This window comes from Rhinolophus hipposideros, assembly GCF_964194185.1.
Source record: "Rhinolophus hipposideros genome assembly, chromosome: 9".
Taxonomy (NCBI): domain Eukaryota; kingdom Metazoa; phylum Chordata; class Mammalia; order Chiroptera; family Rhinolophidae; genus Rhinolophus; species Rhinolophus hipposideros.
Genome location: NC_138055.1, coordinates 58,420,734 through 58,709,091, shown reverse-complemented (window position 1 = coordinate 58,709,091; position 288,358 = coordinate 58,420,734). Strand labels below are relative to the sequence as shown.

General features: G+C 35.1%; 1 protein-coding gene across 8 annotated transcripts; it reads right to left on the bottom strand.

Moving 5' to 3' along the window:
* Positions 1-59,375: 59,375 nt before the first annotated feature.
* On the bottom strand, positions 59,376-216,665 carry SLC16A7 (solute carrier family 16 member 7). Of its 8 annotated transcripts, XM_081059719.1 has the most exons (7): positions 216,290-216,368; positions 166,769-166,875; positions 133,361-133,492; positions 130,812-131,055; positions 71,275-71,418; positions 67,071-67,886; positions 59,376-63,833 (listed from the first exon to the last, which is right to left on the bottom strand). In XM_081059719.1, exons 4-7 carry the CDS (start codon positions 131,023-131,025, stop codon positions 63,565-63,567), a joined length of 1,443 nt encoding a protein of 480 aa, XP_080915845.1. In that variant the 5' UTR covers positions 131,026-131,055; positions 133,361-133,492; positions 166,769-166,875; positions 216,290-216,368; the 3' UTR covers positions 59,376-63,564. The 8 variants fall into 8 exon arrangements, with proteins under 8 accessions (XP_080915845.1, XP_080915842.1, XP_080915844.1 ...); XM_081059716.1 differs by lacking the exon at positions 166,769-166,875 and having other exon boundaries at positions 216,290-216,665; XM_081059718.1 differs by lacking the exons at positions 166,769-166,875; positions 216,290-216,368 and adding an exon at positions 215,772-216,263.
* Between the last annotated feature and the right edge of the window lie 71,693 nt (positions 216,666-288,358).

The following is a 288,358-nucleotide window of genomic DNA, read 5'->3' as shown; positions in this document are numbered from 1 at the left end:
TTTCTAAGACACTGATTTTCAAGGATCATTCTTTGGGAAATATGAAGATAAATTACCTCTCAGCATTTCCTTTCCTCAAGGTTATGCTAATATCATTTATTTAATAAGTGGATTAAGTGTGGGTGTTGAAGGTAAAACCTAGTCACAATTTGTGGATATGACCTTTAAAAAGGAGGAAGCTATTCTTCTATGGTTCTTGCCCTCAAGGAACTTGAAATCTGGTTACTTTGGAAGTTCAAAGTTATCTCTTCATTATTCTTCAAGGGATACTTTTTATCCCTCCCAGTGGCGTGGCAGTAGCATTCTCTGAATAACAGTAGCCAGTAATTAATTATTTTAACAAAATGACAAGAGCCTAGAGTACAACTCAAAATTGTTAAATACCAGCATTCCCAGACAGATCACATCTGCTGCAAAAATCCTCATCAACAGCTTCAAAGTAAAGGAAGTGACCTTATTAGACCTTTTCAAGACTAGACAGGGAGGTAAAAAAGCACATTAAGAAAATCAATACATCGTTTTTACACACTGGCCTACAGTCAGACAACAGAGACTTCAAGCTCCAAGCCTAGCTTGAAATCAGAGTCTCTAATGTCACCTAAGCTTCTCAATGAGCAGAACTGAGATAATAGACACGCAGCTCCCATTTACTTCAACACTTTAATTAGTCCTGTCTGTGTATTCAGCTCAGCCTTCAAACACCACTAACAAGTTCTTATAGCCTAGTCCATTTTCAAAGGACATAACTGTTTTCCTCTGAGAGAAAAGTCATACACAGTATAGTGTCTCAAAAAAAATGAATCAGTGTGAGACATCCAAGTGTCAGGAAAATGGGAGGATAGGAATAGATTATGAATTTATAAAACCAGCCTGAAGCACGCCCTCTAGTTTTAAAATGATGCACAGAAGGGCTGATGAGTAAAGGTCCTGAGTGTTAATAATGGTTAATGCAACCAAAGTTACAATGGACCAGAGTGTGAGGTATACCTGTGTGCGCTGAGACCTCTGTGGGATAATTCACTCCTCTATTCCTCAGACTGTGGTTCTGGACCAGTAGCCTCAGCATTACCTGGAAATGTATTAAAAGGGCAAACATCCCTCGGCACCCCAAGCAGACCATTCAGTCAGAAACTGTGTAGGTGGAGCCCAGCAATCTGTATTTTAACAAGCACTCCAGGTGATTCTCAGGCTCTTTCAAAATCTCGGAACTACTGATCTATCCAAATCATTGCTACAATTTGCATCCTAATGTAGTCTCTTCTCAGAAAATCCTCCATTAAAAAAATACTGTACCTTTCCATATGTCTTGTCTGCATATGGCAATAGCCTAATCCTCAGGGGAACATGAAAGACCATTACTGAAAGGCAGCCAGAAAAGAGGCGCTGGTCTCAGTTGTCAATCTAACTTATGTGTGCAAACAATGATGTGATCAGCAGGGTCACTGATTAGCAGATTTGGCCACAACTCCACACAGCTGCAGGGTTAGAAACATCATCTTTGTTGGCAAAGAGCTACACAAACAATCCCTTAATTAAAATGCCTGTTGTGTACCCAAACAAAATACACCACTAGTATTTAACTAATTACTATGAAAAGTCCTATTGACTAGGAAATGTTGAAAATAAATCAAATCAAATATGGAGCCCTTTATTTAAAAAAAAAACAAAAACAAAGAACAATAACAGAACATCCTGGGAGCCTTGCTGCTAATAGAGGGGGTATTTCACAAGGACCTATTGAGGAAGATTTATGTTTTCAAAATTCAGTTACGTGAGATAGCACTTGTTTAGCTGCCCTTCGAAATCCATTAGGAATATGCTGAATAGCAGCCAGAGAAAGAAACCTGGAACAAAATGACCAATTCAAGCATAACACATTCAGGTTCAGACACTGAAATGTTTATCCCACCCCCAAACATGTCCAACCATCAGCTTTGACTGTGGCTCTTGCTCCCTCATCAGATGGCTCTGTCCTGCTGCTCCCTGTCGTCCAGGAGAGGATTGGCCAAGCTTGTCCTGTCCAATCCACGCTGGCTGCTTATCTGACCAGAACAGCTCTATGGGGCAAAGTTCCTTTCCCCAGATAAGCAGATCCTTTCATTTTGGGAAACAAATTGGCCCTGAAAAAATAGTGTGTGCAGAGCAAGACTATAAGGAAAATAGAAAAAGAAGCTGGAGTGGAACAAGTGATCAAGATGGAAGGAGGAAAGGAAATGGTGAGAAAGAATAATTAGGGAAGTAAAGCAGAGGGACAATTGGGAAAACAAAACTATTGTTATCACTCAAACTTAGAAAGATTAAACAGTATTTACATATTGGTAAACCAAGTATCTCTCTTGTAAACATATTTGTAAACCAACCATCCCTCTTGTAAACAAACAAACAAACAACAAAGAAAGAAGGATACTCTATATCTAGAAGAGTTCCACTTGTATGGGAAAACGGTTTCTCTATCCAATTCAATACAAATTGTCACTTTGTCTTATTTGTTTCTCTCAGTCTTTTCAAATGTCCTGTGATAGCGGCATAACAAATCATGCCTGTGATTTAGGAAAGTTTAGCAGTATTGCCCAACTTGGGCAATTAATTTTTAGCCATTATAAGAAAAATGCAGCTATCACGGAGACCTGATTTTATTCTCTGAAGTAGCCAGAGTTGAATGAGTTTATCCTCCAACATCTATTTTTCAGTGATGAATAAGTTTACCAATATAGTTGAATCTTACTCATAGCCCTTCAGCGCCTTTCTCATTCAACTTTGTGATCCATTAAATGGATTCTAGTTCATCATTTGCTTTCATTGAGATCAGATACTAGCACTGCTCTCAGATGAGTTCATCGGGATTGAGTTGTGAAAAAAAAAAAAAAAAATCACATTTCTGTTCCAGGGATTATTTCCAATTTTCCACTTATTTTTTAGAAGAGTCACTAAACATACATCTAAGTGATTTAAAAGAGTACCATTATGTAAAAGCTTTTGAATACCAATTAATATTATTCAAAATGGATATGCTCCAGTCTCAGGAAAACCTATAAAAAAGTTAATCTCTAAAAGAAGAATCTACCTCATTATACCCTTTATCTGTTTTACTTTACTACCAATATTAGGATTTGACAGAGATCTTATCACAACCTTGATTTTTTTTCATAAATAGTTAAATTGCATGCAGCCAAAACTCATAATTGTGATAAATTCTAATTAAGAGGTGAACAGTTTTAAAGATTTCTATTTAGTTAATATATACTAATTGCATCATCTTTGTGATTCACAAATGTTTCCTATACGAAAATGTATTCTTCTCATGCATGATGCTATTAGTAACATTACAAAAGAAGCCAATCTTAAATATATATACATATATATGTATATATATATATATATATATATATATACATATATATGTATATATAGTGTTCTTGAATATAATATTAAATCCGAATCACCAGATAGATAGACAGATGTGCAAACAGTAACTTTTACCCTTTTATCTCACCCATTTTATTTCATTTCTTTTATTTTTAAAATTATTGAATCATATTTATTGTCTAGTAAACACCTCTACACATTAATTTTCATGAAACAAGTGTGAAAGTATTTTCAGCAATTTATCCAAACAGTATATATCAACCATTTTCAGTAATCATATGATGCCATGGGATCTATGTGTGCATAAGAAAAAAAATACCAAATATATTATTAGTATGAGGAACACTGTGGTCTTTCCCAACCAAGAAATCAGGAGTGTCAAGAGTAAACATTCAGTTTTATATTCAAGATTGTGAATCCAGTTTTGATGTCTAACTACAGACACAAGCCTCTTTCTGCTAACCTCGTCCTATTCTGCTAACCTAGGCAGAACAAGCTGATAGCAAAGCCTGAGTGCTCCTTCCCTAGGCACTACTTGTAAGTTCCCACCTCAGATGAGTGCCATTACCCCAACCCCACGTGGTAGCACTACAACACAAGCCAGTCACCATTCTTTAGTCTCTCTAGCCATGTTTGGAACAAACTGAGAAGTCTACCCTGCACTCCCCAGGAAGCTTCATTATGTAAGAAACAGTATCATAACACTGCAGTGCATGGAGTCATCGGTCCTCATGTCCAAGCTAACCTGTGAGTAGGGCCCATGCTGTTCTGGTGGTTCTCTCATCCATTTGAGCACGCAGATTTGCACACAGAAGTTCAACTGTCTGAAGGGTTCTCTCATACAAACAATCATTGTAATTTATAAATTTAAAGCAGTTTTGTCATTTTCTACCCATTCCAATTTATAGCTCAACCTTCAATAAAAAATAAGTTGTCATATTTTTAAAAGGCTTTCCAGAGAAAGAAATCCATTATCATCTCTTCAGTTGCAATTGAAAGATTGAGTAGCCAGTTTTTGGTCAGCAAATTTTTCATACTGCCAGCCACCTAAATAAATAAATAAATATTCTCTTAAATTTCATATAGCTCTTGCCAACTTAAAAAATGTTTTCAATTCAATAAACTTGAAATACTTATTATGTGTCAGTATGTTTAGGATGAAACAGACATCTTGTTGACATATTTGAGTTGAGCATAAAAGACTTTAAATATTAACATAAATGTTCTCTTTCACTATCTTTTGGACCATAACCAATTCATTCATTCATTCCTATTTATGCGTAGGTCATACACATTGCCTGAGCCCTGACAATGTATGCAGCTCTGCACGAGGCCTTGGGAAGGCACAATATGATAGCTTGGAAACTCCCCTCAAGGAATCTAATGGGAGAGGCAGTATAAATAAAATAAGGGTTTCAACAGAGCATGATCATGAACAGTGATACGAAATGTGTATTCAGTACATTTACATTAAATTTCAGGCCTAGACTTCTTAGAAGAAGTTACATTTTGCTAAATAATAATATGCCACCAAAGGATTTGAAGGTATATGACAGTGGGTGCAAAGCATGGAGGTTTAAAATGAAGCCACTCATTGAAAGAGGAATTGCATGTGGTGGACTTTTCTGAAGAGGAGTACTGATACCTAGAAGTAGCAGGAGTTTAAACTAGGGAGAGGCAGCAGTCAGATAACAAGGGATGGGTGATTAATTAAAGAGAATGAATGTTATCATAAACAGAATGTAGAGGCATTGAAAGAATAATATAAGTTGCTTTTAAGAAACTTTTCTGAATCCTGAATCTCATATGGAACCACAAAAGACTCCAATTAGCCAAAGAAATTTTGAGAAAGAAGAACAAAGTTGGAGGCATCATACTTTCTGATTTCAAACTCTATTACAAAGCCATAGTAATCAAAATTTTATAGTACTGGCATAAAAACAGACATATAGACCAATGGAAGAGAATACAGAGTCCAGAAATAAACCCACACATATATAGTCAAGTAATCTTCAACAATAACTTTTCATAAAGGTAAATCTGTCCATGAATTTTTCTGAATCAGTGTGTTTGTAAGGGCAAAGAGGGTCTAGAGCAGGGGTGTTCAAACTTTTTTCAACGGTTTTCACCAACGGCCATATGTGGTAAAATACACAAACAGCCGGGCCACTCACTCGAGGTGAAGTACGTATTGCCTCACCTGGTTTATTTAAGTAAACTAAATATATTTTTGGAATTTGCTGCGGGCCAATTAACAATGGATCATGGGCCGCAGTTGGCCCGCAGGCCGCAGTTTGGACACCCCTGGTCTAGAGCTTCCCATTCTGCCATCTTGCTGATGTCACTCAGGCAAATAGCATTTCAATGAGAATAAATATGATGAGAATAAATCTGATAAAATGATAATAAATTTATTTTACCTGCTCTAGAACCATGTTTTTACCAGGTGCCAAAATTAACACACTACTATCTGCTCTCTCAAAGACCCCAAAATAAGCAGGAAAATAACCATGTACAATAGTGGGAAGATTCTGGCCTTAATTTTCAAGGGACATATGAAAAGTTAAGAGAAATATGAGAAATGCTGAAATTGTAAAGAGGGTAAAGGTGAATAAATTCATTGTAGTCACATATGGCAGGGTAGATTTAGCTAAAGTCATTTTCAGATTGTTTTATAAATGAAGATATTACATTTAGAAAGAGCTTAATGTTTTTGTTCAATTTATGCCTTTCTCTATTGCACTTTCTCAGGTTTATATTTATATGTATACATGCATTTGTATTTAGATTTCAACTATGCATTTTTTTTTTAATTTTGGAGGTTTCAGTTTATTAACCACAGGATATAATTCAAGCTCTATAACTAGCCATATAGTGTGATGGTATCTGGCTTCTCCCAATCCCTCTATAATTATATTTTGCAAGCATTCCCTGCCTTTTATGTCATCACACAACAGCATCAAACACTTTGTGGTCCTCTCTCTTGCTTTTGTTCATCCTAAATTCTCTTCCTTTAAATTACCTGATTTACCTTAAGACTCAGTTTTGTCATCAATTGCTCCATCAATTACTTGACCTCCCTAGTTGGAGTTGTCTCATCTTTAGTATTCCTATAATAATGAACCAAATCTCCATGAGTACATTTTCCACATTATTTGTAAGTATATACTTGTATTTTTCCTCTTCTCTGCAGGACTTTATATGCCTTGAAAAAAGAATATGTCTTATTTGTCTTTGCTTGCCAAATCAAAGGTCTTTGCAAAATTAGATGCTTAGTAAACCTTTGCAAAACAATTAATCAATAAACATTGATTAATTAAACATTGAAAATGAACGTCATTTGAAAGTCTTCTACTAGTGTAGTATGCTATAAAGTCTGGGGATCAATCCATACCATCAAGAAATTTAAAAAATACCTATGGAATTGGATTTTTTCCCCATTAACCCTTTATTACAAGCCAGGCTCTTATAGAAGACTTAGGTGTGGACTTAGGTGAAAAAATTGGATATTTATATGTCACATAACTGATAAAAGACTTGTATCCAGCATATATAAAGAATGTTTGCAACTCAAAATAAAAAGATAAATAACCCAATTAAAAAATTGGCAAAGGATCTGGATAGACATTTCTCTAAAAAAGATATACAAATGGCCAATAAGCACAAGCCACATAAAATACCACTTCACAACTATTAGGATGTCTATGATAGAAAAGACAGGCACTTATGATAAAAAAGAAAAAAAAGAAAAAACACATTTTGGCTAGTGTTGGCAAGGATGTGGAGATACTGGAACCCTCATGCACCCTCCTACATTGCTGGTGGGAAGGTAAAGTGGTCAAATCACTTTGCACAACAATTTGGCATTTCCTCAAAATGATAGACATAGAGTAACCATATGTCCCAGAAATTCCACTTCTCGTATATACCCCAAAGAATTGAAAACATATTGATACCAAAACTTTTACATGAATAGTCATAGAATCATTACTCATAGCTAAAAAGTGGAAACAACTCTAATGTGTATCAACTGATGAATGGGTAAAAAAATGGGATGCTGATTAAAGGGTACAAACTTTTGGTTATAAGATGAGTAAGTTCTGAGGAGCTAGGATAGAGTATGGTGATTATAAATAACAATACTTTATTGTATACTTGAAAATTGCTATGAGAGTGGATCTTAAATATTCTTATCATAACAAGAAAAAAATGGTAGTTATGTGAGAGGAAGGTTATGTTACCTTTTTTTCTAGTAAACACTTTGCAATATATATGTGTGTGTGTGTGTGTGTGTGTATCAAATCATTACATTATACACATGAAATATACAATATTGTATATCAATTATATCTCTATAAAACTGGATAAGGAAATCCTCAAGAAAAAAAAAGGGAGTGACTGCTAATGTCTATGAGGGGTTTTATTGGGGGGTGGTAAAAGTAGTAGAAAATCCAAATTTGATTTTGGTAATGGTTTAACAACTCTGTGAAGATACACAACAACAATCACAGCAACACTGAACAGTACATTTTAAATGGTTGAATTGCATGATATGTGAATTATGTCTCAATAAAGCTGTCATGACACTGTTTTAAAAAAAAACTCAAGCATTGGGGCAGGACAAATAAAAGTTATATTTCTTCAAATGCTCATACAAGTATATCAGTTATGTTCTCTGCCCTCTGGGAAAGTACATGGCAAATTAAATTGTAATCAAAAGGCTGCTTGATAAACACAGGTTTAGAACAAAGAATTTTGGTAATCTAAGGAAACTTCTGGCACTTACCTTTGATTAAGGAAAAATACCTGACTGACAACGGCTTTAGTTAGTATCTGGGCCCCTTCACCTAGCCAGATTTTCCCAGATGCTGAGAATGAAGCATAACTCTTTCTCACTTTTCTGTCTTTTGTTTGGTCTACAGACACTTCCCCAGGAGCAGTTTTAGTTAATGCCACTTGCTACCATGTTTCCGAAGAGAAGACCTACCCCGAAAATAAGTCCCAGTTAAGATTGTCAGCCAGATGGACTCATTTAGTACCGTGTTTCCCCCCAAATAAAACTGGATCTGTCATGCAGGGCCTCTGGTCCTGCTCCCCACAACAAGAATGCAGGATATGGTGAGGCCAAAAAGGAACACCCATGGAGCCATAGATAGGGGATTCATACCACTATATTCTCGCTGGCAGCTGGGTTGGAGACACAGGAAGCAGGAGCCACATGATCCGTAATCCTCTCTGCTTCTCTGCCAACCAACCAGTATAGCCACAGCAGTCATATCAGTGGCTAATGGCTAACTGGTCACAGCTGATGGCCAACTAGTCACAGCTGATGGCCATCTACTACCCGAGCCAGCATCTTTCTACATAAGATTGAGAGCCTGGAAACTGCTCTCTGGGACTCTGTCCCCACACTGTGACTGTATTTGAATAAATGTAGATTGTTGTATATGAAAAAATAAGACATTGTCATATACAGGCTCAGCTCCCACTCCCCGCACCAGAATGCAGGGTTTGGTGAGACCAAAACGGAACAACAATGGAGCCATGGATAGGGGAGTTCATACCACTATAGTCTCGCTGGCGGCTGGGTTGGAGATACAGGAAGCAGGCTCCACACAATGCGCAATCTGCCGTCTGCTTCTCTGCCACCCAACCAACAAGAACATAGCCATGGCAGTTATATTCATGGCTAATGGTTAACCGGTGACAGCTGACGGCCATCTACTACCCGAGCCAGCACCTTTCCATGTGAGGTCGAGAGCCTGGAAACTGCTCTCCTGGCTCTGTCCCCACAGACATCCCCTGAAAATATGCCCTAATACATCTTTTGAAGCAAAAATTAATATAAGACTTGCTCTTATTTTCGGGAAAACACGGTAATACCACAGAGTAGACCAGAGTTTCAAATGTCCTTCAAAAGCCAGCCTCAACCTGAGGCTGTTCACTAATTTCTTTATTAGAAGCAACTTCTTAGTTACCCAGGTGTCAGGATGCTGTCACGGTGTTGGATTTTGAAGGGAGAATCAACTTTTTTTATGTTGACTCACGTCCAGTGCCCTATTAGATATAGAACATTGCCTCTCAAAAGATAATTCTGAGGGTCATTTAGATGTGCTTCCGAGAAATGGTACATAGTTTGTTTCTCTGAAATGGCCTAGATTATTTCCTACTTCTCCAAGCACCTTCCATCCAAAATTATATTGGAGGAGCTCATCGAGAGGACATAACTTCCAGTTGATACACAAGGTGGACCTGGCACTTGGAGACTCCTTATTCCCATCCTTGTCCTTGGAATGTATGTTCCACCCTAGGAGCTGTTTCAAGGACAAAGCCTTGAGAGAGTAAGACCATCTATACAATATATGTGAGTGAACCCTGTTAAAGTTCCTGTGTAAATTTGTAAAATTCTGATATCTTGCAGCTGCGTAAAATAAGTCTCATATGTAAGTTCCCATGCTTATTCAATCTCCAACCTACCAATCTGGAGTGGTCTGCCTCTTTCTTCTGTCTCCTTGCCCTCCGTGCACAGGGGTCAGGTTCAGGTTTCATCCAGGGAAATCTCAAGGTTGCAAGCCAACCTGTTAGCTCCACCTTCATCTCCTTTGCATGCCTGCCTCATCCAGATGTGCATTGTGTGCCATTCACTCTTGTTAACAGGAATGAAACAGTTCCTAAACATTAAATGGGTATGTCAGGCATATTCTGTACATGTGAGAAGCTAGAGTAGAAACAAATTTTTTGCTTCTCTTGAGATTTGTCTTAGATTTCAACCTCAAACAAAGGAGTATTCTTAAACTGTTCCAGGGTTTCCAGAAATTTACCCAGTTAGTACAATCAAAGCCCTAGAAAATTCTGGCTTCTGCACAGTGTGCTGGTGACATGAAAACAGAGGGATTAGGAATGACCTGGCTGGAAAAGCTTGCAGTGAATTATAAAACAACCTGCATTTGCTTTCTTGTACTTGGTACATGCATTCCCATGTTTTAAATATATTTTCTGCAGCTATAGCTAATAATCCAGGGAAAGCCTAAATGACACAAGAAAATACATTCTCCTCTGTGGGAACCGCAAATTTTGGGTTTTCCCCTTACGGTACTTGCCTGCAGTAGATGATGGCAACTGTTCTCCATCACTCTCTATAATGGCTTTATAACTCTGTAGACTTTCCTTATGAAAGTAAGACACAGTTCTTGAAAACGTGCTCATCAGTCGCTTGCCTCTGCTATCTCATTCTTATCCTTATCGTTTGATAAAAAGAAATATTGTAAAGACCAGTTACTTCCAATTTTTTTTAACAGAAGTGTTCCTTTCAAAAGCTGCAGAATGAGGTGAAAACTAGATGGACTAAAAATTCAAGGTGGGCCAGAATGGGGAGTCTTCACAAACATACCATATGAGGCAGAGACTAGGGGAGGCCACAACAGAATGAGACCAGAGATTTGAGTCTCTGAAATCTCTTGAATTTTAAAAAATGTGCTTGTCGGGAAATTCAACATTAGTTGAAACACCTAACAGTAGGGCAAGCAGATCATGTGTACCGTTACCCCTAGGTCCAAATGAAGTCCAAGATTAGTGGAGACTCTGAAAGTATTAAGAGACTTTCAAACGATAAGGTTCTAATTAATAGGTGGTAAAACCCTAAGGGCTTAGAGCAAGTGCTATGATGATATTAGGAACTCAAAGTCTCAGAGACCAGTATAAAGAATACTGAAGTTAAGGGACAGAAATGAAACCAGAGAGTACATACTTGACACTCACCTTTGATTTTTTATTTTCCATTTCTTCATACCGTAGGTCATGAGTCACCCAGTTCTATCAACTAGAACTTAAAAAGTCTCCTGTGTGATCACTAGGCTCATCATTCCTCTGTTAATACAAGAGCCCCTCAATAGGTTTCCCTAACTCCTGCTTTACCTTCTTCTAATCTGTTCTTCACACTGCTAGGAAAGTGATCACTCTACAGTAGGAATTCCTTGTCTTATATTCATCAATGGCTTCCCATTGCCTTTAGAATAATATCAAACACTCAGGAGCTAGCTAGCCATTAATATAGAAAAAGGTGAGGATTATTTTTACAGAAGAAGGATGTAAGAGATTGGATGCCAAGCCTGCTTCCTACGTGCTCCAAGACACAAAACTCAAGGCAGATGTTAATGACACAGAACAAACTCTTCGAAAGATTAAAGATTCCATTAGGACCATCCCTGTGGTTAGCAAATTAAACACAGGTTGTGCCTTACAAGAGGAAAACAAAAACAAAAACAAAACACAAAAACCCTGCCACTAGCCTTTTTGCATCTTACTGAAGTTAAACTTACCATTGTTCTTGTATCCTCCTTTCCTCCATACCAATAAATTTTCCATGAAAACAGGAAACACATATAATGTGTTTATATGTTGTATGTTAATATAATGTGTTTAAATGCCCAGGGAATGGAGGGGGGGTCTCTCGTCCACTAACAATTAGAGACCACCACTCTGTCTGTGGGCTGGTCTTTCCTTTCTTCTTGCTTAGTTTCTGCTAAATAAACTTACTTTCACTTTAAACTCTGTATTGGCTCACGTTTGAATTATTTTCTATGTGAAGCCCAGGACCCTCTTTTCTTTTCCTGTAACACCTTGACTGTGATGAATCCCTCACAACATCTTATCCCCACCTATGTTTACATGTGCTGGTGTTTTCCAGACGAGCCATGGTCTCTCAAGTCTAATGAGCTTTACACATTTTACTGTCTCCGCCTTAGTGGAGGGCCCATCACTGACCTCCATTTTACCCGGGTCAATTTCTACCTGTTCCTCTAAACTAAACTTGGTCATTACCTCATCTGGGAAGAGACTATTTTACTCTTTCATATTCATTCCCAAGTCTGACTTTTCTTAGCCATTGCCTGTTAAGCTCAAATCTATAGTAACATATTAGGTACTACTATATCATATCGGATGGTTATTGGTATGTGTATCTCAGTATTCTGTGTGGTCAGCCTCAGTGTTTTTCATTTATCACTTGTCATATTTAGCACAGGGACCTTAAGTAGGTTTCAACTTGCAATGCAACTCCCAGGCAGTAGCTATCTAGGACAGCGTGTGGAGAGAATCATACTACGTAGAAACCTGGCAGGATTGATTAATGAAGGATACCTGTCTTGGGCACTAGTAGAAATAACAACATGCCTATCATATATTTGCTCTCTCTAGGCTAGCATATAATACATTCTACAGTTTTTGGTGAATGATTTAATGAAAAACATGGGCATTAAGAATGAGAAACAGTAAAATTATATGGGACTAAAAGCAAAACTGAGGTAGTATTGGCCCAGGAGCCTTAAGTGTCTTCACGCCTGTGGACAGGATTTGTATTGGAATCTGAATGAAGAAGGCTGAATTAATATATTTTGATTATGCAGTTGCTGAACTTAAGAATAGAGCTCAAAGAGTCCATTCCTAGTGTGCTGACTCCAGATAAAAACAAAGAATTATTATAGCTAGCCAGTGGCACACACTAAAACTAAAGACTTTTGGATGGAATGATAAAGCTTCTTGAGAATGTATTGAAAAGACAGACTTTTAGAATAATCACAATATTTTTTTTGTTTGTTTCTATGAAGCTAAACTATTGGAATTATCATTAAGTGTGGAGTAGGCATGATTATAATAACCTTAACAGACACAATGAAATATTGAGACAAGTTTTACCAATCTTAATATGTATTAAGTTTACAAAGCTAATAATATCAAGGATGATGGTTTCAAATTCAAATTCAAAGGCACTATGTTAGCCTTTTGTTCCTAGGGAAGATATCACATTTTAAATAGGAATACTTCAGAAGAAGGAAATTTGGGTTCTTCAATGACTAAATATCACTTGGATTAGATGCCAGTTTGCCTCAACTTTTTCCCCACAGGTAAGGTTTTTTTGTTCGTTTGTTTTAGATGTTCGGTTCTTTCCAAGGAGGTTTAATGCTAACCTTCAAGCATTAGATTGCATCTTTCAGCACTCTGTGACCTACCTGGAAGTTTATCGCTTATGATAACGTTTGTTAGCCAAATATTCAAAGGAGACACACACACACACACACACACACACACACGTTTGTTTAGTAACATGCTATAGATTGGCAGACTCCTCTTATTTTAAGTTTCTACTTTCACGGTGAAAGTATTAAGCTAGATAGTCCAAGAATATAATATTTTATAGAAACAATAATTGTCCTCCACATATGTAAGTTTACCAGCTTGATAATATATGTGACTGGTTTAACTGATCATGAACTCTCAAAATGGACTTTAGTTTAATTAAGTCACTTCAGTTTATGTTGCTAGATGATAACATTAAAAAGTTGCGAAAATAATCAAAAGAACTACAGTATCCATAATGGAAAGATTGGAGAGGCATGAAAACTTGGCTCCAGTCAATTTAAATCAAGAAGCACCTACTGTGATAGGTATGAGGTTAGATAGAAATATACAAAAATACAATAAACTTCTTGCTTTGTCTTTATCTAGCTAGGATTTAGAAAATTTCACTTTACATTTCTAGACTTTTTTTCTGTTTATTTGAAAAATATGGTGCTGGGATAGGATGACCAGCTTTTTGTGTTTTTGTTGTTGTTGTTGTCGTTCTCATATTCTTAAATTTCATGAGTCACTTGACTAATACATAATTGCCTTATAAATATCACTCATCAATATTTTTGGATTGGTGGTTATGAGTCACAAAATTTTCAAAACTTCTCAGGTTATATTAAAAAACAACAACAAAGCATAATATACACCAGGTCAATTAAAAATGCATGCTACAGAATCATTTTGTACATTCATTATTAACTCAGCATTAAACAAAAAAAACAAAACTTAAGGCATAGACAGATATATTACAAAAAGTCTTGTTGAGCACAAATTTAAAGTAAATTGCCTGATCATTTTTGCTTCTGCAATGGAGTAGATCTTTCTCTTTGTGGGGCAGAGCTGCTTCTCAGAATCTTAATCCTTTCCCTTTGTTTGAGGATGGAGGACAGCAGAAACCCCTTCTAAAAGTAGAATTTAAAATTGTCTGATACTTGCTTTGCCAGTCTCCGCCTAATGCTGACCAGAAGCTCCCGGAAAATCAATGGAGAGGTCGGCAGTGGCAACTTCAGAGGCTGCTCCCATTCTTGGGGATTCAGGGAAAGGGTGCAGCATTGACGGCCTGTGTGCCGTGCAGGTGTGGCTGCTGTGCTGCCTGTAACAGGCAGGGCTCTGCTCACAGCAGCCTGGTCTCCAGTGAGCCCATCTTGTGGTGTTATGGATGTTGCTCTGCCTGCTTTATTATTGACGATTTTCCATGTCTTTAGCCTTCTCAGTGAGACTGTAAATTACTCAATATTCATTCCATAAATTTCTTTTGCTGCTTTAATGGGTTGGAACCAGTTTATGATGCATGCAAGTAATATTCTGGATTCATAGGAACTATGAATATATATGTGTATATATATATATATATATATATATATATATATATATAATGGATTAATCCATTATATATATATATATACATATATATATATATATGTATATATATGGTCACAGACACTTGTGCAGCAATTTTCAATCTCAATTTTATGATTCTTTAGAGTATTTACTGGTCTTAAACATGAATTGACAAAATAGATTGATCACAGAAGATATCTATTTCAAAGCATTTTTCTACAGAGGGTGCCAAAAAAATGTATACACATTTTAAGAAAGGGAAAAACTGTATTAAAATTGTAATACTCAATATATACCAGTAACAAGATATAAAAACAAGCCACATGTATACATTTATTTTTTTGGCACCTCTGGTATTTAATAATGTGTTTAGAGTGTTGGATTATCCACTATTTTCTTAATCTGTGACCTTAATCTTGGGCAGGTTCATTAACTTCTCTAAAAATCACTTCTTTCATCTACAAAAAATGGACAAAAATCCCACTGACCTCAAAAGATTGGTCTTAAAGTTAAATTTAAAATATATGCATAAAATATTAAGCAAAGTGTTTGGTTCAAGTAAACAATAAATATGATCTACCATTTTTAATTAATATATTCTAATTCATGTTAGAATAAGAAAAAATGTACTTTTTGGAATTAATTTGAAATTTAATTTTGTTTCTCCTTTATTCTAGTAATATAATGTTAACTTTTTCTTTAATTTTTTCAGTCTTTTATCTCAGTGTTCAAATTAAAAAATATCTCATTGCATTGTTTTGTAGACTTGTGTGTGTGAAATAACCCAGGAAAATGGTTAAAAAAATACTATTAGAAGCTACCTATTTTATGCAGTACTTTTGGAACATTGCATTTACTCTTTACAAAACTGGATTTTGTGAAAAAGAGGCTGCAGCTCAGTTTAAATGATTGCCTGAAGGGACCTGGAATAAAACCCAAGTCCGCATGATTTCTAATTTTTGCTACTTCTACTTCCTAATTCCTGTGTGAGGAGCTTGGTGAGGAACATTTTGGTTCCTATCTTGTTTTCCCCTTACTTAAACAGTGTATTTGCTATAAAGAAATAATAATAATAAATAAAATAATCAAAAAACAAAATCCCGAAAGAACTGAGTGATAAATTATAACAAATGAAGACTGACAAGATAACTGGTCTCTTTTGTTCTATCGGCCCAGTGATTAGAACACATAAGGTTATTAGAGGCAGTGTCAGAAGGACATTTCTACTCATTCTGGAAGGACTTTGGATCAATCCTTTACTTCCCTCTTGCTCTATGACCCTTCTGCCTTCCATTTACTTATCTGTGTAATGTGCTACTACTGGAGTTTGTATAAAGAACGAAGGGAATAAATATCTACTGCACCCAGATTAAAAATAGAGGCTATAATTTCCTTTCATCACAGGAAAAGAATGCACAGTTGGAATCCTGAAACCAACTAAAATAGTATCTAATTCAGCCAGACTTGGGGCATCAGCAGAAACTGTGGACACCAACAATAGTAAACAAACCCTCAGGCTAAGTTTCTGCAGCTATCATGAAATTGGATCAAAACTCTGTATATTGTTTAGCTTTCTATGTTGTCAATGCAGCAGAAATATAAAACCAAGACTAGACAGTCTGGCTTCATTGCCAACATGGCATCAAGGCAACACTTGGCAGGACAAATCCACCTAGTTCAAGTCTTAGTTTCAATTAGCCAAGGATACATTTACATATATTTGTACAAAATGACTAACTGGTTTTCAATTTCTGTTTTTTAAATATAGTTAAGTGTTCAGTTTGTCTGTTTTTACTTATTTTAGAGCCACAAAAAAAAAAAAAAAAGAAACCAAAAAACAACAACAACTAAAAACAATTCTGTTATTGTGGTCTGCTTATTATTATGTGTATGTTTTGTTGTTTTCTTTAGACAAGGTTTAGAAATATACTCTGCATAAGTAACTTAAAAAGAATTAATTTAAACTATTTTATTCCTTTTTATTACGTATTTAACAATTCATATGATAAATTTTGGATTCATCCTTCACTTATCATCCCCCAAATCCAAACAAGCACTGAGTTCTGCTGATTTCAATTACTATATGCCTTTGGAATTCTCCCCCGCTCCAGCTTTACTGCTTTTTAAATTTTCTTCCCTCCATCTTTACTGCTAAGTGGAAGCTGAGTTTTACCACCCCAAATCTCTGCATTTTAGGGATATTAATTATTTTCAGCTGGTTATTTTTAAAGAAACAAAAGACTCAGGAAGAGCTTTTTACTTCCCCCTTACCTGCCTAAAGATAGAAAATTCAGATAGAAAAACCTGCTTAAAGGAAGAGATTTAGCATCATAATATAATTTAGCATCATAATATAATCTAATCATGGCAAATTTGTAGCAAAGTCTGTTTGTTAGATTCTCCTGTATGTCCCATTGTTTCAGAGTGGCTCAACAAGAATTTTATTTAACAATTGTTTGCTCTTTCTCATCTACCTATGAACTGTCTACTTTCTCTTTGAAATCCCAGACCCCTGTTTCTGTCTCCTTATTCCAGAATGGCATATAATCCTCAACTGACCCATTTGTTCTCAGTCCCATTAGTCATAGGGAACTCTCTTCCCTTTGCATATATATGTAATAACTTTGGTTATTTTCTCCTTATCTGACTCATGTCAATTTTATTGTTAGACCAACCAGAAGATCTTAGAAGGGTAGAAAGAAATTATTTTTTCTTCCCCTACACTACACAGCTTGATTTCAAGCTCTTATCATTGCTTACAATTACAGCTTCCTATAGAACCCTGTACAATCAATCTTCTGGGTTTTTCAAATCCAGTCTCCACACAATTTATGGAATGATCTATCTAAATGCAAATCTGACCAAGTCATCTCCAGCCTATAACTAGCTCCACATAGCTCTGAGGCTAAAGTTAAATCTCCTTAAGAGGACAAAAACCACAAGGAAGTCACCATAATTTAACCCCTTCCTGAGTATCCAACCTCATCTCATGCCACTCCTTATATTTTATGCTCAAGCAACATGGAACAACTTGCAATTCTGTGTACCTGTTATACTAGTTCTCACCGCCATATCTTTGTGCATGCTATATACTACTTAGCTAGGTTTTCGTTATCTTATAATATTTAGCTTTGGAGTTACCTCCTCCAAGAAGTCTTCCTAACCTATCTCTCACCACCAGGCTGATTAGGTATCTTGTGCTATTTTTTCAATGAAAATTAAATAATTTACAGGTCTGCTTCCCAAGACTATTCTGAGAGCTCCTAAAGGATATATGTTTATCATCATTGATCTCAGCACCTAGCACAATGCCTGGCATGATGCCTATGAAATGTTCAATTAATGTTGAATTAAGAGAATATACTTATGGCATAATCTGCCAGAAAATTTGTTTTCTGGTCGATTATAAATGCTTTCCTAAAATTTCTTACATTTATAGATGATTCATATTTTGCTTCAAGTCCAATGTAAAACCATAACCATTACAGAAGACTTAATAGCATTATACATAAATGCAGATGGACCCCTTGAGAGCTTGCCTTGCAATGAACATTCCTAGAGGAGATTTGGATGTAATTTTTACAGTGAGTTCTTTCAACTTTGGGGAATTTGTACAATAAATTAATGTAAGTCAAGTTTATATATGTCCCCACCAAATTCTCAGGCTAAGGCAATGTGATCTTGCTAACAGCAAAAGAGTCTGAAACTGTGTCTGACATTAGAAAAAAAATTATCCTTTCTCAAACAGAATGAGTAATGAATAAGAGACTGATAATGGTTTGTTTAAAAGAAAGAAAAGGAATAAAATTTGAGAAACTATTCAAAAAGCCCAGACTTCATACCAAAGACATAATGATCCATCCACGTATGAATAGGCTCATTACAATGGAAAAAAGAATAACCTTTTTCTTTTTTGAGTTCCAGTCTCTCCAGCAATGGCTGAACCCTTTATTCATTAGTTAAATAATGCTGAAAGCTTACGTTTTACTAATAGTGGATAGAGGCCAAAGGCAGCCCTTCGCACACATAAGGACTGTATTTAGCATTTTATGTGCTAAAGGAAATGAAAAAAATCAAAGCAAATTAGTCAAGCAGAAAGAGCTTTCAAAGAACATTATCTTTAGCAGACTCGGGAGTAGTTCCTCTTTTTGTGTCTACCTATTCCACAAATAATAACTGAGGGAAACATATATGAAAAGTACGTGGGGTTGGGGGGCAGGAAGGCTGAACAATTGAGCAATGGGACACTTACTAGAAACCAGTCATCATTCTAAGTGCTTTACATGAATTAATTCATTAATGATCCCCACAACTCTAAGAGATAAGCCATATAATCCCCAAATTACTTATGTGGAAACTGAGAAACAGAACTTAAATAACTTGCCCATTCTTTACACAGACTCAGTGCAGAGTCTGGACTGTGGGTAAAATGTAGGAAAGAAACAGACACCATCCAACAAGTGTCATTCATGAGAATAAAAATATTACAAGAAGATCTAATGAGTGATATTCACATGTTTGTCTTAGTCACCACATTATCCCTAGCATGGGAAAAGTGCTTGATATATAGAAGGCACTCAGTAAACATTTGCTGTTTGAATTAGCTGAATGAAGATATCATTTTTAAAGGTTCAGAAAGAGGAAAGCAAATGGGAAGAGAACTAATACGTATTGACTGGCCGTATATTGGATAGGTACCATCATTACTTAACTGCTAGTTCAGTGTGGTGCTTACAAGCGAGACTTTTGGTGCTAGAGGGGTGGCTGGATGGCTCAGTTTGTTAGAGTGCAAGCTCTCAACAACAAGGTTGCTGGTTCAGTTCCCTCGTGGGATGATGGGCTGTGCCCCCTGCAACTAAAGACTGAAAACAGTGACTAGATTTGGAGCTGAGCTGCACCCTCCACAACTAGGTTGGAGAACAACGACTTGGAGCTGATGGGCCCTGGAGAAACACACTTTTCCCCAATATTCCCCACTAAAAAAAAAAAAAAAAATTGGTTTCAAATCCTAGCTCTTCCACTCTATGGATGTGTGGACTTGGGGGACACGTACTCTTTCCGTGCCTCATTGTCTTCCTCTATAAAATAGGAGAAATAATAATAACTACTCAATGGATTAGTATGAAGATTAAATGAGTAAATAAAGCAAAATGCTTATTAGAGCAGTACTTTTGTAGTGCTAGCTATTATTATTGCTATTACTTAAATTTAGTTATCAGTATAAGCAATACCCAACTTTGGCAACTGGAAGAGCATCCAAATCAGCTCCATCTTGGATGTTTATGCCCTGTAATAAATATTAAAGGAATACAGAAACAAGGGAGGAGAGAGATCAGGAAAATCAGCAGGAAGAAGAAAGAAAGGGGTGGGGATATAGGGATAACTCAGGCAGATGAAAGAATATGGGAGGAAAAAAAAAACATCATGGATGCCAAAGAGCAAAGATTATTTTGAGAAATAATAGGTAGTAATGTTTGCTTGACAGAATTTCAGCCCCATTGTTAATTATTTTAATCTCATTTCAATCTATTGATCTTCTCAGGGAAATCAAACAAAAACAAACAAAAAAAATATAAGCAAATGTGAAATATCATACCTTCACTTATATCACTCTAGTTTTTCATATGAGGTGGGACAATTAAGTTCATGAACTTTCCACCACATGCATAGACTGTGGAAAAACTTCACAAACTTAATTGTCTGACTGTATGTTAAAGAGAGTTTGCATTTCCATTGACAATGACAATATCTATTTTTATCAAAGTTGAATAACATAAAATTTCCTTGACAATTGACACAGGTCCTGCACTCCCAAAGTGCTTGTGTTTGGCTTAAATCTGTCTGAGAACAATAGTGGCTAAATAGTGGCATATTAGAAGATACCTGTTTAATGACTTGTTGAAGGAATCAAACATGCCTTAAGGCAGGACCCAGTGAACTGGAGTGTGCCTTCTAGCTGACTGTAATTGAAAGTCCTCAACAGAGCAGCTAAGTAATCAACAGTCACTGAAAATGGACAGACCTTTAATTCTCTGCAATGGTCCCTCTGGGTCAGGACTCAAGCACAACACACAATAGTGCAGGACAGCCTGCTTTACGGACTTCAGTGCTATGTGCCCATTCTAGTCTAAAGACAGACAGGCCAAATGATGGCCCATTTGGCATTTATTCCCAGCCCTTAGTTTTTTTATTTTAAAATACTTTTTTTTTTATACAGAAAGAATCAATTTGTGCATTATTGTTTTTGTCTGAGGATAGTTGTGGAATGGAGATACTCTGCCCATCTATAATTGATTCTGAAATTAAAGGCATTCAGGCCCCAAGCTCTTAGCAAATGTATTTGTTCCATATGGTAAAACAAAACATTCTTGTATCCTACCTCCAAACTAGGATCATTTCATACATAAATAAGAGAAAAAGAAATGCATTAAATAATAATCATGTGCTCAATTTCAAGATGTGTAGGCTCTCACTGCTGACCTTTATGTGGTAGCCTGTTTATGAAAACAAATCGTTCAGAATGAAGTCAGCAAATTAGGTCGTTATGAAAAGAGTAGAAAGGCTTCAGACTTAAGCAAGAGGCTGTGTTAAAAACAGCTTGCTGCATAAGCATATTTAGTCAGTAAGACAGTGAACTGGAAAACCAAATTAGGATCTTCGATATAAAAACCTGGAGTTTAGTGGGAAATGCTTAAAAAGAAAACTCACTGAGCCAACAGAGTTATTTGTTATAGAGGGCAATACAATTGAGCATAGTGGAGATTGCTCCCCTAGTTTGAAAGAATATAGAAGAGTTACAAGACCAAATAAAGCTTTCACAACTCTTGACTAAGGACACTTACAAGATAAACAGTCTTTAAAAATACATTTAATTCGAGGAATGTCAATTCTCTACTTTTTATCCAAAGCAAGAGAGAGAAGGATATGTCAAGAAAATATATGGATTTAAATATAAAATATTAAATTACTATACTTATAATTCACAAACCCAAGGCTGAGATAAAATAAATAGTGTATATATTTCCAGATATTTGCCTGACAAGCTCTTAAAATGAACTTTTTGCCAGAGTGAGAAAAGAGAGATTATTAAATTGGAAGTGGGAAATGGGTGAAAGCTTATAGAATGTTGAGGAAAGTGTGCACAATGGTAATCACAAATCAACTTTAGGCCATTTTCATTAGAAAGATAATCCCAGGTGTGTGTATGCACGTGCCCTGCTGGAGCACGGTCAGAGAAGACTCTCCAGGTGAGCTGATGACCTTGAGCTGAGTCCTAAGAATGGTGAAAAACTACCAAAGAGTATCAGCCCGAGAGTCAATCCCAGGCACTGATGGGCCAAAAGCAATCAAGGCTCAACTACAACAGGAGAATACATACAACACTACCCTACACGTGAAGACTGTGCATAGTAATTTCCTTTCAGATGGTACAATATGAAAAGAGGGAAAGAAGAGTAACTTTACAGTGAGAAACATAACAAACACCACCTCAGCCAGGTGATCAAGGGCAATAGTGATAAAGCATGTGAATAGTATACACCCTTGTAAGGAGTGGATGAAGATGATACTTTATCTCTGTGGTCTTCCTTTTCAAAGACAATAACTGTAGTTTAATTAGGAGAAAAACATCACACCAATTTCAATAGAAGAGCATTCTATCAAATACATGACCAGTATTCCTCAGAACTGTTACGATCATCAAAAATAAGGAATTCTGAGAACCTGTCAAAGCCAAGGGGAGCCTACAGTGACATGACAACTAAATGTAATGTGGTATTCCATAACTGTTTATGGAATACTGGATAAGGAAAAAGACACTAGGTGAAAACTAAGGGAATCTGTGTGAAGTATGGGCTTTAGCTGATAATAATTACTATTGCCTCTTTAGTTGTAATAAATGTACCCAACTAATGGGAGATGTTAATAGGGGAAACTCTACAGAGTACATCGGAACTCTCTGGACTAGCTTCTCAACTCTGTAAACCTAAAACTGCTCTAAAACATAGTCTACAAAAATTTTAAAAACAGTGTAAAAACCTTATTTGTAAAATATATGTACCATTATTTATGGAATGAAATAATATGCATAAATTTAAAATTAATAAAGCAAAAGGAGAATATTGAGACTACTTAAATGAAGTGGGGTGATCTGAGTAGGTTTCACTGAAAAGCTATATTTGAATAAAGGCTTAACAAAGATGAAGAAAGAATATTGGTAGAAATGGGTATGGATGGATATCTGGTGGAAGCATGTTTCCAGGAGACACATTGGGTGGAATGCCCAGAAGTAGGAGAATGCGTGGTATGCTCAGAGAGAAATGAGAAGGCCAGTGTGGTTCCAACGGGTGGGAAACGGAGTAGACTTGAGGTCACAAGTCACAGAAAATTATGGAAAAAATTGTGTGTGTGTGTAAGTGAGGTAGAGGGGGTAGGCAGAGATAGATCATACTGAAAGACATGTGTCCCTGAAGAACTAGGGCACTCAGATATTAGTCCACTTGACATAGAACAATTAGATTCAGGTAGCCAGGGTAGTCATCTAGCTTCAGGGCACCCCTCTGAGTCCCAGCCTCAGTGGGGAGGAATGTCATTCTTTACACCTTACCTGATGGTGATCATGCCTTCCAGGCAATGATGAGCAGAGGGGTTCAGTAGAGCCTCTGGGAATCAGCAGTGCTATCAGCCTCAGGCTTAGCAACCACAAGAGCATCCCACAGGCAGCCAGCTCCTAGTAGCAGGTTTTGAGTCTTCCATTTCCAGAGGGACAAATAAAACCGCCCTCTCCAGCACAAAGTCCAGGGATTTTTTCATGGAATACGGATTCATCTAAGAATGTACTCTCAATTATCTTGAGGAAAGGGATCCTTGGAGGGAAAAGAAGCATTCTCATTAGAGGAGAGACGAGGATTTGGTGAATTATCAAGTAAAAATATGTACGTACAATATTATTTGTATTCCAAACTAATGACACAAGTTGTAGAATATGAAAAATCTTTCTAAGAGTGCTACAAGTGTGCAGGCTGAGAGCAGTGTTATTTCAGTGAATGGATCTGCTGAGGATTCTGTGATGCGTGTAGTGCAATGTTTAAAGACATGTATAAATTTCTTTTCAGTGTAAGCTTCTCATTTATATGCAGGCTTCCCATCTTAAAAAATGCCCCCCCATCTTGGTTGGAGGATAAGGTAAGGATACTAAAAACTGGGACATACAATTGTGGATTCCCAATTTGAACTGCTGTCTTTCTATCCTGCTGAACTTCAACTGAGAATCTGCAGGAGCCAAATTCTTGGTTTGCACAATAGTTTATTCTGTACAATTTTTTTTAATAATGAAAAACACTTTTCTCAGGGAGTCCAGAATTATAGTGTTAAGAAACTTAACTGAGAAAAGCAAAACAACAGAGATAGATAGACAGAAATAGAGATAGAGATAGCGGTATCACCTCTGTTAAATTTTGAAATGAAAAAAAAATGTACATAATAATTTTATAAAACATTTGTGGAATCAAGAATTCTGAATTAACCTAAAAAGTTTGTCAGAAATCTTTTCCTTCTCTATTTTTGTATGTAACTTACTGTGGAGAAGAGAAAAGGCAAGCTAGGAAGGAAACTGAGAAGACATATTTAATATATTTAATGTCAATTCCAATAAAAATTACGAAATTGTGTTACTTTGAAGCACATTTGCACTAGGAATTTGTGTCAGAAAGCGTTTAATCAAATAACTTCCCTCAAATAAGAAAGATTCTGCCTCTAAAATTAGGGCACTGAGACAAACTAGGAGATGGGGGAGGAAAAGCTTTCATTATGAATTACAAAGAAAGATTAGACAAAAATAGTGGTTTGTGATTTTAATGCCAATCCATTGAAAGATGGCCTTACACCAGTGCTGGGGTCCCAGAGAGAGAATCTGGGCACATCATTAGCCCAGGAGTCGCCTTTATGAAATTGCAACAAGGTGTCTTCCATCCAAGCTGGCACAGCCTAGAGCAGAGCACATATCTTGGTTAGTGGAGTGTGGGGCAGATTTCCATATGCACGTATGCTCTGCTAGGCACCCATGAATACAGACCTGAACATTACAGAACCCAGAAGTGGATGGGGAGAGAAATGATCCTCAATCTTTACTAAAAGTAGTGATTAGATGAAAGTCCTAATAGCCTCCACCGTAGCTCCAGTCCTGAGCACTGGCCATAAAAGTTTAAGAAATAAATGCCCAGGAACCCCACCCCTCCAAATAAAAAAAAAGACTTTTATCTATAAAGTGTGGATGCTAATTAGGGTACACAAGAGGAAAGGGGATCTTGGCTACCAATTAACTCTTGTCATTTGTTACCATTTAGTCTGACATTGAGCTTCTAGGTGTCAGAGGTAGTGCGGACTGCTGCTGCTAAGTATACATTGCAGGGTTGTAACCAAGTGTTACACTTGATATCTAAGATTCACAATCAAGGAAGCATTTAAAAGAACAATTATTATAGCTGTATAGAAGAGCTGTGGGAGAAATGTGATTTCTTCTTGTCCTTATCAGCACAGAGTTGTGAGAATATTATTTCTTTTGCTTAGTTCTTCAAGAAAGTGAATCCAGAAGTTGCTAGAGACCAACTGCTGGGCTACACTCTCTAGAATGCCCCCTATTAGAAAAATAAGCATTTGCCTTTCTAATATGCCTCTATGTTTCTCCATCAGAGGAGAAAAAGATGAAGAAAGCATAGTAGCAGCTAGTGCTTTTATTTTTAGTGTATATCATGTCGATGGAACGAGAGAACAGAAAGTGTTGAAAAACACACCAGGGGCATATCCATTGTGTGCCAGGCAGCATTATACAATGAGAATACAACAGTTGCTGGGCGACTGGCTCTACTTTACAGAGCTCTGTGATCTGGAGCAGCAGATAAAAACGACTTCCAAAGGTTGCACACTACATGCAAGGAAGTCTACTCCCTGCCTTCGATACATATGTGCTTTAGTCCACAAACCACCCAACGAGAGGGACTTAGTCACACTCTTTTACAAAGAGCAAATTGAGGATGAGAGAACTGTAAGTAACTTGTCCAGCATGCAAGAGATGGAGCTGCAATTCAAACCCAGTATACCTGACAACGGAGTTTTTCTTCATTGTTATCCTATAAGCTTGAAACTTCTCCTTTATCAACATTCTAATACTTGAGTTTACATGTATATTATGACAATTAGTGGTGTGAATTTTATTAAAAGACTATGACTTAAAATGGAGGTTCCATTCACCAATTAACGAATTAATATAAAAACACACAGGATATTACATTTATCATTGCTTGACCTCTGTATAGCCACTATAAATGAACTTGTCAGAATATCATCCAAGGTCAACTACTAAATTCTTAATTTTAAAAGTTAGATTTAGAGCTAGAAAGGGATGTCTGAGGTGACATTCCAGCTTTTATTCATGTCAATGAATATAAATAATTCAGTGTTTTTAAAGGGCGAATCTGAGTTGAATTGGTGGTCAAAAAGTAAGTTTAGAACACGAAGTTTAACTTTGAAGCTCCTGCTTTTTTGTTTAATACACCTAGGAGAGATTCAAATGTGATCAGCAGTTCTTTGTTTTAACCAAAGCACAACCTTTAAAAAATCTCTTTAAGTGTCATATAAATTCATTTTTTAATTATTTTTTATACATAACATTCTTTATAATGGCATTATTTAACATTTGAGTGCCAAAAGTATACCTTCTGTTCTGTGAAGAGAGGAAGGCATGCTTGTTTTGGCTTCCAATCAACAATAAAGTGTGGGGGTGTATAACAGATGCTGAATATTTATTCGTGGATTCTGAGGTATTGCAGGAGGGTTGAGCCACGACATGACTGTCCTAGATAAACAGGCTGAATACTTACGTGCAAGGCACATTTCAAATGATATTTTCCCCACATCCTTTTCAGGATGAGAAAATGCAGAATATGAAACCTAACGCACAACTGTAGTAGAAAGAAGTGATTCCAGGTATTTTATCATCATAGTTATTCTGTTTAATTTTCTGTGACACTTCTTCACTTATTACTGTTCCTCTCTATGCTACTTCAAAGCATTCATTTCCTCAGATTGCATACCACAGTTCAAAAGAAGATGTCTTCTTATTTACAAAGAGTAATGGATGGGGTGGAATTCTCTAATGCAGCAGCAGGTGGGATGTTTTACAAAATCTGAGTTTATAATAAAGGTAGAAATTTACTCCCTTTGATATATTTACACATCCTATTGAGACAAAGGAGCAAAATTATAGGGAATTTTGTACATTCCAAGTCCATCTTATTGAAGCAATGGAAACTAAGAGGTATTTGCTAGTATAATAAATGTCCATCGACTTCTACAGTAGTCTCTCTTTAAACAATGTGGAATACTTGGGGCTTCTTTATGAAGTGCCTGTCTTCATTACTCATTTATCAATGTAGCAAGACCCACAGGACACTGATATATTTGATTTTAGCTAAGGTGCATGCAACTAAGAGGGGCTTTGTGGGAGTAGAGGCCCGACAGAATTTTTTATTGTGAAGAAGAAATTCTTAAGTGCCATGATTCAGCTGCTCTCCCTACCCATCCTTTCTCTATTTCTATATTGTTGACTCAAATATTATAAAATGTAAATGGTGTAAGTTAAAAGTAAATTGCATTTTGAAGATTTGGTGGGGTTGCTCTCATTTTTTTTTTTTTTGCAGTTTTTTTTGGTTGTTGTTATGCCCTTTTGTTTTATATTTAATTAGCTACATATTTCATATGACACACATATTACAAACATATCTGAGATTCAATGAGGCAAATTTTGAAGATAAGGTGTGAGATAAAAGAGGAGGATTCTAGGCTTATGCCTCTGGGGAATTTTTAATGAGGATAATGATGAAGAATTAAAATCTTCTGTGTCATTCCACTGCAGTAACAGAATGGGGAACACAAAATCACCTGTTTTTATTTAGGAATGCATTTTACTGGGTTGATAATACAGTTCCTATTCCATTGTTCATTGTCTATGAAATACAACTTTCAAATACACGAGTGGCTCCACCAAACTCACAGCCATTTGACAAATAATGGTGCTGAGTATTTTAAACAAGTATTGAAATTCCAAAACAACCAGAATAAAGCCTAGTTTTGAAAGGCCTAGGAAGCAATTTACTTAGTAGCAGCAAAACTCATTGCTCAGAAAAATAAAACTAATACTGCCAGTATGTAAAATTTTTGTGAGTAAAATGCTAAGATGCAGTATGATAAAACGAAAAGGTTCCACTTTTAAACAGTAAATAAATTAATGTATTGATGGTGTGTCACACCATGCTGAAAAGGTTGGATATAATAAACTGAAAAACAACAGCTTCTCTCTCCAGGTTGATGAGTCAACAGATTTCACCAATAAATGTCATGCTCTAGCATTTGTAGGATTTGTAAATGATGTTGAATCTCAAGAAAACTTTTCTGCTGCAAAGAACTGCATGAAGCAAGCAAGGACAAGATATATTTAAAGTTTTTAAACAAAAGATTTGTGTTGGAGGAACTAGTTTGACATCTGTAGTGATAGGGTGCTTTAAATGATTGGCTTTAAAGAAGAGTTCACCTCTTGTAAAATAGTGTCATAACACATTGCTTTCTTCACAGACAGGTGCTACTGCCCAAAATTTTTAGAAATGAAATTTCTAAAACATTCTGGATAATGCTACAAAAATGACTAATCTTATTAAACAATGATAATTCACTTGTGAATGGTTTAAAAATCTTGGAAAAACCTGAAAAAAAGCTAATTACTCTCCTGCTGCATACAAAAAGCTGGTGGTTTAGTAGAAGAATTCTTAACAGGGTATTTAAGTTGAAAAGTAAATTGTAGATGTTGCTGAGTGTTTTGAAGATGAAAAATGGCTACAGAAACCTATCTGTTTAGCATATATATATATATATATATATATATATATATATATATATATATATATATATGTCAGTTGAACAAGTCCCCATAGGCCCTTCAGGAAATGTTTTGACTTCAAGTGATGAGAGTCTTACATTTAAAATAAAACAGAATATTTGAAAAATGATGTTTCAAAAGGAAATCTTGAAATGTTTACACTGCCACTTGGTCCTGAGAATGAGGAAAGATATTGGTAGATCTCAAGTCTTATTAAAAATCAGAGGAACCACAGTTAAAACCAAACTGAAACAGGGAAAGACAAGATATATTTAAATTTTTTAAACGAAAGATTTGTCTTGGAGGAACTAGGTTGGCATCTGTAGTGATAGGGCACTTTTAATGATTGGCTTGAAGGAACAGTTCACCTCTTGTAAAATAATGTATCTTCTCAACAACTCCATTTCATCATAAGTGCATACCAGGGTGATGACCCTTCCTTTGAATATTCTCTCTGAGAACTTGGAGAAAAGAGGAAAAACTTTGTCAACTGCAGTCTGTTTATGCATTTAAGATGAAATGTACCAATCCGTCCCAAGACAAGTTCCCAATTTCTGTGAAAGGAGAGTAACTTGCCATTCACAGGAAAGCACTGGACAATTTACTGCAGTGTACAACCCTTAGAAGTGTGAGCAAGTTTACTATGTTTCCCCGAAAATAAGACCTAGCTGGACAATCAGCTCTAATGCGTCTTTTGGAGCAAAAATTAATATAAGACCTGGTCTTGTTTTATTACAATATGAGACAGGGTTTTATAATAATAATATAATATAATATATATAATTATAATATAATATAATATAATATAATATAATATAATACCAGGCATTATATTAATTTTTGCTCCAAAAGACGCATTAGGGCTGATTGTCCAGCTAGGTCTTATTTTCAGGGAAAAACAGTATTCTTAACAACAATCAAGAGTAAGGATAAAAATTATCTTATTTCAGTTGAAAATGAGATCTTTGTATACTTTTCTATGCAGCAAAAAACATGCTTGGGTTTCTTAATAGAGAGGTAAATTAATTTTCTTTTGGTTTCAAAAATAGTGCTTTCTATATTTGTGTGTGTGTGTTTATAGAAGATATTTTAACACACACAGATATATATATATATATATATATATATATATATATATATATATATATATATATATATCTGTGTGTGTGTGTGTGTGTATATATATGCACCATGTATACATTTTAAGAAAGGAACACTATTAAAATTGTAAACTGTATTAAAATTGTAATAATATGTACTGATAACAAAAGATGAATACAAGTCACGTTTGACTTCTGCAATTACAAGAGGTGCTCAAAGTGGTTACCATCAGTGTCCAGACACTTCTGATTATGGTGAACTACTGCTTGAGCAACATTGACCAAAGTGTCCACTTGTATACATTTTTTTAGCATATATATATATATAAAACCATATATGCCGTATATATGCCATATATATATAACATATATATATATGTTATATATATATATAATACAATTAACATATATATATATATATATATATATATATATATATATATATGTTAATTGTATAATTGCTAGGCTTATATTTGAACCTGATTTAAAAAACTGTTTTTACAAAGTCTTGTAAAAAGTTTGGCCCAACATTATATTTGTAGTCATACTAATTTGGAAAAGGGTTTAGTAGATTAATTTTTGTTGTAAATAATATAAATTAAAATCAACTTACAATCTTTATTTAATTTAAATCTACCTTTAGAAATAGGAAATTGTATTTTGACTTAAGCCAGTTATTCAATAGAAACTTATGCTATTTTGTTTTCTTTATGAAAAGAAAAAAGATGATATATAAATAGCAAGTTATGTCTAAATCTCTGATTTTTTTTCCTCAGGAAAAATAGACTACAAAAGTCATTTTTATTTTTTAATAGGGATAAAATAAATTTCTCTTGCATATCTCACATACCATATCTCACTAGCATCTCATATCTTGACATCTGTGATATAACTTTTAAGGCTATTCAGATAACATTTTAAAAAATCAAATAGCATATCTAAAACAAAAGAAAGAAAGAAAAACTAAAATTTTCTGTACCTATACTACCGACTTGCATTAAAATTGATATCTTCTGTGGGGAGAAAGTACACAAAAAGAGTAACCAAAATAAAAAATTCGCAGAAAAATGACACTCTCTATACAAAATAGGACTCATTCATATACATATTAAATTTGCATTGTCCTGATTCTTCAAAGGATGTCACAATGGGTTCAGAGTAGTAGAAAATAGAACATATAATGTTGAAAAATATAAAGTCACAGAATAGAAAGAGGGGTAGAAGTGAATGGTCCAGGTAGACAATGCTACAGCAAGTGTTTACTGCAGAGATTAAAAGGAATTTTATTTTAATTAAAATGTATTGGGGTGCCATTGGTTAGTAAAATTACATAGGTTTCAAGTGTATAATTCTATAATACATCATCTATATATCACATTGTGTGCTCACCACCCAGAGACAGATCTCCTTCCATCACCATATATTTGACCACTTTTACCCTCTTCTACCATCCCTTCTTTCCCCTTACTTTCTGGTTACCACTACACTATTGTCTGTGTCTATGAGTTTTTGTTTCTTTGTTCGTCTTTTTCCTTTGTTGCTTTCAGTTTTGTATCCCACATATCAGTGAAGTCATACGGTTCGACTTTTTCTGTCTGAGTTATTTTGCTTAGCATAATAATCTCAACATCCATCCATGTTGTCACAAAAGGAATCTAAAATGCTCCGTTAGCTCTATATTCAAGGTGAGTGCTGCAGTGTTAGCACTTTATAATTATTCAGATCTTTTTTCATAGCCATTAATTAATTAGTATAACTAAGCCTTTGGTGACAGTAAGTTTAAAGGAATTAAATATATCAAACACATTATTTCTTCCGAAGCTATTTTATATCTTCCCCTCCCTAAGTTTTACAGTTTATATAATGTTTGGGAGTTAAAGGAGAACTTTGTAAATCATAACACATATAAAAGATGTAATGTTCACCTCTGCAAGCTAATGATATCAGTTACCAAAATTAGGGTAGCTATATTTCTAAATATATTCCACAGTTTGTTTTTTTCTTTATGACATTGATGGAGTATACAGCCATTCATTTTTTGAAAATTAGCAGCAATGAGTTTTGGTTTTTTGTTTTGTTTTGTTTTGTTTTTGTGGAGTCAATCAAACTGAAGTGAACGGAAAGGAGTAGTATAATGATGACATGTTCCCAAACTAGTTTAGTCTGTGGTTAGAGAGTGTATTTAAAAAAAAAAAAAGTGATACATCTGATGAATATAAAACTTAATGTGATTAATTAGGAAAAAATAATCCTGACAGTATTAGTAATTCTTATACCCTGAATAATGAACACACATATGAACACAATTTCCCCTTGATGAGTTTAGAATGTAATACTTTCTTTCAAAGGAAAACAGAAAAGGAAAGCAAGTAGATTTAACCATTATAAGATAGGGTCAAAGAGGCTTTAGCTACGCAAAGTATTTTAGTTCTCCATTGGTCTTGATAATACTGATTACATTTCCTCAATTAAGATCTTTTTTTTTTCCTGCAAAAAAATTTTAAAGATTGTTTAAATTAAAAATTTTCATCTAACTGTTAATGACTCTATAAAATATGGTTGAATTTAGACAAATAACTCATTTATATTATGAGGCAATAAGTGCGGTAAGGATAATTGCAGATTGTAAAACTGCTTTCTTCAGTTCCACCATGTGGTTTCAATTTAAAAGATAGCCTTTGATTATCTTCTCTCAGGAAATGCCTCTTGCTCACATTTACCCACAAACTGTGCAGTTAGGGGAGTATATAATCAGAATAATATAATTTCTAACAAAACCTCTAACTTAAATTTGAAGTCAATTTATTTAGTTAGTTTAGAAAACTGATTTCAGTATGGCATTCCATTCTCTATCTTCTTCCCAGAAGCCAGGTTAACTCACTACCTGACCTGTTGAAATGGGTATCTACTAGCTTAACAAACGGAACTCAGCTAAAACAAATTTCTTTTTTTTTTAATTGAAAAAAAAGATATATAACATTTTGTAAATTTAAAGTGTACAGTGTATTACTTGGACACATTTATGCATATACAGCACATTATGATTGCCATGGTAGCGATATTTGTCACATTACACAATTATAGTACAATATAATATCTATATTCATTATACTGTGCATTAGATCTCTATGTCTAGTATTCCCTACACATCATCAATCTTATCCCACCACTTCTTATCCCCTGGTGACCACCATTTTACTCTATGTAAAACAGAATTCTTAATTTCTATGCCAAACTCCTCTATTCACTTCTCTCAGTCTTTCCCAGTGGATAGTAAATGACAACATTTTTTGTCTTAAGTCACCAAGGAGCCTTAATTGATTTCTTATTATTTGTTACTCACCATGATAGCAAGTCCTATGGGTTCTGTCTCCAAAACATAATACTAATCTGATAACTTCTCCCTCTAACTTCTACTTTAGTCAAGCCACCATCATCTCTTGCCTCATCATTATAGTTGCCTTCTATATTCCCAACAGTCTATTCTTTCATAGCAGTCAAAGTCATATTTTAAAAGATAAATATAATTATTTACTATATTAATTATATATCCCTGCTTACCAGGTTCTGGCATCTGACCCTGCTTCACTCTCTGACTTGATCTCATATTATGTCCCCCGCCCCCACTCACTAGAAGGAGCTATCCCTAACTATCTGAAATTAGGTAACAATCTAATTATTCTCTATCTTATACACATAATATTTTTCATGGTTCAGTATTGCTATTCCTATGATTTTTATTGTTTATTTATTTACTTAAGTCTCATTTTTTCTCCTGATTATTGATTGAGAAGAGCAGACAACTTGTCTTTTTATCACCACTCCACTCTAAACACTTACAACAATACCAAATACAAAGTAAGTGTTCAGTGAATATTTCATAAATAAAGTATAAATGATTAAGATAATTTTTTTACCTCGCTAACTAATTTCTGTTCTCAGGACTACATAACATAAAGTAACATAATGTAACGTAATGTAACATAGCATAGCATAACATAACATAACTATGCTATTTTTCACTTTGTACTGGGTTAGTATGTGAGCTCATGAACTAAGACTTAAAATTAGAAATTTTGTAAGCTGTACTTCCCCCAAATTCTTAACCTTATTTCTATTCCTTTTATTTTAAGTACTTGTCATATTATAATACGATTTACTTATTGATTATGTTTTACTTTTTTGTCTGTCTTGCCCAATTATAATATATACTCCAGATGGTCAGAAATCTTGTCTATTTGTTTACATGTGAAATACTTTGCCATTTGAAATATTATCTGTTACATAGTAGATGCTCAATAAATATTTGTTGCTAAATGAATTTTTGACAACCTTAATTTTCTAAGTTCTTGATAAACAAAGAGAATATTTCAAAGTTCATGAAAGAAAGAAATGGTTTCCTATATTTTCACCTTGATATTTCATTAAGAACTAACAGTTAACATGTTATGCAATTTTTGAATAAATATTTAAATGATGTAGGAAAAAGAGGCAGAACCCTTACATGTTTAACCTTTTTATTAATACATAAATTAGAATCAATTTATCCCAAAATGGTTTGAAAGATATATAGGCCCTCTAAATACTTTCTGAAAAAATTATGAACCTGTCCATTATAGTAAACTAAAGAAAGAAACACAATTTCCTCTAACTGAAATTACATAATTTTCTTAGGCATGACCTTCTCCACTTGTAACCACTGAGGTACACAAGCTCATATGATGCTTTAATTTCATAGTATCTCATTCCTTTAATGCCATATCTTGGTCAGAGCTATTTTAAGCATATACTTACACTCTAATTAGTCATATGCTAGAATTAGATCTATTATTAGAAAACTAAGTTATGCACCTTGCAGTGACAGTAAGAAAGTACATTTTTAAATTTTTAGTGGAATGTTTCTTGGTAAGCAACTAACTGGTAGTATTATGAGTCATTTAATATTCATTAGCATTACTTGGAGAATACATTTAGACTTGTAATTAATAAATATGCATTTGTCACCTACTCTTTGCAAGGTTCTTTGTAAGGTATGTACACAATTCATAAGCCATGTTTTCTGCATTCCTGTAACTTGTAATCTGCAGTAATCACATATAAATTTACCTAACTACAATAAAAGAGAACACATAAATTGTGTGGTGTGGAGGTAAACTGAGAGCAGAAATATACACAAAAGGGTCAAACTGATCAAAATTAATATAACTGGACTGTGAGCGGCCTCATCTTGGCAAAAGTGCAGGGTTTATGCAGAAGAATGTGAGAAAGGTAAGTTAAGTATGGATGACTTGAATGATAGGCCAAGGACATTGGACCTTAAATACTTATCTGTTACATAATATTAGAGACATTTGAGGGGTGGGGTATTATTGTGATACCATATGAAGAGTGGTTTGGAGAAGCAAGAGATTAAAAGCAGAAACTTGATATGAACTCATTAACTTCAGTGAAGGTGTGAAAGGCTGCAGTCTTACTTTTCCCAGCCAAGCGGGTTGTCTATAATAAAACACCTATCACTTCAGGGATTTTAAATTAGCAAGCCATCTGGCAGAAAACAAATTAATGAGGACAGCATTACTCATGAGGAAGGGTTTGGGTTTGACTCAGTAGGCTGAAAAGCATTGAGGATGATCTGTTGTTGTTTTTAAGTTAAAGTTTCAGTTCTTATTAAAATATAATACTTCTAAGGGTCACATTTTAAAATAGATTTCTGTGTTGTAAAACCAAAAACATACATGCAAAGATGGTTAATTATGAATTAGATGTAGATCCCATTGATTAGTTCAGGTCTAGGTAGTCTCATCCGGTGTTCAGATTCATTCTCACAATAAAACACCCAGTAAGGCCCAGTAGTGCACTATTAAAAATTTTTTTACTGCAATCTCTTCTTAATGTGTCTCTCCTGATGATCCAGGCTCATCACCGTTTAAGAAAAACAAAACCAAACCTAGTGTTGATGAGGGTGGAGGGATTCACTCACTGCTGGTGGGTAGAAAGGTGATTGACTTAGTCTTTCAGAAAAGCAATTTGGAAATAATGTTTAAAATAAGAAGTGTTTCTAACTTTTTACCTATTAGTCTCTTTGTGGATTTGCCCATATAATAACCATAAAGTAAAAAAAAAATCCTGATTGCTTAAGAATAGGTCAATAAACCATAACAAATTTGTAGGATGAAATATTCTCAATCTTATGACAGTTGGACGGTTTGGAAGAGCCATTAGACAAGGAGTAAAGGAGAAGAGGACTAGTTTATTTGAGCTTCATATTCACAAACAGTCTGAGATGTGGACTTTTTACTTCCTATTTATATAGCATAAATGCAGTCATAGATTTATATTTACAGAATATATATATATATAATTATAATATATATAATATATGATACAAATATTATATAATATAAATAGAATATACATAATATATACCGAAGGTGCCAAAAAAATGTATACACATTTTAAGACAGGAAAAAAACATATTAAAAATATGCTGACCATAATCACCTTGAGCATCTCTTGTAATTGCAGAAGTCAAATGTGACTTGTATTCATCTTTTGTTATTGGTATGCATTGAGTGTTACAATTTCCATACAGTTTTTCCATTTCTTAAAATGTGTTTCCTTTTTTTGCTATATAAATATATATGTGTATATATATATATATATGTATATATATATATATATACATATATATATATATACACATACACACATACCGTGTTTCCCTGAAAATAAGACCTAGCCAGACGATCAGCTCTAATGCGTCTTTTGGAGCAGATTAATGTAAGATCCTGTCTTATAGTAAAATAAGACAGGTCTATAATATAATATAATATAATATAATATAATATATAATATAAAATATAATAATACTGGGTCTTATATTAAATTTTGCTCCAAAAGACACAGTAGAGCTCATTGTCCAGCTAGGTCTTATTTTCAGGGAAACATGGTATGTATATCATACAACTTTAAACTTGTTTCACATTACCTGATGGAAATTCTTGGATGGTAGGCTTACAAGTAATAATATTTCTATATATTTTTGTAATATCCAAATTTTCTGTGATGAATATATATAGGAAAACAAGCAATAAATGCTGTATTAAAAAAAAAAAAAGAAAAAAGAAAAAACACTGGAGGAGGGACTCCAAGATGGCGCAGTAGGTAAATGCTGTGTTTACCTTCTCTCACAACCACATCAAATTTCAACTAATCTACTAAACAACCATTATTGAGAATCACCTAAAATCAAGGTGAACTGAAGCCTTTCAACTAAGGATATACAGAAGAAGCCACCTCCAGACTGGTAGGAAGGTCAGAGACACGGAACAAGCTGGTCCCACATCCAGGTGTGACCATAAAAGATAAGGAAGGCTATTTCAGCTGTGACGGTCTCCCTATCCCCTAAAGGAGTGAGAGATACCAGCCCCACTTCCGCCCAGGTTTCCAGTGCTGGGGAGAGAAGTCCCCATAATTTTTGGTTGTGAAAAACAGCGGAGATTGTGACTGAGTGAGACTGAATGCAGCTGCACTGACAGGCGCTCCTCTTAAAGAGACTGTGCGCAGACTTATCCAGCAATGAAATCACTTGCTCTGAGCTCCAGCACTGGGGCAGCAGCTGGAAAGGCGAGAGGGACAAATGGTAGGGAACTGAGTTATCTGGCTTCAGAGTGAGGGCTGTAGGGGCAGCTTTCCCCCAGACAGAGGAGCTGGCAGAAGTCATTGTTTCTTTGTTAAGTCTTCCCCCTTCCCTGTGAAAGAACATTGGCGGATACCATTTCTACGTCTCCACTGTTTGTTCTCCACACCCTGGCAATTTGAGACCCGGCCCTACCCAACTTTCAGGCACACCTAGGCTGCTTTCCGTGGCCGCTTGCTTGGCTCAACTTGCACTTTCCTAGGGTCTCTCAAAGGTTCACGGAAACCATACAAGCAGCATCTGGCTTGAGCGTGTCCTGTACCTCTGGCTGAGCAGCCCTAAGCCGGCACTAGTGGCAGCCAGACTTGGTTCATGGCTTGGCCTCTCAAAGGCACTTCCAAGCACAGCACAGGTGGCAGCCATCTGCAAATTTCTTTCTGGCTCTGCTAGGTGGTCCCAGGTGGGGCATGGGCTGTGGCTGAAGTAGATCTACAGCAGATTTCCTCCAAGGTGGTCTTGGGGCTGGCACCTCCAGTGGCCAGCTTCAAAACAAGTTGGAGCATCACCTAGCCGTCTCCAAGTAGGACACACCCAAGGAGCGGATTGGGCAGGTACCAGAGTCCTGCTGAGGCAGATCCTGCTCTGTAGGATCAGCCCCTACACAACAACTCTCTACTGTAGTCAAGGCCAGTCCTTACAACCAGTGAGTCCAAGGGTCATCCCTCACACTGATGTGCAATTATCAACCAAGGCTCAATTACAAGAGGAAGACACACACCACCCACACAAGGGACATACCTGGAGCACGTGGCTCAGGTGACCAGAAAGACTGCATCACTGAACCTCATAGCATACCTACTACATAAGGCCACTCTATTAAGACCAGAAGACATAGCAGCCTTACCTAATACATAGAAACAAACACAGGGAGGCAGCCAAAATGGGGAGACAAAGAAACATGTCCCAAATGATAGAACAGAGGAAAGCTCCAGAAAAAGAACTAAGCAAAATGAATATAAGTGATCTATCAGATGCTGAGTTCCAAACACTGGTTATAAGAATGCTCAATGATCTCATAAAAATGGAGATGGAAGCCATGAAAGAGAATTAGTCAGAAATAAAGGATACCATAATGGAAACAAAGAATATATTACAGGGAATCAATTGTAGATTAGATGAAGCCGAGAATCCAACCAGCGATGTAGATGATAAGGTAGCAGAAAACATCCAACCAGAACAGCAAAAAGAAAAAAGAATCCAAAAAATTGAGGAGAGTTTAGGGGGTCTATGGGACAATATCAAGCATACCAACATTCGCATTACAGGGGTAGTAGAAGGAGAAGAGAGAGAGTAAGGAATTGAAAACCTATTCAAACCCTAACCTGGTGAAGAAAATGGACATACAAGCCCAAGAAGCACAAAGTCCCAAGTAAGATGAACCCAAAGAGGCCCACACCAAGACATATTATAATTAAAATTCCAAAGTTAAATACAAAAATAGAATCTTAAAAGCAGTAAGAGAAAAGCAGTTAGTTACCTACAAGGGAGCTTCCATAAAACTGTCAGCTGATTTCTCAACAGAAACTTTGCAGGCAAAAGGGAGTGGCAGGAAATAGTCCTAGTGATGAAAAGCAACAACATACAACCAAGATTACTCTACCTAGCAAGGCTGTCATTTAGAATTGAAGGACAGATAAGGAGCTTCCCAGACAAGAAAAAGCTAAAGGAGTTCATCGCCAATATTACAAGGACTATTAGAGGGACTTCTTTAAGATGGGAGGGTGGTTAGGACAGGTGAAAGGGGAAGGGATTAAGAAGTTCAAATTGGTTGTTATACTGTAGTCATGGGGATGTAGGTTATAGCATAAGGAATATAGTAAACAATTTTGTAATAGCTAGATATGGTGCCAGATAGATACTAGATCTATCAGGGTGGTAGATGGGAACGGGGTTGGGGTCAGGGTGAAAAAGGTGAGGACACGAAGAGATATAGATAGTTAATACAGTATGGGGAATATAATCAACAATGTTGTAAAGACCATGTAAGCTGCCAGATGGGCACTGGACTTAACAGGGGGATCGCATCATAGACTGTGTAGATGCCTGACCATTGTGTTATACACTTGAAGAGCTGAAGTAGAATAATATTGAATGTCAACTATAACTAAATATATAGGTACATATAGTCATGGGATATGGAATACAACATAGGGAAGATAGTTGATGGTATTGTAACAGCTATATAAGATGTCAGAGGGGTAGTAGCTTGGGGTGGGATATCACCTTATGAGAGGTTTAAATGTCTATGTTGTTTTGTACACCTGAAACTAATTTAAAAAAAAAACACACAACAAACTGGAGATAAGTGACTCATACAGTTCTGCTCAATCCATTTTAATTTGGTACATAAAGCACAGCAATGTAGGACGTCTAATAATAAGCATCTTAACACAAATGACAGATGGACTTTTTTCCCCAACACTAAAATTCTTCCTGGCTATCCAACTTATGTAATGTAAAACTCTTTTTACTGCAGCTGAATAATTGCACTTTGCTATTCTTTGTACTATTTGGCTACCTAAACACTTGAGTTAGTTGTTATATGCAATCTGTTATATATGCAATGATACTTGTTTTCCAAAGTTACATCATAATTGTCTTATGGGAGTCTCCCATAGATAGAACCTGAGATGCTAATTTTGGTACAGGTATTTTATTTGGACGTCCATTCCAGAAAGCTGGAGAGAATAGGGAAAACGTGACATGAGATAGGAAAAGCCAATAAAGGGCATATTCTTGAGATCACAGCTGTAGGCAACAGGGGCTCAACTCAGCCACCACATTGCCTGATAAATAAACAGAATGCCTCCAGCATCCATACAGAGGATGGCTAGGGTATTTATGCATCGGATCCCAACCCCTCCAGCATTAACACTCCTGCACCACCAGGCAATGACTACATATGAACTGAGTGAGCTTCTGCATCTTCAATGACAATTATGAGGCAGAAATACAGCACAATGGACAGCTCATGCTGGAGGAGGGGTGCTATCAGCATGCATGGAAGGGTCTACCATGACCGCAACTGAAAGTAGGGGTGAGGTAAGAGGAGATGTTCCAGGTCAGCAAAAGCTTCTGTTCTAACCTACACTTACACCACTCAGATCTACTTGTAACTCAATTAGTCTTCAAGGTGGTAACCAACCACATTCTCTTAACAAGACTTAGTAATTAGAGTTACTGCTGCAGCTTTCCCTGAGGCCATAGATAACCTTCATTAGCTCCATTCTCTACCACCCATTCTAGATTGCCCTTACCTTTGTCCAGCCCAGTAGTTGGTCTAGGTATTTGCCCTGTCAGATGATGGAGGTCTTCCTCCCTGAGGAGTCTAAGACTTTGGTTGCCTTTTTCTTATCAAGCCTGGCTGCTGAGAAATGCTCTATTAAGTCTTTATATTCCAGGTGGGCTGATTAAGACCTTTCTTCCTGAGGGGTCCAAACATTTGGCTGTTTTGCTCTTGTCAAACTGTGGAAGATGCAATTTTCCTTTTACTCTTATCAGGGATAGAAGCTCCCAGAGATGTTTTAATAGCTCTCCAAGTTTCTATTCTGATTATGTAGCAGTATGTCTAGCTGTTCTTGATAATCAGAATTAATTTTTCCCTCACGGCAGGGTAACTGTTTGCTTTGTCCACTAGACTACTGACATAAAATACATCAAATGATCATGGGACTGTTGTAACTTCAATGTCCTTATTTCCCAAGACAGGAACACTTTCACACTGGACAATTTCAGTAAATATGTCCAGTGGTGAAACTGTTCCTGTCTTGCAAATAAGGACTTCTAATTCAGCAGAAACTGAAGTTGTGGGGACGGAAAAGACATATGAGTTCTGACAATTAAGTTTGAGAACTCATCCTAGAAAAAGTGCTACATACCTCATTACTGAATGTCACTATTGTCACTGTCATGCAGGTTCTTAGCTCCCGCTCCCAGCACAAGAACGTAAGATATGGTGAGGTCAAAAAGGAAAACCAACGGAGCCGTAGATAGGGGAGTCATACCACTATATTCTTTCTGGCAGCTGGGTTGGAGACAGAGGAAGCAGGAGCCACAATCTGCCATCAGCTTCTCTGCCAACCAACCACCCCCTTAGCATAACCATGGCAGTTATATTAGTGTCTAATGGCTAACTGGTTACAGCTGATGGCCAACTAGTCACAGCTGATGGCCATCTACTACCCAAGCCAGCACATTTCCACGTGAGGTTGAGAGCTTGGAAATTGCTCTTCTGGCTCTGTCCTTACAGTCACCTTCGAAGTACTCCCCTTGGGAAGCTATGCACTGACCCCAGCACCTAGTCCACCCTTCAAAGCAAGTTTGGGACTCTTTCTGTAATGCCCATCAGAGCTGTTATAGTACACTAGATGTCGTGAATGTCATCAAAATGTCTTCCTTTCAATATTTCCTTTATCTTTGGGTAAAGACAAAAGTCATTGGAGGCCAGATCAGGTGAGTAGGGAGGGTGTTCCAACACAGTTATTTGCTTACTGTCTAAAAACACCCTCACAGACAGTGCCATGTGAGCTGGTGCATTGTCGTGATGCAAGAACCGTGAATTGTTGGCAAAAAGTTCAGGTCATCTAACTTTTCTATGCAGCCTTTTCAGCACTTCCAAATAGTAAACTTAGTTAACCGTTTGTCCATTTGGTACAAATTCATAATGAATAATCCCTCTAATATCAAAAAAGGTTAGCAACATCATTTCAATAAGTTCATGAACTTACTGTGTTTCCCCAAAAATAAGACCTAACCGGAAAATAAGCCCCAGCATGATTTTTCAGGATGTCATCCCCTGTACATAAGCCCCAATGCATCTTTTGGAGCAAACTTTAATATAAGACCCGGACTTATTTGGGGGGAAACACGGTAATTGTCCAACCTCGTATTTCTAAGTGGGTCTCTGGGAGTAACGGCAAAAGACTTAATTCTATACTTATGCCTTGATTCTAGACCAAAGTATTACGACAATTTGGGGCACAACCGTATTGTGTCAGTGCTTTACCACGCGTCTTTCAAGGACTGGTAAAATGCTATCTTACCTACCAAGCTTTTGCTATTCTCTTTCCCACATCATTCTTCTGTATTCTCCCACAAACCTCCCCATTACCTCAAGTTGCAATATTTATCTTTTTCTCTGAAAATCCGTCACTCCTTATCTGTACCTCTGCAGTACCACTGCCTGTTGCTGTTATTTGTGTACCCCAGTTGAAATTGTGCCCCTGTGGTTCAGTCTTTGATCATTGTTGCATTTAAGGAAGCATTCGTCTTATGCCTCCTCTTTTTCATCTGACTTTATATTGTAAACACCAAAAAAACAAATGCCTCCTCTCAGGGGAGTTTGTGGAGACATAAAGGCCAACTGCTTAAATATTGTCCTATCATGATGATCTGTGCCTTCCCGACTAGAACATTAACTCCTTGAGGATGAGAAAACCATGTCTGGTTGACATGGGTTGTCCTCAGAACAGTGTTTGACACATATTAGGGAGTCTGTAAATAAATTAGTGAATGAGTTATGCACATGCTATTTATCTCACAGTGGTATTGAGATAAGAAAAGAATACGAAATTTAAAAACACATGTTACAAAAGAATAATTATTATTATTTTACTGTGATCACCTGGTTTGTTTTATTGGCAAAGAGGTATATATGGAGTAACTAATGGGAGCACTATTGTTGGGACCTGAAATTAAGAAGAACACTCTCCTTTCTGCATACTTGTCCTCTGGGGTAAAAAATGTAATGATTATTGGTTATAAGAAGAGGAAGATATCAATGAGAGAAGACAGCAATAAAGTGACCATGTGTGTGCTGGGATGGCCAAGAGCCATAACTGCACAAAGAATGCAAACACCTGTCTCACTTCCACATAGATACTGGTAAATATAGAGACATATGTTATTGTATATTTTACTCTTTCTATACTTTTTGTCCCATTCTTCTTGCTTCTATCATCCAAAGAGAAAGGCAAATAGATGGGGTCTAAATAAATCATCTTCAAATTTCAGCCAGACCCACATAAACTGATTTCTGGATATTTTGAGCTATTAAAGCATGTATAAATTTTCTGTGAGCCTAGGATCCTTTTACATGAATCGCAGGTTGTGTTGCATTTTTGGGTTGTTAATTAATTATCTGCTTACCCTCAGGGTCATGATTCATCGCTTCACAACTTCAGGGCGGTTGGGTCAAATGTAATGGGACTGAATATAAATGCTAGTAACTGTCTGTTCCTTCCTTTTAACTGCAGTCCATTCTAGAGGTTTCTGAGCAGATCTTTATAGCATTAGCTGATCTCTTCAAGTGTAATTGTGGAAGATCCACATTACCTATACACTTCATTTTTTTTTTTTTGGAAGATCTTAACTTTGATGATCTGTCATTTACTAATTCTCTTTTGTATACCATGGTATTCTAAGAAAATATATTTCCTTACATAGTGCTAATTGCATAGAATTTGTTACAGTATTAATTAAACTATCAGATATTTCTATAATAACTAATATGGTATAGTCTAGACACGGTTCTTAAGGCTTAGATAGAATGATTAAGCAAGACAGAGATGATCTTCGCTAATATGGAAACTTCCTAAGGGAGAGAAAACAAAACAAGAAGATAAACAAATGCATGAAATAATTATAAGTGTGATTGATGCTATAAAAGAAATAGATAGTGGTTAAAATAGAAAATAACAGGGACGGCAGCAACTGTGAAGGGGTTCAACTTTAGATAAAGCCATTGAGGAATACTTTTCGGATCAGGAGACATTTAAACTGACAAAAAAATAAAAGAAAGGAATGAGTCATTTGAAGAGTCAAGAGGGAAAATCCTGGTGTATACTGAGAGTCTAGAGACAGGGAGAAAGCACAGGAGAAAGCAAGAATATAGAGAAAGAAGCAGGAAAGAGATCATACAGGGCATTGTTCATTATGGGGAAGAATTTTAGTCTTGTTATGAGGGAAAGAAAATGATTATAGAGTTTTAAACACTAGCATGATTATATCATATTTCAAGAAGGTGACCCTTGAGTATGAAGAGTATGTCAGAGATGGGGTCAAGGAATGAAGAGGGGAAAGCAGCTAGGAAGCTGCTTTCATGGTTGAAGAAAACAATGAACGTTTGCTGAACAAGGATGATGACAGTGTAAACAAGAGGATCCTAGAATATATTTGTAGGGAGAAATGATAGACTTTACTAACTATATGAAAATTAGAAGGAAATAAATTTTAACTTGTGATGAGTAACAATTTTGTCTTTATGTGACCAATTGCTTTATTGTTCAAAATTATGTTTCTTAAGAAGATTTTACTTTCCTGTTTCATTAGCCTCAGTATTGATCATATCCCTTGCTTTGAGAAGTGAAATATGAAGGGAAGTGACATATGCTGCTTCTGAGCAGAAACCTAAATAGCCGGCTTATGGCTCCATCAATCTCTTTCCCTCTGTCGGAACAGTGTATCCTACATAGGAGCTCTCCTCTTGTCTAAATCCTGAAATGAAAAATAATTGTGGGTCAGAGCCACAGCTGATGCAAAAATAATGTCATGTGAATGGGAAATAAGCTACAGAGAGTTGAGGGTTGTTTACTACTACAGCATAATTAGTGACTGGTAAAATGTGCAACTATTTAAATCTCACATTTTAAGTATTTTGTCACACTCAATTATATCTATAATTTGATGTTTTCCTGTTCCTATTAGTTATTGCATATCTCCAACAAAAGTTTGGAAGATCAATACATCTATTTTGTTCTAAAATTTTTCCAGTATCCAATTTATCAGTATCTGCATATCTAATTCATCATAATCCCCATCATTCTTTCTTTGCTTTGTTATATGGCACCGAGAAGAGAACATATAGACTATTATGATTTAGATCATAAGAAATAATTGAATTCTTCTGGCAACATACAATCATTTAGAAGAATTCACTAACACCATATTACTTTCAATGTCACATAATTTAACTGTCATGTCCTTCACCTTTCTCCACTCACTCTTCTTAAAAGGTATGAGAAATTGGGTTTGAAGGGGATCAGAATACACTACTACCCTAAAATGTGCGACTTTGGCATCAGAATTATTTTGAGCTGAAGGCAATTAAGAAGCAGCACAATGTAGAAAAAAGCTCTTTGATCTTCCCCTATAACATAAGTTTCCCTTTGGGAAGGTGTTCTTCCTCCCTTTGCCCATACCAGGAGGAGGAAAACAACCCTTATCTTGGAGACAGAAACTTGGCATCAAATGAGTCTGCACAAACTAAAATACTAAAATAATGCATCACTTCTCTTTGTTTCACCCATATATTTATCTTCCCACAATTTACAGCTCCTAGAAGCCCAGACTCCTTTTCCTTTGTTTTGTCACTTCTCCACAAATTTATCACCCTTTGTTAAGATGCTTAAGATGGCATATAAGCTTCAAATTTTAACTACACTTTGGAGTTATTCATCACTGAGTTCTCCTTTGTGTGTGTGTTGCATTTGTAGGTAAACTCTGTTGTTGTTTTTTTTGTTTTTTTTCCCCTCTTGTTAATCTTTTGTCAGTCTAATTTGCAAAATGCAGCCATAGAACCTAAGGTGGTAGAGGAAAAAGTTTTTTTCCCTCCTCTATACATTCAAATGTAATATATAGCATTATTATTAACAGGTTATGCCCCATACCAGACACAATTCTTGTGTACTCATGAGTTAGAGATATGTCTTTTTATCCTTGAGCATTTTACTTATATCTGATTGATGAAATCAATCAGTAGAATTCTGAAGTATATGAGGAGAGATCTGAAAGATGAAACAAATTCTAAATCACCAGTTTTACATTACAGAATGAAGCTTTAAGAGTTGAACAAGATAATTCTTTTACTGATGTGTTATTAACTAATCAAATAGATGATAATTCAAAAGATTATTACCTGGAAAGCACCACAGGAATTTGATCTTTAATATTAATGTGTTAATGCTTGGCTCCCCAGTAAGAGTTTAAGAGGTAAGACTTACAGATACATTGCTTCTGGTCTGGCTACACAAATAGCTCTTGTTAGAGCTATATACACATAAATCTGAAAAAAAAAAAAAAGTTAATTGATGTAGAAATTTTCCTTTAATGTATTTCTTTCTAAAGTTTCCCAATATTCTCTTTTCTTGATCATCCTAGTTTTTTATTACTATTTTCTTTCATCACAAAAGAACATAAACATTTTCCTTTAGACAGCAAAGCAAATATTTCTGTCAATTATGAGTTATTAATAAAGATAAGGGTTTTTTTATAACATCACTCTCTTATCTTTTTCTAATATGCAATTAATGGAGAATAGAGGCAACTATATACAACTAATGAAGAAACTGAGGAAATTTTTTTTGTACTGAGAGAAAGCTGGATATTTAAATTCTTTTTTCTTCCATGATTTACAAATATGGTGTGCCATGTAACTACTCTCTTCTCCATTTATTTCACCTATGAGTGAAATCTTTTTATTTATCTCATCTTAAAATAATGTGAAGGAAATATGTGAGATTATATCTTTTTAGCATCTACCACAGGCACAGTGCTAAACGCCTTGATTTTATTAAATAGGCCATTGACCATTTCTAACTGATTAAAAGAGTTAACCAATGTGGACTCGCTACATATTTCATACATGTGCAATTCCATATGGTATTTAATTGTCCCTTCCCAAATTCAGTTATGCTGAAAGGTAAATAGTATTTAAAATACCAATATTAGATAGAAATATCACATTAGAGGACTAATTTATGGTTACTGTTCACTCCAATTTCATTTTAAATCAGGAGATTATCTTTATCTCCAAATTAAAATAAGTCTCAACCATCTGCCTCTTCATTTCCCAATTCCAAACCAGTTTTTCAGATAAGTATCAAGACAGGATATTAAGGAGAGTTAGAAGATGTTTAATAATGTATTCTTAATTTTGTGGATTTTAAATCTCTCATTTTAAGATTGACAATACTTCACTATCTATGCCCAAACGTTATGTCTCTCCAATATCCTATCTTATCTTGGCAGAGTGCATTTAAAAAAAATTATTTGCCCTAGTCACGCTTAAAAGCAGGCACCTAAAAAGTTGATACAATAACCCTTCCCATTTTATTCCTCTCTGGCTCTCGCCCCTTGACAACTGACAACTATTTAACAGGTAAAATGTGATTCTCAGACTAGTTCCATGGATTTTTTTTTTTTCTTCCTACATGTGTTTTTTTGTGTCTTGGGCTGGGGGAGCCCCTGGGCCCATGACAGATTCAGATCTCATCTCCACTCCCATTATTGCCTGCAGGAGATTTGTGATACAAGTTGGGATATTTCCAGTCAGATTTCTATAAACTTATATAAACTTATAAAAGCCAGAATGATGATTTTCATAAGTCATGCTTTAGTGCTCTACCATATTATTGCAAGGCATAAGAAGAATTTTGGAAAATTTTCTTCAGGTTTCTAAATGTGACTTCAATCGCTTTTCGGCCTTTTGGCTAAGATCAAGTGTCTAAATGTGACTTCATTTTTTTTCTCAGGATGTACAGAGAATGATCTCCTATTTTGTTTCAGTTGCTTTCCAGGAAAGACTCTAATAGTTTAATTAATTTCTCACATAGCTTTAAAACGTAACAAATTCTGGGTTCCTCAGGGGTTACAGCAGGGATTGAAAGGAAATAGTCATAGGTGATATCCTTACCACAGCCTTGTCTCTCACCTCAGTAACAGCAGGTTATATATACTGCCGGGTTAGAGTAATAAAGATTTTCTCCAACAGTGTGTTCCTTTCTCCTCCTTCCTCTCTCCCTGCTCCATCTCCTCCTCATTCTTCTTCAATTTTTCTTTTTTTTTTTTCTCTTTTCTTTTTTTTTTTGGTCCTCAGGAAGAAGAAATGAAATCTGTTGTTTTCTGGCTAATTCTACTAGGTAAAGAAATTTCATCATTCCCTCCTCTGATGACAAATGAGGTGTTATCTAAATAAATGCTTATTAATTTCATCATTAGTAGTTATGAGATGAAAAATATAACCATCATAATTTCTCCCTTTGCATTTTTATTTGATTTGGATTAAATTATAAATCTTTGATTTGGATTAAATTATAAATCTGATCATTTTGCTTTTAAAAAAGGAAGGAATATAAATATCATGGATGTAGCAGTCAGCATCTCAAATTCTTGATAGGTTAGCATTAAATTGAATTGAATCTAACATTAATACATCATCAAAATAAGTGTTCAATGTTATAACTGTGTCCAAAAATCTACGGCAAGTATATAGATGAAGAAGATGTAGTTGTACAGAATCCCATGTGAAAATGAGTTAGATTTCTTTGATTATAATTAATAATGTGATATGTGTGACTGAGAGGCTAATATGGCCTATGCACCATTAAGAGAAGTAGAGTGTCCAGAAGAAAGAATGTGACAGTTTAACTGTTCTCTGAACTTCTAAGCAATTCTGCCTCACTCTGGGGACACATTTTGTCTAAATTACCAAAATGATGAGATGACTTTCAATAAAATCAGCATCGTGTACTTTTTCAGTGATCAGAAAAAAAGAATATCTATGAGATGAAGATGAAGTAGTAGGAATATTATAGTTTATTTACTCAAAGGACAGTTTAATGACAGGTGAATATGTTCCATTCTTATCGTAGCACACATTTCTTACGTCAAAATTTTAATTTAACTCAATTCATGTTTACTGAGTGTCTACCCTAGTCCTAGCAAGATAATGGGGTTGAGAACCAGAAATGGATTCTAATTCTGGCTCTTTCATTCACTGTGATATGACCCTAGGCAAGTATTTCATTTTTCTGAGTTACGATATTCTCCACTACACTGGGGGGATGATCACACTTATTTCACAGGATGATGCTGCCAAGTGTTAAATTATGTAATGTATGGAATGTAAGGCGCCAGCTCACAGCAAGCAGTTGACCTGTCTTTGTGAGTATTGCTAGTAGTGATGTCACTGTTTTTAGTAGTTCCCCAGTGGAATGAACTAAGACCAAGACGTTAAAATTGCTGATATGTTTCTATTCAAATAAGTGTTTCTCAAATTCTTTACTGGCCCTTCTTAAGCTGTTTTGATACACAAATGCCTTGGAAATTATGACAAAAGCTTTGAGTCCCCTCTCCATGTATGTGTGCAAAAGCAAGCACAAACATATGCATAAAATTTTGTTAAATATTTCAGGAGATAGATTGACTCATTAAAATCTTTCCCATAGTAAATATCTTCAATAAATAAAAATTAAATTGGTAAAATTAGAAATTTTGCAGAGAAGGGCAAGAAATGTTCTTCCACTGAGAAAAGTATTTGATAATCTTATCTGTTGGGAACTCTGCTAATATTGAGCTTTCTATCTTTCTTAGTAATGATGAAACTAGGACAAAAAACAAGAGATTGAAGATGTTATATCAAATCCAATTATAAATTAGAGTTCATTGAGCAATATCCAAAGGATTTACTAAACATTCCCTAGATATAGGATGGCAGATGAGTTGAAAATTAATGCTTATTCATTTGCTGACTTGTAGCCAATTTGTTTCCAAGCATTACATTGGAATCAATTTCAGAGTTTACGTTTTGTCAACAGAACAAGTCCCATTACGCTAATTTTCTAAATCTTTGCAAGCCCATGGTCTGTTTTAATAAACGATAAAAATATTAATCTCTCATTTAATGTGACTTGAAATCGCAAGATAACCAAATATTTGAATAAACAGTAAGGTACTGACAATTTTTAAAACATTTTTCGAAATTAAATTGGCTCTTAAAGATTCCAACATGCCTTACTCCTTGTTCACTCCCCACGTGCCTTACCCTAATTAACCCTAAAGCCTGTTACACACTTAAATAATTATTTTTTGTACCTCTAGCTCAGAGGGAAGCAAAAACAATAGAGAATTAAAGAAGTTACTCAAATTATTATAAGTAACCTTTTTTCTTTGGTGATTGTGGTACCTAATGTCTTTGTCTGTCCAGGAATGCTCTTCCCTCCTTCTGCTCACAGAATCTGCTCTCTGATCCCAGGGGCAGTCATGTGACCCAAGTTGAGAGATTTATAACACGAAATTGGATTCAAGATTAATCCAGGGGTGGGCAGGAATCCAAGAAAGGACAATTGGAATCACCCCCCAGGATTTTAAACTGGAACTAAACAAGTCCGTGTGTTGGAGTTGGGGAGATTATACACATGCATGGGTAGGGGGTGGAGGATAGTAGCTCTGTTTTCTGTAGTCAAAAGTTGTGTGGCTATACCACCAAAGGGTATTCCTGCATCACACTAAGATGACGATGCACATAGAGAAAAGCAGAGACGAGGGTCAGCAGAGACTAGCCATAGAATGTCAATATCCACATGCCAGACATTCCCTAAAGTCTACAGGTCTTACTTCAATTCCATAAAGTATGCTATGTCTTGTCAATAAATTTTACTTTTACTCAAGCTAGATCGAGTTGGGTTCCAATCACTTGTAATTGAAATGGTTAATACAATGACTAAAAGTTTAATGTTATTATTGTTTTGATCTTCAAACTTTTATTTAAAGCAGTGGAATCTTTTTCAAATGTAATAGTAGGAGGATTTCCACCCACCCCACCACCCCCCAAAAAAAAAATGTTGCTTGGATTCAAGCAGGTAATGAGAGTTCTGGTCTTATAGATGGTGCCTTCTTGGACTTCCTTTTGTCCCAGAGATGACTCCTCCACTTTCTACAAAAAGGACTTGGTATCTGCAAACACTGGGAAAATCACTGGGAAAGTCTTCCTGAGGACAAAGCATACATTATACTTCATATGTTTGTCTGTTTTTGTTTTTTTTTAATTTAAGTTTTATTAAGGTATAATTCTCAAACAAAAGTACATGATGGTGATTTGATATACGTATACATTGTAAAACAGATTGCCTGCATTTAGTTAATTATCATGTGCGTCACCTCATATTTATCTTTAAACATTTTTTTTGTGGGAACATTTAAGTTCTAGTCACTTAGTAAATTAATTATACAAGTCTTATTAACTATAGTTACCATGTTTTACATTAGATCCTCACACCTTATTCATCTGTCTTATAGCCAAGAGTTTACATCATTTTACCAAGCTCTCCCTATTTCCCCAATTCCAAAAACACTTTTCTACTCTCTGAGTTTGACTTTTTCATTTTAGATTTTACAGGTTATTTTTCATACATATAAACATGAAGTAGCTGCAACTTTCTATGATACTTTGCTCTGTTAATATCTCTAGATAACTTCATTCTTCTCATACTAATTTTGTTAAAAGTATCCTTTACCTAATATAGTATATAAAAAAATCTGTGACAGAATATTAGCACTTTACAGTAATATGTATTATCACCATTTTCCTAATGTAAATATGAAATTTTGGTTATATGTCTCCAAAAATAATATTCAAATATTTTGTGTCATATCCTTATGTTTTCCATTAAATTTTCATTTTGATAGACTATCAGGTTTTGATATTATATAAAATTAATAACCCCAAACTTTAAAATCACTTCTTGATTTTAAAATAAAAGTTATATAAACGATATTTATAAAGGAAATTCTATGAAGAAGAAAACGTAGAAAACTGCTCTAAAAAGATTTTCTTGTTGATAATTAAGCTTGAAGAGTAAAATACAATAAGAAATTTCACTTTGTGATAGTGAATATAGTTATGTTTTATAGTCAATTATTCCTTAAAATAAATGCTTAAATGAGTTTCAACTTCGGGTAATGAGCAAACTTCATTTTACCAGAATGCCTTTCATATAGAAGTCAGGAAGTTTGGTACAATAATGATAATATAATGATGTTTTTAATTTGAACCTCATAAGGTCTCAGTTATCACATCTAAAGCAAATTAGAAATGAAAAAATAGAAACGTAGCAACTTGAAGTCACCAGTTTTGTTTTGTTTTGTTTCAATATATAGTAGCTATTTTTGGTTTTGCCTACCCAGCATCCTCTCTTCTCTGATACAGCATCTCAACTTTCCTTTGGGGAAATACACTCCACCTATACTCACTTTTGAGCAATAATGTTCAAAAGGGGCTCAATCCAAGACTGTATTCAAGATTTAGCCTGGCCAAACAAAGCCCTGAAATGCTTTAGACACAGATGGTGTCTAAAGCATTGGTTGAAAGATGAACACATGATACAAATTCATACAATCAGAATGAATCCGAGGGCTTACAAGGGAGCTGCTAGGAGGAGATGCTTTGTGTCTTAAACTGTAATGGAGAGCCCAGAAACAAATACACACATCTACAGCCAACTGGTCTTTGACAATGGTGAAAATAATATACACTAGGAGAAAAATAGTCTCTTCAATAAATAGTCGTGGGAAAACTGAATATCAACATATTCACGAATGAAATAGGGCCCTTTCGAGCGTGTCATCAAGGAAATGCAAACTAAAATAACGGAATACCACTATACACCTATTAGAATGGCCAAAACCTGGAACACTGAAAAAAATAATGCTGATGAGGATGTGCAGCAGCAGAAACCCTCACTTATTGCTGGTGGGAATGCAAATGGTACAGCCACTTTGGAAGACAGTTTCTTACAAAAGCAAACATATTCTTACCACATGATCCAATAATTACACTCCTTGGTATTTTACCCAAAGAAGTTGAATACTTATTGTACACTAAAACTTGCAAAGGTATGTTTGTAGGAACTTTTTCATAATTGCCCAAACTTGGAAGCAACAAAGATGGCCTTCGGTAGGTGAATGGATAGACTGTGGTACATAGAGTCAACGATCTATCATTCTGTGCTAAAACAAACAAATAAACAAAAACACCCAAAAACAAATAGACAGAAAACTATCAAGTCTTGAAAAGATATGGAGGAAACCTTATGTGCATATTACTACGTGAAAAAAGTTATATTGAAAAGGCTGTATTATGTATGATTTCGAATATATGACAATATGACATTCTGGGAAAGGCAAAGCCAGGGAAACAGTAAAATATCAGTGCTTGCCAGGAATTAGGTGAGAGGCATGTAGAACAGAGAGGACTTTTAAGGCAATGAAACTACTCCATGTGATATTATAAAGGTGAATACATGGCATTATGAATTTCTCCAAACCCATAGAATGTACACAACCAAGAGTGAACCCTACTGTGAACTATGGGCTTTGGGTGATAACAATGTGTCAATTGCGTGTGGGATAGGTCATATATGAGAAATCTCTGTATTTTCTACTCAATTTTTCTGTAAACTGAAAACTGCTCTAAGAAATAAAGTCTATTAAAAAATTAATGAAGGAAAATAGGCTGAGAAGTGGTTTGAGGGGAACTTTTGTGTGCAAGTAAATGTTCTCTTTTTGAACTGAGTGTGTTCCTTCTCTGTACACCCATTAAACTGTATATTCATGAAAAAACAAACTGTAAACATTCATTTCAGCCCTTAGGAATGGCTTATATTTTGACTGTTTCTGACGTCCATTGCCATTAATCAATTATGTACATTCAGAAAAAAAGAAGTAGCTCCCTGACATTTCAGCTGTTGAAATTATCTTTTGATTAGCATAGAGAAGCATGGCATTTAATGGTCTTAAAAGCAGTGTATATTTCATTTCAAAAAATTAACATGAACATTTATTTGTCATTTAAATTTTAATTTAATAAGCAATACAGCTTTTTTCTTACATATTATATAAATATATATGCATCTACTTTCTAAGAAACAGCATAGGCCTACAATAAAAATTAGTGAGCAGTAAGAAATAATGAAAATACCATAATAATAGAGTACAAAAAAAGATGTACAGCAATAAATTGCATAATTCAGGCAAAAATTTTATTCTTATTTATTTGCACTCCTCCCCCTACCCCCTGAAAAAAAAAAAAAGAAATAAAGCTCAGCAGACTTATGATCAAGGTAAATATTGAAAAATAAGTAGCACCTTTGGTCAATAAAATGATTGTCAACATTTATCTTCAGGAAGCCTAAACAGAACATTTCTGATTTGTAAAGAAAATAAAACTAGTTAATATGTAGCATGAAACTTAGTTGCTGAATAATTCAGCATTTGCATAGAATGTTTACTGACAAAATAAAAATGAAATCTTCAAAAGAGACTATCAATTTTAAGATAAAATGCAACAAGTGTTTGCTTTCTATATCTTTGAAAATTAGCCAGACAATTCTTCTAATATACCTTCAGCCTGTATCATAGAATACTGTAGTATTCATTTATTAATCTATATCCATCAGTTTATTTCAACAAAGGGATTATTCTGTTCCAGGCACTTTGCTAGGCATTCAAGTTGTTATTGTAACTAAGATAGCATCCTCGTCCAAAAGGAGCTCACAGTCTAGTTAACAAAGAGATCACTTTGAAATATATTCAAAACCGCTGGCAAATATGTAATCTCACGGAGAAATTCAACATTTGGTTTTAAATTAGCTATGTAGTGAAAGTTAGAAACTAGGACAGAGATTTTTCTAAAACATTAAGTCCAATTAATATTGTAGTGTAAATGAAAGTTAAGTGGTAAATGATTCAGTTATTCAAACAAGTTTGCTTAAAAATGAAGTAGAAACATATTTAACTCAATAGAATTTTTAAATGATCAACCATATATTCCTGATTTAAATAAATCTACATTATGCTTAATTAAAGACATAACATATATTGTATGAAAATGACAGTTCTTTCATTTTTGGTTAATTTTTTTCCACATGTTTTATATGCTAAGTTTAGAACTACTACATATACAAAAATAACAGACATATATGTTCCAAGATCAGATCACAACCACTTTAAGTACATTCATTCATAAGAAGGCAAAAGTAGAGGGTTCTGTCATATATTTTTAAATTTTTACAGGCATTTAAATTAATTATATTGATTTTTTCAATTATTATTGATTTTTTGAAAATGAAATATGTACATAGCCATGATTTAAGTCATACAAAAACAACTGACTGTATTATTTTAGATGTCAGACAAAGCTATTTTTCTCTTTATTTCACTGTCGTAGTAACCATAGTTGATATGGTCATTTGTTCAGCGGCCTTTAAGATGCTTATTAAGAAATCAACTACATTTCTATTTTTTTAACTGAAAATCATAAAACTACAGCCTAAGATATAATTTATACTTTTAAAAATTTCTAAGATTGACCCCTAAATGCAACCCCTAAAGAATTCCTTCCTGCAAGAGTTAGCTAGGGGTGGCTATTGCCAAGGAATGTCTTATATCTGTATTAGCAACAAGTCATTATGTATAAGTTTCAGCCCAATAACCTTACTTTAAATACTTGCCCAAATGTAATTGTGGGAGGAGAAAAACACATTTGTTGAAGAAATACAAGTAGTAAATAAAATGTTTTTTTAAAATTCCTCAAAAATGGGAAATTATTCATTCTAGAAAATATTAATCAACACACTAGTTTAAAATATTTAGAGGGAAGTGCTTGTAAGTAAAAAGCTTTAAATCAAATGTAAATTTTAGCCAATAAAAGGAAAAGATACTGCTCTTCCATCTTTAATATGGTATATGAATTTCTATACGTGACTCATATCTATGTAACATGTGATCTCATTTTTATCATAACAAAGAAGGAACCTTATATTTAGTTGATAGACTCACTGCAGCTACTGAGGCTTTTCCCAGGTCACAAGGACAGTGCAAACTCAGTATACGAATGTCAATTTGGCTGAATCTAACCAAACACATCACTGACTGAAAATGTGTTTAGGGTCCTATTCATGAAAGATTTTACTGTGTCACATCTGTTTATCAAAACTTTTATTAAAGTATGTTCTTAGGGTAACTATCCTTGATGAACTAAGCAACAAATACTGAGTACAGATTACTGTTCTTATACTTTCACAGTGAGAATAGCAAGTATTCTTCCCATTCATCAGGGATGTTTTATTTAGGAGTGGCTTTTTATTTTTCTTTCTCTTTCTGGCATGGAATGAAAAGGGAAAAATCTAGAAACAATATCCATCTAGATAAAATGGGGATGGAGGTAGATGGTTTCCCTAAGATAAAAGAAACTAGTTTTACTGTTGCCAGATACCTCTTATAGATTTTAGTATTGTTTAACTAGGAGAAATGATTATTTAAAAAGCAAGAATTGTTGACACGGGTCCTATGCTAATCATTTTATTAACCTATCCTCAGATTCTTACATCAAGAAATATTGTTGGGATGTTCTACTCAAAGGCAACAAATAAATGAATAATAGGAAACAAATAAATGAATAATTCTTCTAAAATCACATAAGAATATAAGCCAAAAAAAAATTAATGGAATGCTGACACATGGATTCTATAAACAAATTATTGATGAGTATTTTTAGTGACTTATATATTGCTATAAAAATATAAATTGTGCAAAATCATTCATTCCCCTAGGATTTTGTAAACTATGATTCAGTTAGAAGAAACATATTCATTTTAGAAATAAAGGATTTATCAAGTGAGGTTAGAATGTGTTTCCTGGAAAGTATGTATTCACTCTACAAAATTCACAGTTACAAATAGGATGGTTTATGCAGTCATTTACTCTGAGGACAGATATATGTTTAGACAAAACCCTTAACCTGTTCTAGTATTAGTATATAAAACGGTGAATATCTAACAAACCTAATTTAGAGGGCTGAGAAAATGAAACAAATTAATTAACTATATCTTTGATTCATAGATACATTCAAAATAAAATACAATAAAAATCAAAATTACATATCATGCTTAGAAAGTAAACACTGCAGTTTACATGTCCTTTTTCACTAAATCCAGAAATATTCATACTTAGAATAGCATGTGGTAGGAAAATAAAGATTAAATAGTCTATCAGAAATTTATACCTAATGAACAAGCTATATAAATTGGGACTAACTTAAAAACCTCTTTTAGATGCATATGAAAGTAAAACAACACACCTAGAATTACAGCCTTAGAAGAATGTTTTAAAATTTTGTTCTGACAATCATGAGATAAGAATTCCATTCTTTTGTTCACCTGACCAAAACTTTTAACCAACCTACACATTAATGAGTGTTGAGTACCAGTGTTTTCATACAGAACTTTTGTAGCTTATTTTTCCATATTTGAATTTAAAACAAAGAAACAAAAAGCTTGTTTTACCATGTGAAGAAAGAATCTATGATCACTGAATAACTGCCTATTCAAATACTGAATATTACACACCTTACTAACAAGTACATATGAAGAGTGAAAAAACATGGAGGTCAGGAAAATAGAAGTAGTAAACTAAACCTGCCAAAGAAACAAAAATTCTGTACTGAAAAGGCCATAATTATTTGAAAAATGCTAAAGTTGACATAGACATTGTGAAAAACAATTACAAGAAAATAATTTTTTAAATGATTATTAAAAAAAGGAGGATCAAATATATGGTGATGGAAGGAGAACGGACTCTGGGTGGTGAACACAGTGGGATATCTAGATGATGTAATACAGAATTGTACACCTGAAATCTATGTAATTTCACTGACAATTGTCACCCCAATAAATTAAAAAAAAAAAAGGAGGGAAGGTAGAGCAGCATGGAATTGGGATGGAAGAAATAATGTGCTCTAAAAAACTCCCATATGCTTCACTAAAGTCAAATAAGGTAGAGACCTAAAATTATGATTCTCAATACTACTATTATAATTTTTCATGGGTTACATATAAGTCAAATGAGGTGAAAAGAAAGCAGTGGGAGACAGATGACTAAAGTAAACCAGATCGTGAAACCATAAGAGTTAAAAGTAGAGTGTATAAACAAGTGACAGCAAAGAGAAAATCAGAATTAAAAAAAAAAAAAAGCACGAGCTCAGAAAACTATTTATTTTCAGTTATCAACAGAGATAGTTTATGATTTTGAGTATACAAGCATTATAGTTACTGATAATTAGGCCTTTCAGCTTTTAAGTGTATTTCTCAAACATGAGGTCATACACATGGATATGTAGAAATCAAAACCTAAAAAGTAAATGACATGAGGAAAGATTAGAATTCCAATTATTATCTCAATAATTTTAATGCTCTTTGGTATGGTGAACTGTTGTGAGAAGGAATCTATCTGGTCTGATGTATCAGTGATGTCATTGCATTGAGCGAGCCTACAGGATGGATGTCATGGTGCTATGCTTGAGGGTAAGCCTTGTTTCTCCCAAGTTGTCAGGCACTTTAATTGGAAACATTCGGGATAGTAAGGGCCAAGGACAGAAAGATCACTTTCAGTATATTTTTTAAAATCATAGTCAATTATATATTTATCATGCATAAGGAAGACTCATATTAACAAAAAAATCTTCCAGAATCTGAGCACCTTCCTTATTCAAGAAACCTCAAACCTACAGTCACACCAGTTCCCTTATTTGTGAAGATGAGTGCACATTGCCAAAAGTATATACTGTTGACTCCAGGAATATGGCCATTGCTGCACATAAAAAAAAAAATAAGAGCAGGTGCAGCACGGGTGATGTTGTGAGAAATAAAAGACATTAGAAGTATACCATCTGAAACAGAGCTAAGGAGAACAATATTCTAAGGATGTCAAAAGTCTAGAAAGAGAAGGCAGAAGCAATGGCGCTTGTTCTTTATGTAGGATAAATGGACAGAAATGATAACACAGACGTTCAAGATAACTTGAAAAAATGAGTTAAGGTGTAGGGCCCATTGCATTAAATGATGAAAATGAATATATACTGCACAGATGAACCAAATCATTTGTATCTCATGACATTTTAAAAGTTTTTTCTTTTTTTTTCTTTTTGTTTTGTTTGTAATTTAGGATACACCTGTAAATGGGAATCACTATAATTCTGAAAATAATGTTTCATAGTAAGTACTTTTTATTTTTGAATCATAATAAGCAGCAAGCAATATTGGAATTACTTATCCATAAAGAAAATAATTTTTTTCTTCTAAATCCAACCTCAGGGAAAATATACTATGCTTGAGTCATAAAAATACGTCATTATATGAAAAAAGTCACATTAAAACAATTATGGCTATTATATAATCATTACCATGATTTAGAATAATTTCCATTGGCTAGAAAAGCAGGCAACTTGAAACTATATATTCAGGTTATAGCAATGCAGTCTCTAATAGCACTATATAAATCATACATAACACAAATTGCAGTTAAATTAATTGGTTTACCATATAAGGTTTACATTTTTTGCATTTATATTTTATCTAGCTTTGCTTCTACAGTTTCTATTGGAAGGCAACGAAATAGTGAACACACCAGGGACTCTCTCTGCTTTTAGATAAACTTGAGTTTTAGTTTTGATTCTGTCACATATTACCTTTTAACTTTGGGCAATTTGCCGAACTTCTTTGCACGTCTGTTTTGGGTTTTGTTTTGCTCATCTGTGATATCAGGCCAATAGCCTCTACTTATGATTTGGCTTGAATATTAAGGTAGGCAAAATACATGATACATAAATATTAGTTCCCTTCCTAGTTTTTATCCTTTCTCCCTATGAAATTGAGTTTAACAATCATGATTTTCATTTTATTTAAAGTCTGCAACATTATACAAATGAGGTTGTTGGGTCTTTTTAAAGATACTTTTGGATGGAAAATAAGTTTCAACTAATTGATTAAGGATACCTGTACATTTTATAACATCAATATAAAACATCATACATCTTGTGGGTTTTTTTTTCTATACCAGTTGTCATGTATAGCCAGAGAAAACTGTGTAAAAAATCCCAAGATTTTTAAAGTGTACATTCAAATTTATCAAACCTAATGATTTTACTTATTTCCTAGTGTCTGGGGTGGGGGGGGCTGTGATATAAGGTGGTTGGAAAAAAGTGATGAATTTGCATCTGAGTGATGAATTTGCATTGAGAAATCATGTCTTCCAATGTGAAGAACATTAGAGCCTGAGTCACTGCCTCCTAAATGTGTGCTGATTGGACCCCAAAATAATCTGGAAAGTGGGTGGGAATAGGTTAGTACAAATCTATATCCAATATTCTCTTCATAAATTAGTGAAGGCATACAAGTATTTAAGGCTAAATGGTAAAAAATACAGGGTGATCAGTTATCCCAAATGGAAAAATAAACTAGCCAGTGACGATGAATATATTGGTATCCTGGTTTACGATAATCTTCTTTATGTACAATTTCATGATAGGGGAATGGGACTGACATGGACTTTATTGGTGTTCTGTGATTTTTTTTCTTTATGATATCTTAAATACCTAAAATGTATCGTTCCCTAGGGGAAGAAATTGTTACAGACACAGAAGTCAACTATATTTCCTCTTCCATCTATGTGACTATAGAAAAACAAATGCTCTAGGTCGATATTCTCTTCTCAATCTTTGAAAGATGCTGTTAAAGCAACAAATATTCTAACAATCTCAAGGGAGTGAGAAGGGTGAACAAATAGAAAAAATTATGTTACCCTGGAACAATCTGAACCCTGTACATGAATGAATTGACGTCACTGTTTTCAGTATGTTCTGATTTAATTTTCCACATTTATGTACGGGAATTTATATGTGTGCATATCTGCAACTTTATGCAGCACTGCTCTCAGGCATTACTGTATACATCACATCATGTGCTTTGAATGTGCAACTTCCCTCCCTTTCTCTTTTTAACAATTTAATATAATCAGTGTTAGAAATGAAAATGACCAAAGAGCAATGGAATACATATGAACTGGATTTGATGTGACAAGAAATTCATCAGTATGTAAATCTCCTTTCATGGAGAAAGCCACTGCAATGTACCCACCAGCATGTCTCTACCAGCAGGTGATAAAACAGACTATAGCCTTAGACCTAAAACCCCACCATCATTACTTTGCTGTTTATTCCTCCTGGGGGTCTGATATCTATATTAATTTAAATATGTCTTCAGGGAATTCAAGATATTTTTTGAAAATGTTTAAAATTGGAGATCTACTACACAATTTCTAACGTTGCATTTTTTTATGATGAGTCAGACTTAAACACAAAAGCACTAATAATATGAAAATAACTCATTCCAGAATCAAGACTGGGTGAAATCAAATTAAATACAGCCATACACTGCCACGTTTCCCTGATTAATTGACCTATAGTATTGGCACATATTGTTTTACTTAATATTTCAGAAATACAAATATCTATTCACATGCAAAAAATGAATGTTAAATGAAATATGGAATTGTATATAGCTTCCTAAACATGAGCCTCATGCTTAAACAGTGCATACATTTTACAAATAAAATCCTTAAGATTAACTATCACAAAAGCTTGGTATCCAGGTACAATCTTATAGGAAATAAGAATAGCACCTGCCTCTACTGCAATAATAATAATTAAAAAAAAAAACGGCAAATTCCTTTTGACATCTTAAGAGTGACATCACTTCAATAATCAAGCACTAAATGCTTTTTATTAATCATGATCTTAAACTTCAGATTTGTAGATGTAAATATTTATAACTTTAGCCATGTTGCACAGTGTCTTTCTTGTTTAAAAGTACTTTATCACTCAAAATGGTATTTATAGTTCTGAATGCACACAACTATCATATGCCTCTGTTTTCAAGAGTGATTCAGAATCCCAGATGTTTTCATACAGTTATGAAAATGAGAAACTGCTAAATTAACCTGGCTTACAGTATTGAAAGCTTCCTGCTATCTTGTTATACATGATAGCTACACTTCACAGGTGTATACCAAGTCACACACAGCCTCCATCCAGTTCTAGAAGCCTTTTCTACCAGTCTCCTGGTTATGTTCACAGGCAGCAGGAAGTCCAACCAGTAGAGGGCAGAATTTGCAAGGGCTGCCTTCCCGATAACGAGATATTTTTCAGTGGCTGAGTAAAAAGCCTACTTGTGGTTTCTGTTTTTTCACTTTTGCATTTTGGTAAAGGGAGGGAAATGAGAGAGTTTAGAAGGCTCATTAAAAGCACCTTCCATTCTTAGCTTTACTCAGATGGATTACTCATAACAGTAACCTCCTGGTCACCACTGTGTATGTGTTGAGAAAAATTAGAATCCAGCCTATCCGTAAGCCTGTCCACGAGAATTCTGGTTGATTCTACTTTGATGTCTCAGTGTGAAAGTGTGTCTGATGAGTTAAGAAAAATCCCTGGTTATTACTTTCTGGATTACTAACAAAAATCCTTTTTAAAATCAATGGACATAGCTCACTGATTGGAGTTATTTATGCTTTTAATTTAATTTACTTATTAGATAAATATTCTGAAAATTATTGGAGCATGCTAGTCTCTAGCACCAGGTACTAATGGCCCCCTCAAAGAAATCATGTGCCGGGATTAATCAAATCTAACAGTGCTCAGAAATAATGGCTTAAAGTGGAGTATCTTCTTTTCTTCAATTTTATTATAAACATGCAAATGCTTTGTTTTACAACAGTAGTTGCATTTTCAAAATAAGATCATCTCATTTTCATCCATGTCCTTATCTTTAAAACCCACTTTGCAAAGTACTATGCAGATGTAATACATTTTTTTCCTCCATGGATTATTTTTTTTTAAGTTAAAAAATAAAAGTAGTACGGTGATAATGTTTTTTTTAACTTACATGTCTTTTGTTCTCCAGATACCCTATGTGTACATGGGTGTGTGTAATATTCATTTTCCCTTAATTCCATCTCACACTTTAATGTCAAATAAAAAAATGAAATGTGGAGAGGGCATTCTTATAGGATTAAACATAGTCCTTCTAACTACTTAAACCAAGAATTTGGAATTCAGATGTCTATAACCAAGACTTTAAACCATAGACTTTAACATTATTTTAACGACCACAACCAGAGCTATGTATGGAAATAAATCGGTTACATTGATTATGTGCATAATCTCAAAATTTTACTGCCCAAATTAATTTTAAAAATGAAACATTTAAAATTCTCCATTGAGGAAAATCTCATCTCCATCCTTAATTATGATGCCTTATTTCAACTAAGAACCTTTCAAATATTTTGGGGGGGAAATACTCCTAAGAAAATCATAAACACTGAAATCAGAGGTGTGATTCTTGTTATATATTAGTTTCTCTTTCTGAGGGATTACTCCCTGTTTTCATTCTTTGGACTTTAGCATCATATTGGTTAGACTTGCTCAAAGGTTCAGATTCTCCAGTTTCAAGTTTATGCGTTTTCTTCTTTTCTTCTTCCAACTTCTTTTCCTTTGCAAGCAATCTATAGTTTATAGTATTGCCAATGAGCAGCCACACACTTGCTAGGACCACAATAGCTCCACAGGCAATATACATGTATTTATATTCTCCAGTTTCATCCACCAATTTACCTAAGAGACAAAAAGCATCTTTTAATAAAAGAGTCATAAATGATAAAAGTTTCAAATAAATTCTTCCACAAAATATATACTTATTTCTTATTTAAGTTAATATAAATGAAACTTTAACCAATAAAACAAATATTCTGGATTGTGACTTCTATATAGGCAAATAAAGGCATGTATGCAGCATTATATTAATATTACCAGCACATTAAAATTATTGAAAACGATTTCCCTGAATAAAAATCTACAACAAAGGGAAAGTAAGTATATATATATATATATATATATATATATATATATATATATATATATATATATATATATATGTTTTGAACTACATATTCATAAATACATACATGCAGGAGGTGTATTTTTTTGTATCTGTCAATGTAGAAATAGATATATTTCTCTACGTATTTACAGGAAACACATTAACATTACTTCATTCTTTCCATGCTGCCTAGCTTTTCAGTAAAGAGGGAAACATTACGTTCTTTAGGAAAGACCCAAAGGCTTTTATAAAGTTCCTGGCAGGGCATAATGTTCACTAAATGCTTTTTCTATGACCAGCACTAGGCTAAACAATTTTTACAGAGCCAGTGAGTGGCAGAATCTGGATTTTAACCATGTTTCTCTGAATCTCATATTCTTAACTACTCTTTCAAATGGCTTCACCAAACCTCTTAATTGTTATGTCACTTCTTGGGCTAATCACAGTTGTTGTTGCTTACTTTATTTGAATCTAAATTATTAAGGCCAAACTAATCAGGATGAAAATATTTATTCCATTTGATTTTGAAAACATTGAAGAACTAGGCTGCTGCCAAATCGTCTGAAGGTTTATTGACTTTTTTAAATGTTTCAGTTTACAGTTTTGCCTCTTGCTTATGCAGGTACCTAATTGTTAACAACAATTATTATCAGCAAAAGTTAATTTACATAAATCTATATGGTTTATCATTTGTGTATCTCAGGAGATTCTGATATAGACCTAGTTGTTTAGTCATCATCTCTACCATTCTAACTAAAATCTAGTCAGTGGCTCAGTATTAAATTTTGCTATGTATGAAATTATCTATTTGAAGAAAGTCCCCTGTTTTAATTAGGTAAATGGTGGAATAGGCTTATTTGAATAAATATGACATATACATAAGCCTAACAAAAACTGCACAATTTAATTTTCCATTATAAGTCAAATATTTCTATCCATGCAATGATTGTTATACTTCTAAATACATAACCATCAGAGTTAATATCACTTTAGGCTGCCATCTCAACATACTTTCTGACTGTTTGGGGAATTTTTTATCATCCTCAAGAAACCACATATGATTTCCAAAACTAAAGCTTCAATTCTTTGTGAGTGATTCAGTAAACGTTTGGGCTGAAAAAAATAAAAATAAAAATCATACTCTCTCTACCTTTTGCTGCTCTCCTAGACAAGAGTAGTAGGAACAGCAACTGTAAGAAGTAACTACAACGATACCCACTCATTCAGAAGTATTTAGAGTGGCTAAGATATGCCAGACACCACTCTAGCTGATACCAAATGCTGTAGAGGAGAAGCCAGTCTGAAAGTCATGGAGTGCCAGGGGAAGCAGGAGGCAGAAAAAGGATGAAATAAAAGAATGGATATATTATGGCTACAGTCTTAGAACTTCAACAGAAAGCCACAAAACAATTACTGCCATTGGCACCACTGGTGCAATTGTTTGGCATTATTAACACAATAATCATTCAAGGACATTGAAATTGATGTAAATATTATTGATACAGGTTCTCAGCTCAAGTAGAAATAGCCAAATCAGATTCCTTTATTTTTATCCTTAGAGCCTACTCACTACATCTGTTGACCTGACTTGATTTTTTTTTCAATCCCACCAGGGCTGGTGAAATACAATTTTTTCTGTTGATACTGCAAATTTTATTGCTCATGAATAGGCTTCTAAAACCCATTTGGTAAAATTACCTCTGTATGAGAAGATAGGTCAATTGTACTTGTCTTATATAATCAAGAGGCTAACAAACAAGACCAATTGGTTTTCACTCTTTTTGACAACAGTTTTAGTGCCATGGTATATCCACACTGAGAGACATAACACCTGCAACATCTGTGCTAGATACCAGAGGACAGCCATGGTGGACAGAAAGTGAACTACACAACTCATTCCTAACCAAGCGAAACAGAAAAATGTGACAAGTCAATGATGCCTTAAAATTAACAGATTAAACATGAATTTTCTCACTTTCAAAATGATTCCTTAATGTCATATAGGAAGTAATTTATGTCATATAGGAACTGACTTAAATACATGGAAAAATTTACATTTAGGCCAGCAGTTACTGTGACCACTAGGGGGGCAGACCAGGAGTCTAAGTGTTAACCAAAACAACAGACATTGGTTACTGGAAAAGACTGGCCCACAAAAAGTATTAATTTTTATAACACTAAAGTTTAAAACTAAATAAAGTCTTAACTTTAGAAATGAACTTATACATGTGTCTTTACTCATGCTCCTTACTGGTTATTTAGCACAGATACTTTTGTCGGCATCACTGAAAATGTTTCAGATCTTAAAATTTAAAGGTAGTCTTTATAATTTATGAATAGGGAATGTAAGTGTCTGGTCACAAAAATGATCTTGAATGGATTTTCCTCCATTCCTGCATTCTATACATTCCTGCATTACATATAGATAGATATACAGATACAGATATAGATATAGATGTAGACAGTACAGATGTTTTTATCAGTGATATTATAAAAATATTTCTTCCATAGTCATGTAAAAAGTTCCATATTAATATAACCAATGCACTCCACTAAGAAAATAGATCCTGTCCTTTTGAGAACATTATTTTAAAATTTTGACTCATTTTAATACAAGCAGAAATCTATTCACCAATGATAAAATAAAGAAAAAGTGACATTTTACCTTTATGATACTTTTTTAAAAGCCCAAAATAACTGATCTGGGTAAAAACCTGAAAATGATGCTACTAATTATCAGTCTAACTTAAATTCTTAAGTACATAGGTTTGGGCTCTGAAACAAATTTAGGTATAAAATCAACTAATTATGAAGTTTAAAAATATATAATAAAACCTAAAATTAGCACAGCCATAGTCTTTCAGGCTATTAGTATTTATTATCACAAACCATATTATATACTACAAAGAAAGTCTAGACTAATGGCTATTGACTTTATGCTTTTTGCTTTCCTTATTGGGGAATATTCTTACCAGCAAGAGGAGGGCCAAGAAGAACTGGGCAACATTCCACGACTGTGGTGAGTCCCACAGCACTGGAAAACCTTTGAGGACCAACAAGGTCCATGAGAGTTTCAAAGAGGATACTGCTAACACTCCCAAATCCAAGGCCAAAAAATACAGCATAAAGCACCAGGCTTGTGTAGTCCTCTGCCAATGGGCATAGAAGATGACACAGTCCATTGAACATAATTGCAAAACTGAAGAAGTACTGGATTCGGGGTCGAACAAGTTTGGAGTTAGCAATCAACCCTACGGAAGGCCTAGCAAACATATCAACGAAAGCCATCACAGACAGCAAGAAGGCTGCAGAATACTCATCAATTCCTTTGTCTTTAGCATATGGAGCCAAGAATATAATGGGAGCAAAAAATCCTAGAAACATAATGACATTTCCAGATAAGTATATCAAAAATCCTCTATGCGTGAAAAGGGAAAAATCTAAATAATCATTAATTCTTTCCCATGTTGATTTCTTCGTGTGGCTTTTCTTCACACTTGAATCATCTGCTCTTACGCAAACCTTAGTTTTAGACTTAGTAGTTTGTTTGGGTTCAACGGGTCTCATGAGGGACCCAGCCACACAGGCGTTCAAAAATATACCTCCCAAAATCAAGAAGCTTCCTTTCCAGCCGTAAGTATTAAGAAGGAACTGATTGAAAGGAGCTAAGGTACTTAAGAAAACAGGACTTCCTGCCATGGCGAGTCCATTCGCCATGGGTCGTTTCTTATAGAAGTATTTGCCAAGGATTGTCAAGGCAGGTTGCAGGTTGAAGGCTAGACCTAAACCTGAGAAGAACAAAACAAAAAAGAAAAACACAAACATTATGCCACTCACAAAATAAATTACTTTTTCAAAATGTACATTTAAATGGGTAAGGCAGACTAAAATGCAACAGCAGGTAGTAATTTTCTTAATTATAAATATCAATAGAATGGCACATAAACAAAAAGGTTCCCATAACTGGACACTTGATATGTATGACAGTTTCATATTCCTTTCATTTTAAAGCACAAAAATAAAATCAAGAACTTCTACTGATTTTTCAATAATCGTAGAATAGGTTGAAACTAGGACAAAATTATTAGTTCTTAATTACTATCATTTAATTCAACAGATAAATTAACCTCTTTTTCATTTACATACACATATATAGGATAGATTTTTTTTTCCCCTTGTGGGAAAACCTGAATTTAAAATGTGAATACCTTCTTTTCAGAGTTCAACAGACTAAAAACTTTGTCACTTATAAACAGTCTTAGGTCTCCCCAAAGACATTCTTTCAAAGCCATGCAAATAATAAAAAGGAATAATAAAGTCATGCCATTAATTTCATGCTCTACATCCCTCACATTCCACATTTCATGAATATAGATGCACATGTGTGTTAAATAAAATATAATTTTTTGGCTTCAAATATATTCTTACTTCAGAGATTAAATGTTATTGTTTATAAAAGTCAAAAGTTCCCACTGTCTAGGGAACTCCTTGGCAGTGCTAAGTATAGCCTTTGAAAAATGAACTGCTTCTTATAGCTCACCAAGGTACTATTTAGCAATGTAATGAATATGTTTGTTTAAAAAGTACATGAAAATGATTTATATAAACTATCTCTCTTTCCCCTTTAGTTTAGGTCTTACTCTGTATTATTTTACGGGCCATAGAAGTAGTAATTTTGTTGCATTTACCAATTTATGTAAATTGAGACAATATTATGAAGTGGTTAAGTGTTTAGATTCTGGGACATTCAGTTCTGAGTACAAATACTTATTGCAAACATTTAATACAAATATTTTATCTGGGTAGGAGGGTCTTTAAAAGGTAACTGAAAGGAACCAAGAACATGCTTTGGAGAGTAACAGGGCAGTATGATCTCTGAATCTACTTCATAAAAAATAAAATTAGATCCAACTTAAAAATAATGAAACTGACCATCAGCTTGTAAGTAGAAGAACTGAAATGAAAACCCAGGAATTGTGTTTTGAATTGTGTTTTAAGTTTCTTTATCTTGTGCTATCTCCCCCCATCTCCATTCTGTCACCTGAAATTTTGCCTTCAGATGTTAATCCAAGTTCTCCTTAGGAGATATCAGTCATCTAATTCCTATTCTGGCATGGCAAAACCAACATGAGATTTGAAATCAAAAGACCTAAATCTGTCTCAGCTACTTAACTACGTGTACTACTGGGCAAAACACTTAGACTTCTTAAGCTCTAATTCCCTCATAAGGGTTTGCCAAAAAAACTAAATTCTAGAACTGTAAGTTGTTTTATAATGATATTGTGATTATCATTATTTGCTCACATTTATTTAAAAGTAACAAAATGCTGGGTACTCTATATTAATTTGTTACATTAATCATTCCAACAACTCCCAAAAGACCTATCATTTTCCACATTTTAAAGACAAAAAGACTGAGGCATAAGAAGGTTAATTTACTCATGATCACAAACCTAATATGTGCTGAGTTAGGTTTAAAAACAAGACCTGTCTGATATCAGATACCAAAAATATTGGCTGATAATGGCTTAAGATAAATCCTAAAAGGGATCAACTATATGGTGATAGAAGGAGAAGTGACTCTGAGTGGTGAACACACAATGTGATATATAGATGATGTATTATAGAATTGAACACCTGAAACCTATGTAACTTTACTAACCATTGTCACCCCAATAAACTTTAATTAAAAAAAAAAAAGATAAATCCCGTATAGGTATATTTAGTGGTTGACTCTAGAAGCACCAAGGCCTTCAAGATCAAAAGGAATGGAATTGAAGTTAGAATAACATATAATGCTGCTATTTGTGGTACAATGATATCAAAATCATCTTTTCCCTAATGCATCTACTCGTAGGCCCAGTCTGACTTCTATGGTTAAATGCAACATATAGTATTTCTGCACAAAGGAAAGAGTATTCTCTCCACTATGACAATTCTTAAATATAATAAGATTTTCATTTACAAAAGGTGTTTCATCATATCAAAAAGGAAGAGTTGCCACCAGGTAAAGACAAAGATTTTAACATCACTATGACTGTAGGCTTTAATACATCTTTTTTTTTTTTCATCAAATGACACATAAGTCCTAGGTTAGACTGATCTAAAATCATGATAAAAAAAGAAATATATTTGTCTTTTTATCTTTGGGCATGAGAAAAATATTTAATTCCTTTACATATTAAAGTCTAATTTTTATTAAAACTGGGTATAGATCTGTTTGATTCAATTTATTGTTGAGGCTAATAAAAGTAGTTTCCAAACTACATAGTCCAGTCAGTTTGAGTCTGGAGACATTATACATGAGAAACAACTATTATATAATCAAATGACAGCATGCCATTTGAAAGTATTTGTGTTTAGTGGGAAATGTGCCTTAGGAGCTTTTAAACAGCATCCTCCAGTAAGGAAAAAAATGAGGTAGCACTACAGAGTTCTACAACTAATCAGAAAACAGACTCCAATAACTCTATCGTTAAAGCTGAATAGTGCATCCAGAAAAAACGTCTTTTTGACACCATTTTAACCAACTCTAAGTGATATGTCAGATACTCTAAATAGTAACAAGCAATGAAAAATGAACTTTCAAAAATAAAACTATTTATATGCCAGAAAGTCTCTGTCCACAATACCATCTTAACTGGCTAAAGAGAAAAGGGTGAAACAGTAAAAGCAGACCAAAGCTGTTGTGTTTTTGATATTTATATCATAGCACATCACATGTCTGATAACTTGTTTCTTCTTCCATTACTTGAAATGAGTCTAATTGGACAGTCCATAGCTAGTATCTCAATGTACTGGATTAAAATAATTTAAGATATCATCTGCTATAAAAAAGGAAATTCAGAGAAACAATAATGTTCTATTGTTCATGCTTCCTAGAGCTTTGCAAGCAACATACCATGTTTCCCCGAAAATAAGACCTACCCCGAAAATAAGCCCCAGTTAAGATCATCAGCCAGATGAAAGCATTTAGTACGTCATGACAATGTTCCAGAAAAAGATGACATTGCTGTGTTTCAATAAATGTAGATTGTTGTACATGGAAAAATAAGACATCCCCTGAAAATACGCTCTAATGCATCTTTTGGAGCAAAAATTAATGCGAGACCCAGTCTTATTTTCTGGGAAACATGGTAAGTGTTAAGAAGACAATAAGAGGAAAACAAAACTTACCTCCAACGAATCCAACAGTGATGTAAAGCTCTATTACGCTGGTACTAAAAGAGGCTGTGACCATTCCCAGACAGCATAACAAGCCTCCTACTAGAACCACTGGCCGGCTACCATATTTATTCACCAAAACACTACTTATGGGACCTGAGGGAGAGAGGAGATTAAGAAACATTCAGTTACTGGGTCATTTATTTTTAATATTTGTTCATTCTGAAGGCTAAGAAAGCATATTGTAATGACAAAAAAAATAATAGTTCACATGGACTATAACGAAGATTTTTCAATGCTTTCCAATCAGTTTGACTGGTTATCTTTAATCATACATGTGAAAGCACAGAAAACCATAAGTTAGAAGTGTTTAACATACAGTTTTTCATGACCATAATCATTCAACTTTTGATGGAAAAGTTCTTCAACAAGACATAGCTAAACTGTCTAAATACCTTAAGTGCAGGTAAATTTATGTAACAAAAATCGAGGTATTATGTAAATGACTTGCGTTAGAATTTTATTTTTTAGAATAATAATGTATGTGAGCATGCACACATAAAATACATGCTCTTAGAGTTAATTTTTTTTAAATTATAACCCACTATGATTTTTATTTAAAAATATTTTAATTAAAAAATATAGCTAACATACAACATTATATCAATTTCAGGTATACACCATAGTTATTAAACATTTATATACCTAAAGAAGTGATCACCATGATAAGTCCAACAACCATCTGACACTGTGCCATGCTATCACAGTATTATTGACTATATTACCTATGCTGTACATTACATCTCTATGACATTTGTTTTATACCTGGCAACTTGGACTTCTTATTGCCTGTCACCTTCCCCCTCCCTTTTTTAAATTTTCAATTACAGTTGACATTCAGTATTGTTTTATATTAATTTCAGGTGTACAGCATAGTGGTTAGACATTTGTATAATTTAAGAAGTGATCCCCTTGACTCGTCTAGTACCCACCTGGTATTATACATAGTTATTACCATATTATTGACTGTATTCCCTATGCTTTACTTTACATTCCCATGACTATTTTGTAATTACCAATTTATGTTTCTTAATCCCTTCACCGTTTTCACCCTGTCACCCAAATCCCATCCTATCTATCTCCCTGATAAATCTAGTACCCATCTGACACCATACAGTTATCACAATATTATTTACTATATTCTTTATGTTATACACTACATCACTACATTCCCATGACTACTTTGTAGTAACCAACTTGTACTTCTTCTTTTTTTTTTTTTAGATTAAAGCTAAATTATATTTTAATTCTTAAAGTTTCAAGTATGTTTTTTGTTTTTTTTAAATTAATTAATTAATTAATTAATTTATTTATTAGTTTCAGGTGTACAAGACAAGGTAATACTTAGACGTTCATCATTTATATCCCTCACACTGTGAACCCCCTTCCCCCCATCCACTATCCCTCCGACCTCACACTGAACCATCACATTATATATATATAAAATTATAGTTGACATTAATGTTTAGCTTCTGGTGTACAATGCCATGATCAGGTATCCACAGTATCCCTGAGGTGGTCTCCCAAATAGGACGCATGTCCATCGGATACCCAACAAAATCTTTACAACATTATTGAATACCTTCCCCAAATTAATTTTCAAAAAAACCCTGAGGCCATCTTGTGGTTACCAGCTGCTTCCAAATCCCTTCACCTTTCCCCTTATCCCCAACCCCCCCCACACCCATCTAACAACTCTCGGTTTTTTCTTTGTGTCCCCAAAACTGTTTCTGATTAGTTCATTCACATAGTCTTTTCTTTAGATTCCATATATAAGTGAGATCATATGGTACTTGTCTTTCTCTTTCTGACTTATTTCACTTAACATAATGTTCTCTAGATCCATCCATGTTGCTGCAAATGATAAGATTTCTTTCTTCTTTATGGCTGCGTAATACTCCATTGTATAAATGTACCACAGCTTCTTAATCCAGTCATCTACCGATGGGCATTTCGGTTGTTTCCATATATTGGCTATTGTGTAAAGTGCTGCAACCAACTTGTACTTCTTAATCCCTTCCACTTGTTTTACCTATCCCCAACCCCTCCCCATCTGGCAACCATGAAAATATTCTCTGTATCTATGAGGTTGTTTCTGTTTTGAATGTTTATTTTGTTCTTTAGATTCCACATATAAGTGGAATCATATTGCATCTGTCTTTCTCCGTCTGACATATTGCACTCAGCACAATACTTTTCAGATCAGTCCATGCCGCCGCAGATGGCAAGAACCCATTCCCTCTCATGGCCAAACAATATTCCATTGTATATATGTACCACCTCCTCTTTATCCATTCATACATTGAAAAACATGTAGGCTGCCTGTACATCTCAGCTATTGTAAATAATGCTACAAGGAACATATGGATGTACATGTCCACTCAAAGTGGCATTTTGGGTTTCTTAAGATAAATACCCAGCAGTGGCATTACTGGGTCTTTCTATGTCTCTTGTTATAGTCTTTGTTTGAAAAAATCTATTTTGTTTTGTATAACTATTGATACCCCAGTTTGTTTGTTTGTTTGTTTTCATTTTCATAAAATAACTTTTCCCATCCATTTACTTTCAGTCTGTGTGTGTCTTTAATTCTGAAATGAGTCTCTTACAGACAGCATATGTAAAGCTTTTGTTTCTTATCCATTCAGCCACCTTATGTTTGTGATTAGATCATTTAATCCATTTACATCGAAACTAATGTTGATAACTATATAGTTATTGCATATAAATATGTAGTTTATTATTCACATTTTAAATCTCTCTCTCTTTTTTTTTTTTTTTTTTTTTTTTTTTTTTTTTTTTTGCCCCATGAAGAAGTCCCTCTAACATTCCTTGTAACACTTGTTTGGTGATGATGACTCCTTTAGCTTTCCCTTGTCTGCAATGCTCTTTATCTCTTCTTTAATTTTAAATGATAGCCTTGCTGGGTAAAGTACTCTTGGTTGTAGGTCCTGGCTTTTCATCACTTTGAGTGTTTCCTGCCAATCCCTTCTGGCCTGCAAAGTTTCTGTTGAGAAATCAGCTGACAATCTTATGGGAACTCCCTTGTAAGTAACTAGCAGCCTTTCTCTTGCTGCTTTTAGAAATTTCTCTTTGTCTTCAACTTTTGTCATTTTAATTATGATGTATCTTGTTGTGGGCCTTTTTGGGCTCATCTTGTTTGGGACTCTCTGTACTTCCTGGTCTTGTATAGCTATTTCCTTCTCTAGGTTAGGGACATTTTCTGTCATTATTTCTTCAAATAAGTTTTCAATTCCTTGCTCTCTCTCTTGCCTTCTGTTATCCCTATTATGCAAATATTGTTAGACTTGATGTCCAAGAGGTCCCTAAACCATCCTCATTTTTTAAAAAAATATTTTTCCTTTTTGTTGTTCTGATTGGGTGTTCTCTGCTACTTTGTCTTCCAAATCACTGATTCAATCCTCTGCTTCATCTAGTCTGCTGATGATTCCTTCTAGTGCATTCTTCATTTCAGATATTGTATTCTTCACTTCTGACTGGTTCATTTTTATCGTTTCTGTGTCCTTTTTTATGCTTGCTATCTCTTTGTTGAAGTTCTCACTAAGCTCCTTTAGCATCCTTATAACCAGTGTTTTGAACTCTGTATCTGGTAAGTTGCTTGCTTCCTTGTTTTTTTTTTTTTTTTTTTTTTTTTTTTCCTGTGGAGTTTTCTTCTGTTCTTTCATTTGGGATATATTTCTTTGTTTCCTCATTTTGGGCGCCTCTCTCTGTTTCCATGTATTAGGTAGATCTGCTATGTCTTCTAGTCTTGCCAGGTGGGCTTATGTATTAGGTGCCCTGTGGGGCCCTGGCATAGTCTCCCATGCTGGGTGCTCCAGGAGTGTTCCTTGTATGGGTTGTTGCGCCTTCCTGTTATAGTTGAGCCTTGATTGCTATTGGCACATCAGTGGATGGGATTCACCCTCAGACTAACTGGCTCAGTGGTTTGGACATGTCCACAGCTTATGGGATACTGTGTAGATGGCTTACCCCATGGAGTGGGATTTGCCCCAGCTAGCTCTGGTGCCTGTTGAGACTACCTTTCAGATATGCTATTTGTGGGCGTAATTTGGAGGTAGTCTGCTGTGGTCTGAAGCCAACCTCCAAGTACATTGGTTCTGCAGCCTTTTGGGAAGTGCTCTTGTGCAGGCCCAGATCAGCCATTGCCTATAACCACTGCCTATGACTAGACGGGGACTATCTGGTAGGAATTACAAAGCAATCCACCGTTGGTAGCTGCTTGTGCTGGACATTGAGGTGCATGGGAGAGGCCATGCTGTGAAGCAAGTATGGACACCACTAGTACCAGGCCTGGGGTAGCTCCACAAAAAGCCAGGAGACTCCAAGGCTTGATACTACCTATTGTCTCCCATAAAGTTCAGCCACTGATAAAGCCTCCTGTGGTATATGAGTTGGATGTGGCAGGGTCTCAGTGAGTCACCAAAGTGGAACGAACAGAGCTCACTAGACCAATTCAGATTCAGATTTGGCCCTAGGAGTGGAGGGAGGATTCATCACAGGAAAGATGGTGCCCACCTGCTGGCTTCATGGGAGGGGGAGCCCACACAGGGAAAATGGCAACTGTCCTTACAGTCCTCACCTCTAAGTTACACAAGTCAGTCTTTCCCCACATGTCTCTGACACCCCTTGAGTCACGGTCTTTCCACCAAAGCCCAGGGTGAGTGCCTGTGAGTGAGTCTGTGCGCAGAGCCTTTAAGAGGATGTCTGGGTTTCCCACAGCCTTCTATCCCACCCAGTCAGTTGGAATCCCAAATGTTTTTTACAGCCAAATGTTGTGGGAGCTCTTCTTCCCAGCACCAGTACTTTGGGCTGGGGATCCTTGTATGGGGTTGGGATCCCCCACTCCTCCAGGGGGAACCTCCTTAGTTAAGATATCCCTTCTGATTCTCAACCACCACACAGAGGTTTGGGGCCAGAGTGTTTCGCATCTCCACCCCTCCTACAAGCCATGACATTGCTTCTTCTTTATATCCTTAGTTATAAAACTTCTGTTCAGCTAGACTTCAGATGGTTCTCCAGGTTGATTGATACATACCTTGGTTTTAAGTTTGATGTGTTCAAGGGATGAGGCAAGCACAGCATTTATCTACTCCGCCATCTTGGATTAAATTCCTGATTTGTCCTTAATACCACATTTCTTTGATTCTAAGACACCAATTGTTTCCATAACTTATTATATTAGAAATAAAGATGTCTTACATTTGATAGTCTCTTAACAATCCCTGTCCATCAGATGGCAGTCAAGGTAGTAATGTAGCTATCACGGCCTATGCATGCTTAAATTTGGTTGTTATTTCTCTTATTTTGGTTGGATAATAATAATATCTCACATTTCAATCAAACCATTTAAGGACATTTTGAAAAAGTGAAATGGAATCCTCATTATTGTCTGAAAAATCATCTGTTGGCACATTCTGGTAAGGTCAAGAAAGTACCAGCATCAAATTTACCAAACAGATGCAGTAGTTTAAATGAAATTACCAGAGAAAATGGTGGATCTCTCAATTAAAATGTACTTCCTCACCAGCAAAGAAAACAATCTTCTGTGTGAAACATGAACATCGAAGACTCAGACTCAAAAACTAATTTAGAAGCACTAGATACTGGATGGAAAGAAAGTTCTGGAATGCCAGACTCCATTTATTTGACGTACCTTTTCCAGTGTGTGTGTGTGTGTGTGTGTGTGTGTGTGTGTGTGTGTGTAAAATATTCAGTAATGATTAAAATAATCTGTTTAACTATGTAAAAATACTTTTTCTAATTATAAAGTTCTAAATATAAATGAAGTACTGCATCTTATTTTAATGCTAGCATTTTTTTTCCAATGGTGTTTTATAGAATAATGTAACCGGACACTGAGGCTACCTTAGAGTCAGTGAAAGTCAATACTATTTTATGAGACTTGTCAATGTGTAAATGATTTGATTTGACATTTCCTTCTTAACTTAAAATTATATTTTATCTGAAACTAGGGACACTGCTCTTTTTAAAATTATTTAAACAATTCAATTCAACTCAAATCACTTCAATATTTCTTGAGTTCTTATTATAAAGCCAGTTGATACATACCAAGGGTAAAATAACAAAAAGCACAACTATAATCCTCAATGCATTATAGTCTGGAGGAAGAAATAATCAACAAATTATTTTAAGAATGGTGATGGATGCTTTGATAAATACTAGACTATCAGAATTAATTAAAGGGCATTTTTCAATTAGGTTAACAACAATCTTTTCTCAGGATCATTGATATTATGTATATTATTTTCTACCAGTATGTGGTGCCTGGATAACTAACCAATGGATTACTACATTTTATAAATATGTCTGCCCAAAATGTGTAAATTTAAAGTGGAACATAGACTATGAATCACAGCTAAATTTGCAATTTATAGGAAATAATTATATCTATAGATTGGAATAACCACATTAAGGCTTTTTCCCATTACTGTGATTAATTCAGGATATTCACTAAAGAAAAAGTTTAGAGGGGTTGACGTTTGTTATTTTTCTTTTTTGAGGAGGCTTTAATAATGTCTACATTGGCAGCAGTCAAGGTGCAGTAAGAGTTCTAATTTTAACAAATAATTTTAGTTAAGTTATATGCTTTAGTTAAATGATATCCTGTAAGGATATACAATTCATCTATAATATTTTTTCTGGTAAAATAAAAGATATTTTATAAGTGATTATTCAGAAATAATCAAAGCGCCTTAGTCCTTAATATTAAATACTTACAAAATGTCATTAAAAATATTTCTACTTTGTAATAGTTGTGGATAAAAATTAAAATTATGATATAAAAATATACTTATTTTTTTAAACAACATCTAAATGTGCATTAGCTTAAAGAGGCATCTAACATTAGATGTAAAACACAACACCATCCATTACCTCTCTCCATCCTCCAAGCAACTTGGTTTATTGTATTAAAAAGACAGATGAAATTTCAAAAAAATAAATAAATTCTCATCACATGTGATTTTTATTAAACACGAGCTAGCTTCATGGGTGTCCCTTTTTAATGAATCATAGGCCTAATTACATTTTGAGCTCATGCATTCATTCATTTATTTATTCATTTAGTCATTCCAGAAGTTTCTATTCAGCATGTGTTATTCACGTAATCGTGATGTTTAATCACTAGTTATGTCAAAAAAGAAAATTCTCTACCTGATAAGACTTATATCTGAGCCCATATCTAAGCGAGCAATTATTGTTCATCCAAGTTCTTTGTTTTATTTACTTGTCAAGCAATTATAAAAAAAAATGGTGTGTAAGAATAATAATGTCTTATTTCCAAAAAATTCACAGAAGCATAAGATTCCATCTAAATCAGACTATTTCTTCTGATCCTGTTTTCCATTCTAAGAGTTTTTAGTGTCAAGTATAATAGCCACGTTCATGCTAGCTATGAAGTTATAAAAGAGAGCTCCATCAGAGAGAGGTGTAAGATCCCAATACTGTCACCATACTTCAGCTACTGTTTTATCTTCTGAAAGCTACTTCTGTCAGCTACTACTGTCTTTTGTGGTTGTGACTCCAAAATACTTAGCAAAAGAATATTTATTCTGGCAAGGAAGCTTTTGTAGGTTCTTATAAATTACAGGATTTGCCCACTCTTAGAGCTCCTATTGCACTTATAGTTGATAACACACACACAACAAAGCATTAATTTACTCTCCATTTCATTTGTTTGAATATTGTTCATATATTCTATTCTAAGCTCTGTGAAGGTAGCTGTCATATATACTGTTATTATTCATCAACATTTATTGAGTTATTACTCTTTGCAGGCAGTGTGCTAAGAATTGTACGTGCCGTATTATATATGATTTTCATGGCAATCCAATGATATGATTGCCTAATTAAGTCTTTGTAACAGTTAATAAAACTGAGGTGTGCAAAGTGTTTAGATAACTTGTTCAAGATGACATTAGCATAAAGTGGTAGAATGTAAATATTAGCCCAGGACTATCTGATTATAAAACTTGTGTTTTTAACTACTGTGCAGAAAAGAGCTGACATGGCAGTGCTAAGACTACCACCCTAAAAAAGTTCTGATTGCAAGGTGGGCTCTTGAGGGGCATCTGGGAATATGGATTTCAGAAGTGTTCCCACCATTCCCTAGCTGATGAGAGTGGTTCACTGTGCTTAAAACATTTTTCAAATGATGTGGTTTTTGCTTAATATCTGCTTTCCTTCCTGAAGTCTGGAATTTTGGTACATGTCAGACAGAGAATGCCTGTGTGGCCAGCAACCCAACACAAACCTTAAGTACTAAGTCTCTAATGAGCTAGCTTCTTGGTTAAACAACTCTTCACACAACTAGTTGCTGAAGGAATTAAGCCTATCCTTTGTGATTCTGTTGTGAAAGACTCTTGGAAGTATGCAACTGGTTTCCTCTGTACTTTGCCCCATGTGCTTTTCCCTTTCCTGATTTGTTTTGCACCCTTTCATTATAATAAACTATGGCCATGAAAAAAAAACATTGTTTAATCGTATGAATCTTCCTAATGAATTATAAACAGATGGGTTTTTTTAATTCACATTTTTAAAATATAATGTATACACATACATATAAACACAGGTCTACTCTTTTATATATTACTATTCTGTTCTGTAGACATAAACTCACAGTGCTTGTTTTTATTTCTTTTGTATATTGCATGAGTACATAATAAATGCTGTGAGAAAATTTGGAAAGTATGTTATGTAATGAACATTTCATAAAATATATTTGATCAAACTAAAACCATGAATTGAAATTGACTATCAATTTGAGCTACCTAAAAATTTTTATGCATAGTATAAACACTAACAGAAGAAATGATAAACTGCTATAATTTATTTTTCATTTGCTTTATTTCCAATTTGTATATGTAGTATTCTGTCAAATCAAATGATAGAAAGCACTAGGGCAGGACCGGGAGAAAGTTGTTTGCAATTTCAGAAATCTATCTGTGTTTACTACCATGGTATTTTTCTTACTAACAGATACTTTCTAAACTTGAAATATTTTTCCAAGAGGATTTTTGAATTAGAAAACTGTTACTATTTAAAGTTGGGCAGAGGGTGGAATCCTCTTAATTAGCTATTTGTTTGCCTGAGGTCTCTGTCTGCACTGAAGTTGAGATTGATGAAATACTAGTGTACCATAAGAAAAGATGAAATAATGCTATTTGCAACAACATGGATGGATCTTGCGATTATTATGCTAAGCGAAATAAGTCAGACAGAAAAAGTCAAGAATCATATGATTTCTCTGGTATGTGGTATATAGTAAAACTGGAAACAACAAAAGAACAAGACAAACAAATGAAGAAACAAAAACTCACAGACATAGACAATAGTTTAGTGGTTACCAGAGGGTAACAGGGTAGGGAGATGGTAGATCAGGGTAAAAGGAATCAAATATATGGTAATGGAAAGAGAACTGACTCTGGGTGGTGAACACACAACGTGATATACATATGATGTATTACAGAATTGTATACCTGAAACCTATGTAACTTTACTAACCATTGTCACCCCAATAAATTTTAATTAAAAAAAGAAAAGAAAAAAGGTGAAATCTAAGCAAAAAAAAAAGAAAAATCCACCTGGTTTCTCTCTCCATGTGATGTCCTTTCATTTGAGTTCCATGAAAAACGTGAGGGGCGAGTCTCTGATACTTAGGAAGCATGTGTATTGCATTTGCTTGTAGAAAGCATGAAGACATAAACGTGACCCAGGTAAATCATCAGTTAGCACACTGTTCAACAAATGCCCCAGTTTATCTTACTAGAGCTGATCCAGCTCCAAAAAAGGAATCTTTTTCAGCTGAAGACACTCATAGTGTGTTCACTAGGCATTCCACTAGTATTTTAAGTATATAAAGGTTTTGAGTCAGTGGCCTGAGTAGTTGTAGAAATCAAGAGAGGGATTGATTAACATGCTAGATATACTTGGTGCATAACAGGGACAGTGGGTACTGGAGGGTGACATGGTCTATACTACAAGCTCATTTTACATTTGTTGTACACTCTGTTTGGAATGTTTTCCCCTTTATATGTAAATGGTTTATTTTTCTCAGATGGAGGTATCTGCAAATATAACAGCTCTTCAGAGAGATTGCTCATCATTCCAATAGATGAAGCTACCAAACTTTAATGAGGTACTAAATGCCATTTTTTAAAAACGCATCTATAAATCTATAGCTCATTTTCCATATCTTATATATCACATTGACATCTTATCAAAATCTTTTAATATAAATCAAAGAGTTTGAAAGTGACCATTCTCTATGCCCAAGGATAGAAGTGCCAAGCACTTCCTTCATGTTTATAGGTCACATTATTCTCAACCACGAAAGCCATTCTCATTTGTTTAAGTCTGGTGCAATGGCTTCGTAACAAAAATAACATTTCTTGAGGACTTTGGCAGATTTCTAAGCTCTTCACATTAGAAAATCACACGTAATCCTTACAACCCCTGTAAAAGTTGGTATTGTTTCTTCATTCCCATTTTATGTATCAGGAAACTGAGGTGCGAAGTAATAACTTTTAAGTAATGCTCTAGCACTCTGCGATTACCTGCCTATGCTAGATGTGTGCACTCCTGCGAAGGGTCATTTTTCCTGGGAGGAATGATTAAATGTCTTTTACATGAATGATGCTCATCCCTAAAAACAAAAATGTACATGTAATATTACATTACACAAAATTTATACTTGGCATTCCCTGCTCTTTGGAATAATGTTTAAGAAGATAAAAAAATTAGACTGTATTTGCAGAAACTGTTGGTTGCCTACCCCGAGCCATGCCTTCTTCCTTCTTCCTAATGGAATCTTGATTTTGTGTTATACCTAACCTCTTCTGTGAGACCCAGGCCCAATAGTGGCAAGTAAACCACAAGCGCTAAAGCCAATCCTGACTGGACCATTCCCATTACCAAATACTGGTCTGAACATAAGCATTTGGGGGCAATTTTTATAGGGTAAAGTTTTCTGGTGACTTCTGAGAAAGTATATCTTCAGTCTTATAAAACAATGCAAAGCCTCTGAATGTTTCATGATAATGTGATGTCTAGAGGTGCCACAGTCATCTTTGGTCCACGGAAGTTCTCGCTTGAAAATTAGGCAGGTATCTAAGCCCGTGATTAGATCAAAGAGCCAATACGTCAGCCAAGCCAGGAGCAGCCTTACTATAGACTTCTTGTGATACGATATCATAAAATTTCCTTATTACTTTACCAATGGACACTGGACTTGTACCTACTTACAGTCTAAGATATCACAACTATGATGATAAGAGAAAAAAAAGTTCAACTTCTATTAAAAATTTCATAAAATCTGTTAATACTATCGCATAGTAAAAAAGTAGTTAACGTCTACTAAATACCTGCTTCTCTTCCATAGTTTGAATGTTTACCTAGTTTCAAATAATTATCTCAGTGTGTCCTAACTACAGAAAGTTTAAAATGATTCTGACATGTTTCCAATTTGTTACACTCAATTAAATGTTGAAATAGTTCAATCTCAATGGGATTTTTGAAATGTGGATATGTCATTCAGAATATACCCTAAAATATATATATATTTTTCCATTAACCCGTAAGGAAAACTCAATTTGTAAATTGAAAATTCATATCTGTCTTAGACAACTAATAAACAATATGACCATTTCCAAAGGATGTTAAAATACGTTTCCGTCCACGGATATTTTTTCTTCATAACTCTTATTGTACATAGAATATTGCATGAAGTCCTATGAAATTTTATATTTTTTTCTTCCATCTATTCTTCAAAATCATTTTAAAATAATACTGCCATAATGCATTCCCTTAACCCATCTGTCTAATGTAACCCCTAAGCTTTTAACTGCTACATTACTCTGTTCCTCTTTTAAGATAGTAATAATATTCTACTTTGTGGTATATGTACTTGCACATTTGCATTAATCACTAGAGTTTCAACTCTTGGAGGAGAGGGGTGTAATTTTATACATATTTATAATTTACTTAGGCATAGGAGACAGTTTATTTCATATAGTAGATAGTAATTATTTTAAATTTAATTATATTAAATTATTTTCTAAATTGATTTAGAATTGTCATAGGCTACCATCACTTAATTGGCATGCTATCAGTATTCATCACAGAAGACAAGACTTTAAGAGGATATTTAATCTACTAAGTGCCTTTCTCTTCTTATTGAAACCATAAATAAAACAAAAATACAATACATATGCCAGGTTAAAGGTCATTTTAGAGATGTGTATATCATCTCCATTCATCTTAACTCTTCTTTCTAAAAATACCTTGGTTTATGAGTAAAGATGTTTTAAACAGAATTCCTCACTCAAGTTTTGAGGTTCACTTGCCCCAACACGCTTGCCACTATCTACTACAGTATAGACAGTGTATGTGTATATATAGTACAGATATCTGTCCTATCTGTATATATATATATCACAAATACATATAGATATATCTGTGTATGGGTGTGTGTGTTTTGAATCCAAGGGACTTAGTACCAAGAGAACGTGATCTTAGTATTCTTTGTGTACCTTTGACATAAGTTCTAGTATATTATAAGGGCTAAAGTACTACAGAGTAATAACAATTAGTATTCTCTACTTATTACAGAGAACAAATAATAACTAATATTTAAATGAGTCTTCCCTTGGCTAATACTCTTGGTTATCAACTGTGCATCTCTTTTCTCTTGCTTTCTGTTTTGGAAGAACATGGATTCCCTGCAGGAGTCTGCTTTTCACCATGCAGCCATATGCTCATTGAATTAAATTCTATATTGAGGTGAGAATCAATCCCGTTTTACTACTAAGAGAACCAATCAGGGAAGTTCATTCCCCTTTCCACTGAATGATTTATGGCTGGGCTTACATTACAATTCTGGCCACTAAGGCATGAGTGGAAATCTACTAGCAATTTCTAGGAAAAGTTCTCCTTTTCTTCAAAAGAGATACAAAGAAATTGCTAAACATTATCTTTATGCTAGATTGCCCTGAACCACAACAGCTGTCTTGTGAATATAAAGAGAGTTGGCCTGAAGGAAAAGCTGAAACACAGAAGCTAGTAGTTCTAAAAGCATCACAGTGAAGTGGACTTGGAGCCCTAATGATGCTGTTCTGTCACCCTATATTTAAAATTCTTACTAAATGAGGCAATATGTTTACTTAGTGCATAAGTCTATGGAGTGTTTAAACTGAAAGCATCTCAGCAGATAAACCTGCAGTAAAATAAGTTGTTTTCTCTTAAATAGTGTGGTATAACTAAGGATAGATTTGGAAAGACCAAGAGTAATTATAACAAAAAAGTTTTGTTTAATCATGTCTAACTGAGAAGCTGTCATTCAACTTTACTTTGAAGAATTGGGTATTTTGTTTAACAGCTTACTTTACAGATTCCCCAAAATAAGTGGCACACACACATTTACTGCACTGCATGCATTCATAAAGTAAATGAGAACTTTAAGTTGGCAATAATTTATTGTTTTTTCTGAACTTCATGGGATTTAGATAAAATATATGATGTTGTCTAGATCTGTCTTTGTGTTTTGCTTATATTTAACCTCTTAATAACATACTATCTTCACACACACACACACACACACACACACACACACCCATACACACAATTCACAATAAAATTTTACGAAAGGTTAATAATGGTCTGTGATGTATCATTTATTCTTAATTATAGGACATATATGTTGTAATCTATGTAACACTGCTATAAATCCAAGAGACAATATTATAAGAAAAGTCACAATAAATCATTTCATATCATTCAGCATTACTAAGTTCCTCTATGAGCAGAACCAGCTATCTTAGTGAATGAATGAATGAATGAATGAATGAATGAAACCCACTGTTTAACAATAAATGGTGTATGCTATTCTTATCTTTCTGAATGAAGAATCAACAAGTTCCAAATAATACCACATACTACTTGTACCAACAACAGCTGCAATGATGGCCCACAGAAAGAGGAGTAACTGGACACATTGGCAACAAACATTGGTTTCCACAAACAAGCTTGTCAAATGCTTAAGGAAAAGAGGAAGGTACTTGCAGTATATTTTGATTTTAAAAAATCTTAGCCAGAATATAGAAAATAATGTAAAAAGTGAAGGAGTAACTGTAAATGTAAGTTCAAATCAAAACCAACAAATTGGGACTATATTAATTATTTGATAGAGAAAAGTAAGAAGTTACTTTTAATAAGTGTAATATCACTACATAGAAGGCCAGTGGAGATTTCCAGAGAAGAAATGGAAACTCTGGAGCAGAGTGATAATACTCAGGTGAGGGAATTAAAACTACATTCATGAAGAGTAACTCAGAAAAAGGGCAGGACAGGCAAATGTGTAACACCTGAGATACTGATAGGTATGGGATTCACACCTAAGAAAATTAAACGTTTTATGAGAAAATATATGGAAAAGAGTATCTCTAAGCATTGACAGATGCTGATGAGGTAATCGAATCAATGGGTTAGGATGACATATAAAAAACAGTGAAGATGTTAGAGACAAGCAGAGTCAGGGAAACATGAATCCACTTTTCAGAAACAAACAATAATATTTTTCATAGATTAATGACTTTGACATAAATTCTGAAGGTTTCTAGGAAAAAACTGCAACAGATCATTAAAAGACTTTTATTTATTTATTTTTTTTTAGGAAGCAATCATTAATAGAAGCCAGCATGTTTATCAATTAAAGCTAAACTCATTTCTTTCCGTATTTTGGTCAAAGAAATATAGAAAATTGTACACCAATCTTTTTCTAGACATTTTAGCATATCTCTAATGAAATTCTAGGATGCAACATGGAAAATATGTGTTGAATATTGGGTTAATAAGTGTATTAGGAAAATGCTAATGATTAATATTAACCAATTTTATAGGAAGTGTTTTAGTGGTCTACCAATTAAAATCAGCAAGTCCTACTCAGATCAACATTTTTATGCTGACTTCACGTAATAGAGAACTTGTGAATACTCCCCTCCCCCCAAAAATCCATATACATTATCAGAGTTTATTTTTTAAATTATATATATTTAAGGTATAAAACACGATGCTTTGCTACATTGTGAAATCATTACCACAGTTAAGTTAATTAACATATCCATTACCTCACAGTTACCTTTTGTGTGTCTGTGTGTGTGTGTATGTGTGCGGTGAGAACACTTGAGATTATTCTCTTAGCAAATTTCAAATATAGAATGCATTATTATTAACTATAGTCACCATATGGTCATTAGCTCTCCAGAATTATTATTCATTTTACAACAGAAAGTGTGTACCCTTGACCAACATCTCATTTTCTCTACTCTCCCCAGACCCTGGCAACCCCTGTTCTACTTTCTGGTTCTATGAGTTCAACTTTTTTAGATGCCACATGTAAGTGATACCATGCAGTATTTTTTTTTTCTGTGTCTGGCTTATTTCACTTAGCACAATGTCCTCCAGGTTATCCATGTGGTTGCAGATAACACGGTTTCCTTCTTTTTTAGGGCTATTATATGTATACCACACTTTGTTTTATTTATCCATTGATGGACACTTAGGTGTTTCCAGATTTGGGCTACTGTGAATAATACCACAGTGGGAGTGCAGATATAATATACCCAGCCATGGGATCGCCAGATCATATGGTAGTTCCATTTCTAACTTTTTGAGGGACTTCCATATTGTTTTCCATAATGGCTGAAACTATTTAAATTCTGTCCAGTAGTGCACAAGGGTTCCTTTTTCTCCACATACTCATCAACATTTGTTATCTCATCTTTTTAATAATAGCCCTTCAAATACTGTGTTTCCCCCAAAATAAGACCAGGTCTTATATTAATTTTTGCTTCAAAAGACACATTTGGGTGTATTTTCAAGGGATGTCTTATTTTTTCACGTACAACAATCTACATTTATTTACATACAGTCATGTCATCTTCTTCTGGAACATCGTCATAAAGTACTAACTGCGTCCATCTGGCTGGTGATCTTAACTGGGGCTTATTTTCAGGGTAGGTCTTATTTTCAGGGAAAACGTTAGGTATGAGATAATATCTCGCTGCGGTTTTGATTTGCATTTCCCTGATGATTAGTAATGCTGAGCACCTTCTCATATACCTGTTGGCTATTTGTATGTCTTCCTGGGAAAATGTCTAATTCAAGTCCTTTGCCCATCAGAGCTTCTTAACTGAGGTAAAATCTATTCTTACAGGGGTCGTTTGGAAATGTTAAAGAACACGTTTCCACAGAAATGTGAAGCAGTCTTAGTATAATATTTGGTTGACGGGATCAGAGATGCTATACCTCCTGCAGTATGCAAGACCTACAACACAAAGATTTGCCTAATCCTAAATTCCACTGAGCTCCCATTGAAATACTCTGGGCTAGATCAATGGAAGTAGATTACCTGAAGAGGGGAGTTCTTTTACACATGAACACTTGATACAATGTTACATGAGGAATAGTTGGAAAAAATGTATATATTTATCTAGGAAAAATATGAAGTAGGAAAAACATAATAGCTTCCTTTCATTATTTGAAAATTTTTTGAGAGAGTTATTAGATAGGACAGAAGTTACAGAAGGTTGATTTTGCATAAGAAAGATATTCTTAATTCTTTAAAAGGTAGTTACTCACCCTTAAACTGTTCAAGTTATGTGACCACATGTTAAGAATATTGGAGAGTGACTTAAGAACTGAAGGTTGGTCAAACATTTGTGGGATTTTTTATTCTAAGATTTTCAAACAGAATATTTCATGTATCTTACAAATAAAAGCTACAATTTAAAATATGTTAAATTAAAATTTTATTAAATGACTAATTCTGGTCTAGTTTTGACATTATTTTTAAATTTAATTGCTATGGTGCCTACCAGAGAGGCTTACATTCTTTAAAAACAATGCACATTGTTTATCAAAAATTGTTTCCTACAATAAACATGAAATCTGTAGACTCATTATTAGGTAGTGCTAAATTGGCTTTTCTACATTGTTGATTTTGGTATTTAAGTATTAACAGTCATCATTCATAACATTTATTATAATTTATTTATAGCATTTTTAAATGACATGATAATGAAAGAATGCTAGAAAAACACCGAACTTTAAAAAGTTGCAAGTGAATCTCAACATTCTGAAACACACGCAGTCAATCCTGTTTAAATTAATAAAAATCAATTCTAGTTGTTCATCAAAAATTAGATGTTTAAGAATGAAATACTATTCAGCCATAGAAAAGATGAAATATTGGCATTTGCAACAGCCTAGATGGATCTTGAGAGTATAATGCTAAATGAAATAAGTCAGACAGATGAAGAACCGTATGATTTCGTTCATATGGGATATAAAACAAAAAGAGACAAACGACCAAACAAACCAAAGTCACAGATATGGACAACAGAATAGTGGTTACCAGAGAGAAAAGGCTAAGAGGGTACAGGGGGACAAATACAAGGTGATAGAAGGAGTCTAGACTTCTGGTGGTGAGCTCACAATTGAGTATACAGACCTGAAATTTATATGGATAACGTTATTAACAAATGCTACCCCAATAAATTTAATTTAAAAAATTAGATATTTAGCATTCTATTGGTAAGGTATGAGAGGGGATAGTCCCGGAAATTATGTAGTAGAGGACTGGTTTCTCACTGCAAATGGAGAAATAAATGAATAAATGGCAATGTGGTTTAGTAAGGTGGAAAAAAAAAATGGTTATGGTTCTACAGCTTTGGCCTATCTCTGAATGTCTCCAGTTACCAACCAATCAATCATCTTTGCTCAAGCAGTCATAGAGACACTACTTCCAAAGAGATGCAGGTTCTCACATCTAAACAGTTTCTCAGGAAAAGCAAGTGTTTTTCTGTCAAAAACAGTGGTTCACTTGATTGAATGATTGTTGAAAACCATGACGCTAAGTGATTTTTAAGCTTTCTTTATAAATGTTGGCAATCTTATGGCTTGGTAACTTGTTTTGGAATTCTTTTATTCAATCAACAAATACTATATAGACAGTGCTTTTTATATGCCAGACATTTTAACAGTTTCCTTAGCTGTTAAGGTTTAAAAAGACCCTATTTTACCCTAAAAAGGGTTGGGGGTTATACTCTAAGGAAACTCAGAGTTTAGTAAATGAGGATGGTTCAGGCACATAAGGAAATAATCAGAGAAAATGGCAATCTGATGTTGTTATTATGGAAGGCTCAAAACAGTTATATGAAAGGAACACATACAGTCACCTCCAGGAGTCAGGAAAACTCAACAGTGGGTAAGAAGAAAGGCATTCTAGACAGAGGAATGCGTGGTTTGACTCAACCAACTGAAACTGCTCTAGTAAGCGGTAGTCAAATAGAGGTCTACTTACTCTAGGAGGTAAAGGAAACGTTCTCCAAAATATTGGGTGTTGGTATTTTAAGGATTCAATGATTTCAGTCCACAATTTCCATATGTACTAAATCCAAGTATCATGTGGGTTTTTCTTTTCTACCTCTGTTTTCCCAAGAGTCCACTGCTCAGAGGTATTAAAACCCCCAAGGCACCAGAGACAATTAAAGAATTGTCTTAGATGCTTTTTAAAGATTAACAAAGTCCCCCCCCACCTAACCTCCCCCCAAAAAAAACCACTATGATGCCTCCTGTCTTACGCATATTACTGTTGAAGATATGCATACTTTATACATGGGGGACATGTGTTCTTATCTAAGTATTCAGAAATCATATACATTGTAGTGTGGGTAACCAGAAGTGATGGCAATTTTTGTTCAATGACTTCAGTTCTATTTGTACTCAAAGAATGCATTGTCCTTGAGGGAGAATCTGATGAGAACAATGTAAAGAAAGCATTGATAATAGACTTACTAGAGGGATCATTTCATAAATTCTGTAAATGTCTATCCACCATGCTGAACACCTGAAACTAATATAAAATAATACTGAATGTTGACTATAATTTTTTAAAAAAATAAAGGGATATATAGTACAGCATAAAGAAAAGCACCTTTGAACAGCTGGAGCAGTTCATATCATTGAAGTTGATTCTTTTAATTATAACTCAAATGTTTACTAGGGTACCAAATTTGTATGTTAAACTCATGAATAAATACTAAAGTAGCCATTGGACTAATTATACTTTAGCAGCATATACTTTTTCTTTCATTAAATTCACAGGCAAAGTTCATAATAATGTATATAAAAATACTTACATATTTCTGCATATTTACACCTGATTCTTAAAACACTTTTGGATAATTATTTACTAATATAATATTGTGCCTTTTGAGATATTCTCACCTCACAAACAAATAATAATCTTCCATGCATATTACACTGAATTATTTCAAATTAAGTATTAGAAACAGCCTATAGATTTGTTTTTGTTTGTAAGCTTTGCAAAAAAACATAAATGTTAGATCAACATCATTTTTATTTTGACTAACTTTTACAGTATGCATCCTACAATGGATTTTCAGTACTTTTACAATAATCCCCAAATGTATATTTAAATATTTATTTGAACTTAAAAATCAATTCAGACATTTTCTGACTGAAATTTAATCTGATTTAGCTGATTAGTCTGAGAGTAGGGACTGGCTTTGCTACTTAATTTAGAGGGCATCATTTTCCCACAGGATGAATGAACTAAGTCTGCATCTCTGTTTTCACAAATATATACTTCAAACATGTCACAGACAAAACCTTTACAAATACTGTCTTGAAAATGCATATGTTTTAATTTCTCTACCCTGTATGAGTTTATTGGATTAAAAATTTGCCCCAAATGATAAAAGAGCAAGTATAGTTATTTGCCTTTTGGTAAATGTTTTTGGTAGACTTCTCAGAAGTTGAGAAATTTCTTGACTGGAAAATATTCCTTTTGTCATTGAAATGGTTTCCAATTCCCTGCTTTTCTAAAATTGATGAAGACTTAATTGAGTTGTTAGCTAATGGATCATTATCAAATCTGCTGCAACAATATTATAATGAAGCTCAATCAAAATAATGTTAACATGTAGTGCCTTATTATCCCAGAAAATTTAAAAACATAATAACTTATATTTGTATGTAATGCTTTTGTAAAGAAAGAAAAAAGGGATTAAAAGTACTTAAAAACATGAAAATAATTTACAGAAGTATAATGAAAATGTAAGTTTAAATAAGAGTTGAGTGCAAAATTTACCATTTCGTGGTCCTATGCGTATTCACTCATTTATTTTTTAAATAAATGATAGTGGTCATCAGATCATTTTCATATGTAGATTCCATTTTTGCATCAGAAAGAAGTCACTATTTCTATACTTTTCTTGTACAAAAATTTGTAGCAAGGAGAAAATTGAAAGAAAAACCTCTAGACTTGTTTGAGTTCTGGGAATGGTTGCTTGATAGTGATTGTGTCTCTGGTGAATTCTGAATGATCACTAATTTTAAAAATACATAGAAATAATACATAAGCAAAGACACAGCTTTTCAACATTTTATACAATCTTACATATAATTCAGTTAATGTCATACAAGGTCTGACAATTAAATTCACGAACTTTTTGCACTGATGTTGCTAACCTTTTTTTGATATAAGAGGGATTATTCATTATGAATTTGTACCAACTAGACAGTTAACCAAGTTTACTACTTGGAAGTGCTGAAAAGGCTGCGTGAAAATGATAGATGAAAACGACCTGAACTTTTCGCCAATAATTCATGGCTCTTGCATCACGACAGTGCACCAGCTCACATGGCACTGTCCGTGAGGGAGTTTTTAGCCAGTAAATAAATAATTGTATTGGAACACCCTCCCTACTCACCTGATCTCACCCCCAATGACTTCTCTCTGTATCGGAAGATAAAGGTAATATTGAAAAGAAGACATTCAGGATATCAAGGGTAATACGATGACAGCTCTGACGACCATTCCAGAAAAAGAGTTTCAAAATTGCTTTGAAGAGTGGACTAGGTTCTGGTGTCAGTGCATAGCTTCTCAAGGGGAGTACTTAGAAGGTGACCACAGTGATATTCAGCAATGAGGTAGGTAGCACGTCTAGTAGGATGAGTTCATAACTTAATTGCCAGACCTTACATGATATAATAAAGAAATGTAATTATGAATTTATCTTGAGACATTCCATTTGGATATTCAAGGTAGACTGAACCAACTTAATAAGAAAGCTATCCATGATGAGGTCAAAGGGAGGATGTAAAGAGAATAGCTTCTTACTCATCCCTGACATTCTTGTTTAAGATACTTAATTTCTGGAATTTCCCCAATAACAGGTGAAGGCCAGAGCAACTTTGACTCCAGAGTTAGAGACAACTCACAAAAAGCAATAAATCGGTAAAGACCCTCTTCTTTTATTTAGCTTGAGTAACTTATGTTACAAAACAATTCAGCCAGAGGTTAAATGCATCACCTATCCTATATGGTAATCTGGAGAGGGCCCAAAGGATTAAAGAAAGAAGCCCCTTAAGAGAATACAGAGCACAACTGGTAAGATCAAACAGCCTATGGCCTATGCCTCATCCTACTTATTCTCACAGAATGACTACCTTCAGGACTTCTTTTGAGTACATATTGGAACTATGCCCAGACACCATGCAAATGCTCTGAGTTTCTGTTTAGAGACTTGACACCAAGAGAACAAATAGAGAAACAGTGAAAATGTATAGCCTCGCCAAGAGTTTCCTTGGGCACTTTGGCATTGTTTCCACAGAATTATGGCTCAGCATCAGGCATTTCCTTCTGTTTCTTGCCAAGAATGTGTGTTGTTCACTTGAAATAGTAACTGTTTAACTTGAAATGCCAAATTACAAGTGTTCATTGATACACACTGTATGCTTACTAGAGAGCAATCTAAATGCTTCAAATAAAACTGTATACTAAGATTGGTTACCATTATGATCTGTTAAAAAGAAATAAAATAATTTATGTTAGCCAAACAAAGGTAAAGGAAGTAAAAGGATTGAATAAATAGACTCAGATGCAACAGAGTTTAAGGTAAATCACTATTTTCTACATCTTTATAACACTGATTACTAGTGAATCACAAATGCATTGAGATTTTGTATGTTCCTTTACAAATAATAAAGAATTTGTATAACCCCCAAGTTGAACTTAAGTTGTAAATGTATCAACACAAATATTAAAAGAATTAGAAATCTATTATCAGGCATTGAGAGAACACAAATGACACTAACACAGGAAAATAAAAAAACAATAAATCCTATCTACTGATTATTTAACAATGAGTCCCTAAAACTTACTCTAAGCTGCACTGAATAAAGCCTGTAGAGGTCAAGAAAAGTTTCACATATTCTACCTGCAAACACAAGTACATTTTGCAATAATTTCTGAAATTAAAGATCCATCCAGAAGAGTTATAAAAACTTATGATTGACCCAAGAATACAGTCTATATCAAATTACATAATAAATTTGCCAGCCTTAAAAATGGCAAAAAGACTCAAAAATGAAAACAAAAATACTCATTAAAATATTATTCTAAAGCAGTCTGACAAATGAATGTGTTTATTTTCCAGAAATCAATGTCCAAGAACAAGTTAATTATGAAGTACAGACTTATTTGAAGACAGAGGGAAACACAAATACATATAAGGAATTCCAACGATGGACAATTATCACAGTTGAAAAATGTGTTAAATTTGTACAATCTAGGAATACTACTAAAAACTCAAATTAGAGGACTATGGTTTTCAAATATGTATTATGTACATATAAACTGGATAATCATTACTGACTCAGTTCATATTCAACTGGATATGTCTATTTTTAATTTGCTAAGTATAAAGGGCTTAAAGAGAATTCATATGCACAAAAAACTAATTCTAATCTTAATCCCGGCCAATTCGTCCACTGATCAGAAAAAAAAAAAAAAGTGTGAACCAAGCACCTGGCCCCCTCTACTTATGATGTTTTACTTCTATGGTCTCCTTTTATTACTGGACTTTGTTCCTCCATTTAACTAGCCAGAGGGGGTAAGATCACAAGATCTATATATGTGCTTAGGACCAGGGAAAAGGCTATAATCTAGTGTTAATTCATTAGAATAAAGAGAAAACAATCAGAAACATCTCCTACAATTTTTATAACTGGAAAATAATAATTAAAATTATATCGTATTATGTTTTTGTACAGAGATATTTAAATCCCTATATTTAAAGATAATTTTATTGCTGTATGTCTATAGCAATATTTAATAATTGATTTATTGAAATGTATAGCACAATAATAACTTTATTATAAAACAGTCTAGTAGTAGTGGTAGTAATTTCTGCCGAAATAGTAACTTAATTTTTAGAGCCTTTCTTTCATATTACTATGTCACAATTTGTATGTATATTTCTTTATTGTGAACTATCATTCATTTTAAACATAAAGAACATTAGATATTGCCTACTTGATTTTGAGGGGAAAAATCAGATGGCAAGGACATCTTCATCCATGAAATCCCTAACTGTCTTGCTGTCTACTTTGTCAATATTCTTTGAAAGAAAATAGAAATAATTTTCTGCTAGATTCAGATGCATGGGCGTAAAGTCTATCAGGAATGCCAGTACGGCCAGAACTAAACTGGGGAATTCTTAAGGATGCTCTTGATGGAGATAACGGTAGTAATGCTACATGAACTTAATCTTCTTTGGCTTGCCTCAACATTGAATGTGAAACCATCTTCTCAATCTACTCTCTAATTTTTCTTCAGACTTTAAGTACCAAATTCAAAATTCTACACTAGACCTCTTTAATGGTTATAAAACAAGATGAACAAGGCCTTTCTAGCATTTTTCAACTGTGTGTATCACTGACACTTCAAACCAGTCAAGTCACAAATACTGTTTCATTCAAGCCTCTGAAATAAAATTTGCTCTGCTCCTGTATTCCTGATTTTATTTAGTGTCACTTCTATCCATTCAATCTAGCCAGAAAGTGACACATCATCCTAGATTACTCCTTGTGTTTTATATCTGACATAAAATTAATTACCTAGTACTGGCAATTCTAGTTCCTAAATATATCATTTCCTTCTTTTCATCCTTGTTCTCTTTCCTAAGGTGAAGTTCACACCACCTTCTACTGGACACAAATAGATGACCAGAGTGATCTTTCAAAGAGCATATTATAGATCATGGTTTTTCTTCTTAAAACCTTTAATCGACTGCCTATCAGCTTCAAAATAAAGACTAAATAGTTTTAAAAGAGATATGGTCCATTCATCATGTTACCTGTCTTCATCTTCACAATTTTCCACTTTGTTTTTTACATTCTCTCATGATCTATTATCTGTGTGAATGTTGTTCATTTAATACACCTTATAAATATTGAGAGCCTACTGTTTTAGACATAATTCTAGGCATTAAGGATACAGAATGAACAAAAGAAAATTAAACGTCCTATTCTCCTAGCACATTCATTCTAATTATTTCTGCCTGGAATGCCTTTCTTGACAAGATAAAAAATGTCTATATAAATTCCAAAATCCATCTTAAAGGTAACCTCTATGGATACTTTATTTTCCAGGGAGACATATTTGCTTCTTTATTTGTGCATGTACCATAATTGGTACAGTTCTTTATTATGACCTCTATTACTTTGGTTCTGATACATCTGCCTCCCTCCCGAGAATATGAATTATTTAGTGTCATTCATTGTAGGTTTGATGACTGACCCATACAATTTCTCCGTTGTTGCTTATGTAGTGTTTCTTCCATTGTTGTATTTGTTGACTTAAATCTTGACTTGTCTCAATTTTTAGGGCCACTGACCTTCACCCCCACTGTCACTGTCACCACTGTAATGGACACTGCAATAAACTCTCCAACATGCATCCCCACCCCAGACGAGTAGCATAGGACTCTCAGCCCGTGACAGAAATCTCTTCCTTCTTGCCGGTATGGTATGGGGAGGATTGGAATTAAACTAATTAGATCCAATGAAATGGGAGAAAAGAGTTCCTTAGGGCTCCAAGAGTAAAATGTAGTTAAAAGTGCAGGGTTTGTCATGCAAAATTATGATATTGTCATCTTTTCTCTTCACATGTTTCTCTAGTTCAGACATAATAAATTGCCTGAATGAATTTTAAAGACAAAATTAAATGAAAATGACACGTTTTGTGAATACAACTTTGGTGATTTTGAAAATCAATGCAGTAAAACTGTATTTCAGTGTAGAGGTAAGTAAGTTACAAAGTTTGCCTTTTGTCCTGGTTCCTTAGTAAATATATTAACTTATTTTTCTCTAATGCTAGCTCCTAAATTTTGCTTAGGAGCAATGTTGCTAATTACTAGTTAAATAGCATAGTGAGCCCAACTGGTATTCACATGTATTTTCACTCTGGTATCAAGCATTGCTACTTCTGCAGCCTAGTGTGCTACATATAGATGGTGCCAAAGGAATGTATACACATTTTAAGAAAGGAAAAAACTGTATTAAAATTGTAATACTCAATATATACCAATAACAAAAGATGAATATAAGTCATGTATACACCTTTTTTTTGGCACCACCGGTATTAAGCTCTGAAAGACTGGTTCCTTCTTTGTCAGAATAATTTCTGTGCACTGGATCATCTACTTGTTCAACAATTTAAAGACATATCACATGTGGTATCTTATAGGTGGTAAGATCCTTTCTTAAACATCCAATAAATGTGGCTTTGGCGAGCAAAACAAAACTAAAACAGGAAAATTGTGTAAAAAATATTAATTGATGTTAACTGTGAAGATAACTGAAGATTTATATATAGAGAAAAATATATGCTGAAAAGGGGGACTCTCCAAAATATATTTTTATCTATTGATGAAGATATTGATGAAGATATAGCCCAAGGACATCATTCACTCCCCTTCCTTAATTTACCTATGGCCTAGACACTACCTATTGAAGTTCATAGTTGTAAATAATATTGTTGTTGTTGTAGAAACTCTTCATATTGTATGTCTCCCCTTAGAGTTTATCTTTTAGATCATGATAATCTCTGTAGATGCTTGATTGCTTTAAACTTCTCCATTTCCACCAACTTTCGTTAGGTTATTTCCCCTTGTCTTTAATTTTTCTTTCCATTGTAAAACACTCTTTGGAGTTCCCCACTTCCCCAGTAATCTCTCACTTGCCCTCCTAGGTTATTGTCTGGAGACACTGTGGAGGACTGGCTGGCAGCAAAGTGAGCACATACGGCACCTCTTTCCTCTATGCCCTAAAATTACCTGTGAATCAACTAATCAATAGCATAAAGTTACTGTGTTTAGCTACTGGTTGGTCTCAAAAGTCCCTAGGGATTTTTTTGAGGTTCAGGTGAATGCTTTCTTACTCCTTGAAAGAGCTCTAAAACTGAGTGGAAAGGATGGTGGTAGCAGAGAAGAGTGACTGCATTAGGACAATTTACCCTTCATTTTCCTTGGAAGAAAAAAAAACCTACCCTTCATTGTACCTCTGAATTTTTTTGCCCTATTTTTTTTAAAATTTTTATAAGAGTTTATAAGAGCCAAACTATGACACATGCTGGGAAAGAAGATCTCTAAAGCTCTTTTCTTTTTTTTTGGTCTTATTTTTAATAAGCATCTACATAATCTAAGCAAGCCCATTGGTCCTAGGACTAACCCAGAAACATGAGCAAAGAAGGAGAAGGTTCTGGCAGTGCTCAACCTCACTCATCATCAGGGAAATGTAAATCAAAACCACAATGAGATATATCATTTCACAATGGTCAGAATGGCAATTATAAAAAAAAAAAAAAAAAAAAGGTAACAAGTGTTGCCAAGGAAGTGGAGAAACTGGAACCCCGTACATTGTTGGCCGTAATGTAAAATGGTGAAGCCACTATAGAAAAACAGTATGGAGGTTTCTCAAAATATTCAAATAGAACTACAATATGACCCAGCAATCCCACTTCTGAATATTTACCCAAAAGAATTAAAATTGGAATCCTGAAGAGATATTAGCACTTTTATATACATTTAAGCACTAGTCGTAATAGCAAAGATGCAGCAACTACCTCAATGTCCTATGCTGGATGAATGGCTAAAAAAAACGTGGCATATACATACAATGAAATATTATTCAGCCTTAAAAAAAGACAGAAATTCAGTAAGATTGGACAACATGGATGGAATCATGGTTAATAGGGGCTTGGGGACGGGGGGAATGGGGAGTTACTAATCAATAGGCATAAAGTTTCAGTTAAACAAGATGAACAACTTCTGGAGCTCTGCTGTACAACACTGTACCTATAGGTAACAATACTGTATTATACACTCAAAGAGGGTACTTCTCATGCTGTGTTCTTACCACAATAAAATTCAAGAACATTTTACACTTAAAAAAATTAAAACCTGCAGGAGAAAATAAGAAGATAAGGAAGGAAAATCTGAATGAGAACATGGGCCAAAAGTAATTCTTCCAGATAGTCGTTTGAGCTATTGCGTTTTTGTTAGGGTAAGATACCCATTTTGACCAGTACTGCATTTCTACATTTGAAAAGTATGACTAAGCAAGTCACGTATCCCATATCAATCTAAAAGCCAGTGTGGTGCTATTGTTTGAAAATAATTTAATCCCCCAATTTGATGCATCTGGGAAAGTTTTCAAAGCAAAAAGTCTTCCTATTGTTGACTCACCTCACTTTACAAATGCAGCTTGAATGCATTCTTTGTCCTGTTGCCAATAGCAAGCTGCCCTGCTCAGATTTCTGACGTCACTAGTTACTCACTAGAACTGAGGTCATCATCTCATGTTGACTAATATTTACTTCTTTTAAGTTTAATAAGAAATTGTTATTCATTGAAATTCATGGTCACCTATCTCATAGAGGGGTGCCTATTTCCAAGCTGCTTGGCCACCCTATTCCACTCAAATTATATGCAATTGATATTTTAATTTTTTTGCCAAATCTCTCACAATGTAAAAGCCTCTCCTTTTCCCACTCTGCCGTTACTCAGCATATGACCTTCCCTAACTACTTACTTGGAGAACATAGAAGATATCAAGCAAGAAATACTTCAACTTCCGGTGAACAAACCCACAAATTTTCTTGCAACTCAGAAAATATTAAGAAGATTGAAGTTTAAGTATTCTGCAATATTTAACACCCTAATTCATTTTTCAGTTTACCTATCTTCCTTGCTCAGTTACAATTTATAGTTGCATTTCATAATCATTCATACGTATGCTTTAAAGAATTAAAGATTTTTTAGTAAAAAGTGAACTATCTTTGAAATTCTTATAGTTCAGTACTTGGTAGATAAATTTTAAATTTATTCCTTAGTGGAAAAATTACATTCCTGTGATGGTGTGACCTAGACTGCTAAAGTGATTCTTCAAGTAAAACTTGAAACCTCCCAAATCAAATGGGGTCGGTGTGTTAAGTGCAAAAGCTTAGGCCACATATCTATTGTGGGATTGTTGTAAACCCATTTTTCCCCCAAATGTAATATCGGTGATAATATCTGCACCACGAGAATGCAAAGAATAGAGCTCTTTAAGGGTATAATTTGATAAAAATTTCACAAATAGTGAATTGAAATATGACAATGATGATCAATAACTATACTGTAGAGGCAAAGCATTACTAGTTTTTGCCATTTATGAGCTCTTTATATGAGGTTTGACAATTAAGTTCGCGAACTCATCCTAGACAAAGTGCTACATACCTCACTGCTGAATATCACTATGGTCACCTTCGAACAATTCCCCTGGGGAAACTATGCACTGACGCCAGTGCCTAGTCCACCCTTCAAAGAAATTTTGGAACTCTTTTTCTGGAAAGGCCATCAGAGCTGTTGTTGTATTATCCTGGATGTCCTGAATGTCATCAAAATGTCTTCCTTTCAATATTTCCTTTATTTTCACGTAAAAAAAGAAGTCATTGGGGGCCAGATCACATGAGTGGGGGGGGGGTGTTCCAACACAGTTATTTGTTTACTAGCTAAAAACTCCCTCACAGACAGCGCCATGTGAGCTGGGGCATTGTTGTGATGCCAGAGCCATGAATTGTTGGTGAAAAGTTCAGGTCGTTTTTGTCTAACATTTTCACGAAGCCCTTTCCGCACTTCCAAATAGTAAACTTGGTTAACAGTTTGTTCTGTGGGTACAAATTCATAATGAATAATTCCTCTGATATCAAAAAAGGCTAGCAACATTGTTGCAACAAGTTTGTGAACTTAATTGTCATGCCTCGCATTTATCATAGTTTACAGCAATGACTATGGAACAGAAGCTAAGGTACTAAAACACCAAAGAAGCAAGACTCTATTTCATTAATTGTGTTGGTCCATGAGTTTGCAAGATGGAAATAGAATCGTAGCCAAAATATCAGTAATTATATGGTTTTACAAGGGACAAGAATATTAGTTCAGAGATATGGGAAAGCTTGCGTCAGGGAAAAATCTTAAGGTGAAGAGCCCAAGTCACCCCAAAGAAGGATAGTCTCTTCATATCACAGCAATGGTATTAGAAACACTAGGAAACGTCCCATTTAATTTTCCCAGTTACTCAAAAAGGCAGCTCATTTTTATCCTTGTCAGAGCAATTAAGGAACATCAACACTTTGTTAGCAATAAAATTATTTAATGATGTTACAAGAGGACAGGATTTTTAGAGATGGCATTGAGTGTTTTATAAAGGTCCATTACTAAGCACTAATCCCTTCTGAGAACTCCAACAACTGTGAATGATTTCACAGGACAATAAGCAGCCTCATTATTATACTCTAAGCTTTTAGGTATGTACCAAAGCTATTTCAGAGAAGATAGTCTAGTGGATAGAATTAGGTAGATGAGTTAAACGGAATTATGGATCCTATTTGATGCTGACCTGCAATGCTCCCGCCTATCACACCTGCAATCACACCTATCACACGCACAAGCTCAAACACTGAGTTTTGGGGTGAGCATGGAGGGTGTTGGTGGCTCTCTGTTACAATACTGTGGAACAATATGCAGCTTCCACTTGAGAGGAAGTGGAGTCAGAGAAGAAACCAGGACTTGCTTAGAAAAAGGAGCCAGAGGGCTTGTTCACTGAAAGAGGATGAGGTAAAAGAAGTAAGAGCAGTTCCAGAGGGCTCAGTGGGAAGCACTGGGAGGGACGTCAATGTGATACTAGAAGTGACTAGAGAAACATAGGTCAGTATGTGGAGAAAGATATGAGGCGGACAGGTGATCAGAAGGATTTATGTTTAGTACTAAAGGTCAGACGGAGATAAGGAACCAAATGGTTTTAATTGCCAGGCAGAACTAGGCTGAGAGATCCTAATAAGGCTGGTCAAAAGTTCATTTGTTAGGGTCCTAAAATGATGTCTTCTCAGACTGCTGTTTCGATGGGATTACTGCAATGGCTGCAGTGTCTGCGACAGTTTATAGTACAATGAGAGGCCATCTGTAGGTTCCTGGACCAATCCAGCCTTAAAGTGATGCTGGAGCAGGGTGGGGAGAGCATCAATTCACTACAGGAACTCCCCTTCAATGGACCTTAGTGGCTACTGTAGTTCAAAATTTGCATGTTGTATTTGAAATTACTTTTGAAAACTTTTGTTTTTGTTTTTCATGTGCATTTAAAGTCTGCTTCACCCAAGCCTGCTCTCTGTCTTCTATTATTCCATATTTAGCTATTTCCAGATAAACCATTTGCTATCACATCAAGCCTCTAGCAAGTCTTCTATTTTTTTTCCACCACCACGTTTTATGCACATGTTGTTCTAGCTCATATTCTGTTTTTCTTTTAAATCCATCTTAAACTCCACATGGTCCATGAGGGTCTGTCCTTGGAGCCTTACTCTCACTTTTCTAACCACTGATGCCATCTATTGTGGGATGTGGGAATAAATCTCTTAATTGTTTATTGGGAATAAATCTCACCACTTGTTGCCTTGACTTCTTATTAAAGCCATGCATTAACATATTTATTTCTACCAAAATCTTGTTACCTTGGGTAGATGGTAATCTCCTTGAAGGGCCAACAAACGCATTCTGCTTCTCTTTTTTTCTACAGTACCAATCATAGAGTACTACTTATACTTGATAACTGTTATTTCAGAGTTTTATTTATTCTAATGTTGATGTGTATTTAAATTTATGGCAATCTCCACTACCTTAAAATTATAATATTTTACTTATTTTGAAATATTTCAAGATAAATACTTATTAAGAAAGTGTTTTTGAAAACAGTGGAAATAGCATCCCAAATTTATGTTTGAATATAATGCAAAACCAACAGGGCCATACCCTCATGGTCAGCTATGACAGGCACAGTGAATGATGTGTCATACAGCATGATGTATGAGAACTATCATGTAAAATTAGCAGACTTGTACCCTAAACACATCTTATTGCAGACGTTTTCCCTTTTTTTTCTTTTGAAATGGGTATATTTTCCCATCTGACATCAAAAAATAAAATCCACCACATATAGAACTCTTATCCTCCATGAACTGTTTTAAAGCAGCTTATTTCTTTCTAATGGCTGCAATGCATCATAAATTCAAACTAAGTTAGTGGCCCTTAAGCCACAGGCTCCCCTCCATTTGTACACGTTACAAATGATGTTGAGACATCAGGCATTCCTGGAGCCACCTTTCATCTGAAGAGTGATATTGATATTCTTAAGCCAAAGCACGTTAAAATAATCCAATGGAATATACTGACTTCAGGAAGGATGTAGCGTATTTTGCTTGAGATGAGAATATTATTTAGGTTTCCTAGTAGCAAAAATACATTTATTCCAGAATAAAGACTATGTTTTTGAGGTAGAAGTTACATATGTCTCAAATCAAAATGACTTTTAGGAACTTTGTAGTGGTATACTCTTTATACATCAGTTGTTTGCCACCTGAATCACAAAGCACAAAGGAAACGTTCGAAATATATTCATGAGCTATAAAAGACAAATTTGCATTCATTTTTATATCGTATTTTAAAATCTTTTCAAGATGATTTAATTATACAGGAAATGCACTGGGTTTTATTGTTGGTGTCACAGAAAAGGAAATTTCAAGCTGAATTTTAAGAAACTCTACAGAGTATTGCATGAATGTATAAATTTATAGCACTGTGTGAGAATTTTTTAAAGAATATTATAAACCCAATGAAATAACTTTTCCTAATCTCTTTAGTTCATAACTTTTCTTTAGAATATAACATTTGAAGAATAGCTAATTACATAAATAAAATTAAAAATTATAATCATCAGAGTCATTGAAGTCCTCAAATCCACATCATCAACTACAATATTAAAGGAATGTTAGGAATATTTGTGATTTCTCTTTATTTTAATTAAAGTTTATTGGGATGATAATGGTTAGTAAAGTTACATAGGTTTCAATGTCTAATTCTGTAATACATCATCTATATATCACATTGTGTGTTCACAACCCAGAGTCAATTCTCCTTCCATCACCATAATTTGATCCCTTTTACCATCATTTACGACCACCAACCCCCTTAGCCTCTGGTAACCATTAAACTATTGTCTGTGTCTATGAGTATTTGTTTCTTCATTTGTTTGTCTTGTTCCTTTGTTGTTTTCAGTTTTATATACCACATAAAGAAACACATAACAAAAGATGTAGTATATGTACACAATGGGATACTATTCTGCCATAAGAAAAGATGAAATACTGCTATTTGCGACAACATTGGATGGATCTTGAGAGTGTAATGCTAAGCAAAATAAGTCAGACAGAAAAAGTAGAGAACCCTATGATTTCTCTGATATGTAGAATATTTGTGATTCTAACCTGAATTTCCCAGGTGATCCTGTGGATTCCCTCTATAACAAGAAAGTCAGGTTTAAATTGAGACGATCCACAGAATTTTCACATCAAAGGTATATAGTTATTAAATATGTTTGTTTACCTCCCAGAGCCCAGCTTAGGTCTCCCTTCTTTTGGCAACCTCAGGGTTTTTTTCACATATCAGTGAGAATGAACTGCATTCTTTTTCAACAAAGACATTTATAAAGTGATCTCTTAGGTCAACTCTCACAGAAATCAACCCTTCATCTAATACCCTCTTTTGCAAAATTGGTGTTGGCAGGGAGGGGATAAGGAGGCCTAGACTGATGAGGCTAGAAGTCTGACTGGAGCTAGCTCAAGCATGCAGTCACTTTGATGGAGTGCATGGGGTCATGAATTATACGTGAAGAGTGGAATCAGTATGGAATATCAGCTCAACTTTTATGAAGTCCCTTATAAAGCAGCAAAAAAAGGAGAATCTTGAGTATTTGAGAATATTAAGAAATAAAGAAAAAAGAGTTTGAAACTTGAGAAAGGCAAAAAAGAAAAGGTATGAAGATAAGCCAGTTTTTGTCTCATAAAATCTTTTTGTACATAGAACCCTTTCATATATCTGCTTTGCCTCATTTCTTTTTGAATCCATAAAGATTTAGGAACCATTATATCCTCTGACATAGGACTAAAAAGTATAACATTTTTAAGTATACTACATGCCAATGAATGAGGCTTTCTCCATATACCAGGGGTGACAAAAAACATGTATACAAGTGGACACTTTGGTCAATGTTGCTTAAGCAGTAGTTCACCATAATCAGAAGTGTCTGGACGTTGATGGTAACCACTTTGAGCACCTCTTGTAATTGAAGAAGTCAAACGTGACTTGTAGTCATTTCTTGTTATCAGTATATATTAAGGATTACAGTTTTAATATAGTTTTCCTTTCTTAAAATATGTACACATTTTTTGGCACCCTCTTTATATGTGTATTTGCATAGTATCTTTTCAGTGTATAAAGACCTTCACACTCTTGTTTAACCCATCTGACTTCTCATAAAAATCTGTGATATATAAATATCATTATATTAGTGATATAAATATCACTCAAAAATCCTTATTTTACAGTGGCCAAAACAGATTCTCATATTGGTTCAAGAACTTGCATAGGATCTAATTCCCAACGGTAGAGTTAAGATTTGACCCTCTGTCTTTACCTGTGGGTGAAATCCTCATTACAAAATGCCACGATATTATGAAACAGTATCTGTTTGTAGTTTATAGCAGCACTCACTCTTTTTCCAAGCACTACTCCTTTTGGGTGTGAATCATCTGACCTCTTTGCACTGAGCCAAGAGCTTCATTATAACCACATTACAGATAAAGAAGGCAGGCTCAGAGAGCTTAGGTGACTTCCGTGAGGGTCATATAGGTAACAAATAATGGAGCAAAGACTAGAATGTGGTCTTTTTATTTTAAATCAAAGGGCTTAGATAGCCAATGAACTCAAGGATTTGAAAAAGTAGAGATAAAAGTTAATATGACTTGTATCTCGGACTCTTATCCTGCTGTCAAACACTTCAAAGCACTGAGCTTGGGGCTACCGGGTTTGCTTTCTTGCGAACTGGTCCTGTGATCTCCGGCCAGTCACTTAACCTTTCTGAACTTCAGTTCTGGAATCTAGAAAATAATGATTATATCCTTCCCCAAACTCATAAGTTGTTTAAAATTCAAACGAGGTAAGACATATTAAGGAACAGTATAAACTTTAAAGTATGACACACATATAAAGTGTTACTGGTTTGTCATTTCAGATTTTCTGAAAAAGTCTTAAGGGTCGTTTCTTATTTGATTCATAAGTTTTGAACATACATAAGAATGAAACGTAAAAATCTAAACATGTTTGAGCTTGCATATTTTGTGTTTAATGTGCAGTATTCATTATTAATAATGGATTAGATAAGAGTTAGACAAGGTCAAAAGGAAAGGCACTTGGCATAAAGATATTTAGGACCTGTCTGGGCAGAAATTTAATACATGTATTGCTTTAGATTTTCGTTGATTATTTGTTTTGAGGAGTGATATGTTTTTCCTCTCCTTTTGTTTCTAATCTATTAAAAAGGTCTCTGTGGGTTTGGGGATATTCGTGGGAAGGCTGGATGGATAAACACGGCTGCAGAGATAAGGACAGGTGATGAAGAGACTTCAGAGTTTGAAAGTTCCTTAGAGCTATAATATTGTTAGATGGATGCAAAAGTAATTACGGTTTTTGCAATTCTTTTTAACCTTTTCAACCGCAATTACTTTTACACCAACCTAATAACAGTCATATTTTAGTAGAATAGAATACTGCTAAACCATTTCATTCTGAAAAACATGTATTTCAACACAAAAATGCCACCTGGAATCTGCATACATGTCAAAGTAAATTACAAAAATAAAAGTAAAATAGATAGACTTTGCCCAGATATTCAGGTAAAATGTTCTCTGCAATATGGCCACCAATCTAGTCCTTTTTGACTAAGTTATTCCTTTTGTCTTTTAGTGACTTCGTTTGTTTAGTAAATAATATTGCTTTCGTTGTACCAATATGTTACTCAACTGCAACTGCAGAAGAGTAAATCTAATATATACCTATATGCTAACATACCTAATTACCACACTTAAAATATATTTATATACTAGCACAAGAAATCGGGGAAATTTTAGAAAATTCAGCAGTTTATCATTTTAGGAGCCGTGTTTCATGGTTATTTCTAATTGCAGAGAGCCCGATCTTTTAGAGCAGACATGAGACTACTGATGTGGATAGGAATAGAAGATTAAGAGTTCTTTTTGGTAGATGGTGACGACAGAGATAGACCTAAGTAAGTGTCAGAGGATTGTTTCGCCTTTTGTATTTAGGGATCTCAAAGAGCACTGTCAGCAATAAGGAACAGTGGTAGCAATAAATGGTATGGACACGTGCAAGGTAAATCTTCAATAATTCCTGGTAGATCTTGACCTAATGGTAGAGCTCCTTTGTCCTGAAAATGCAATCTAGATTTCCACAAGTAGTTGGGTCATAATGGAGCTCTGTGTAGACAATGAAGAGTCTCTTTGCAAACATGAAAGCTTGCAGGCTACCTGCTACTAGAACAAAAGCAGATCTTAAACAATTATCAATAATCTGAAACAATGATTCTCATCCTAGAACTTTTAACTTTTCCACAGATGCAGACAGCTGGATAGCACTATTCAGATATGAAAGTGAGCTACACAGTCGGCAAGCCTCACTGTGCTATTTGAAGGCTGTGTTTAGTTTTTCCTAAACTGTCATTCTGTGTTCAGTTGTACATTTTTAATAGGCCAAGTTTAAATGACAAATAACAACCACGCAAAAAATTAATGAAACTAAACTCTTTCAAAGTGAGCATCAAACCCCTTGTTATATAATCATTAATAAAACCACAAAAGCATGTGATCAGTAAAACCCTCTATCTACACAACTCTTCAACTGTACTACAACGTACTACTTTTTTTTTTAAAGTTGGGCTTCTTGTACAGAAAGGTGAGGCATAAAAGCTTTAGTGTTCACAATTAATTAAAGAATTAAGGCTATAGAATTATAATCAAATGAGAGAAATAAAAAAAATGTTGAATGAATAATGACAAGGGAATCAGAAAATGTCATTTAATAAAGAAGAGAAACAGGAAAGAGAGAGTGAGACTGAGAGAGAAAGGACATCATTTATCCAAATTTTCTTTTCTTGTCACAGAAGACTTACATGAAAGAAGAAACTATGAAGAGATGATGGGACGAGGAAAGGAAATATCTGCCTGATCTGCATGGTAATGAACATGGTGACTTATAATACTACTAGATGCCCTCACATTCTATGGATTTTGTGAAATTTTGTAGATTTTAGCAGTAAGCTCAATATTAAGAAACAATGACTTTAAGGGGAAACGTGGGTAATTATGAACTTAATCATCCAAACCATGCATAGGCATGATTAATGAGAACATGTTGAGTATCCAGTGATGATATGTATGGGGTATGACTTTCACCCAACTTAATGACACTACTAATAATCTGAAGTGGAAAAGTATTTTGCAATTTTTAACTGACAAAAAAATGAACTATGAGATTAAAATGTGACATATTTGGAAAAATAACTTCAGCCAAATATTTACATAGGACACCTACCTATTCGATACTTCCCTATTTCAGAAGCTGGTGAACTTTCAGATTTTCTAGGTTTTTATTTTCCTGTATTATAGAAAAAGAAAAGTACACCACAATGTATAGAAGTGTGTGTCCTTTGAGGGGAAACTATGACTGAACATCATTTCATAGTTTGCACAGCGTGGTATTCATTACCTAGAACATTGTTGAATGAGAGATTCTTAGTCTTGAAAGCTCAAATACTATTTTTGTCAGTCATCTGAGAGCGTATTCATCTTTTGGGGGCAAACTCATATTCACCATTTGCCATGCTCGTTCAAGCCATTATCATTTATTGACAGACGGTTACATTCTGCCTAAAGAGCTGCGCACAGCCATCAGGGTCGTATCCCTGTCCGTAGTTAAGAGGGGGATATGAAGTGGATGCCCGTATGTCACCATAGGAAATATTTAGAGTAGAGAATTAGATCTGAGTGAGTGTCCACACTCTTCTGTCTGGCCTAGCCCCACTAAGCTTCAAATTCCTGTTCACTCTAATCCTCCCAGAAGTGATCTTTTATATCCATGCTGGTCTATCAAAGCCATTACCCAATACTCTCTACTCTCTACCTTTGTACTGTACAATACGGAGCTCCCAATCTTTTGTTTGTTTTTTTGCTGTTTTGGCTTTTTTGAGTGTCATGGCTATTTCACTACAAAAACTCCTTCCCTTGCCACTCTTTCTGTTGAGAACTATTTTATCACCACCCAGGGCCAGAAAGTGGCATAAGAGTTCTCTCTGTTCTCTGTCAACTTCTCAACTCCCTTTTTATATTTGCCCTTTCTTTTATAAGTCTTCATACTTCTTTGAAGCTATTACCATCAAGTTATAGCACCCTCTCCAACCTCCTTCTTGCTTTTATCCATTGTCACCCAGGTCTTTCACCCACTCACACTTTCATGGCTGGCTTGGGACCAAGAGTCTAGGTCTACTTCAATGCCAGTCATCTTTCTTAGGGACATCAATATATATGTCGCTTCTCGGTTTCTTGACCTTTTCATTTTCTCTAATCCTTTGTCTTTCTCTTTTTTGTTGCATTCTACTTCAATGATGGACTGAATAGTCATATGTTGGAATTTGTCATCAACCAATATGACACTTCTCCCATCCCACACAAATGTAAATATCCCCCTCCCCAGCTGGGACCTTTCATTTCACTTGCTCTCACTCTCACTATTAGCAATTTGTCAGTCTCATCAGGTTTCCAGTTTAAAGATGTTAAGCTCCCCTCCAACCTCTAACATATATCAAGATTTTTTATGCTTCTTTCCCTTATAGAACTTAAAATTGGATGGCTCATTCTTACAACACTCCTTGGAAAGCATCCTTGATGCACTTTCTCCTCCCTCCATAAAATTCATCTGAAAAATAACCAAACTAGGATAACATTTTTCATACACTTACACTAAAAATCTGAAAATTGCTGTAGAAAAATCACAGAACTATACTGACTGATATAGTCCATGACTATAAATTAAATTCTATGATCTCAAGCTTCAAATATAATCTCAACAGTCTGCCAATACTGCTATATGATTTTCAAATAATCTAGCTTTGCCACTGACTGAGATTTCACACACGACTCCCTCTGTCCTCAAAGCATCTATCCTCCCTCTGCCAGTACCCACCTCTCACGGTCAGACTGTGGTAACACCAGAAAAGTCATCACCAAAGATTAGATCATCTTTCCATGACCAAATACTGCACTCTACCTGAATATGCATTCTTATTCCTTCTCAATACAACATTTATATCCACTACCTATTATCAATAATCTTGCTAACAGAATTGTTACTCAACATTAGTTGGCTAAAGTTCCTACACCACAGGACAGTGTTAGGATAGGTATTAATAATTTTCCCTCCTGACCATTCCTTTTGAACATCCTCCTTATTTGGACAAGTAAATGGATTTACTATAATTACTATTACAGCCTACAGTCCCTTTCTTATCATTTAAGGTAACTTTGCATATCTCAATTCTGATCCATTTATGCACTGGCCATAAAGTACAAATCTCTGAACAGTCTTATTTTCAAAGTATTGTATCACAAAATTCCTAATTTTTTTAAGAGGTAATGATTACTGAGCGGAAAGCTTTTGAAGGAGTTGAATTGTGGGTGCTAGATCTTAGGACAGGAAGGTGACACAGAGCACAACGGATACCATCACAACCCAAAACTCTGACAACCTAGAGATAGAGGATCCAAGACTAGAAGTTAGATTTCCTGGTGCCCAGTTCTGTATCCTTTTCATTTTCAGTCCCATGTCTTAACTTGCTCACTACTAACAGATTCATTTAAATCCAGTAGATCAGAAATTGGCCAATAATATTTTAGACCTTATATTTCAGTATTCAAGGGCCATGAGAATAGTGATGAGACTATCTATCAATCTATACCTAAAAACTTTAGATATTCTGTATTCAAAACAGTAATTAAAATAATGAATAAAAACCACACACTTTGGCTAACTGAATATAGCTATTGTTTATGTTCCAAAGGCCTTTCCCCAAAGAGGTTCAAGTTGTTTTTTTTTTTTTTCCTACCTGAATGCCACTGGAGTTCAGGGAATTCGTCTGGAAATCCATAGGTTCAAGGCAACCCAAATTAGCCACATAGACTCATTCTTCACTATAACTGAGATAACTTTAAACACGGTCAGGGAAAAAATGAAATTGAAGTGAAGAAATGCTTCTGAACTCTACCTACTAACTAATAGTTTTGATCCCTTCCTCATAACCTGAACTTGATTGAAATGGTTTAGTCTACATTCTTTCTATGGTCTGCTGAGACCACACCAAACACAATGTGGCAATTTGTGTCACCTTATAAAAAAAAAAAAAAAAAAGATGTTATGTTTTGAACAGTGCCAAGTAACCTGTCAACACTCAAAAAATAAATTACAATAATAAGAACTTCTAAGAGCAGTTCAGGGAAAAATAAGTGAAATGTCTACAAGGCAAAGGGACTGATTTATGAGAGATGATTAAAAGAACAAAAAATGAGTGGCTTGATCAAACGATACTAAGGAGGGCGATGGGATAACTGCTCATATTTTTTTCAAAGGCTCAAACATGTTCAAAAGTTAAAGGATTATTACTCACCAAGTAGGATGGTAATCATAATCACTATGTAGCTTACATCTCTTTAGTACAGTTTTCAAAATACATCTCACATATCTCATAGTGTAATTAAGCAGCACAGAAATTATTTTAAATCCATAAAACATTTTCTGTGGTGAAAATAATTTGACCGAGGACAGTTATTTCTAATGGAACAATGTCATGTACTGTTTTTAATAGGAAAGATGGAGAAAGATGGCCAAACAAGGAGAAATAATCCTGAAAGATGGCACCACAAAAGCCTGGAAGTCAGAAACAGATGCTCTCCATCCTACCATTTCTACTCTCTGTGGCTTTTAGAAAACTCATAACTTCCTTAATTTGTTTTTTATCTGTAAAGTAATGCAGCAGTCCAGTGGAGGAGACTCGACTTCACTTTGTAAACACACATGAATACATATAATTATGATTCAAAGTTTGAAGTGTTTTTTTTTTTAATAATATTAAATTCATGGAGTTGGATGTGGATTCTAGCTGTTTAATGATAAGCTATACCAATAACATGACACTAAGTACATACCCGCAATATTCTATCTCTTCAGTTATAAGCAAAACTTATTCCCTGTATCTCTGTGATTAAATATGGATGTGTTCCTGAGGGAAAGCATTTATTCAACAATACTGATAGTCTTGAGCACTGAAATATCAATAGCTATCATTTTTTGAGTGATTTATTATATAGTAGGAAGCATACTACACTTTGCATAATTTGTCTAATCTATTGGTATTTTCATAAACTAAAAATTTTCCATTTTTCCTTTCATTCCACAGGTTAAAAAACTGATATGGACTTTCTGTTATTGTTATATTCTTACATGCAGAAATTCTATGTACGTCTCAATTATAAAAAGAAATTATTCCTTAAATAAAAAAAAATACCTCCACCATCTCTTGAAATACTTTTAATGAAAATGACACCATTAACTAGTTAATAATGTTCTATATAATGAAATTATAGAATCAAATTTATGTCTTAAATTCTAGCCTTATTCTGTTTTGCAGCTTGGCAAACATCTCAGATATAAGCACCCAACTGGTTCCAGCAAGTCTACTACTATAAATTCAATCATATAAAGCACACCATGTATTTATTTGGTAAGTAATACATTAGATTAGCAAGCTCAATCATAATTTTTTTATCTATAATTGATATAAAAACCTGAAGACTAACCTCAAGAAAAATGTGATGTGTTTTTTAAACATATCATTAATATTAATGTTAGTATTCTTATTTAATAATCTTATTTTTGTCTTTCTTTATAGATATATGCACCTGAAAACTGATATTAAACTATGACAACAAGCTAAGCTTTCAGGGGAGACACCTGATATGCTCTTTGGCTGGTGTGAAAGGTGAAACATCACCCTGCTTTACCACATTCACAGTACTCTTTATTCCACTGTCACCTAATCCTCAGCACTAGAATAAGAGATGCACACAAAAGCTGTCTTCCACTGATGATCTACAAGAAGGTGCTCAGCACTTCCAGGACTTTTCAGGCTTTTCTGTGCTAAACTTTTCTTGGAAAGTGTCATGACTGCTTAGAAGCTAATGCAGTGTCTGTAATATTAAAGTCATATGTAGTATATACATTATGTTATATATAATGATATTATGTATTATTTTATTGCCGTAATTAAATTTTGTATTGTCAGTTTTTCATAACCTGCATGACTGTTTAGGAATGAAAAAAGAAGGATTTGTAAAATATTCATGATAAGCAGAATACTTCTGATATACATGAAAAGAAAAGGCAACAGAAATTTAAAAAGCAATGCAAAAAGAGGAACAACAATTAAAAACAAATAACTATTATTTTTGAACTCTAATAAAAGTAGTTGAAGGATTTCAGAATTTATAAGAGAATTTTCTGCATATTTACACTGCAACCTCATAATAGCGCATAAAGTCATATTATGCAATGCCTCACACTCAAATATCCCACATTTCCACATTTCATGCTATAGGAAGGAATTTCAAATATGGTCTCTGTCACCCTTAAATTAAAAGACTGACTCTTTCTAAACATTACAAATCTTCACTATCCTGCAGGAAGTCTTGCCATTCCTCTTCCCACCAAGTATTCCTTTGACCTTTGAGGCTGCCTTTTATTTTTTTTTCTCCAAAAGCAGGTCATATTTCTTTCTTTAAATTTATCACATAGATTTAGTCATTTTCACTTCTCTTTCTTCCTCATTGGATAAAATTCCTGGTCAGGGACCATGTCTTTTTCATCTTTGTACATCAATATCTAGCATTATTCCTGGCACATAGGGGAAACTCAATACATGTTTATGAAATGAAAGAAAAAATATGAAGTAATCTGGTTTCCAAGAAAGGAAATGACTCCTGAAAAATCATACCCTTATAGAGTAGCATAATCTAGGAACAGAACCCAGTCTTTCACAGCTTATTTTATGATTATTACAAAAATATTGATAATGATCCATTTGTTCATTCCTTCAAAAAATATTAAGCACCTACTATGTGCCAGGGCTTATCGACTCACTAGGGATACAAGAGCAAACAAAATGGGGGGGGGGGATCCCTGTGCTCCTTAAATTTATATTCCAGTGGTGGACTGAAAGTTTACCTTCCAAATGTGCACTGTCCAATATGATAGCCATTAGCTAACTGAGGGTTTTATAAATTAAATTAGTGAAAATTAAATACAATAAAAAATAAGCTAATTTGAACACGTCAAGTGTTTAATAATAGCCACATGTGGCTAGTAGATAACATACATTGGACAATCAAACTTTAAAGACATCTGTATCATCAAAGAAAGCTGCTCTACAGGACAATGCCATCCTAATAAAAACTAAGTAGTAGTGATAAGCACTACACAGGGAAAAATTAATGCACGTAAGGAGCATAAAACTGTGTGGATGTGATATTGAAATTTTGGATAGGATAGCTCTGGAAGACCACTCTAAGAAGATGAATTTTGAGTAAAAATCTGAAAGAAGTGGGGGCACAAATGAAGCCATTTATAAATTTAAGGGAATATCATTCCATGTAAAGGGAAGAATAGGGACAAATCTCTGAGAGGAAAGCATGGCTGCATCTGTAAAGGGAAGTGGGGGCACAAGTGTAGCCATTTATAAATTTAAGGGAATATCATATAAATTTAAGGGAATATCATTCCATGTAAAGGGAAGAATAGGGACAAATCTCTGAGAGGAAAGATGGAAAGCATCTTCTCGGAACACTAGGTGAACAGTATAGCTACAGCAGAATGAACAGGACAGAGAATAATAGGGTCAGGGAAGTAATAGGGGAGATTAAATAATCAGAGTGAGATGGGAATCCTTGGGTAAGTTTGCACAAGGGACAAGACTAGACTTAGGTTACAAAAGGATCTTACTGGCAGCTATATTCAGGAACAGGGAAACCAAATCATAGGCTACAAATAATATATAAATAATAGTGCCTTGAACCAGGTAATGGCAGTAGAGATATGAGAAATGATCAGATGTTGGATTTATTTAGAAGATAGAACCAAAATATGTGCTAATTGGGGTTAAGAAAAAAAGAGAGAGAGAAATCAAGAATCGCTCCAACCTTTTTGGTCTTATCAACAGGTTTGGGGGAGAATATCATCAGATCAATTTTAGATAGGCTAAGTTAAAGATGCTTATTAGGCATTTGAGTGGATATGTTGAAAGGAGATTTATATGCAGGACTAGAGTTCAGGAACTACTGGGAGTAGAGAGATAAATTTGGGAGTCATTCACCTGTAAATAATAACTAGAGTCATGAGAAAGTATGAGTCACCTATGGAGCAAGTGCATATGGAAAAGAGAATATCCAAGAGCTGGCCTTTCAATGTTGATAATTTAAGAAAATAAAGAAACACTAGGAAAAAATATGACAATGACATGTTTAATTGCATCAAAAGAAAAAAACACAAGTGTGGTCTTTTACAAGTAAAATTAAGAAAGTATTTAATAAAAGACAGAATGATCTACTATTACTGTGTTTCCCTGAAAATAAGACCTAGCCGAACCATCAGCTCTAATGTGTCTTTTGGAGCAAAAATTAATATAAGACCCGGTCTTATTTTAATATAAGACCAGATATAATATGATATGATATGGTATGATATGATATAATATAATATAAGATAATATAAGATAATATATGATATAACACCGCGTATAATATAATATAATATAATATAATATAATATAATATAATATAATACTGGGTCTTACTTAAAATAATACAAGACCGGGTCTTATATTAATTTTTGCTCCAAAAGGTGCATTAGAACTGATGGTCCAGCTGGGTCTTATTTTCGGAGAAACACAGTACATCAAATACTGCTGAAAGGTCCAGTATGATGAGGACTGAGAAATGACCACTAAACTGATAATGGAAGTCATGAGGGATCTTAAAAAAGAGCAATTTCCGATGAGTGGTGAGAGTAAAAATCTGATTGGAATGTGGGGTAAAGAAATTGGGAAGAAAGAAATCAGAGATAATAAATATAGCAACACTTTCAAGTAGTTTTGCTTAAAAGGAAGGAAATAAATAGGGTTGTGGCTGACAGGAAATATGGGTCTAGAGAATGTTTTTTTATTTGTCTTGTTTGTTTTTTTTCCCTAAGTTGGAAGATATAACATCATGTTTATGTGCTATGGGAATTATCCTGTTGTAAGGGGAGCTACTGCTATTGGGGAGGGGAAAAGAATTTCATCTGTAGTAATGACCTTCAACAGGTGAGCAGTAAGATAAAATGCATGAGCAAAGGAGTTGGCCCTAGCTAGGAAGCAGACAGTACAGGAGAGAAGGTAAAGTATATAGGCCCAAACATAAACAGATAAGAAACATGTGATGGTTCTGATTACTTTGATTTTCTTAATGAAATAGGAATTAAATTTATCACCTGGGGTGAAGAATGAAGAAAGAGATAATAGTGGATTTTATGCATGAGGATTCAATAAACAAATAATCATCTCATAGAATGGGAGAGAAAATGGGTTGGAGCAACAAAATATAGAGTATGGTTACCAGGCAGCTTAAGGGACTACTTGAGATTACTGATCATGAATTAAAAAAAACAAAAACAAAAAACAAAAAACAAAAACCAGTCAATCTTGCAGTACATTTTCCCTCAGTTACATTCAGCTGTGCAGATGTAGGCACCGATCAGGTGACAAACAAGCTTTAACCAGCTCTGGTTTCAGAGAGGGATACAGGAACATGATTGGTGGGTATGAAAGTTGAGAATGTATGCAAGTGATACTCATTGAATCTGACATCTCGTTAGGTAAGGAGGGTAAAGATGGCATGAGGGGAGCAGTGATAAATGTGGCAGTATCAATAGATGATAGTACCAGGGTTGTTGAAGGATTAGTAGAGTTGGGATACCTGGAGGAAATGGGCTGGAAAATAGGACATGGTGGTGAATAGTAGGATATTAAAAAACTGAGATAATAAAGGGTTTAAAAGTTATTGTTAATGACAAGTTTAAGGATGTAAGCACGGGAGTTAGGCTCTCACTGAAGAGGGATTGGATGGTGATGGTGATGATGACAACTTCATGTATTACCTTTGTTATTACAAAATATCTGGGTTGGAATTCATAATTTCCTCCCATTTTGTAGAGAAAGCACTAAAGCTTAGAGGGGATAGATAACATGCTTAAGGAGATATTAGAAATAGGACATTCCTCAGTCCACTTGACTTAAAAAATATACCTTTTTTTTTCTATTTTATTTTAGTAACATAAGAAGTTCACATTACCATGACTGGTCCTTTTTAAATAATAGAAAGATATATTTCTATTAACATGAGAACTAATTTTGCCTTCATAAGTTTAAAGCATAATTAAACATAGACCAAATTCATGAATGTATGCTACAAGGAAGGAAAAAAAAAAAGGTGACCTAACAAGAAATTTAAGTCAACTACAAATACATAAGTAACAATAATGTAAGAAAATTCCAAACTAGGACAAATCTATTGTCCTTCCAATTCCGTGTTCTTTCGACAGGAATGCCATAACGGATTTGATGGAATATATGGCTGTTGCACATTACCCAAACCAGAAAATTAGGAAAGCAAAGAGTGAGGTATAGTGGTAAGAAATTATTTTATTACTAAACATGAAAGTGAACAGAAATATGAACTTTAAAGTCAGACAGAGGTCTGAATCCTATTTACAGTATTTCCTTGAAAAATTAGCATGCTATCTTATTCTTAATAAATTCATGATTCAACAATTTCCAATAAGGCTGGGTTGATAAGGTATATATATTATGTACCTTTGTTTCTATTTATATCTAGATCTATCATTCATAAATTTATCAAAACTTTATTTGATTCTGTTGAAATTTTGGTCTAATTCATTTTTTTATTGGGATCATAAATTTTATTGGATTATCATTCTCTTATATTGTAAAATTTATATTTTTCAGGCTTATCTTGGGCCCTGTTTTTCCTTCTCATCTCTCACTGCAATTCCAATATCATGAAATTTAGTTAACACATCTATTCACATAATCCATACCCTTCAGGACTTCATATTGTTTTATTATATCTCTTCTTAGACTTGGTGTTTCTACCCTGTAAAGACAAAATCTGATTTGTCTGTCTTGATAGAAGAGGTATTCAGTATTTCAAAAACAAACACAAACTCACAAATATGTGTTTCTAATCATTTTAGCTTCTCTATTTTGAATTTTTTCTGGCTGTATTATGTTACTGAGTATGGTGCTAATTTTGTGCACATACTGTGTTCAAGTCTCTTCGAAAAATACACAGCCATTCACAGCAAAAGGAGATAAAATAATGGTTTCTCTACAATTTCAATGGATTTTGCAACCTATTTATTCCGACATCAGGTAGATTTTTTTAGTCCACTTCACTAAAAAAATAAGAAATTTGGGGAAAGAAACCTAGAAGATAAAGAATAAAGCAAGGACTAAAAAGTTGAAACATCAGATTTAGACAATGACAAGCAGAAAGATTGGCAAAATGTCATCTAAGTAATAGAAAGATGGATGTTATTATTTGTCTAATTCTTTTAGGTTGAAATCTAAGACAACATTGGCAATATCATATGATTCATTTCTTCTTAATTCCATTTTTTAGTTTTCACACTGGAGATGCTGTCCAGGTCTTTGGATAATTTTGAATTTTCCAAACACCTTAAGTAAGCTCAATGCTGGAACATTACCTCAATATACACAGGTTTAAGTGATAACTATGCTTGCCCGGATAATCACACTGTACTTTCTTGTTGTGTTTAATTAGGGGAAATGAAAAGAATCAACAGAGAGTCCAGAAATACATATTCATGAAAAGAAGCTTGGACATTTTATTTATAAGGAATTGAAGGAGGGACACATTAAGTAACTTGCCAGAACTACTCAGCTAGTAAGTGGCAGCACTGGAATCTCAACTCAGCCAATCCAAGGCCCTATGCTAAGCCACTATTCCACTACCTCTGAAAAGAAAAAAGAAAAATAAAAAAAAAGATGCCTTTGTTTAGAAATTTAGTAAAAAAAATCAGGTTTACTTAAAAACCAATGATTTTGTGAAATAAGTCAGGCAGAGAAAAACAGACACCATATGATCTCACTTATATGTGGAATCTAAAGAAAAGAGTAAATGAATGAACTAATCAGAGGCAGTCTCATAGACATGGAGGAGGAACTGAGGGTTGCTGGATGGGAGGGGGTGTGGGGATAATGGGGAAGGTGAGGTGATTAGAAAGCACAGTCAGTAACCACAAGATTGCCACGGGGTTGCGAGGGTCAGTTTGGGGAGTGTAGTCAATAACGTTGTAGAGATTTTGTGAGGTATCCGGTGGACACTTGTCTCATTGGGGAGACCACCTCAGGGATGATGTGATCACTGCACTGTGTACCTGAGGCTGAAACTGAACAATAATGAATGTCAACTACGATTTTATATGTATATATACATAGTTACAGGAAGCGGAGTACAGCGTTGGGATTGGAGACAGTGGAAATGTAATGACTGTGTGTGATGTCAGAGGGATGGTGGATGGGGGGAGGGGGTTGACACTGTGACGGATATAAGTGATAAATGTCTAGCTATTACATTGTTTTGTGCACTTGAAACTAATTTAAAAAAAAACGAGTAGAAAAAAATGATTATGCACTACAAACGAATAAGTGAAATGGACTGCTGGTAGAAAAAAAAAAACACCTCTTATAAAATAGTTACAGTAGGAAAATCATGAATGTTATATAAGTATCACTGAAGGTAACAATAATATTGAAATGGTTAGTTAATTTAATTTGAACTTTATTAAATTCACTCTATGGTAAATAAATATGATTTAGCTAAAGCAACAAAAAAGTATTGTCTGAAACCAAACAGGAATTCAAATTCCTTGTGAGATATGTTTTTGCCCCTACTACTGACTCCCCAAGGGAGAATTAATGCTGAAAATATAGAAGACAAAAAAACATTTCCATTTTTCAGTGTTTCTTCACAAGTAGATAGATTTTTAAAAAGCTATATACAATAATTATCCAACATTAACAGCTAGTTCGTTCATTTTTTTTTGTAAAAGAATAAATTTAGTCAAAGAGATACAATAAGAGGTCACAAAAATAAATTAAAACACAAAATGAATAAAAACGTTTTTCTTTTTTGTGCCACAAGCATAGTTTGGAATGTTAATAGTATGCATGGACCAAGCTATTTTGTCAGGGAAAGCAGTTTCACAAGCACTCATGAATTACCTCAAGCTTCTATTCAGTTGTGTTTGAAATAATATGGGAACCAAGTTTAAGGAGCAGAGGTTATGCTGCCCTTGTAAAGTTTTACCCAGCTTCTAAACCATATCATGTTTGATTGAAGGAACACTTCTAAGTAATATTAAAGCATAAAGTTACTTAATATCATTTCTTGATAGGAGCAGTGTTCATGAGAAAGGCTTTAGTTCATTTTATCTGAGTCATCTCGCTAAACTTGTTTTTCTTTGTCTGAAAAGGTAAAATTAACTCTACATAGATATTTTACATGTATTTTAAGCTAATCATGAAATACTTTTTGTACGCAAGAAGTATCTGGAAGGTTAATGACAACCTCTAAATGCTCAAGGACACTCTAACTGAGGTTATTAAAATTCAACCCTTTGCATATTTCTGAGAAGGAAAAAAACAAAGTTTGTCCCAGACAACAAGGGACAGGGAATGTACAGAGGCTTTAAAAAGTTTCTCAATCTTTACATCCATGTCCATGCTTTGGAAGAAGACAGAAATCTGAAGTATTGAGAAAGACTTCTGTTTCAAAAATAGTTTCCGCAGCCCAGTTCTTGCCAAAAAGTCAAATAAGCAACCATCTATTATTTGAGCCACAGAGATTTCACAACTCTCATTTGCACAGCACACACCATTTCATCTTCCCATTAGTATTACAACAGCCTACATCAGATGAGAAAAAAATCTCAAATATTTTTAACTTACTGTGTGATATTTTTTTCTCTTAATTAAAAGGACTAAAAGGATGCTTTCATGATTTTGGCCTATGGATGATTCTTATGCTTCTATATGAATGTAAGTCAAGGACATGAACACTGGGTTATCTGGTAGAAGCTTGAAAAAATTAAAAGAAACTCCAAAAGAAACTTAAACATAAATAATGTTTTCCTTTTTGTTCCCCTTTGTTCATTATTTAGATTTCACCCAGAGTCTTATTTACAGACTCATTTTACTCATCAGCTGAAGAGAACAGATGAGTCTGAAGCATTTCAGAGTTCTATTTACTGGATTTATTCTTTTTCAGCCTTCTAGAAATGCACATTCATTCCTGGGGTGCTGAGAAAACATAAAGCTTGCTTCCATTTGGTCTCTCACATGAATTTCTAAATTAATCATTGACTCCATGAGAGGGGAAGCCAAAGAACAACGCTGACCAACAGAATACTATAGTCATCAGACATTTCCATAGTATGCAGAGCACATTTTAATCAGAACAGTGCAAGGCTATGGGGCATCACTTTAGCATCTGTCTTCAAAAATCCATCAAAGCTTCCAAAGAAGCTTTCCAAAGCTTTACACTTAATACCCTCCTAGTGACTAAAAAGATTCTAAGTGTCACTATCGTTGCTTTAAAAGCATGAGAAAGTTGTATTCCTTTATTAAGAACCAGTAAAATCCAGGGAGGTAATCAACGTCTATCTACATAAATCCTAATGTAAATAATCTTTGAGGTTGTGCACACTTATCCTGCTCTTAGAAACAACAAATAAAACCATAATAAAACCATAACTCCAATTTTTGGAGTTACCCCAAAATTGGGTAACTCCAAATCTTTTTACATAGCACCGGAAGCTAGTTGTATCAGAGAAAATGTCTACAGGTGTGGCTCATCCTCATTGTCTTCCAATTCCATGTTTTTGAACTCGCTTATGCACTAAAATTTATTCATAACTCCCAAATCAATACTTGTGGTGCTTTTTCAGTCACTCGTGGAGATGTGCAGAATGGGGAAAAATTGGAACCACCTGACATGCATGTTCCTAGCTGAGATCTAATGAGGTGACACTCCACCTACTTGTTTCAGTTCTCATACTGCAGACAAGTGTCCTTTTCTCTACCTAGTGCCATGTTTCCCACACTTTTGTACTTTTTGTTGGTGATTTTTCTGTTTAAAATGGCCTTCAAGTACAGCACTTAAATGCTGGCTGGTGTTCCTAAGCACTAGCGGGCTGTGATGTGTCTTGTGGAGAAAATATATGTTATGTTCTGTTCAGGCATGAGTTACAGTGCTGTTTGCTATGAGTTCAATGTAAGTGAATCAAAATATATATATTAAATACAATATCTTTAAACAGAAACACATAAAACAAGATTAGGTGTTGATCGGTTGATGAAAATGTGACCAGAGGCTCATAGGAACCTAACCCTGCATTGCCCCTAGGAGTAAGAGTTAGTTCAGTGTTCATTAACTCAGTGTCCGTGGAAATTCCACAGAACATAACTAAGGAAAATAGTGAGAACTGACTGTACTTGCACACATTTGGAATTATGAATATGCTCCTAAAATAAAACAAAATGGGGGAAAGTACACAGAGTTGTGCTCTTGGTACTCTAGACTCCCATCTTCTGATTCTCTTCTCTTGTATCTGCATGGACACAAAATATGTTGCCCAGGATAATTTTGGTATATTTTAGGTCATCAACTACTCCTCTCCTCATGTTGCTGTCATATACTCAGTTCACCTCCTTTGGGCTACTAGAATTCTCTATAACTCTTCCCCTTTAAGGCTTTCACATATACTATATCTTCTGCTTCCAATCCTTCCCTTCATTTGATTAATGCAGCATCCTCATCCTTCAAGTTCAGCTCAAAGAAACATGATTGCTCAGATTTAAGATCTGTGTTGTTTTTATAGTTTCATAGCACTACTGTGTTCCTTTACTCATATGTATCATAACTACAGTTAAATAAAGAAAGGTGAAAATAGCTATTTCATATCCTGAAAGCATAGCCTGAGCCTGATAGTTTGGTGTGGTTTTCCAAGTGCCAAGCCAGTACCTTGCAACAACAGATGCTCAATGCATATCTGTAGGGTAAATAAATGAATGAATGGAATTATGTAAGGTTTTCCCCCCAGTTATAACAATCAATTACCTATGCATTCCCACCTCTGGTGATGACAAATAAATATTTGTGCAATAACTGGGTAGATCAGAGTTTGCCATAGCCAGAGGCCTCTTTTAGAGTTACATCTATCTACCCATATGTACATACGTAATTCTAACCAGATGAGCAAATCTCTTGCTCAAGGGCAGCCATCTAGATTAATCATTTAAAAACCTCTCTGGAATAGTGCAATTACTCTGCCAAAGTCACTACTGTCATAATAAAAGAAGAAAGTATTCAAAGGGTATTCCAATTCCCTGATATAATCTATCAAACTTAAATCACTCACAGCATATGAAAATATAATAAAATTTCTATTTTGATAAGGTCCTTTTAAAATAATTAATTTAAAAACCTGTTGCATATTCTCAATTCTAATATCAATGCTGTTTGAGGGACTGTACAATGGCTCCTGCTTTTGAAAGAAATATCCATAGAAATAGTTTTCAAATTAACCTATACAGTTCGGGAAACTATTTCATGCTAAACCTCACTAGGACTCAATAGGACCTTTCTGGAACTTAACCCCACACATATCTATCATATATGGATTCTACTTAAAGAAGAAAGCATTCAATGAGAACTAACAATAACTCACAGAGTATTAAGGAAGATCAAAAAAATCAAGCTGAAGGCTGTCTGCACTTGTCAGCTTGTGCTCCCATAACAAAATAGTATAATAATAGACTGAATGTCTTAAACAATAGAAATTTATTTCTCAGAGTTCTGGAGGCAGCAAAAGAAACAACTACCATGAATCAAACACTAAAAATTCCTATGCATGAAACTCAGTACTTTATATACACCATAATCCTGATATTATAATTCCTGACAACGACCCCGAGCAATAGATACCACATGTACAAATACATAATGTATTTTTTTCTTTTATGATTTCACAGATGGGGAAACTGAAGGTCCAAAGGTCAAACGGGTGGCCCAAACAACAAAGCCCACATTTCATATGTTATTTTGGAGCTCATTATTTTAATGGCAATGCTCATGTGCCTCTCACTGGACTATTAAACTATTAATAAACCCTCCTGAGATCCCAGGAATTGCCATATCTAAGTTCCACTCAAGGGACCAATGCTTGTAAGGTGCAACTGAGTCCTCTGGATGGCTTCTAAGTATTATATTTCATTAAGCGATTGAGTTTCTAAATACAGTATATGCATTTTGACATATATCTAGCTAACTACTTGGCTATAGAGAAATAATCTAAATGCAAAATTACCCATGAGTGATTAGTATAAAAAGTAACACATAGTTTTAATCTTGGGAAATCATGCATTAGTCTGTTTTTTTTTAAAAAGTCCAGTAGCGATCACCTGTTTAGTCTCTTCAAAAACCTTCCTTCCTCTCTGGGAGCCGTTCATCCTTCTTTGAAGGGACTGCTCCTTTTCTAACCTTTTCTGGCACATAGTTCCACTCAGGCTGCCAACGATCAGGCTGCCCCCCATTCATCCACTGCCTACAGGGGCAGCAGATGTAAAGTAGGCCAGGTCCTAGCAATCTTCCCCAGAATTTGTCAAATTATAAATTAGGAAAGAGGCCCAGTCTCTCTGTGTCAAATTTGAGACTGAAACATAAAACTGAGATCCTGGTAATCACGTTTCCTGTGTCAGGGGGAGGATATCAAAATAAATAAGCAAAGTTACCCTCCCTGGAAGGAGCAGAGGAGACAGGAGGGAGAGCGACGTGATAGACAAACAGAAGTCACTGGTGTTAGTTGACCTGGAAGGCACTAGTACCTGCGCTGCTCCTCTGATTTGTATACAGAAACACTTCTCTTAGACCTTAAGGGCTTTGCATCAGGTTTCTGTCATTTGCCACCAAAACACATCTGCATAAAATAGGTAATGATATAATAATATTTTAGAGGAATTTCAAGCCAAAACCCAGAAAAGGCATTCTTGCCAGGCCACGTTTATTACTAAGGAGGTTCTTTTTATAAGTCAGTAAGTGGCATGTTCACTATCTAAAGCACACATATATAAAACAAAGATTTCAATACATTTTCTTAAATTATTTGCTACTGAAAATAACATGCAATAATCATCCAATGTTATTTGGACCTGATTACCAGCCCTTTGGAGGGAAAATATCTCCTGGCAAAGTTTCACAAACCTAAGCATATGTACTTGCGATCTGCCCTTGATCTCTGCCTCCTTCCATCCCTGTCATGAGATGGAAAATGAACCTTTAATCACAAGAAGCTGCATGGACTTGGTTGACCCTTAAGTCTGTGCCTTGAACTACCTACCTCTCACTTTTATTCCCGTGAAAACTGGCAATGATGATTTCCACTTACACCTCCTTTTTCATTTGAGATTCTGAAGGCTTCCTCTTCCCTAACAGAGATCTGAAGAAGTAACACATCTACCAACCGTCTTATGGCATAGTGTATGCTAAATGGCATCTCATAGTCTGTTCTAGGGCCCACGTATAATTTACATAATTGTTAATATAGTTATACAACAGTTGAAGCTTTCATGTTTGTATTACTCAGTACGGTCTAGGTTTTTCTGCATTAACACACCACAGAAACTTAATAAAATTGTCTTTCCTACTCATTCAAAGTGCAAGGTGGGCCAAGTATCTTCCCCAGTAGCCATGTCATGTGAAGTAAAGTTGACGCAGTCTGGAAGAGGGAAACGTAAGATGCGCACCAGCTGGAACTGCCTTGTCAGGGTGTCTAGGTGGACACACGCTTACATTTTATTGATTAGAACTAGTCACTTGGCCTCAACCTAAGCGTAAAGAAGCTGGAAAATGCACAGAAGCTCATGAATCGATGATGAGCATAATGGCTTCTGCCACCCTGTACTGTATTTCCTAGGAAAACTTGAGCAATATTCACGCTCATGGATTAAAAAAAAAAATAAATCAACAAAGGCATAGGTATAAGGACTACCCACCCTGCTCGCACAGGACTGTCCAAGTGTACCTAGTACTTTCTTGTTTATGTAAAGCTAAGATGACAGCCCTAGTTACCTCAAACACAGAAATGGAACTTATCATTGCTGCTAAGATACATTGCTGCTAAGATCTATGACTTACTTTAATTGGTCTCTTTTATTCTGCAAAATATTTTCAGCACAAAGCAAAATAATACAATGTGCCTACTTAGACTTAAGAAGGAATAGAAAAATACACATTGTATATTATGGCCACCAACTTCCTATGCCTAAAACCTTTTGCTTCTTGGCCTCAAAAAAGGTGGGCTAATGCTTGGTCCTCTGTGTAAAGCAGTCCGTCATAAAACCATTACCATGATATTATGGTATATTATGGCCACCAACTTCCTATGCCTAAAACCTTTTGCTTCTTGGCCTCAAAAAAGGTGGGCTAATGCTTGGTCCTCTGTGTAAAGCAGTCCGTCATAAAACCATTACCATGACTTTAACACAATTGGCAGTCATTGCTTACATAAAACAGAAGAGTAAGTTCCCATGGAGACAAAGCCAACTCTTCTCTCCAAAATGGCTTATTCTTCCAAGTCATAAAAGATATTACCAGAAAAATAATATGAGGTACTCACAGAGGCTGGCAGTCCCAAATCTGTATTCAGTAATTATATAGCTAAAGCATGTTCACATTACCTTTTGATAGAGTAACAAAGATAAACATTGCAGTAAAAGATAATCCTATGTAATTACTGTTTACAAAATAAATCCCTATATCCATCTAAACAATGTGGAAAGTTTAAATTGTAATATGTTTTCTACCTCTACTTAGTGCTTTATTAATGGGATGACCACTCTTCTTGACCTATTTGCTGAAATTCGTTAGAGCTCTAGCAGACCATATGGATGGCCAGATGGGTTGTGTAATTTAATGCCATTATTCTACGGATGAAGTAAGGGATAAACATAATTTGCATTCTTTTCCATCCTTCCCACATACCTTTTATTAGTTTCATTTTTAATTCAGACATCAGAACGGAAGATAATACCTTGCTACCAAGGCCCAGATGCCAACTAATTACTACAAGAGACTCCAGCCCTGACATCACAGGCCAGGCTTCTGCACACCCTCCATCATACCCGGTGACCCCACCATGCTGATTAACAGGTTGAATGCTAAGCCCTAATGAACGTGCCAGATCTTAGATGTTCTCTAAGCTAATGTAATTAGCATTACATTGAACAGAGTATTTCAGTCACTTCGTAGAGAGATTCATTCATACTTTATAGTACATTATCTGCCTTGTCACCCTATGGTCTTTGAATTTATTTTATAATCATCAATCTAAAAGGCCTCTGTGAATAGAGATCTTTCAAATATTGAAAGAAAATTTAAATGTTTTTACATAAAATATTGATTTTCTTTTACAAAAGTGATTCCCTATGCTGTATATAAAGGGAAGTGGTTTTTGGAGATGCTTGTTGAAATGCAAGTTTCTGAACTCTACCAACAGAAATTCCGATAAAAGGGGGTTTGGGATAAGACCCAGGACTATGCATTTTTAACAAGCAACCCATGATTCAGAAGCAGAAAAATCTGTGGACATTTGAAAAAACACTTCCACCTGAGTAGCAGGAGCGATATTGGTGTCTTAGATTAACCGAATCTATCAGACCTTTGTTCAAAATAGTTAGTGTGTTCCTGAAAAAATTATCTGCATCTATATAAGAATTATTTTCATATTAAGATTATAATTTTAAATGTACCAAATAGTTTTTGATAAAAGATTAAAAACTAATTATCCAGAGAAGACATGGATGTTATTTCCAACAAACCATGTAATTGTATGAGGTCTCCATTCAATAGGGTCATAGTGGGTAGTGACATTTCTATCCAGTATGCAGTAGGCCTGGAATTGCTTTTCCACTTTTAAGAGAACGACCAGAGAGTAGTAGAATTTCTGCAATTCCTGACTTTTCTCTATGGCAAAAGATGACATACAAAATATCTCAGCCTTGATGAATAAGGTTGCTAAGTAATATGCCAACTAATTATTTGAAATATTACTATCAATATTATTATCAATTACCACATATGAAGTATTTTCATGCGTGTGGTACTGCTTTCTTGAAACAATCAGATACGAAATCCCTCGATCTTTTATCTGGATATGTTTCCTTCCTCTATCACCCTAAACATTTTAAGGTAGTTTTTCTTGCTTCTACATTGATAACTATTTAACCAAACTACCACTTGCTTAATGAACTTCAAAAGAGTTCTCTTTTGTGTTTTTGAACATTTATACTGTGTTAAAAATAGAAAAATAAGAACATGAATAAAATGAAAACATTTATTTAATGATAACTATATTACAGGTATTTACTTACTATAATTTGATACCGAGATTTAATGGTTTGAGAAATTTATATCATTCTTCATTCTGCGCCTCTTTTTAAATCCAGCCAGTGCATAGCAGGTTGTCAAATGACCATGACAAGTCTATAAACACATCTGGCTTTCATTTGATGGAGAATGATTATTGGGATATCAAGCACTGTCAGAGACTTCACTGGATGCTGTCCTATTCCATTTCTTCCTCTAGGATTTCTTCCTGTATTTTCCAGCAACCCCAACTGCAGCCCCAGCCTCTAGGTAGGGCAGTATAAGAGTTCTGACCAGTCGAATGTGTACAGAAATGATGTCTATCCTTTGTAGGCCTGGCCCCTAAAATATCTCATGTGATCTTCCATGACATCTACATTCATTCTCTGTCCAGCTGGGTGGATCAGATTTAGGGAACAAAGCCTTAGGTGATGGCATAGCCACTGGATGAAACATTGCTTGAGCAAGAAATAAACTTGTATAGCCTTCAGGCCCTGGAAATTTGAGATTGTTGGCTTAAAACTAGTAAAGTCAATTAAGGCTTGACTTAACTAAAAAGGTATATAAATTTTTTGTCCTGCTTATAAGTTAGTCAACTACGCAACAGAAAATTATGAATATATAGGACCTGAGGTCCAAATTTAACAGACAAATTAATTCACCGTAGGAATCTGTTTCAGTTGTATTTAAAAAGGGGAAAACTACATATCTTAACATTAACACATTTTACAGCTCATGGGCACAATATCTTTGAGTGTTGCTCTAGCAGAGCATTATTAAAGAACACCTGACCCATGGGATAGAGGAACAAAACCCTGTGCACAATATCTGCTATTTCTATAGTAGATATTTGTCATCACAAATAACAGTCATAATCCTTAAAGCAATTGTCCAAAGCAGAACAGGAGAAAGTATTTGAGAAGCAGAATTTTTCATTGACATACTAAAATAGCATTTTAAAGATACCTGTTGGTACTGGAAACAAAAATGCATCAATTCAACCTAACCAAAGGGTAAGGGAGACATATACTGAATTAATGTAAAATCACTGACATACAGAAAGTGGAAAACACACACACACACACACACACACACACACACACACACACACACGGAATTATTAGAGGATCAAATTTTTACGTTGGTAGTACAACGAAGAGACAATATCCTAAAGAATAACTAAACAAGGTCACTAAACAAATGACCTTGGTGGCTAAAGCAACTAAATCAGGGCTGCAGAAAGCCTGGCCTAGATCTGGCTCTGTCACTTCCTGGAGGTATGAGAAATGCAGAAGAAGAAGATATGAGAAATGCAGAAGAGCATAGTGATGAAATGTTTGGGGTATAAATTTCCACCTGTCAGTAATGAGCTATTTGACTTAAGAAAACTATTTTATCTATTTCCTCAGCTATAGAATGGAGAGAAGATAGTAATTATTTTATAGACTGTTAAAGGATTAGGTCATATGACACATAACAAGAATTTAGAGTGGTCTTAGCTGAAAGTAAATACTAATAAACATTGGATATCTTTTCTAATGGCATAGCTCCATCACTATGAGAGCTATATTATCTTCCCCTGTAAAGTAAGAAATTGCACTACAGTGTACACTGTACATGATTTGTATGATTTCCTTAAGTGTTTATATGCTGAGTCTATACCTGTCTCTTAAAGTCAAATATATAGTTGAAAAATGAAAAAAAAAATCTAAATATTTTAAGTAATGATTTTTTAAAAATCTATAAGACAGTCTGGTCTGTTGGTGAGATCGATTTAGAAAAGATAGGTGACATAATAATGCACTAATAATGCACTAATTTATTTATTTATTTAACCTTCAGAAGTGATATGGTACTTTGATTCATTCATTATCCCTCATGAATTATACCTTCATTTGAACATGGAATGTAACAAGACTAAGTGTCAGGCAACCATTTAAATTTTTAAATGTCATATTTAATAAGTACTACAGATATAAGGAATTATTTCTATCACACAAACCTGAATGGATCCAGAATGTACATGACAACACTCCCTTTATATAACTTAAAGTGAAGTACTTCATATACTTCTTAGGCTTATAGATTGTCAACTACTTGAGTTTCTTTCTCATTCAGAGAAAAGCATTTCTACCAACTGTAGCAACAGTAACAAATTATGCTCTACCACAGAACATAATGCATTCCAAATAAAGTGGAAAGGTGCCTCTCTTAGAAGTTCCATAATTTAGTAAATCTTAGTTTGTGCAAAGAAATCCTCATCTAAACAGATACTCCTGTAAGTCTCAGAATGATGTGAGTAGTTCAAGATGCTGAATCACTAAAATTATTATAAATTCGGTTCAAACTACACTTTTAGTTGATTATAACTGAAAATAATATGAAAACGGGGCTTTACTATACCAAGAGAGTATATGTAAAACTATGGCATGGAGAAATTTTCTTCTTAATCCAGAATTTTATTTATTCCAAAGAATCTTACCTCCTGCGTACATCACAGCCAGCATAATGGATGATATCCATGCTATTTCACTGTAGGTAGCATTGAATATTTGCTGAATTTCTTTGAAGAATACTGTGACGGCTTTGGGGAATGCATATGAAAATCCAATTGAGATAAAAGATGCTCCAACCACTACCCAGCCCCATCCTCCATCAGGAGGTGGATATAGTGGGGCACCTGCTGGTGGTGGCATTTCTGCTCTTCTATTTGAAATTCAAGTAACCTACGATTAAAATAATAAAATAATGGTTTAAACCATATTTTCATTTTCATCACTCTTAATAGTCACCAAAATTGTATTTTCCAGTTATAACTACAACTATAGAATTTTTCATGAATATTTTTTAATACTCTTACACTCAGAAAATTTACAAAAAAAAAAAAAATGGAGTCAGGTATGTAACTTTGACTGCTGTGGGCTAAAACTTGAAAGCGTTGGAAACAAAATTACTCAAGAAGTTAAGTGTTCAGCTCCGTACTGAAGTACCATCCAAAAAATAAAAGCTATTGCAATCTGATTTCTAAGTATAAGGAAAACGGAGCTGTCATCACTTAGAATAGGATACTTTTTAATCCAAAATGTTTTTTTTTTAATACAAATGTTAAAAATAACCATTTACTAAATCCAATGAATTTTAAAGAATTAAATTATATATAATTTAGAATTTCACTTTTAATAATTGAGAATATGTAAAAATACTTCAGCACAGATTTATTTTCTAAACTTGTATGATTAGAAATTGTATGGTTCTAAAGAATTAAGTTAATTTTAATGCGCAGCCAAAACTGGTGCCACCTCCACCCATTTCATAAATACCGTTTACGTATTTTTTGTAGCAGTGAAATTCTCTCAATCAAATTCATTGGGTGGTATGTTATTATTCATTAAAAGAATGATACTTTCTTTTTGGATATGGCTAGAAACACTTAATGGCTAGCTTTATGATATAGAGCATCCACTCTCCTGTGGAAGTAATGATCATACACAATTTAATTCAATTGATATTAAATTAAAAACATCTTTGTTCCCTAATATCAATGTTTCTTTGTATCCTGCAACTTTACTGAATTCAATGATTAATTCTAACTGTTCTTTGGTGGATTCTTTAGGGTTTTCTACAATACAAGGTCATATTATCTGTACATAGAGACAATTTTACTTCTTCCACTCCAATTTGGATGCCTTTGATGTATTTTTCTTGCCTAATTGCTCTAACTAGGACTTCCAGTGCTTAATCACCATTTGTTTGTTCTGATTTATTAATTGATACATGCAGATTAAATGAAAAGATTTACAAGTCTTTAGTATATTTACAGTTTGCTTTTGTCATAATTTTTGCTTTCTTGAAAACAACAAAAATTATCCATATGTTTAATTTGAAGTTAGTGTTCTCCTTGGCCATCAATTAACCCAATACGGTAGATTTACAGTACATGAGCACTGGAAATAATATGTTTTTAAAAGTATAAAACTTAAGAAAGAAAGAAAAAAAGAGACAGATTGTACATATTAGTTAAAGCAGCTTCGAAAGTTGTCTCAAGAATCTGAATTGATATGTTATTGAATTTTGTTATAAAATAGTCAACTTTCTTATTCCTTGAAAATATTTTTTTTTAAAAAATCTAGAAGAATACTGAGGAACTACCAAAGGGCATTTATGTGGTAAACACTTTTTGTTTTATTAGCAAAGTGTAAAAACAATTATGAGATTTAAAGTTCTCACACTGCAATTTTCCTGCTTGTATAAAGGGGGGAAAAAATATTTCATTACTAATTCAAGTTTAAATTATTGTAGCTTTTATCACATCTGCTATATGGTAAACACTTATAAATACAACTGGATGATTTTTCAATCTTTTCAAAAATCATAAACATTATAAAATAATCTTATATTTTTAAATAACTATATTAATATGAATATTGAAATTTACTAATATTCAAATTATGCTATGAGTATTAATATTGAAATTTACTAATGAGCTAAGTTGATGTTGAGATTTCCATTTTAAGACAGCAATCTATGCTCATAGAAAGGGACCTTCAAAAAGAAGCATTATATGATTGAGCTATTTTTTTCTCAATCCTTTTTCGTTTTTATATGGTTCTTTTTTAATGTAATTCACCAGTTTATCTCAGTATATGACCTTTTGTTCTGTTCCCAGCATATTTACTAAATTTTAATTAAAACTACATACTCCAGGTTGTCAGTCTCTCCTCATACACCTCTTTACTTCCTTGTCTCCAACCTGTTTTGTTTCTTCCCTATAAATTGACATCATCTCTTAACTAAATCATTACAAAGTGAACCCAGACCAATTAAGCCTTAAAAAATTCTAATTCCAAGATTGTCATCTGGTCATTGTTAACAACTCGAGTAGACTAATAGTCAAGATCTCATTCATACACACTCACTGGCATCATGTTTGTGTGTTTTTTCCTGAACACAATTATGGAATATTTTATACAATTTATGGATTGTATTTGTGTGCATAATCAAGAAAAATAAGAGTTGAAAGTATAATTTTACCTGTTGACAGGTGCCCACTGGAATAGACTTCTTTGGATTATATGTGAAATTGTTAAGTCCAGTCACTAGTCCTTGAAGTGTGATATTTGAAGGCAATACAACGGAAGAGAGGTGTAACAAACTCTCGATTATCTAAAGAAATAGAAAAATAAGGGTTATATATATACTTGAATTCCACAAGCCTCACTGGGGCCACTAGCAATAACTCACCCCAATAAATTGTGACCCTGTTTTAATAATTAGCAAAATTGAATATACATATATACACATATATGTAAGAATATATACATAGATATATGTGTATATATATATATATGTGTATATATAGATAGAGCTATAGATATAGATAGATATAGATGATATAGATACAGATACAGATACAGATACAGATATAGATGATATAGATATAGATATAGATGATATATATCTTTCTCAATCCATTAATCGGACTATGAAGGTTTAAACAAAATGATCAACGTGTATACAGGAGATAAACATGAAAAATGTAAAATGAAGAATTAGAGTTTTCTAATAAACAACAATAGATTACATATCTACCATTATGAGAAGAAAATTTATTAGCATTCATTAGCTGTCACTCAAATAATTCCCTATAGTCTTTCAAATAATTTGCTCTAAAATTCAGTTAAATAAAATATCCACTGACAATAGAAAGAAGAAAATTAAAAAGACAATTATTAGAAATACTGTAATTAATATATATGTCTTACAAATTAGTCTGAGACAAGAAAAAAAAAGTATTTATGGGATCTCTGATTTAGAATTCATGCTTCCAAATCAGGTCTGGGTGGTAGATGACCCTGCTAAATCTCGCTAAGACATCAAATACCTTTATTTCACCTTAAATTTGGGGATGAGCCTATAGCTGCTAGAACTTAAGAGTTTATTTTGTTTGGGCCAAGCATTCCTTTGCCTAGATTAAAGCTAAGAAAAAGTCCGTTCTTTCAATTAAATAGCCAGTTGCCTGCCTTGCATCCAGACCCCCAATGCTAAAGTGCTGAATGAAGGCAATGCAGCCACCAGGTCTGATGAGGTTTGTATGAGAGGGTAAGGCAAGTCTGTGTTCCAATTACCAAGTCAATGAGAAACTGAGGGTAAGGAGGAGAATGAAGACTGGTAACAATTAGAAAGTCATGGATAAAATCTGAGAAATAGATAAAGCTAAAATTAAAGTTTTAACTTGTGCTAAGAATGAAGAATTCACATAAATGGATGTCCCAGATCTGGGGTAACAGCAATGGGGAGTGGCTCACATCTACTCTTGTCTTACCAGGAGTCTTGGGAGCCTTTGTGACTTCTTTAAGCTGGATAATTCAAGGTTGGCAGCTCCATCCTACCACAAATAACCAGCCCATCCACAACTAAAAAACCCTGTTTATATTTTGGGGAAATATATTTTCTGTCCATTTCTTCTGCCAGAGAGAGCTGCCTTGTGTGCAGGGCAAAGCCTAACAGTAAAGCCTGAGGCATTTGAGATTGGACTTTGACCTTCCAGTCTATGCTGATCATTACTAGAGTTCATGGAGGCCTGCACAGGGACCAGAATAACAGAGATCTCAACATTTCTACCAAATGTTCACAGTGCCTTAACCAAAGTGGTCTATTTTCTTCCAGAAATACCAACCCATACCAGGCCTTTTTTCAACAAACTGGCCAATAAACCAGAAACCCTCTACTTGGTAGCAATATCAATCATAATCTATTTTATATCTCTTTCTCTCCATCGATTAACATAGTATATTCTATACACATTTAGGCAGACATAGTTACACAGTGCATATATTGGTCTTTAGTCTTAAAAGTGAAATGTAGTATTTTAGAACGTTATGCCTGACGAAGAAAACAGTAGGAGACCACCAACCCTTAAAGCAAGTAGGAAGTCTTTCCTTCAATTTGAGAAAGCAACCATTTTAGAAACTGCTTCCTGAAGTCCAGGTGGTATAAAGCTTATTCTCTCCTACAAAAGCAGTGTTAATTACCATAGCTAGAAGCTGGGCTATGGTATCAGAGAATTTGGTTTAGTTCACATTTATGCAACATGTTTTATGATGGGTTTACTTATAACAGGGTGCATGAAAAAAAAATGCTTTAGAACTTTCAATGTTTGTCTAAAGATTCAAATTATCATAATCTCATGACTTATGAGAAAGTGGCAGTTTTAATCACATTAATCAGATGAGGGCATAAAGACTCAGAGGTGGCAAGTGGCTTTTCAAAAGTGTAACTAATGTCCCATAAGTTATCAAGTTAGTGCCAGTACTGGCATCTTTTTGAAAGGCCCATTGTTACTGGTCCACTTTAACACACCATCTTGGAGGCTGCTCTTTCTGCTTACAAATATATTCCTTCAGTTTTATTTCTATAATGGACTCACAAATTTCAGTTCTTGCACACATCCTTGCTTGTCTTGTCCACTGGAATTCAAATATTTCTCCTTTGGAATTCTAAACCCCAACTATCCCTCCAAGCCTTAAGAAATCCATCATTGCTCCAGTTTATTTATATCTGTCTTTTTACAATGTTTCTGAGTATATAGACTACACTACATCACTGTCGTTAACAAAAGGGTGACTGGTTGACTACTGAAAACATTTAGTTATTTCAAGTATTTTTCAAAAACTTATGTGGTGGGATGTGCTAAAGCCCAAGAATTTTGTCTTATCTTCTAGAAATCAATAAGGGTTGACAACGTTGTGGAGTACAAGATGTAGAATAAAGAAGTAATGAAACTATTAGCCATGGTCAATGGTTAGACTCTAGTGTTATATTCAAGGCCCCTTCTCATTCAGTTGTACAGAATATCAGAATGCTTATATATTTTGTGAATAATTATTTCTTCAACTTCCCAAAACTAAATCAGGGTACATCAATGTTATATACCCTTATCAATAGCCTATGCCATCCACAAGTTTATGTTTCAAAATACAGTCCAGAAATAATGTACTCAGCAAACTAAGTCCCAAATTAAATCAATAGTTGTTAGCAGACTATTGGCTTCACTATAAATTCTTCTAGATAGTCTACACATAAAGCATGAGTTGTTCTTCACAACCTACCTGTAAAGTGACCTATGGTTTCATCTAAAGGAGTTAATATGTTCCTTAAAGAATGAGTAACTTTTTTGCCATTTTCCTCTTTCTTATATAAAAGGATAAATTAATGTAATGTCCAAGGATATATTAATTAACGTAATGTCAAATTAATGTAAAATATTTAAGTTTAGGTGACAACTCACCCAATATTATAACAGGAATTAAACTGAACCAAATCTTCTCTTTTCCAACATGTAACTGAATTAAAATTGGAATCCAATCCTGGGAGGTTATTTTATTTTTCAAAGTGGACCATCTTTTAAATATTATTGACTGATTTACTTTGACAACTAGACAAGAGAGATATCAATAGTGCATGGCCTGCAAAATGTCAGTAATACAAAACCTATTTTTAGATGCAAATTATTACTGTAGTTAAAAGGATCTGACAATGCTAATTGTAATAGGAGTCAAACTAACTAAAGATGTTTTTACAATGTGCAAATTAGGAAAACTAATATGAACCAGCAAACAATCTTTTATGAAAAATTGGAAATTAACATCCCATACCAAGTAATTCCCTTGATTTCTAATACTATACTTTTAGAATAATGTAGAATTATGTAGTGGCTGCCAGAAAGTATGTCCATGTCCTGTCCTAATTCCCAGAACCTGTAATATGCCTTATATGGTTCTAGAGACTGAATATTTGTGTCCCCCCAGATTCATATGTTGATACCTAATTCACAATGTGATGGTATTAGGGGTGGGCCTTCGAGAGGCAATTAGGTCATTGGGGTGAAGCCCTTATGAATGAGATTAGTGCCCTTATAAATAAGGCCCCAGAGAGCTCCCTCACCCTTTTCGCCATGTAAAGACCCAGTGAAAGATGGCTGTCTGTGAACCAGGAAGAGGGCCCCAACCAGACAACGAATTAACTGGCACCATAATCTTAAACTTCGCAGCCTCCAGAACTGTGAGAAATAAATTTATGTTATTTATAAGCCACTCAGTCTATGGAATTCTGTTATAGCAGCCCTAACAGACTAAGATAAAAATAAAATTTTACAATTTGTCACCACATAGATGGACCTATTATAGAAGGTTTTATGCTAGGTGAAATAAGTCAGACAGAGAAAAACAAATACCAGCTGATTTCAGTTATATGTGGAATCTAAAAAACAAAATAAATGAATAAACAAACAGAAACAAACTCAGATACAGAGAACCAGGAGTGGGATGCTATTGTAACAAATACCTAAAAATGTGGAAGTGGCTTTGGAACTGGGTAACATGTGGAAGCTGGACAAGTTCTGAGGTGCATGCTAGAAAAAAGGTTATTGCCATAAAAAGACCATTAAGAGTGATTCTAGTAAGAGTCCAGAAAGAAAAGAGGAGAGCTGTAGAGAAAGCCTCAATCTTAGAGAATACCTAAGTCATCCTGGATAGAATGTTGGTAGAAATGTGGAAGGTAAAGCCCATTCTGATGAAATCTCAGATGGAAATGAGAAACACGTTATTTGGACAGAGGGGGAAAGACAAAAAAAAGGATGATCTAACCTTTGTATGCTAACAAAATTCAAAATACTGTATGTGACAAAAGAGATGCATACAAAATGCATACGAAAATATGTATATATGCCATAGGGTGAGGCTTATGAAAATTATATTTCCTTAATTATAATAATTTGGGATAATACTATTATAATTCTATATCTGCTTTGAAAAATGGGTTAATTTTAACTTGTCTACAACTGATTTAAATAGGGTTATTTTAAGGTAATAGAGCAAAGTTAGAAGTTGTATTTTATTTAGAGATCTTACTTCTATTTTTAAGTTTCATTTTCTTTGTTTTATATTGTTTTGTTTTTAGTTATGCCTAACTAAAATTATGACACTCTCATATAAGTTGTAAAGAAGGTACCGAGAGATGGTCCCCGTGCATAAATTTAGATATAAATTATATTTGCTGATTACTAATTACCTAAATAAATTACAATTACCTTACATCTTATGTTACATCACTGATTAAGACACTTGCCACTTTAACATGCATTTTCTCATAATTCTATTTCATAGCTATTACCTCCATTTTGCAAACAATGAAACTGAAATTCAACCGTGTCAAATATCTTGTATTAAGTCTACCTGCAGCATTTGTTTCACTCTAGGATTAGGCTCCTGTAGAGTTAAGCGCTATACCTTCTTACTGTCTTCTTGATATGTTACTTTTCCATCATGGACTGCTTGAAGTGTTCAGATTGCCACCCTAGAGTCACTACCCTACTGCATTTTGCCTTTTCTAATACTTGCTCTGCATATATGGTCGGTTGCCTGGCTTTTCTGCCCTCCACCCATTCCCTCTGTGTGCTTCCCCAGAGACTTCAGGAGACACTCAATTAGTTGGCAATTGCCAAAATAAGAAGAAGAAACTAAAGTTGAGGACCACAAAAATTCACCATCCAGTGAATTCAGAGAAATGGTATCAGTCAGGGGAACTTCCAGGGGAAGGGCTGTGGAACTCTTAGAAACTTAATCAAGTTGTGAGTTGTGTCTTCTACTATACATTTATGAGTAAATTAAATCAGTCATTTTATTATTTGTTCCCTACCTCTTCTTGTCATGCTTCCTTACCCTCTGACTTTTTGGTTAAGCCACGTGACAATGGATTCTAAGCCAATGACATATAAGCCATATCCAAGAGTAAGCTTAAAATGAGTTTGTTTCTTTTGACTCTACATCTGTAGTCCTTATCTTTGAATATAAGAACGTGCCCCCTTTAGTCTGGATCCCTGAAAACAAGAATATGTTGGAAGGTCAGCCGAATCCACCAGAGCCAACAATAGCTACAGCTGACCCATAGCCTCCAAGTAGCACGGACAAGAAATGAATAGCTGTTGCTGTAAACCATAAGATACTGGAGCTGGTTGGCAGAGCAACAACATTTCAGGCTCGGTGTGTAAAACAAAATCCTAAAATATATGATATTGGCTTTAGGGATAAACAGCTGGTGGTGAAGACCCTGTTTAAAGAAGTTAGAAAAATGACTTCTGTTAGGCAGTAGCAAAATATTTGGTAACTCTTGCTTGTAATACCTTGAAATGCAGAAAATGCACACAGTGTATTTAGGGTTCTGGGGCAAAAGATTTGGAGAAAGAATGTTGGTACCATGAAGTGGCTATTATTAGTTATGTTTAATAAATACTAGAAGAGGTAATGAGGTCGTAGTAAATTTGAAACCTGTTTGCAAGCAGGGATGAAAAGGGAAAAGGGACAACCTACATATTACAGAACTTGCAGGGTTGAAAGATACATTTTCCACCCTATCTTTAGTCTAGTAAAATATGGTCAGGGGCATAGCCTTAGTACCTTCTCTTAAAATCTCTTACAGGTTTAAGTCAGACACGAGTAAAATCTTTCAGTTTGAAAAATAGTTGGGAGTGCGAGTGGAGAAGAGATCAATGATGTGGCCCCTAAAGTTCTAATAAACTTGAATTTTCTATTATTCAAGAATAATAGAAAATTTAAAACAAATTAAATTAATTTGTTTAATTGTCTAATTAAATAAATTAGACAATTGTTTAAAATTGTCTCTTTAAACAATTCACATGTTTAAAGAGACATGTCTCACAAAGAACTGAGTGTTACTATTTGCACTAACTGGAACCAAATAATTTTAAAATATTCTTCAAAAGGTTATACCATAAAATGTGCTACCAACCTACACAAGAAAGAACAGTGAATGCTGGAAATGTAAAATGACTGAGTGATTAAAATGACTCCAATATCCTGTAGCTTGCTTTATGTGATGTACAGAGATATAGTACCATGGGAAACTTAAATACATATATCACAATAAATGTCAAAGTATTACAATAAACTGTAGTAACCCTCTGATCAAGTGACATTCACGCTGGCTCTTATTTTCCTTATTTGTTAAAAAATAGAGTAGGATTAAGTGTTCTCTGAGGTCCCTTTCAGCTCATATTTGATTCTATGACACTAAAATAGTTCTATTTATAAACTTTCTTAGCATGTGAAAAACAATTTTTTTCCCTTTCTCTGGGAAAATGCTGCTGCCACTCACTCAAAAATTAGGAATAAACAGATGGACATTATTTGAGCAGGGTTTCCAAGATTCTAAAAGCTAGGCTGAATGAGAAAAGTTCTTTTGAAAGAACCAAGTGAAGGAATTCCATTATGTAGGCAGATAAGTCCTTGTGCTTAATTAAATGTGAGAGGCTACTAAGGGCCCACGTATTAGTTCGTCAAGTGTGCTTAGAATTTTATTCAATTCCCAAATCACAGTTTCGTTTCCATAAAAGTTATTGTATGGGAGCCTCAGAGTATCTGGTGCATGATTGAATAGTTGTTCATTTATCAGATAAGATTAAATTATTAAAGCATATTTTCATGTTCTTTAATAGAATATACTCCCATAAAAGTGGGACAGTTTGGTTCAATGTTGCAAATAAATCACATGAAGATACTTTTCAAAGACAGAATGAAAACAGCATATTATATATTCAAAATGTTTTAAAGAAGTATGTAATATTTCAGTTTATAAACTGTACATTTGCATTTCCCATATTTCTCTCAATTATATACGCTTAAATTAAAAAATTATGCTACACAACTACCAAATAGGAATCATTTCAATTATAGATTGTTCGATAAAAATATCACGTTCAATAGAATTTAAATAGTCACTACAGATATCATATCTGATATCTACAGAGTTGACTATTTATAATACAAACATTCCAAAAGGTGTTCCTCTTGTCAAACTTACATATAAATTTTATTACACTGACATCAGTGGAGACTTAACTGCTGTCATTTCTTATAAAAAATCAATACAAGCTAGCTGAAATAGGAGGCGGAGCAGAAAGTGGTCACTTTCATCACATTTTATGATAGGCTCAAGGTTCACTCGGAAGATCCTCACTGTGAGTTCCACAGAATTCACAATTTCAAGCCCTTGTACTTAGAATCAGATGTTATTGTTCTGTAACATTCACTGAACACTGATAATAAGGTTAGTGTTGACTGGAATAAAAATGAACCCAAAGCTAGAATAGCCTAGATGAGAGTTACAGGAGCTGCTGAAAAATAAATCAGTTAGTCCGATCTCGCTTGGCATTTCTAGAAAGTCAGCAGAAAGAAGCATCATCACAAAGGCAGAGGAAAGAAAAACTTCTTTCCCCTTTTCTCACTGGACTAGTCGAAAGGGCGAATGCCACCAAACTACATAAACAAACAACGGCAGTTCTCTGGGAATCGATGACATACTTGTGCCACAGCAAATTAGAAGTAACAAAATTCCTAGAAACTGTTCACCTTTGCACATTGCATCCTTTTTTTTCTCCCCATTTGCTTCTCCTAAAGGCCTGTAGGCCGCCCTCTTTCAGGTTTGGCTGCCACCTGGGCAGAGAAGCCATCCATACTTCCAAGCATCATCTTGATCCTAATTTAATTTCTCTACCTTTTAATTATTTTATGAGTTTCATTTTGTTTCCACCTTGCCTTTTCCTCATCCATCCTGGCATCCACCCATTGTCCCACACCAGAGATTCTCCTGCCTGATTGGGTCCCATTCTGCTCCAGGTGATTCATTCCTGTTTGTTCTGACTTGGCTGCAGCTTGGATGAAGATTTCACTTCCTTGCCCTAATGTTTCCTTGGCATCCTTTATGCTCCACAAGAGAGCAGTCTGTTTCTCTGACATTTTGTTTGCCCATACCACACACCCCAGCCTAACAGACAGTGTGACAAGCAGCTGAGATAGGAACAACAAGCTGCCATCCTTTCCGTCCTTCTCATTAGAATGACAACATTTCAAACCTGGGTCCAACAGCAACAAGGGGATTACAGTGGACAAAGATTTTAAAGACAGAAGCTAAAGAAACTGTTTTCCTGAAAGACTGGAGGCTCTGATGCAGTGATGTTTTAAGATTCAGAAGATAAAGTTTGGTGCAGATTTGGATAGGGGGCATTTTTTCCATTACTGCCTGCTCCTCAGCTTTGGGTTTTTGAGAATAAGTTACTTTGAGAGCATTAGACATGATCCTTTACGTAGGCAATGTTGTAGTTGTTGTTTCCAGAGAAACAGTAGTGGAAAAATTCATTTGATCTCTCTCTGATCTCATGTGACTCAAAATATTTGGTGGGATGCTATCAGATAATTCAAGGTTTTTTAAAATTTTTATTCTGCTTTTTGAGCAAGGGAATGATTTAGTCAATTTACATTTTAGAAAATGATACTGGAGATAGGGTAAAGAAGATAGATAAAGGGAAACAGAGGATATATCAACAAAGTAGTGAAATTCTATTGCAGTAATCCAGTAAGCCATGACAAAGCAGTAGCCATGAGGACAGAGAGAAGGGCAAATTTATTAAAAATAACAATACCTACAAGAATTTGTTAATGGATACATAATATAAAAAGAGGTAAATTGTGATACCAAAAACCATAAAGTATGGGGGAAGAGGGAGTAAAGTGTTTTGTATGCGATCGAAGTTGTTATCAGCATAAATTAGACAATTATATCTATAAGATATTTTATGTTAGCCTCAGGGTAACCACAAAGCAAAAACCTACAGAAGATACACTAAGATAAAGAGAAGGAAATCAAAGCATACCACTAAGGAAAATCATTAATTCATAAAAGAAGACAGCAAGAGAAGAAAAAATGGAATAAGGGAATTAGAAAATAGTCAACAAACAATAAGATAGCATTAGTAAGTCCTTACCTATCAGTAATTACTCTGAATGTAAATGGACTAAACTGTTATTCATCAAGAAAATATAAAAGTTTAAATAAATATGAACCCCCAAATGGAGCACCTAACTATATTAAGCAAATACTAACAGATCTGTGGGAGGAAGAGACAGCAATACAATAATAATGAGGGATTTCAATACCCAACTTTCAACAATAGATAGCTCATCCAAACAAAAAAATCAATATGGAAACTTTGGACTTGCTATATATTTTATACCAAACAGACCAAACAGACATACACAGAACATTCTATCCAACAGCAATAAAATACACATTCTTCTCAATTGCACAGGAAACATTCTTCAGGACAGATCATATGTTAGGTCACAAAACAAGTCCTAGCAACTTTAAGAAGACTGAAACCATACCAAGTGTCTTTTCTGACCACAAAGAAATGAAACTAGAGAGAAAATACAGGAGAAAAATGGGAAATTTTACAAATATGTGGAAATTAAATAATACATGCCTGAACAACCAATGAGTCAAAGAAAAAAATCAAAAGAAAAATCAAAATATATCTTGAAAAAAAGAAAATGTTCACACAACAAACCAAAATTTATGGGAAGTAGCAAAAATAAGTCCAAGAGGGAAATTTATAATGATAAACACCTAGGTTGAGAAAACAAAAAAGATCTCAAATAAACAAATTAACTTTATACTTCAAGGAACTAGAAAAAGAAGAAAACACTAAGCTCCAAATTATCAGAATGAAAGAAATAAAGATCATAGCAAAAATAGAGACCTAAATAAATAAATAAATAGATAAATAAATAAATAAATAAATAATAGAAAAGATCAATAAAACTAAGAGCAGTTTTGTTGAAAAGATACACAAAAGTGACAAATCTTTGGCTAGACTAAAGAAGAAAAATGAGAAAAAAACTCAAATAAAATCAGAAATGAAAGAGGAGACATTATAACTGATACCACAGAGGTATAAAGGATCATAAGAGGCCCCATATGGAAAATTACATGCCAACAAATTGCAAAGCCTAAAATAAATTAATACATTCCTAGAACAATACAAATTACTAAGACTAAATTGTGAAGAAATAGAAAATCTGAACAAATCAATAACTAGTAAAGTGATTGATTTAGTAATCAAAAAACTCCCAAAGAGAAAAGCCAAGGACCAGACAACTTGAGTGCTGAATTATACCAAACATTTAATAAAGAAGAATTAATGCCAATCCTCAAACTCTTGCAAAATATTGCAAAAGAGGGGAGACTCCCAAACTGATTCTGTGAAACCAGCATTATTCTGATACTAAATGCAAATGTTTTCAACAAAATACTAACAAATTGAATTCAATACTACATTAAAAAGATTACACAACATGATCAAATGGGATATATCCCTTGGCTGCAAAGATGGTTCAATATATATAAATCAATAAATGTGACACACCATGTTAACAGAATGAAGAATAAAACTCATATGTCCATCTCAATACACAAAATGCAACAACATTTCATGATAAAAACTTTTAAGAAGTATATAAAGAATCATCCTCAACATACAAAAGGCCATACGTGACAAGCTCACAGCTGACATCACACTCAACAGGGAAAAACAGAAAGCTTTCCCTCTAAGATGAAAAAAAATACACAGGCACTCACTCTCACCACTTTTATTCAATATAGTACTGGAAGTCTGAGCCAGAGAAATTAGGCAAGAAAAAGAAATAAAAGGCATCTATGTAAGAAAGCTAGAAGTAAAGCTGTCTCTGTTTGTGAATAATATAAACTTACATATAGCAAATCCTAAATAATTCAACAAAAACAATGTCAGAATTGGTCAATGCATTCAATAAAGTTTCAGGATACAAACCATGTACATAAATTAGTTGCATTTCTATACACTACCAATGAACTATCTAAAAAAATTAACAAAATCCCATTTAGAATAATATCAAAACAATAAAACACTTAGAAGTACAGTTAACCAAGGAGATGAAAGATCTGTGCATTGAAAACTATAAGACTTTGATTAAATAAATTGGAAACAGAAATAAATGGAAAGATACCTGAGGTTCATGAATTAGAAGAATTAATACTGTTAAAATGTCCTAACCAAAGCAATCTACAGGTTCAATGCAGTCACTATCAAGATATCAATGGCATGCTTTTACAGAAATAGAAAAAAAAAATTTCTAAAATTCATATGGAACAATAAAATACCCCAAATAGTCAAAGCAATCTTGAGAAAGAATAAAACTGGAAGCATCACATTTCCTGATTTCAAACTCTATTACAGAGCTTTAGTAATCAAAACAGTATGATCTTAGCATAAAAATAGACACCCAGATCAATGTAACAGACTCAAATACCAGAAATAAACCCATGCATATACTGTCAACTAACAGTTGACAAGATAGCCAATAATATTAAATGGAAAAAGGATAGTCATTTTAATAAATAGTGTTGGAAAAATTAGATAATCACATGCAAAAGAATGAAATTGGGCTCCTATCTTACGCCACTCATAAAAATTAACTTGAAATGAATTAAAAACTTACATACAAGAATGAAATCCTAAAACTCCTGAAAAAAATAAAAAAAAGTTTCTTGACATTGGTCTTTCAAACATTGTTTTTTGGATATGACACCAAAAGCATACAAAAGAAAAAATTTTAAAAAGTGGGAAAACACCAAACTAAAAAGCTCTGCACAGAAAAAATAAATAAATAAACAAAAAAACCCATAGAATCAGTAAAATGAAAAGGCAACTTACAGAATGTGAGAAAATATTTGCAAACTGTCAATATGATGAGGAGTAATTGTATAGTCTATATAAGGAACTCATACAACTCAATAGCAAAAAACAACAAAACAAAACAAAAAAAAAACATCGGATTTAAAAATGGGCAGAGGACCTGAATAGACAGTTTTCTAAAGAAAACATACAAATGGCTAACAGATATATGAAAAAGAGCTCAATATCACTAACTACTGGGGGGATGAAAATCATAACCACAATGAGATATCACCTCACACCTGCTAGACAGGCTATTATTAAAAAGAGATAACAAGTGTTGGCTAGGATTGGAGAAAAGGGAAACCTGGTGCTTTGTTGGTTGGGCTATAAATTAGTAAATCACTATGGAAAACAGCATGGAATATCCTCAAAAACATCAAAAAATAGAACTATCACATGATCCAACAATATCACTTTTTGGTATATATTGAAAGGAAATGAAATCACTGTCTTGACAAGATTTCTGCACACCATGTTCACTGTAGCATTATTCACAATAGCTAAGGCATAGAAATAACCCAAGTGTCCACTGATGGATGATGGATGAATGAATAAAGAAAATGTGGAGTGTGTGTGTGTGTGTGTGTGTGTGTGTGTGTGTGTGTGTAATGGAATATTATTCAATCATAAACAGAAAGAAATTCTGCCATTTATGACAACACGGATGGACCCGGAGGGCATTAAGCTAAGTGAAATAAGTCAAAGAAAGACAAATACTATATGAGCTCACTTATATATGGAGTCTGAAAACATCAAACTCACAGAAACAAAGTAGAATGGTGGTTTCCTGGGGTTTCGGTGGGTGGGGGAATTGGGGAGATGTTGGATGAAGGGTACTAACATCCAGTAATGGGATGAAGGTGTTAACTACCCCTACTGCCCTAATATTTCACCACATATGTGTATCAAATCATCCTGTTTTACACTTAAATTTATACAATGTTATATCTCAACAAAGCTGGAAAGCACAGATATACTCCCCCCACATACACACATAAGCAATGGATGGATACAAAGTTTAGACCAATGGTTACCTCTTACGGGCCGGGTAAGTTGTGGGTGAAGCAGAAGAGGACTAAAACCATTTCAAGTAATGCTTCCAGTAAATTCTTCAGATGAATGGTAGGCTGCAGGATATTCATTATATTAATCTGTTTTCTAATTTAGGTAAATGTTACTCAAAATTGTTCGTGTTTATCAAGTATATATGTGATGTCACATATATATACATAATAAACAGTAATGTTCTTTGATCTGCTCCTTAGATGAAAATATTGTAGAAAGGAATTGTATATTATCCTTCCTGCTTCCATTTATTGTGTTTTGTTTCCTTCTTTAATGTGACATACTTTAATTCTTTAAAAATTAAATTTAAAATATTATAATTATTCAAACTATTCCTGAGGAGTAAGAGAAAAGTGTTTTCTTTGTTTTCTATTTTCCACAAATTACAACCTCAGTTAGTGGGGTTGCACCTAGTTGTCTATGATTGTTTTTCAAGTATATTTGCTGTGCTTGACTAGATAATGGTAATAAAAATCCAATAATTAGTAAATGGATTTTTGTATAAGCATTAGTGTTATTTTTAGATACAAATTAAAAAAAAAAATCAGGAGCTACTTGACTTCAAAAAAGAAAAGAGTAGGATACCAGCATACTAAAAATAAAAAATAAAAAAACACATTGAAATTACGCATTTTAAAAAATAAAAGTTTAATTTTTTTTTAAATTCTAAATGCGTATGTCCTCAGTACAAGAGAAATTGAATTCTTTCATCCAATTAGTGAAAGAGCATAGTAAAAATACTAGAAAAAAAAATGAGGTAAATTTTTTACCTAGAAGCATAATAAATCAGAACCAAATTCTGTCAAATGTGAGTCATTGAGAACATCAATCTGTACAACGATTCTGGTGTCAACTTCAGGTTTGAGGCTTAATCATTTTAGGAGCAAGAAAGCCATGAGTCATATTTTACCCAAGAGACACTTCAGAACACATATTCATGCTGCTACCCTCATAAATTTCTTGACAATTTGCCTGAAGGTCAATTGACAATGAAATAATAGAAATTTTAAATTTTGAACAGATTATATGAAGGCAAATTTAATGAATATTTAGCCTGCATTGTCATTTGGCCTCATGAATATATCCACTGGGAAATATGACATAGCCTGCAAAGCTAGTAAAACATATGAGAGCACTGAAGTACACTTAATAATTAAGTGCATGGTGTGAGCCCTGAATAACATCAGAATGTCTGACTCCAGGTCATTTTTTCTAAAGGGTTAGCTTTCTTTTCTAATGTTTTATATCAAAAGAAGCATAATTTATTAATTCGTGATACCTATACAATTTTAAGTATGTCACAATAAATCATATTTATTCAAAAAATATAATGCAATTATGGTAGATAGCAAAAGTGGCCACAAATTATTCCCTTCCTTGTACCCACCTTTCAAATAGTTCCTTTACACATTTGCTCTAGGCTTGGCCATGAGACGTGCTGTGTGTTATTTCTTTGTGTGGGCTGCCACAACAAAATACCATTGACTTGGTGGCTTAAACAACAGAAATTTATTGTCTCACATTTCTGGAGGCTGGAAGTCTGAGATTAGGGTGCCAGCATGGTCGGGTTCTGGTGAAAACTTTCTTCCTGGCTTGTAGAAAGCTACCTTCTCACTGATTGTTCCCATGGCCTTATCTTGTGCATGTGTGAAGACTGAGAGACAAGCTCTCTGGTGTCTCTTGTTATAAGGGCAATAATTCCATCAGATCAGGAACCTACCCTCATAATCTAATTATCTCTCAAGGGCCCCATATCCACATACTACTACATTGGGGGGCAGGACTTCAATACATAAATTTGGGGGGGGCATACACAATCAGTCCATAACACTGTGTCCAATAGAACAAAAGCAAATATGAAAAGAAGTAGATACTTGAAAACCATCTGTGCATGTGAGCCCCTGCTCTTTTGCTATTCTTGGGAACCTTGTCATTACTATCCAGTAAATAACCCAAGCTAGCCTGCTGGATAGTGAGAGACATGCGGCCTTATCCCATCTTTGCCCTTGCTGTCCTACACTAGCTCAGTTATGTATAAAATGACCTTAGCGCTGAAGATCAGTCCAACTACTCCCTGAGACAATTGTAACTACAGATTAATTAGCCCCACTCTTCTTCACCCGCTGAACCTCCCAAATAGCAACACTAGTTCACATGTGATCTAGGCTCACATATCCCTCATGGATATTTTGATATGAATTACTGGTCACCTCAAACAGGTCTACCATCAAAGTTCTGCTAGAAGAAGCTTCCTTCTTCTATCCTTTATTTCACAAATATTTATCAAACAACTCCTACACAGAAGGAGTTCAACGTGTTAGAATTAGGAGTACAATGATAGAACAAGATGAAGTCCATGCCTTCCCAGAATATAAAATTCTGTGGAAGATAACAACAAATAAGGAGGGAGATTATAATACTCTGTGGTAGCTTTTCTCAACTGGAGTTATCTGAATCATCAAACACAGAAAATGATTTGAATGATTACTTTCTGTTTTCCCAATGATGATACATAAATATTATGCACCTTGATGCATATGAAGTAAATTTATTCAATCTATTCTAAAACGTATGGCATTAAGGTGCAATTTTCTCATCAAACTCTAGATGAGAAAATCTGTCTATAGTGATAACTACTGTATTAGCAAGTACAATTAAACCAGCCTGAGGAGATCATAAATATATTTTGGTTGAGTTTTGAATGAAGAACATGATTTAATCAAGTACAAGAAAAGACAAAAATGATCCAAGAATATTTTTCGCAAAAGTTCCTGGTAAGAGAGATGCTGACATACTTGGAGAACTAACAAATAAAATTGACTCTTTCTGTTAGACAACAAATGATGCCCAAGAAAACATTACAATAAAGTCCAACAGAGACTGAAGTCACTCGAAAAAAATGATACACAAAATGAAACACATAGTTTCATCCTTATAAAAATGTCTCCAATATTAAATTTGTGTTATGGGAAAGAAATGGATATTGTGTTATTTTCTTCTTTGTTGTGGATTCACTCCTAGCTTATATGAGATAGTTATTTACTATGTCTATAATTTTAACCTACAGCAAAGAGAAGAAAATATATTAATTAAATGTTAATGTAAATGTTTTATTGCCAAAAAAATAAATATGCTAAGGATTACCATTGGACACCCCCCCCCAAAAAAAAAGACCCATATTCACTGGCAACTTGTCTAGTCTATAAGTAACACAGTGAATCACCTCACTGAGTTAGGTTTAATTTTGTTCAACATCATGGGATTCTCATTTTTAATATTTATTTTGTCTATGTTGAAGACATGGTCTTACTAGTAAATTTCAAATCTAGCCTTAAGTAACAACTGAATCAATTACTATCAGAAAGAACAGCTCCATATTAATTATGCTAAAACTAACTCATCATTTTTGGTAGATGTTCTTCTATACCCACATATAAAATGCCAAAAATTCTCTAAATAATGGTTAGCTTCATTATAGGTGGAGTATTATGGAGCAAAATCATCCTGACATGCATATTATACTGCTAAAGATTCTAAATTGTATAAAAGCCTTGTAAGTTATTTTATGATAGAGGTGACAGAAATGGACTCTTCCTGCCTACAAAATATCCCTAGTCATAGTCAAATATTTTATGCTTCATAGTACAGAATTCCATGGTTTTATTAAAGCTGTAGTTCAAATTGCTGACTAGATCCAAAACTACATTTGAATTAAAGTCCTTGGACTACTATAAAGCACCCTTGCAGAACAATATTGGTACAGAGATTGGCACAGCCTTCCATCTAGGTAAGAACACAAGTAAGGCTCTTTAATTTTTATGTAATAATGCCATGTTTGCAACCGATCCAATTAGAATACAAAGCAGATCTAAATTTTTATTTGGAGATTATATATATACATATATATATATCACCCCTCTGCTGCAAGGTGATGAAAAGTAAAATCTGAAAAGAGAAATCCAAATTAAATAACTACCAAAATGAAAATAACAACAACAAACATCTCCACAGTGTGGTAAAACAATGAGTCTGCTGGAATCTGGAACCAGAAGAAATCCATGAAGCAGAGAAGTTCATGTTCTGTATAACGGAGGGGACAGAGTGCTCCAAGTAAGATGGGGCACAAGAGAATCTGGCTCACTGATACAGGCAAGGTGTTGGTGTGGGCCTGCCTTCCATACCTTTAATCCCTCCTGAGAGGAGAAGAAAAAATAAAACTATTTCCCATCACCACCTGGGACAACATTATTTTTTTTTTTATTTTACACTGGAGCCAATGGCAACAAAACCTAAACAAACCATGGTTTAAATCCTACATTTCTTTAGCTTCCAAACAAGCATAGGATGTGGAACAGTGGGAACTCTCCTACACTTCCAAAATCACCTTGTTGAAGCTGTGCATATATTACAACCATCAGTTTCTCTCCTAGATGTACATGGAAAACGTAAAAAAAAAAAAAAAAAAAAAGTGAAATACTGCCATTTGTGACAACATGGATGGTTCTTGAGATTATCGTGCTAAGCAAAATAAGTCAGACAGGAAAAAGTCAAGAATCATATGACTGCACTCACATGTGGGATATAAAACTGAAAGTAACAAAGGAACAAGACAAACAAATAAAGAAACAAAACTCATAGACACAGACTACAGTTTAGTGGTTACCAGAGGGTACAGGGGGCGGGAGGTGGTAGAAGAGGGAAAAGGGCATCAAATCTATGGTGATGGAAGGAGAACTGACTCTGGGTGGTGAACACACAATGGGATTGATAGATGATGTAGTATAGAAATGTATACTTGAAACCTTAATAATTTTACTAACCAATATTACCCCAATACATTTAATAAAAAAACTGTTTATAGCAGCACAGACACAAGAGTTTTAAAAATTAGAAAAATTTAACTGTATAACAATAACAAAATAGATAATTAAAGTTTGTATTCCAATGGAAGTATTATATTCCATTCTATATTCATAGAATGAAATATACAGAGTTAAACTGAATGTGCTAAAGCTATATGTTTCAGCCATCTCAAATAAAGTATGTGGCAAAAGGACTAATTCAGTATACCAATATATACAGTCTGATAACTTATAAAACTTTAAAAAATATTATGTGAAAGCAAGCATCTATAGTAATAGTATAAAACCATGACTGAGAATGATAATCCTTAAATTTACAGGAACAGAGAAGGAGAGAAGGAGAGCAATAAGAGAGGAGAAAAGTATGGGTCTCCATCTGTGTCTATAAATCATTAGTACTTATGTAATTAAAATAAGATTTAATCATTTAAGCAATAACTATAATATGTAAACACTATGGGCATGGCACTATTCTCGGCATTGGGAATAAGTAATAAACAAAACAGACTAAAAGACTAAAATTCCTGCTCTCACAGAGCTTACTTACATTCTAGTAAAGAAGAGAAGGCAGAAAAGAAACAAATAAGTGAAAATGCAAAGTATTTCCCATGATGACAACCACTATGAAGTAAAATAAAACCATAAAGGGAGATAGTGAGAGCTGGATGTAAGATGGTGCTATTTTAAACCTGGTTGGTCAGAGAACTCCTTACAGAGAAAGCCTCACTGAAAAAGCAACATTTAAACAAATATCTAGAAAGGTGGTGAGTACAAAAAAAAAAAAAAAAAAGAGGATGTCTGGAGGAAGAGCTTCTGGTAGGTGGCAGAACATATGCAGTCCTTAAGGTTGCAGTGTACCTGGCGAGCCCAAAAGGAAATCAAAATAGAGGCACACTGTGAATAATAAAAAGCTATGCAAAGAATAATTATGATGTTAAAGTTATTTACTTTAACAGAACTATCTGGTTAAGTGGGAAACAGAGAAATGTATGTCCCATGGATTCAGGTCTCCAGTATATGAATTCAAGTCTCCAAGAGCCTCTAAGTCATAGAAGAAGAAAGAGAATAAGTCATAGAAGAAGGAAGGAAAGTTGAGGAGACAAACTATAAAAAGCAGAAATGTTACTTTTCCCTAGAAATTTTCCAAATTCTCAGTCAACTCTCTTTTATCTGAAAAAAGAAAGAAATGACAGGAAGAAAGAAACACTGCAGAGAAACATGAAGTGCTTTCTCCATATCCCCTCTTCTACACATCCCACCAGTGATGGTTAATTTTATTTATCACCTTGGCTAGGCTCTGGTGCCCAGTTCTCTGGTCAAACACTGATCTAGATATTTCTGTGAAGGTATTTTGTAGATACAATTAACATTTACAGTGAATTGACTTTAAGAAAATTACCCTCCACCCTGTAGGTGGACCTGCTGCAATCAGCTGAAAGCCTTAAGAGCAAAAACTGAGGTTTCCCAGAGAAGAAAGAATTCTGCCTCAACACTGTAACAGAAATCCTGCCTGATTTTCTAGACTGCTGGCTGGTCTTACGCACTTACTCTCCAGACTGCAACATCATCTCTTATATGAATTTCCAGCCTGCCTCCTTGCCCTACAGATTTCATACTTGTCAGCCCCCATAATCGAATGAGCCAAGCCCTTAAAATTAATCTTATTTTTCTTCCTCTGGAGAACACTGACTGATACAGCTTTTGGTACTGTAACATGGAGCTAATGCTGTAATAAGTGCCTAAAAATGCGGAAGTGGTTTTGGAATTTGGTAATGGGTAGAAGCTGGAAGAAGTTTGAGGAGCTTAATTGTAAAAGCCTAGATTGTCTTGAACAGAACATAGCCAGAAATATGAACATTAAAAGGCACTTCTGTCTCACATAGAAATAAGGAGCATGCTATTGCTCACTGAAGGAAGAGTGATCCTTCTTATAAAGTTGCAGAGAACTTGGCTGATTGTGTTCTGGGTAGAAGTAGAAGTTGTAAGTGATGAACATGGATATTTAGCTGGGAAATTTCCAACAAAACGCAGAAGGTCTAGCCTCGTTTCTCCTTGCTGTGTATACTAAAATGGGAGATGAAAGACATAAATTGAAGTAGCTATTACTAAGCAAAAAGGAACCAGAACTTGATGATTTAGAAAATGTTCAGCCCATACAGACAGTGTGCTCCAAAAACAGGGTCAAGAACAACCATTTGCTGAAAAGATTCAGTGTGTGACTCGTGGGTCCAATCATCTATCTTAGCAGAAGTGAGGGAGAGAGATGCAAGTATCCAGGAAAGCTCTGCGGCGAACCCTTTGGTCTGATGGCTTGGATCCCACGAATCGCACAAGAGGTGGAAAAGGCTTTTTGTTGTTGTTGTTGTTGTTGTTGTTTAAAAAAAAAAGTTATACCAGCACAAACACTGACTGCCTTGATTGAAAGAAACAGACACAGGATGAAATGAAGAAGGAGTAACTAAAGGAAGAAGCACAGGATAAGGACCTCTTCAGTCCCAGAGGGTAGAGCTACCTCCTCAGCGCTAGCTGCCAGGGCTGAGAGTGTGAGACCATCCCAGCAAGAAAGAGAGGGAGGGCATTGGCCACAGAGACCTGTTTTCCAGCCTTAAACCTAAGGGAATTTGCTCTGCGAAGCTGCAAACTCGCTTTAGATCAGTGACCCTTTTTTCCTTCCAATTTCTCCCTTTTGGAAATAGGATGTATATTCCATATCTGTCTCATTGTTGTATCTTGGAAACAGATGACTTGTTTGCTAGGCTGCAAGGCCATAGATGGAGTGGAATTTTGTCACTGGATGGGCCATACCCCAAGTATCACCCAAAACTGACAGAATTTGGACTTAGAGTCAATGTTGGAATGGTTAAGACTTTGGGAGATGTTGGGATTGGGTCCACGTATTTTTTGCATGGGGAGAACTTGAGTTTGGGATGGGTCAGAAGGCAGACTGTATGTTGAATTGTGTCCCTCGAAAAAGATATGTTTAAATCCTAACTTCCAATACCTCAGAATGTGACCTAATTTGTAAATAGGTAATGTGATTTGTTAAGATCAGATCATGCTGCAGTAGGGTGGACTCCTAATTCAATATAACAGGTGTCCTTATAAGAAGATGGCCATGTAAAGATCCAGAAACACAGGGAGAATGTTGCCTGAAGATGGAGGCATAGATTGGAGTTATGCTGCCAAAAACTTTGGCTAGCAAAAGGTAGAAGAGGAAAGGAAGGGTCTTCTCCCAGAAGCTTCCAAGAAAGCACAGGCCAGCCGACACTTCGATTTCAAACTTCCAGTCTCCAGAACTGAGAGAGAATAAATTTTTGTTGTTTTAAGCCACCTAGTTTGTGGTTCTTTGTTATGACAGCCCAAGGAAGAGCTCTATAAGGATGTATAGTCTCCAAGGTAAAGTTTTATACATGTTCACGTGATTCTCATACGAAACAAATGAGGGAAGCACTACTACTATTGTTATAACTCCTAGTCATAGCACACTTAACAGAGGCTCTTATAGGTTATGTGAATTCCCCATGTCGACAAAGCAACTTAACTGTGATGCTGGGATTTTGAGCTCGATTTGCCGACATCTTTACAACATTGAAAATACTGGTACTCGCAGTCTCTCTCCTTTTTGGATAGACCTTCTGTGTTTGTATATGAATGCACGTGTGTGTGTGTGTGTGTGTGTGTGTGTGAGAGAGAGATATCTAAGGGTAACTGACAGAGGGCTTTGGTGAACTTTTTAGCAATTCATGGAATATATCTGATAATGGGCTAAAGGAGGAGAGGCAAACTCTTTGATGGTAACCTGATTTGTATAGTCTTAATAGAAAACTGAAGTGCTCGCTTCGGCAGCACATATACTAAAATAGAAAACTGAAGTAGGTGACTGTCCAGTAGAGTGACATGTGTAAGCCAGGTTCTGAATGTAAGTATCTAATAATAAAAGATGACTTGAAGAGTCTACTAAAAACAAGATAAGAAATGTATACATATTGAACTTAAAAAACCATCATCTTAATAGACAGGGTGTAAATTTAATTTTGTAATCATGGTTAAGTTAAATAATTGTTTTAGATTTAGATTGTCGGCAGATAGCTTCAAACTTTAAATGAAGACACTTCATATTTATTTGTATACTTTAATTTGACTCATATTTTAAATTTCCTTAATTAGTGAAACTTCAGCCACCTAAATATTTAACTTATAAATGATGAACCTGTCAGCATGGATTTAGTGTGCATCAAAACAAAAACTGGCAGTTTTCTCTTCTCTAACCTTGAGAACATAAATATATAAGCAAATCTATATACAGACAGAAGGACTAGATTAAATAAACTATAATAAGTTAATATGTGTAAATTTTAGCAGTTCCAAGGATGAATCTGGAAAATATTACTCCACAACTTACACCTTAAATGTCAGTGCTTATGTTGCTACACCTCCAAATGGAAATGTAGTAAGGAATAAAATATGATTTCCCTTTCAAAAACAACATAAACATTGACTAATAAACCATTAATTCTATTTGTCAGCTGGTAAATAGAGACTTTAATTCTAGTCCCAGCACTCCCAGTAGTTCTTGTTACTTTCCCTCTCTGAACTCAGTTCCTCATCTGTAAAATGTGATGTTCTTCAAGGTTCCTGCTAGCTCCACGTTTCAATTATATAATCATCAATCATTGTCTGACATTTAATTTCAGTTCAAGAGAAATATAAATGGAAAACTGCATATCTAACCACAATAACATTTAGTTTTTGATGCTTGCTTGTCTTTATCACTTGAGTCTAAATACAACCAAAACAAGTTTCCCTGGCCTTGGATATCCGCTGAATAAAGATAACAATAACCAGATACTCTAGAAAGAACTGAAATTCTCTATGTGAATTCATCTAATTGATGGCTTTGGTGGTTTAAGCCATGTATCTCTTTATGTTGCGAACTTGATGCAGAATATGATTACTCTGTATAAAGCAGATACTCTTATTCTTAGAAACCAACTTTGAAAACTGAAAAATTTAGTAAGCCATGCCTTTAATTACATCTAAATTATAGCATCACCTGAAATATAACTATATATCTTGCCATAATACAATCCCAAATGTTTGGGGAACAAATTGCCTAACCTCCATAATAAAGCCCAATTCATTTTTACAATTTTTTCAGCGAAGTACATATCGATATTTATAAATTATTATGATTTAGAAAAAGAAAACTAAGACTACTTTTGATATTGTCATATAATATCGAATAAAAATGAAACTTTAGTGATTCAAGATTCAGTGCTATTTTCAAAATTTCAATGTTAGGCAAACTTTAAAATTATCCTGACTAGTGAGGACTTGGCAGACTATATAATGTACTATATTATTTTAAGTTGTGATTAATACAACTGTTAGCCAAGAGGTTTAAGAATGACAATACTTTCATTAAAAACATTTAAAAATTATGTTTACCTAATACAAGCATAGAATCCTTCATTAGCTTTAACTCAGTACAACTCAAAAGCAAAATATTTTTGCCAGCCAACATTTATAGAGTTTTTTATTATTCTTTTGTTAGTTTAGAACATGAAATCTAACACTGATATTAAAGGACTGAAAAAAAAAAACATGTCTATAATCTACAGTATAGCTTAACGTGGCTATAATTTGTATAATTTAAAAATTACCTGAATAGATAAAGAACATGAATTTGACACTTTTCTCAGGGCTTAGAGCTGAAAACAGAGGCAACTGATCATTAACTTTTAGCCAGAAGCAACCTTGCATACATATCTCAAGAGACTCTCTACTTTGCCCTTCCCTCTTTCGTTTCTCAAGTAGGGGAAAGATAGCTCTCTTCTTGAACTTAACTTTGACATACACAATTAGTTCATACTTTTCACAGTTAAATTTAACTTGGCTTAAATTATATTCTGGGTCAAAGAAGGTGAGCAAGTCTGGCAATCCGAACTGCTAAATTTAATCTTCTGATTCTCTTTCTCTGATGTTGATATAACCACATTTTCAAGTGTATGTACAATCACATGATTTAATATCAAGTATAGTACTATAATATATACACGAATGTGTCAGTGAATCTTCACATGTCTCAGACTAGATAACTCAGTAAATTATAAACAATAATAAAGAGGTCAAGGTCATGTGCTGAATCCCTTGAGAGTCATTTATTAATAGTTTCATTTTGCTGCTTAATCACACATGTCACTCCTAACTTGGCCAGTCATTCTGTAAACGCATGCTCCTATCACAACAGTCCACCCTAAGAGTGATGGTGAATATAATGGTAGGTCAGTGTTGCCATTTTTGTTTTTGAAGAAATTACAGTAACCTTTGGAGAAATAAAGAACTATTGTTTATTGAGTATTTCTCATATTCTAGGTAGGTATTTTACCAAACAATTTACATCCATGATCATTCTCTAAACCATATAAGATAGACATTATGATACATATTAAGTATGAGGATACTAAAAGCTCAGAGTTTTGATTACTTATGTAAGTTTAGGTAGCTGATTTCTAGATACTGGGTCCTGAATTCCAATCCTAGTTTGTCTGGATCTAAGGTCCATGTTCCGTGGTCAGTAGGTGAGGGGAATCTGATTTTTCATGTGAAAGATGCCAATATTTAGCATGAAGCAATAGTTGTAAAATATGCTTCCCAAAGATTTTAATAAGCTGCATATCTAAATGTATATAACAGTTACAATAATATCATATGTAATATCATAAATAATCTCTGGACACTTCATTTAATTTAAGCAAATAAAGCAAATATTTTTATAAAATAAGATGTAGTATTTTTCTGTCTCTTCTATTAAAAACTTTAGTTCAAAAAATAAAATAAAATAAAAGCATCAGGAAATTTTGCCTAGTACAAAATTAAACATACACTGAGATTGTAATACTCGTACACTGAACAAATCGTGCTATGGATTGCACAATTATGTAGCACATTTGACAATCAAAAACAGACAACACCTTTACTGAGAACTTTTCAAATACCTTTGTCCCAAAACAGCAAAGTGCTTAGTAGCTAGCAAGTGTTCAATATATTTATTTGGGGTAAAATTAGCTGATATAATTTAGGTGATTAATCGACTAAATATAACTTCATTTTGTACTTTGTAGAGACACCTCAAAGGAGTTTCTTTTCCAAAAAAAGTGGAGGAATAAAATCTCAGTGACATTGTTTGCTTGATCAACTACTTTGATATAATGTAAATAATCATTTATGCAAATAAATGATTATTAACTTTATTAAGTGAACATGGTATTAATTACAAGAGTCCAAATTTAAAAAGCTCTTATATGTATAATTAATTTCTTAGTATTATCATAAAAGTTCTAAAATTAAAAGAGAAACACAAAGATATGTCTAAGTTTGCTTATATAAAAATTATATTATCAAGAAAGTAATGACAACATAAGATCTATAAAAATTAGAATGCGGGAGTGTCAACAATATATTTTTTTACTTATTTTGTATGTTTTGCTTATTAGTTTTTCTTTTATTAGTTTCAGGTGTACAAAGCAATGTAATAGACATTTATACAAAGTGATAACCCCCCAATCTAGTCTGCCTCTGACATCGTATATAGCCGTTACGATATCACTGACTATATTCCCTATGTTGTACTTCACATCTCGTGGCTATATGTATATTTAATTATAGTTGACATTCAGTATTATTCTACTTCAGGTTCAGCTGTACAGCACATCGGTCAGGCATCTACACAGTCTATGAAGTGATCCCCCTGATAAGTCCAGTACCATCTGGCACCCTACATAATCTTTACAACATTATTGATTATATTCCCCATACTGTATTTCATATCCCCTGACTGTATTGTGATGGCCAATTTGTACTTTCTAATCCCTTCACCTCTCTTCCATTCCTACCCCCATACCACCTAGCCATCATCCAGTGTTTTTTGTTTTTTTTCCCTATATCTCTGAGTCTATTTCTGTTTTATTTGCCCATTTATTCTGTTCTTTAGATTCCACATATTAGTGAGATCATATGGTATTTGTCTTTCTCAGTTTGACTTACTTCACTTTGTTTATTGTTTTTTAAAATAGCCCAGAAAATTATTTGTTTATTTGATACATTTTATATAGAAAGGTTGGGACTGATTTTGCTTATTATTATTGCAATACTAAACCCTTAAAAACTTCCTATCCAAGTGATGGAAACCATGGTCTGTCAACTTTACAGAGCCTGTTAGAAAAGTTTAAAGAGCTCTAATTATAAATTATATATTTGTTTTCTATACGTAGAATTTATTTTTCTTCACATAAGATATTTTAACATCTTACATATACATTTTTAGCACATCCACCAAAAATTCAAAATTATTTAATTTGAAATTAGTGTTTGCTGAAGTTGAAAAAAATAGCAAATACAACTAACTGACTTTAATTTGCAACTTTTGACACCTGTGTAACAACAGTAAAACTTTACAATTTAGCTCATTTTCTTTTGCAAGGAATATACCGAGTTAAATCACGGAGAAATCATGTTATTAATGTTAAAGAACTGAGTTCTGTGGGACGTGAAATAAATACAGACAATCTTGTTTGCTACATAAACCTTTAAAAAAAGAAAAGCCAAATGCAGAAAGGGCTTGTTTACCACGAGCCCTGGGGAGAAAAGATCTGAAGGTGACTAACCTTTGCCAAGGTTACAAATTCTCAAGAGCAATTTCAAAAAAATATGATTATGTGAGTTTGTTTTTTTTTTTCCTTTTTTTTTTTATATTCCAATTTCCAAAATTCTTCAATAATGTGGGTACACACAAGAGAGAGGAAATAAAGTCTCAGGGGAGAACCTTGATGAATAGCATGTGTGCTCTTGGAACAGGTTACTAATTCTGCATTTGAAACACGACAATAAATTCTTGGCAATGAATTTGTTTGTAGTATTATTCCCAAGTTTCAGGCAGCATTTGCACATTTTCCTTGTAAGATTGTGATGTTTTCTGCATTATGAAGAAGGAGTGAGAACAGAATTAATGTGGAAAACCCAAATTTTTCATCTGAATAAAAAGTGCAAAAAAATTCCACAGAGCAGAAATTTCAGGTGTATATTTTGGGTGAGAAAAGGCAGTAAACTATTCAGAAGACACAAAGATAAAATTCCTCACAAATACAGTGGGATTCTTCTAATGCATTGCTTTACTCATTGGGATAACACATTTTTTCCATATTCATTTCCTGGAAAAAGCACCATAATCTTAGCATTCACTTAGCAAATCTGACTGTGAACATATTATTTTATGAATTCTAGAATTATAATGGATCTATAAGTTGGCATATACAGGAGAAAGCATTCCAAGTTTATTCCCTGATTTAGTTAACCCTTAGAGTTATAATGTAAAAAGAACTTTTTTTTAACCTTGATAAGCATAAAAGAAAAAAAAAGTCTTGTTACATTTGTTTTCATGGAAGAATTATTTTATGATCACAGGAAAATAGAATGGGAGCAAAGTATTCTACCATTTCAACAAATTCCCCCATTTTTGCTGACGACAGTGGCTCACAAATAGAACATAATTATTAGAAGTGATTTGAGTACATGGAATATTTAAGACCCTTTCTTCTTCGACGGTTATCCAGTCGATAGAAGATCTTACTATATTCGGCCAATACAGGAACCATGTTCAGAAAGAGAATTCTTTAAAAACATCCTCTAGCCCGGAACCTTTGATTTCTCTTATCTCCCTGCCATCACCCTCTGCATGCACTGTGGCCTCACAGCTTCCTATTAAATGAACCACCATTCTGCCAGTGACTCAGCTGGAAGTCCCAGAGCCAGCAACACCTTCTCCCCCTCTCTGCTATCAAATCAAAGTTGCCAATCCTAGTAGATCCTATTCCACAAGGACTCAAATCTATTTCTTTTCCGTCTTTCCCACAGGCACTGCTTAATTTTAATAAATTTGGTATCTTCCCAATTGCTATCCCAGCATGCAATCTGTCTACTTGAATAAAGCCTCAGTATCTTTGCCTACATCACATAGTTAATATAAACTAGACCATGACATGTTCCTAGTTAAAACTGGTAACTTCTCAGCTCCCCTTTCCAACACCCACACCACTACCATGTGTGAATGTGTGTGCACGTGTGTAAACACACACACACACACACACACACTTAAACACAAATAACAGGGGTATGTTATTTTGTAATGTGATCAAGTGTTTAGCTTCTATTGTTATAGCCAATAATACCAACATAGGTGTTTCAATGTGCTTTGTTTTTTTTTTGTTTGTTTGTTTGTTTTTTTACTGGCATTAAAACCCATCATTTCTCCTGGTTTTAAAAGCACTACAAACGCATTAGAAATTAAGAGACTGTGAGTACATAGAGTTTAAGGCAGCATTATATCTACTAACCTATTCACCCCTCACCAGCAATGAGATTCTTACACACCTCAATAGAAGTTTTTATCTTTAGTAAAAGTTAATAAAAGCTTTAAATGTTTTTAAGTTATTTTAAATGAAAGTATAAAGCTTTCAAATGCGTATGCCATGGAACATAAGTAAGAAAAGTAGAATGGTTATTGTTAAAAAGGCCACAAATGACAAATGCTGGTGAGGATGTGGAGCAAAGGGAACCCTGATGCAGTGTTTGCAGGAATGTAAATTGGTACAGCTGCTCTGGAAAACAGTATGGAAGTGTCTCAAAAACTTAAAAATAGAACTGCTTGTATGGCCCAGCAGGCTCACCTCTGGGTTTATAACCAAAGAAGATGAAATCACTATCTTGAAGAGATACCTGCACTCCCATGATCATTGCATCATTATTCCCAATAACCAAGATATAGAAACAACCTAAGGTCCATCATCAGATAAATGGATAAAGATATGTAAAAAAGATGAAAATTTTGTCCTTTGTGACAACGTGGATGGACCTTGAGGGAATTATGCTAAGTGAAATAAGTCAGGCAGAGAAAGACAAATACTATATTTACAAATGGAATCTAAAAACACCAAACTCATAGAAAACAGAGTAGAACAGTGGTTGCCAAAGGTTGAGGGATGGGGAAAGAAATGGGGAAATGTTGGTCAAAGAGTACAAACCTCCAGTATAAGATGAGTAAGTTCCAGGGACCTCAGGCACAGCACGGCGATTATAATTAATAATACTGTATTGTATACTCAAAAGTTGCTAGGACAGTAGAGCTTTAATGTGCTCACCATAACAACAACAAAATGGCAACCATGTGAGTGATGGATGGTTAACTAATCTACTGTGGTAAACATTTTGCAGTATACATGTGTTTCAAGTCTTCACATTGTACACCTTAAACTTACACAACGTTGTGTGTCATATCTTTCTCTGTAAAGCTGGGGAAAAATAAAGAAATGTGAAGTCATATGGCAAAAGCAGTTTGTAGGAGTCATAACTATGCCCTAGGACTTGATAAAAGTCCTATGGCTTCAATTATTTTATTCCTCTCTGCTTCCCTGTGTGAACTAGACTCTCTTGGTGTCGTCCTCAGCAGCACAATGAACATATGAACAATTTGTGCCTTTGTAGGGCCCCGTGACAGGCTCCAGCCTCATCCCCTGGGGAACAAGCTATTTCCTACTATTGTGTAGCGTAACTCCTTGCTGTCCGTCTTCACTCTATTCTAAAGGATTCTTGAAAAAAAGAAAAAGTATTGGGTTTAGTGTTAGAAAGCTTGGGTTCAGAGCTATACTCTACTTCTTGCCCTGAACAAATTACTTAAACTCTCTGAGTCTCAGACTTCTCACCTACCTATTGGTTTCATATTTCCTAATGTAGACACTTCTGATCAAATAGCACTTCAGTCTGTTCCATGTCTGACTGATGAATTTGAAAGAAAAAAGAAAAACAAACAAACAAAAACTAAGTACATTTATTTTCCATATGTGCCTTCCTATGGAGGAAGGTGCGTTCTGGTTTGGTCAATACCATGTGGTAATTTTGCTAAAGAAAGTTCTGCTCGTACAAAAGGAAAGCCTAAATTTTGGACATAAGTTCAAATTAGAATCTCTATTTGACCATATATCCAAGCCATATTCTCCATTTTAGCATCAATTTTAAGAATCAAATAGATGAGACGAGGGGCTAGCTGGATCTATTTCTTTCCTTATGTTAATGAATCGATTAACCAACACTTAGTGAGCAGCTAGCATACAAAAACTATTGTTATGAATAGTACAGATGCCAGAATAAATAAGATAGGTTTTCTTTTCTCAAATAGTCACTCTTCTAATGATGAAAGATAGATTCATATACAGTTAACAAGCCAGAATCATTAAAGGTAAAATAGAGATATAAAGTATTACTAGAGTTGCCATATAATATAGTATATTGCATAGTTTAACTCATCACCTCACATATCCTACAGGTAAGAATCAAAATCATAAAACCTACTCAAGGCCTCTGCCATAACATCATAAAGCTGCTTAGCAATGTTAAGATTTCATTATTAGGATAATAGCATAGAAAAGTCCCCCTGTATATGAAACAAATGTGCTCATTATTAACCAGATATTCCACGAACACATTAGCAAGTGTGACTGTTTTGCTCATAACAGGAAGTCTCAATTCATTATTTCTGGACCATAACATGTATGGAGAAGACTAAACGGTCAATTTAAATTTTTTCCTAGGTTACAGACACTGTCAAAAGTATATTAAACTGGCCAATTCAGACTGAAAGAAAAAGCCTAAACATTTGGTCATCAGCATTGACATCAACCCACAGAATCCACAATCTATGTGAAACAAATGACAACACAATGAGTAGGTTAGTGGAAGTTTTAAATAGGGAAAATATTGCTGTGCATGCTCTGTTTACCTCCCTAGTGATTTCTTTTTGTGGTTTCAAGGTAGAAAGCCATATAGAAGTCAAGGAGGTATTTGATGTGTAATTTACTTAAAACCTTCCTCTCATTCCATTGACTTATTTTGCTCAAATAATTTATTTTTCTTTTTATTCCTGCTACCCTTCTGTAAACTGCTGGATAAAGTTAAGGCAAAAATAAGAAAGAGGGAAATCCTTTGTAGAGTCAGTGTTCAAAAGTTTCTCTAAGACCACATGAAGATCTATATATATATATTTCCACACAGTTAAGTGCCCTGGAGAAAACCTTTTTTAATTTTCTGTGATTTTTAGCTGTATCCAGGCAAATGAAATGCTAATTAGTGAAGTGTGAAAGGAATGGGGTTGTAAAATACAAGTTGAAAGAATTGACTGAAGGGTACCGCTAAGATGTAAGACGTATTTGAGGAAAAGCAGAACTCTAATTTAACTAAATGCACACAAGGTGATTACCTGTGTCTGTTTTCCTAACCACATACTCAATCAGCCTGTGATTGCAGTTGATGCTCAAGATACACAATCTACTGTCTATAGCTCATGAGGAATAGGCAGGGACAAACCAGTTCCCTTAATAAACATGTATCCGAAGGAACCATATGACGCATGACAAGGGACCTCAACAATCATATGCTTAGAACGAGACAAAAATTAACAAATCAAAGGGCCAAACGCTCCATGATTGACCTGATGACACCCTGGCATAAACCACTCAACTCTCAAACTTCTAATCTCACAGTGTTTTAGTTTTCTGTTGCTACTGTAACAAACTACCACAAACTTAGTGGCTTAAAACAACTAAATTTATTATCTTATAATTCTGTAAGTCAAAAGTCTCACAGGTTTAAAATCAAGTTATCACTAGGAGGCCTAGGAGAGAATTTGTTTCCCTACCTTTTCCAGATTCTAAAAGTCACCCACATTCCTTGGCTTATATCTGCGTTCCTCCATTTTGAAACTATCAAGGTCAAGTTGAATCCTTTTCTTGCTATCACCTCTCTTTTATTTATCAGGACCCTGATGATTACATTGGTCCCATGCACTTAATCAAAGATAGCCTCAAGGACATCTAATTAGCAACTTTAATTCTCCCTCACCATGGAACATAGCATTTTCATAGAGTGCAACGATTAGGATGTAGGGTGCCATAATTCTGCCTTCCTCATGGACATACCAAGATTTGCTCATGAACTTGAAGTAGAAATATATGTAATACAACCACATACTTGGTCTAGGAGCTGTACATGACAAACAGGTAATACATTTTGGTGAATTTATCACACTACTCTTATAGTTAAAATATGTAGCGATCCAATGAAAAAAGGAAATTTGAGAAATTACATATAGTTTCTGAAAAAATCATGTTCTGGGAACATCTGATTTCAAATTCTCTGTCTTACAAGTTATGCAATCCTGAACAAGACATACACAGTGTTGAGCATTATTTTTCCCGTCTGCACAATAGGGATAATAATTTCTGATCAGCTTTATACCGGGATTGTATTGAGGATCAAATTAGATTAAATCATGAGTGTGGAAACTCTTTTAGTAACAAAGCCCTATACAAATAAAATGTGACTATAAGAAATCCAAATATCATCATTTTTGTTTAAAATGAAGTTATATTTTTAAGTGCACCAAGCATAAAGATAAATAACACAAGTTAATACCTATAGCCTCCACATTTACTTTAAGCCAGCATTCACAGTAGTAATAATAATATAATTCTTCTATTATTGAACTTTATTATTTATTACCTTTATAGTGTCCTTTTGATGAAGGGCTTATATTTAGCTCTATTTATATACAGAAAAACTGAAGCTTAATCTCTCAATCAAGATCACACAGACTATGAAGTCACAGAACGACTAAAAGATAAAAGTGACAACTTGAAAATCCATTCTATTTTTGAACACACATTTAAATGCCAGAGAAGCCAAAATTCCCATTCATGTCACCATCCGCCAATTGCACAAACTAGGTACGACTTGGATAACGAGAAAAAAGAAAATGTGTTACCCACTGCGGGTACTCACAATGCACTTCTATGGGCACAAAGTCCTAGAGTGCTTTGGTGGCCAAGATTCCCATGACTAAGGTTTCAGAGGAAAGCATCACATCTTAAGATTGACTCCTAGAAGAACTGGAGATAGAGTAACCATTAAATATTGAGATGCATGCTAAAAAAAGAAAAGAAAAAGAAAAGAAAAAAAAAAAAAAACAATGAAAAAAGTATCCAACTCGAGAGACACTGGGGATGTACACACACAGAGGAAAGACCGTGTGAAGACACAGTGAAAAGGAGGATATGTGCAAGCCAAGGACCAAGGCTTCCGGAGAAACCAACCTGCCAACACCTTGATCTTGAAGTTCATGCCTCCATCCAAAACTGACAATATAAATGTATCTTTTTTAAGCCAAAAAATAATAATAATAATAAAAGGTATCCAATGCCATCTCTGTAAGACTTAATAACTGTAGCTTTCTATTTTATTGGCTGAAACTGCTGTGTGCCTTCTCTAAATCTCCGAAGTTTTATTTGAAGGCCCCCTTTATATATGGACAAATTGTTTCACTAAATCACTTCACATCACCACTAAGCCCATTTGTAACTGTGGTGCCTGCCTTTGTTTGTGCCTGCCTTTACATTTTCTGTCCTAAGTTATATTTCCCAAAGTGGAGAGGATTATCCTACAAAAACATCAAAGAGATTCATTTCAATTCAGTGTATTTGGGATTCCAAAACAATAACTTGTTTATAACCTTCAGGAGACTTTTCTCTCTACTTTTGGTAGGATAATGTATAAGTGCATGCATATGTATATATTTATAAGACGAGAACTTGAAATTTTTACATAAGTACATTAAAACTCTATTACATTCAATTTTAATTCAAAAATTGGAGCCAGCATTTCAGTAAGATTTCTAAGGTATAATAATAAAACAGACACATTTTAAAAAGATCATCAAAGTTTGACCATCAATTCTTATATGTTCTTTGATTATATGAACCCTGAAACAAGCCTTTGATTTCTCTTGTAATCCTCTTAGGAAAAAAGAGGATATAGTAGTATTTAACTCAAAATTGTTACTATTAAATTAAGTCAGTTAATATTTGTAAAATGCTAGCACAGTGTTTAGCAACAAAATAATAAGAACGATAATAAGACAATTCTTTTTAATAATTGCTACTTAAGACAGTGAAAAAAATGTTACTTTATATAGATGAATAAATATTAGATACTTGCTGACTCCCAACTTAAAAAAATACAAGACTTAAAGTGTACAAGTCCAGATACTTGTCTATTATTAAACCAATGTAATTAATCAACTTTCAGATATGATCCAGAAAAATCAGATTGTTTTACACTAGCATAGTTTAGTGCAAAGATTATTTAAATATATTTTATAGGAACAGAGACTAAGAGGAGAGAACAGAGGTAACACAATGTAATTTAAATAGCACTTGTAATGACCTGATTTGACCAGAGAACCTTGACACTTGACATTGTAGTCTAACATGAAAGGAACCTTAAACTGGCAGTGAATCTGCTTACTGTGGATGTTCCAAGACTATAATAAGCAGACTGTGCACACGTGACTATCTTATTTAGTACATATCACATGAAAACTTGTCAGTTCCACATGCCAAGAACGTCCTTGTAATGATAATCAAATTTATTTGAATGTAGAATCAATATCAAAATATATTTTACAAAATCACTGGTATTATTATACCACAAAAAGTAAAATTATATAAGAAAGTTAGCGTGTTTAAGGACATAACATCTTACTCTAATTTTCTCTCTTGCTTCAGTGATTAGTACTGAAATACATAATTCTAAATTCATTTCATTTACAGGTATGATGTTATATTGGCATTATTTGCTATTTACAAAAATAGGGCAGCAGAAGTTCTCATTTGCTTTAATGTGCAACTTTTTTACACAAAAACCAAAAAAAGAAAAAAAAACCTTAAAAGGTATGTGTATGTGGATTGATACGTAAACAAATAAGGACTAATTTTATAGTTACATGATCGCATCTATTAAATAAAGATTTTCTAATAAGAGGGATAGTTAAAAAGAAATAAAATGTTTTCTATTTGTTTTGGCATGCCTTTTGACCTTTGAATTACTTTCACCTTGTACAAAAGTCAGTATACATGACCTTGTGAATTATGCATGTCTAAATCATAGAAGAGTTTTACAAAGACTTTCACTTATTGAAAAAAACATCTTGTTTTATAATTCCCTTAATATAAACCCAATACTAAAAGCTTAGAAATGTCCAAAAACTAAGAGAAATTCCTTGATTCATTATGCTCAAAATCAACGCAATTAAAAAGAGGAAGCAAAAAAATAAATAAATAAACACAGGAATTTCTCAGTCTCTAGAAGATTATATTAATGTCCAATCTCTTATCCAAATTTCAGGTAGCAAAAAATATGATATTTTTATTTCTGTAATTTCAGAGGCCATTATTTAGGTGATTTAAATGACAATGCTTTTAGAAAGAACCAACAGCTACTTCAATACTGCTTTTTTATTCTGTGGTATCATAAAGCTCTATATCTGGTGTATGGTCATATCATAATTAATCGACTTAGGAATTTTAGCTGCAACTCAAATGCATTACCCAGGTTTCATGATCTATTCTAACATGAACAAATTTTAATTAAGACATAAATAAAATATATTTTACAAAGGTGTTTATTAAAGAAGCTAAATATGTGTGATGTAGAGGAGAGAAATATATTATTCATGTTTACACATGGTTGGTTATTACCACCAGTGATAAAAATGAAAAATTTTATCAGCTGAAATAATTTTATTAATAGAGTTGACAAGATAGACAAAATTTCTCCTAAAATAAGGAACTGTGTTAGAAACCAACATAAAGTTAACAGGAATATTTAACACTACGTAAATCCACACTCAAATTTTTAGGAGAAACAGCAGATAATCCTACTTTCTTAGAAGTGAAAATTTTTCCCTTTAACTTAACAGCACCATCCAATCATATTTGTAAATATTCAGTATTCACTGGAAATTAAGAAAACATTTCTTGAATAAAATATTCATTCATAATTCCATACTTGATGACAGTAGTTAGCATTAGTAATAAAGCCAAAAATAACTAGTATCCATCTAACATTTTAAATTTCTTTTTTCTAACCTCACAGGCCCAGAAAACATGTTTGTTTTGAAAGAAAATGGCCAACACTAAAAAAAACTTATGGTGATTATGACCAAGGCAAAAATGTAAAATCCCATCAGCTGATCAGTGGCTGACTAACCCAAGGTTGAAGCATATGACGACATAACAGCAAAGGTGAAGACTAACATTTATTTTGCTGTTACATGACAGGCATACGACAACACACCACCTTATGCTCTTAGATATCCAAAAACAAATCCATTGTTTTAAGTTTACACAACCACCAAAGGTGATTTTGAAAGTCACAGGAGACAGATTCTCCAAAGCTTTGTTACATACAACTACAGAAACACTATATATACAACCATGTTCATGGCCAACTTCCAGAAGTTCCACTGCACTCCTTCTTAAGTAGTATAACCTAAGATTTCTAAACAAGTGCAATAAAATTACCTGAGTGGAATCTAAGGAAAGGACTTACACCATCTCAGAGTGAAAATAAAGTGAGAAAACACTAGGATAAATAAATAGTTTTGATCACAGAACTTTAGCAAAAATATTAAAAGCACTGATCTTATTAACACATCTTTGTTACGGAGATATAAATCGTCTGGCCCTCTCATTGCAGAAGTCAAAGATGAAAGAAAAATCAATCAGCGTTGAAAACAAACAGTAATATAATTTCCTTAGTACCACATTGAAAATTAACTATGAAGAGGGACAGAGCCAAAACACACTGCAAAAGCATCTTATTGAGCTTGTCTTGTTGATATGTTTTTTATCATACCTCTATGATGCAGGGGAAGGTGGGGGCTGTGAAGGGGGGGCTTGCATGGGGAAATGTTAAGAGAGCCAAACTGATTGGAGCTTCTATTAGCTGCCATCTCCCCCACATTAGAAAAGTTTATATTTTTCATTCTATGAATCAAATTGTACACCAGTGTCTTTAGCAAAAATTTCACATATGATTAGGGTGCACAATTATGGGTTGGTGCTCTTAAGAATGTGCCTTAAAGACTTCCAAGAAAGGGACTGTAACTGAGCAGGGGCCCAAGCTATTCAGCCTATGAAATCCACTGTTGGATTTGCACAGACTTCCGCCAGCTGCTCCCAGCCTACACCTAAGCCAACAGGGACACTAAAGTCGATTATTCCTGGAATATATGGGACTCCTCCGATGACTGATTTAACCTTGCCTGGCATATGCTGATATTCATTAGTTATCTATATGGGACTCCTCCGATGACTGATTTAACCTTGCCTGGCATATGCTGATATTCATTAGTTATCTATGGGGAAAATCAACTACTGTTATTATTCAATCATCAAGCCCATGAGCTAAATAAACATCAAAAATTGAACTCAGTAGATTGGGGGAGAGGAGTTGTCACTTTGTGAAGGGTGTAAATGTGAACTAGTACATTGTTTTGTACACCTGAAACTAATAAAAAAGGTGAAAAAAATGAACTCAGTGTGAAACTTAGTTTTAGGATGATTTTCAGCTTCCTAATGTAGTTTAAGGATGCTGAACCACAGCAAATGAGTTAGAAAACTACAAAGTAAAAGTTTTTTTTTAAGATTTTTATTTTAAAAAATATAGCTAAATTGCAATATTATATTAGTCTCAGGGGCACACCGTAATTATTCAACAGTTATATACCTAAAGAAGTGATCACCATGATAAGTCCAGCACCATCTGACACCGTACTATGCTATCACAATATTATTGACTATATTTCTTATGCTATACACTACATCCCTAACACATTTGTTTTATACCTAACGCTTTGAATCTCTTTTTCTCCTTTAAATTTCCCCCCTTTTTAAATGTTTCAATTGCAGTTAACATTCAATATTATTTTATATTAATTTCAGGTATACAGCACAGTGGTTAGACATTTGTATAATTTAAGAAGTGATTTCCCTATAGGGAATATAGTCAATGGAATTGTAACAGCTATATATGATGTTAGAGGAGTAGTAGATTAGGGCTGGCATCACGTTCTAAGGGGTGTAAATGTCTAACTACTACATTGTTTTGTACACCTGAAACTAATAATAATAATAATAATAAAAAGAAGTGATCCTCTTGACTAGTCAAGTACCCACCTAGCACTAAGCATAGTTATTACCATGTTAGTGACTATATTTCTTATGCTTTATTTTACATCTTAATGACTATTCTGTAACTACAGATCTGTACTTCTTAATCCCTTCACCTTTTTCACCCTGCACCACAACCCCTTTCCCATCTAGCACCCTGACAAATCTAGTACCCATCTGACACCACACATAGTTATTACTATATTATTGACTATATTCTTTTTGTTATACCCTACATCCCCACGGCAACTTTGTTAACTAATTTGTACTTTATTTGTTTGTTTTGTTCTTTAGATTCTACATATAAGTGAAATCACATTGCATCTGTCTTTGTCTGACACACTCCACTCAGCACAATATCTTCCAGGTCTATCTATGCCACAGCAGACGGCAAGAACCCATTCCCTTCCCGGACAAGCAATATTCCATTGTATATATGTACCACCTCCTCTTTATCCATTCATCTATTGATGGACAACCACGCTGCCTCTACATCTTGGCCATTGTAAACAATGCTGCAATGAACATATGGATACACATGTCCCCTCGAAGTAGCATTTGGGTTTCTTCAGATAAATGCCCAGAAGTGGGATTGTTGGGTCCTCCTTTGTCTCTTGACATAGCCCTGGTTTTAAAGTCTATTTTGTCTGGTGTAAGTACTGCTACCCCATCTTTTTTTTCATTTCCGTTTTCATGAAATATTTTTCCATCCCTTTGCTTTCAGTCTCTGTGTGTCTTTCAATCTGAAGTGAGTCTCTTGTAGGCATATGTAAGGATCTTGTTTTCTTATCCATTCGGCCACCCAATCTTTTGATTGAAGCATTTAATGTATTTACATTGAAAATAATTATTGATAGATATGTAGTTATTGCCATTTTATTATTCATATTTTTTATCTTTTTTTTTCCTCATCTTAAAGAAGTTCCTCGAACATTCCTTGTAATGGTTTAGTGGTGATGAACTCTTTTAGCTTTTTCTTGTCTGGGGAGCTCTTTATCTGTCCTTCAATTTTAAATGATAGCCTTGCTGGGTAGAGTACTCTTTGCTGTAGGCCCTTGCTTTTTATCACTTTGAATATTTTGTACCAGTCCCTTCTGGCCTGCAAATTATCTGTTGAGAAATCAGCTGACAATCTTATGGGAGCTCCATTTAAGTGACTAGTTCCCTTTCTCTTGCTGTTTTCAGGGTTCTCTCTTTGTCTTTAACCTCTTCAACATTTTAATTATGATGTGTCTTGGTGTGGGCCTGTTTCGGTTCACCTTGTTTGGGACTCTCTGCACTTCTTGGACTTACATGTCTATTTCCTTTACCAGATTAAGAAAGTTTTCCATCATTCCTTCAAAAGATTTTCAAGTCCTTGATCTCTCTCTTCTCCTTCTGGTACCCCTATGATGCGAATGTTGTTACGTTTGATGTTGTCCCAGAGGTCTCTTAAACTATCCTTTTTTTTTATATTTTTTTTTATTTTTGCTGTTCTGACTGGGTGCTTTATACTACCTTGTCTTCCAAATCACTGATTCAACCCTCTGCTTCATCTAGTCTGCTGGTGATTCCTTCTAGTACATTCTTCATTACAGTTACTGTATTCTTCACTTCTGGCTGATTCTTTTGTTTGTTTGTTTGTTTGTTTGTTTGTTTTATGTCCTTTGTTATGCTTGCTATCTTTTTGTTTTGAAGTTCTCACTAAATTCCTTGAGCATGCTTATAATCAGTGTTTTGAATTCTGTATTTGGTAGGTTGCTTGCCTCCATTTTGTATAGTTCTTTTTCTGGAGTTCTCTCCTGTTGTTGCATTTGGGATGTATTTATTTGTTTTCTTATTTTGGCTGCCTCACAGAGAGATAGATTTTTTTAGATAGATTTTTGTTCCATATAAATATAACCTCTGAGAGTCAGAGAATAATCTAAAACCTAAATAGGCTGCTCCAATCCTCTCAATTATTCTTTCATAATATTAGCATCTCTATTTTGAAGAACAGGAAATACTTGGCTTGAAGAAACCAAGTTCTCAGGGTTATACAATTTTAAGGGCAGGAGCAAATATTACAACCTCGATTTTGCTCACTCTTTCCACAATGGCCATACAGTCAGATGACACCTTTTCCATGAGAAGCCCCTGAATGCATGCATCAGCCATTGATGACTGTTGGACTATGTGATGTATAAAAACACTTCCTGTGCTAAACTTTGATGACTCTTATGAGAAAATGCACTTGAAAATGGCATATCTCTTTCATTTCATATAAACCACATTTCCTTTTCATACATTGTGGAAGGTACATCTCCAGACCCAATTTAAATTTTTAAATTTGTGTTACAGTTATCAAAGGGCTCAGGTAAGACTATGTCGTTTTTTAAATATAGCAATGTTCCATTAAAATATCATTAAGCAAAAAGCTGTCCTAATAATCAAAAGATAATGATATATAAATCCCAAATAGTAAATATTAAATCATTATAGTGTAATGATTTGAAACATTAGAAAATTATGCCTATAACATATGCACTAATGTCAAGTTTAGAATTTTTAAAATAAAATACTATTAAGCAAGGTCACAAAACCAGAGGAATAAATCCAATTAACTTTATCCAAATTTGATATTGAACTGACCAACAAGGTATGTGTGCCAGCCCAATACCTACAGAACTTTAGACAGTGCAACCTTCATTTAGCTCAAGCATTAATGTAATTGAAGTCAGGTCACAGCACTATTTCAAAACAAAATAGCAAAATACCTTTTAACCAAAGCTCCATTTACAAATTTGAAGCCATCAAATTCCAATGATGCCTCTTGTCTCTCTCACTGTCAAGCTCTAAATAGACTGTTTCCTCTAATCACTAATCCTCTCTTTCTCAATCTCATCCAATACAGCTGTGTATTTTTCCCCCATTTGGATAATAGTCTCCACACTACCACACTCCTTTTGATGTCCTTCCCAACATTTTCCATTGTATCCTTTAAGAGTTCCCACTTTTTAAAATAAACATACTTTCTTATTCCTAACCTGGAAAATGTGTTGTCTCCACATTCTTTTCTCCTTGTGGACTTGACTTAAGTGAAATCCTCTTGAACACATGCTAATTCCATACCTTCATGTCCAGAGAAAAGGCTCAGCATAATCTCAGTTCCAGTGTGTGGCTTTCTTATCATTACTGCTTCAACCTCATGGCAAAGAAATCTTTCTTTGTTTGAGTTCATTTCACCAAGCTATAACAACCTGAATACTGGGACTCATAAGTTTTCAGGTCATTTCTTCAAAATTCATTTCTATACATTCCAAAATCTCACTATAATCAATATCAATATCAATACCCATGCACTGCAATCAGTAACTTAGTCAGAGAAATCATGACCTCCACCTCCACCCTCCTTTCAGTAACCCACTTCCAACTTGAACTTCATGGCCCTTCTGAATGCCTCTATCACTGCAATCTTAAACACCGAAAATCTATTTCCTATCTTTCATGCAACCTGATGGAAAAATATTATTCCATCAATCCTGTTCTGGAATTTCCTTGAAACTTCCCACTCTTTTGACACTTAAATCTTCTCCAAAACTAGTAGCCCTTTCCTAACCTCAATGTTTTTCTCTGCTCAGCTGCAATGTTGATTTCGTTGAAATCACAGTTCTGCTACTTTTTGGTAAAATTATTTAACTGGATCTTCAATTTGTTTCTTTAAAATGGGAATGGTACTTTTATACCTCATGAGAAAGAAGGGAATAAATGTGACAATCTACATACTGTGCTAAGTAAATTTCCTAGCACATTCTAAGTATTCAATAAATATTAATGTCACCCATAATCACCCACATCCTTGACTCGCTCATACATTTATTTTCCTGCAAAAAGAAGCCTGAAACTTCCAAACTCGGAATGGACCCTACAATTATAGTACTGGGTAGAACTGAAAAGAAAAATGGATTAACTGCACAGATTGATGCCACTGCACATTCATAGATTTCAGGTTTAGCAGGACCTTCAATGTCTCTCCAGTAAGTTTTTCTCATACCTCTTGGTATCTTCTCCTTTCCATCACAATTCTAAACATTTTCCCCTCTCCTCAAGTTCCCTAATGTTCCTTAGTTATCACTTGTAGTTGACATGGCTTCTTCTTCTTTTTTTAAATGAAAATTTATTGGGGTGACAATGGTTAGTAAAATTAGATGGGTTTCAAGTGTACAATTCTGTAATACGTCATCTATACATCACATTGTGTCTTCATCACTCAGTTCTGCATCCATCACCATATATTTGACCCTGTTTACCCTCATCTACCTCTTAAGCTGTCTTCTTGTTCACAGAGAAAATGACAGCCATTAGACCAGGCATAAAATCTCACAATGTCTTACTCTGACCTGTACACATTCCTGTATCTCTATTAGTCCTTCATTCATTCACTCCTGCCCTGGTAGTGGAGGTAAGGCCCTTTCTAGTCACCAAACAGGTCCTCACCTACTTCAGGATAACTTCTTCTTGACCTTTGATGGTTTTGCCATCTGATATTACCCTTTTCCCCTCCATAGTCCTCTAATGTCACTTCTTCCTTTGCACTATATGTTCTAACATCACTGAATTAACTCATTTCCAGCTCATCCTATGCTATTTCATACCTTTGTGTCTCTATGATCTTAGTAGGTTTCAATGCCTATCAAACCATTGTCACCCCAATAAACTTTAATAATAATTAAAAAAATTAGGATAAGGCAGTTTAGGTCACTAGGATTGTTTTGTGGTTCACATGACACATGAAAGTACTTTGAAAATATAATGTTCTCTTTACCTGTATGATATTGAAGAATGTGGTGCCCTCTGGAAAAAATAAAATACAATTATTTTATACTATTTAAAATAAAAATCCTCTTCTCACTTTTCTATTAGACAAGCTCTTATTTATTCCCCAAGACCCAACGTAAGAGTCCTCCTTTGTGAGAGCAGTACACAAGGAAGACATAAAGGAGAGAATGATGAGAGGTACTGACAGGATAAGAAAATTCCAGGAAAGGTGATAATAGGGAAACCTCACAATATGTGTATTGCAAGTTGATAGATGATAATGAGCTTCAATTATGATATCGGATTTCTTGATTATCTTCTATCTTTCACATACATTTATACTTACTTCATGAAAAGCATTTCATCTGCTCCCTGACAGATAAGAAATAGAGCCTTAAGGATTTCATATGTGCAGATAATTACAAAAATGTCTCCAACTGTAAGAAAATTACCAGTTTTCATATGATTATAGAGATTTTGAAAGGGAATGGTGGAAAGAGAAGTCTAGCTACAACACACATTTGTTGGCAAGACAATCAAAATCAAATAAACAGAGATCATTCATTGACTGATTTTTCTGCAATATTCACAAATTCCTTATGTACCAGTTGCTTACAATATCATTACAAGTGTAAGGTAACTTCTGAAACTGAAATTTAGGATTTATAACCTTTTATAACCTATAAACTACAATAAAAACAGAGCCTACAGGGTATAAATACCTGGTAAAGTGTCAGTGTTTTGCTTTGTTTTTGTCTTTGTTTTGTTTTGTTTTGGTTTTTGGTTGTTTGATTGGTTGTTTTATTTTGATCATCCAGCTTAATCAAGTCTTAAATGACATAAATTCTCCTGTTTTACTGCTATTTAGATTTTGTGCCAAATGTAAGCAATATATAAAGTCAAATATTCAAATTTATCAAATACTCTAAATATTTCTAGTACAAAATCTCCCATATGCTCAGAAATATAGCAAGAGAGAGAGACTGTTCTCTAAAGGGCAGTGTCATCATCATCATCTCCGTGGATATGTATTGTTTTTGGGGAGACAGAGTACGTCATTCTTAAGAGTTCCAAAGTCACCTTCCAAAACTGAAATAAAGACACAGCATTTGGTAAATTTTCAAAATCTGCTAGGTATAATGCCACAGTTTTCTCAGTTCACCAAAATTCCCTTTGTGCTGTGGAAGACCGATGTTTTCAAACTGTTCAGCTTGATTACGCTGGTGTGGTACCACTTATCTAAAGCTATTTTAAGCATCTTCTTGGGTTACAGTAAGCTGTATTGCAAATCTAATTACACATGCCCACAGGAAAATAAGTACAGGCAAACCCTGCTCTGTAATCTACTTAACAAAAGGCACTCACTGTATTTTTCTTCATAGCATTTATCAAAATTGTTCTTGCACAGTTCTTTATATTTCTAATGCCTGTCTCTTCAACATAAATTCCACAAGGGCATGTGAATGTGTTGTATATGCAGTATCTAGCACAGTGCCTAGAGGGCCAATAAATGTTTGATGAATGAATGAATGAACTAAATGTATACATACATTTAAGCTTGTCACTTTATACTCATGCTGAAAACATACACATTTTTCAGGACTCGTTGGGACCTAGTACAGTGTAGTATAGCAAAGCACAGACTTTCAATTCAAACGAAATGGTATTTGATAGTTCTGTGATCAGAGACAGGTAGACTGAACCCTAACCCTCTGTTTTCTCACCTGTAAAATGTAAACAATTGCATTGTACTAAGTATTAAAGATAATAAATACAAAAATATGCAGCACAATCCAAAGCATGGAGTAAGGTCTTAATGTGGTAGGTAATATTACTTATTAATATTTCATATAGCTTTTACATGTATTATATTAAAGTATCCAAGAGCATTTAAAAATTGACAAAATATCTATTTTGAGCACATGTTGGCAGTGATAACTCATCAATAATTTATGGCATTAAAACGAGGTTTTCAACATCTTCATGCCTATTTCCCCAATTATAATAAGCTGTTTCAACAAGTTGCTTTCAATTACTTTCATCATTCTTTACTCTGTACACTATTTCCAAATTCTTCACAGACATTCGGGAATCTATCTCAGTTGGGTCTCATAACCACAATCTTAATTCATGGTTACTTCAATTTTCTGGCCTACATTGCATGCTCTTCCTCAATCAACTTTCATTTTATTATTACCACTCTATGCCATCACGTCAACCACTATCACACTGCAAAAAGCAATCTTCTCTGAATTTTGTCTCCCTTCTGGACTATACCTTCCTTGAGGCTCCATCCTCTACATGGAAGAATCAGGTCCAATCTCAATCCTTAATATTAATTCATTCATTTATCCAATGAACCTATAGTGAGCACCATTTATGTTCTGATCTGAATGACTGTGTCCCCCAACATTCATATGTTGAAAACACGATGCCTAAGGTGATAGTATTAGGAAGTGTGGCATGGTGCTAAGAGAGTGCCTCCAGAAAGTTAGCTCACCTCTTCTGCCACATGATGGAACAACAAAAAATCTGTGACCTAAAAGAAGACCCTCACCTGACCATGCTGGCACTCTCTTTTTATAAGTGTGTTTTCCCAGGACCATCAGCTGCAAGTCAAGTAGTTGTTTCAATCTAATTGTGGAGGGAGCAGCTCACAGTGGTCCATGTGGGGATCGAACTAGCAACCTTACTGTTAAGTGTACCACGCTCTGACCAACCGAGCTAACCGGCTGCCCCATGCTGGCACTCTTATCTCAGACTTCCAGCCTTCAGAACTGTGAGAAATAAATTTCTGTTGTTTTAAAGCTTCCCACTCTGCAGTATTTGTTACAGCAGCCTGAACAAACTCAAACAACCTATGTGCCAGATACTGTGTCGGGTCATAGAATTAACAAAGATGAACACAATAAGGTCTCTAGTATCAAAGAGCTCACTATCTAATTAAGGAATACAAACCTAGGAATAGATAAGTATGAGACATGTGGTAAGCGAAATAACCATGCGCATGGCTGTATAAAAACACTGAGAAAGGATAGCTCACCAGGCTGGGGTAAGTAAAGGACAGAGACAGAATTCTAGAAAAGCAATGTTTCTTAAAAGATGAGGAGGAATCAATGGACTAAAAGGACAAGAGGAAGTGCATTCCAGGCCTGAGCGTAAGTATGAAGCCCCAAAACAAATTATAATGTATTCACATAGGAAACGTTAAGACAGCAAATTTGTTTGGAAGCTCTAGGTACACCAGTTCACAAAGTATGTAGGCAGCAATGGAAATGTGTAGGAAAGGGTTTATTTTAGATTGTGTTTAAGTTAAAATGAATTATCATAATATTTTTTAAATCTGTAAATTCAAACACTTTTCTCTTCACACCATATAAAACAATAGTAGGAAACATCTGCTTTGTTAGATTTTTCTCAGTGTTTCAGGACACATGGATAGAGTATTGATATTCCAAAGTAGTGGAGTATTAGCTTTACTGTACCTTCCCATCAAAGACAAGCTCTAAACTGTCTTATTAATGACATCTAAGAGAGGTCACAAACTGACATCCATTGGAAGGCACAACTGATAATGGTTCATGGAGCCACAAGTTGTAGAAAAGCATGGGAATTGGCTCCCTCTTTCCACAAATGGAGAAAGTAAGAAGCAGTGATACCTGATTATGTTCAGTGACTCTCTCCAATTCAGAAATATCCATGCTAAAATGACTATCATGAATGTAAATGTAGAAGGTATAAAAGGCACCATTTTGTAAAAAACAGCAACAAAAAACAGACTTTTTTTCTATTCTCACAAATATATGATAGTAGCCCTAGAAACTATTACACAATTATAGAATAAATCTGAACTCATCAAAAAAAAAAAACTTATTAATACAACAAGTAGTTTTGTGTCCCATCAGGGCAAGGACTTCATTTTTGTTCATTGCACTTTCCACAACTCAAGCAAAAGTAAGTTCTAAGAAATATTTTTGAATGAATGAATGAATGAATGAATGCTGCATGTAAGACTAGATTCAGGAGAATTTGGCAGCAAATGAACACACAATGTCTCTGCTTTAGCAGTAGATACACATTAAATTAAGAGACAAACTAAAAGAATTGCTTTGTATGAAATTTAAAGAAAAAGGATCATAAAAATAAAGGGTGGGGAAAATGGCTCTTTTAGCTAATGTGTTTAAGGAAGGTCTCTGTGATGGAAGAGGTGGGGTGGAAGGATAGAGGCTTACCTAGGTAAAAGGCTTGTATGTGCTGTATCATGCAGTTCTCACTACAGTGTATCCTGGGGCTATCATACGGTATCTCCAACTTATAGACAGAGAAGTTAAAGCTTAAAGAGTTTATACAAAATAGTTTCAAATAATGTGTGGTATATAAATAAATATGTGCATATCTATGTATATATGTATTTATCCAATGGACCTATACTGGAGATTATATATATATATAACATATATTATATATATATATATTATATATATATATATACTCTTTATATATATATATATAATATATATATATATATATATATATATATACTCTTTAAATTCCATACAAATGTTGCCTTCAATGTTCTTTTCAACTAGAAATCTTTCTGACTTACATGGGTAAATTAAGAAGTCTATTTTTCATACATACAGTGCCTCTCAAAAATCCTGTATATTAGTTTACAGGTTCCTGAAGGAACTTTGCCTAAGTATCAAAATATTATCTTTATTTTTTCTTTTTTAATTTTTGGAAAAGACATTTAGAATATCAGCCTCTTTATTAGGCTGCCAAGAAGAAAGGTGGATATTTTCAATTGTTCGGACATGGCAGCACTTGATTTTGATAGGGGCTGCCAATGATATTCATCGTATCTGTCAATCAAATGGTAAAAACAAAATAAAATCATTGAAAAAAATCCTACACAATTGCAAACACTTGGCATGATAAATGGTTTTAGTAGCCAAGAGTGGCATGGATCCTCCCGTTATGGGGGTAAATAGAATCCAAGACTATTTTAGGAAAAGCACCACTTTTTATTTTTCGTTGTTTGTTTTTTGTTCTTCAAAATCTCCATCATTTAATTTCTTATAGCAAACAAAAGTAACAATCACAATGGTTGGAAAAATGAAATTCTAAAGTATTTTTTTCTGTCACAGTGCAGAGTTCAAGTTAGCGTAAGATTTCATTTCAAATGACAAAAAATGAACATTCACCAAAATTTAAAGACAATGTACAAGTTGAAATTAAATTCTCCCCAAAAGTCAATTATAAAAAACAAAGAGTAAATCACAGATTTCCTTTTGGGCTGCTTACTAATTATATAAGTCCAGTGCCTCTTTTGTTTCTAGAAATATTCTTGAATTTCCTTAAAACCATTTAAACTTGGCACAAGGCTGAGAAATAGGTCAACATCTGTTAATGTTGCTCCAAGTAGGGATGAAATTTATAAACCCATGATGAGAATGATCCAGGGAAAATAACTGGCATTCTTTATTGGCAATACCGCCTTTTGCTACACCATTTTGATTACACAAAATGGTTTCAACTCCTTCACTATCACAAAAAGTTTTGTGTTGTAGTTTCAGGTTGTTTTTGTATTTGCTTACTTGCTTATAAACAATAAGGTCTGTAAGAATATTACAAGAGGAGGAATAAGATAGGAGCAAAAAACGCAGTTTTGTATCAAACAAAAATTGATGGAGCAAACTAAAAACGAATTCCCAGAATAGAGAATGATAAAACCAAAGAAGGATGGTTTCATTACAAGAGCATTATGAAAAATTAGCTCTCAACTCCTGGATGAAGTCTTGGAATTAATAAGAGTATTTAGAAAATAAAGTAAATATATTTTTTAAGGCTTCAAGGTCAAAACCCATGAGCCAAAAGGGTTATAAAATCTGCTCATGTGTGTATCACTGACTTCAGACTCCCCAATGATAGATAAAAACTGCATAGGATCGCAAGCTATTAAATCAGTATTTGATACTGAAATAAGAATGAACTATTCTAAGTCAGATCATGTCCAATAACTAAGATATAATGTTCCTCAAGTATTAATAGGAAAGGTATAGAACTATGTAATAACTCAGCAGGACACATGAAAATACCTATACTGTTTTTATAATTTGATATTCATTAAGTACTAAGTACTATGTTTCCTGTGTTAATTATAACCAAAGTTATCAGAGATTCTAGTCCACTTTTTAGAAACCTGTAAAGCTTTTCTCTAGAAGATTATCATGGAAGAGATTTTAGTATTTATACTTAATGGACTGGAGAAAATCTTTAGGAAATATTTAATTCTATCTAAGAATTACTTGTAGAATATTTAAGAATTAAGTGTCAGGGTCTGTTTCTTCTTAGGTCAACCACTAATGAGCTTTGTGAATTCAGAAAATTTAGTTAACCTCTGAAAATCAAAGTTTTTTGATTTCTAAAATAGGACTACCTTATAAGTTACGGAAAGAATAAAACGATATACTGTAGTACTTGTGGACAGCTTAGCACTTGCCTGACACATAGTAGCATTATTAATTACATATTTTTTCCAGTAACAAAGAGACTAAGCCATTGAAATACACCAGAAAAGAGAGTATTCTTAAAAGCTTTATTTTTAAAAGTCTTCCTCTGCGTAGAATTCTAATTCCTATAGACAAGAAACCCAAGATTGGAAAATAATGGCAATTAAAAAAAAATGGTGATGACCATGAAAATTGGATACATATATATATATATATATATATATATATATATATATATATATATATACACACACATACATAGGGGGTTACTAAAACAGAAACAGGGAGGAAACAGAGAAAGTAACAGGGAGGAAACAGAGAAAGAGAACAATAGAGCAGGGAGGCCACAAGAAGATAAAGAGATGGAAATGGCCAATCACCATAAAATAGCAGGTTATTATTCAAAATATTTGGGGGAAAAAATTATCTTGCCCCAAAATACATTCTGTTAGTATCCTTTGAGTTCTAGGCATGTGTGCAAGATACTACAGATTTGAGATTAACATTTTGTGCTATCCTAAATTGACATTTGTTTTAAAAATTTAAGTATTTGTGGCACCTTTCTTTGTCTTCCAATGTGTACACAAAAAGTGTCAAGCAGTAGCTGCTTCTTTTACTAAGGGCAATCTGAGGTTGAAACAAAAATAACCTTTCTGCTAAACCAGGAAAGACTATATTTACAACTGAATGGTGTGACTTGTTAGTTTCTTATTTAAGTGGAAGCTGACCAGTCTTAAACTTTTCTCCTTATCCTAGTCTCCTCTTACTTTTATAATGAATGAACAAAGAAGTCAGTGGTACTTATTGGTACAGACCCATATTGGAAACAGGAACAAAATCGTCTAAGTTCTTCGCAATCAGAAATTATTTTCTCATAAGCTACATACTATCTGAAAAATAATATGTCACATCTATGTGCTCAGAGAGTAACATTTGGATTAACACAGTGTGTCTGGTGCTACTGAAAGTTGAAATCTCTGATCTTAAATTTATATAATCAAAGTCATAATATATATCCAAAATTATGTACTACCTGTTAAATTAACCAAACACAGAGGCCATTAGACTCATGTGGCTCTAATGCCATGGTAGTCTACCTAAGCATACAAAAATCTAAGCCTGTAAATGCCTCAAGGTTATGATGTTGAAATGCTTAGGACAGCCAATCACAAACAGCCAATTAAGTTTTAAAACCAATCAAATAATTTCTTTACTTGGCTTCTGCCTTTTTTCTATAAGACTTTCCCCAAGCTCCTATGGGTGGGGCACTCCTGATCATTTCCAGTTGGGTGCTTCCCAATTCAGATCCATTTTTGCTCAAATAAACTCTTAAAATTCTTAATATGCTACATTTTATCTTTTCACATGTCTCACCAGCTGAATTTACCCACTACCCCTATAACTCTTAAAGTAACGTATCTAATAATAAATTACTATTTTCTACACATATTTTTGTCACCAAATCAGAAGAACCACAGTCTGAATATTCTGTGGAATGAATCAGAAAAGGGCTGAAACTTTTGTTCCATAATTAGAGAAAAGAAGATGATAATTTAACCTCAAATCTCAATGATTGAAAATTTTCTAAAATAATTTTTCCTCTTTGTTTCTTGACATTAGTTTTGAGGGAAAATAAGTTTATCTGAGGAAAAAAGAAGTGTTCATGTTTAATTTCTTGGGAATATCATAATTCTACATAGACCTTAATTTAGAACATATATAGTTTTGATCATTTAGCCTCATGAACTCATGGAGCTCAAGTTTCATTTATTTGAAGACTGTTTAATCAATTTTTAATAGAAAAAAAGAAAACCTAAAGGGAACAAAGTTCACATTCAGCTTACGCTACACAATTGTATTAAAGTAAGAGCTATTTAACTGAAATTAGTGAAGTAACTATTTAAATATTTAAATATGTACTGAAAACAAAAATACTTTAAAGTATGCACTTAAGATGAATCTTTCTAAGCAATGCTGACTTTTAATATGTCATTACTAATTTATGTAAGGAATCTAGAATAAAGATGCTGAGTGTTGGAGAGTTTCTTAGTATATAGCATATCGGCTTCCGCCTTCTTAAGGGGGTATGGTGGATAGGCCAGTGGGAAATCCACCAGTTTAAACATATGGGAAATCTGAAGGTTTCTCCCAGGCAAATTTTTTTTTTTTTTCTGTTAGATCAATCAAGTCACTAATATCCACTCTGCTACCTCTGGATTAGACAAGAGTGAGTTTTGTCAAATAAGAATCCATCTTAAGTGTAGATAGGTTTCAGGTAATTGTAACACAACTCCTTGCAATCTCTTCATGAAATTTACTATTGTGTAGCTGACACTTGGATTTTCAAACTAAAATGAGTTTCAAACTGCTGAAAAATACATGAATTTATTTCTAGATTATTAAGGGAGAAGATGGTATGCAAGTAATTAATAAGTAAATGACATTTTAATATCCTCCAGAGGTGCAAGTATTAGACTGTGCACTCATTTATTGCATTGCATGATCTGTAATGTATTCTACCATAAGCTCACTTGTATGTAAAACAGAGGAATTTGTTTCAGCCAGATTGCCAATGGGAAGAGAATTGTGGAAATAAGTCACAAAGGCAATGTTAATAAGGGGCAGAAATTCAAGCTCTGATAGTATATTTTGTACCTGGATATAGCGGAGAACTTTCCAATTAGGGCCAACGAGTAGAAAGCTGATAACTCCAAGCTGAGATTTATAGGGATCAGTCAGCAGCATGTAATGAGAATTTGGAGCACATACATCCAGCTGTAACACCTTTCGTATAAGTATAGTTTCTAATGCCAAAAGCTAAAGGCTCCGTGACAATAATAAATAATGGTGAGGGAATATTCTAGCCTCAGGTCTCAGAAAAAAAAAACGGTGGCATTATACAATTTTCACTAACACTAGCTGAAGGAGGAGTTCTAAAGGGATAGTTTCATTCTTGTAAGTGCCTCAGCTGCACTAGAATATGTAAAATCACAATAGGCAAGGAACAACCTTGCAGTTGAATTCCATCTTTTCCTCCGTGGAATTTACATCTAGACATGTCCTTGCAGAAAAGAGAGAGAGAAATCACTGCCCACATTCCTTCCCATCACTCACTGTATACCATTCAATAAAAAATTTAGAGTAAATAACACTTTAAAGCAGTGGAATTCACTTGGTACTTATTGCACACCTACCAATATAATCTCAGTGCCCTCACAATGCGTAAGTGTGTATGACGCCACCTGGAGTGGTACCCACCGCAATCTGCAAGGCCACTTACAGGCAGCGCTTAAGTAATATTTAAGAACATAGACTCCAGAGTTGGCAGATCTGGAATCAAGTGACCCTAACCATGTGACGGTGGGGCAAGTTAATGAACCTAAGTTTAGTTACCATATGCATAAAACTGGAGATGATAATATCAACCACCACCAAGTGTTACTGAGCAATAAATGCAAATAAAACACATAAGACACTGCTCGACAGAGGTTAATGAGCTATGAAAGTCAGCTGCTTAATTTGTTATTATTGCCATGTACCAACCTTTGTAGTATATGCTACAAAAAATTGGAAGCAGTGCGCTGGGTGACATAGTATTGATTGAGAGACAACTGGAATTTTAAAGATTAAACTCTATTGTTAAACATTTGCATAACCATATCACTCTTACAAGTGTTTAACACTTAACCATGAAAATGGACAGTATACTATATGACGCAGCTTTGTGACCTCATACTAACTGATATGATCAGTATTCCCTGGAGTTTGATGTGTCTATAATCTTATTGGCACTTACGCTACACAAACTGTAGTTCCCCAAGAGCCACAGCACCAGAGCCCAAGAAAAGAGAATCAAGTAAGGCAGGGTAGAATTGATAATAGCAAATACAAATAACACAGTGAAGTATTAACCAAGAAGACTGCCTCATTTTGTAAAAAGAAAATAAAGTACAAGTGCATTATAGTTTTTTTGAGCATTTAAACAAGACCAGGAAAAGGTTCTTTGAAATCTTGTCATATCCACCCCAAGACTTATAGCAGAATTATCATCCTTCAGTGCAGCCAAGGCCTAGAAGCCAGGTGTATTAACAGCAGGAGGGATTCCTCTACGATATAACTTTCATACAAACCCTTGTCTCTTTCTAATGCCCATCAGCCTATCAATCACAACAGTTTCTTTCCACAGCTCTCTCTTCAAACTCTTACTCCCCAAGTGTGCCTCAGCTGCTTACCCACTGCCCGAAATACATCTGTATTTAGTTACTACCTTGAATGAATACAAAAGCAGGTTTCAAAGTATATCTGTATTTAGTTGCTACGTTGGGTACAGAAAAGGTCACACTAATACCTGTTCCTCTGGGTATTTTACAAATTAAAAAGGAATAGGCTGAGTTATTCCACTTAGACCGTAGTGGTTCTCAAGGAGAGGGGGCAGATATTTGGCATTGCTCGAGATATATTTGGCTGTCACCTCTGGGAGAGTGCTGCTAGCTTCTGGTGAATAGAGACCGTGCCTGAACTGTGGTGAGAGGAAAGGTAGGTGCGAAGGGCTCAAAATTTAAGGAGGCATTCACTCACCTGTGGGGTCATGCCTGTGCAAGAGTACAATTTACATGGCCCCAAGAATGAGTGCTTCCTTAATGCTGTGCCCTAGCTGCCTGCTGGCCTCAGCCTGGTCCCAGCCCTGGGTAGAGGCCAGGAATGGAGCTAAACATCCCCCACAAAAGGAGTTCTCCCGTCCAAGATATCAGTGATGCTGAGGTTGAGAAACCCAGGCTGGTTTGAAGAATCTAAAGAAAAGCAGGGATGGAAACTTTTGATTCCCTCGTCTATTCCACTTTAAAGGTGCAAGTTTAAAAACCACACGTATGTTAAATGTGCCTAAGAGTGAAATCATCCCAAATTCTAGCATTTAGGTTTCATCAACTTTGTTCCTAGTCACATAGCCTACAGCGAAGTTAAATTAACCCCGCCCTCTCCTTCCTGGCTTTTGTGCTCAGGCTTCAGTCTCGCCTCTGCTCCTGTGTCACTCATTCATCCCACCTACCTTTGAGGTCCAGATGCAAAAGTACCAGCTGGTTCACATCTTCCCATCAAAATGTCACCCTTCACTTCTCAGATTTGTCTCTCTCCCTTGTGGTCCTTATATTCTGTCCTGTACTACATTACAGTCATTTCTTTGCTTATTTAACTCCCCCCCACACACCAGTACAAACATGCACACAAATACACACATACTTAACATCCGTATGGACATAGACCAGGTTTTCTTTATATTTACTTCCCCAACCACCTCGATGTAGAAAAGTGCTTTGAACGTATACAGTACTCAATGTATGTTTAAAATGGATCAATGAGGCAGAAATACATAATAATACACAACAGACAGCATTAACTGTACAATTTCTTGGTATCAACCTGAATCTAAACATAACATTGCTTCATTAGGCCTTGTTAAAAGCCAGTACCAATTTTCTTTCCTGGAAGATGTCTCCATCTATTTCAAGTTTGATATCCCAGAATTCTTGAGGTTTGTCTTCTGTGGGTAACTGACTTGACATTTTGCTACAAATAAAAATATAGGACAGAATGTATTTTCTTCCCAAAGGCCTATTATAGCAACAGAGGACCTCATGTCTTTGCCTGAGGTATAAGCCTAAATTCAAGAAGAAAATAAATCCAATTCCTAATAACAGTTGAAGAAATAGCCTTGTAGTATGTCAAACTCTTCAGGAAGCCAAATTGATGCAGCTTAAAAGCGTATTTCCATCAATCTCTACCTCACCCTTGACCTTAAAACTATTGAGACATTTCTGATTTTGAATTTTAACCAAAAATAAACTAAGATGACCTAAGTCATTAATATATAACTACAAACAACTCCTTTTGAAAAAGAATGCAATACGTATACAGTCAAATTTTTCAGCTATTTGTCCTTGAAACAAATGTAATATATTTTATGTTTCTAAATATGTGACTTCCAAAAGAAAAACCGAAGGATTTCCCCCTATGGATACCATGAAATCACTGATTTTAATCATTTAATCTTCTTATCAGAGAATCAGCTTAACCTTTAACTAGCACCTGGAAAGATTAAATACTAATCTTACAAGTTTATTACAAAACAGCCAGTGTGGAAAAAATAAGTATTGAAAATTAAATGCATATATATTCATTCCACTGACATAATAAGTTTCAAAACTTGAGCTACTATGTTAGGTTTTCTCAGGGTGCTACTTGATTCTGTGATAAGTAAGAACCATTTTAATTGTTTGAACCATAGCCATTAGTTGGAAGAAGGGAGCTGACTTGTTTTGAGCAACCAGCATCAGCCAAGTAATTTCCATATTTGCTTCATTCAATACTGGGAACTTGAGGTCACAGAGCTACTAAGAGAGGTTTTACCACCCACCTTTTGTAGATGAGGAAATAGCCTCAAAGTCGTTCAGCAACTTGCCAATTTTTATACCACTGGCATACAGTGCTTCTAAAGCATGATGTTCCAGCCATGTCAAACTACTACTATCCACAAAGTGTTCCGGATTACATTTTAACTTACGAAAGGCAGAAAAATCTGCTCATGTTTTAAGAGTGTTCTACTAGTGAACCGATGTATACAACTTGATGTTAAGCTACAGTAATGCTCAAAGTCCAACAAGGACAATGAGCTTCCCCAAGAGGAAACACACCACATCAAGGAAAGTGTGAGGACATTAGGAGGTGGGACGTTTGGAGATAAATAGATTTAAATGAGGTCATGGGGAGATGGCATTCTCATGATGGCATCAGTTGCCCTAATGAGACCAGAGAATTTGCTCTATTGCTCTCACATGCCCCCACTCCCGACCCCATCTCATCCTGTGGGGACACAGCAAGAAGATGGCCTTCTACAAGCCAGGAAGAGGGGTTCTCACCAGGAACTGAAGTAGCCAGCACCTAATCATAGACTTCCCACTCTCAAGAATAGTGAAAAATAAATGTCTGTTGTTTAAGGCCCCAGTTTATGATATTTTGTTTTAATGGTCCAAGCTAAAACAGATAAATAGGTAAGTAGACAGACCAACTAACAAACAAATTGACCTCCAAGATGACTTGGAGATATGAAGAATAGAGTCTAGTCTTTTAAAAACCATTGTAGTCTTAAGAGATTATTTCTATCTCTATTCTAAGGATGAGAAATTTTAATCTGAATGTTCAGTGGGACATTGATTAATTGATTTATTTATTTAGTCAGTAATTAAAGACCAACCATATGGTAGGCCCTAAGCTATATACTGGGGTTAAAACACACACACACACACACACACACACACACACACACACACACACACACCAAGAATATGCTGTGTTTCCCCCTCACTACATACTAGCGTGGGTACACAGATATATAAGCATTTAATTATAGTCACATGTGCTAAAAGCTACATCAAGAGTCGGCTGAGTTCCTATGAAGTCAATAAATGCTTCCTATGGGACTCTGTCATAATTTCATACAGGAAGTAACAATTGAATTAAGTCATGAAAGACAAGCAGTTAGAGGAAAAGGTTTGACAGGTCGTTTCACATATAAAGAACAGAATATACAAAGACACAACTCTTGAGGGCCTCACACGTGATGGCCCTGAATCATTGGATGGATGATCAGAAGGAGCAGAGACTGACCATGTATGATAGCGCTCGACAGTAAAAGGAATGCCGGTAAAGGGAGGTCAGTATAGGTTTTCAAGCATGGAAGGGATATGATTAGGTTTTTTTTTTTTTTTTTTTTTTTTTTAGTAAAATTGCTTTGAGGGCAATGTGGAGAATTATAAAAAAGAGAAGAGAGGAGCTGTGGAATAGTTCCGGTGTAAGCTATTAAAGAGCTCAACTAAAACAGTGGCAACAGGAACGGAACAAAGATGTTGGATTCAAAAATATATCTTGAACCTTAAGGGTTTGATGAAAATTTGGATGTAGATGGGAAGAGAGCAGGAATGACCCCAGCGTTCCCACTGTGGAAGATCTGGATGGATGTTCAGGGATGTGGAACACTGTGGATGGGAGGATACCATATAGGCAATGGCCATACAGGACAGCAGCAGAAGAGATCGCTGAGGGCTAGAGTTCAGGGCAGGGAAACCATCAGCTTAGAAGGGCTGAGTTGAAACTCTGAACAGATGTGGCACTGAAAAAAATGAGTAAGGAAAGAAAAAAGCAGAGGCTTCAGAAATAGTGCGAAGTGATAGAAAAAGAAGAGTCTGTGAAGAAAACAAAAGTAGGGAGGAAGATTATCAAATGTATATAAAAAATGGAAACTGAGTAAAGATAGATTTATCCAGAGAAAGTCCTCATATTTAATTTTACTTCCTCTGAAACTTTATGGGCAAAAGACGTCCTTACTTAAAAGTAAAAAAAAAAAAAGAAAGAAAGAAAGAAAAGAAAACTTTCCTCAGGAGGCTAAAGTTTCTCTCCAGAAAATTAACAGTAAAATGAGACATAAAATGATAAATAAAAATCAAAAGGAGGGTACATACAGAGATAGATGGATAGGTAGACAGATATAGATAAATAGCATGACAACAGTTTACATAAGAAATAGACATGTACTTTATACAACCCAAGAAATCTAAATAGTGGCCTATCATTTTTATGTACTTCTGAAAGAATTCATTTAAATTTTCCTAATTAAATGCAAAAGAAATTAATGGATTTTTTTCATCATTGAGGTTGTGACACAATGCCACAGGAAATTATTTCTGGTTTAATTCACCAGTTGTACATAAATTCTCTTGGGTTCCAGGTCAATGTATGAAGCATAGCCTGGTGTAAGCGTATGAGACCTATAGGGAACTGCAAGTTGGGCTTCACTTCTAATGAAGGAAAGTTTTATTTACAAGACAAGTCAGGCATGAAACTGAAGTAATAACATGAATTAATTTATACATTGCATTTAAAGGTCGACTACTTTTAACAACTCTCCATGTTCTTGAGAGTAGAGAAAAAGCTATATTAAATAATATTTATAAATGCTTTAAGAACAAAGTCTCCTGGTGGTACACGTTGAACTCCCACATGATATATATTCAGATGGAAAGTTTAAATTGATTTTACTCAGTGGCAAAGAAATTAAAACTGTCCTATTACAATCTATATCTTTCTTTGGTTTTACTATACAAAATTGACTTCCCTATTACTCAGTCTGACCAAGTTGTCATCCACTGTGATCCTGAAAGCCCAGAGGCAAAATAATCAAAGGGAAAATGAGTAGAAATGAGTATTTTAGAGTCACTCTGAATTCAGGAGTATATTCTAATCCATTGATAGTCTATATTCATTTCTGGACAGGATTGGTTGCTGGCAAGTAGTGAGAAGAATCTCAAACTTGAATTTGGGACTCCTTTGTTTGAGTCTGGCTCTACTCTGTATTTGTTATGTGACTGTGAGTGAGTCACTGAAGAGTCCCTGAGCCTCAGTTGTACTCATCTATATAATGGAGAGGTTTACTGTATTGGTTCGCTTCACTGAATGAATTAGATGAATCAATGAAACCACTGTGTTCACTGTAAATGACTACAAATGAAAAGCATTGTTGGTTTTATTTATTCATTTTTAAGTTACAAATGGGCCTGGAAATAACCCAGAACATAACTGGATGTATTAATTTGTGGGCATTAGCTGAGTCTCAACCTTCACTTTTAAGTCACATGTTCTCCCCTTAAAAAAAAAAAAAAAAAATCCAAAAAAATAACAATAAAACCCTCTGGCACTTAAAAAGAGTACCGAGAAAATCATTCCTTGAAATGTGTAAGGTTTTCCTAGAATGACTTAGATGAAAAATGAGACACTTTTCTGTAAAATGCTCAGCATTCTACTTTTATAATCTGTAATTGTACCTACTAATATATTCTGTTTTTACCTCCTTTATGCTCTGCCCACATAATACAATGTTTCATGCACAATAGACTGTCAATAAGTATATGAGAAATTGAAACAGGAAAATTTTCGGCTGTGAAATGTTACACATAATATAGTTCAGTCAACGTAAGTTTTTTAAAAAAAAATCTGTCTCTTTAGGTAACAATTGTATCAATCAAGTATATTTTTTATAGGAAGGAAATTATATTAAATGTTTCACCAAATTGACAAGTTGTTTTGTTTCTATTTCACCAGTTTACATTAGTCATACGTGCTATTGCCTCGCTTTCTTTCAATTTGCTTCTCACTGATGATGAAGGAACATACCCAAGTAGACAATCTTATGCCACACGATCCTAACCCGAGGTCAAACCAATTAGACCAGGATTTACATCAAGTGAGGGGAACAATACAATCAATATTTACTGAGGAGCCACTATATCCAAGACGTTACTTTTACTTTTTAATTTCCACATGTAACAGCATATTTATCCCTCATCACAACTATGAGGTAGTACTATTATTATCATTCCATTTACAGACTAAGAAACTGAGTCACTGAATCCTTAAGAACGTTTCCCAAGATGACAATGCTGGCAAGATTTGGAGCTCAGATTCAAATCCAGACAGTCCAGCAGCAGAACCTGAGCTCTAACCATATGGTGTACTGTCCTTAAATAGTAGACCACCTTACTACCATCTACAGTTGAGGCTAAGACAATTTTATTTTCTAGTTCAAGAAATCTGAAGTATGCACAAAGAGATTGAGTCAGCTGGACTGTGTTGGACACTAGAAGGTGAGTTCATTTGGCATTGCAACAGAATGGAAAATTGGTAGGCCCCAGGGAAAACCAGCCCTGAAAACCATTCCAGCAAGATCTGACTATACTTCCAGAAATTAGGCTCCGAGAAATTCCTCTGTATTTCCAATTACTGAGTTTATTACTTGAGTTAATTTGTGTAAGTCCCTGTCCTCTGTAGTATAAAATTCTCTCCATTGAAAACAACTAAGAATTGAACATAAAATACAAAAAGTAGATAGAAAGAAAGGAATATCCAGAGAATAAAACTAACTGAAAGGGGAAACCAGATGGTTAAGAGGAGTACTTTATTCAGGTTTCCTCTTGGAACATTTGATGAACTTGGACTTCACAGCCCAAAGGGTGCTTGCAGGAGGTCACAAGGCCCAAAGCCAGCCAGAGATGGAAAGTCTAAAAGGTGATATGCCCTCCTGTGACTCAATAAAACTGTGTTGTCATTGTACCAGACATAAGTTTGCAGCTGTATACACACACAGACACACATAGGCACACACACCCAAACGTACACACACAACACACTATACACAGCTGGCAATGGTAAAAAAAACAGTCTGTCTCTAAACTTGGCACGAGTGAAGGGGAACAAAAAATATCAGCTGAGGACTCATGACCAAGCCATTCCTCACATGGTTTGCAGCTAAATTTCATACTCTCAAGGTGTCTCAAACATCTAACAACAGTGTACAGTGTTGGGTAATGTTCCAGGTCTCGCAGAAGGAAATATAAATTCTCTCAAATACTAAACCAGCCTAGTCCAAGCTTCAAATAATTCCCACGTGATAAAGATCCAGGTGACGCTCATTTGTAAAACAATATGAAGCAAGAACCAGGAGAAACTACAGATAGTAGAATCAGGTCAATAAAGACAGTAGGTAGCAAAATTATCAACCAGGAAACACAAATTAAATATGCTTTAAAAAAGAAAGGATTAAAATATGATTAAATAGTAAGAGAATATGAGAACTGTATAAGAACTAAACATTAAAAAGCCTTTTTGCCCATATATAATTTGTCCTTATTATTAAAACCAAACAACCCCACCCAAAATAAGTAAATAAATAATAAATACAAAAATTCCAATAATGATTAGCTCTGGGAAGGGGTGGGGTGGGACAAGCAATAAAGAATGAGGTCAAGGAGATGCACATAATTATGTTTAATTTTTTTCAATAATCTAAGTTTTGAGTTGGCTAGTGGGTTTATTAGTTTTCATTATATTAAGAAATAATTAAGGATAGCTATGAATGATGAGGGCACATCAAAAATATGAGGGTCAAAACACAAATAATTAATAAATAGATAAACAAAATTTTAAATCCAATTACTATAATTCACTACATTAATAGAATACGGGGGGGGGAGGGAATCAAAAAATCATCTTAAAACCCTACCAACCTAAAAATAGAAATAAAAATCCTTAATCTGACAAATAAAATCTGTAAAAACAATAATAAACCAAAACTATAACATCGTACTCAATGTTATCACTTTAAGAAATTAGGAACAAGACTCATCTCAGGCTTGCTACTATCTATACAACATTTAATAAAGGCTTATAAAGCTGCACAGGCTGACAATGAGAGGTGCTAGTGCCGGAATGTATGAACTCACCAACACAGAATAGAAAGCCAAGAAATACACACACACACACACACACACACACGCACACACACACACACGCACACACACACACACTTTATTTTTTTATTTCAAAGCTGGCATTATCAATCAGTAGGGGAAAGCCATTGCTCTAGGCCAGGTGGTCATTCATGTGGCAAAATATGACACTAGATTTTTCCTCTCACACCATGCAGAAAAATGAATACCAAATGAATCACCATTCATGATAAAACAAAGCTGTAACTTAAGTATTCAATCCAACAGTCAATAACCACATAAGTCCCTTTAAGCTCAAACTAAGTTAATTTAAATTAAGTTTAAAAATTTAGCTCGTCAGCCACACTCTTCAAATTTCAAGTGCTCAATTGTGACATCTGGCCAGTGGCTATCGCACTGGACAGTACCAGCTATAAAATATTTCCATCAGTGTAGAAAAGTCTGTTGGACAGTGCTGAAAGACATTTAGGATAGTATCTTTATGACCTAAGGGTGGGCAAAAGTTCATTAAACAGGAAATAACAAAATAAACAAATAAAAAATAGAAATAACTGATAAATTCAGCTATCAAAATCAGAACCATTTATCAAAATATATTATGTAAAAAAAGAAAGCCGTAATCCGAAGGTAGATACTTGTAATATGTATATACACAATGTACGGGATATATAAAGAACATATATAAGCAATAAAAAGATAAACAATCAAACAGAAAAAGAGACTAAAGACTTATCAGGTAATTCATTCTATTTGATGACAGAAAAAGATAATTATAGTCTGACTTATTTTTATCAATATCCATGTTCTATTTTAAATCACCAAGAGTAAAGGGGAACAACCACCTATTTTTCAGCTTGGAAGAAAGATTATACTGGCTTAGATAATACAGCAGCCCAGCAACATATAAGTAGGCTGATAATAATGTTTGAACATGTAATTAAATAGATACTTCTAATGTTAGCTTATCCTTCATTAAAAGATAGTTTTCTAGTTCACCTAACAATTTATCCTTACCTTATTTTGAGCACACAATACAGTACTTGAGAGGCACATAGTACGTTTATGCCACCTTTTCACTCGGTGTGTAGAATTTGGTCGTGACTGAGGCATTAATTTCATTTTTACTTCAATCAGAAGCACCAGAGGCTACAAAGGTGTGTGTGATTGGAGGGTGGAATAAGAAAAGTAGATAAAGTTATAAATATATGAAGAAATACTGAAAATATAACTAAAATACATAGTTTCCTCAAAGCAAAGAAAGTTTCCATCTCTGAGTTACCATGAATGGGTATTATTCTGGGCACCATCTTTTTCCTTGCTCAAAAAATGTATGAACGAGATAAAAAAACAAATCACTTTCCTAGCTGCCATATATATTTTTTAAAAGTTTCCATATTTTAATAAAACTTAAATGTTGAAAACTCATGTTTATGTAGCTTAAAATTTGAAACAAAGCTATATTCCACCACATTTCCAAGTGGTCTAATTTATCATTTAGTTTTAACCAAATTCTAAGAGAAGTATTAAGAGGATTTTTGACCTTTATTCTGGCATATTATAAAATATTAGTGATATTAAACAACTTCAAAATAATTTAAACTCTAAATTAGTATCATAAATTACCAAACAGAAATATGTGGTGGTTTGGGCAGTGTGAGTACGGGCCAATGGTTACAGAAATAGACTCAATTTATCAGAAAGAAATACACAATGGGGAACACTGTGTGTGGATCCCAAGAGACAATGAGATGATTTCACCTCTCGAGGTCCTCATAATCTAAGTATGAGAGGGAAATAATCATTAACTTGCAATTCTGATAGAAGGTGAATAGTGATGGTTGCACAGAGAATGGGACATCAAGTTAGATTAAATATTACAGGACATATGACGATCACTAGCAATAATTAAGAAGAGTCTATGCTATGAATCAAGATCCTAGCCCAATGGATGGAGTGCATGATGGGTGACAACCTGAAGGCTAGGCAAGCTAGAAGTCAGCACAGACGTTATCCCCTCTAGTGTAGCAAGGCTTGAGATCCTAGGCTGAGGTTCAAGGATTCCTCTTTCCAGAAGAGCTAGTAAAGAACGTGGCAGTGTCCCAGTATTCAGAGGACTGGAGAGCCAGATATATCTACAATCGATATCAGTATGTGGATCCAAGCATAAGGTAGCCCTAATAACAGAAGGAAATGGGGTTGGGAAACTCAAGCTCATGAATGCATGCATGTTAACTCCCATCATGAGGAAAAGAAAAAAAAAAGAGGTCTAGATTTGCTAGAATAATAGTGGAGCCCCATGGGTCAGCCACAGCACATGAAGTCTTGAACCAGATTTGTTGTTGAGAAACACTGCTAAAAGCTAATCCTTCCAATTAACTGTATGGGGAACTCCATTCCAGCTTAGCCTCACTACTTCCTAGAATCCTAGGCAGAGACTGTTTAATTATACCGGGGGTGCCAAAAAAATGTATACACATGACTTGTATTTACCTTTTGTTATCGGTACTGTGTTTCCCCAAAAATAAGACCTAGCCAGACAATTAGCTCTAATGTGTCTTTTGAAGCAAAACTTAATATAAGACCTGGTCTTATTTCACTATAATATAAGACACGGTCTTTATAATATAATGTAACTCTTTTGTATAATGTATAATGTTTTGTATAATGTAATATAATAAATATAATATAATAAATATAATATAAAATAATATAATATAATGTAATATAATACCGGGTTTCATAGTAAAATAAGACCGGGTCTTATATTAAGTTTTGCTCCAAAAGACATATTAGAGCTGATTGTCCAGCTAGGTCTTATTTTGGGGGAAACAAAGTATATACTGAGTATTACAATTTTAATACAGCTTTTTCCTTTTTCAAAATGTGTATACATTATTTTGGCACCCTCTGTATATTCTGATTCTATTCAGAATGGCCTGACAAACCACATTTTATTTGGACTGGGTTTGTAAATACTATCTGTGGGCCAGTAAAGTAAAGCAGGTGAAAGGCCATAACCTCAGACGCTGGTATGAAGGTTAATTTTTTTTTTAAAATAATACCATGAATAATAAGAACTATAAATATTTCTTTGGTTTGGAGGGGTTAAACTGTTGTGCATAATTTTATGTTTGATTAATAATCCCATATGGTTCCCCTTTTATGTTCATTCTTATTATACACTTCCTCACAAATGTGTGCCTCCTACTTCCTCTGCTACACAGATTCTTATTCATTGCCTCTTGCCAATTTCCCATTTTCTGTTCCTCTCAAAGGAGACACGTGTCCCTAATTCTATCCTGTTATCGCAGGGGTAAAAGTACAGACATTGTTCTTTTTGCAAAACCAAGAACAGAAAATGATTAGAAGGACCTTAGTAATTGACTTTCCAGGCTAATGAAAATGCCAAGAGAAAACATTATAACTTCGTGAGCATCAGATGGCAAAAACTGTGTTCTACACCCATAGGTAAAGCCGCTTGGTTGATACCTGCCTCCTTAATATTAATTCTAGTACGGTATTCACATGCAATATTTCATAAACATAGCTCATTATAAATTCAATAATTACTTGTACTTTTTCAGAAGAAAGGGTTTATTTGAAACAGTAGATAATTTCCAAGTTTGCTTTGCATTTAGAATCCCAACAACTAATCTATAACACTCAGAGTTCTCTATGTAGGTAAAAATTAAAGTAACACGATTAATCAAACGTTTTTTCATAGGCATAGATCTATGATTGTAAGAAACCAAATCCACTCAACATAGCTTAAGGAAAAGCAGAGGGAAAAAAAAAACAGTCTCAACACAGAATTTAACTGCAGCTCTGTCTCTAGAGGGCCCAGAAGAGTTCAGATGCTAAGGGTCTGATTCAAGTGTTACAATGTGGAATCTGGGGTTAGAGAGTCTAGTTTCAAGCGCTATCTCTATTATTTACTAAGTTTGTGCATGTTGGGGGATCACTTAATGTCTCAGTGCCTTGGTTCTCATTTCTGTAAAGTAGTAATAATGGTATCTATCTTAAGTGTATGAATTAAACAAGATAGCACATGTAAAATATTTAGGATAGTGCCGGAAATAGTAGGCACTCAATAGAGGCTAAAAGTCATTGCAGCAACAGTATTATAATTGCTTGTTTCGAGCACATCTCCATTCTTCTCTCAGCCTGGCAGCTTCCTCCATTTGCACATCTGCCAACATAGTCACTAGCTGAGGGATAATGATATCATACAACGTCAATGTCCCCCACTTCTGATTTACTCAGCTCACATCATATGTTGCACATGCCGCTACCTTCCGAGCACTGTGGATAGGGACAGAGTCCCTTCGAATCTGTCAGCAGGGAGTCAAAGGCCGGCCTTTCTAGAAACAATGTTGCCAGTTCACAGATGGATAAAAATGTGAAGAACACAATTCACAGGAACTTTCCCTCTCAGGTTAATACTAAAAAATGTACCAGTTCTAGATACAGTTTAAATAATATATGTTAGTGGAACTGTGGAAATACATTACATGTATTTTAGCTCTCCTCATATAATGGGCTTATTCTAGAAATGCTGAAATGTCTTTAACTTCCATGGACTACACTTTTCTCTAGACTAACAGTTACTTGGTCCCCCTTTCTCATTCCATTGAACATTCTTTATTCTATGCCCTTGCAAACAATGACTTCAGACATTTGAGTAATTAAGGAACAGAATAAAGTAGTCTTAAGAAAATGATGGTGTTATTTTTACAGAATAAAATCCAAATACCATAACTTAAAAATAAACTCAGAATTGTGTGTGTGTTTGAAAAACATCTAACTCAATATTTTTTCATTAAAGAAACTAAAATAACATTCAAAATTTAAAATAAATTCAGGAGAAACTAAGAGTTTACTTACAGATGATATATGCAAATTTAGACACTCTTAGTAGTCTACCCAGAATATCTGAATTACAAATGATTTTTGTTGTTGTTGTCTAATTTGTTTTAGCTTGGTTCAAAGTAAATGATAAAATGTTTTGGTCAGAAACAAAAGAGAGAATTCCCACAAAATGTTACTTAGGTACTTCCTACCTCCAGTAAATACATTACTAAGTGCCTCCAATTCTTCTGTTATATGACAAGCAAAATGCTATACAATGAAATCACTACTCTATGTATTTATACTTAAAGGTTACAGGCCCAGGGTGGTAAAGCTACAAGCCTGTTTCTTCAGGCATCATGCTGTTGCTTGTCCTTTATGCTTTTGTCAGTCTGCTTTTGGCAACCGTTAGGTTCCCATGACTATTATTTGTAGTTTCCCCTTCCAGTAAAACTGAAGGACATTTCAGGGAGCAGTCACTAGGTCCCGGCCAGAATCAATGCCAAGAACCAACAGAGTCAAATCATGAAGTAAGAACCAGGCCCAGCTCCAAGATGAGGCAATAAGCAGGCTCCAACAAGCTCATTGTTTTAGACTCTCTGCCACTTTAGAATCACAGGGTAAATCCACATCTTATGACAAGGAGAAGTCCAGAAAACACAAGTGTCAGCTACCCAAGGGTTGGTATGTTGATTAATTAGGACACTGTTTCAGCAACAAGCCAAAAGGGAGATTTTTGGAGGAATGGCAACACCATGATACTCCAAGAACAGGAATAGTTACCAAAGATAAGAATGCCTGACAACTTTACTGGTATCATTACTGGCATAAGTGTGTGACTACACAGTGCACTGATTTCACAGAAGAGGCAAATTCGGCATCTGAATGTGTGTTTATCTTGGCACACACCTCTCTTTACATATCTGCTTTCAACCCTATCGGGAAATTCCTCTTACAAGAGATTGTAAAGAAAAAAAAAAAAAAGGTAAAAGTCAATGTCAAAGGAAGGTAGAGAAAGCTTTTATTAGTGATCACTGGCATATTTGAAACAAAAACTATATAGAAAAATTCAGAAATTCTATGGTTGCATGTGTTTTTATTTTCAAATTTCTGGGAATTTCATATTTCTGGGAATCTGAGAGACTCCAGGAATGTAGAAAGGAGATGACTGTGTAGGTAAAACATGTATTATTTTTTTAAAACAAAATTTGATTCCCTAATGAAATAAAGTTATAGAATTATGGCACTTCACTACCTTGTATGATTCTAATCCCTTTTGATAATACATAGAGCACATCAGAACCACTTCATTTGAAATCATTGATTTAATTACACAAGATGGTCCTTTTCAGGAGCCAAAATATTCATGTAAAAACTTTTCTCACCCCAGTAGATTACTTAGCAATATCATGTTTATTTAATTCAGGACAAATTAATAATCATTAATAGGATTATTGGTTATAATCCTAGCATGTTTTCAACTTGCATCTCTAGTTCCATTTTTATGAAAGATGCCCATGATACAGGAATACTTGATTTGCACAACTTTTCTTTATTTGAATTATTGTCCTTAGACTCTTGACTTTGGTAAACTACAACTTATATATTATAGATGGTCTATGCTCTAAATCTGTTCATAAAAGTGTTCCATTAACAATGGAGCATTTCCTGTTTTCCCCATCAGCTAACTCCTATAAAATGCTACTCAGCAGGTAGTAATAATAACTGATGATATTCCCACACCTCCTTGTTTGGATGTCTTTTTGGAGTCAAGAAAGTGATATTTTACTTGCAATGCACACATCAATCATATTCTCTTATCAGCTGTAAAGAAATGTCCCACTGCATTTTAAGAGTATTAGATACTATAGAATGTTGATAAAAAAGACATAGTGTTCAACTCAACTGTCTCACATTTTGAAACATGTAGTATCTCAACCACATATTTTGAAGCTATGTGTTACTATGAAAAAACACATTTTTAAACATGTATGCTAGAATTTCATCATAGCGCCATCTTCAAGGTTCCTATCACAAGGCTACGTTTAAGAGCACAATTGCTTATAATGAAGGGCTTCCTAAATCCCTTTGAAATGTGTTTAAAATGGGCTTTTACATTGAATTTCAAATCATAATGTTACCTACTTTTTTTAAAGTATTACCTACTTTTTTTTAAAGATGTGAATATTCGTTTTATAAATGTATAAATGGAGGTGAATGTACCTACTTAATAAAGTATAATCAAATATTCAAAAAAGAAAAACAATATTCAAATCTCAATTGGTTAAACGTAACCCTAATTCAATAGTGGTAACTGTGTCTACTTGATTTCTTGGCCTTAACATCAGCCTCAACATACACAGTTCAGTTAACATTTTTGAAAAAAAAAGGATTATTATGTACCTGTGCTATGGTCTGAATGTTTGTGTCCCTCTAAAACTCATGTGTTGAGATCCTAACCCCCAATGTGATGCTATTAGGAGGCGGGCCTCTGGGAGGAGCTTGGGTCATGAGGGCGGAGCCTCATGCATGGGATTAGTGCCCTTAGAAAAGAGACTCCACAGAGCCCCCCAGTGCTTTGTATGTGTTATGTAAGAACACAATGAGAAGTCTGCGACCCAGAAAAGAGGCCTTCCTCCAGCCAGGTTTGCACCCTGATCTCAGACTTCCAGCCTCCAGAACTAGGAAAAATAAATGTCTGCTATTTATAGCTACCCAGTCTGTGGTATTTTGTCATAGCTGCATGAACAGAAAAAGACAATGTGGAAAAGGGGCTAAACAAAATCTTGCCAGCATTTCTCTGGTTCTTTTAATTTTGTATTTTGTTTTTTGAGAAAAACTTCCAAGTGTGATTTTGATACTTAAAAGCATGATTTTTTTCAATTAGCACCTTTAGAAAGGGTAGAATCCTAAGAATTTCTCTTTTACCTTCCCCATAATTTCCCTTTTCTATAAAATGTGTGTGCAAAGAGGGAGAACTTTACCTGGGAAGACTACATGAAATGGGGGTGGGGAGGGAAATGCAGATTTTGGAAACAGAGCTTTGTTACCTAGCCCATTTGAGACACCAGGTGCTTCATTTCCATCCTAAATTGGTGATAATAACAGCCATATTACAGGGATGTTGAAGCTGTCAGAAAATGACTTTCAGGATTATGTCAGGTGATACATACAGTCCCCACAGCCATATCTTTGGCACACAGCTAGCACCAAGTATGTCACTTGCTTTGCTTCCCCTTTCCCAATTTCCAAAATCTGAGTATGTAAATCCTTTTGAAAATCCTTAGGGCAGCAAGAGAATACCAAAAAAATACATTTTAAAATTTAGATTGTATAGACCACAACTCAATGTCTAAGGGTATAGCTGAGGAGGCATTAAGTATCATTGTTTCAAGACAAAAGCTAGTAAATAAGAGGCCCAATAAAATGTGAAATAATTTAAAATAGCTTATCGACTAAAAAAGTTGGATGGAACATTCATTCTTAAATGAAAGTTATAGACCAAATATATACATAATAATTTTGGTCATAAATACTGAAGTATCCTAATGAACAGTAATAATTAGATTTCTGAGCATTTGAAGTATACATGTTTGAATGTCTCTGCCCTTTTATGGGAACATTTGAAAACAAATGTAGATAACGGGCCCAAGTATCTTATCTTACTAAGATAGAGTCACAAATATATGTTATTGATAAAAATAAAATAAAATGAAACAATAAAAATTTGCATGTCTCCTCGCTACAGTATTTTCTCTTAAATTAAGGCATATATTACTTAGAAAATTAATGATTAAAAAGGGAAATAATTTTGGATGACCTTTAGGTCTGAAGTGTGTAAATCCTCTTGTAGGAGTCCATCACTGTGTGTGATTAATATTCTCCCTGTGGTACAGGTGGCCAGATGACTTTCCACACAGATGCTAATATGGCCCGTGGGAGTTGGATTTAGGTTTTCTTATACTCCCTGAGGCTTCTTCTGAATCATTCACCTTTTCCTAACTACATATTATTTTGTCAAATTAATTAGTGATATGCAAATATTTCTACAGTACCTGCTGTTTTTTTAAGTTCAGAAAAAGAAACGGGTATTCACTGACATTGATGCTTTCTTTGTTTTTCCTCTGAAAGATGCCATCCCTTTAGGAAAAATACATCCAAGCACTTGACTGCTATATTGAAGACATCATGCAATAAGTAACTGGGACCTAAATGGATATTAGGAAGGGGTACTACAGAAAAAGGAAGTGGAAAAGCAGACAAGACAAACAATTGGATGTTAAGAGGCAAGGAAAAGAAAGAAGAGCAGTGGACAGCAAGTGACAGAAACAGAAAGGAAGCAGAGAGAAATGATACAGTTCTAGTCCAATAAAAAAAATCAGTATTTTTAATAAAAACTTCCAGAAACATTTGTAGTCCATTCCTACCCATGTATGTCCTAGTTTCAAAAGTTTCTTTTTAAAAGAATCAATTTATTGGTCATATTGGATAAAGAGAAGCTATTTACCAGTATTGTAGTCTTAAGTCAATTATTTGTTCCACCTGATCCTTAGTGTTCTCTTCTGTAAAATGGACATAATAACATCTATCTCATGAGCTTTTACAAGTTTTTAATGAGATAAGGCATGAAGAGCTCTTGGCACAGTGCCAGCACTTAGTTGCATGCTCAATATCTAGTATTTATTTTATTATACCTAGTGATTAGCAAAAAATTATTAGTGTATGTCTAGCATGCATGTGCTTTTTCAAGGTAGAGGTAATGTGGGGAAAATAATTCTCTGTCTTCAACAGAAAATAATCAATTTTATCAAATGAGTACATATTCTTAATCAGTGATTTTCCACATGGACTATACTTTAGTATCACAGGTTATTGAGCAAAACAAAAACCTCATTTTTTTTTAACCATTCACCCATTGATTCAAATGTCTCATTAAGTTGAATAATCACTGTTCTAGATGAATACTTACAAAAAGTACACTCATAAACAAATGATTCTAGTATTATATGAATTATATAGCATGATATGATTCCTATACTTCAGCAGACTTTTGTATTTATCCAAGCATTTGTTTTTGCTTTTGAGTTTTGTGGCACTTAAAATGACCATCTCCTTTTTTTCACGTTAAAAACTAGCTCCAAAACATTTCCACTTCTTTCATTAAAGCCTTCTTTGATTACCTCATCACACAGGAAAGTCTCCCTCTTTTGAAATCCTAGAACAGAGGTCAACAAATATTTTTTCTCCCAAGTGCCAGATAGTAAACATTTTAGGCTTTGCAGGCTTAGTCACAGCTACTCAACTGCCCTGAAGGAGGAGAGCAGCCACAGAAAATAGTGAAACAAATAACATGTGACTGTATTCTAGGAAATGTTTATTTGCAAACACAGGCAGCAGGCTGAATATGCCCCAAGGGCTACCGTGTGTCAACTTTTGCTCGAGAAGATCGCTGCTCTCTTCCATGTATTTTGACACTTAATCTTACTCTGCATTGTACCTTTAACCAGCACATGTGACGTGTGATGAAAAAATATGGTGAATGTTTAAATAAAAAATAATAATCACAGTAAAAGACACATTGCTATTAAGCCTCCTCAAAATACTCCCCTTCGCTTCAAACATACTTACATCCCATCCTTCTTGCCACTTTCTGAAGCAGTTCTGGAAGTCCTCGTTCACGTCTTTAGTTGCGCTGTCATGGCTGCCTCCATGTCCTGAATCATTTTAACTTTGGGGAAGATCCAGAAGTCGCACAGTGCCAGATCCGGTGAATAAGGTGGATGAGGACACACTGTAATGTTTTTATTTGACAGAAATTGACATCCCAGGAACGACAGGTGACACAGATCATTGTCATGATGGAGGATGAAGTAAAGACACTCATGAAAGAGGACTTCTAGAACTCCTCCAGAAAGTGGCAAAGACGATGGAATAAGTGCGTTTGAAGTGAGGGGGAGTATTTTGAGGGCGATTAATGGCAATGTGTCTTTTACTGTAATATTTTTTTTAATTTAAACATTCACTGTATTTTTCGATCACACCTCATACAGAGTATATCTCTGAAATTACATTCTCCTCAAGGGGATCAGGAAAGATGTCTTATACATATTAGTTTTCGGGTCTCTATGCAGAGTACTTCATATGGCAATGCTTAATGATTTGCTGATTATTTACTGATTTGAATTGATTTAAGATACAAAAGTAAGATCTAGTTGCCACTGGTATCTTACTTGATTGAAACATTTACTGAAGCATTGATTTTTGGGTTTTAATGCAAAGACTCACCTTGTTGAGTCTTTATTCTCTCTATAATGAATATAATCCTTCCTACATGGTAATAATGAGGGTATATATATGGTTTCTAATGGAGGCATGGAAGTGGCATCAATAATTATTTTGGCATACATTTTGTGTCTTAATATGAACAAACATCTCTAAGTCATGATCATAGAATGATTGTTGTCTTTCTCTTTGAGGTAGCTTTTAACTGTGCTTCTATGCACTATAATATCTAAGTGGAAAGTAAAGAATTCCCCTCTTAAAATATCTGTGGGATGGAATCCCAGTTGACATTACTAACTTTGAGGCTAAGTGAAAAACTCAGCACTTAAATATTTTTGCGGCATCAATATCAGTGCTTGAATGTGCCAAAAATCAGAGTTTTGTCAATATTGGGAAAATCTACATTATTCTAAAGTCAATGAGTTATCGCTGTTGTTGTTTTATAAATCTCTTACTTGGCTCAGTCTGTGAACAGCAGTCTTATAATTCATTAATACTTGTGCATAGCAGAGAATTCCTCAAGAATAAAGAGGCTCTGCCAAAAACAGAAGTAGACAAAAAAGCAAAATGATTTTGATTACCATTTATCGGTTGTCTACGTTATTTATTTGCTCTCCAACAATGCCATCGTGTAGGTTTTATTGTCTATATCTTTTAAAATCAGGAAATTGGGCCTCTGAAGGTTTACATATCTTGACTTTGGTTAAAGAGCTCACACATAGCTAAGTCAAAATTCCATCAAATTCTATCTACCTATAAAGATTCTGATCTAACATGTGACCCTGAGATGGAGAGAAAAGGGAAAGAGAAAAGAGACAACTCCAGAATGAGAGACTACAGAGAGAGGAGGACAATGGACATCTACCAAAAGTTAACTAAAGGACATAAACTGCTTAACCTTGCTTTGAGAATATGTTCCATTATTTGTGTGACTTGGGACTAAAAAGAACTTACCTGTTTTATTCCCAGCCATCTCTCTGACATCTAAAATGGTGTCTGGAGCATAGCACATGAATAAATAGCACATAAATAAATAGTTATTAGAGAACAATCGTATTCTCTGGCTTGAAATGTCAGAGGCTTTATTTAAAATCCCTCTTCACTGCAGATATGACATATGCACACCCACGAGAATTCATCAGACCCTATCTGTTCTTGCACCCCCTGGTGTCCACAGCCTGGGGCTTCCACAGGAGTCCATGCACTCTCTACCTCTACCACTTTGCAACTGGCGCTAGAGGGATGATATCATGGGCTTTTCATTCCTTCAGGTCCTACTAGTTCTCCAGTTTTCCTGAGTTCACAAGCAGTAGGAGGAAGTCATTATTTTCTAAGCTTCCTAGATACTTGGTTCCAGATACTTCCTTCAAACAGTAAGGAAGCCTTATCATTCTGCTGACTCTATGTTTAACAGATCGAAACTCCTTATAGTTGACTAGCCTTTTTTAACACTTCTCAAACTTCCTCCCTCTGCAATCTCTGAAAATCTACAACAGCAGTGAATATTTTAAACTACTAATATTGAAAATGTATATTGTGATTAATAGGTTCAAATCCAGATCCCTCTATTGATGTGTAACCTTGGGCAAGATCCTGAAACCTCTGTGCCTTGATCCCCTCATCTGTAAAATGAGGGTCATAAGGTGCTGAGGATTAAATTAGTTAAAATATGTAAAACGAACATGTAAAACGATGCCTAGCATACTGAAGTGTTCACTAAAGGCAAACTATTTTTACTCAAATGTTATCTCTATAGCTTTACCTAACAGCCACTTTTTTGGTCCAGTATTTATAAACTCATTTATTATACACACCAGCATGTTTGCTGTTTTACCTTTTAATCTACAAAGGTGGATCATTTCACTGTGTGGCTAATTTCTAATTGTTGCAATTTCTAATTGCAACAATTTCTAATTGCAAAATTTTAAGTAAGCTTTCCTTCTTTCCTTGCTTCCTTTTATTTATTCATTCATTACACTGCGGGCCACAGAGCGAAAAAGTTCAATCATAAGGTAACAGTGGGTTCTTCCACAGGTACATCCCTCCATACACCTTTATTTCTCACCGTCTGATTTCATCTGATGATGTTGATAGCTGGCTGAGTCATGAACAAGAGTTTAACTGTTTATATTCATAAACAATCATTTCCATTCTGTACATTTCTGGAGTTTCCTAAACATAAATGCTTCCAAATACACAGTGGCACTAAAAAAGAGCTTAATCAGGTCCTGCAAAGAACAGGTAGAAAAATGGAATGTGTTAGATTAATAGAGAAAATATAAGACATGTGAGCTGTCACCACATATGTATAGGCTGTCAATCAACTCAAAAAGGGATTTATTTTGTGTAGCCCCAGAAAGCTGAGGAAGGAATCTAGGTAGAAACAAGAATTGAGTCACAATTGTAACTGGCTTAAAGAGAACAGGCTGTCTTAGTATACATACCTAAAATAAACAATAAATGATAGTTGATTGAAAATCAACAGAAGAAATAATCACAAAAGGGGAAACAGATGTCCTCTAAGTTCCTTTCAACTCCATAATCCACCAAAGTGTTGAAGGATATGTAAATATTATTATTGCTGACAACCAGAAATGTGTAGTATATGGAGAAACCAAAGATGTATACAAATATAATTATAATAAAATGTTTAAAATGAATAAAACAGATTAAAATGCAATGTTACTAAAATTTTAGGAAAGCTTCTCTACATATCCAGGGACTTCAGAGGAAAAGTGAAGGTGGTGTTTAAGCTCAGTGGGAAGACAAGGTTCAATTTAAACATGGACATGGCAGGAAGTTAGAGTATTTTAAGATGAAATAATGAATGGTATGACGAATGGTATAGTGGCATGAAGATGAATGAGGCACAGGAGACAGTTCAATTTGATTTGACTATGGTGACCATGGGAGCTTTGTAAAAGCTTTTTGAAATAATATGGTTCCCTGAAAAAATATGGTGCCCTGAAAAAGCTTTTTGAAATAACAAAGACTGAAATATTGGTCCTTAGACCTAGGTAATGGGAGTCACCAAAGTGTTACTTACGTGTAGGTAAGGGAGATGTACTTCAGTTAGTGTATCTGGTGACACATACAGAATTAACTGGTACAGTGAGAGACTAGACATGAGAAGATCAGCTAAGAGACTACAACCTGACTCTAGGCAGTATGTCAAAGGTGCCTAACTCTGTGGCAGCATCAAAAAAGAGGAAACTGGTGAAAGAAGTATTTTCGATGTGCAATTGTCAGGTCTTAGCAACTGACTGTGAGACACAAGACAGGAGGGAGGAAGGGCCTCAAAAGGTTCAAGACTAGAATGCAATAAACTAATAAGACCAATAAAGGCAATGGAGGCAACAGGAAGAAGGAAGACAGAAAGTTCAAAGGACACCACAGGGTGCTGGAGGTGTTGGCCCCATGGTAAAGCGGAGCTGTTCAGCAGCATTTGGAAAGGTCAGCCTAGAGAGGCTGATAATGACTTGGATGTTATTCCTACTAAGTGAAAGCCAAGGCCAAAAGAGGATGAGCTTTGCCAATCAATAGAATATATGCAAAAGAAAACTCCAAACAGAAACTGAGGAGCATGTATTTTATTGAGTAGGAGGTGAAAAGAGAGCTATAAATGAGCAGTCAGAAGTAAGAGAACAAAGAGTGCATGGGAGCCAAAAGAGGAGTCTAAGAAGCAGCAGGTGACACAGGCTGTTGACCATTTAAAGCAAAGGCAGATTTGGAGCCTAGGAGGTCCATGGTAACATGATTAATAAATATTAATACTACTATATACAAGAAAGACCTTATTCATTCAAATCTAAGTATTTTTCACATGAGATTTTCTTTTTTTTTTTTTGTTCTTTGAAGAGCAAAATAATTTCTTATTTGAAGATACTCTGATCTCAAGGATAATTTCCTTAAACATTCTCAGTTTGATCTTATTGGCCAATAGTTTTCAACCACAGCTAGTACCAGTCTTCCAAGGGGTATATTAAATGTAGGGGTATTTTAGGTGATTACAATGACTAAGGGGAAGCTATCAGCATAAGGAGGACAGGGGCCATAGATACCAAATGTCCTGCAAGGAAAGAGGCATTCCCACGCAATGACGGTGAAGGTGTCCTGACAAAAGTGCCAATGGTATCACCTGTTGAGAAACACTGTCACAAGATGCTGTTTAGCACTAAATGCACTTTTTGTATATTTGAGAAGAACTGATAGAACTTCAGGTTCAGAAATTTTGGAGAACCGATTTTAAAATCAGGTAAATACCATTAATATGGTTATTGCTTAGAAGCTTTTCAGACAAACTTCTTTTAGTCTTGTTGTTTATTCCCATCTAATCTAGTTCCAAAACAAATAAGTTTTTAAGTAAATTATTTAATAGGGCACCTTCTTTTTGTAAATTATAATTATTACACCTATTGGGTCTAACCAGAATCTGAGTAGGGATATAGATAATTAAGAATACATTTCATTGTGTTATTAGTGAGGAAACAGCCAATGTTTGAAATAAAATACTTTCTAAACATACCAACATTTTAGATACATCTTTATTTATCTAAACAACTGTATGCTCTTGTGTTTACCACTCATACTAAATATTTTCAATTGAAAATTGTTGTTTTAATGCCAAATATTACCAAAAATTAATCACGAGTTTAGATAATTGAACCACATAGACATTTTTGTGTGTGGGGGCGGCTATCTTGATGGTACAAAACTTTTAACAAAAATATCTTTACACCAGCATTTTGTTGCTGTCACTCAAATGCCCTGTAAGAGTTTCCTAAAGTCATTTAGGATTCAATGAATATTAATGAGAACATTTGCAAGACAGTTTTAGTATTAGGACAGGAAAATCATTTTCAAAAATATACGCATCACTTATTAACATTGATATTTATGAATATGTTAAACATCTCTGGGGCACCCAAGCACCCATTAGTTCAGTCCTAGGTGGACTAGTTTTATCATAGTCAATTTCAATTTGTTCAACTAGTGGTTAACTTTTTTCCAGTGTTCTTATCTATGAGTTTATACTTAAATGTACATATGCCCTCTTGTTTATTAATTGCCAAACATGTGTGGTACAGGTTATTTCTTCCTCTAGACAATGGTCCTTAATAGGCTATCCTCTCAAATTATGACTGTAAGGTACAAGTAGACGAGGCATCTGGGCTCACCATTTAAGGGACCAATGGAGAAAACAAGGGTTCTCTAAAAATTAAAAGAAAACAAAGTTCTATTACTTACTGAGAGTTAGTGTGCAGTTGTTTTCTAACACATTTCCTAATTGCTTTCATCCAAAGAGTGTTGAGAAAGCCTGTGACCAACCCAGATATCTTCTCAGACAAGGAGTCCACTTAACGGTTTATTATGCAATCCAGCACTGTTTCAACATCTAATAGGGAAAGTTGGCATTTCAAAGGGTTCCCAAAAATCAGTTAAAAAGAATAAACCAGTGATCCTTAAAACCATCTAACAGGCTTGAGGCCAAATAGTTAACATCTGACATTAGCTACCATGTACTGAGTCATGCCCATGCATGTGCTTGGCACACTGCCAAGTGTTTCACAGGTACCATCTCATTTAATCTTTACAACCAACACATGAAATTGATTACGATGCTCTTTTTTATACATGAAGAAACTCAAACTCAGATTTAGAGAGGTTTTTTTTTTGCACATGAAGAAACCAAGATTTAGAGAGATTTAGCGATTTTCCCAAGCTGGCAAGTGGCAGAGCCAAGATCGGAACCCACACAGGCCAGACTTCAGAGCTCTCTGCCCTGACCTAGGGACCTGTGTCCCACTGGAGTTCCCAGATGAATCGCACGTGATCTCTACTCCCAAGGACCATATAGAGAAGGAAGAGGGAATAATTACCAAATAATTCTAATTCAGGTAAAATATAACTGGCCTAAGAGAAGTCCAGATCAAGTTACAAGTCAGTTCAAACGAACAGAGATTACTTTAAAATAAGGGAACCTGGAGTGAATATTTTCTGTGGGATGGATTGTCGGGAAGAAGGGGAACGAAGGGTGTAAAAAAAAACATAATTAGTATTGTTGGGTGCCATTCTATTTGTCATGTAGAATGGAAGACACATTTGTTATCTTCTTCCGTTTTCAGAAAAAACATACAAGTATTACCCCGTGTGGCATGAAACAAAGTCTGCCAGTGGCTTAACTAAAATTTGAACCCTAAAACTTCTGAAGATAACATGTCCCTCCTTTTTTTTCCCCCTTGGTCCATGTTGAGGTTTCTTTTTTATCTTTATGGGGTATAGGCACCTTTGGCTAATTTGTCAGTCCAAAGAAAGAATACTTTTCTAACTCGCACTTGATGACTAAATGACGAAATGGAGGCCAACTGTCCTGCCCCCAGGGCCAAGTACCGTGGGATTTCTGGACAGGTTAAGAGCAGTAGGCAGGGAAAGAGTCTCACTTTTCCTTTCTTCCTCCTTCCTTCCACTTCTGTTTCCTTCCCTCCCTCCTTCCTTCGCTTATTCTGTAATCAGTTCAGAACTATTCCCTGCAAGGCACTGCACTGGGAATGGGAAACATGATAAAGTCCCCACTCTCACTGAGCTTCATGTGAGGCAGAAGCTGAACGACTTAGTGGGTAAAGCCCACTAGGCCACTGCTTGAGTGCTTGCCCCAACTCGGTCACTTACTGGCTGTGCTATTTGAGCAAGTTACTTTACTTTCCGTGCCTATATTCCTATTCCGTAAATGCGGATATTGATAGACTGACCTCATAAGGTTGTTAAAGAGTTAAAAAGAGTTAATAAACAGCAAGTGCTAGCACTGTGCCTGAAACATGGTGAGCATCATAGAGACATTATTATAGTGATACCCTTCTTGGGCTTCTCAGAGTGAGTAGATTAGTCTGTCCAAAGTCTGGAAGATATTGCAGCTCAGTCTCTTCCTCAAAAAGTAGAAATCAATTCATTATCAAAGATAATCTTCAGGGAAGGAGTATCCCCCCTCCTAACAAGAAGCAAATCCTCCATATCTGTTCATACAGGGTCATTCTCAATGGGCAAAGGAATGGGGCTGAACACACAGGTGTCTAACACAAGATCCCCTTCTCAAATTTGCCTTTTAGCATATCTTACAAACATTTCTTAGACTGTTAAATCCCTTTCAAGCTATTTTGAATATATGTCTGTTCCATTGAGAAGGAACTTGAAGGCAAATAGGGTAGAAGGAAGATAATCTGGACGACCAGATGTGAATTTTCTGAAAGCAGAATTCCAAGTTCATTCATCTTGATAACCACTGTGCAGTGTCTGGAATGGTTTTAGGGGTTTGAAAATAGCTAGTCTCTGTTTTAGGTGTTTTTCATATACTTTATTTGTCACAATAGCACTTCATGGTAGGTACCACCAATCCCATTTTACGGATAAGAAAAGCTGATGATGACATGGTTAAATAATTAATCTTACAAAAGTACAGAACTGAGCCTGAAATCTCTACAGTGAATTACCCTTTTCCATGTGACTATCTCAAAAAAAAAAAAAAAAATGTTGGGTGAATGAATACAGAATTAAAAGCAAATGTAGGGTACTTATTTTATTGCAGATTCATGAACCAAAAATATGACTCTGGGTAAAGGATATTTCTTTAGGTCACTTTGCCCTCCTTCCTTCCAGTTAGGCTCAAGGCCAGAAAGAGAAGCCAGATAGTGTAAGCCAGCAAATGCATGTCTAGAAGTAAACTGAGCATTTATAGGAAGACGCACTAATTGGACATTGGGAAACAGGGTGTTAAAATTTCAGATCACTTACCATTATGAAAAGCACTCTCTGAAAGAAAAAAGCAGTACCTAATTGCAAACTGTTGATGTGAATTTTGCAAAAAAAAAAAGTTTTGACTTTAGGAGTTGTTATACAAGACACTGAGTTGCCTAAGGTAATAATCTTTCCCTTTCACTGAGATCATTCAATTGTCTGCTCACTTAGATAATTTTAAATGCAATGTACTCAGAAGCAGAAAGTGGAGCTAGGATTGCTTCACCAGGGTTAAATAAGAGTCACCTTGCTGAAGCCTCATCTGCTCTCTCTGCAGCCACCACCCCGCTCAGATTCTTCAGCTGCATTCCCCCAAAGGCACACTTAGAATTCGTGGATCCAATGACACAGCACATTCAAGCTAATGTGTCTGCTGTAGGTCTGCAACCCTCTTGAGCTCTCAGTTTGGGTGTAGCCATAAAGCACAGGGTACCAGGAAAAGGCATCTAGTGCCCACTGCTTTCTCCTGCCCAATCTTTTTCACATCACCCTCATCATTGCCTGCGATTGCCCTCTGAGGCGTCTCTTACTAGACCCGGTAAGAGAGGACATGGAATATTCGTTTCCCTACTACCACCAGCGTGCCCACACTCAATCCAGCACACTCGGTACTACCAGTTTCCTTCTCAGTACCACTCAGGAAGCGGAGGCAGACACTTGTAGAGAAACCGCTCTTCATTTTCTCTCGCATGTGTGTGTGTGTGTGGGTGGGTGTGTGTGTGTGTGTGTGTGTGTAATTTTAATATCCCTGGCGTAGACCACAAAATGCCCTTGCCAGACATACCGGGAAAGTGGCCTTGGTCACGACTGCCCTTGCCAGGCCAGTCTGCAATCCCCTTCGCGGAAGTAAGGGAGAAAAAGGGGGTGGAGAGAGCAGCTGCCTAGCAGCATCAGCCAGGAGGAGGCAGTTCGCACTCGATCCGCCTCTCCAGCTTCCCGCGCTACCTGGCCTGGCCTGGCGCCCCCTGCGTGGCGCAGCGGCCCAGGAAACCCAGTGCGAGCATGGGGCGCAGGCCCTCGGGCAAGTCTCGTCCCCCTGTGCTGGGGCGCAGGCGTTGCCCGCACACACCTTTCCATCCGCCTCCAACCCCGCCATGCTACCTGGGGACCGAAAAAGAAGGAAAACACCCTGCTGGTACTTGGCCCCCTCCTCCCAAGCTCTACCAGCCGGATCATCTGCGAAAAGAGAAGACACTCCCTACACACACACACACACTCTGACAAGCCCCAGTCCCACCTCGTGCTGCAGCCAGGCCATCCCGGGGTGTTTGCTGGCCCGGGGCGGGATGATGGTGAGAAGAGCCCTGGGAGCACGCAGGGCAGGAACCAGCCCTGGGAGACTCATGGGCAAGGAGAGGAGGAAGAGTCAGAAGCGGCTCCTTGCAAAAACCCAGAAGTTGGGCACTTCCTGGCCGAAAGCACACGGGCGTGCGGGAGGCTCCTCGCCCGGGACCCCTCGTCCTCCCTCACCGGCGCGCGTGCCCCGAGCCCAGCTGCGCCCCCGCGGCTCCAGCGCCACTCTCCGCGCGCAGGATGACGCGAGCTCTCCTCCGGAGGCAGCTTTGGGGTTTTTTTTGTCTATATAAGGGCTCGCTGGCAAACTGCGTTGGCGCATCTGTCACAGGCGGGCCATTAATTTTTACACTGGCGTGCGGTTCCCGAGGCAGCCCGGTAGCAGACGCTCGCACGTCGCCTTCCTCTCCGCCGGCGCCTCCTCCTGTCCTCCTCCTCCCGGCCTCCCGGGGTGTACTTTACCTGGTCTCCGGCACAGGGTGGGCGCTGCAGCTCTCCGCTCACCCCTGGCTGCAGCCGATTCGCCTCGCTGTCACTGGGTGGTGAATGGAGTTATTTATTTATTTATGTCCCCTGACGTGTCCTCACCCGCTCGTGGAGGAGGAGGAGGCCCCGGGGAGAGGAGGCGCGGCTGCAGAGAGCGTTGTGGGTGCCCTGGAGCGCGCGCCACTCGCTGGGCGGGTGGGGGTGGGGGTGGGGGTGGGGGTGGGGGTGGGAGTGGGGTGGGGGGGTGGCGGGGTGGGGAGGGAGTGGTGGAGGAGGACTCGGGCCAGCGCCCTGGGCTTCGCAGGAGCCCCGCCAGCTGCGGCAGGTGGGACAAACTGCCGCCCAGTGACTCACGGAGGACTGAGCATGCTCCATATGTCACGCTGTAGACAGTTTATGACTTGGGTCACTCCACTTCAGGTTTTAATTTTGACCAAGAGAGAAAGCCAAAAGTCAGGTAGACAGAGAAGTTGTTCTGATCAGTCCTGAGGCTTTATCCAAAGTACTCTGGAGCTTAATTTAGGAAGCAGGTGTACAGGAGCACTGTTTAGATACCCAGGGAAGTGTGCAACCTATAGGAAAGGAGAGCCTGCAAAAGGAGAGAAGCCTGGCAGAGTCCAGGAAGACTGGAAGATTCCCTTTGTAGGTTGGAGGGAAAGTGATGGGCCATTTTTCAACTGAGTATTTTGTGGGTGGGTTGAGGGGGGAGTGAAGATGGCAGTATTAGAGATTAGGCTCACCAACCAACTCATCTTAAGAGAAGAAATAAAATTGACACTAGGAGAGGAAATACATAGAAAATAGCACAAGAATTTGAAAATAGATAGGAAATTAAAATCATCTGTAAATGCTTTCATTTTTAGTTCCTCAAATTATTTCATTCTTCAAAGAAGGATTTAGTTCTCTGACATTAGTGCTAGGAATAATGATAGCTTCAGTCATCGGTTTGGTTTATTATACCTTTATATTTTTTTTCCTCCCCTGTCTAGAACATGTTTCTTGGGGAAAATGGGAAGAGGAAGAGCTGATTCTGTTCCTTTGATGTCTTTAAGGTTTAATAACTACTTAGAGGAAAAGAAACTATCCAGAAGAATAAACATGGGCTTGGACTTGAGAACTCATATTGCAGTTTTTTGTTTCTTTGTTTGTTTCGTGTTTTTTGTCAATTTAACTGACCCTACCCCTCATTTATGCTTCTAAAGAGTGAAAAAAATAAAAGGTTATGTTAATCCTAGATAATAATATAACTTTCTAGAAGCTATCCTTATTTATCCTAGAACTGAAATCATTTACAAGAAGCCAAGATAAGTTAGCTGAAAGAATGAGAGCTTTGAAACGCAAAACACAAAGAATCAAAATGGTAATAATACTAAAAAATAAATAATTGCACTTATTAAGTGTGTGTGGGTTCAGAACAAGTCACCCCAAGATGTGCCTCTGAAGTATGCGGGTCATTTTGAGCTAACAACTTTAGCAGCTGGCTCAAAAGAAACGTCTGCCCCTCCCTTAACTACCTAGAACTTGAATTAGAAACCTTGCCCATAATAAGAGATGATCAGATATAACCTCTTTTGGTCAAGATAGCTTCTATTTCCTAAATATCTGCTCTTATTATCAACATTCAATGATCCTTTGAAACCCCCAAGGTACATTACCTCATCCCCAGCTCAGGGTGTCTTATATACCTCAATCCCCCTTTCTGTCTCTGAACTTTTCCTGCATGTGGGGTCTCTGACTCACTTGTGTGGAGTTCCCATACATATGCATGGTTATTTTCTCTTGTTACTCTGTTTCATGTCTATTTGATCATTAGACCAGCAGAAAGAAACTTGAGGGTAGAGGAAAGTTTCTTTCTCCCTCACAAGTGCTTATCATTGTCAGGGACTGTTCTAAGTACTTATATAGATTATCTCAATTAACACAATAACCTTATTAGATTACTCACATTTTACAAATTTGGAAAGAGATAAATTAATTCACTTGGCTAAATTCACATTGCCTTACTTCTGCCATAGCTTGTCTGTAAACTTAGACAAAATTTGAATTTTAGTTTCTGCAGGTACAAAATACAAATAATATTAACTTTTTATTGCTATCATAAGATTTAGATGATATGATGTATGTTAAGTGGGTGGTATATAATGAGATAAATAAATGGTGGCTATTTTTAGTAACTTCAAAAGGTTTGGAAGACAGTTCTACAAAGAGTGGTAGATTGGAAACTAAGAAATTAAGGCAGAAAATTCTAGAAAGGACTTTATATTTTTTAAAGCTAAAACATCCAAATCGACATTTGCATAAAATACAATAAGCATTTGATAATGATAAAATGTCTAGCAGTGACTGTAAACACTTCATTTTCATTACAAAAGAAAATTAAATTTGAAAAGAAACAACATTAAAATCTACATTTCAAGGTCATCTTCTTGAGTGTGTGCTGTTGACATTTTTCCTGCTCATTCATCACTTTTATGTCCTTTCAAACAAGAGAAGAAGAAAGACCATGTATTTCCTGAATTTTGACCCAATTCTCTTTTTCTGATCTTTGATTTTTCTTTTTCATCCTGTATTTTTTACAGCTCCATGTCCTAGTTCTACTTAACTCATTGCCCAACTCCTAAACATCACTCCTCATAGCATTACATCATAACTGTAGCAAGCTTTCTTTTTAAGTCTTGTTTTTCCAACAATTAAAACTCTGGCTACAATTTATCTACTGCCCCAGTGTTAGTATTTGGGAATTCATTTCTAAATCGCCTTGTTGCTATGGCTAGGCATGCTATGTAAATATTTGGTTGGATTAGAAAGGAATCTGAAAGGCAAATTGGATGAGAATAAAGCCAGTCTATTCATCCTATGAATTATTGTCTCAATGTTGTTCAAATATTGAAAGAGAGAAAAAAAGTATACATATATGTAATTTAGGGGGAAAGTAAACAATATGATCAGAATTTGAAAGTTTTTTGGTAAAATTTCTGCTTTGATTTCTATTCATAAGGTGAAATAATAATGGGAGAAACAAAGAATAGCAATATATTTAATATTCTAACAACTCATATTCCACAAATAAGTAAACTAGGGAATAGTATATAACATATAAACTAATAAAACCCAAACGTCTTACACTACAAGTTCTGACAATTAAGTTCACAAACTCATCCTAGAAAAAGTGCTACATACTCATTGCTGAACATCATCACGGGCACCTTCGAAGTCCTCCCCTTGGGAAGCTGTGCACCCACATCAGCACCTACTCCACCCTGCAAAGCAATTTTGGAACTCTTTCTGGAATGGCCATCAGAGCTGTCATTGTATTACCCTTGATGTCCTGAATGTCATCAAAATGTCTTCCTTTCAATATTTCCTTTATCTTTGGGTAAAGAAATAAGTCATTTGGGACCAGATCAGGTGAGTAGGGAGTTCTAATACGGTTATTTGTTTACTGGCTAAAAACTCCCTCACAGACAGTGCTGTGTGAGCTGGTGCATTGTCGTGATGCAAGAGCCATGAATTGTTGGCAAAAAGTTCAGGTAGTTTAACTTTTTCACACAGTCTTTTCAGCACTTCCAAATAGTAAACTTGGTTAACTGTTTGTCCAGTTGGTACAAATTCATAATGAATAATCCTTCTGATATAAAAAAAAATGTTAACAACATCGTTTTGACTCTTGATTTGGACTGATGGAACTTTTTTGGTCATGGAGAATTAGCTGACTTCCATTGCACACTTTGATGCTTTGTTTCAGGGTTGTATTGGTACACTCATGTTTCATCACTAATGATAACATGGCCCAAAACATCATCTTGCCTCTCCAAAAGGTCTTGGCAAATTTCAACTCTCCTTTGCTTTCATTCATCAGTGAGCTCTTTCGGGACCATTTTTGCATACACCTTTCTCATGCCAAGATTTTCAGTTAAGATTTTCCTAACGGTTTCTCTTCAATGTTTATTTGGTCTGCTATGCTTCTGACAGTTAGCCAATGATTTTGACATATAATTCAACATATTTTTGCAATGTTTTCATCAGTTCTGCTCGTTACTGACTGCCCTGACATCTCTTCATCAGTGACGCGTTCTCTCCCCTCAGGAAAACGGTGAATCCATTTGTACACTGCTATTTTCTTCATGGCATTATCCCCATAAACTTGGACTAACATGTTCCTGATTTCACTTCCACTCTTGCCATGTTTAACAAGGAATTTAATGTTTGTTTGTTGCTCTAATTCAAGCTGAGATATTCTCGCGATGGCACACAAGAACACACAACAATAATGAATGCCACTCAGCAAGACACCGCCACACATCAACATGAACACAGCTATGACACTGATATACCAAGGTTATGAAACCTTACTGAGCTGTTTGTACAATGCTGCCAATGTAAGCACACGGGGGCAAGTTCACAAACTTAGTTGGCAAACTTCATATTTACCCACAGCCTCATATTCCACGTTCTCTGGCCCTGATTCATTCCCCAGCTATGCCATATCATCTTATATTTTTCTCTTTTCTCATTCCCTATTTTCTTTTCCATATTAAAGTTGCCTAAGCTTTTTTTATTTCTTTAAGGTTCAGCAAATATGTCATCACATCTGTAGTGTCAAGGATTCCTTCAGTAAGAATCAACTCCAGCTTCCTCTGTGCTCCTTCCCATAGAACTTGTTGTACGCCTATGTTGGGGGCATTTTCTTTCTGCTTCACTGTATGGCTATAATATTTTTTGTGTGTATCTCCCCAATCTATTAGGCTGTTGGAGGGCAGAGATGATATTTTATTCATTTCTGTAATCTTCCAACATTCAGCACAAATTCTTGCAGGTAGAAGGCTTGGGAGAGGAACCAACTTTCCTCCACCCTTAAGGTTCTTCTGGCTGGTGTAAAATAAAACAGACATGATATAGGTTAGCAAGAGAAGTTAACCAAATTTAATGCATACATATGTATGGAAACCCTGCATACATGAGAGAGTCAGAGACCCCACATGCAGGAGAGGTTCAGAGACAGAAAGGGGGTTTGGGATATATAAGATATCCTGAGCAAGGGAAGAGGTCATGTACCCTGTTCGAGGCTTCAAAAGATCATTGCAAGATAATAAGAGCAGATGATTAGGAAATAGAAGTTTACCCTGCCCTATAGATAAGTCAAAAAAAGATATCTCTTATGTGCAAGACCCCTAATTTAAATTCTTCCAGATAGTTAAAAAGAGGGGAAGAAGTTTTCCTAAGCCTGAGGCTAGAGTTGCTAAAGGTAATCTCAAAGTAATCTGCATACCACAGAAGCATATCTTGGCTCTGGCTCCATCTGAACCCCACAGAGGAAACCAATAATGTTTGCCAAATGGACGAAAGAGATAATAATAGTGTGCCTTTGGGCAAGAGACTAGTAGGACAGGCTGTGGTGCTCACAAAATCCGTGATCTGCATGACACTAGTTTCCCTGATTTTCCTACAGTCATTTTGGGGCTACCATGTTTCCCCCAAAATACGACCGGGTCTTCTATTAATTTTTGCTCCATTAGGGCTTATTTTCAGGGGATGTCTTAATTTTCTTCATGTACAACAATCTGCATTTATTCAAATACAGTCATATCGTCTTCTTCTGGAACATAGTCATGATGTACTAAACGCATACTAAATGCATCCATCTGGCTGAGCTCTTAACTGGGACTTAATTTCGGGGTAGGTCTTATTTTGGGGAAAACATAGTATATGACTAGTTCTAATAGAGCATGAATGAAAGTGACACATGCTATTTCTGGGTAAAGCGAATTAAGAGCCAGAGTCCCTCTTTCATTCTTGTCTTTCCCAGCTCGAATAGCCTCATGTTTCAGATGGAATAGTTACAAAACGCAGTCACTAAAAGATAAAGGCTGCTTGACTTGCACTGGATTTTGTGTGAGCAGGAAACCATTATTGTGTTAAGCCACTGAGATTTCAGGCTTTATTTGTCACAAGAACATAACCTAGTTTATTCTGACCAATACAAGATCTTACTTAATAAGATTATAAATCATAATGGCATAAAGACCCAATGAAACATTGCATTTATGAGAATGCTGTAATGTGTTCTTAAGTCAAGGCTAAAGATATATATTCTCCCAACACAAAGCTGATATATAACAGCCTTTTTATGGAAAGACTGTGAGACCCAAGTAGGTATCTGTGTGTGTGTGTGTGTGTGTGTGTGTGTGTGTGTGTGTGTGGCGAGCGGGAGGAGGCAGGGGGGAAGGTGGAGGTTGGAAACTTCACACAATAGATTGGTTTTTACTAAGGACAAAAAAACCAATGTACCAATACTCCCCTCAGCCTGGGTGAAAACAGACGTGCACCTGCCATCCAGTGGCAGCATACTGTGTCTGAGATTGTATCTGGCTAGCTGCTGTGAATATGATTGTTCTGACCTGGTTTCATAGAATGTACAAAATATGAAAGTCATCCTTCCACTGCTTCTATATTTATATGTTGCGTACATCCATATAGGCTACTTTGGAAATATCTTCTATGGCAGTGTGAGGGTTCAGAATGACTCAGCCCAACATGTGCCTCTGAAATATGTGGGTCATTTTGAACTAAAGGCAACTTTAGCAGCTGGCTCAGAAGTAACTTCTGTCCCTCCCTCAACTACCTAGAAGAACTCGAATTAGGGCTCTTGCCCATGATAAGAGGTTATCAGAGATTACCTCTTTTGACCTATCTATAGGGCACAATAAACTTCTATTTACGAAATGTCTGCTCTTTTTATCCGCCTGCAATGACCCTTTGAAGCCCCCAAAGGTGCATCACCTCATCTTTAACTCAGGATGTTTTATACACTCATTTTCCCATTCAGTCTCTGCACCTCTCCTGCATGTGGGGTCTCTCAGGTATGTGGGGGTCCCATACACATATATGTAATAATTTTGGTCATTCTCTCTTGCTAATCTGTCTCATATCTATTTGATTATTAGATCATCCAGAAGAACCTTCGGGGTAGAGGAAAGTTTGTTCCTCCTCCACAGTTGGCACTATGAGCGGGATAAATTCACTGGCTGGATCCCTACACTTCCCCACAAAGTTGCTGCAGATGACGAGATCCTAGGGTGTCTGACACAGGCCAGCAGAAGATAAGGGTTCATTAGCACATTGTCAGAGCTCGTCCTGCAGGATCTGGTGGGAGTGACTGGTGAGAATCTTTTTCTCTCTTCTAAATTTAGATTGGTAGGCTAAATATTTGTGAAGCTAGTCTCCTGGTTACTTGGTATGAGTACTCAGTGAGTTTAATGTTTCTCTGTCTGTGTCTGGGTTTTCTCTTTTTATCCTGTTGTATGTCCTGAGAGCTTCACCTTATGACCAGAGAGAATGTTTTCCCTCTGGCTGCTACCATCCCGAGTGTATACTTGCAAAGGTGCTCCTTGCTCTCTATCTGGCCATGAAAAGATCTCAAGGGATTTTTCTGTGTCTATCCCATTCCTTCCAGAGATGGTCTATTATCTCCTCCAGCTGGAGGATGGTCATGTATCTGGTGAACAGCCAAATCAGCTATGGGTCCAAGCTTAGGGAATCTTCAGTCTTATCCTGTTAAAAGGGGGTAGGGGAGCTAAAAAGGGGTTCTGTAATGAATCATAGATTACTAACTGGGCAAGTCATAGTGAGTAGTCATGCCCCAGGCCTGGAACTTCTTTAGCAAAAGGGTTTTAAGCAAGCCCTGCCCCTGGTTCTTATGCATGTAAGTTAACACGCTTTTGAAATGCCAGAAGTAGTATCTCTTGAAGATATGACCACGGTGCAGAGAACACATTATTTTCTGAATCATCCTATAATTCCATCCCTGCCTTGCTTTCTCCCACCTTCATGTAATCTTTCTTTGTTCCCTCCTTAATTTAAAATCCATTAAAAAAACCTGCAAAACTGTTATTCTCTGGAGCATTTGAGATTTTGCTCCCTGGTAATCATCATCAATTTTGGCTCAAATAAACCCTTATAAACGTTCAGTACAGGTTTGAACATTTCTTACATCAACAGATGACAGGCCTTCCCCACCCTCCCCCACCTCCCTTTCTGGGCTAGAATGGCTCAAAGGCTAGGTTCATGTGGGTCTCGTTACTGAAACATGATTTCTCCTGAAACATGGTTTTACATTCTTATGGAATGATGACTGCTAAAGGCAGCCTGCTAACAACTACCTTTCCAAGAACCAGATGGAAGTTTGCCTCCACTCAGAAGTCACTCAGTGTCTCTTCTAGTGCATTCTAATGCTAACTAGCAGGTCATAAGTCAGTATTAGTTTTCTGTTGCTGCTGTTAACAAATGATCACAAACTGAGTGGCCTCAAACAACACAAATTTATGAACTTGTAGTTCTGTATGTCAGAAGCCTGAGTGAATTTGACTGGTTCCTCTGCTCTGGGTCTCACAATCTGGGGGAAATTTTGTTTCCAAGCTCTTTCAGGTTGCTTGCAGAGTTCAAGTGCTTGCAGTTGTAAGACAGAAGTCCCCAGTTCCTTGGTGGTTTTCAGCTCCCGAAGGTCACTTCTATCCCTCATCACATTGCCCCTCCACCTTCAAAAAGCAACCGTTCCTGGAGTCTTTCTCATGCTTCAAATCTCTCTGACTTCCTTTCCATGGCATCTCTTCTGCTTCTGGCTCAATAAAGTTCTCTACTTTTAAGGGTTCGTGTGATTAGACTGAACTCACCTGAATAATCTCCCTATTTTAAGGCTCATAACCTTACTTACATCTGCAAAGTCCCTTTGCCCTGTGACAAAATATTCACAGGAACCAGGGTTCCTGTGAGTATGAATACATTTGGAAAGAAATTTTACCTAACACATAAGAGAAGAGGAATTAGATTCCACCTTTAGAGGAGGAATAGCAAGGATACATTTTATGCAAGCATGTTGGATGAGAGATGTTGCAGCTATTTTGGGAAAACACAATCTGCTACACTTTCTTCCTTGGCTCTTTTTCTGTATCATTTCCTCCAATTGGAAACCAGTAGAACAATACCAATAGAAAATTCCTAACCAGTAAATGGACCTATCTACAGTTTTCCTTTAGAAAATCAGTTCTGATATACAGGGAAAGAGCCAGGTGGTTTCCTATCTGTTTCTTGGGTTTTTTGGATTTATCTCCTGCCTTTGAAAACTTTATACCATGTGGTACCATGTGGTAGACACAGTGTCTCTTAGATTCCACATGCACCCCGGGTGTAGAGTGTGGTTAGCAGGCAACCTCCACATGTCAACAACTTCACATTCTGCCTTAGCTGCAGGACATCACATTTTCTGATGTCACCTCCTTTTTTTGGGTAGCCTGCATCTGGTGACTGAGTGTGGCAGATGTATAAAAACCCAGTCATTTGGGTCCAACATGAGATATGCTGGTGGGCCACACTTGTTCCAGACATCTGCTGGTTTAAGTCACCGTTTGATTTCCTTTTCTGCCAATCCTGCTGACTCCCCTTTCCCTTCTTAGGAGTTGATTTTTAACAAATACGTGGCACCCCAAACTTCTCAACACCTGTTTTTAGGTAATCCAACCTTTGGAACTTGGTACCAGGAGGGCTCTGAGAAAGCAGGTGTAACTATAGGCTGTAGAGCTGCACTGTTTATCACTGGGCTGGCAGTGAGGACCCCATGACAAATAGCTTCTGAAACAACATGGTAGTTCATTTGCTAAAACGTTTCAGCAGTGTTGGGGGACATAGGAAGATATGCGTTAATGAGAACAAAGTATCAGATTGTTTAGATATGTGGATTAAACAGTATTGATAAGGATAAAGGACTATACCCCAAAGCAGTTACAAGATTTGGCAAATAGGGCTGGGTGAGTATTTGTGTGACTGGATTCTGAAGGTGCTTAATCAAGGAAGTTAAAACGTAAAATTAGATAGGACAGAGTTGATTGACTTGGCAGTTGCAATATTGTGATTTATAAGAAACACATATATTTTTTGTCATTCAGATGACCATATGTATTTGATCCCCATCCACGGTTTCTGGTTCACAGCTCTCAAAACCCTGGGAATTTCCTGCGGGATAAAAGCAATGGGAACATCTTTTCTTATAATATTTGGTCTTTTGACCTGAGTTCCTAAAAATGTTTCAGAGCCATAAAGTGAAATGGCTTTTCTGTTATTCATAACAAGCCCTTTCCACCACAACTCTGTTTACGTCAGTGAGGTGACTTTTGGAAAGCACCTAAGGACTGATGTTGGCTGCCATGGGAACCAGCCAAGAATAGAGGGTTGGAAATTCTAGTCCCATCCCGATTTCTGGGGAGGAGAGAGGAGCAAGAGGTTGAATCAATCACCAATGGCTAGCGAGTTCATCAATCATGTCTATGTAATGAAGCCTCCATAAAAACCCAAAAGAACAGGGTTCAGAGAGCAAGAACTTCCAGATTGTACAACCAGAACACTTCCGCAGGCCTCCTTGCTGGGCCCCAAGCTCCATGAGGACAGAAACTCCTTTGTTCAGGATTTCACTTTATCTTTTCATCTGGCCATTAATTCATATTCTTTAATATCCTGAAGTGAACCAAAGTTTTGCCACCCCCAAAATGTGCTTTTTGGAATATTGTTTTTAAGCTAGGTTATTAAAAAACAAGACTCAGAAAGAACCTTTGATCCTCCCCCTTTCCTGCCTAAGAGATTAAAATGGAAAGGCCTCCTCCAGGAGGGGATCTTACATAGTCTCCTAAGCATTAGAAGGATCCAAGCAGGGGCCTGTTAGCTAGAGTCCCCCTTTGTCCCACGGTTTCTGGGTGGCCTAGCAGGAATTTGTTTACAACGGCATTCTGCTGTGTCTCGGCTACCTGTAAACTGCCTATTTCCCCTTTGAAATCCCAGATCCCTGCCTCCCTCCCTTTCACCTTTGTCCAAAATGGCATATAAACCTCAACTACTCAATGCCTCTTTGGAGTTTTCATATGCTTATGGACCCCTGAATGTACGTTCATATCATAAACTTCGGATATTTTTTTTCCTCTTAATCTGTCTCTGTTAATTTGATTTTTAGCTTAGTAGAAGAACTTAGAAGGTGGGACGAAAACTATTCCTTTTTAGTTTCCACAATCCTTTGTAATACATCAGTAATTTAGTGAGCAAACTGATTTCCTGAGTTCTGTTAGCCATTCTAGCAAATTAATCAAACCCAAGGAGAGGGTCATGAGAAACTGGTCAGTTGGTCAGAAGCATGGGTGACAAGCTGGGGTCTTACTGTACAGAGCTCACAAGCTCACAAGTGTCAGAATTGAATTGAATTCTTGGAACCTCTGCTGGTGTCTGAGCATTGCTTGTTGGTGTGGGGAAGCCTCCACGTACACACGTACACACACACACACACACACACACACACACACACACACACTGGAATTGGGTACAGGAACCAAAAGAGCAGTGCTTTCTCAAGATACAGGACTTAACACACTAGCAACCATTGCAGGACATGGTGTGAACCCTCTATTAGAAAGCCTCCTAGAAAAATGGAAAAGCAATAGCCCATAATGAATGTATTAGTCAGGGTTCTCAGAGAAGCAGCATCAATAGGAAATTTTATATATGTGGAGGGAGGGAAAGAAGGAAGGAGAGAAGGAGGGAGGGAGGGAGGGAGTGAAAGAGAGAGAGAAAATGAAAGAGAGAGAGAGAGATTGGGATTTATTTAAGGACTCTTCTGATTTAAATGTTTATGACATCTAAAAAGTATCTCTCTCCACAAAGACATCTAGACTAGTATTTGATTGGACTGTCTATTACATCCTAGCCAGGTTGATACTTAATATTAAGCATCACAATAAGCAAAGTTGGAATGCCAGAATTTCCATGGCAGATGGTTGAAGAAAAGCATTAAAAGGCTCAGGGAACTGAGTACGCAGTATTATTGTATATATATAATATATGCAATGTATATATTATGCATGACCAATACACTTCCCAGATGATTCTTTCCTACAGGGAGCATTTACAGCACAGCATTTAACAATGTCATAAGGAATGTGCTGGTTGAGAGGGGCACCAGGACCGCTAGAATGTTCCATGGTCGCTCCCTTTTGCAGTTCAGGCAAGGCTGCTACCTAACCAGGCTCACTGTTAACAATGGGATGAATCAGGCCTCAAAACAACATGGTGTGGCATCCTAGAGGGGCCCATTCAGAGTGCTTTGAGATGACTAACAGAACATGACATACCAAGGGGTGTAATAGATGGACAGCTGACAGGGCACTACTCATTTTGAACCACTAGGACAAATCAAAGTAGGATCATTGGGAGAGCAGGCAGTCATGCCACTGAATATAATAATAAAAATCACAACATATGCCCTGGTTTTAGATCTGAGCCAGTTTTTAAAACTGGAACACTTTGATTATAGAGGTGGCTGGTTCCTAAGGAAAACAACCTTGCTCCACCATGACCATTATACTTGAATACTTCCCCTGGTCTTTCCCCAAAGGAACCTACAGCCATTTCACTAGGAAAAAAGGAAACCAGATAGTATGAGGAACGTATGAGTGGGACACTGTCACCTAAAGACCCAAAGTATCATCACACCCCTTCTAAGCGTTTGATCATGTGGACTCCAGAAAATAAATGGAGTACTGCCAGGGTCCATCTTACAGTGGGTTTACTGCATCAGTGTGAAACAGGGCCCGGTTAGGACCCCCACAAAAGAGACCTTGTGGTGTCCTTGGCCTCACCTCTCCCTGCCCTAGAGCTTAACAATTGATCAACCCCCTTCCTGTGGTTTGAACTTGAAATGTTCCCTGCCCCAGTTCCTGAGCTTAGGATGTCCCCTGTCCCAGTTACCTGCTGTAGATAATTACCCTGAAACTTATGCTTGCCGATTACAATCTTTATGGCCTAGCATTCTTTCCAGGTTACTGCCATCACTGCTTCTGCATTGGTGACCACGCTAGATAGCCACATTGCCAGAGGGGAGGCTCCTTGAGACCCCTGGAACCATCATGTAGCCTCTGGTGGAAGTCCCAGATTTTACTTTAAATACCCCACACCAGACTGAGAATGTTAAGGCAGATTTGAAGGGTCAACTCGCTGCCTTCTCAGACCACTGGTGCTCTGATAATAAACACTTATTCTATGACCCATTCCTGTGTCGGTCTATTGGCTGAGATGCGTGGGCAGCACGAGCCCCAGACTCGTTTGGCCTCCTGTTTCAAATGGACCCATTCAGTCGTCATTTCCCATCTAGGATTTAAACATTGGATAGGTGGAGCAGCTCCCATATCGCATCCTTGGTCTTTGAGGTAAAAGTTTATTGTAGTGGGAAAAGTCAGCTGGAGGCCCTAGAATCTGATTGATTGGGTAAATAAATTTATTTCTATGCTATTCAGAAAAGACGATGAAAAACAGTTCACATTCATATGAAATGGACAACCACATACATGTAGAATTTTGTTCTAAGGCTTTGCAAACTCTCTTGCCCTCTCTCATAATGTAGTATGAAGAGATCTGACTATCTGGAGATCCAACACAACATCATATTGATCCATTACACTGATTGTATTACATTTTCAGGTGGAATAAGCAAGAGATAGCAAGCACACTGGAGTTCTTGGCGGGATGCGTCACTCCAGTGCGAGGGAGATAAACCACAGTGATGTTCAGGAACCCTCCTTTTCTGTAAAATTTATAAGAGTCTAATGTTCCACAGTGAGCCAGGATGTCCCATGCAAAGGAAAGATAAATTATTATACATCTCACCTCCCACCATGAAAAGGGAAGCATGCCATCTGTTTGCTTCTTTTGGTTTTGGAAGCAGCATATTTTTATACCTATAGAAATCGCTCAGGCCCAGAGACTGAGAGATTGAAAACCTTTTGTCTTTGAGTTGGACCCGGGCACAGAAAGGTCTTTTTGAAAAATACAATTCAATACTGTCTATCGTGTTGGTGGTATTAGTGGTGGGAAAAAAAGTATACATCATATGAAGTTTATGGCAAACCCCAGTGAGAGAATCCCACTGAACCCTGGGGTTTTGGAGCCAGATCATGTCATCTGTACATAAATACAGGGGCCATGAGGCAGATACTGAGACTTTGCTCTTCTGTCCCCACAATGCTGCGCTGTACTGTATTAGAGGTCCTGATCCCCGGAAAGGACTCCTTTTTTCCAGAGGCTACAGCCAAATTCCTACTGACTGATAAGCTACAGTGACTGCCTGGCCACTTTGGTTTCCTTATCTCCAGGGACTAACAGGAAAGAAGAGAAATCACTTTCATGGCAGGAGTAATTGACTCTGATCATCAAAGGGAAATAAGGCTGCTAACACACAACAGGAGCAGGAAGGAATACATGTGGGATTCAGGTGATTCACAGAGGCATCTACTGATAACCCCTTACCTAACTGTGACATGCCAGGCTGAGAAGGGCATGGTGATCAAGGACTGAGGCCTGTTGACAATAATGGTCTGGTTCACACCACCAGGTTAGTCACTGATGTCAGCAGAGGGGTAGCTGAGAATGAGGTAACCTAGAATGCATAGTGCAGACAGAAGATTACACCTGAGTTTTAATGGTGGCTCTCCAAGCACAACTGTTGTGGCAGGAGCTGTCATTTGTCTCACTAACCTCCCACTTCGAAGAGTCTCCTCTGGAAGAGAGGTCCACCAGCGTCCTGCTCCACCAAGAGTTACTCCTGCAACGTATACAGAGAGGTAGATGGCAGTGGTGCCAAGGGTGACATGTGATAGCTACAAAGATGTACCATCCAGACACCCTTCAGAGAACGACTTGCTGAAGGGAGTGTCCTTCAGAGGTGGCCTCCGCAACAGCAAACTGCTTCACCTGCACCTGGTAACTGAGCAAGGCAAGAGTGGAAGGCCTGGCCATTTTACTCCATCACTTTAGGTGACCTGGGATGGATGTACCTGCCTGTTTACTGTCACAGCTGGTAAAGGGAGGGTCAGTAGAGGCCATAGGGGTCACCTGATTTCTCTCTGGAGCTCCATGGTGAATTGGCCAAGGCTTTGTTGGGTCCACATCACAGGTGGATTTCTCCCTCTGCCCAATCTTGCTAACTCCCCTTTCCCTTCTCTAATAAACATCTTGCCCAGGAAGTGCACTATCATTGTGTGCTTCTGGAAAACCTGACCTGTGACCTACCAGTTTAGAAATGCAAACCAGGTACTATCTCTCTCTGCCTTCAGGGTCCACATTCAAGATGAAAAACTATGTGAAATTCCTGCAGATAAAGGATACATGCCATCACTAAGCCAGCAATAAAACAAATCAAGTTAATATGCAATTTCCCATCCCCTTCCTATTTTTAAACCCTGGTTAACTCCTAAACTACATGCTGTGATTTAAATTTGTTGTGGATTAAATCACATGTGTGTGTTTTTTCACTTCTTTTAGCATACTCACCTTTCTAAGTGAATCATGCTTGTTTTTAATATTTTTTATTCAAGTTTAGTGAGGTATAATTTGCTTCCAGGAAAATTCACCCTTTTTAAGTTAACAGTCTTATGAGTTTTGACAAATGAGTGCGTCCTGTAACTTCCACCAGAATCAAGTAGTCAATCCACTCCTTCCACTCCCAGCCCTTGGCAACCACTGATTTAGCTTGCTGTTTTATACTTTTTTTTAACTGTTCTTTTTTTTTTTCTTTTTTTGCTCTGCAACTTTTTTCTTTCTCTTGACATTTCATCCTCCTTCACAATCATGGCTGGAATTTCAGCCTGACTCCAATTTAGTGACATAAGGCAGCCCCTCAGGAAATGGCTCACTTGCTTCTTCTGGAACATCTTATATTCACCTGAGGAGAATTTCCGCTGCTGCGTGACATGATGTGTTAATCCAGCTTTCACATTACCTGGCTCTGGGGCTTTACCTTCTGCCTTTTCCAATCAGTCAAGCTAGCTCCCTTTTTCTCAGAGTTCATTGCTTTAAGGTTCTCTTCTCAGATTCCCCACTTGAACTGAGTAATCACATAGAGGCTCCAGGACTCATGAAATCAAATGAATTTATGTTTCAACTCTAGTAACTCTGAGTATATCACCTACTTTCTCCCTATAAGTTTTAGATTTAAATGGCTTACTGCTTCATTAAATTGTAAGGCCATTTAATGGGAAATACCTTTACTGCTAGAACTTGAACTGAAAAATTATAAAGGATAAAAAGTTTTTTTTAGCTACAGAAACTAATCCTAATTCAAGCCTTCATCAAGCTACACCTGGATGATTGAAATACTCTTTGAAATGATTTCCTACCTCTAATCTTATTCCACCTTCAGCATTTCATCCTTTGCAAAATTATCAGTATTATCTTTCTTCCTGTTAAAATCTTCCAAAAAAATGTGAAGGATTATTAGAAGGTGAAGGCTAAAGAGTCCCATGTATGGCATTTAAAATGACATGGAGATTCATTTAAAGTAATGCCTCTGTTCCCCACCCAATGTAATATACTAGCTTTTATTTTGGGAAGTCCTTTCAAGAAACAATATAGACATATAATATGTGCATTTCCACTATAGCAACAATCTGTAGTTCATATAATACTTTCCTATGCAGCCAGAAGTAAATATAATAGGAGAGTGTAATTTGAAATTTAAGGATGTTCTTGTAATTTAAGGATGTCATATGTTCTTGTAATTTAAGGATGTCATATGTTCTTGTACCTTTCCCTCGTCTGAGAAAAGAAATACAAGTATGCAATATTATTTGCCTTTGTGGATGAAAAGGGGGTTCTATGGAAAGAAACCTCACAGGGTGATCTGATCATGAATTTCTAACTGGGTAGGTCATGGTGGGTAGTCATGCTCCAGACATATACCTTCTTTAGTAAAAGGCTTCTCTTTGCCATAAGCAGCCCATTGTTTCGGTGCATCTAGGTCAACACACCTTTGAAATGCCACTGTTAGCTCTCTCCTTCTAAAATGTGACCACCCTCAAGAGAGCACATAATCTGAACCATCCTGTAGTACAATCCCCTCCTTGCTTTCTCCCATCTTCATGTCATCTTCCTTATGTTCCCTCCTTCATTTCAAATGAAGAAAAGAAGCTGCAAAACTGTTATTCTCTGGGAACATTTGAGATCTTGCTCTCTAGAAAAAGTCATCAGTTTTGTCTCAAGTAAACTCATAAAAATTCTCTGCAGGTTTGGATGTTTCTTACGTCGACAGCTTATTGAGTCATAACATCTTTCATTAAGGATTTTCACATAAGAATCCAAAGAGGGCAACCTGTAATGTCTAAAAATCAGGGTTGGATGCAGAGCTTGGATTAAAGAGCTTGGATCCAAGCTCTGCTATCATTTCTTAGAAAACATAAGGTTTTCTTGTTGCTATTTAGAATAATAAACAACTCATGAACCCATTTCTTCTCAGTCCCAATTGATTTAACTTGAACAATCATGCTTACCATTTCTCATTTTCATTTCCTAAATTACAAATATAGTTAGCCTTAATCTTGAGTTTTAATTTATTATTCAATTTTTTAGATGGACATATTATAATAACCGGGATAAATTTTCAAACAAAGCTGTCCCTATGTTTTTTCTATCTGATATCATCTCATGAACGTTGTTTTTAAATGCACAAGAAAAAACTACATGGTAATAATTGATACCTGTCCCCTAACAAGTTAAAACTGGAATGGATGATTAGTCAATATTCTTGAAAGTAGAAATATTTGCTTACAATTATATTTTAAGATACTTCTCCTATGACTTTAAATAGGTAAGTTATTTTCTGTGCTTTTTACCAGCCAGATCCATATGGAATTTCAAAAACAGAATCATTAGTACAATAAAGATCTATTGAGCATTTTTATGTATAACAAAAAATGGAAACAAAATACATATCATGAGTGCTTACTACATATCAGAAACTGTTAAAAATTTATGTACATTACCTATTTAATCAAAACAAACACAAGAGGAAGATTTTTTCACTTCATTTTTCAGTTAAGGAGACTGAAGCATTTATATTTTAGGAACTGTGCTCAAGTCACACAATAAACCAGTAACATCCAGTCTACTGGAGTCTGTCTGATTCTAGGGTTTGTGCTGTTATTACTCAATTGGCTTTGCTCTTTTAGGCTGTAGGTAAAAAGATGAATGAGAAGCGGTCCTTGCCTCAGAGAACGTACCACCTACTAGATAATCTAGTTAAAACGTTTATGTAAGTAATTATAAGTCAAGGTGAAAGAAATAACCACCACAGAAGTCCAGATCAAGCAGTTTGGCAATTCAGGCTAGAGTGGATAGCAAGTTCTTGTGGGTGAAGGAACCAAGAATGGCTTTTTATGAGAGAGAAAGGTAGCAGGTATAGTAATTAAAAGCATGAACTCTTTGGATTCAAATCCAAGCTCTGTTACTTATTAGTTGTATAATCTTGGGCATCCCTTTGGGACTCAATTTCTTCATCTATAAAACACCTATAAAACATAGACAATAATAATTGTTTTACAGGGCTATCGTGAAAATTGAAAGAGCCAATATTCATAAAGCAGGTATAATCATGCCTGACACATGCTGAGTACTATTTGTCTATTTGTTTAAAAACAAAACAAAACAAAACAAAAAAACAAAACAAAACATTTTGAACAGGACCTTAAAAGACAGGAGTAAAAATGCCTTTTAACATGGAGAAAACTCTGATGAGAAGAGGTAGAGATTAGCTTTTGTGTGTGTGGGGGTGTGGACTTAGATGCTATAAGTCACTATGGAAGTTATTATGATTTAAATTTTAAAATGAAGATGCTGTGACTCAGAGAGGTAACATCTGCACCCAAATTCATAGCACACATGTGACAAAACCAGTTCTAATTCATACCATATAGTGATTCACAAAACTAACTCTGAAGTTCCCTGTATTTGCCAGGCCTGTAACCGAGCCCATTTCTTTCTTCACTTTGACAGTCACCAGGTCCTGTCATCTGTACCTCCACAATCTTTCCTGAATCCACCTTCTTGTCTCATTTCCAACTATCCAAGTGTCTTTGCTTTCTTAAAGATTGCCCCTCTCTACTCCCTTTAAATTATCCCCATAACCTCTCTCTCACACACACTCACTCTCCCTCTTAATACCCATAATTTCATTTTCATTTGAAAGAACAGATTTGAATCGGTCACTTCACCCAGCATATATTCAAAAGCCTCACAATACCAACAGAATACAATCCACACTAAAAACAAAAACATCTGTGTCTAATCCTTCACAGGATGACTCTGACTCTCCAAGGCAAATCATTCCACTTTGCACATGCTTGGCAGTCTGATATATCTGTTGTACTCTCTGTCTGCTGTTTAGTCAACCCCTAACCTTGACTGTTTTTATAACATGATGTAATCGACTTTCCTAATAGCCTCAGAATTCTGGAAAAACCACTGAATACATCCATGAAAAATCTCCCACAAAAATGAACAAAATGGACACAGTAGCCACAGTCTCACAGCTTACTAAAAAGACTAGAAAGTATAAGGTTTCTGAAGGAGAATTATAAAAGTAGAAGACTTTTGTTGACCCTTCCCTGACCTTTTAATGGAACACTGTGAGAGTTGTGGGGAGTACCTTTGGGAGGGTTTGATATGGGTTCTCAAATATTTAGAAATATATGTGAACTCAGAGACATAGAAATCCATGCCTCCTTCTTGCCCGCAGGAATCTGAAGACTGGAGCTGGTGAAGAAACTTTAACAGCAGGGAAGAGAGAGAGAAAAAGAGAGAGAGAGCTAATTTCTGAAGCTGTCCATCTGCCATTTGGTAAAGCAAAGATACAGAAGACGCTACAAGGCAATCAGATGCCAGGGAGTGTACCTGGGCTTGAGTTGCCTCACAGGGATCCTACTTCAGAAGCTCTAGGATGTACCTCCAGGAGATGGAAGCTGACGAAAGGCAGCAGGAGGTCAGCCTGTGCATTTGCCCATGTCTGGAAACTGAGAAAGTTCACTTAGGGCTGGATTAAACAGCACTATCAAGTAAGACTTTTACCTACTTCCTCCAATCCTGCTCTGGCCCTGGCAGGACAACCGGCAGAGAGAGGGGTAAGTGAAGGAAGATCAGATCAGTTACTTCTTCACCAGAGCAGGGCCCCAGGAAAAAAGATAGGCCTAAATTGAAGGAAGAGAAAAAACTTGAACTTGAATGAAATGAAAGCTTAATGTTCTATTTTCCATAAGGAAGCCAAAGGATTAAAAAAAAAAAAAAGTATATATATATATATATATATATAAATTTATATATGAAATCAGGTTATACACTTCCCTGCATAAATCTCTTCATCGCTTGCATTTCACTTAGAATACTACTTAAAAACAAAAACAAACAAACAACAACAACAAAAACTATTACTATGTCTTTTGCAGAGATTGTTAATTCCCTACTCAATATTTATTCTTTCAATTTTCCTTAATAACAGAACCCCTATTTTATTTGGTGAGGTGGCAATACGCTCAGCTAAACACTAATTTTCCTCCTGCCATGTATGCCCTACTCTTCCTCAACTACCTCTATCCTTTCTTGCCATATGACTTGCAAAGTGACCCAATATGACTAAATTCCTGCCAATGAAATGTAAATGTAAGTTTTTCGGTCTGAGTCTTCAGTGAAGTTTCCTAAATAGGGTATAGACCTTAACAGGGTATAGAGCTTTTTCATTGCGTAGTTCTTCCCTTGTTTTCCTTGGGATGTAGATAGGATACATGGGGCTTAAGAAGTCATTTTGAACCATGAGATGACATGAGGATAAGTCATAACCTAGTAATGTTGAGACACAAAGATAGTAGATAACTGTGTGGGATCAGGCCAGGATTTCCTACCTCCATACTTTTTTTTTTTTTTTTTTTTTTTTTCTGAGAGAAAATTAAACCTGTATCTGTTTTTTAAGCTCTTACTGTTTCTGACATGGGAAACTAGCAGCCAGGTGCCATTCCTAATTTATGTCATGATCCTACCCTACCTATTTAGAGAAGTAAAATAATAATATATCACCAAACTGGGACACTTCTCAGAGTGGAAAGGGCAACATCATTTACTAATTATTATTTTTAATTACTACTTATCTTAAACTTGGACTATTCTAGGCAACTGGAATATACAGTCAGCCTATTTATAAAGCCCTATGTGATTTACCCAGCTTTACTTCTTGCCTCCTCACTATGCATGGTCCACATCATTAATTACCTTTCATGTCTGTCCCTATCAAGTAGCTTTCCATCCTGAATCTGTGCTGCCCCCTCCTCTAGCTGGCTTCCCTTATCCCCCTGCCAACTCATCAATCAGATTTCAGCTCAAATATCGTTTCCTTAGGGATCCAGATTAGGCTACTTCTCCCTGTTCTACACCATGTTATCTTTCCTACATAGTGTTTGTAGCAGTTATCATATAAAATTATACATTGTAGCAATTTGATTAAAATCTGCCTTCTCCCTAGATATCAGGTTCATGAAGATACTGATGGTGTCTGTCATTTTTTTTTCATCCTCAGTAATTAACACAGGGACTGACCGACACAAATACCTTGTGATATTTGAAGGGAACGAAAATTTTGCCACCCTGAAACTGCTTTTTGGGATCTTGACTTTAAGTTGTTTATTAAGAAACCAGATTTGGAAGGAACATTTGAGCCCCACCCTCCTTTGCGTGCCCAAGAGATTCAGACAGAAAAACCTGTTTTAAGAAGGGGACCTTGGTGCTTTCACTTTGTGAGGACACAAAGAAAAGATGGCAGTCTGCAATCCAAAAGAGGACCTTCACTAGAACTCAACCAGGCTGGCATCGGGATATCCAGCCTTCAGAACTGTGAGAAATAAATTCTGTCATTTATAAGGTCAAAAAAGAAAAAGAAGAAAAGAAGTGGGCCTGGGCTTAATCACCTTAAGAATTTTCACCCTCATGTTAGTCAGGAAGACTCCAAGCCGGTTAGCTAGATAACCACTGTATTCCATTGTTTCTGAGTTGCCCTGCAAGAATTTTCCTGTCATGTATGCCCTACTCTTCCTCAACCACCTCTAAATCTCCCACTCTCACTTCTGAAATCTAAGACCCCATTCCGTCCCTTTTTCCTTTGTCTAAAATGTCTTATATACCCAAAGTTGCCTTTGGAATTTTCATGCTTATGTGAATTCTCCACGTGCATGTATTAAAATTCGGATTTTCTCCTGTTAATCTGTCTCTGGTAATTTATTAGGCTAGCTAGAAGAACTTAGAAAGTGGGAGGGAAAGTATTAATTTTGTTTTAGCCCACATAATATTTTTAAAAATTGTATGTGGCATCTTTCTCTTCCCTGAAATTGTACAGTCACTCATATTTTCCTAATGTTATTGAAATAACCCATTTCATTATGTAAATCCATGTTTCCATCTCTTTCTTGTTCTCTGTCCTTGGTAGTAAGAGATGCAGGTAAAAGACTCAAGAGTGCTTCATTACTAGTTTCTGGTAAACAGAGTAAATACCAGATGCTTCATATGGTTGATCTATATTTCAAATGTGAATAAAATCTAATAAAGATTAAAGCGGGAATTTTAAAAATAACTCTATAACATATTGACAACAAAATAGATGTTGAATTTACTAAAAAGTTCAGTTAAATGCATAAAATAACAGTTTTATTTAAGGAAACTATATATAATTATGAGTGGTTTTTGGCAACCAATTTCTTTTCCATGTGGAATTTATAACAGCTCACTAACTTACAAGTAGGTTCTGTGTTTGTTTTGTCTTTTTTGTTTTTTATTTTATTTGTTTCTTGGTCTTCCCTTGTATTCTTAAGTCTCAATTTTTTATTTTTGTTTATCTTTTTATCTCAGTAGACCATTATCTTTGGTAATATTTCTGTCTTTTGCTATGTATTTTCCAGAAGACTGATATATTCTAATCAAATAGCTCAAGTTCCATTCATTTCCATTACACAAAGGTTTTTCAGGCCTTACTATAAATTCTTATATATCAACTTTAATTCTATATTTCACCTTTTTTTCTACTCATGCTTCTCTTTGTCTCCTTGTTCGATCACTGATTTTCTTCTTCTCTGCTTGTGCTGCTGGTTTTCACATTCTTTTGGATTTGGGTTTTTTTTCCTCAACTAATTTGCTGGTCCACCTTTAGTGATTTCTTGCATAGCAGGAAGAACTACTTATCTAATAGAAGAATCAAAAGATATCTCTTGTGGTATGTTCTATGCATTTCATCTTTAAAACAGGGATTCCTAACATTTTTGGTATCATGAATCATTTGTTGATCTCTCAAGGCCTATGGAATCCTTCTTTCTCAGATTTAAAAGAATAAAATGAACTGCAGAAGATTATCAAGAGAAATGTATTCTTTTGGAATATGTTTATCAAAATATTTAAAATCATCATACAGTAACATACGCACGTGTTTATTAATATATTACATAGAATGGTATAACATGGATCTAATAATTGCCATATTCCAAAGTAGTTATGGGTTTAAGGATATTTCAAAATATCTGCAATAATTCATATCTAATATAAATAAATCTGTGATTTTATTAGTGTCAAAGTTATAGGTACTACTGTGGTTTATGGTTTAAAGACAATAATTACTTTAGTCAGAGGTTAATGAAAATTGAGTACATATGTTTAATCCAAGTTTACTGACCCATGAATTCTGTCCATGGATCCTGTGGGGATCTAAGGATCCTAGACTAATAATTCCTGCTTTAAACCATGCTCAATCTATAGCAAGCAGCCATGCCAAAAAAAAAATGCATTCATGCCATAAACATTTATTGTATTTTATAATGCTCATTCTAGGGATTGAAGCCAATTACTGGTTCTTAAAGAATTTGTATTATGATGAAGACAGGTAAACAAAGTATAAAACTAGAAAGAAAATTAGGTTGTTACATGCTGTATTAAAAATTCTCTTAAGTGTCAAGTGGAAGAATTATGAAGTAGTAGAGAATATTAAACAGGCAACTATATTATAGGGTCAGTCTTGCCTTTTAAGAATGGAACTTTGGCAGCATTATAAAGAACAAAATTATTTGGAGACTGCTGACAATAATCATAAATTATGATAATGCTGCTGCTGCTGCTGCTAATGATGATGATGATGGTGGTGGTAATCTGTGTGTGTGCAGGAGGAGAAGGTTGACAATGTAGGAGAATTAGGAGCTAAAAAAATTCTCAAGATTTCTACTTGTATGACTACATACTAGTTATGCTGTTTGCCAAAATTAAGCATATAAGAAATTCTGATTTAACAGAAGTGTTATGCATTCCATTTTGGAAACAGAAAAGTGAGGCATTGGTTATAGATGTCCAGCAGGCAATTGGAACAACAGAAAGAAATAGGACTGTGTTTGGGAATCAGTGATATGTAGGTGATTTTAGTTACTAGAAAGGATGAGGTTACCAAGGAAAGCATATAGAGAAAATATAGAAGAAGCTTAAGAATGGAACCATGGAAAAAAAATAAAAGATGCATATTTAAGGGGTAGCAGAGGAGCAGAAACCCCTTAAATAAGGAATTCACATGGAAGTTGGAGAAGATAGAGATTGATGCCTGGGAAAACAAAGAAAAATTTTCCTTTACTCCTAATTTAAAAAAAAAATCTATAAATTTTGAAGATCTTACTGGCTTTATTCAATGATTCATGAATCAAGTAGCATCCAATCTAGAAAATATCTATTTTCATCGAAGCTCCGATGAAAGACTTTTATAGACAGAAGGGAGTGGGAACAAGGAAGTTATTCTAGGCAAAAAAAGTAATATGGTTATTGCAAGATTACTTCCCTATAGGGGATGGCAGGGGTCTATCAGGCAGGCCAACTCATGCTGATCAGGCAATTCCTGATTGACTGGTTTTCATAAAAGTGACTGGTTTTCCCAGTCACTTCTGGGAGAGCTGAAACTGTAATTAAGTCTCAGTTTGGTGATGTTGGGATTAGCGTACGAGTAAGAGGCTCTATTTTGGGCCTGTTGTCTTGTTTTTAATAGCCCTCTACTATATCATTTCTTCTTTCATTTTCAATGTTCACAGTTTATTGTAAATGAAGATTTAATATCATGTACATTTATTATTATTTTCTAATTCTTGAAGAAATGGACAGAAATTCCACATACAATTTTTATTAATTCCAGGTCTCTATCTCTTAGAGATGTGATATAAAGATTTTCATTGTTCTCTTATAGTATAGTCTCTGCTCATTTTATTTAATGTATTTTTACCTTCTCTAATCAATTTTGGACAGCACATTTATGGTCTACAATTTTCCCTCCAGACACTATTTAATCACAAAATCGTGATTCTTTATTACTCCTCATTTGCATTTACCATTAAAAGTAATATTAATGGTATAAACACTTTTTCCCTAGTTGTAACTTTTTTATATTTTCCCCTCTCATTCTACTTCCTAATAATCCTTTTCCATTGTTAAACACAAATTAATTTTCTTTGGTGCACTTAAAACTACAGGTTGTAGGATCTTCCCACGTTACTTATTACAGGGAAGTTAATATTAGCATAAATCAGTTGACTGAAATTTGAAAAACAAACACAAAAAAAAGTCTTAAAATTTTCCTGTGACATCCTAAGGGTGTTTTAAATGTTGTATTCATATAGGTATTAATTTATCTTTTTAGGTCTATCAATCTCTTTTGAAGTATGTCATACAATTTCTTGATTTCCTTTATTTTCTTGTCATTTCAGCTTTTTTTCTAACCATTTTATTTCCAGAGTTTAGTTGTTTCCATTAAATTTTTTATCTTTTAAAAATGTACTAAGTTACACACAAAAAAGTACATAAAACATAAATATATACAGTTCAAATTATTAAAAAGCAAATAGTAATTAAACTACCTATGTCAAGAGAACATTTAATACCTATATTAAGAAAGATCTCAAATAAACCACCTAACTTAACACCTCAAGAAACTAGAAAAAGAAGACAAACTAAACCTAAAGTCAGTAGAAGGAAGGAAATAAAGATCAGAGTGGAAATAGAGAATAAAAAGACAGTAGAAAAGTCAATAAAATAAAGAGCTTTTATTAAAAAAAATAAACAAAATAGACAAACCTCTAGCTAGATTTACCAAAAAAAAGGAAGACTCAGATAAACAGAATTAGAAATGAGAAGGGAGACATTATAACTGATACCACACAAATACAAAGGATAAGTGACTACCATGAACAATTATATATGAAAAAACCTAGACAAAATGGATAAATTCCTATAAACATACAATCTACCAACACTGAATCATGAAGAAATAGAAAATCTAAACAGACCAATTACTAGTAACGAGATTAAGTTAGTAATCAAAAACCTCCCACCAAATAAAAGTCCAGGACCAGAAGGCTTTACTGGTGAATTCTACCAAACATCTGAACACGAGTTAATGCTAATTCTTCTCAAATTCTTTCAAAAAATAGGAGAGAGAACTTCCAAATTCATTTTACAAGGTCAGCATTGCCCTAATACCAAAACCAGACAAGGACAATACAAGAAAAGAAAATCACAGGCCAATATTCCTAATAAACGTAGACGTAAAATCCTGAGCAAAATATTAGCAAACTGAATTAAATAGTACACTAAAAGGATCATACACTATGATCAAGTGGGATTTATTCCACGGATATAAAGATGGTTCGACACACACAAATATAATATAGTTCACAAACAGACATACAAGAATATTCATAGAATTATTGATTGGGAAAAAGGATTACTAGTATTTTGCCATGGAATAATATGTAGCAGCTAAAATGAATGAACCAGAGCTACATGCATCTATACAGATGATTATTGAGTAAACATGAGCAAGTATAGGAGCTATTGCAGACTCAGTTCCAGACCACCACAATAGAGCAAGTATTATAATTAAGCAAGTCATAATCTTTTTGCTGGTGGAGGGTCTTGACTACAATTTGTAAAAAATGACACATCTGTGAAGTTCAATAGAGCAAAGCGCAATAAAGTGAGATATGTCTGTACAGAACAGTAAGTGGAGTAAAATACAACATAGTCAGTATATTCCAAAAATAGAAAGAAATTAAAATCATAACCACCAAATTCAGAATAATAGTTACCTATATAGGGGATAGGCGGTGATGTGATCAAAAAAATGTACATGGGGACTTCAACTATATTGGTGAAGTTTATTTCTAAAACAAATGTGAGAAATAATTATTTTGTTCGCAATGTTTTGTCTGAATTATTTCATAGTAACAATCTTAAGTGCCTTTCTCAAAACCAACTGAGATCACATCCTGTCTTTCCTCAAAACACGCACCTGAAATTCAAACTGCTTCTCAATGACTACCAGGTCCTACAAATACGGCTCATGTGTTTTTCTCCAGTTTTCTCCAACCAACTTTCTTTTTGCTCACTTTGCTTCAGCAACACTGACCTTCTTATCCTTACAAAATTTGCCAAACTTATTCCAACCTCAGGGCCTTAACTTGTCTTACAACTGCCTATACTACAAGAGTATTATAGCATTATTATATATTAATTTATTGTCTGAGTATTTGAGAACAATGGTAGGTATGGAAAGAGAGAAAAGGACACCTCAGAGGACCCTCACGTCTAAAGTAAATTGGACGTCCCACATTTTAAGGTCTGGGTCTTCCTTAAAATCAAGAACGCTTAATTTCCTCTATGAACAATTTATTGAAGGGGAGAAAGGGAAGCAGAATGGACTCTGTGTTTCAGTGGTTGCTAAGAAAGGAGGTCCTTGGGTGGTATCCCTGGGTAAGGGGAACAGTGGCTAATGTTTTTATTAGACTGAACTTTTTCTAGGCAGAGAATTTCTTGGGCAGTGAGACTTCAGAGGAAAATAACTATTGGAGGTGAGCACTGGGAGGATGAAGCATTAAGGCTTAGGTTAGAGTTTGGGCTTAGCCTGGGTTGAACATAATACAAAAGGAGAGGGTTCTTTTTTTTTTTTTTTTTTTTCAATTATCGTCTAGAGAAGAACCTTTTAGAACAAAGCTGAGGAAATAATGATTTTACTACTGTGCAGACAGCATTACTGGAGAGATGACAGAAGGCCAGTATTCTACTGCAGAGCTGTGTGGCAGCAAGACGCAAAGGCAGGTTTGGCAGATGTGGGCTGACAAACTCAAACATTCCTCATTGCCCGAGCAAAGCCATTTTGTATTAGATAGGTCTTTGAAATAATTGGAGGCTGCTAACTCCTAGCTTTTGGTACTGGCTTTTCTCCCAGAAAGGAGTGTGGTATTCAAGCTGATTCTAATCAAATGCGGACAATAAAATTTATGAGAGTCTCTGCACCCCACATGAGGAGCAAATATAAATAACCATTTGGTTGAAACTCCTTGTTAGAGAAGGTCATCGGGAGGACATGACTACCAGTTGATCCACAAGCTGGACCCAGGCAATTGGAGGCTCCCTCCTTACCCCTTTGCCTGTCTTTGGAATATATGTTCTGTCTACCATTTCCACAGAGGAAGCTGTTTTCAAGGACACAGCATTCTGAGAATAAAGTGTTGCTGAGACCATCTATATAACACACGTGACCAAACCCAGTTAAGGCCTGTATACAAACATATAAGATTCTGATAGGTGGGTGCAGAGATACTACTCCTCATGTGGCCACCCAAGACAAGCCTCGTAATAAGCTTTGCTTATTAAAACTTCCACCTACCTATTGGCATAAAAATAGACACACAAATCAATGGACAGAATAGAGAAACCAGGAATAAACCCATGCCTACATGGTCACTTAATCTATGACAAAGGCAGCAAAAATATACAATGGGGTAAAACGTGGACAGTAGTACTAGTAGTCTATGCATGCTTCATAGTAAGAGGTCAGTTAGTGTTACCTATTATCATTATTATTATTTTTATTATTATTATTATTGATTCTATTATTACGTTTACGTAGGATATCAAAAGGACAAAAGGATATTGGAAAGGAATTCAAACTATTCTCCATAAACTGGAGATTTTGCAATTAGGAGTAAGGTTTAGAATCACGTAACTCTCACTTTTTAATATTTGTATCGACAATTTTAGGTTTATTAATGGAATAATAGTAGCACAAAACCATGTGAATATGTTCTTTAATTGTGAGTCTCCTTCTTCCTAGATCATGTGGAATTTGGAATTCTTTTTGATAAAGAATGTTGTGAATTCTACAGTATTGCACAAAGGTTAGTGTTACTGTTAATTTGAGTCCAGTTATTGGTTTCTGTATAAAATGATGTTCCTATGAAGGACTAGTTACCTTCCACAGCACATCGTTTGAGTACAGAGGTGTGACTGGTACTGAACCCACTGCAATGTGATAATCTCCAAGACTGGACTGGTTCAACATCTTGTGTTTTGATTTCTTGATAAATCAATTGCCAAGGTTCAGTTCATTCACAGTGTGAGGCTACTTACCTGGTCAAAGTACATCACTTTTGTCCTCCAGTTTTCATATTGGTTTCCTGTCAGGGTTTGTATTGATTTTAAAGTTTTACGGTTGACGTTTAAAGCACTTAATAGCCTGATACCTGCTTATATTAATGATTTGCTTATTCCCACAGGACAAGAATAAATTTTGAGATCTTCTGCTAGCTGGATGTCAGTCTTAAATGTCACCTTGAGATTCAGAGTGCAAAGGCTTTTTGTCTTTTGTTCATGTTCTTTTTGAGATCAGATAAGACATTAGAAAGAAAATAACATATCTTTTCTAAAGGTCAGTGGGGCATCATGGAAAAATAATATCGAGACCTTTGGTTTATCAAATTAATGTATATTTTCAAATTCTCAAATAAGATTTATAACAGACCAAATCCCCCAGAAGTGTCACAATAAAAAAATTAAATCTATAAAATGGGGAAATTATTAAGATAATATTCTCATGTTATTTTTAACTTAGAAAATAAATGCGATATTACTGAGTGGAAGAATACCTTACTTGTTCTTTTCATCTATGACAGTAAAGATCGTAATTTTATTTTTAAAGTCAATCTCTCAAGGTGCAACTTTCTGATATTCTAAAATATTTATGATAAATTTCATGAATGGAAAATTGTTTTAATATATTTTATAATCAATCACAAATAGCCTTTTTAAATTTAATATTTAATTATAATGACTGGATTATGCTATGTGTTTGTGTTAGATAGCTTTTGTTAATGATATATGATTAATACCAAGGACAATTAATTGCCTTTGTGGGAAGGAAACTATTTCATGTAGTGTTAAAACATAATACAGAAAACTAACTGTTGGTGACTACATATTGTCTATAAAAAGAGCATTAATTCATAATATATGTAAACCAATTTTTATGTACTAGTGTAATCTATAAAAGAAATCTCCTTTATCGATCACATACCTACCTACTTATCACTCTCTTAGTTTGTTTTACATCTCAGTCCACTGCCTTGTCTGTCATTTGACATATTGACATTTGATACTTGGTAACTTACTATACATCTAATCTTCTGTATATAATATAAAGTACAAGAAAGTATCTTGAAACCTGAGTGCTAGATAATAAATTTGACGTGTCACCAGAATTTTACTATTATTATTTTCTATGAAGGAAATGTTTTTCCTATGAAAGTGACCTGACTGATGACCTGACTCCTTCCTACTCTGCTATCTCTGTCACATACTATCTTTCTTCCTATAGCTATGTGATGGTATTCCTTCTTGTAAAAATGGCAAAAGAAAAACTTTTAAACTTCTATAATATGGTGAAAATAAAACAAAATATCTTTCTTAGGACATTTTAGGTGAGGACCTTTGATGATAGCTCAAATCTAAATATGAGAGGTGAAAGATGAACTGTTTATTTAGGGTTAAAAAAAACTCTTAAATTGTATATAACCAGATACCCAAATATATATATATTTTTTTATTATTTGGGATTTGATTTCTATTTTTTTCATAATACGAATGACTTGACTTATAAAAGGATGGCTTAGCCATTTTTTTTTTTTTGTACACAATTCATGGTACAATTTTCTTACTTATGTCTGCACATCAGTTCTATAGTATATGAGGAAAAATATGTTAAACATATCTGATACTTTGGAATACATTATCACTGAGAAATCTATAACAAATCCACTACATGACATGATATATAAAGTACAAATGTATCATGGTGTTGATGTTGACTTAATGATGATATTGACAGTTTTATGACTAAATTCCCTAAGCAGAAGAAATACTGAAAATTAGATTTATATCAAGTTCTTCTTTACTTTAAAATGCAACCCATGGATTCAGCTATATAGTTTTTTAAAAGACTGTTAACCATAAGACTTTAATAATCAAGAATATATTATAAATATTAGTGAATATATTTTGGCTTTTAGCTTTCTGTAATTATCCAGCTTAACTGCCTCAATATTCTTATTTGTCTCTCCTTAGAAGTCATTTTTTTATATATTCTAAAATTGTTTTTATCATTTGTGATTGGATTCATTGTATATTGAGTTTTTAATCATATTCATTAGATTATTGTTATTAGATTAAACCATATAAATTGTAGACATTAGATAGATTTGACCAACAGATATGTTAGCTTGAGATTTTAAAAAGTAGCAGTTGTATATGAGAAGGACAAATACAGTCCTTTAATCCTTCATGGGTGAGCAATCTTTAAAAAGCTATTTGTCTTTTTATATTAAAATGATGTATTATGTAATACATAATAAAGGCAACTTTTATTTACAGAGAAATATACTAAAACATTATAATAGCAAATTAATTTATATGACATTATTTATAATTCTAGTATAAAATTTATTCTCCATAAATGTGCAGTATTCCTTTTCTAAGGTTCACATTTTGTCCAAAGACTTTTCATAACTGCATGATTTTGAGGCAAAACTCTTTAGAACACATAAGGAATTTAAATCTCAGACCTGAGATTTTCTCTAGTTTGTACAATATAAGTAAGATCCTGCAGTAGAAACAGATTTCATTGTTTCCCATCTTAATTTCTGACCTTTGAACAGAGTTTATGTGCTTGCTGTTCACATAATAGAATGTGTCATTTTAGCTCATGCCATTAGTTCCCAAAACTTTTCAGTAGTAATTTCATTCTTATTAAACTCAAATGTCTTGAAAATTATCTAGATATATGGCTTCTCTTGGCAAAAGTCTTCAGGCTTCCATAATTGCCACTGATCAATTTTTAGTTCTTCCACAACTATTGACCATATTGAAGCAATTCGTTTTTTCTGAGGTATCATTGTAGTGATCAGGTTGGGTCTTACACATTTAGGTATTAAGAACCTTAAACGTACATGATTCTTAAATAGGAACTCTAAATTGAAACAAATAATAAGTTTATTATAAAAAATAAATGTATAACTTGTTTTACTATAGACTTGGGTTAAGCTGCACACTCATTTATTGTTATTTCTAAAGCAAAGTATACAACTCTGAGAACACCGTACTATCCCAGAGACTGGTCTAAGAGTGGGAAGGGCTATTTCTGTTAATTTCATATTGATTTTGTGTTCATTTTAGTTCTAATTTTGTTTTCATTAATGCCTGTAATAAATGAAATAACTGTTATCTCTTGTCCTAATAATCATACCAAGTAGTCCTCTCTCAATACTCTAAAATCCAGTTGTTAATATAGGCTTTGTTCTTGACGCACACATTCTCCTGGAAGATTAGAAAGGCAAGTTGGCCTGTAGTCTTTAATTAGGCTTCTGCTCCCCTCTCTGTCCCCAACCTCAGCCTCACTTTCACACCCAGGTTTGTGCTCTGCTGGTTTTAATGTCAGAAGATAGTTTTCTGTACGTGTTTTAAATCATTTTGTCAACAATGATGAAAAAGTTCTGAATTGGCTACAGCTTTTTACAAGGCTCAGAAAAAGTAGATTTTTTATGTTGAAAAAAAAGCAAAAATATTTTAAGAATTAGATTGGAGGAAATGTGAATGACTCCATCCTGTAGGATTCTCAAAGATGAGCCCTTTCTCATTTCTTTCTTTTCTTCTTCTCTTTCTTCTCCTTCTCCTTCTTTTTCTTTTTCTTTTTATTTTTTTTTCCCCCGAATTGTCTTAGTCTGTTTGGGCTTCTATGACAAAAATGCCAGCAGATTAGTGTCTGGTGAGATTCCACTTCCTGGATCATAGATGGCTGTCTTCTCGCTGTGTCCTCACATGGTGGAAGGGGGAAGAGAGCTCCCTGGGATTCTTTTATAAGAGTACTAATCCCATTCATGAGGGATCCACCCTCATGATCTAATTACCTTCTCAAAGCCCTACCTCATAATATCATCATATTGGGAGTTATGCTTTCAACATATGAACTTTGAGGGGAAAAAAAGTATTTAGTCCATTATACCAATTAAATTCAATTTAAATTCACTGAATTTTATTTAGCTCCAAGCACTAGTCTCAAACTGTACATATGATATTTGGAAGAATCTGGTCCTAGTTCTTATTGAACATATAGTGCTATAATATTAAGGTAAAAACTGCCTGAAGAGAACAGAAGAAGAAGTAATTGAGTCAATTTGGAGAACTGGAAAGTAATCAAGGAGGTACAGTTAAGCTAAACTGTAAGTTATATTTTGCCATATGGAGTGGGGGAGCAGAGAAGTGATTTCTAAGACAGGGGTGTCACATATACAAAAGCACAGAAGCATGAAAGATCATGACCCCATAAGGGAACAAAAGGCATGATGTTGGAAAGGCAGATGATGAATAAATCTGGAATTAGTGGTGGGGCCCCCTTGGGTCATATGTGCTTCATTTAATTTCTATCTTGAGGTTCTTTTGGTTTTCTGATTGACCACGAGTCTCATTATCATTATACCAATGGGATTTGTAGCCTATCTTGATATATAAATATTACCAAAATGAGAAATTGCTGTGGCTATTATGAAATCTAATGACTACATAACTACCTGTAAGTCTATTTATGGAGGGAAATGCTTGGGTATCACTTAAATATCCCAAATTAGGGAAATTGTGAAGTTAATCATGGTACATCCATAAAACAGATTATGAAATAATGTTAAAATAATGATTGTGACATTGAGAAAAATGGCAATAGCATATTACACTGCTCCTTTATACAACTCATAAATAGGTGGCACATGAACACACACACACACACACATTGAAATCAAGCCTGTACTGAAATCCTGGCTTTGCCATTTACTAGCAATCATACAGACAACTCTATTAACAAATACTGTGCTTTGTGGATCTTATATTCTAGCAGTATACAATGAATAAATGCACTAGCACACAACACATATAATGTATCATATGTTAATAGGCTCTATGAAAAATAAAACTGGGTAAAATAAATAGGAAGTAAGGAAGGTTAAAGTATATGATAGGTGCTTTTTTATAGAGAGAGTTTTCAGAGAAAACCTTGTGATAATTGTGTCATTTGAGCAGTGTCTAAAGGAAGTAAGGGAGTCAATAGATATTGGAGTGAAGAGAGTTTTCGGGGAAGGAAAGAGCAAATACAAAGATTTTGAGGTAGCGGCAAGTCTGCTGTATTTGAGATAAAGAAGGAGCCCATGTGGCTGAAGTAAAGGAGAAAGAGAATAAAAAATAAGGTCAAAAAGATCATCTAGGACCTTATCGGCCATTTTAAGGACATTGCATCTTTGCTGAATGTTGATCAGGCATTTTGGCAGATAGTGAAAATACAGTGATGAATAAGATTTAATATTGTTCCTAAACTCTCTGTCAGAGTTTAAAGCCAATCAAAGAACACAGTAAATCCTCTCCCCACATATTACTTAAAGAGTTTAAAGATTTTAAGTAAATCTCAACTAAATTATTTAAGTAAATTTATTAATTCCATAGGCCTACTATGAACAAAATATATTTGAATGCATCATTTTATTCAAGAAACTCTATCACCTCTAGTTATTTTCCTCCAAACACTGTTGTCATTCATAGATGATTATCTATTATCTATCATTCCTCAATTATTGACTTCCTTAGTTGACTTCCTTTAAAATCTAAAGAATTCATCTTCCCAAACCTGCTTAATCCAAATTGATTCATCTACCTGCCGATCTTGGAATATATATTTATCCTAACAATTGTAGAATATGGAACAGAATTGAGATATAACCTGAAAAATAGCAAAGGTCAAAATTAATAATATTAAAAATTAAATAGTAGGAAACTTTGAAGTAACTAATACAGGACTCATCCTTCAACTTTGAAAAACTTGAAACTGAAAAATATACATGTACAGTTGATTTCAGATATTGAACATAAAGTAGCATAGGACTATAATCCCTGAAAATAGAAATATTTTCCAAATGAGAACTCAATGAATAGGAACACAAGAGAGCCCAGAGGACTTGCTGAGTTGAGAGACAAATAGGTTTGTTTAAAGAGGTAAAGATGACTAGAATTTGTGGAATAAACAACCAGACAAGAAGAAATTATGCATACAAAAAAAATCCCCAAAAGTCTATTTGCATTCTCTTTCAAACACTATTTGATTAAATGTTAATCTGTTCATGTGCATTGAAACTCTACGAGGACAGACAAAAAACAACTGCTAAGAAAAACACAATCATGAGAAACCTGTAAGTCAGAGAATTTTCACACGTCAAGCAGAGCTGAACAATATTTGTGTTCTTACTAGTTAAAGAGGAGAAGATCTCTGAATCCTTACAGTATTCTGTAAAGATTCCAGATAGGTTATGTCTTAGTTGAAGGCTACTTTAGATCCCAATAAATGAACTTAAAAAAAAAAAAAAAAACACAAAAAGCTTTAAAAGGGTAAAGCAGATCCATAAATAACTCAACTGACTCAAGCATCATATTTATGTTGAATGCAGGAAGAAGAAAGTTTAAAAACTCAAATGTTTCTTATGAGACTGTCATTTTTTATTAAGAAGGAAAATCTATTTCAGCAACTTCTGCCTACATTTTACTGATCATACTGATATTCCATGGCCACCCACGATGTGAAGAAAGGTAGGAATTTGAGTGCATTGCTTTCTAGCGTCTGTAGCAGATTAAAATTAGAGCGAAGGACTGAGAGTAGGTTTTAAATACATTATCTGTCATAACAATTGTTCCAGGATGGCAGGGATCTTTAGATGGCTCTTCCTGTTCCCTCTGGCTAAGTGAGTAGTCTTTGCCCTCCATGCCACCAGTTTCTCAGGTATCCACTTTATATTCCAGGTGCTAACACCCGTTCTAGGCTCCAGAAAAGGTCATTGTCTACACAGAGTTGATTAGATTGGACTGGGAAACATCTTGGAGCACACATTTGTGTAACTTCTACTGGGCAATAAACAAGAATATGCTGACTACAGTCAATGTACTGTCATCACTAGATGGTAACTACCATCATCCTGGAAATAGTTATGAAGATATAAAAATGAATCAAACATTTCCTGTCTTGGAAGAATGTATGGTGTTTTGTGGAAGAAATAGGTACATTCCAACATAATGTCACAAATGTACATATAACTGGTTTATAAGCCTCATTGAACAAGGTCCCTTGGCTTCTCTCAGAAGGCAAGTGACTAATTCTGAGGTTGGTCTTGAAATATTAATTAGAACTTCCCAAAAGAGTTGGGGGACAGATAACAAATAAAATAAATAAGAGCATTCCAGGAAGAGAAAATATAATATGTAAAGTTACCCATTAAAATAAAAAATAAGCAAAAAATTGTGGGTGTCCTGGGAGGCAAGTAGCTTTATGAGATGAGAAAGATGATTGGTGTGTGTGAGCACGTTAGAAGATGGATGAAGCATGGGTGGGATCATAAAGACAATATGTTGTGGCAATTTTTACCTTTCAAGATAGTTTTAAGATGACTGGAGTGTAGAGGACAGAATACATAATATGAAAGACCAAAAACCCAGGGATTGTGTAAGAGACTGGTGTTCTATTTCAGGAAGTCAATGGAGAGTGTTGGCACAAAGGTCACACCAGTGAGAATGGTAAGTGGAGAATGCATAGATGAGACATTTTTGAGGTTCAAGGCTTGATGACCAATTTAACATCCTGTAATGAAGACAGGATCATTTAGGATGTTTAGAACAACTCACTGGCATTTGTGTTAAAAAAAAATTGTCAAAGATGTTCAGAGATACTTTTGACTGGTTTGATCTTGTAGAAAGGGGCTTTTACAGTGGATCCTAAAGGAATCCTAAAGGACAGGTAGATTTCCAAAGGCAGGCATTGTGGAAAAGAGCAGGCACTAAAGGAACTGATTCTTTTCAGCCCTACTTTTCAATTTCCCTTAATTACATAAGAGAAATTTGCCTTGCTTTCAGCAGCAAGAAGCAAGAATCTAAGATAGCTTCTCAAAATTCAAATATTTATTCTGACACTTCAAGAACCAAAGACAACGTGTCTTTGAATCTTCTTAATTGTCAATGCAGAACTCAGATCACTATTCCCACCCATCTGGAGGAAAACATACCTATATAGCGAGACATCAGGATATAAATTTCATCTTTCATGTCTTACAAACTAAATTTACACTTACCAATGTAAGTATTATACATTTATGCATTTTAATCATTTTTAAATATATTTTATAGAGTGAGAGAAAGCAATCATATATTTATAAAGCTGAAGCAACTCTGGCATGTTTGTTGTCTATATATGGCACCAGGGGGATATTTCTTATAGTCTTTATAGGCTTTTATGCCGTGGATGTCTTACTAATTTGATATTCAATTTTCTTTTTCAGTTTTGGATTTAAAAAAAGACAACTAAAGGGCTTTTACATATAAAGCCACTGAGATTTAAAATGTTTAATATCAACTATTTTAAAAGAAAAATATGGTGTATTTGGCACTGATTTATAAATAAATGTTTGTGACTTTCTTGAAATTGTTTTTGAAAAGTTACATAAGATGTCTGTTTATATCAATCTTCCATTGCTTTTTCTTGACCTTTTTATATTCTATGGATACTACTATATAGTAATACTTCTTCTAATGTATGTTCTTTATAAAATGTAAGCTTACATGTCAAGCTTATAAAAAAAATAGTCCTTTTGGGGGCGGCTGGTTGGTTCAGTTGGTTAGAGCACGGTGCTCATAACACCAAGGTCACCAGTTCAATTCCCACATGGGCCAGGGAGCTGGGCCCTCCACAACTAGATTGAAAACAATGGCTTGAACTTGGAGCCGAGCTGCTGGTGGGCAGCCAGTTGGCTCAGTGGATGGAGTGCATGGGCAGCCAGTTGGCTCAGTGGTTGGGGCGTTGTGCTCATGGCACTGGGGTTGCCAGTTCGATTCCCACATGGGCTACTGAGATGCACCCTCCACAGCTAGATTGAAGACAATGACTTGACTTGGCACTGATTGGTCCTGGAAAAAACACACTGCTCCTCAACATTCCCCAATAAAAAATTTTTTAAAAATATGTAGTGTCTTTTGTGTGTGTGTGTGTAAATCCATTATTTCTAAAACATACATAAATCTATAATATCACTCTTCTCATTGGTAGACTCCCTAGAGAGTGAGCACAGGTATAAGAGTTAAGATTCATATACAACTTAGGAGGCATGTTTCGAGTCCGATGAATAAGCCTTTGGGAAAAAAAAATTCTCTATATCTCCTAAGTTCAACATTAAATTCATTATATAAAGTAGCATGACTAAACCTTCAACTCTTAATGAAATAAATGTTCCCTTTGGGGAAGCATCGGCTCATTTGTCACTTGTAGTTCACTGAAACATTTGGAAGGCTGAAAATATTTGTCCTCAACTCAGATGCATTAAAAAAACTGGTATTCAGAATAAACTTAATGGAACAGCTGATTCACCTTGTTGGCTTTATCAAAATGCAAATTCCTGGGTTCATTCCAGATCTAGTGACTCAAATGTCAGTGAGTGTGGGCCCTGGGCTTTGCATTTTGATTAAACTTCCCAGGTGCTTCATATGCCTCCTGTAGATGGAGATTTGACACACTTCTTAGGTTCTTTGCTCTCTGAAATAAAATTTTAGCTTAAAAGTGGAAAACAGATATGATTTTGGATGAAAATGTTGGGTAATTGAACTATATATGGTATCTTAAGTACTTAGGAACTGGGAATTTACATATATGGAATGTCTACAGGCTGGATGCTTTGTACATATTATTTAATATAACCCTAACTACAATCTTATGAGGATAGCTATTATTATATTAGTTTATAGATGAGAGAACGGGCTCATAAATATTAAATAGCTTTACCAAAGTTACACAGGTACTAACTGTAAAATAAGAAATTAAATCTAGTTACATCAAACTTGAAAACTCTTGCCACTATGTCAGGCTGATGGCTTGGAGGGGGCAGTAGGTGGGGCAGAAAAAGCAATGCTTTTGTAAAACAGAAACCCAAGATAATAAACGTTTTCTCTATTGGTTAATAGAACAGACTAGTAAGGAAGAAAGTCTTATACCAACTTCACAGCTGAGACACAAAGAGGTTAAATAAGTTGCTCATAAATACACATTTATTCAAATATTTATATATTTACACTCTTATTTACATATTAAATGACTACAAAGGATTAGACATGAGGTTGAACAAAGCATACCTCATGTCTTCCCTCATGGAGTCACAGACTAGTTTAAGAGATTAATAGATACATTGAGATATATCATTATTTGAGATAAATGCTATAAGAGTGAAAATAACAGGAGAAATCCAATTAGATTTGCGATTCAAAGAGGGTCTATTGCATAGTTCAAGTGAGGTATGAGTGAATAGGAAAGCAAAGAGTCAGAGGAAAAGCATTCCAGATAGAGGAAATATCATGTAAAAAGCCTATGAGGCAGAAGAAAACATGGTCCTTTCAGAATTGAAAGAGATGGTTTGGCTAGCATAGAGGACAAAAAGTGAATGGTACAATATGATGTGGGAGTCAGTCAGTGACAAAATCACTAAGGCCTTTGATGGCAAAATTAATAATTAAATTGATGGCAATTCTGCTACATTAAAACATAGATGGTGAAAGATAAAGGGAAAGTCCAATTTCCATTCTAAAATGTCATTCTGGGTATTCTGTCGATAGACCAGCTTGGTTATGGAGTAGTTAAGTATGAATAAGACTAATTGATAGTGGCAACAGAGACGTAGACATGGAGAGTAATTTTAACAATAAATTTGGATTTACAATCATCTGAGCTTCATACTGGATGGGGGACAATATGAGAATAAAGCTATGTTGAAAATGATTTTTAATTTTCTGTCTTTAACAACTGGATGAAGAGAGAATGGAGGGTCATATGCTGAGAAAAGGAACATGATAAAGGAGCAGGTTGAAAAAAATATATATGTTGGCTTTTTGAGCCTAGATATGGTACTTCAATCCATGGCAATAAAGGAGCTCATGTAAGGAGACAGTGTAGAATGAGAAACAAAGAAAACCCAAGAGCTTAAGCAGCAAAGGAGCAAGGAAGTGACTCTGAGTCAGAATCAAAGAGATTCGAAGGAAATCAGAAGAATGATGGTGTTATGGAAACGAAAAGAGAGAATTTCAAGGATGGGATGATCAGTTGTGTTGAGTATTTCAGGAAGGGCTGACAAGAGTAGGAGTGAAAGTGTTCTCCATATGCTCAAACCCAATGGACAGTTTCAGGTCTAGCCAACTTTTGAAAATCTTGGCAGTAACAGTGTAGACAGGAAATCAGGGTAAAATTTGGAGATTTGTAGTCAGGGGAGGATACTTCTTAGAGACAGAATATAGTAGAGCTAGTCATATAATAACGGGAAGGATACAAAAAATGGAAAGATTGATAATCTGGAAAAATAACATATAAAGGAAGGATAAAAGTTTTTGAGAAGATAAGGATATGTGGAGCACCTTTGATAGAAGACAGACACTTTTCCTGTTCTAATAGGAGAGAATAACAAATAATGATAATGATTATGGTGATAGCTAACACTAATTGTTTTCACTATATGCTAGACTCTTCTGATATATATGTGTTATTAATTACATTATACATACATATATTATTATATGACTAAATTAATATATTAATCTCCCTCATAACTTTGTACATTTCGTATTGTTATCACCATTTTATAGATGGGCACAAAAAGTATAAGCAACTTGCCCAATTCCCACAGCTAGTAAGTGATGAAATGGGATTTGACCCAGAGCCTGAGCTCAGAATTGCAGACTTGCTTGTAGAAAGATGAGTTTCTTCCTATCGGATTACATCCTTCTACACGATGCATAAGGCAAAGTCATCAACTGAAGGATGCATGGATGGTGATGGTAAAGAAGATAAGGGGAGATTTTAAAACATATGGTTAGAGACAGTAGTGGTTGGAGATAATGGGAGAGTAGTTACAGGCACATGGTTGGATTTTCATGTGGTGATAAGTGCTCATTTGAGTTTTATGAGAACAAATGCATAGTTATACCGGTCTGCCTAGTCTGTGATTGAATCTCTTCCATAATTTGCTGTATGAATCCAGGTAAAATAAAGTGGATAGTTGTGTTCATTTTAGGCTAGAATGTTTTTGTTTTGTTTTGTCAAGGAAGTTGAGGACATCTGCAAAAGTATAGCAGATCCAGAGTGTAAACATTATCTACAATTTATCTGCTTCCACTGGATTGCCACCAGGAACTACTGCAGTTAGTAGGAGTAAGCAAAATTAATAGTGGTGCACCAAACCGTAATTCTGTAAGATTAAAACTGGAAGAAAGAAAGAATTTAAACTGAGGGAACAAAAAATTCTACAAAGCTAGTTACCTGTAATATTATAATATTCTCTGACTAGGGAAGTACTACAGACTCTTCTAATTTACAAGTATGTTCTGTATGTACCTACATTTAGAGAATCTTTCAGGATTGTTAGTAAAATTATATCCCAGGCACATTGCTAGGATTTTCTGTATTTTTTCCAAAACATAACTTTTGAAGAAAAGTGCATTTTTCCCTACACTTTTTCTATATTTTCCCTTAATCTTTGTTTTCTTAAAACCGTTTCCCATATTTACTTCACCTCTGTTAATGGACACTAGCAAGTTACAATTTCATGGAAATTAATGTTGATTAAAATAGATTTTCTATCATTTATATAGTAAAGACATGATACATAATTGCTCGTAAAATTTAAGCAGCGACAGTGTGTAAATTGATTCCTTTAAGAGAAATGTGCTATTTTAAGGTCACTATTTCATGCATGCATCATATATTACCTATGGTGACACTATATTGCCTATTCAAAGTTATCTCAAAGCCAGAAACAAATAAAGAGCTAGGCCTAAGCTGGTGAGAAATGTGGTTTATTAGCATTTTTTACACATTCTTGCAAGTAAAGTTTCACTCAATGGATCCACATGGCAATGATGTTGAACAGATAATTTTCTCTGCAAATCTTTCATTGTAGGAGCAAGGATTATGAATTTCCCATCTATAGACAACATTAAATTTATTTTATTCCAATCTCAAATACAAATATTTATTTCTGAGTTTCATGCAAAATCAGCTACCATATATTACATGCAAATGTTTGTTTATGCCTATATTTTAATTATAAAGTAGAATCAGAAGTCAATATGTAAAATTTTGGAAAGGGCCTACCTAATAAATACCAGTATTTACTCACATATCATAATTCACTGTGATCAAAAATAGTAATTTTTTATTGAAATTTACATGTGCCTATCGAAGAAGTGGCTACAATTTATAAACCTTAAAATAGGTTGATGATTTAAATGTTATGAAAATTCAGATCTTTTTCATGTCACTTGACTTTGACAAAGACCTATCATATGAGGACAGGAGCTCAGTCAGTATTGGATGGACACCATCAAGAGACTCTACAAACAAAACCCAGGCAGGTCTGATGAAATAAAATGCAGACTTAAGAACGGACCCTTCCAAGATGATTATTGAAAGCCTGGCAAGTAGAACAGAGCAAAAACCAAAAAGTAAGGTGCAAGTCAAAGTGGTATGTGATAGCTCCAGTGGTGGATAAAAGTCAGTATTCAGTAATTCATTTACTCAACAAACATACAGGACATGCCTACCATGTGCCAGGCAATCTTTTAGATGCTTGAGGTACAGCAATGGCAAAATCCATGGCCACATGGACCTTTCATTCTAGTAAAGGGAGAGACAATAAATAACAAACATAACAGATAAGTAACTGTTGATAAGTGATAAATGCTATAAGAAAAAATTAAAAGAAAACACAGGGCAAGATGAGGGATCAGAGCTGAGGAATGTGGAGCAGGTTACAATTTTAAGTAGGATGACCAGTACAGGTTTAAAAGAGAAGGTGGTATCAAGGTGATGTGGCCTCCTTCATTTCAAAACCTTGGAGGAAGTGAGAGAATGAACCATGCCGATTTTTGGAGGAAAGCTCTCTGTGCAAAGGCTCTGAATTGGGGCCGTGGCTGACTTGCTGGTAAGAAAGGGTCAGTGTGTCTGGAGTAAAGAGAGTCAAGTAGACTCAGGGTCTGGCACCTGGATACAGGGTCAGAGAGGTTCTGGCAGAGTTGTCTTGCTGTGGCTTTTTTCTTCCCTATACTACCCATGTCCTTTTCTCCAGTTCTAAAAGGAAGGGGCTCTAGCATGATAGGCTGCACCACCACATAAATCCAAGGGTAAGGGAAAGAAGTAAAAATCTGATTCTGTAAGATGAGTAGAGAGCAGGTAAATGTTTACACGTTCCCTGAGAGAGTGCAAAAAGAAAGACAGCATCATACAGATTAGAATCCCTGCCTCTATCACCAACCAGCTATCTGACCTAAAAAATACGACTGAACTTCCCTGAACCTTGATCTCCTCAATGATAATATGGGCATTATGGCACCTTTTCGCTAAAATTACCACAAGGATCGGATAGTGTCTGTAAACTGTTGGCACAGGACTTGGCAAAAAGTAGGCATTTGAGACAAGTTGTCTTCTTCCATTTTCTATGTTGGCTGTTTAACACTAATCTCACTGATTTCCGTTATTATCTTCTTCTGGAAATAACTTTTGGGATTTGGGTATAAGAACTATAATTCTGGCACTATGTCAATAAAAAGACTATTGAAATAGTTAAATAGAAGAAGCTGAACTCACAGAGGTGATAAGAAAAGTACTGAAAAATTTTCCTACTGCACACTCAAACCTGTTCCATGGAAGTATTTTTTTGGCCTCTCCTCATTGACTAAAACCTAGAAAAAGGTCCAGGCCTTTTCTGATCACTTTTAGCACATACCTGTGCCAGACAGTTTAACTGCAATGGGAAAGAGGGGCCTGGTGTTCTCGTCATTATTTTCCTGCTGACAGCACTGCTCCCCCATCATTTGGCTGCATCAGAGATTGAAGAGGCGAAGGGCAGGTAAGTTCTTATGTGATTGAAATAGTCATGAGTTGGAATTAGTCTTCTCTGGGTCTGGCAGTGGTTTAAAACTGACACTTTTGGTCAGTGATTTTGGGGTTCTCCAGAGACCCTGCAGAACTAGGAATCTCCCTCTTGTAGATCCCTTGAAACGAATGATTTTATCTGTTTCAACTAGCCATTTACATTTTCTGCTCATTCCTGATGCACCTAGTAGTTCACTCCCAGCTGATCTTTGCCTGGGGCATCTCATACCTCCATGTGGCCTTCTTGGATAAGATCTAAGACAGCCCCACTTCTGTTCCACAGGAAATAGATATACATCCTTTATCTCAACAGACTCTCGGAATGCAGGCTATTTCCAACATCTTACTCAGCTCTCTGAGGAGCAAGAACTCACAAGCTTTAGATTTTACAGATTTGAGTCCAACACTAATGAGTATATCACTCAAGGTCAAAGAAACACATGGTCTCTTAAACTATCTTTTTCTAGGCTTAAAATGAGGTTCAATGTCCTTTGAGAGGGTAGGATGGAACTCACAGTCCATACATGACTTGCCGGACAAATCTTCTAATATCCAACACTTTAGCTTCTATACTTTAAATCCTGAGTGAGTGAGGAGCAAAGGGTCAAAATCAGTGCTCCGTCATTTCCTTTCTAAGTACTGCATAGACAGTCTTATTGTAGAGTAAATAGAAATTTTGAGTTGGAAACTGAAATCATCCTATTTTGCATTTTGTTGCACTATCTTCTCAAGGAAAAAAAAAAAGTAAGTGTGTGTTATTTTAGAATAAGAAGTCTTTGCTTTATCTCCCCAACTTCCATGCCACAAATATTAAAATGTATTCAAAACAAAACAAAATGAAAAAACCTCTCAGCCCCTGGAGAAGCTGGAAGACTGTCCAAGAAAGCACCAAGCAAGAGAAGTGCAAATTCGTTTGCCAGATTTATTTAGTATTTGTCTCAAGTACTAAAAATCACACCTAATCCTTATCAGCATAATGTATGTTCTTCTGAATAATATGCATATATGGAATATTCCTGGTGGTATAATTATTTACTTATGGCACTGATTTTTTTTTTATATGTCCCGTGTTTGAATATTTGAGAATGAGTCTTTTCCCAACAACTCTCAATATTATTAGATTCAAATTAGTATTTTCTCTTCAAAAACATTACCAAAAAAGCAAACTTTCCTCTACTGAGGATAGATTTCATATATTTATTTTTGAATACAACTGAATTGAATGTCCCTTGGATCCAGGTCTAATTATTATGTGGTGATCAGCATGGAAAATAACATTTGTGGGGGAAAAGATACGACTTTAAAGTGATGAGATTGTTTTCTCATGTATACCAAAAGGATTCTAAAATGAGGCATTACAGATAGTAATATGGAAAAGAGCAACATCACTAAAGGAGGGGCACTGCCTTCCAAGATGGCTACTTGGAGAAAGCAGCACTAACTTAGAAATTTCTGATAAGATTAATATCATTATTTATCTTCTCAACTTAAATGTAATACATGAAAAAGTAAAACAGATAATTGAACATTACCAGCATTGAAGACTTCATACGTATAGTATTCTCATTTTGGTTTTCATTGGTGCATTGATTTTAGAAGCAAATCCATATGTCAGTCAATTCCGTAGAACTCACATGCTCTCGATTTTCAGCTTTCACTCATTTACAGTACTCAAAAGGCATAATTAAGTGAAACTCAGAAATATTCCCTGCATATTTTCCTATAATCTTAAATATGTATATTATTCAGAGTTAAGCCTATTAGCATATTTTATAAATGTTAAATCCAGAAATAAAGATGAGTGACATCTAATAAATATTAAATATCTCTACTACTCTCTTCTAAAGAGTGGGAAATTATTAATTTGCTTTTAGACAATTACCAATGTTTTCTTTGTTTTCCATCAAAATATAGCATTACTTAGATGTAACCAATGCAGTGTTACTTAAAAATACTTAGTAATGAATATACTTCATCGAAACCAACCATAATATTTATGAAACATGGACTCAAGCAAAACAAGTGAAGTTTTCAACTATTTCAATTGGCATGGACTCTAATAAACAAACATAAAACAAATATGTATTCTCAGCAACAAATACAGAAAACTTACCCATTCCTACTAAAAAACAGCTATATTTCAGGTTTATCAGACTGAATTTAATTAGTTTGCCTTATGGTCTACATGTTAGAAATTAAATGACTTCCCTTCTATGAATGTATTTTCTACATAATTCTAATATTTGAAATATATTACAAAAGTTAGTTGAATCTATGACTTCTCCTTGTAATAAATTTATGACTAGATTGCTTTCAAATTAATAGAAACTGGAAGGAAAAATTATCCAGGAAGATTGTAATAAAACAAGACACAAATAAGCTTCTCAAAGAGATGTTTGCTTATTGTGCAAAAAAAAAAAAAAGAGGTAAAGAAATCCTTTGAATCCATTTTTTTCTATCCACAGACTTCTAAAATAGAGAAAGTATAATAAAAAACATTAACTAAAGACAATCTTTACAAATAAGATCTATTTATTATTCATGTATTACTGTAAAGCCACTGTAGTGAACATTGCCTGAATATGAAACCAGTACCAAGAGTCACAGGTAAATCAAGGGAAGTGGCAGCAGAGTTGACGGCTCAAAAGTCCAACCCTGGAGCACCTACCTCACATTGGATTTCATGTTACATAATATAACATTATATTCATTTCTTTACTTACATATTGTCTTCATCCCCATTAGAACATAAGCTCTATGAAGCAAAGCCATTATTTTGTTCCTAGCCATGTCTCCAAAACCAAGATCAGTAGCTGGCATATGGTAGGTACTACTCAATATTTGTCAAATGAATAAGTAAATAACCAACTTACTTTAAAGGCAACTTGAATCAGGCTTTTGCTGAAAACACACTAATTGATAAAACGATTTTTAACTGTCCTGGAAAAAGTAACTATGTTAGCTTTGAAGTTTGACTTACAGCACAGAAAGAGAACCTCTACATAGCCATGTATGGGTGAAGCCATTTGGAATCTATTTTAGATATATTACAGGAGTATAAGCAAATGAATACAAATATTGATGCTTTTGGAAACCAGGTTCTCACTGTAGAAAAAGGGAGATACAAATGTGTAGGAAGAAGACAAGAAAAAAACACCTGTGACAGTGAATTAGAATCGGAGGTATCATTAAAATATATATGTATGTATAATTGCGTGTGTATTTTTACATATTTATGTATGTGTGTATGTATACATGTATTTAAGTGGATATATTTGGTTGTGTGCATTATGCCCATATAGCTTCTAGTTGTTTCCATAGAAAGGAATTACTACCAAAGGTACACCAGTGACAATGAGCACACCTAGTACCCAGAACTTGGTTTCTAATACTATTCCTTGCTAAAAAGAATGAGGGTTCCTAAGAAAAATTAGATTCTAGGGCTGGGGCAGGGGAGGAGTAAGACGAGCTGGGAATATCTTGTTATGTAAGAAATCATAAACCTGTTCAACGCAATGAGAGGGGCATGTCACAAGAACACAGGCCCCGAAGTGTCTCCAACTGGCAAAATCTGGGACACTTTGCTCACTGATATAACTAAAGAATATAATGAAATAATTATAAAGAAATAATTATAAATTATTGAAGAAAGAGGAATTCAAACACCCATGTTAATATTAAATAGGTACACAACCAAAACAAATAAATTGGGGAGAAGTGTCAAGTGGTAAATGTGAAGGAAACAGGGAAGTTGTAAACCCATCATTTTCAAACCATCATTGGATCAGTTCATCGAGAAAAACCAATGGAGGCTAAATCTGGGTGTGAGGAATCAGATGAGGAGTAAGATATGTATGATCTTAAAATGGCTCACAACAGATTGCTTATTCCTTACAAGGAAAAATAGTAACTATGAAGTGAAGAAATTGAATAGGGTCTTGAACAGGTGATCAAAATGAATAGCACCAGTGGCTTCCAGATTTGATGCTCAAAGAAGGTCATAACATCACTTTTGTAGCTTTCCAAGTCAAAATGTTTTATCTCAGTCTAATAATGAAAAAAAAAATAAAACAAATGAAAAATGAGGTGTGTTCTATTGCAAAAATAAAGGAGGTATTCTTTAAAAATGTCAATTTCATAAGAGACAAAGAAAGATTAAGGAATTGTATAGATTAAAGGAGCCTGGCAATTAAATCTAATACATCACCCTGGACTAGATCTGGAACTGGAAAATTAAAAAAAAAAAAAAAAAAAAAAAGATGCTAGAAGTGATATTATCGGTCAATTGTCAAAATTGGCACATAAACACCAGATTAAATTATTGCATCAATTTTAAATAACTGAAGTTGATTACTATGGTCATGAAAGAGAATATTTTTCTATTTTAGAAATACATTGAATTATTTAGGGAAGAATGGCCATAATGTATGTGACTTTCTCTCAAAAGTTGTTTTAAACAAAAACAACATGTATAGAGAGCAAACGATAAAAACAATGGGGCAAAATGTTACCAATTGGTGAATCTAGGGAAACTGTAACAGTTGTTTTGTGTACTATTTTTGAAACTTTTAAGTAAGTTTGAAATTACTGCCAAATAAAAGTGGATTTGTGAAGCTCTTGTTTGTTTAACGTGGGAAAGTTTGTTATTCTCTAAATGTTTTTAGAATATCACTTTGTGATCATACTAAAATAAATGGGATGTTTCTAAAATGACATTAAAAATAAGGGGATATGCTAAAAGAGAACTTCACTTAAGCTGGGATCATTTACAAAGGGTAGAACTGGATTCATTTGACGTTCACATCACTAATGTTTGTGTGGGGGGAAAAATAGAGATCTTTGAAAAGATATTTTCTTTTGCATTTGAGAGATAATTGAAGAACCATTAAACAGGACTGAGTAAGAATTCAAATTAAACCAGGAATAATTATGACACTAGGTAATCTCTTCTTTCTCTTACAACCAGGCTGATATTATTATTTATTTTAAACAAAAGAGTTAAGAAAAGAGCAGTCCAGAAATTTGAACACATTTTGGAAGACAGAAGAGTGGATGAGTCAGCTAAGTGCAGAAGTTATGTATACCTTCAGATCAAGAAGATTCTAACAAGAGAAGAGCTGAAACCTCTATAGAATCCTTGGAGAAACCTGATAGGATTAACATATGGAAATGTTAACTTGGCTAGGCTATCAGACCCCTTTGTTTTGGTCAAACACAAGTTTAGATGTTGCTGTGAAGGTATTTTTAAATATGATTACTATCTTAATCAATAGCCTTTAAATAAGGATTACCTTCTATAATGTAAGTAGACCTCATCCAATCAGTTGAAGGCTGTAAGAGAAAAGACTGAGGTCTCTTTTTTTTTTTTTTTTTTTTCTGCCTCTAAACTGACTTCAGACTCAAGACACAATATCAAATCCTGTGAGGATTTCCAGCCTGCAAGTCAGCTGGCCTGATGTGTGAATTTCAGACTTAACAGCCCACAACGGCATGAGTCAATTTCTTCCCTTCCAGGGAATATACAGTCAAGGAATGACCCAATGGGAAACGCAAGGACAAAGAGATGGAAAATAGGTCAGAGAAATAAGAGAATTTAGAAAAAGGACAAGCCCTTTAAAATATTTTAAAATTAATTTTTAAGAAAAGTGATATGCATCTCATGCATAACTAACTAGGAAATTTATTTCAATTATTATTTATAGAAGATAATTTCAATATGCCCTTTATAAGGCATTTTCATTCTTAGAATTATATGTGTGTAAAATTGTGACTGAATGAAAGACATTTAATTAAGACAATTAAGGATTGCAGCATTGTGAAGCTAGCTTCAGGTAAAAATTACTTTGTTTTATGTAGAATTCCTGATCTAACTGAATTTCAGACAATCTACTCTGAAATTACATATTCACTCCTTTTATACACTTTGGACAGAAATTTGAGTAAATGGGCTGAGTATTCGAAATACTGTCATATGAACAATAGTAAAGGATTGATATATATATACTACAGACGATGCATTTACTCTAATACACCTTTCCTCTTCTTGCTTTAATAGTACAAGGTGAAAGCACATAGGATAACATAGTTGTAGATAAAAGTGATTGTCAATTATCCTCATTTTTAAAACCAAGGAAAATGATATTGAGAGAAGTTCAGTGATTTTTTTTTTCCCCCAAGTCACCAAATTCTAAGTGGCAAAGTTAAGTTTTCAAAGCCAGGCTCTTTTCCATTCACTATGTTACCGTGTTTCCCTGAAAATAAGACTGGGTCTTATATTAAGTTTTGCTCCAAAAGATTCAATAGGGCTTATGTTCAGGGGATGTCATTCTGAAAAAATCATACTAGGGCTTATTTTATGGTTAGGTCTTATTTTGGGGGAAACACAGTATATAGCATTCTATTATGCCAATAGACAAAACAAGTTTCTTTTTTTTTTCTTTCTTAATTCAATTTACTCTCTGATGACTTTTTTGCACACAATGTATGTCACTGAACTCAGACTAAAGAGTTTCCATAAGAAATCATTCTGTAGTACTGTATCAAATATAATGAAATTGAGCTTCCAGATATAATGGAGAAATGTATTTTGCAGATGGGTGGCCTGCAGTCTTTATGTGAGATGCCAAATCATTTGATGTATGAGTATTAGAATAGGCATGGAAGTGAATTCTCTTTACTTTGTAACCAAGGTATGCCATTCATCTAAATATAATGTAAGCTTCTTAAAACTATTTTGTTCTTTTCAATTGTTTCTTTTAATCACTGGAATGCATTTTCCCAAAATTTCTAAAAGTATATTAAAAAATTAACTTCATTGCTCTTATTAACCATAAACACTATAAAGAAGCCAATGTTCTTTTAAAAAATAAACAGATTATTAAAGGACCAGGGCATCTTTAAAGTATGCGTCTTAGTTATAACTTAATATTTGTCTATAATAAATAAATAAATACCAAAACAGAATATTATATCCAGAAACAATTTTCTGATCTGGCAACATTATTATTCATTGGAGCTTCCACTTATTTAGCATTTTAGATGAAAAATTAGCCTCAATATCTAATTCAACTTTAACAATCAAGTCTGGATGTAGTATATTGATTCAGAATTTAGAAACATCACTTTTCATCATATCATGTTTCAACAAAATGTATCATGGCATGATGAGCCTGGCTTGAATCTTTGCTGTGAATAATTACAAGGGAAAAAAAAAAAGATATGGATCAGGACAATAAAAAAGGAATTCCAAAAAGGAAAGGATATATTTCATAACATCTACAGAAAAGGCAGCACCTAATAGACTCCACTGTGAAAGTGCCAGGGTTTCTGCTTACTAACGATGGAAGCAAGAGGTCTGAGGATAAGAAGCTTTAGTTCTAAGAGAATGGCTGTCCCAATGCCACGACCTCCCCAGATCCCCAGGAATTAAACTATCTCTAAAATTGAGTGTGCATTCACCGACAGTATAGTGATACTATCTCCCTGAGATAGAAGAGATCAAGGTTAAATAGACATTTCCAAATGATCCTTTAATATTAACTGACTTCCATTCCTGGGTTTTGAAGCAAAAGAAAGATTTAAGTGATAATGTGTGGCTGTGAATTACCTCTGCAGTTAATGGTGTTCTGAACCAGCCTGTTCTTGTTAATATGCGATTGAGAAGGCAGATAAAAAGTAGGAGTCACCAATGTTAGAGGCAAGCTAATTTCAGCTATTTCTCTAACTGTGAGATACTCATTAGTTTGTCAATTTTAAAAAAAAATCACTCGAACACTCACATCCCCTTGATAATTTCTATGCAACTTTCAATTTTCTGTATAATGGTATGGTGTGGGGGAGCAGGCGGGGGTGGGGAGAAGGAAGAAGAAACCAGAACCTGGCCATAGTTAAAGGCAAGCTATCTCCATCAGATTTTTTTTTTTTTTAAATACAAAATACTCAGCATTAAACTACAGAGATTAGAAGTCGTGGGCACTAACTAGGCCATGTAATCTCTGTCTTGCTTTGTAACTTAGAGATAGCACCAAGAAGCTCTTTGGTTCTCACCATGTTTGCCAAAAAAATTTAGAAAGTTTAACTAGAATCTGTCTAAAGTTCTATCTTAATTACAATAATGATAGCATCAATTACATGCCAGGTTTTTTTTACACACTATCTCATTTAATGATTACACCAGTTAAATTCTATAAGCATTATTTTATAGATGAGATTATGGAGGGCTAGGGCAGTCGAACAATTTATCTCAGTTGACCTTATAAAAGAAAGGAACAGATTAACTGTAGTACATTTATACAATGGAGTATTGCTCAGGTATAAAGTAGAATGAAATTTTACCATTTGCAATAATATGGATAGACCTAGAGAACATTATGCTAAGTGAAATAATTCAGTCGAAGAAAGACAAATACCATATGATCTCACTTATATGTGGAATCTAAAGATCTGAATAAATGAGCAAAATAAACAGAAATAGTTTCAGAGATCTAGAGGAAAAACTGATGGTTGCTACAAGGGAGGGGTGTGGGGATGAGGGAGCAGGGAAGGGATTAGAACATAAATCGATAACTACAATATTGCCACAGGGATATGAAAGACAGTTTGGGGAGTATAATCAATAATGTTGTAAAGATTTTGTAGGGTGTCAGATGGGAATATGTCTTATTAGGGAGAACACTTCATGGATAGTGGAGATGCTGGACCACTGCACTGTACACCTGAAGCTGATGTTGAATAATATCATATGTCAACTATAATTTTATATATCTACACACATATACATGTGTGTATATATATGTGTGTGTGTGTATATGTACATATATATACATATATAGATATATATGTATATATATATATAAATAAAATCACAGGATATGGAGTACAGCATAGGGAATAGAGTCAATGGAATTGTAATAGATATATATGATGTCAGAGAGGCAATAGATTGAGGGAGGAGGGTTATCACTTTGTGAGGGGTGAAATGTCTAACTATGACATGGTTTTGTACACCTGAAACTAATAAAAAAAACAGAAAAGAAAATAAATTCAAAATAGAAAAAAAAAAGAAAGGAAATGATAAGTGACTGGATCTTAGGTCTGCCTAGCTCTAAGGGCTGTAAAGATTTTACAACACAAAGCCACAATACTTTGCAAAATAATAGATACTTATTTAAATGTTGAATGCTATTTATCTAATTTTGTCTGACAGCACGAACTTTCATGAGGTTATGGAATGAGACAGTTTATGTTAGATTATCAACATTCTTTCCTGGCATAGTATCTGGTTCACAGCAGGCACTGAGTATCCTAAATGAATGGAGGAACTGAGTGTGATGACAACAGAATAATCCACACTTCCCTCCTCAATCTGTTAGATACAGTTGTATCTTATTTCTTAGTGTGATTTCTTAACTTTTCTTAGTGTGATTATTAAAAGAAAGCTATATACTAAAAGTATAGCTTAACAAGTACAAGAATAGAATGCAGGTTTATTTTCAGAGAAGGACCCCACATGATTGACATGAACCTCATCATCATCAAAAGACATTCATAGCAGATCTTCCAGGTTACCCAGAAGCAGACCTTAATTAAAAACAAAACAACAACAACAAAAACTCACCATATTCTTTACTAATCATAAACTATTTGCTCTACATTTAAGTGAATGTCAAATAGAGTATATGCCTTGCAGTCAGACAAACCAGACTTCCAAATCCAGTAAGGTGACTCTAGGCAAATTTCTTAGCTTCCTCTTAGGAATAATCAAAATTATTGCTACGTGTATGTCTGTACTGAGGATTACAAATAACATTATTAAATCACTGGTAAATAAGTCCTCAGTAATTGGCATTTACGATGGTGGGAAACAAAGGAGATGTCCTCTCTGGCTTGCTGTGTAAAGAAAGTGAGTTTTAAATAGGATAAGTTTGAATTGTATTATCAGACTTTAAGTTTGTCAAGATGTCTCCATGCATAACTATTTGGGAAAGCACGTAAGTAATGAGTTATATTTCAAGTTTATCAATGCTTCTTTTTCTCCCACATATATCTTTCAGGGCTTGCATTACTTTGCAAAACTAATAGGGATGATTTCTTCTTGAATCTCTTTGCTATGGAACCAACTCTAAACAAACTTCTTTGTATAGTATCAGCTGGCAGGAAACTGTACACAGCCATTGCATCGAGTACAACATAGCTAATTATGATTATAAGGTGTCATCCAGTAACACATGAATGGGGAGATACCTATACTGACCTTGGACAAGCTCTACAGAACGAACTCACTTAAACAGCCAGGCAGTTTGAATCTAACCAAACATAATTAATTTACCTTTGATTTCTTTGGAATGCCACTGAGGCCCTGTTGTTGTAACATTACTGTGGTCTCTACTTATTAACTTAATGCTGTAATCTGACCATTTCATAACTGGCAGTAAAATTACAGAATCAAAACCCTGAGTGTGTACATGCAAATTATTCAGGTATATAAAAAAAAGAAAAAATCCAGCTGGGAAATAGAGAGACTCAAATCCCCTTACTAATTTTAACTTCCTATTCTGAAATGACAGAAAGATCTCAAGAGTAATAATGATATACAGCAGCCAACAAGTTTAGAGTAATAGCAAAAGTTGCTTTGTTCTTCGGTTTAAATTAAACTAGTTTGTAAATATGTAAAGGGATTTTGTGGGGTTTTTTTGTGTTTTTTTTTTTTTTTTTTAATTTCAGGTTTTCCTTCTGTGTTTTGATCCGAACAGTCTGGTTTAAACAAAAATACCAATAGTTAGGTGTAATTCTATATCGCCAAAGCCAGGTGTCTGACTCTACAATAGGGACCCATCTATCTTCCCCCCTACCTTTAACCACAGAAACCTAAGGAAGACACTGTTACCCGATTACCTTTGGTCCATAGGGTGACGGTATTCAGTGAGACTCTTTCATGGTTCTGTTTCACAGGTAGTACACAAGAATTAAGAGCTTAGGTACCAGTATTGAATACCTGGACTTACATGCAATTTGCTAATTTATTGATTCATTAGGTAACTATTTAAGGGTCAGACACAATTTTGGACACTAGGGATGAAATGGTGAACAAAACAGAGAAGTCCCTGCCTTCATATGTTTTTTATTGCTCTAGTGGGAAAAATAAAAGCAAAAAATAACTATAATGTAACAGCAAACACAGTGACTACTGTGATGGGGAGAAGGTATTGTTTGCCAATTTACTAGATTAATTTACTGGCTCTGGTACCTTGGGAAAGTGGTTGAATATCTCTAAGTAACTATGAAAGGTAGATAATATTACCAAAATCATAGAGTTGAATTGAAACAGAATACATCAAGTAAAGAACTTAGTGACTGGTGCATAGCAAATGCTCCAAAAAATCTAAGTCAAATAGAAGGGAACTTTCTCAGCTTCATAAAGACTATCTACACAAAGCCTACAGTTAAATTATACTTAATGGTAAGGATCTCAAGGCTTTGTCCCCATTTACGACTCCTTTTTAATGTTGTATTAGAAGTACTTGTTAATGCAATAAGGTAAGAAAAGGAAATAAAAGGCATACAGATTGGGAAGGAAGACATAAAACTGTCTTTGTTCACAGATGACATAAACATCTATGTAGAAAATTCAAAAGAATATCCCTGGAACACATAAGCAATTATAGCAAGGTACACGATACAAAAGTGAATTGATTTCTCATATACCAACAATGTACAAGTGAAATTTGAAATTTAAAACATTATATCATTACATTAGCAGCCCCCAAAATGAAATACTGGTATATAAGTCTAACAAAATATGTACAACATCTATATGAGGAAAACTGCAAGTGAAGAACAAAATCAAAAAACCCAGAGAGATATTCCTTGTTCATGGATAGAGAGATGCAATATTGTTAAGATGTCAGTTCTTCACAACTTGATCTGTAGATTCAATGAAATCCTAATCAAAGCCCCATAAAATTATTTTATGGATACTGACAAACTGATTCTAAAGTTTCTATGGAGAGATAAAAGGCCCAGAAAAGCCAGCACAATACGAAGGAACAAAGTTGGAGAAATGGTGCTACCTGACTTCAAGACCTACAAAAACTCTAGAAATCAAAAAAGTGTGGTATTGGCAAAAGAATAGACAACAAGGTCAATGGAACAGACAGATATTCCAGACATAAACCCCCATAAATATAGTCAATTGATATTTGACAAAGAACCAAAGGCAGCACAATGAACCAAACATAGTCTTTTCAACAAATGGTCTAGAACAACTGAACATCCACCTGCAAAAAATGAACCTAGACACAGACATTACACCCTTCACAAAAATTAACTCAAAATGGATTATAGACCTGAATGCAAAAGATAAAACTCCTAGAAAATAATATAGGAGAATATAGTTAACCTTGGGTATGGTAATACCTTTTTAGATACAACACTAAAGACATGAAAGAAATGATAAAATGTGATATACAGATGATGTATTACAGAATTGTATACCCGAAACTTATGTAACTTTACTAACAATAGTCACCCCAATAAACTTAAAAAAAAAAGAAAAGAAAAAGAAATGATTAAGGTAGACTTCATTAAAATTAAACACTTCTGCTCTGTGGGGATAAAAAATATATATCAAGAGAATTAGAAGACAAGGCACAGACTGGAAGAAAATATTTGCAAAAGATACATCTAGTATCTGATGGGGTGATTGTATAGGTGGAAAAATCAAGTTCAGTTTTTCTAAGTATTGAAATTTAGTGTACTTTTACTATGTAGCTCAAGGTCCTGTTAATTAGCTAACACTGCCAAACTAGCCAAGTTTTCCTTCTGTATGTCACCTATCAAGATCAATCCTAGCTCCTTTAATTTAATTTTATTTTTTATTTTTATTCATTTATTTTTTGGGGGTGGGGAATATTGGGGAACAGTGTGTTTCTCCAGGGCCCATCAGCTCCAAGTCGTTGTTGTCCAATCTAGCTGTGAAGGGCACAATCAGCCCCAAGTCCAGTCACAGTTTTCAATCTTTAGTTGCGGGGGCACAGCCCACCATCCCATGCAGGAATTGAACCACCAACCTTTTTGTTGAGAGCTCGCACTCTAACCAACTGAGCCATCCAACCGCCCCTAGGGAGCTCAGCAGCAGCTCATTGTCTTCAATCTACCGTGTTTCCCCGAAAATAAGACCTAGCCAGACCATCAGCTCTAATGCGTCTTTTGGAGAAAAAATTAATATAAGACCGGGTCTTTAATGTGATATAATGTGATATAATGTGATATAATGTAATATAATACAATACAATATAATATAATATAAAACATAATAAAATAAATACCAGGTCTTATATTTTTGTTCCAAAAGATGCATTAAAGCTGATGTCTGGCTAGGTCTTACTTTCGGGGAAACAGGGTAGTTGTGGAAGGCACAGCTCACTGACTTATGTGGGAATCGAGCGGGCAATCCTGTTGTTCAGAGCTCTAACAAACTGAGCCATCTGGCTGCCCCTGCTAGCTCCTTTTAGAGACACTGTATTTTCCACTAGAGAACATTACTTTTTTCCAAACCAAGAGAAGAATACTAGTAATGCTAATAATGATATTAAAAATAGCTATAATACTAATGTTTAACATATAACTTCCTGTGTCAGCCATTATTCTCAGCATTTCATATCATTTTACTTATACTGTATTTGGGCCACTAGTCAAAAGTTGTAGTCTGCCACTGTCTGGGTTGATGTTACAAGTGAATTGACATTATTCATTCATGAATAATGAATATTTATAGAGGGCCTAAAATGTGACAGACATTTTACATACATACATACATACATTTTACATACATACATACATGTGGGAAGTTGAAGCTAGATATTCCCATTGTGCCTCACGCCCCAGTCATTTTTGGTTCTGTGAAATTATAAGCTGCTTCATTTTGCAATCTTTCAAATTCTCATCGACAAATTAATTTGTTCTATTTCTCTGCTTCCCTTTATTCCTACTTGTTCCCCTGTGTGTTTGGGACTTCTTTCACATAGTAAATAAACTACCTTACATTCTCAAACTCTCCAGAGAATACTCTCGTCTTTTCCAAGTTTAATTGATCTTGACTCAACTTCAGGGATAATCTTATCCTGTAACCACCCAGGGTGTAGGATGTCTATGCAGGGATAGGCCTCAAATCACAGGGACAGGTCTGTGGGTGTAGGATCACTATTCTTCTTGGCATTCCATTATCTTCTTACATCTTTGATTTTTAAAAATCATCATCTTCTGGGAGGAGGGAAGGCGGAAGAAAAAATCACCTTCATTTGGATATTGTATCATCTGCTTCAGTTCAACATAACTGGATTTTTTTTTTTTTTTACAAAAGCAAATAACTTAAGAGACATAAATTGAATTCAGCTCATTATATATTTATATATATTCAGATAGAAAATTACAAAGGTTAGTCATTTACATTATTTTTCACTTTAAAAAATAGATTAGACCTGAGAGAATTCCAATGACAAAGTAATTCACATATGCCATAGATAAAATCACTATTCTGCAATGTTTTTCTATTCATGAAAGTTTCTTGCATAACCAAAATTAATTTGCTTTAAAATACAATCAATACATGTTAAAAGATTAACAAACTTGAAGTCAGATTAAGAGTCATGGGAAGAATAAATGATGGGTACTTGGATTCTTGCTATTAGATACATGCAGCAATCAGCAAAAATAATAAGACTATTTTGTCCCACTAATAAATTAATAACTCCTAATCACACTCACTTCTGTTTGGTTTTCCCCGTCTGAGCACAGAGTCAGCACGTGGTTCTCCGCACTAATGGAGAGCAACACTGACATCCCTAATACAGATTTCCAAGCCTCAGAGAATGATTTTAAAAAAGAAAGAAAAAGAGGCAAACACTAGCTTCAGAAAAGTAATTTAAACTTTCTTTCAGTGACTTTAATTTCTGAGCTCCAAATGCCCTTTCAACCCCTTATTTTGAGTTCTTTAGATGAACAAAACTTTATTGAAATATTTATTCTTTGCAAAGTAGTGATACATATTACAGGATGTAGTACTAAAGAGAGTAAGAGAGGAGGCCAGCTACAAGAACTGAGTAATTATCCCCAAACTATCAATTCTGTAAAATCATGGAGAATGTCTATGTTATGCACCAACATACTTACTAGCCACCATCGTGCTTAGCACATTGGTGGCGCCTAATACAGATGTGGTGAGTGAATGAATGAGTAAGAAACAATGGCAGAAGGGACTGAGACTGTTTGGATAACTCAGACAAGCGTCGGGCATTTAGTCATATGCTACTTACCAGTCTGAAAGCTCTAAGACATAAGTAACAAAGAAAGTTATTACATATTTAAATGAGGTTCAAACATGTTCTTGTTAGTGAATTGAGGGCAATATAGCTGGCATTCTGATATTAATGTACTCGTGGGTGAGAAGGACATTTACAGAGTTCCTTCCTTCCAGTTGTTGGGAAAGGTACTAGTACATTCCCCAGGCAAGGCTGCTATTTGCTTCAGAAGTAGTCGCCTGAATGCGGTCAGGAAGGAAAATCCAGCCTAATAAGTATGCATGCCAGTAAATTGTTACCACCAAATTTGTCATGCTTGCATCTTCCTGGAGAATTTAATCTCGAAATCATTTGCCTTAATTTCCACAAATTGGTTCCTGATTTAACAATTTTCACAGTGGTTATTTTTCCCCCTGGTGATCTCAAGAATGACTAGGGAGGTTTAAGCCATGTACTTTGAGACATGTGGCTCTAAGATTTTTCCATTTGCATTAGTGGAAAGGATTTAAAATTGGTGTCCCCCATCTAACTTCCTACCTGTATTTCTTCTGGATAGATTACAGATATCTTAATATCCTTACCTCGTCTGTTGTTTTTGGTTTTTTTATTTGTGCTGACAATACTTAGAATATCCATCTTCCTATGTAATTCTTAGGGGCTTTCCTGAAGCTGCACTAAATTTACACTATAAATGGGATGCTTCTAAGAAAGCTGTAGGATGTTATGGTGGTATATGTTTAATCAGCATGTATGTCTTCTTAGATCATCATTCTACATGAATTATAGATTAACCTTACCTGAAATCAGAATGTTTAGAAAGTAGAATTATTGTGAAGTGAAATTACATCATCTGTGCATCAGTCTTTTTATCGCAAAAAGGAGTTGAGTTTTGATTTTTGTCTTTTTGTTTTATAATTTTTAGAAAGAACAAAATCACTTGAGGAGTAAACACTAGTAACTATCCTGTTTACACCGAGTATGCTATTTTAGAACACTGCATCTATAAAGCTATTCTGTAATACATTGAATATTAAATGATTCACTATGTAATATTTTGTAGTTTTCAGTTTAATATTTTTGAATTAATGTTATTATTTATGGTTCACTGAAGTTGACCATACACAGAATGTATATTTGTCTAACACATATCTTCTAAACTGTATCTAGTCCTATCCCTAAACTTTTGCTTAACGCGTATTTAAAAATATATAGTTCATATACACACAGAGAGTGCCAAAAAATGTATACACATTTTAAGAAAGGAAAAAACTGTATTAAAATGGTAATACTCAATATATAACGATAACAAAAGATGAATGCAAGTTGTATTTGAATTCTGCATTTACAAGAGGTGCTCAAAGTGGTTACCATCAGCATAATTTTAATACAGTTTTTTCCTTTTTTAAAATGCGCATACCTTTTTTTAGCACCCTCTGTATGTCTCATTTGTCCCTTTTCGAATAGCTGTCTAACTCAGGGTCAAAGGAGAAAACCTAAATGTGAACAGTACATAAGCTTAGGAATCATTCTGAGGAACAAATCCAACTTAATTACAGAAGAGGAATTGGATATCTATATATCTATATCTCTATATCTATATCTCTATATCTAGATCTAGAAATATAGATATAGATTTAAAGAGCTGATATTTAGTGAGCACTTACAATATACCACCCACTACTTTTAGTGTTTTATGTGGATTATTTCAATTAAACCTTACAATGATACTCAGTGGTAGCGTCTTCTATTATCCTCATTCTACAGCTTGAAAGTGGTTTCTGGCATACCTGTACTCTAATTGGTCAGACTCTCTTCTCTAATAATTATTCTTCCATTGTCCTTCAGCTACTCACTTCCCTGGTTATACCCTGACCTTTTTATCACCAATCACCTCCAAAAGTTCAAATTCAAGTCGCCCATTTTTGACTACCATCTCTAATTTTAACTCATCTACTCTGATTCTCCAAATTTAACAAATCTGTATTAGAACAATGCAGAGATTAGCATGGCTCTGTGCAAGGCTAACACATAAATTAACATTTTTATGTTGGAATTGTATAGACTCTCTACAAATTGATATGTAAATTTACTGAAATTATAATCAAAATACCAAATAGTTTATTTATTTATTTATTTTTAGGAAATTGAAAGCAAATTCTAAAATTTGTGTGGAAATACAAAGTGCCAAAATTATCCAAGATGGTTAGAGAAAAAGATTGAGGTTATAGGACTTACTCTACAATTATCAAGGATAACTATAAAGATACAGTAATTAAGAGTAGTTGGTATTGATAAAAGGACAAAGATATGAATAGAACAGAATAGAAGTTCAGAAAAAGACCAACACAAATATAAACATTTGAATTTTAGCAATGGTAATTCTGTCAAACATGAGGGAAAGAGTCTTTTTAATAAATATTGTTGCAAAAACTGGTTACCCATAAGTAAAACACAAAATTCAACAAACCCCTATCTCACCTAATAACACACACACACACACACACACACACACAATTAATTCCAGATACACTATAGACCTAAATGTGAAAAGCACCAAATAAAAGTTCTAGAATATAATATAGTAGTCTCTCAATATAATCTTAACGAGTTTCAGAGTATGGAGTGCGGGTTATTAAACATGATACAAAAAGAATTAGGCAAAAACAGAAAGACATAAACAGACTATATTAAAATTAAGAACTCATGTTCATGAAAGAATAGTACTTAAGATAGTAAAAAAGGGAACCTATAGATAGGAAGAAGATATTTGCAACACATGTAACCAATACAATCTCATATTTAAAACTTCATAAAAGTTAAAAAAAAAAATAGAAAAATGGGCAAAAATATTAGCAAGCACTTCAAGGAATATACAATCTTACTAGTAATCAGGAAAATAAATGCAACCTAAAATCACAATAAGATACAATTTGACAATGAAGAGAATGGCAAAAATATAAGAGTGTGATAATACCGAGTGTAGCCAAGGATATAGAGCAACAGACTTTTCAGTTTCTTGATGGGAATGTAAACTGTTAAGATCACTTTGGAAAACAATTGGCCATATCTAATAGATCTGGAAGACAGACATAATATGACACATCCTATTTCATGCTTAGACACAAGCCCCCCACAAACGCTTGCTCATGTTCACTAGTATACATCTACCAATAAATTATAGTACACTCATATGATGGAATAGTAAACAGCAATGAAAATAATCTACATATAAAAACATTTAAAACATTTTTATGCATATAAAAACATTTCTGAATCTTGAAAACATAACATTAAGGTAAAGAAGCCAACACAGTAAGAAAAATACTGCTATGATTTCATATATAAAATTCAAAAACAATAAAATTAACCATTTTTGATGCATATGTAGATAGTAAAACCTATGGTAAAGAAGTAAATACTATAAAATTCAGGATAGTCATTAAGGCAGGAAGTTGGAGGAGCATGTGATCAGGAAGGAGAGAAAACTTTTGGCAATCTGCTGCATTCTATGTCTTGATCTGAGATGGGGGTAGAAGGTGTTTGTCCACCATCAATTTGTTATTCTGGACATTTATGTTTTCTTTGTTACATACTAGTAAAAAAAATAAGATGTAATTCTATTAAAACAGTTATGGAAGCAGATACCACATTTTGAAAGATTACCATAGGGCAACACCTTGAAAGAGTAAGAAGGATGAGAGAGAGGGTATCCCCATTGTGATAAGATTGGAACATATTTAGAAATCAGTGAAAGCAAAAAAAATGTAATATTGTGACCTCGTGGTGCAATAGTAACACATCTGACTCCAAAAAAAAATGTAAAATTGTGAGCAAGGGAAAAAAGAGAGTTTCGGATTGGACCTAAAGAAGGTGAAAGAAGCTGGATCAGTCAGAGTGAGATCTGGACACAGCTAGCGTGTTCTAAAGGGTTTATTTGAAAGGGATGGATTATCTAAAGAGGTGTGAACAGGATTAAAGAAACAAGAAAAATTGGTGAGGCACCCAGGGGCTTATAAAAGCAGAAAAGCCTTATGACTCTTTGGCCTGATGGAGCAAGGGAAGGAGTAAAAAAGGTTTAGCCAAGTCCAAGTGAGAGCTGAAGCAGAGGAAGAGGGACCCAGAACCCATATGCAGCCCCGGTTAAAACTGCAGTGAAGCAGGAAAAGGTCACAGGGCAAAGAACAGGGGTGGGAAATAAATTGCCTGGTATCTTCTTTCTTTCACCCTCTGATTTCCTTCCTCTGCTTGCCCTTGTCCACACCCAACTAGAAACGGGGTGTGAGTAGCTGTGATGTAGTTAGTCTGAAGCAGCTAGTCTTCTGCAACTCGGAGCAAGGCAGAGAAAGGCAGAGAAATCATGCAGGGATGGAGAGGAGCAAACGTAGATAATCAGCACGGGACTGTTATTAACATAGAAAGTTTATTTCAGGAAGGACACCTATCCTGAAAAGAGGAACTAGAGAAACACATGGGTGATAATTCAGGGACTATTTTGGTGAAAGGGAAAGACAGATAGTTAAGGGAGCTCTTATCTGATGATCTTAATCTCAAGAAAGTCAACACAGGGGTTGTCTGATTGGAGGAAAGAAAAACAGGGATAGATCAGGTCCTTTGAGAAGATACAGAAAATCTGAAATTACTTTGGTTGGAAGTTCAGTAGGAAGTCAATTAGGTATGGGTAAAAGAACTGCTGAGTTGCACTGAAGGCAACCGAATTTTTCATACGATGACTGTTTCTCCATTTCAATGGTTAAGAAAATATTAATCAAAACCACTTGGATAGGACTGAAAACAAGCTTTATTGATTTAATTGCTTCTAAGGCAAAAAAGAGTATTTAAGGCAGGAATTGTTTTTATTCATATCTATTTCCACACCTCCTCTCCTCCCTTACCTACATTATAGATGCCAAACACATGCATGCTTGTGCACGCATACACACACATACACAATATGGCACAATATACTTATATAAATTGGCATTTAAAATGTTCCTAATCAGGATAGATATTTCTCACCTTAATGTAATTAATGTAACCCCAAAGCACATACAAAAAGTTTGGCTGTTTAAATCCTTGGTTTAGTCCTAGTTTCACGCACTATTTTGGTTAAGTGCTATGGTCTGAATGTTTGTGTCCCCCTAAAATTCATATATTGAAATCCTAATGCCCAATGTGATAGTGGGGCATTCACATGGGAGGTGGGGCCTTTGTGAGGTGTTTAAGCCATGAGGATGGAACCACGGTATTATTAGAACCTTATAATAGTGGCTCCAGAGAGATCCCTACATAGTTCCTTCCACCTTGTGAAGACACAGAAAGAAGACACTGGTTATGAACCATCAAGAGCTCCCTTGCAAGAAGAGGACTAAGCTGGTGCCTGGATCTTGGACTTCTCAGTCTCCAGACTGTGAGCAAGAAAGTTCAGTTGTTTAGAAGCGACACCTCCTGTGGTCTTTTGTGATAATAGCCTGATTAAGACAGTAAGTCAGGAATATGTTGTCTATAAGCTTGAACTGAATAAGCATTTACTTTTATGGAGCCATTCTAGGTGAGGCTATATGAATGATGATTTCTGCAGTTGATTACTTTTAGGAAAACCAGAGTGTATGTGCCAAAATATGTCAATGAGTTCAGGTGCATATGCATTTCTCTTTACCTTTGTTTATCTGTTTTCTGACTTTAACAGTAAATGGTGATATTACATTGAGGCAAGACAATAATTATCCACTAATCATATGGTGTAATCAAAATTTTCTATCCTGTCCTTTGGAAATATTCAGATTTTCCTTTAAGGCCAAATGATTTAGAAAAGACATTCATGATCATAGCTCCTGAAATAATGGGTATTCATTTCCCAAACTATCAACCTGTGCCTACCTGGCCTCTATTAGTTAACAATGAAAACATCAAGTTGAATTCAATCAGTGGTTTTTAGTCAGAAGGTATAAATGAGCAAGAATTTTTTCAAGGGTCAGATATACCAACACCAGGAATATGGCAGTAGGTGAAATGGATATTGGTTATATATTATTATTAAAGCTGTACCTAAGGAATGTCTTTCAAGATAGAGTCAGAAGATTATACAGTCCTAAGCACTACATACTCACTGGAAATGGGGATATTACTTTAAGATGAGAGATACGATCAGAGGCTGAATTGTTACAGAGAAGATTCTCTATCCAGAGTCTAAGTGTTCATTATACAAACCTTTAATGAGGGAGAGCTGTGTGCAAGGCAAGCTGTCAGGCAGTAAGGAGACTGCCAGCAGAAGGGACACAGTGGGGGCATAGGAACAGCCATACTCAGGACCTGTTTTATTCCAAAATGATTCATCGCCTTGGGTAACGATAAGTGCAGAATCCACAGTTCTCTTTGAATCATCCAATTATGAATACCTGCCCATCAAAGAGTAGATCATAATCAGTTATTACACTTTTCTATCAATAGCCCCAGGGTGGTGAAAACCAGAGCTGGATGTCCTTAAGATGTTATCTGAGAAATGTGTCCACTGAGGAATGATATACAGCTAGAGTATTTGTTTAAATGAGCCAACTTTGGGAAGAGGACTGAGTATGCAGTGCTTCAGCACAAGGTTTATTGGTGGGGTTAACTAGGGAACAGGCATCAGGCAGATAGATAGATAAATAGCATTATTTGATTATAAGGCTATGTTTACACCAGTTTCTGGAATATGGGGAAGTCACTTGAGAACCAGGAGACATATTTCTTTTCTAATCTGTCACTAATTATCAGAGCCAAATGTGATTTTTTGGCATAAGTATTTTGGCATCAAAGTGTAAGAATATTGGAATATATCCCCAATTAATGTGTGTGTAACAGACCTCTCCAACCAGCATCTTTATCTGCAAGCCTGATTGAATAAAAAGGTGGGCAGGAATCAGGAATAGGTAGGAAGGTATCTGTTACTTGACAATATTTTTGATAATAAAAACTGTTAGGTAGCATTAAAATGTCACATTTTCCCACTTACTAATCTTAAGTGAGTTTTTTGACCATTCTGGGACTCATTTTTCTGACCTAAAAGTTGAAGTAGTTGGGTTAAATTGATCTCTGTTATCTTTAACAGACTGTGGAACAATAATGGTTTAGGGCAAGCAAAACATAACTGGATCCTTAAAGTCCATTTTTTATCTGACCTACCATAATGGACAAAATGCCTTTTCTGCCACAGAATGTTTATTATTATCATTAGAAATATTATCAACAGCTATCAAAACTCTACTGCACTAGAGCTTGAACTCTTTACTATGCAGCTCTGATTTATTAGTTAATGTCTAAATAAGATTTGAAGCTATAACATCATTGTAGTTTAAAAAGGCTAGTCTTTTATCAATATTTCTTTGAATGATTTTTAATCTTCACATATGTATCACAAAGTGCATCACAAAGAATCATGCTACCTCAAAACTGTACCCATTGGTCAATGGTGAGAGCTCAGAGCTTTCAGCACATACAGTTTTTTCTGGTTAGTTTTTATAATTGCAGTAAAATACACATAACATCAAATGTATTATTTTAGCCATTCTAAAATGTACATTCAGTGGCATTAAGTATGTTCCAATGATGTATAACTACCACCATTATCTAACTCCAGAACTTTTTCGTTACCACAAATGGAAATCCCGTACCCATTAGCAGTCACTCCCTATTCCCCACTCCTCCCAGCCTCTGTCAACCACCAATCTGCTTTCTGTCTCTATGGGTTTACCTCTTATGGCTATTTCCCATAAGTCAGATTATGTAATATGTGACCTTTTGTGTCTGGCTCTTTTCACTTAGCAAGTTTTCAGGGTTCATCTATGTTATAGTAGATATCAATACTTCAATTATTTTCATGCCTGAATGATATTCCATTATATGTATATGCCACATTTGGTTTATCCACTCATCAGTTGGTGGACAGTTAGTTTCCATTCTTCGGATTATTGTGAATAATGCTGCTATGAACACTCATATGAAAGTTTTTATTTGAACACCTGTTTTCATTTATTTTGTGTAAATACTTAAGAGTAGAATTGTCAAGCCATATGTCTAACTTTTTAACTTACTGAGATATTGCCAAACTGTTAATTAATAGTAGTTGCATCATTTTACATCCAGTACATGTATTTGAAAATATAATTCTCAAAAGATCCCTATGGCATGATAAAATTATTACACTAATAAGATGGCTGAGGGTTTGAGAAGTTAGGGAACTTACTTATCCAAGGTCACCCCTATCATTTGTTGGTTTCCTGACTAAACTTGGAGCTTATTCACCATAAGGCTGAGTCCCTAACATGTCTGATATATGTTTTTTTCCTGGGATATGGAGATGACTTATAACTGTATTTTGACATTTATTTTGTTGTTATTGTAAACTGAATTAAACATTCCCAGTCAAATTTCTTATTTCATCTTAGTTTGAGTTACTGCCTGTTACCAAATTTGGCACAATTTAAAGTTATTTGAACTGTACACTGTACCTATTAATTAATCATTCATATGAAACAAACATTTATTTGACAACCTTGCAGCATAGTAGCTGAATATTCACTGCTAAATTTTAATACAATTCCATACTCTTTGCTTTAAAAATTTTACCAAACTTGGAAAACAAGAGAGTAGCTGTGGTCTGTTTGTTTCTTTATTGAAAAGGAGTCCCTAATGATTTTAGAAGGAAGGAAATATCACTGAGACTAAAATGCAGACAGCAAGATGAATGTTGTCATTCTAGACCCCCAAGCATCAAAATCACACTATTATATTAAAGATTAAAGTATCTGCAGGCTGCAGTGCAGTAGCCCATAGGAATTTTCCCTTGTCAGATTCTAGAAGTCTCTAAGTATCATTTATGGACATTTCTTTTATAGGGTCCCTCCCTTTATACAAGAAGTTCAGAAATCCTTAGGCACATTAAGGAATTGCCTTAGTTTGATTACAGGTGTCACAGAGCTCATGAAAATGCATCTAATATTGTTGGGGAAAATTAAAAAATTGTCCTACCCCTTGTATGTTACATGCAAGTAAAGCTAGTGCAGTTATAGGAAGTTAGGGGAATACGGTCACATTTACATAATGATTTCTAGGGCACTGAATATTCCTATGAGAAATAATATGTAGAAAATTTCTTAAAGCCAGACATTAAAGAGTGGTTTTAGTAAAGTGAGATGACATTAGATAAAACGCATATTTAGTACTTGAATAGGCAACACATTATTTCAGATGGTTGTCTGCCCAGCAATCTATTTTAGTAGGCACTCAAAAAATAACCAGGCACTGTATTAGGCCCTCTAGATACATTGCCTTACTTCATATGTACATACATGAGTGACATCATCATGACATAGGCATAAGAATATAATATGTATATGTATGCATTTATTTCACAGTGATGTTTCATGTAAAAGAAATAGTATTAACAAAATATCAACACATTTACAATTTAAATGCTTTATCTTATGCATAAGCAAATAGATTGAAATGTGGTCTTTCTCTAGCTATATGCAAGTTGCACTCATTGCTGAATTTTTATAAAGCAATGATTTATACTTATTTTAAAGAAAGCAATGGCTTCTTCAATAGTTTAAGACAAAGCTTTAAAAAAGTGGTGGATTGTAACCTGAAGATTGAATAGCTGTAATGTTTGATGCTGCATCAAGCTGATAACACTTCTCTGAAAATATCATCTGGCTGTGTGTGACACTTTATTTAACTGTAAAAAAAAAAAAGGCAAAGATTTGGGTACAGACACTGGATCTCACTTAATAAAGCAGATACAGTGCTAGTTTGGCTTCCTATGTATGTGGCATTCCCATAAACTCCACATGGAATCTTTTTGTACCAAGTCGACATAATCAAGCCTACTGTTAGGCAATTTTAGAGAGAAATTAGTCCCATCCTATAAATGGATTACTCTGTTTACTGCAGTCTGTGCCGAAGTGCTATCATGCATTTTCTCTTTTACTCTGCGTGATTCATTGAACATTTTATGGGCTTGTTTACTACAGAGAATAAAAAGGTTACTTGTGAAGTTGGCTTTAGAAAAATCCAGGTGAGGACCAGTAATGAAAAGATTTAATTACATTTCTCAGTGAACCTCACCCAACCAGAATCACATAAGAAAGAAAGTAGTACCAAAAATCAAACCTCTGTAGATATCACACTTACCAAGTGAGCGTACAGATTTCCCCAGAAATCCTAGCAGGTGGTAGTAAAATATCTTTGAATAACACACTAATAAGTTACAACATGGTAGAGAAAGAAAGCATTGTTTCATATTGTTAGGGTGCTAAAATTTTCAACAGGATTGCAACAATTAAATATTTGAGTTTCTTCAACACGAACATTCCAAAGATGTCTGTTTTTAATTTAATTATATGAATTGTGATTTCCTTTCAGAAATAATCATATTAATGCAATGGAAAAGATAAAGAACATGTTTTGAATACTTCCAGTGCCATCTATTGGCCGTTAAATTTTTGTTTCCATGCTAAGCCCAGACATACTAATATGATTAGGTGAGGAGGAAGCCATTCACACATTCAAGATGAAAACATCCACCTGAATGTTTGAAAGCTTAGAAATATCACAATGTACCTCATAATTCTTTTATGTATTATAGTATTTCAAATCAGATAATATACTTGATATATAATAAGAAGGAGCAAACAGAGATACAAATATTTTAAGTGCAACTTCCGGACTCATAGGATCCAGTAAATTATATTTAATACCAACCACAGAATATTTTACTTATGTCACAAACAAAATTAAACTAATGACTCTCCTTGACGTAATGAATGATTTTATAAAAACCTATAGCTTTTACAAATGCAGGGTTACTCTTTTTTTGTCCTTATAAGCACAAAAAAGCTATTTTGCTTCACAAAAAATGGCTCAATTAATAGCATTTTCTCTTCATGCAAGAATCAGAATTTAACAGAGAAAAGATTGTGAAGTAGCATTGTAAAGCTGCCTTTTCACATGCATATTATAATTGTTGAATTAGATAATTTGATCATCCAAGTTAAAGGACATGCAATTAATTAGTTTCAGGTAAAATTTTGCAAGCACAGCTAATTGAATAATGAAGAGTTAAACCGAGGTAAAAGAAAGCCACCCTTTTAAAATGTGGCTCTCTCTTCCTGCTTCTCATAATGGATATTTTTATACATTCATGATGTATGAAAGTTCTCCTTGAGAAAGATTGAGAGAGATAGAAAGAAAGGAGGAAGGAAGAGAGAAAGAATTATTGGGTACATGATATGCCCCCAAATAATACAATTTTCTTGTGGTATAGAGAGTTAAAATTTGTCCCTTTTTGATGTCCAACTTACCTCACTTTTGGTTTATAAAGCTGTATGTAGTTTTTAATGTTGTATTTTTATATAGTACATTGTAGTCTACATTTTCACTTGTTTCTGCCATATTCGTTAATTGTTTACTTATTATAACTTTAGAAGATTTTTAAAGTGAGGTGAAATATACATGTGACGTCATATATAAAAGAGTTTAACTTTCCAAAATATAGCTATTGTCAGTTTTCTCTATTATTATTAATTATTATTATTATTATTATATTATTATTTTGTATTTCTATGGTGACACTCAGTTTTACCAAAGAAATAACGAAGTCTTCACAGCATCCAAAGGATTTCATGAGTGATATAACTTCTGTAGATCTAAGTCTATGCAGATATAAAGCTCCTTTTTCCAATATTTTTTCTGTCCAAATAGATTATTTTCACATATGAAAGGCAGGTAAAACAGTACTTTCCATTCTCACTGCACCCCATATCTTCAGGAGGGTTCGCTAGCCAATGAAACACAAAAATGACTGCAAAAAGTGTATAGGTATTTGACTCTTGTCTATAATTTAGAAATGTGACTGATTCTCATTCTCTGTTTCCCAACAAGAGTATCTCTTATGTGAAGGTCTTTTTGATTTCACAGTATATTCAATATTCAGATAACATATGAATAAATACGTGCTGCTTTGTGCTTGAAAATAAACAGAACATTTAAAATCTAACCCCAAAAAGAAATGCACAAGAGAAGAGGCCTTTTCTATCTTAACATAATGCTTTCTTTTCTGTAATGACTTCATTAGTCGTGGCTTACATTGGCCCCCAAGGTAGTCATTCCCCAGAGAACTGGTTTCCTGCCTGGTAAGATCATGACATCCTTGAAGATGAACCTCAGGATGTGAGATGATTCAGCAACGTGCAGGAACTTGCCTGCATTTGTCCTATTAAAAATTAATACAGCTCAGACTATAATGGGAGTTCTCATCAATGGATTGCTATTTAAGTTGCTATTTGGATACACATCCTGACAAGAAACAAGGATATATGCTGGGATCAATTTAGACAAGAAAACTAAGAGAAATTAAAAGGAAGAATCTGGTTGAATTAATTGTTTGTACGAATGGTAAACAAGATCCATGTGAAAATACATATGCATTTCACAGTTACAACATAGATCTACTCAGTATTTTACATCAATATCTCCACATTTTCTAGCTAACTAGAAATTCTA

Bases quoted from the DNA above. Each gene is read 5' to 3' on its own strand.
- SLC16A7 (XM_081059716.1), bottom strand. From the start codon at position 131,025: ATGCCACCACCAGCAGGTGCCCCACTATATCCACCTCCTGATGGAGGA. The intron at 71,419-130,811 runs GTAAGATTCTTT...TCTCTCCCTCAG, and splicing joins GGCTGTGATGTACGCAGGAG to GTCCCATAAGTAGTGTTTTG. The intron at 67,887-71,274 runs GTAAGTTTTGTT...TGTTCTTCTCAG, and splicing joins CACTGTTGGATTCGTTGGAG to GTTTAGGTCTAGCCTTCAAC.